The sequence below is a fragment of the Paroedura picta genome, chromosome 3 (genome assembly GCF_049243985.1).
Source record: "Paroedura picta isolate Pp20150507F chromosome 3, Ppicta_v3.0, whole genome shotgun sequence".
Classification (NCBI taxonomy): Eukaryota; Metazoa; Chordata; class Lepidosauria; order Squamata; family Gekkonidae; genus Paroedura; species Paroedura picta.
In genome coordinates this window covers 59,112,052-59,353,446 of record NC_135371.1, presented here as the reverse complement: position 1 = coordinate 59,353,446, position 241,395 = coordinate 59,112,052, and the positions used below count along the sequence as shown (strand labels likewise).

The 241,395-nt window shown below is 43.8% G+C and overlaps 1 protein-coding gene and 2 long non-coding RNA genes across 5 annotated transcripts; 1 reads left to right on the top strand and 2 right to left on the bottom strand.

The window, feature by feature from the left end:
* Positions 1-16,750: 16,750 nt before the first annotated feature.
* TEX264 (testis expressed 264, ER-phagy receptor) lies at positions 16,751-232,915 on the top strand. 3 transcript variants are annotated; one of them, XM_077325915.1, is made up of 6 exons: positions 16,751-16,896; positions 20,931-21,007; positions 21,550-21,838; positions 76,165-76,386; positions 179,347-179,515; positions 226,595-232,915. In XM_077325915.1, exons 3-6 carry the CDS (start codon positions 21,581-21,583, stop codon positions 226,915-226,917), a joined length of 972 nt encoding a protein of 323 aa, XP_077182030.1. In that variant the 5' UTR covers positions 16,751-16,896; positions 20,931-21,007; positions 21,550-21,580; the 3' UTR covers positions 226,918-232,915. The 3 variants fall into 3 exon arrangements, with proteins under 3 accessions (XP_077182030.1, XP_077182029.1, XP_077182031.1); XM_077325914.1 differs by having other exon boundaries at positions 16,780-16,940; XM_077325916.1 differs by lacking the exon at positions 16,751-16,896 and adding an exon at positions 17,123-17,640.
* Positions 31,984-40,118, bottom strand: LOC143832090 (uncharacterized). The gene is made up of 3 exons (XR_013229087.1): positions 40,070-40,118; positions 33,706-33,924; positions 31,984-32,189 (listed from the first exon to the last, which is right to left on the bottom strand). It is a non-coding gene; the product is annotated as an uncharacterized LOC143832090 (long non-coding RNA).
* On the bottom strand, positions 116,939-124,061 carry LOC143831126 (uncharacterized). Its single transcript, XR_013228735.1, has 3 exons — positions 123,928-124,061; positions 120,178-120,243; positions 116,939-117,417 (listed from the first exon to the last, which is right to left on the bottom strand). It is a non-coding gene; the product is annotated as an uncharacterized LOC143831126 (long non-coding RNA).
* Positions 232,916-241,395: the final 8,480 nt, after the last annotated feature.

Below are 241,395 nucleotides of genomic sequence, written 5' to 3'. Positions count from 1 at the left end.
GTGGGACCTCAAAAGAGCATAATACCTCCACAGTCACCCAACCAGCCACATAGTACCCCCTGGCCTATGCAGGTGAAGAAAACATTGCAGAGAGTAGGTGAGGTTGCCAGATAGTTGTAGGTTCATATTTTGGAATTCCACATTTCCTAGTTGTGCATGAACCTGACTTGGGTCAGGACTGTTGTGCACAGAGAGACCACCTCTTATGGTTGCCTGCTTCCAATGAGGCACTAAACCCAAACGAAACCATGAGCTAGCACACATTACATTACAGCATGCAACAGGCTTTACTACTAGTCCTTATACATTGGTTCCTATATATATTTGTGAAACAGCCTTGGGGGACAAACGGTCCGGCATGATTGTGACTCTCCACCGCTCCACGGCCTTGCAGGGCCCCAGGTAAGAGGGCCAGCCACAGGGAGTGGCAGGGGGGGGGAGCGCTTCTCCATCACCGCAGGGGGGGGGAGGGAGCGCTTCCCCTCCGCAGCCCAAGCACATGCTTGCTGGCCTGCGGGGAAGAGGCTCTGTCTGGCGGGAGGAGAGCGTTCCCTTCCCTGGGGCCCAGCAAGTGCGCCTGCTGCATCGCGGACACAGCAGGTGCGCTTGCTGGGCCCCGTGGAAGAGGCTCCAACTGGGAGGGGAGGGGGGAGAACCTTACTTTCCCCGGGGCCCAGCAGGTGCCCCCGCCGCATCGCACAAGTGGTGGATGCGCTTGCTGGGCCCCGGGGAAGAGGCTCCGGCTGGGGGGAAGGGGGGGAGAGCCTTCCCTTTCCCGCAGCCCAGCAAGCGCGCCCGCCATGTCGCAGACGCGGTGGGTGCGCTTGCTGGACCTCGGGGAAGAGGCTCAGGCTGGGGAGGAAGTGGGGAGAGCCTTCCCTTCCCTGCAGCCCAGCAAGCACGCCTGCCACGTTGCACACGTGGTAGCTGTGCTTGCCGGCCTGCCAGCCCACGGGTGCCTGCAGAGGGCCCTTTCAAAGCCCGTTCTTATGAACAGGCTTTGCAGCTAGTATATATATAATATATATAAAAGGTAAAGGTATCCCCTGTGCAACCACCCGGTCATGTCTGACCCTTGGGGTGAAGCCCACTAGTATATTAAATGCCAGTAGGTGAGTATATACCCATATGCATCTGAAGAAGTGGCCTTGTTGATGAAAGCTGATGTGGAAATATTTTGGGGGAAGGGTTGTTTAGTTCTTTAAGGTGCCACAAGACTCATCTGTATGGTTCTCTCCAAGCATCCTTATAAAAGCTTGTTTACTGCCTATACTTCTCAAGGGCCCAATTTCTCACTCCAGCCCTAGCTGTAATCATCTCTTCTCTGCCCCCTGCCCCGTTGTTCTCAGCCTTTTTCTCATATTTTTATTTGCCTTGTTTCTTTGTTCTTTTTTCCTTCCTCATCCTTTACCCTTACGTTATTATTTGCTGTGTACCATTGCTACTGAAATGCTTCTCCATGATGTCATTCATACATCTTTAATGGAAAATATTAGATCTATTAAGTTATATTTTCATTATTTTCTCTACACCATGAATGTAATTTTTAAACAAAGCAATAGAGGTTAACAAGGGTTTGTTTTGTTTTGTTAAACTACACTGAAAAACTTTCATTTGCCCTGCACAACTAGGCAGCTATATATTTGTGTCTTGTTGTATCCTGAAGTTCAACTGAGTTCTTTCATTACTTTTGTTTTAATTAACAAGCTTTTTGTTTTAATTAACAGGACGAGAGACACCAAGGAATATCAGGGTCATGACACAAAGGTAAGCAATGGCAAACCACTATTATTGGTCTCTTGCCTTGAAACCATTACAGGGTTGCATAAGTTGGCTGCAACTTGAAGCCATTTTACATACGGACACAGACACAGATACACACAAGAGCTATAATAGGCTTTATTATGTGCACTATTAATTGAAGTAAACATCTCTGAATTGATGGGGCTTAGTCTCATGTAAGTATGCATGCATTATTTGTTTAAGTCCTTCAAGAACCATTGATGTAGAATGTTATGTAGTGGTCTCATGGCAGTCTTAGTGAAAAGAATGCAAAAATAAAACTCCAAACATTATTTCTTTATGACCAGTAGAAACTTGTAATCACAGCTGCCAAGCTCCTGGATGGGGCGTGGGATTACCCATCCCCTGCTCTTGTGCCCAGTGCTCTTCTGAATAGTGGCGGGGGGAAATTTTAAAAATGCAATACCAGCCATGTAACTTGTTACTTCTGGCAACTCCCCACCCACCCACCAAGGGACAAAGGGCAGCCATAGGAATTGCTGGAAACTCTACGGTTTCTGGTACTGCCTGGAAACCCTACAGTCTCCTCCTTTAGGGCTTGGGAACTACAGCTTGGGAAATCCTTGGAAATTTGAAGATAGTGCTTGGGGAGGGAAGGGAACAGTGAGAATATATTGCCCTACAGTCTGCCCTCCTAAACTGCCACTTTCTTCAGGAGAACTGAACTGGGTAGTCTGGAGATCATTTATTACTCTAGGAGAACTCCAGGCCCCACCATGAGGTTAATAAACTCATTCCCCTTCCAGAATCCTGTGCCATGCATATAATCCAATGAGTCATAAAAAAAACCCCAAAAATTCTGAAGTAAGGTAAACAAATCATATTATAGTACTGGTCAGCCTGTCAAGCCCTCCTGGTGCCTTTTTCCACCCCTATGTTTGGGCCTTGCTTGTCAAAGGCATTTCTTTATTTCTTCTATCAAATCTAACCACAAAATAATTTCTGAGTTTCTGAGCACCTACCTTAGACCCTGGGGCTTAAAGAAGCTCTGCGTGTGCACGAGAGAGAAAGTCTTGATAAAGAATGAGAATAAATATTTCTAACTGGGAAAACACTGGGAGTGGGAATTCCCCCTTCCCATTGCTGTGACTAAAGGGGCAAGATATCCTGCTATGAGAATTTCCTCCTCCAGTTTCCACCACTGCTTCATAAGCTGGTGGAGAGTATGTGTTTGTGTGTGTGTGTGTGTGTGCATGCATGTGAAATGGAGAGGACATTAGCATCATGTCGGCATGCATCTTCAGGTGTGTTTATTCCAGATTCATTTCCTCTATGGGGTGCTGCCAGCTACAACTGTCCCTCTGATCCAACCTCTCCATAGCCACTTTTCGCAGGTCAGTTAAAGTGCCAGACTAAGCATGTTTATGCAGAATCCTACTCAGATACATCGAGTAGGCTTTACTGCCAGGAAAAAGCTCTTATGAGTGCACTGCTAGACATCTGAGAATCTGAACTTGGTTCCCACTGTTGTTACATGAGGTTTGGCTATATTTTATTTTCTTTCTATTAACAGCTTTGACCACAAGGGGTCAGGCCTAACTTATGTTTGAGATATGCCAGATTCCTTTCTGGATTAAATATTCCATTGTTGGTAATCTTCACAGGGCCTCTGATTTAAAAACAAGCACTGCTCATTTATAGTGTGGTCTTACTCCACTGCATGGTGTGATCTATTTTTTCAGTGATAAGATGTGGCTGTTATTTATTCTAAAATGTACACTCCATTTATTAAGTCTTGTTGGGCTTTCAAGGCAGCTCATACTAAAATTCATGTTATAAATATTAATCTGTCAAACTGAAAATATCATCAATTAAAACAAACATCAAAACATTAGAAATAATTAACATTCATCTCTTAATCCAGATTGTATTGAATTGTATTTTACCTATTCCTATGTTCCCATGTTCTACATACCCTATGTTCTATCTGGTTCTATGTAAACTGCCTTAACCAGAAGGAACGGGGTGGGATGAACAGATGGATGGATGGACAGATGACGTAGATAGATAATCCCAAGCACCAAAAGTCAGATTTTAACTATCTAGGAAGAAGTCAGTCAAGTTGAATGACTTTAGGAAGAGAATTTCAAACATAGTATGCTATAACTAAGAGCCTCTTGTGGCGCAGTGGTAAGACAGCCATCTGAAAGCTTTGCCCATGAGGCTGGGAGTTCAATCCCAGCAGCCGGCTCAAGGTTGACTCAGCCTTCCATCCTTCCGAGGTCGGTAAAATGAGTACCCAGCTTGCTGGGGGGTGAACGGTAATGGCTGAGGAAGGCACTGGCAAACCACCCCGTATTGAGTCTGCCATGAAAACGCTAGAGGGCGTCACCCCAAGGGTCAGACATGACTCGGTGCTTGCACAGGGGATACCTTTACTATGCTATAACTGAGAAGGCTTTAGATTTCATTTTAGAATAGTTTATTTATTTTATTTATTTTTGCATTTATATACTGCCCTCCCCGAAGGCTCAGGTGTGAGTTCAAATTTTGACAATCCCATCTTGCTGGGAGTAAAGGCAATAATGTGGAAAATAAGTTTGAAGTTAAGGGATTTTGAAGGAAAGAGATAAGAAGATGGACTTTCATTGCAGAAGGTTTCAAGTTCAATCCCAAGCATCTCCTAGGTAGATCATGTAAAAGATCTTAGAGAGCCTGAGATCTTAGACAGACAATATCAAAGTAGACAATACTGAACCAGATGGGCCAATGATTTGACTAGCAGGCAGCGACTGACCAATAAAGACACAACTCCTGCTGTCAGTAAAATGGCCGCAGCCTTTATTGCCCACCCTCAATGGAGGGTTGGCCCCCAAAAACCGGATAAGGAAGCATGAACGCTGCCAGCCGTACAGCTGCTTGATGTTAAATGTACTTTCAAGGCGCTCGAAGCCCCTGCCTCGCTCCCAGCTGGGAGGGCAGGTCACACCATGTCTTGGAAGATTTTATTTGGGAGGCGACTTGCTGGGGACCAGCAGGCGTCCACCTCCACTGGTATCCCATTGCCTGGCCACAGGACCTGGCCTCCCAGCTGGGTAGGTCGCACCCTTATGGTGGCCAGCCTCGTTAAGGAGACCCCTTTGCTGGGGAGTCCCGTACGCAGACGGGACTCCCCACCAACAGGCTCCTTACCGGTCAAAAACCGCAGCTGCGACAATTAAGATACAGAACAATACCAGAACATAACTAGGGCGGGAGGGTGGGATGCTGTCTGAGCAGACATGACGCGGAGAGGCCAGGAGTCTTCGCGCACGGCCTTATATAGGCGCAAGTGCTGCCCCCTCTGTGTGACATGGGCTGCTGAGGCTCGACGCCCTAGCAGGATGTTGTTCTTGATTGGAGCTGCTGCAGTGTCAATAAACAGCCAGGGTAAGTCCAGTCCTTTCCTTTAACACAGTCCTAAGGCAAATAACACACTCAGACTTGGATTTATAGTACACAGAAATAAACTGAACGTTTTCTGGCCAAGAAAAAGAGGTGCTCCTCTTTTGAGATACTATGGACTCAGCCCTTAAAACATATAACAACCTTGCCCTTTTAACTCCCTCAGATGCAGGATTTCCCTCTGTTCTTCTCTTCCATTTTCTCTTCCATCTCTTCCAGCAATCACCTTTATCTATTTTCTTCTTTCCTAAAGATCTGTGGCTGTCCTACTCTGTCACATTATTGTATTTATATATCGTATTTTCATTTATGCTGGCTCAGTCCAGGAATTTGAGGGAATAGACATGATCAACCTCTTAATTTAGACTTCTGAAATGACACACAAGAGGCTTTATGACATCCAAAAATAAACAAAATATTCCAATCATGGCCATGAGAGGAAAGGGGAAGTATCTACAAGTAAAAACACCTGGGCCAGCTGTAAGACCTGCTGAGAGTGACTGCTTTCCCTATTTTAACAGGCAGTACTTTTAAACAAACCAGTTTGCCAAGGGTTTTTGGCCTATTGCTCATGCCCTGGGGTGTACTGGACTATGGCACTGGGACACCATTGTGGTGGTAGAGACAGAAGGTAAAGGTAAAGGTATCCCCTGTGCAAGCACCGAGTCATGTCTGACCCTTGGGGTGACGCCCTCTAGCGTTTTCATGGCAGACTTAATACGGGATGGTTTGCCAGTGCCTTCCCCAGTCATTACCGTTTACCCCCCAGCAAGCTGGGTACTCATTTTACTGACCTCGGAAGGATGGAAGGCTGAGTCAACCTTGAGCTGGCCACTGTTCTCCTCTACTTACTTTGATAACCAGTAGCTCATCATTAGGACTAGCATGGCTTTAGATTAGAGAAACGAAACCAGACTACCAAAGTGACAGAAGTATTCACCTGGTGGCTTACAGGCAACTAAATTTCCTAGATGGATTTTCAACACTCTTTGATCCACAGTGTATATTTTATTATGTGTCTGTGTAGCATTTCAGAGGAATGGTCAAGATGGGCCATTATTGAGGTATGTGCATGTTAAGTGCTGTCAAGTCATCTCTGACGTATGGCAAACCTATGAATTAATGGCCTCTAAAACATCCAAGTATTAACAGCCTTGTTTAGGACATACATACTGAGGGCCATGGCTTCCTTTACTGAATTGATAATTTGGGATATACTGAGTGTTTGGACTTGTTTCAGTCTAGTTTAAGATTTAGGTTTAGGATGCAATCCACTAAGGCTATGCTGGCATGTATCTTGCTTGGAGACAGAGAGTGGAAATAGATCCATGTTGTTTCTCCTAGACTTTTCTGTAGCATTTGATAGCATTGACCAGCATACCCATCTATATGGCCTATCAGTTTCTGCAATAGTTCCAGTGGTGTATGATCAGGTTGTGCTGTTGGATTTGTCCTAAAGGCTGCCATGTGGTTCTGTAGTCCACTGTACTAACATCCCTGTGCAGTTGCTTTGAGCATTTGAAAGTTTAGGCAAGTATGCTGAAGGCCATCAATTATAACTTTCTTGTTTCTCTGATGTGATGTGGTAGGACTCTTAAGTGATAGGCTGGATGAATGTAAATACACTAAATCCAAATAAAATGTCTATCTAGAGCAGTGGTTCTCAACCTTCCTAATGGTTGATCCCTTTAATCTAGTTCCTCATGTTGTGCTGATCCCCAATCATAAAATTATACAAGTGTTCTTTCACAGAAATTAAACTGAAATTGACTAATAGTGTGAAGATCCATTGTTCATGACTATATATAAATTGGTTTTTTTCCAGGGTTTCTCAGTTCAGTTCTGCCTCTTGTCCCACTGAGCTGCATTGCCACCTGGAGCGCCTGGCGGGAGACTGTGCTGCTCTGGAGGTATTGCTGGAGTGGCTGGTGGCCGAGTACGGGCGCTTGCAGGAGTAGCAGCAACAGTGGCAGCCCTGCCCACCCTGGCCTCGTTGCTCGCCCTGCTGCAACCCCTGTGAAAACGTTATTCGACCCCCAAAGGGGTCCTGACCCCCAGGTTGAGAACCACTGGTCTAGATGATGTGAAATCAAGTAGCATTTGGAAGGAGTATAGTGCAGCAACCATTACTAGCAGATTTAAGTGGGTAGCTCTGTTTTGTTCTGAAGTACAGAAGTAAGGAGAGAGTTAATTAGTAAATAGCTGAAGACTGGATAGTTCCTTGGTAGAATAAAAAAATCTGATTTTTGGGTTCAGTTGTTGTTCACAAAAACAAAGGGGATATAAAAATGTCAAGGTCACGAAGCTTGAAGTTACTAATTTACTACTAATTTACTCTCTGCTTAAATATGTACTCTTATGATTTTTGTTCCATTGTCTGAGGAAGTGTGCATGCACATGAAAGCTCATTCTTTAAGTAAATCTTTGTTGATCTTAAAAGTGCTATTGGATTCAAATTTTGTTGCACTACTAGCACCTTAAATGAGGTAGGGTAGGGAAAGAAGGAGAAGGAAAGGGGTTCATGTGTCGTCACTAGGAAACACAACAGAAAACCTAAAACAAATTCATATAACAATTGAAGTTCACTGGATGACTTTGGGCCAGTCACACACTTTCAGACAAATTTACCTCACATGGTTCCTGTTGTGAGAAAATGGAGAAGGGGGAAACAGTGTTCTAGGCTGCTCTGTGTACTGAGTATCCATTGAGAAGAAAAGTGGGATAAAAAGAAATGCAATTGCTTACAATACTGAATAAAATGAAAACAAATGATGTTGTTCAACCAAAACCAAGCACTGCATGTCTTTATGAAACACTCATGATATATGGCTAGTGAATCCCATCTTGTAAAATGCCAAATAATCTAGGTGAAAATATGCTGTTTAGATGCTCTGGTGTGGTGCGACCTATGCACAAATTCTCCTCTCAGTGGGAGCTGATATCCAAATACCATATGTTGATCTCCTTTACAAGGCTATGGTATGAGAGAAGGGGATTCATTTGCATGTTTCAGCAGTCAACCCCCCCATTCCTCCAAGTAGTTCAGAGAACTACACACATCCCCCCCTCATTTTATTCTCATAACATTCCTATGAGATTCTTATGAGTAACTGGCACAAGGTCACTCACCAGATTTCATCGCTGAGAGGTCTATTTAAACCTGAAACAAAGTAGAGAACATCAGAACATATACACATGGGAGCTCATAATGTGTTACTCTGTAAAGGATGAACTACCTTTAAGTAATCCAGAAATTTGATGGAATGAGAAAAGGGGCATATCATGTAAGGCAAACAACACAAAGTGGTCATGATATTAGAAATATGGCAAATATGTCCTTAATGAGAAAAGATGTGTGTTTTGGATGTTTCTGGATGACTGTTTGGTTACTTGTCTGGTAAAGGAAGGCATGGATTGACTGCTGCAGAGCCACTGTGATTACTGTTAAAAGCCTGTGTGATGCTGCAGAGAGGTAGCCATGGAATAGCAGATTATGCCAGCAGTGCCTTGTGCAGTCCTGATAAAGACGAAGTAATGTTTGCACACGATAAATACATCAGATAGACATGTATTGCTGAAAGCATGACATGTGAACAAGGAACAGGCAGGAAGTTCAAATGATAAATGGGTTAGGGTGTTTAGTATTTTTTTTAAATTAGCTTTGTGTTCCATTACGGCAGAATTTAAAAGAGAATGAGTTTGAAAGGCCCAGATAGGTCAATGGGTGGACAGTAAAAGCATGCTCCATTTTTTTATAATTCCACTGTCTAAAAACTGCTGTTTCTCAGTGTATTTATATAACCAATATCCCTTTGTGTCCTGTTGGTTTAAGAGTTTATATGTGACACCTTAAAGATGTGTCACAGCACACAAAAAATGTGAATTTTATGGAGAACTCTTGGTTCAAGTTCAGTGGGAATACCAACTACGTCAATACATTGAGAAAAGGCAATTCCTAAGCAGTGCAGTAATACAACACAATAATGGTTCTTACCTGATAGTGTAAAAAGGATGACATGATAACAACCTCTCAGGATGACATGATAATAATGTCTCTTGGAAATTCAGCAGACCTGATCAAGAGACACTAGTTCTTCTGGAGCAGCTTCTAATCTCAGTGCAGGGCAACCACAAAAAGGCAATAAAAAACAGTAGAAAGGTTCTGGTAAGGAGAGTAGTAGAAAGCACATGAAGGTCAAGCATTAAGGCAGTGGTCCCCAACCCCTGGTCCAGAGACCGGTACCGGTCCGTGGATCAGTCGGTACCGGGCTGCGGCTCCTCCTCGTTCTCCTCCCTGGCTGCTGCCTTGGGGGCTGCCCTGCCACTCTGCCGCCAGCTCACCTTTGGTGAGGCTCCCCATCGGCATGGCTCAGGTGGTGGCAGTGACGTCTCTTGGCCAAAGACTACCTCCCTCCCCGGGCCTCAGTAAAATTGTCAAGCATTGACCGGTCCCCGGTGATAAAAAGGCCAGGGACCACTGCATTAACGGACATTGATTGAGCCAAACTGATTGATGGCTGGATATGTAAATTGTTGTGTATATTAAATTGCACTTGACAATCAACTAAATTGTTGATTGAAGATTAGTGTTTTTGATATAGTACTTCAGTTACTGGTATGAGTAGAGTTATGAGAGGGGGCAGGGATCCTGACAATTGGAGGGTGTGGCAAAATATGAGGGTTTGCTCATATCCCTTCTAATCTCTACCCCATTTTCAGAGTTATAGGAATGGAGGCTAAGGCAGTTAACTCAACTCCGACAACAAGAAGTTCTCAACCCTGCAAGCTTACTTTGTGGACCATGAGGTAGACCTGGCATGTGTTACAGAGACCTGAGGAAGGGAGAGCTCCCCCCTCACCAGTTTTCAGTCCATCAGTCCCGAACTTCAGGTCAAGGAGGGTGGCAATTCTGGTTCGGGAGACTTAATCCTTCAGGGCATTTCTAGCCCCAATGATCCCAGGTGTTAAATGTGTTGGTCTGGGGTGGGATGCAGTCATGGCCTTGGCAATTTGGTTGGTAAACCTTCTGCCTAACGCCCCACCAGATGCCCTGTCAGGTCTGCTTGAGGGGTTGGCTGCCTGGGCACTGGAGTTCCCTAAACTAACAGTTTTGGGGGACTTCAATGGCCATGCAGACCTCCTGACTTCAGGAGCAGGTCCGGACCTAGAATCATCCATGACAAAACTAGGGCGCTTACAAATTGTTGCTGGGCCCACTCATCAAGTAGGCCACACCCTGGATTTGATCTTTGTTGCAGGAGTGGATGTAGAACTGATGGTGGCAAATCCCATCCCACAGTCAGAACACTATACCCTGAAAACCAATCTTAGAGTACCACCTTAGAGTATAAGTGGCGGGCACATTTTTGTCCACCTGAGGAGACTTATGGATCCTGATGGTTGTGATGTTTCAGCCAACTGTATTCAATAAGAAAACTCATGTGCAGTAAAGTTTCTTTATTGGAAAGTACAATTATGCTTGCTACCTGAGAGCTTTACTAAGACTAATGTTTGCTGTCCGTTGTCCTGCTCTAACCTCCAAGTCCCTACTGCTCCCACTGCCAGTCCATTTAGGCATGCATACCAGGATGCATCCTTAAGTTAGCAGGAGAAATGCAATTACCCTTCAAGGCTACTGCCAGAGATAGCGCTGTCATGGCAAACAGACAGGAGATCTCCCCAACTAGCTAACCCACTACTGTGATAATTCACACCTAAGTCATCTATTGCATGGACAGTGAACAGAGCAAGGCAATAAAAGAAGAAGAAGCAAAATAAAAGCACAAATGGCAAAATCAGACATGGCTTTGACAATGGTGTCCTGAATGCCCTGAATGCACCTTGCCTGTCTCCAGAGCACTTAGCCACAGTGATCCATGTGACAGTGACCTCCAGGCTGGATTATTGTCAATCTCTGTTGACCAATCCGGTGGGGACTGCAATTCAATGCCTCCTGGCTCATTAGATGAGTTGGTTATCAACTGGCATAGTCAGATACTGGCTGTCATCAATGAGAGCACTCCCTTGTGTCCTCTCTGTCTCCACCTCAAGTGAACACCTACATAAGAGGAAAGAGACACTGAGACAATTAGAGCAAGTGTGCAGGAAGTCTCACAGTGAGGATCTTAAGCTACTCAGAAAAGCAAAACTTTGACTTGGTGTAAAAGATTTCATTTATTCAGAGCAAGCAAGCATACTTGACAATACTTTGTCAAAACTGAGCAAAGACAGAGGCATAGCATATAACCCCTCACCTTGCACCCCCCCGCCCCGTGAGAACCCATGCAATGTGGGAAGACTTCAAACAGTCACACTAACCAGACAGGCAGAACCTAAGGGTGCATTCCGGAGGGGAATGGAGATGGATGGGGGAGAGGTGTGAGTGCAGGAAGAACCAAAGTAATAAAACATGGCCATAGGCTAATTAAATTAACAGGTCACCAAACTACTATTAATAATGTCAGAAGCAGAACATTCTGACACTAGCAATGAAGCATTGAGAACATCCTATAGGATGCTTATGAGATGGTGGTGAAAGTTGCTAAACTTGAGTTTAATACAACTTCCATTGCATCCGCTAGCTCTTGCCTAGTGCAATTGTTTTTGGTAATTCAGTCCCTGACTACCCTAGAAGATGGGTGCCTGATTAGTAGTCAATTGGATATCAACTGTGAGCCATTGGTAAGCTATTTTGCGGATCATATCTCTTCATTCTGCAATGACTTTCCACCCACCTTTGACACAGTAAGAGAATTGGAGGCCCCTTGGCCGCTTCGGGGAATATGTTTGATGGCTTCATATATCGATGACTGAAGTAGATAGATTGCTGACTTTAATGATGCCAACCACTAGCCCACTTGATCCCTGTCTTTCTTAGTTGCTCAAGATGAGTGATGAGGTTCGGAGGGCCCCTAGAGGAGACTATAAACCCTGTCTACAAGGGTGTAGCTGGGGGAAGCTGAAAGAGGTGGTGGTTCAGCCATTGTTGAAGAAAACCATCTTTGGATCTACTGGACCTGACCAACTACCACCCCACTTTCGCATCTTGCATTTCTGGGGAAGGTAGTTGAAAGGGCTGCCACTGACCAACTTTTAGCATAGCTAGATAAAACTTTGGTTCTCAATCCTTACTAGTTTGGCTTCTGGCCTGGCTATGGGATGGAGGTGGTTCTACTTGCCCTAATGGATGACCTCCAGTGCCAGTTGGACTGAGGCAGGTTGGCACTGCTTGTGTTGTTAGACCTCATGGCAGCGTTCAATCTTTTAAACAATGAGCTTCTTGCTGGCCACCTCACTGATACTGGAATTCAGTGGCTGTCCTCCTTTCTCTAGGGTTACAGACAGAAGTTTCCAGTGCAGTTCTGCACGGCATGGTTTTGTCCCTCACACTATTTAATATCTTTATGCATCCTCTTGCCAGCTGGTCAGGGGTTTGGACTTGGGTCCAAACATGCAGATAACACCCAGCTGTTCATTCTGATGGATAGCTGACCAGATTCACTCCAAGACATTTGCAAGCTGCCTAGAAGCAGTAATGGCCTGGATCAAGCAGAATCACCTGAAACTCAACCCTCAAAGATGGAGAGCCTATGGCTGGATAGGAAATTGCCCATTGAGGAAGCGTGTTTTTCAACCTTAGATGGGGTGCAGTTTACGGTTGCACAATCTGCTAAGAACCTGGGTGAGATCTGTGATGCCTCCTTGTTGATGGAGGTTCAGGTCACTAGAATAGCACAGGTGGTGTTTTACCATCTTCACCAAGCTAAAGTACTAGCACCTTGCCTGTCTCCAGAGCACTTAGCCACAGTGATCCATGTGACAGGCTGGATTATTGTCACTCTCTGTTGGCCAATCCAGTGGAGACTGCAATTGGTCCAAAATGCTCAAGTTCTCACCAGGACACAATGAAGAGCCCATATTAAATCTGTCCTCAGGCAACTACATTGGCTCCTGGTTGAATTTTGGACCAGGTTCAAGGTTTTGGTTTTAACCTTTAAGAGCACTTGTGGCCTGGGCCTCATGTACACCTAGCTGACTATACCCCCTGAAGAGCACTGCACTCTGCCAATTCAAACCAACTGGTGAACCCTGGCCATTGAAATGTATATTTGGCCTCAACCAGGGCCAGGACCTTTACAGTCCCTGCCCACACTTGGTGGAATGAACTCACAGAAGAACTGCAGGCCCCTTGGGAACTTACTGAGTTCCAAAGGGCCTGAAAGATTAGAACTCTTCCACCAAGCATTTCGTTGGGGACAATGAACCCTAGAGCAAGATCGAGGTGGCCCCCTCCTACAAGAGCCCTCCCCATGGAGTGGGAGAAGTATCTGAGGGCAGGGCTTACAGACATTGACATTGTAACCGAATTAAATTGCACTTTAATTGTTTTAACATTTTGTATATATACTATATATATTGTTGTAAATAGCCCTGAGATGTCATAGTGAGACATCATATTATTTCCCTTCCATTTTAGTTCGCTTCTGCAATTGCTTCTGGTCTGTCCCCACTGCCACTTCAGCTGGGTTCTGAGACTTGGAAGAAGCATATCTGGGGGGAAAAATAGTCTTCAGGGAGTATTTATAAGGATGACGCAGCAAGCAGGGATACAATTTAGCAGCCCACCTGTATGAAGGTATCCATATTTACACTACCTCAACAGATGCAGATTTGGAACTATATGCAGGTCTTCTATAAGAATAAAGAGTTGACTACTTTTAAGCAGTTGTTTTCTCACTTCACTTTTGTTTTTCCACATGAATATTCATTTGCTCATTCTGATAACTGCAGTATCAATTAATTAATGTGAAACAGCGATCAAAGATCAGAGCTAGAATTTGCAAGCCAACAAGACACACACACACACACACATGTAAATCTCTCCTAAGACTGGATCAACCTGCATTGTACTGTGTTTGTAGCAGTGAAGCCTCTAAGACAGTGGGTCTGAGCTGAAGTGTGATGAACGCTCATTTGCTCAGGGAACAAATTTATGTTTTTCACTGGCATTAAACTTTATACAAATCCCAAGAGTATTTCTGTGCTACAGGCTGGGGACTGGAACAAATCCCAGCAGATAAGTAAGCTAAATGAAAGAAAGAACAAAAGCAAAGAGGATAATGGAACAGATAATAAACAGCAGAATAGATAATAAACAGCAGAATAGATAATAAACTAAGAAACAGAAAGAAACCTGAGGACCATGACTGAGAAGACTGAGGAAATTTCACACTGATACTAGGCAGACACCGTAATGCTGCCTGGGGGGGAGGGGACCTTTCCCCATCCCCCTCGTTAACAAATACTATGAGCTCAGGCCCCAAGGTAAAAATGTGAAGTGGCTGATTATTGTGCACTTCCCCATCCCTGAGCCGCCATGAAGAGGACTGAGAAGACAGCTGAACTAACCCTTCTGCTGTGGAGGCACAAGGTCACATACACAGCAGGACCCAGGCCAAGCAAAGCCTAATAAGACAGAGATTCCTGTGCAGTAGCAGCCACCTTCAGACAAGTTTGCTAAATGATCCATGGTGGGGCAATGTTTGGGGTTCCAGCCAACTGCACCAGATCATCTGATGGTACTCCAAGTGCCACGTGCATAATGCTGTGTGTGCAGCAGAGACCCCAAGCCACCCAGTGACCAGTATAGCCAGAGGTTGTTGGTTCAAACGTCCCATGAGAAGGTAGCTGCCTATGGCTAAAGGCCACCAGGTGTTCCATGGGGGAGGGAGGCCTAGCCACTGTATTGTGTGCTTGGTGGAAGGACTAGGCTCCTTCAGGGCACAACCCTCCCTCACCTAAAAAGAGAGCATGAGCTCTGCTGCCAATTCCCATCTGGAGCTAACTGAGGCTCTTTCTAAGGTGGTGGGTGTGTGAGACACAAGCCAGGCCAGGGCGCAGGGACTCAGATGATCACCATGGAGTTTGGATAGCAGTAGCATCTATTGCTGCCCCAGCTCCCACCTCCACCTCCACCTCTTGTGAAACACGCAGCAGAAGCAACTCCTCACAGGAAGCAGCCACAGCAGAGCTAAGCAGTGGCCATGTCAGGCACCCACTACTCACTGCACTCATTGGCACCCTCCTTGTACCCACATGTGCACTAGCACTGCCACCAGACCCTGCCTGCCTGACCCCACCACCAGCTCCTATAGTTCACTCACCACTTATACAAGGCTAATGGGTTTGGAAGCTGAGTGGGCAGGGCAAATTTTAGGAGAGGCCCTGCCCCTGCCAGCTGCTCTTCCCATGGCTACAGGCTTGAACTTATTAGTGATGTGATACCACACAGTCTATCCCCAAAGCTTCTGTTTCCTTCAGCAGAAGTGATCTATGTAATCTGGAGATCAGTAGTAACACTGATCTAACTCTAGGTCCCACTTTAAGGTTCCTGTGCTGAATTAAATAAGTGCAAACTTTGTCCAAGATGTTGACAACGATGAGTCAAGTAACACTTGTTGAATTTTTGCTTGTCAGTCAAAAGATCTCTGCTCCCCCCCCCCTACAAAAATGCTGTAGATTCACAAGCCCAAGGCTGCCACTAGGAATTCCAGTCCCCATATGGGACCTGGGGATCCTCTGAGTTTACAGCTCATCTCCAGGCAACAGAGATCAGATCCTCTGGAGAGAATGGCTGCTTTGGTGGCTGGACTCCATAGCATTAGACTCCACTGAAGGTGGATTCCATTCCCTTCCTGCCCCAAATCCTGCCCACCAGGAGTGGTTTAAGGGTTTGTGGGGCCTGTAACCCCAGAGCCGGTTTAAGGATTTGTGGGGCCCTAGTAGAGTACAATTGTGGAAGAAGCAACAAGACTGAGGGCCGGGGGGGGGGGGGGTCACTCTGAGTATCCTTAAAGAGGGGAAAGGGGGGGGGAGGAGAGAGGCTACAGCCCTGATCCATGGGGAGAAGGCACCATGCTGAGCCCCCGCAAATGTGCTACATGTGCCATGGATAAACTGGCCCTGCTGCCCATCCTAGCTCCACCCACAAAGTCTCCAGGTATTTCCCAACAGAGCTGGCAACCCTAACTGCCACCTTTTTTCTGTCTTTAATTGGCATATATTTTAGCCAGTTAAGCATTTCCATGCACCGGGGTGCAGTTATGCGCCAACAAGTACTTAAAAGCTAGTTTCCAACTTCCAAATGGGGCCTGGAGGTTTCCTGGAATTCACACCCATCTCCTGGAAGTTCCCCTAGGGAGAATGCGGCTTTGGAGGCTGGACTCTGTGGCATTATATCTTACTGAGCGCCCCCCCCCCCCCAAAAAAAAAAAAATCTCCAAGCACTTCCCAAATTGAAGTTGGCAATCCTCAGTGACAATAAAAGCAGAGGAACCACATTAGGAAAGGAATGGCAGCTTGCCACAAGTTCGCTAGTTGAGGCAGCTCCCAACAGGAACCGGCAGCCACCTAATCGCCGGCAGCCCCTGTGTGTGAGCATGCTCGCCGCCCCACACCGCCCGCGGTTCTTCCCGCCGGTTGTGGGTCACGATGGGCAGCCCCTTGTACAGGCGCCTTGGCCTCCGCCGGCGACGCCTCCTTGTCCCCGGGCGCTCCTAACTCCACCCCATCCCGCGGGGCTCCGCTCGTCGTGGCGCGTTCCCGGGCGCGCACGGGGACGACAACTGGGCGTGGGCGCGCCTCCCATCCGCCGAGCCAGGGCGCGTCCCCGAGCGCAGCCTCAGCCTGTGACTGAGCAGGGAGCTACCAGTGAGTGCCGAGCCGGCTCCGCTTTGCTCCCACTGCCCGGGGGGGTGAGTTGGGGGCGCCCACAGGGAAGCGGAGCGAGCCTCGCAGGGCGGGAGCCAGGGGGAGTGAGGAGGAGATCCCACTCACTATCTCCCGGAGGGAGGGAGGCGCAGGGAAGGAGGAATGCGAACGGCCAAAATCTCTTTGGAGATGCCAAAAGAATCTGGCAGGCGGGGGTGGTGATCTCCCCCCCCCTCTTTGGGGGGGGGGGTGGCGAGGATTCGTGCTGGTAGATCCTTGTAGTGATAGCTGCCCATTCCATGAAAGATTTGTATGAGGATTCTAAGGGAAGTGGGGGGATCTTTATGGAGAAGGGCAAACCTGACACTCTCTACCCTTTGGGAAGGTTTAAGGGAGATCGATGGGGAAACTGACCATATCGAGAATCTGAGGAGAGGGCATTACTAGTGAGAGCACATCCTAATGGAGAGGCTGGACTTGACAGCCCTGTGGAGCAGACTGGGTTCTCAGCTGGAAAGGGGAAGTTCTTTTGTGCGGAGCGTGATCCTTAAATAATCCGTGGAAGGTGAAATATGTAAAGAAATCTTGCAGTGCATATGTGCTGGAAATTCGTGGCAGCCCCTGTTAAGCAGTGGTGTCACACACAGTGGTTTTTGAATTGGAGACCAGGGAACAGCGCTTTTGCTAAAATATCAAAGAGTCTTGTCTTATGTCTTCTTAAATACTAACAAATTGGCTGATGAGGTGAGCTCTAACTCACATACCTTTTGCACCAATAAATATTAAGATGCTATGTTTTTACTAACTCTCTGGAATGTGACATTTTCTCAAACAACTGTAGATTCACATAGTGAGGTCAGTTCCTGTAAAGATCAGACATATGTCTTACCACAAGTAGTTTTTACTTCTTAAAAGAAGTGAGCCAAGCAGTAGGACTAGTTCCCCCTAAAACCTTCAGAAAATTATTTTATTTTTTTACCATGGAATATTTGGAGAAGAACTAAACAACAACTAACATATAAAAGAAGGTACTGGGGTTCCCCTTTCTATTCTCCTGAATTTGGCCCATCCCCAAGTATTACTTTCTGCATAGATTTATATATATTGTGACCAGCAAACTGTCTAATGTTGGCCACTTACAGTAGGTTTCTTTAACTTCTCTAGTTGCCAGGGTTTTTTTGACAGTGGGCTCTTCTGCTTATAACAGATATGCAGTAAGCAGAAATTCCCTGCTAAAAAGATGGCAAACCTAATGAAATAAATTCTGTTTCCCCAACTGCAGTCTAAAACCTTTTGGTTTATTGCATCATGTGGAACTTTGTCTTTGAAATCTGTAGGTTCAAAATGTTATTTTTATTCCATTTGACAGTTTCGGTTTCTTACATGGCTGCAAGAGATGAAGCCTTGTGAGGCAGTAAAATATTTTGAGTATGCCCAATACAATTGTTATAGCTAGAAATCTCAGGTGATACAGGGAGAATGCACCTGAGTAAATATGATTCAAGGAGAACCTTTCTTATTTTGCTGTGCTCCAGTACTTTAGGGCTTTTGAAGTCTCCACTGGCTATTCCTGTTGGAATGGCAAACCCTTGTTTGTGTTGGCTTGGAAAACTGGGCAAGCAACTGGTAATAACCTGCTTTGTAACCAGCATTGCTGTTTTGATCACACTGTAGATTAGGCCAATGGACTCATTCCATTTTGGTTGTGTATTCCCTTGAAGTTGTGCTCATCTATTTGTGTCATGGCCATTAGAACTACAGCTGTTACAGACAGAGGATTATAGTTCATGTAGTTGTAGACAAGGTTCGCTTTGAAATTCTTAAAGGACCAACGGTCCTTTTAGATTATTACAGAATCTCCTGATCCCCCTCTTCGCATCACAGGCAGAATAGCTCCTAAAGCAAAGATTTTAGAAAAAGCATCCCTGGTTCTTTAAGGAATGGTTGTAAAAGTGCATGCTGGCTTTTGGAGCTGTGCACGAGCACTGTGATCTCATCAAGCTGGTACACATGAACCAGGAAGTAGAATAAAGCTGAAATAAACAGGATCAGTTCGAAGCAAGGAAAAAGCTCTCTGAACAGAGAGGGGCAATTTAATGTGCTGCAGTTTCAAATAGCCTGCGTGCGCACAGCAAGTGGCCTGACTCTGTTACTTATTGTCTTTGCTGCTTGCCTGCAGTAGTGGAGTTGACTGTCTCAGTTCTGTAGACTAAGATTTCTTTCTTGTTTGTCTGAAATGTGCTGTGTCTGGGACTATATTCTCAGTGCCTCTGTTCCAGTCCCCATATGTATGCTTCATATGCTTCAGAAGTAAAGCAAAAAGGGTTAAGATCTGGTCATTTAGATGTAATTTCAGAAGAAAGGGGCTTGACATCCTGTCCATGACAGGAAGAATACAAAACAGATTCCTAGTTAGACAGTCACAACTTGTATTCAGCATCCGGTTGAAATTTAAACTGAAGCACAGATAGTTGATCTCCTGTCCCCATTGTAGTGCTAGAGAATCCACAGTGGGTTAGTTTTGCCATTTAAAGAAGTAGTGCTAAAAATAGCACAATTATAGAGGCATTATCCCATCCAGTCCTTATGTCTTTTTTCTACATATGTTTCACATTTATTCCTGGATGAATACTAAAATAGTATTGGAGGAAGAGGAGGGACAGGACAAAAGAGAAAATGTTTCCCTCTTTCTCACACTTCCTGCTACGGAATTTTGTCATACTGCTCAAAATAGGGAGAAATGTCTGGAAATATTTTCAGCATGAATGACACTAGATCAGCAATCATCGGCATATGTTAGATGTGTGGATGAGGGTAGATGATGTCTACCTATTTTGCAAGGCTTTCAACAGGGCACAGGTTTGGATGCCTCAAAGCCATGCAAGTAGAAAAGTGCTTGCACTCAGATATGTGTTTTTGATGTGCATCTGTTTTACCCCTGGATAATTCTTGAAAGTTTGTGTATGTAGTTGCGGCAGCCCCTCTGTTGGAGCTAGGAAGTGCTCTGGTGAGCAGAACCACTATGGTGGGTCTTCTTTGACAGGAGATAAGCCGGAGAGTGTACTTTCTCAGGTACTGCTGAAGTCCTTTAAACCAGTGGTCCCCAACCCCCAGTCGGAGACTGGTTCTGGTCCGTGGATCATTCGGTACCGGGCCGTGGCTACTCCTCCTCCTCCCAGCTGCTGCCTCGGGGGCTACCCTGCTACTCTACCGCCGGCTCACCTTTGGTGCTCTTCAGCGATCGCCATGGCTGGAGCTCCCCCTTGGCATGGCACTGAGCAGCTGCTGATGGCAGCTCCCTCCAGTGGGTGGCGGGAAGTCAGGGGTGCCGGTGGGAAAGCAAGCGGAGCAGTGGCTCAGGCGGCAATGTCCCTCGGCAAAAGACTACCCCCCCTCCCGGGCCTCAGTAAAATTGTCAAGCTTTGACCGGTCCCCGGTGATAAAAAGGTTGGGGAACACTGCTTTAAACTGTTCAAGGATCCTACGTGAGCGGAACAGGGATGCAGTGAAGTGCATGTGCACCTTATCACACATATTCTCCAGGTCTAGTTCAAGCATCAGGCTAAAGGGAAGAAAGCAGCCATTGGCTGCCAGCAACTGGCTAATGGCTTTATGCATATCACACTGCCCACTGCTTATGTTTACGGACAGTGTATGGGAAGCTTGTATGCACACCCCTTGTGTTTGTTTTTCTTATGAGATAGGTCAAAAGCACCAGATAGCCTTCTTGAAGAGCTCCCAGTTTCAGAGCCCAGCCCAGATCATCAGAATGTATAAAGAAGACCTGAGGTTTGTGCGTGTTTGTAGGAGAGAAGGGATACTTTGTGGGGAAGGGTTATATATCCTTTCTGGCTGTTATTGCTGCTGTCTGCAAATGTTCATCAATCCTACTTCCATGTTAGCAAATAAAATGTGGATTCTGTCCGAATTCAGGAGGGCACAGGGGCAGTGCCAATTGTTTGGCTCAGATGGCTATCTGCCAAAAGGCTCAAGAAAATAGGACACCAGTAAGATCTTAATTTCTTTTGTTTCAGGGAAGCTAATCCTGGATCAAAGGTTCTTGTGAGAGGCAATGAGCTATTGCTAGACAATCTACTCCGCTGATTCTCAGGTAAATATAAAATACGATCTACTGGATCAACTGTTGCACTGAAACCTAATTAGTGAGAAGGGGGAAAGGTGTGTCACCCTCTCTTTTCTGGCGCTGTCCAGGTGTGGAGGAGAGACATTTGTGATGGTCAGTGGTGGCTGATCACTGTCCTCACAGCCCCATTGCCATCCCAGACAGTGCCATAAACACTACAGGGAAATCAACATTATTATTTTTTCAAGGACACTAGCTTTCCTTTCCACAGTTGTTTTTGCTAAAGAGTGGCAAATCTAATCTGTTTGCAGTGTGCACTAGGATGTGGTCCTTATTCCCTGACAAGCTGAGCAAATAATAGCTGAGGTGGAGCTTTTTTCCCTTCTTGCAGTAGGTACATTTGCTAAAGAACCAGAACTGAATTATGTCCCCAGTATAGGCTTATAAAATCAGTATAGGCTTATAAAAGCTAGAGTGAAAGACACAGTTACTGTGGGAAGTTAGCAGATTTAGAAGAAAGCTGTTTATTTTACCATTGTCTAATCTTTCCGCTTCTCTCTTGTCACTAGTTGATAACTGGAGTCTGAGGCATCAGGAGCCATGTCGGATTGGCTACTCATTGGACTTTTTGGGGCACTGGTTACACTTCTGCTGTTGACACTCTTTGGCTTCGCTGTTTATTCGGGCATCTTCTCAGAAGTGGTGGTTAGTGCTGGTTTGCCCCCTATTGGCAACATCACTGTGGCATACAAATTCCAGGTTGGGCCTTATGGCGACTGTGGGAGGCTGTTTACAGAGAGCTGCAGCGTCTCTCCAAAGCTATGCTCCATTGCTGTCTACTATGATAATCCTCATACGGTAAGTCACAAGAAATACCCCTTCTTAGTCTTTCAAGTTTGAATGCTGTTATATGTGTGGCCTTGTTAGCGCAAGTGATATTCTCCTGAGAACTCACAGCAACCCAACAACCAAAGTAAGTGCCTCTCTTTTACAAACAGCGACTCACTACCCATGGACAATTGCTCTCTCTTTTCTGATTGGTTAAATCATAGATAGTCCCTGAAAGGATTTTCGAATGTACCTTTGCAACCAGGTTCCATTGCATGTGTCACACTGCAGAAGTTTTAAGTTTTCATAATATCTTGCTTCCTGAAGTTCAGACCTTGCCAAAATAGCTTCAATTTTCTTGAAATCTTAGACCGGGCAACCAAAATAAATTGTGCATACTTCTTTACAAACCATATGGCTTCCAATGATTTTTGTGACATGTTGGTGGTATGGAATTTGGATTGCTTTGAGACCCCATGTTCAGAGGCAGTATACCCCTGAATAATGTGGGCAAGTACAAAAACACAGGAGGACAGTTGCTTTCATGCCTTGCTGATAAGCTTCCCAGAAACAAGCACCTAAAAGTCAACATGCTGATACAATAACTCTATTGCATTTTAGAGTTGATCAACAGATAACTTGTGAATAAGTTCATATTTGAAAAGGGTGAGTTGGGAAACTGAGCTCAGTGAGTTAACATTATCATCCTGATAATACATGGGGGTTTTCTTTCTACATTGAAGATGCTTGATCTCATATAAAGTGAGGATGTTTTTTTTTATTTTCTAATTTATATTGTTTATTTCTCCATCCATAGCAGGAAATGTTTTTGTTGCTAAATTTTTAACTATTGCACAGGTGTTGGAACAGTGCACAAGTTTCTGTCAGAAGAAGGTGGAAATAGGAGTTATTCTGAAATGTGCCGAAGAAAGGAGGGTTTCCTGGGGAACAGATCTTTATCCATGTATAGGGGAGAGATGCTCCCATACCCTGTTACAGTTGGGGGCGGGGGGATAAGGCAGTGGCAGATGGACTAGCTCCTTGTTTCCTTCCTTTAACTAGTTGGGCTTAATTTCCAAGTTTCTGACTCCCATGCTATCAAATGTATGTTTTATAATTGTTTCACTCACATGCCTAATCCCCCACGCAAACCTGCAAATTAGCCAAGAAGACCTGCAATTGATCCATTAGAAAATTAAAATCTTAACTAAATATTTTTTTGCAAAGCCTGTTCAGTCAGTTGAGACTGAGATGCAAGAATCATCATCTCATCCTTAGATTTCTTCCTATTAGTAGCATTCTAGTTTAATAATTTGTCAAAAGCTTTCTTGTCAATAGAGGGGTTCTAGGAAGGGGCCAGTATAAATTCCTCAAAATTAGATGGAGTTGGCACATCATTTACCAAAGAGCCAAATCTATCAGTAGGTTCAGCTGGTGAAAGCTGATGAAAATATTCTTCTATCTTACTCTGCTGTGCATAAGGAGCAGGCCTTTCCTCCCTATTATTATTGATCTATCCACAAGAACTAGCCTATATAAAACCAATGAATTAAATAATTATTATTAAATAATTATAAAATAATTCATAGAATCATAGAGTTGGAAGGGGCCATACAGGCCATCTAGTCCAACCCCCTGCTCAACGCAGGATCAGCCCAAAGCATCCAAGAAATGTGTGTATCCAACCTTTGTTTGAAGACTGCCAGTGAGGGGGAGCTAACCATCTCCTTAGGCAGCCTATTCCACTGCTGAACTGCTCTTACTGTGAAAATATTTTTCCTGATATCTAGCCTATATCGTTGTACTTGTAGTTTAAACCCATTACTGCGTGTCCTTTCCTCTGCAGCCAATGGGAACAGCATCATGCCCTCCTCCAAATGACAACCTTTCAAATACTTAAAAGAGGGCTATCATGTCCCCTCTCAACCTCCTTTTCTCCTGGCTGAACATTCCCAAGTCCCTCAACCTATCTTCATAGGGCTTGGTCCCTTGGCCCCAGATCATCCTCGTTGCTCTCTTCTGTACCCTTTCAATTTTATCTATCAAGAAGAAGTGAGGCCTCCAGAACTGCACACAGTACTCCAGGTGTGGTCTGACCAGTGCCTTATACAATGGGACTATGACATCTTGTGATTTTGATGTGATGCCCCTGTTGATACAGCCCAAAATGGCATTTGCCTTTTTTACAGTTGCATCACACTGCCTGCTCATGTTTAGTTTACAATCCACAAGTACCCCAAGGTCTCGTTCACACACAGTGTTACCTAGAAGCGTATCCCCCATCCAGTAGGTATGCTTTTCATTTTTCTGACCCAAATGCAGAACTTTATACTTATCTTTATTAAATTGCATCTTGTTCTCATTTGCCCAATTTTCCATTGTGTTCAGATCTCGTTGAACTCTGTCTCTATCTTCTGGAGTATTTGCCAGTCCTCCCAATTTGGTGTCATCTGCAAACTTGATGAGTAGTCCTTCCACCCCCTCATCTAGATCATTAATAAATATGTTAAAAAGTACCAGACCGAGCACCGAGCCCTGAGGTACCCCGCTACTCACCTCCCTCCAGTCTGATGAAACACCATTGACAACAACTCTTTGAGTGCGGTTCTCTAACCAATTCCCTTTCCACCTAACTATCTGAAAATCCAGATTGCAGTCCTTCAATTTATCCATCTGAACATCATGAGGAACCTTATCAAAAGCTTTACTAAAATCCAAGTAAACGATATCAACCGAATTTCCACGATCCAGCAAATCTGTCACTTGGTCAAAAAAGGAAACCAGGTTGGTCTGACAGGACCTGTTGGAGACAAATCCATGCTGACTTCCTTGGATCACCAAATTGTCCTCCAGAAGTTTGCAGATCACTCCCTTTAATATTATGAGCTTCTTGTGGCGCAGAGTGGTAAGGCAGCGATATGCTGTCTGAAGCTGTCTGCCCATAAGGTTGGGAGTTCAATCCCAGCAGCTGGCTCAAGGTTGACTCAGCCTTCCATCCTTCCGAGGTCGGTAAAATGAGTACCCAGCTCGCTGGGGGGTAAACGGTAATGACTGGGGAAGGCACTGGCAAACCACCCCGTATTGAGTCTGCCATGAAAACGCTAGAGGGCGTCACCCCAAGGGTCAGACATGACTCGGTGCTTGCACAGGGGATACCTTTACCTTTACCTTTACCCTTTAATATCTGCTCCAGATATTAAAATAGGCTGAGCTTTTCTGCTTTCTCTGAATCCTCCGTTAGAGTTTGTCCATCTGCACCCATCAGTGGGCCTATTACCTCCTTTACTTTATGTTTGCTCCTCACATAACTGAAAAATCTTTTCTTGTTACAGTGGGCTTCCCTGGCCAATCTTAGTTCACTCTCAGTTTTGGCCTTTCTGATGATTGATCTACAGTGCCTAGTAACCTGTAGGTACTCTTCTTTAGAGCTCTGTCCTTCCCTCCATTTCCCTTTTCTTTCTTAGTTCCTCTCTGTTCATTCAAATAGGCTTCTTAAAGCTCCTGCAGTGTTTTCGTCTTTCTGGGATAGTAATTGATTGAGCATGTAACAGCTCTTGTTTGAGTAGCGCCCACCCTTCACATGCTCCCTTCCATTACAGCATTCTCGTCCATGGTATGACACTCATCATGTCTCTGAGTTTATTAAAGTTTGCCCTACGAAAATCCAACATCCATGTAGTAAAATAAAATTCCTAGTAAAATAAAGAGTTTAAGATGAATGGGGTTTGTAAACTACAGGCTGCTATTAAGTTAAAATATGGCTCTAATAAACCCCCCAGATTAAAAACCCCATTTTAATGACCACTGTGATAATCCCTAATAGGGATTAGAATATAAAATACATGCTGTTAAAATAATAAAATCCTGATATAACAGCTAAAATGACTATATAATTAAGACTAAGAATAAAATTCAACAGTTAACAGCTCAGAGATACTGATAACAAAGTGGCTGGGATAAATAGATAAAACAACTAGAATAGAATTGAGAGTATTAACATGTTTTCACCATAGATGCACAAACCCAGAACACAAGAGTCCTTATAAGGGCAGTTTCATAACAAATCAAATATGAACAAATCAAACATATAAAACAGCATACCAACCACAGCCACTGCCACAACCTAGGTTAAGCTAAATTAAATAGAATTGAATACTAAAAACAATAAAACTATAAAGGGGAGAAAGAGAAAAGAAGAATGACAAAATTATCTCCCTCCCAATGACTGGATAATAGATTAATTAAGTTCTGAGTTTTCCAAGCAGGAGGGCAAATCATTCTAGCTGACCAAGGTCAGCCACTTCAAAAGAAAAACAACTACTCTCCCTAGGTTGCAACAAATGATATTACACTACACAGTAGAGGGACAGGGTGGAGAAAAATTCCTACTATAAAAGTTAAAACAAATTTACTTAGAGCATAGCTCAGCCTCTGCGTCTGCTGACTCTCACTGGAACCAGCCCATTACATTACATCTGACAAAGTGGGTGACATTTGGATTGGATCTTCATCACAAAGGAAGAGGGGGGATTTAAACCTTCTACCTCATGCCATTATCTTGACCTGAAATGACCTCATAGCTCTTCTATTAATCCTGCATGGGAAACATACTGATAAGGCTTGCCTCCATGTGCCCCCTTTCTAGATACTATGGATCTAGCCCAAATTTGAACCACACACCTGTTATTTGTAGTGAAGAACCCCCAGCATGGAACTCCTGGCATCAGTCATAGTTTGATCTTTAATTGAAGACATTTTTATTTGCTTGCCTTTTAAGATGTTTTGGCTGTTTTTATACTGAATATCTAATGTTCTTTCTATTCTTATTGTTAGAATGCATATATGACCATTTGAATCTGGTCTCAATGTGATTGCTGATAGCTTCATTTTAATGGAACTTTACTCTGCTGTTCTCTTACTTTTATTATGTACTTATTTTTTTTGTGACCCATTGTGAACTGTTGCAAAAGATATTGGACACAAGTGGGTCAAAACCATAAAGTGTTCTACTCTTGTACGGTTGGGACAGTCCATAGTATAATGCAAAATTCTTTTTGAAATGCTAAAGCCGCCGTATACAGTAGCAATTTTGGTTGATTATTTTGGAATGGGTATGCTCCTAAGGGTGAATTTGGGTGTTGTTACATTTCTGGCTTCTTAGCCCAGACCTCCTCCCTCAGCTTCTGGCCATTGACAGGTGGAGTTATCATGAAGGAATGTGCCACAGGCATTTTCATTAAAATATGGAGTTCCAGTATCTCTTTCCCTGTAAGACCTCTTAGCAGTCGTTTGCCTTCTGCTTTTCTCTTCATTTGAAGTTATAACAAGGACTTCTGCCATTGGCCATAACCTAGAGCATTGCACAACCAGTTTCACATGTTGATTGGGGTAGTTTCACATGTCAGCTGTTTTTTTTTGTTTGTTTGTTTTGTTTTATAATGATGTCCCCATAGCAGTTTGTGATATACTATTGGCACTTGCTACAAAGAAGCCAAGTGTTCCACTGGACTCATGCATACCTTTTTACATCCCTAACGAGTCTTCTAGATTTATGGAGATAGTTTTAATGCAGGCATAATATAGCTAGGCATGGATTGCTGTAAATTAAAGTAATCTGTTATGGAATAGACTGGCTTGCTGACAGCCTGATTCCCCACCCCACCCCCATCAACTCAGCATTGACAGGATAGCAGGAATATATGTGACATGAGCACTTTGTGTTGTTTCTATACAATCCAAAATGGGAGGTGGGTGGGTAAAGTGACAGGCACAAAAAGACAGAGGAAAGACTGAAGAATCTCCCCATTGTGACTGCATTTGGAGATGCAATGAATACACAACAGGGAATTTTCCTTGTTTGGATGTAGCCATAGTAAGATAAGTCAAGAGAGGGACTGGGCTTTAAAATTAATTATGTTTATTTTTTTCTAGTTTCCTTCTTTTTACAGGGAAAATAAAAGGAGCTACCAGCCCTTAAACATTCTCATGGCCACACCATAATGCCATATATAATACAATAGCTGACATAGAACCATTAGTTGCTATCTCATTCATTCAGTAATTGCCTGTCTAAATGAAAGTCAGCACTCATCTTACAAGCCCTCTAATGTCCTGGTAGGGAAGGGAATTCCAGAGCAAATGTCTTTAAGACCTATGTGGATAGTCTGTTTTATTCCCTTCTAGGTTTTGATGTATTTATCAATCTTTTGAATCTCTCTCTCTTTCTCAGTATCTTGGGATTCTGTTGCAATTCTTCATTAGAGCTCATAATTTCCAATATGATCTCAGCTGCAGAGATTTTAGATGTCCTGTGTGAGGACAGAAGGTAAAATATGTTTGGACAAATGAACCTGAACATAGAAAGGAGCCAGAGAGCCAAGGCACCTGATGAAATGACCTTCTTTGCTAACCATGTTATTTGTGTTATAAATACAAGGGGCGTACTCTTCTGCCCACAATGAAAGGAGAGTATTTCTCTCTGGCATTTCTGTCTTGGTTGAATAATATAGGATTCCTCAGCATAAGTTAAAGAATCAGGAAGCAAAATGTCACCGGGCATTATCTTAAGCCAATGTTTGTTTAAACGTTGCCATGAAAGCGTTTCTAGATATTTAGGATACATTCGCTCATCAGGACAACATCAGTTTCTTCTGCATTTGACATTTGTTTCTCCCATAGTTGCTCTAATCCCCCTGCTTGGCTAGTGTGTGTCTTCCAAATGCAGTGATACTCAGGGGCTTTCCGCACGCCTTCAAAATCGCACAATGGTTGCCAATTGAAAACGCTACTGATTTGCCGTTATGCACAACGTCGTTGACAATCTGCCACACACCTGAAACCGATCCGCAAAAAGCGCTTCCTTGTAGCGCTTTCAGGGAAATCCCCAAAAGTGGATTCACCCTCCGGAAAGCGCTACACTCCGCAACCAATCTGCAACACTAACGGGAAAGTTCTGTGCGTTACCATTGTTGTGGTTTCTACAAAGTCCCTCCCCCTGGCTCTCTCCTCTGATCTTCCACCCCAAAACTGGCAATCAAGATGCCACTATTTGGTCATCATAACTAATGGCTCCTCATAGACCTTTCCACCTCATGTATCTTTCCACCTCCATGAATCTGTCTAATCCCCTTTTAAAGTTTTCTAAACTAGTGAATATCACCTCATAGTAGTTTATCCGATGAATTAATTCCATAGCATATGATATAAACTGCAATTAAAGTATTTACCCAAAGCTATTTCACATTTATAAGAGCTTATATAGATTAATACAGATCAAAACGCATGTGCAGTGTGTAGGGGAATTAACCTTTCACCACTTTGGAAATATTAACTTGGCCCAGGTTTTCTGTTCTACTATTAAGTATGTTATAACTCTCCAGCCAGGGTTAGAGATGAGAAGGAATGAAGCTGTAAGGGTGGTTGGACACACACACACAAGAATTAGATGGTGGAGGAGAGAGAAATCAAGGCATACCAGTCTGGTTGATGGGCTTAGGAACAATGCATGATTGGAAAATGGTTTCCCGAGCATCGAAGTTAAAGAACTTTGCGCCTACATGGAGGGTTTTCTTTAACAATCACTTTTAAAAGGGCAGCAAACAGCACCGTTTATTTTATTTATTCTTGTGTTTATATACCACCATTCCCCGAGGGCTCAGGGCGGTTTACGTATAATTCAAAACATAAAATAATATAAATATATACATAATAAATATGATTTTAAAAATAGGAATAGCCTCTGTCTGTTTGATCTCTGCCTTGCCATTAGTGGCTGCAATGTGAAACTGCATTAAAACTAACACCCCACCTCGGAACTATGAGTCTAGCTTCACTGGGCCCTGAAGGTGACTTGGGCCCCAGCAAGTTTGTACTCCAGTACCTCCTTATTGGCTGCCCTGCGTAAGAGGTGGGCTGAATCTGAAGACATGCACATGTCCATAAGACTTACACAAGATAGAATCATGCCTGAATCATGTCTGAATGACAGCTACTGGGAAGCCTTTAATTTTAGAAATATTTTGCTTTTTGCAGTCGGGTGAAAGGACAGGAGAAATTATTTTTCCTCTGGTAGATCATGTCAGTTGATGGACTGATTCCACTGAAAATATCTCTGCTTATTTCTGTGACTACCTCAGAATGTACAAATAAGGGCTTTCTGACAAATAAGGGCTAATGACTGTGAGAATGTATTTATGGCCTTTATTTTGGCTTTGGTTGCGTATGCACCCCTTCTAAGTCAATCATAAATACCATGTGAAGTCATAGGACTGGTTATTCCCTTATGGTTTATATGTTCTATATGGGGACAAGTTAGGCTTTCTTAAGGTTAAGTCCACACTAAAGATTCAAACTAGTTGAACTAGTGAACCTCCTAGGAGAACTGTAGCCCTGTGAAGGGGGTAAAGGGCTTAAAGGATAGTTTTCAACAAGCTACACATTCTAGGACTTTGTCAGGTGGGAAGTGGGAAATCATAGTTAAATCAGTATCATACCAAAACTAGTGTGTTCATAGTGTAAGTGTGCTCTCAGGACTTAAATTCTTTATGTGTCTTCGTTTCTGAGAGACTTGTATTCACAACAAAAAATTTTGGCCCTGTGCTACGAACAGCAGCTGTGCTTAGCTGTTTCTATTTCTGTAGATTTGTAGGGCAGATGGGAGGTTGTCCCTATGGACAGGGCCATGCCAAATCCTTTGAGCTGCAAACAAAGGTCCTCCTCTTTGGCGTTCTGCTGCCAATGTTAGCAGAACTGCATTGCTGGGGTGAATCTCATGAGATCAAGTAGTACAGAGATGGATTTCCCCAGGGACGATAGCGTTTTAGTTCATTTAGAAGCACAACACAATCACACCCACTCTTTTTCTAAGGCTCTGGCCGGATAACAGCATTTCCTTATTATGTTCATGCTCAACACAATCCTAAGAGGGAGTTGCATTTATATCCATTTTACAAATTGGCAAGTTACTTATCCAGAGCTACCTGCTGTATTGGGATGGAGACTCAATCTTCCAGGGGCAGTTCCATCATGGCACACTACCTACCGGATCAAGCTGATCCTCCTTATCTCCTACAGAAACATTTGTAGTTCTTACCTATTACAGAAATGCTATTATTTTATTTATATTTCAACTTTCTTTCTCAAAAAGTCATATTTGCATCATAATTCCTCATTTCATGGGAACTTGGTTTGTTTGTTTTTAAATAAGGCCACGGACATATTTGTTGTTGCAGTAAATTGGCTAGTGCTGCAGGAGTGGTTTGTTCCAGGGGTGCAGGGTGCACACAGAACCAGATATTTTATCATCAGTGGCCTTGATTGGTCAATACATTTAACATTTTCCTAGTGGAGTGGTCTGTTTGTTTTGCTGTACAGTAGACCTGGTGACAATTCAGAGTTGACACTTTTGTGCTTCTGCATGTAGTCGTTAGTAAAATTGGATTGCATTCCATTTGGATGCAAGCAGAAAGCAACCTTATCTTTCAATATATAAATTAAAGTTTATATCAATACATCTGCAAACACCCAGTCTGGTTTACTTGGTATAGTGGTTAAGAGTGGCTCCCCAACTTCTTTTGCTGGCCTGCTATAAAAGAAACCTGAATGGGGGCAGAACAATGATGGCCCCATCGATGTAGTGGTTCAGAGTGCCGTCTTGTATTCTGGAGAGCTGGGCTTGATTCCCTGCTTCTCTTTGTGCAGCCAGCTGGGTGAACTTGGGCTCATCCTAGTCCTGATAGTGCTGTTCTCACAGGGTAGTTGTGATAGAGCTCTCTCAGCCCCACCCACCTCACAGGGTGTCTGTTGTGGGAAGAGGAAGGGAAGGCAACAGTAAGCTGCTTTGAAACTCCTTTGGGTAGTGAAAAGCAGGGTATAAAAACAAACTCTTCTTCCTCTTCTTCTATATTCCAAAGTCCGGCTAAAACAGAGGAAAAGTGTAAAGGATGCTTGCCATAAAAGGCGAATTCTAGTGGTGTCTATGGCTGCCTGCCTGCTTCCTTTGAATGCATCTTCTGAAATAGCTGTTCCATCTTCTTGCAGTAACAGAAGCCAAACCACAAGGAGATAATAGTATTTTAATGAATCTCCTGCTCCCACCATAATCCAGTAGAAATTAATCCAGTAGACATGCAGCTTGCTGGAACTGCTAGACAGAGATGCTCTTTAAAAAGCTTGTCTGTGGCTGCTTCTCCTGGACCTTGGCTGTCATGCAGCCACCCTGGAATGCTGCAGCTGAGGCCCAACATCACAACTTTTGCTGCCAACAAAATGGTGGAAAGCCAAACCAGACTCAAGTTACTCAAAGAGGTTCTGTTTCTACATCCACTGGAAATTGCATGCCAGGCGGCCTCTGCCATCTGCTTTAGGAGTTATCCAGCTGTAACTAGGGGGCAGGAGGGGCAGACATAAAAGGAAAAAGTTAGTAAAGCAAATTAAAAATGAGGAGTCTTGGAATGAAACATTCTCCTTTACTTAAACGGTAACTGCACCCCAAATAACATGAAATTGCAAGTTGCATAGGAAGGAACTAGCAAGTGAGAGGTGGCTTCTGTTCTCTGTTTGAATAGGTGTGCAAGTCACTGCCAAGGCTGCTAGGAAAAAGTGACTCTGTGCTGTTTGGTCTGATTCAAGAGGGCGGGGTGGAGGAGTGTGTGTGTGGGAGAGAGAGAGAGAGAGAGAGAGAGAGAGAGAGAGAGCCCTCAGCCTGAGATCATGAAGCTGAAACCCATTATTAGCCATCTGTGTTAGTTTGTTGTATTTCTTCTTATTTCTAAAACATGAGCACCCATATTTCCAGTTGCTGCTGGCTGTAGGAGGAGCTGCTGGAAAAAATAAGCCCTGACCGGTGCATTAAGGCAGGGGTAGTCAACCTGTGGTCCTTCAGATGTCCATGGACTACAATTCCCATGAGCCCCTGCCAGCATTTGCTGGCAGGGGCTCATGGGAATTGTAGTCCATGGACATCTGGAGGACCACAGGTTGACTACCCCTGCATTAAGGTACTGGTTCCTAGGCCTAGGGTTTCCACTGGAGGGGCTTGTTGCTAGCTAGAGTGGATCAAGCTGCACAAATCAGGTTTGCTTCAGTAAGAGCAGAGAGTGCTGAAAGTCCTTCTAGGAGAAGCCTAGAATCTGTTTCTGATCTTCTCTGGAAAACAAAATTTGAGTCCAGGGGCACCTTTAAGTCCAACAAAGATTTATTCAAGGCGTGAGCTTTGGTCTGCATGCACTCAGACATTGATTCTTGTTCCATTGTCTGACGAAGAGTGCTTACACTCGAAAGCTCACACCTTGAATAAATATTTGTTGGTCTTAAAGGTGCCACTGGACTCAAATGTTGTTGTGCTGCTCCAGATCAGCATGGCTACCCACTTGAATTGATCTTATCTGGGACTCTTGGGGAGGGGAGGGACCTCAGTGGGGTACAATAGCATAGAGTTCACCCTCCAAAGCAGCCATTTTATCTAGGGAAACTGATCTCTGTAGTCTAGAGATCAGGTGTGATGTCAAGAGCCCTACCTGTAGGTTTGCCATCCTGTTTAAGTGTTTCTTGTCAGGCAGTGTAAAGCCTAATTATAGAAGACCATTTAAAATGTATCTTGTGTAGTCAAAATGAATAGAAACCTTGCAGAAGAATCAGAAATTGGTGTCTAGTATTGTGTCTCCTGGTGCTTGTGACAGCAGTGTGGTTGTGGCATTTTGTGTGCTGCTATTAGCCTGAGGTGGGAAAAGACGAGTTTCCACTCAACTAAGTGCCTGTAGATCCTTCAAAGAAAACTGTCTTGCAAGAAAGCGTTCTAATATTTCCCAGAGGTGTTTCTATGTGGTAATTCATCAGGGGAAAATCTACAGCGAACAAACATAAATAGTATGATCAGTCTCATGGGTTTAGATTGTTACCTGCACAAATTTTAGTAAAGAGAAAAGGTTGCTGAGGTGAGGAAGTCCAGTCGCTTGGATCCAGAGCTCTTCTTTCATGAACAGAAAGCATTTCACTCATGGAAGTGGAGGGGGCTGATTTCCAGTTTCTTTCCTCTAGTTGCAGCCTCTGTGCCATATCTCAGCATTCTTAGAGGGTCCACTGACCCTCAGGAGTGACGTTTCAGGATGTGCAGAGGGCTGGAAGAGAGGGGCAGGGAAATTCTGTTGTGGGCTCTAAGGTGACCAGATTGTCCCACTTTTGGAGGGACATCTGGGGGCACCTGGCAAATTGTACTTATGTTGAAATTAAAATATATATATTACAGTACTATTTTTGCATTCTGTGTGTCCAATGAAACTTTTTGTTGCTCCATATAGACCAAATTTTTAATCAAGAACCCCCCCCGGTCAATGGTGTCCCACTTTACCAATATTGTAATCTGGTCACCTTTGATTCCAACTCAATCTCTGTCTCTCTTTCTTTCGGCATGTAAGACCCAAGCCTTGAATATGGAAGTGGTAGATACACCTCAAAGAAGGCAGTCACAATAGTTTGGTTTATTTATTTTGGCCATACTCTGTAGCAAAGAAATAACAACCCAGGATGACAACTGAAAAACAAACAGTCACTGAACAAGGACAGTGGTTTAAACAATAGTTTAGCTTATTCTCGCATCAAATTAAGTAGCAAATCTCCCAGTCTGTTACATGTGTCAAAATGATTTTGTTGTTGCCAGAACAAAGATAGTAGACTCAGTAGTAAGACACAAATCAGTTTGCACTAAGCAAGAAAAAAATTTTTTCCGTTGATTTGAACAGTATTTATAATATTTCAGTAATGCGTAGTGAAACCTTTTGGCAGATTCCTGTAATCAAAAAAATACAATGGAGGGCATCTCCAACTGTCCACAAATGCCATAGTGAAAAGCACAAGTGAAAAGACACACCAGTGATGATTCTCTTCTAAAAATGGAATCATCATTTGCTAAACATTTCAGTAAAGTTAGAGCTCTCTTAAAAGCAAAACTCTCAAAATAGTGCAATTGTAAGTATAAAGGTAAAGGTAAAGGTTTCCCCTGTGCAAGCACCGAGTCATGTCTGACCCTTGGGGTGACGCCCTCTAGCGTTTTCATGGCAGACTCAATACGGGGTGGTTTGCCAGTGCCTTCCCCAGTCATTACTGTTTACCCCCCAGCAAGCTGGGTACTCATTTTACCGACCTCGGAAGGATGGAAGGCTGAGTCAACCTTGAGCCGGCTGCTGGGATTGAACTCCCAGCCTCATGGGCAAAGCTTTCAGATGGCTGCCTTACCACTCTGCGCCACAAGAGGCTCTATTTGTAAGTATTGTAAGTATATCTAAAATAGAAACAAGTAAATAAAACATTTTGCCATGTAGCTAACTGATGTCACCATCCATCACGCCACAAGCTGAAAAAGAGGCATTTTCCCGTTTAACCTTTTCTGAGCCTTTTTGAAAGGATTGCCCTTTAAAGGATGCCCTGAATGCATTACAAAATACATGTTGGTGTTTCATCCAGTACATTTGCTGAGCTGACAATGGTGACTCTACAAAGCCTATTAGTACCTTCCAAAATGCCACACTGAATTTCTGTTTTGTTTTTCTTTGAAAACGTCAACTGATTACATGGGACTCACAGGAACTTCCATCTCAAAACTATCCATGCCTGTTTACCCTCAGTCAATGATATGCCCCTGTCACTTTTTCCTGAGCAACTGGGGAGTCTGTTGGTTCATTGTTTATAATGATAGCGCTAGTTGAAGGGATGTGGTTCTCTTTAGCATCTCTTGTTAGTGTGTCTAAATTTTGTGAGAAGAGAGGACTGAAAGTGATTTTTAGAGGCTTTCTTCCCTTCCGCTGTGCCTGCTTCTCAGGGAGGTTTCTAATGATGTTGTCAGGCTTGTAGTGAAATAGATTTAATTCCCATTTGGCCTTTCCCCAGTCATGACCAGCTGGATAGGATACTGACTTGGATAGGATACTGGGAGGCATCCCGTCTCCCCTAGCATTCCCCATCAGTATCTTGTCTCCAGAATTCCAAACAGCAGCTGGAAAGACCACTGGAAATTGGTGGCAGTGTGGCCACCCGGCTTCTTTTGCTGGCCTGCTGTAGAAGAAACCTGAATCGGGGCAGAACAATGATGGCCCCATTGAAATAGCTGTTAAGTGGGTAACAGTGGGTAAGAATGGTTAAGTGGCATTTAATTTGGAGAGTTGGGTTTGATTCCCCATACCTCCAGCGGAGTGACTTTGGGCTAGTCACAGCCCTGATAATGCTGTTCTCACAGAGCTGTCAGAGCTCTCTCAGCCCCACCTACCTCACAGGGTGTCTGTTGTGGGGAGAGGAAGGCAAGGCAATTGTAAGCCACTTTGAGACTCCTTCGGGTAGTGAAAAGTGGAGTTTAAAAACCAAACCTTTTTCATTATTGTGTGTTTTGGAACAAGCCTCTTGGGCAAGGTCACTAGAAATCCCTTATTGACTTTGTATCAAACATAAAACACTGATCAAACTTCAAAACCATGAGGCTGAAATTTTAATAAGCTAGAAGGGCTTCCCTAGCAGAATACATTTTCATGTCATTTTATTTAGGCGCATAGATATTTGATTAGGATACATTACTCTCCAAATCCTTCTTGAATTGCAAGGGGAAGGTTATACTGCAATTACAGGCAGTCACTTTGATCTAGATATCCATGGAGACTTTGGGGGGAAGTCCCCAAGTTATCATAGTACTGCATCATGCTAAAAAGAATTTTCTTTGTGAATATCACAGCTATATAGGAATCTACTTGTCTCTTTCATGAGCATAGTTCAAGCTATGTCATAGCAAGACTGGTATACTTGACAGATATAATAGTGTATATGTGATCACATGAGTATTGTAAGCAGTAGTGTTTAGAAGAATGGAAGACAGGGGAAATGAAGTAAGTTGACCGGATTTTAACATTGGTAAAGCGGGACACCATTGACTGGGCGGGGGGGTCTTGATTTAAAATTTGGTCAATATGGAGCAACAAAAATTTTCATAGAACGCAAAAATAGTATTGTAATATATATTTTTTTAATTCCAACATAAGTACAATTTGCCAGGTGCCCCCAGATGTCCCTCCAAAAGTGGGACAATCTGGTCACCTTAGGAAGAAGGCATCCTGAATGGATGAAATCATCATGGAAGCAAACTTCTGTCTGGAGCGGATTGGGATTTCTCACTGGAGTGTTAAATAAAGAACTGAGATATCAGGATTATTTGTATTTATTTTATATTATATAGATATTTATTTATATACTAGAAGCAAAGCCCGTTGTATCCAGGAATACAACGGGCGCTAGAGCTTGGCAATGGGAAGAGGAAGGGGAGGAGTTGTCCATTCTGTAAGGGCATGGGATTGAATGTGTGTTGTGTGGGAGGTTGTGGTGGCGTGGTGACAAATGAGGGTATGGGTGTGGAGATATGGGTGTCAAGAACCTGTGGTGTGGAATGTTCATTGAGTATGGGAGAGGACTGACCTTTGGAAATTGTGGCATAGTGGTTACAGATGAGCTTTCCAGAGCCATGTGAAGATATGTGAAGGGGAAATTAGACTGGACACTCTTCTTAGGGGGAAATTACATGGCAACAAATTCCTCCCAGTTCTGCATTCAACATAATTTCCCTTCTTGTCCCCCTGCCCTAATACACATGGGATAGTCACAGTACACAGGTGTCTACCCTGCTTCTTCTGTCTCCATTTTTTTACTGTTGATAAAATGTTACGTGGCCAAATGCTTCTTTCACGGCTGCTCCTTAGAAGAAGAAGAGCTGGATTTTTGTACCCTGCTGTTTACTACCCAAAGGAGTCTCAAAGTGGTTTACAAACACCTTTTCCCTTCGTCTCCCCACAATAGACAACCTGTGAAGGATGTGGGGCTGTAAGAGGTCTGAGAGAACTGGGAATGGGCCACAGTGACCCAGCAGGCTTCAGGCGTCTCAAAGCAGTTTCCAGTCACCTTCCCTTCCTCTCCCCATAGCAGACTCTCCGTGTGGGTGGTGGGGTAGAGAGCCTCACTTGGAAGATGGCAACCCTAAGAGGAGGTCCCTCTGTGTAGCGATCCCCAACCTGTGGGCTGCGGACCACATGTGGCCCATCGACTAATTGGAGGTGGGCCCCGAAGGACGCCTTCTCCCCCCCACCGGCCCTTTACTTCATCCCCCCCAGCCCTTTACAACACTCTTCATTGTTGTGGCGTGTCTGTATCTTATTTTGAAGGGATGTTTAAACATTACCATAGCGATCAGAGAGCGCTAGGGCAGTGGTTGAGAGTAGAGGAGTAAACTACCCCCCCACCGGGCCTCAGTAAAAGGCGTTGAGTGGTCCCCATGAGTGGTCCCCAGCGTTGCGTGGTCCCCGGTGATAAAAAGGTTGGGGACCTCTGTGCACAGCAGTCTTGACCGTAGTCAGGTTTATGTACACCTAGGTAGTGTGGAATTCCAGAAGATGAATCTACGCCAATCTGCAACCTTATCTCCTCTCTGCAATGTTTTCTTGACCTAAAATATGTCAGGGGGGTGCTAGGTAGCTGTGGGGCATTACAAACTTTGAGGCCCCACTTTCAGACTTCAAGGAATATGTTCAGACCAGGGACAGGCAACCTCCAGGCAGGGCCTGGAATTGCTGCTCATCTCCAGACTATACAGACCAGCTCTGCAGGCAAAAATGGCTACTTTGGAGGGGTGGCTGTGTAGCATTGTATCCCCCTGAGGTTTAGGGAAGCCAGCCTCCAGGTGGGGTCTGAGAATCCCCTGGAAGTACAGCTCATCTCTAGACAGTTAGGCTGAAGGGAAAGCTCTCTCCCCCCACTTGCACTCCTTCAAAAGGAAAGCACATGGGCCCAGAATCCACTTGGTTGCTTGGCTGGTGAATTTGCCCTTCTGAAGCCTGAGGCCTACTGCTGGCAATTGCAGTCCCTGTTGTTGTCTGCAAGGCCAAGTAAAGGTGGATCACCTAGGGCCTTTTCGCACGGGGATCTTTGTTGCAAATTGTTTGCGGAATGAAAAATCGCCATTTAAAATAGTGGAATTTGTCGTTATGCATACCTGCCTTTGTAGTGGAATCAGTTGCGTTTTTTAGCGTTTCCCACAGGCTTCCGGTCTCGGCAGAAATCGCTAGAAAGGAAGCGCTATTGCCAAGCTCGTCCCGCCCCTGGCCGTCAAGCAGCCAATGGGCAGCCGTTAGCATGCTCCCAAACAGCCCCTTTCCCTTTAAGAAAGGTTTTTTTTAAAAAAACACAGACCCATAGCAACGAATCTAGGTAGATTCGTTGCTACGGAGAGACCCATCCAGCTGCCTAATGTGAGCTGTCGTTTGATTGTATGATCGTTTGCACGCTGCCTCGAGTGATAAAAAAAAAAAATCCCCCCCCCCCTCACGGGCCCGATTTTCGGCTGAATTTATGTGTAAAAAATAAAGGGACTTTATTTCAGCAAACGGGCTATTATATGGTTTGTGATTAGTGACTAAAGGTGAAGGACTGAAGCCAGGGAAGCCTCTAAACAGAAAGAGGCTCGCTGGTGCGTTTATCCCCGCTCGCTCGGAGAAAAAAAAATGGCGATCGCTTCGCCGGAAGTTTGGAGGAGAGAGCCAGGGGGAGGGACTTTGAAGAACCAGCAACAATGGTAACGCACAGGTCTTTAGCGCTACTGTTGCAGATTGGTTGCAGGAGTGTATCGCTATCCGGAGGGTGAATCCACTTTTCTGGATTCCCCTGAAAGCGCTACAACGAAGCGCTTTTTGAGGGTCGGTTTCAGGATTGTTGCAGATTGTCTACGACGTCGTGGGTTATGGCAAATTAGTAGCGTTTCCAATTAGCAACCATTGTGCTATTTTGAAGCCGTGCGAAATGGCCCCTAGTTTTCCCCGAAGTCTCACTGTCTACTTTCCTGTAAAGCGAAATACACTTGAAATTCTGGGCCACTTTTGTCTTTGAGTTCATAGGAGTTTTTATTTACCAGGCCAAGCTTCAAAACAGTAACTTTAGAGAAGGGGCTTTTCTGTGGCCTCCCTGTCAGGCAACTGTTTGGCAGAAGGGGATAGTCCCCCCCCCCTCAAAAGGAAGGCCCTCAGGCTCCCCTGTGTTGCTCACTGAAGGAAAAGGCCTCCCTGCCCTCAGTCAGGGCCTGTCAGAGGCTCCTTTGCAGCAGGCCTGGAGGGAGGGAGGGAGGGGGAGAGAAGGCACTCACCAGCCTCCTGCCAGCTCTGTGAGGGTTCTGAGGCAATTTACAGTTGGACATGACAGTTAGGACAGCCTTGGGGTGAAAAGGGCTGGCACAGCCTCTGTTCTCACCCCCCTTGGCAGCCCTGCTGACCTCCTCTCCCTTTGGTGGTCAGGAGCAGACTGGCAGTGATGTCTCCAGATTGCCCCTGGCTGGGCTGGGCTGGGTGGGTGGGTTGGGACGTGCTTTGCGCCTCCTGACTGGATGGAACTCTTGTTCCAATCGGATTGGCCCCTGGCTGCACATGCCTCCGAATTGGCCCCTTGGCTGCAGACTGACAAGTGGAGGGACCAACTGGAAGGCACTTCATGCCTTCTGATTGGCCCCTCCGCTTGTCAGTCCAGGGCCAAGGGGCCAATTGTTGACCCCCATCACGGACTAAGCCCACCCCCACACCCCTTAGCCTTTTATTTATACTGCAGAACGCAGTTTACAGATGGTATTTATATACTACTTCTTCTTTACACAATAAAAAAAAAGAAAACCAATGGATTAATAACAGTACAACTAATTAAAATTATAAAATTAAATTAAAAACAACATGGTGTTCGTGTGAGGAGCCGGGTAGCCACATTTTGCACCAGTTGTACTTTCCTGAGTAGGCTCCGGGGTAAGCCCATGTAGAGTGAGTTACAGTAGTCAAGCCTGGAGGTGACTGTTGCATGGCTAGATGCTCTGGGGACAGGTAGGATTTTAGTAGCCTAGCTTGGCAAAGATGGAAATACATTTGCAGGGCTACTCTTGTGACTGGATCCCCTGTCATTTTGGAGCCTCCATCGTTAGATATGAGTGGAAGAGACCAGGAAGACTAAGAGGGAACACATATTCCCTTAACATTAATATGTTTCTTTTTAGCTTTCCTGGACTTTTCAAGATCAAATAAATGGGAACTGGAAAGAAACAAACCTAATTGTAGAGGGCAGGAACTAGCAGGATTCCCTAGCCAGACAGGAATGACTACTTGTCAGTATTAATTAAGAAAAATAAGGAGCCTACCAGATGGTAGACTCCTATAAGAAGAGCCTTGCTGGATCAGACCAAGGATCCACCCTGGTTCCAACAATAGCCAATCTGATGCTTCTAGGCAGTCCACATACTGGATAGCCAGACAGCCCTTTTCTTTTATTATCCTCTTTCCCTGCAAATGTTCTTTTGGGATGTATTGCTTTTGAATCTGGAAGCTTTATTAAGCTGTCAGTGCCAAGGTTCCAAGTAATCTGATGCCAAAGAGCTGTGGTGGAAATGCTTCAGAAGCACTGATGGTAGAGTGCAGTGTTCTGTCTGGAGAGAAGAATTTATCTGTTCAGACTGGTTGGGGCAAGATGAAGTATGGGCAGCTTAGCTGAATCAAAGGCAGAAATCAGGGAACATACCAAGCAAGATTCAGGAACTTTAATGACAGATGATGCTGGTAGTAAGTTGCCAGCATTTCCAAGGAGCTTTCAGCAACAGTGTTGACCATCCTATCAGCAGCTTCTTCCTGCTTCCAAGTGCAGGAACTGTTGGGAGACTATAGTCAAAGAAAGAAGGGAAGCCCAAATGCCTTTAGGTGGGATTGCATTCCAAGACAGGGCAAGTCCTGTTCCTGATATGGGTTTCTGATGGCAGGAATTTATGTCCTATGTAGTTTCATGATTAGTTTTCTCCATTAAAAAAAAACAAAACAGAATGACAAGGGAGCCAACTACCTAACTTTCCACCTATGCCATTTTTTTTCCTAGTGTGTGGCTTTTGCATGATTACACCTCTTCCTCTCCCCTCTTTTTCTCCCACTCTCTTCTCCCTTTCTGATCCACCTTGAGTCTTGGTGAGATGGCTAAAAAGCTAAATGAATAAATGCCGGACATGATAAAGAGTAAAACCGGTCTTCTCCCCAAACACTGGAATCGCTTTTTAAATTGTAACTCCCGCAGTTGCATTCTGTCCTATAAAAAAAAAAAGTCTGGGGAAAATAGCACAAAATGACACATGCGGTAAGTAGTTTCAAACAGAAAATTCTCAAACCGCAACCCAAAATCTACTGTAAAATTCCTGCCGCAGAGCTCTGCTATATGTCATGTGCTAGGTCCCAGAAGCCACTGTGTCATCATTGGAGGGAACATCCCAAGGCTGCTTGGTGCTGCAGCCTTTGGAGATTTATGCTGGCTGCTGGTACAAATGGAGATGGTGTAACAAAAGCATCATTAGCAGCAACTTGGCAGTTGCTTTCTCTCCCTTTCTGTTGATGCTCTTTCTCTCACAGACATCTAATTGCCATGGCATCCTTTCTCCCTGGCCCCCAGCCACACTGCCGTAGGCTCCTGAGTTCTCCTCTAGCCATGGTTATGCATGGCCTTACCCATGGTCCTGTGAAAAATTTACCTCCGTTGCATCTGGGGTTTTATCACTATCCAGAGCAAATTTTCTAGTTCCAGCCAATGCAAAACAAATCTTTGTGGTAGTGGCCAGACATTGAACCCATGATATTCAAACTGCAAATTAAATTATCTGTCATTGTTAATTGCTAATTTGGTTGACATCGGAGTGTCATTTTTCTGACCTTAGCACACATCTGTCTGTGGTGAGGTAAATGATCTCCAGTGAAAAGCAATTATTTGTAATTCTCTTAATACTTCATTTTGATGCTGCAGGGCCCAGTAGGTTTCTGAGGTTGTTTTAGGCTTTTGGTGCTTTTTGTTTATCAAACGAAAATTGGAATTGGTATTCTGGGGCGGCGGGGGGGGGGGGGGGACGACGACGGGACTGTTTACTAATGTGCTAATAACCATTTTATTCAGGGGCAAAGTTGTGCATACTGCTAAAAACATACAACTGATACAGAATACCCTCCCAAAGCTATGCAAAAGGTAGCTTGGCCATTTTAGGGTGCACTGTAATTTCTCCCTCTGGAACATGCCAGGGGGGGCAATTATTACTTGTCCCACACAAGGTTGATCTTCAACCTGCAGAAGGCAAGAGATCAAATTGTTAGAAGGACAACTCCTATAATCTCCAGTGGTTTCTGAATATAAAATTGAATATATGATATATATAAAAAACATCATTTAGTTTGAAAAGAACAGAACAAAGAACAACATTCAGACCAAAGACTTTCTGAGAAGCTCCCTCCCTTGCATTTATTCCAAAACCACAGAAGGGAAAGAGCAAGCGTCACAACACATGGCAGCCTGTTCCAAAGGGGTGGAGTTGCCAAGCTCATTTTGGGAGAATGCTCCTTCAAAGCTGTCTTGTTGTCTTATTCCCAGTGTGCAACTTGCTTGCTTCCAAGACAGGAACTGCTTCCTCCACCCTCCTTATATTTGGCTTTTAGGCTGGCATGCAACTGATTTAAACATTATTAGGGTTTATTGTCAGCTGATAAATGGAACCCAAGTAATTTCTTGTGGTTCTAAAGCAGGCACTTAACACTGCTGCTATATTTATCATTTACAAGGCTCTTATAATCAGACTGTAGTGTCACATTTGCAACTGGTACTTAAGTTTCTCCTTTGTGTGATGTATGATTTGTTCTTCTGACCTTCCTGTCCTTGGGTATGCTGGATATCTGGGGAAAGGTAAAAACCCCTGTTGTGTGCCGCAAAGTGCAGCTCTAGACCCTATTAAATATGTTTCTAAGCTGTTCTGGGGTGAATGGGATTTTGTTTGCTTTTGTTCTGTTTAAAGGTGAAGATCAGCACACAGGCTGTCAAAAATTCTGGAGAGGAACTTTCTTATTCAGATTCTCTCATGGCTCAACAGTTCTTTCATATTTAGAACTGTTCACACAAATGTTGGCTGCTCTGTATGATAAAACGCAATAGCCCACAGATATGGGTAGTGCAAGACAGAAGAACACAAATTCAGTTTTTTGTTGCTCAATCAGTTATATTTTGTTATGTTAAAATTATCTTTTAAATCAGCCCCAAGTATGGACACACTGGGAAAATTCGTAGGCCATTTATTGCAGAGAAGACAGCAACACCCCCCCCCCCCCCCAAAAAAAAAAAAGGAACTTGCATGTTGCTGTGTCAGGGAAATTTTGTCTTCAACTCTAGTGATTTGCTTTTGGCCATGAAAGCAAAAGCCATTTATGAAATCTTTCCAAGAGAAGATCTTAGAAGACCCTCTGATACTCCACCTTGAATTGTGTTAGATATCCTACCTTGACTTGTCTGATTGATGCCCCCTTTTTTCAAAATCTCAGAGAAATAGACTTTCCTATTATGTTCTGGCTAAAATGGAAGCTAAATCTCATCATATGGTACACCTTTCATAAGTCCATCTAATAGAGGGCCATATTTGCCTTTTTTGTTGTTACTGATAGTTGTTTTGTACATATTACTTAATTGGAAGGACCACATCTGGCTTTGGCAGTGAGACCATTTGCCTTAAGGGGCACTGGATGCCAGCCTGCCACCGGACTGTGCACTATTGGAGATCCTTTCTGTCACCCGTATTTCATTCTAGAACAGCAGCCTAGAAGTACATTTTCCCCTCTGAACTATCTTGTGGAAGCAAGCTCAACAATATGTGTGCACAGTGAAGAAATGAACAACAGTTTGATGGATCTTTTGCACCCATGTGCTTCTCGATTCTGGAAAAGGTTTCAATAGCTAAGCCATCCACTAAGGATTAGGTTAGGAAAACATTCTCTTTCTTAACGACGCTGCAATAAGAGCAGCCAGATGTTGCGGCTAAGTATTGGACTATGGACCCACATAGAAAGATGCTGATTCCCCTGGGTTTCCTGCCAGCTGGTGCCAGTAGAGACTGACAATCTAGTCTGATTATCGAAGCTGGTATTTTCCTAGTCATAAGTAGATTCAACAGCAGCAGAGTCTGCAATTGCTCTGTGTTGCACTTGTATTCCAGATGCCAACCGTTTTTCTCTCAGAAGACAATAAATATATGGCTTCCAGTTCACAATATGTAATTGGGGTGATGGGATGATGGACACCCATTGGAGATTTGGTAGTTGTTGCTTTTAAGAGGGAAACTATTGTTTACTTTTAAGATTTTCTGAAGTGCCCAGTTTATGTCATTGTGATCACAATATTTTTATATATTTTGAAATATTATATTTATATACCATTCTCCCCTGGGCTCAGGACAGTTTACATGGAACTGGAGAAAAATAATACAAATAACATGATAAATTGAACAAGAACGATATAGTCATAAAAGGAGTACAATAAAATAATGGAACTAACATGGTGAGATTGTCCATATCGGCGGTAGTTTTCATGGGAGGGGGGCTCAGGGTCCAATGGGAAGTGATTGAATTCAGGTCAACCTCAACCAAAAGCCTTTTGCAGGCTCTGCGGAACTGCTTAAGCTCTGTTAGGGCTCCAATCTCCTCCAGAAGCTCATTCCACAAGGTGGGAGCCAGGATGGAGAAAGCTCTGGCCCTGGTTGAGGTCAGGCGAGCTTTCTTGGGGCCAGGGATCACTAGGCAGTTGGTAGTAGCAGAGTGTAAGGCTCTTTGAGGGGTGTAGGCAGAGAGGTGATCCATTAGGTACACTGGGCCCAGACTGCGGATGGCCTTAAAGGTGATTACCAGAACCTTAAGCCTGATCCAGAATTCGACTGGGAGCCAGTGCAGCCGTTGGGTGTTGCTGTGAGGACCCTGACCTCAGTATTCTGGACCAGTTGCAGTTTCTGGATCAAGGTTAAGGGCAGGCCTGCATAGAGTGAGTTACAGAAGTCTAGTCTAGAGGTGACCATCACGTGGAACACTGTGGCTAGGTGTTCTGGGGCCAAGTAGGGAGCTAGTAATTTGGCTTGGCGAAGATGGTAAAACGCCAGCCGTGCTACCGTCATGATCTCGCCTGAAAACCTGGCTGGGATGGGTCTAAGACAGAAGCTTCTTCCAAGAATGGACTGCAACAGCTCTCTCAAGAATCTCCCCTAGAAATGGTAGGGGTGCGATGGTATGACAGTTGATGGGTTCAGAGATTTTTTTTGAGTAGCAGGTGAACCACTGCCTCTTGTAGTCCCTCTGGGAATTCTCTTGTCGAGAGGGAGAGGTTTATTATTTCCCGGAGGGGGGCCACTATCGTATCAGATGTTTTTATTTATTTAATTTATGTGCTGCTGCTCCTAGACTAGTGAGCCTGCCTCAGCTTACAACCTATCTATAAAATCAACATAACATTGACTCCTCTCGCCCTCCGCAACCATGCTACAGAGTCCAACCCTACCAGGAAGATGTAAAGCAGGCAAGGAGGACAGATCTTCTATGGAGGACAGATCTTCTATGCCCTGGCCTCAACCAAACACCTGGCGGAAGAGCTCCATCTTGCAGGTCCTGTGGAACTGGAAAAGTTCTGGCACGGCCCTCAATTTCCCCGGGAGCTCATTCCACCATGCAGAGGCCAGGGATGACAAGGCCTTGACCCTGGTGAAGGCCAGGTGAACCTCATGAAGGATCTCCAACCTGTTTATAACCACAGAGCGCAAGGCCCTCCAGGGGGCATAGGGGGTTAAATAGTCCCTTTACATTGGGCCCAGACCAAGTATGGCCTTAAAGATCATTAACAAAACCAGTTTAATATGTTCTCTGGATTAATTGTTTTTTTTAAAAAGATACTTCTGGATTAAATGTCTTTAAAGTTAAGGATTCCCAACATGGTGCCCAGCATGGTGCCCACGGATGCCATGTTGCCTGCCAATGCCTTTCCTGATGCCTACCAGATGCTTTTAGAAAGTGGGCAGGGCCAGATGAGGCTTGTGCCCAGCAGGCCTTCTGATTGGATGTGCATACAAAAGGTATCTTGTTAAAACAGATTTTCTGCCCTAAATGTTGACAAGTTACCATGACAGTTATAGATAGCCTTGCTCCCTGACATTTTGTGATTGGCTCAATCTCCTGCGGTAGCCATTTTGTTATACCCCACCACCCTGTGTCAGAAATCCAATGGTGTCCACAGGCTCAAGAAGGTTGGAGACACCATTATAAGTTAATGAATAGCATTCACAGTGTATGCTATTGGTTATGTGTTAATCACAGTTGGTGTTATGTGTTCTGTTTAATCCTTGGATGCATCTGGGCTGGAGATCGGTTCTCCCTTGACACAGAGAGGAATATAGCTTCACTCTAACTGTACACATGATTCCATCATCATTCCCTGCCAAGTGGTTTAATCTGTACACCAGTTTCCTGGTGGGTATCCAGTAATGCAGAGTGAGACAGAACACTTTTTTAAAGAGCCTGATATTTAAATTCTCTTGTTCCCAATCTTTTGTCCTACCTACTTTGACAGACATGAGCAGCAGCTTGAAGACATATGAGTCTGCCAAAGCAAAGCATTTAGTCTGCATTTGGTAACTGCCACAGTACCCTTCGCATAGCAAATCAAATTTGGGAAAGGCCCAGCCAGTTCATGTACTGGCTTGTAGGTTCGCTTCAGCAGCCCAGTCAGCAGCTCTCCTCCTTTTCCCTTTGTGGGATTCCAGGCAATGCATCTCCAGGCAGGCCATTAAAAGTTGTTGGCACAGCTTGCATTCTCTGAGGAGCTTTGGGTTGTGCATCTCACTTTTGTGGTATAATCTGGTTGGTGAGTTAAGACTGGAGTGAAAGTTCCAGGACAACAGAGCCCAGGATGTTTTCTGGATTTCCTTTTGTCTCAAATCCAACCATCTTAAAGGGTTTGAATATGTATTTATTTATTTACTAGCAACAAAGCCCACTGCAGCTTTAAATGCAGCAGGTGATAGCAGGACAATGAGTGGGGGGTGGGAGAGGCAGCTGTGGCCACGAGCGGCTTATCTTCTCTTACCTTCCCCAGCAAGGCGGCTGGGCATGCATATGACACCCTTGGGGCTGACACTACTCGGCCTGGCTGCCTCCACCACTGCCAGCAGCCAGGTGCAGTGGTGGGCTGGGCAGGCCTTGGCGACTGGTAGGTAGTGTGTGGCCGCAAGGCTGCACATGAGTCTTGCAGTTTGGTTTTGGAGGTGGGTGCTCTAGGGGCTGCCCCAATCTGCGTGCGGCCAGCTTTGCTGGCCGTTCCCAGATTGGCCCGTGGAGTGGAAGCCAGGACAGCGCTTCACCCATAGTGGCTCTTCCCAATTACATAGAGCCACTATGTGGTAAAGATTATATTTATATACCACCCTCCTCTGAGGCTCCTGAGTGTCCTGAATATCACTTCCTGAATGTCCAGTATGTAGCATCACCAAAAGTGAAATGTTCTGTTTGTTAACAGTATTGCTGAGGAAGATACAAGGCAAGCACCACCCGTGAGAAGCTGTTCTAATCAACCATTAGATAACGTTTCTATTCAACTGGAAAAAGTATTATTTGGGAGATCGACTGAAAATTAAATCAGAGTCCAGTAGCACCTTTAAGACCAACAAAGATTTATTCAGGGCGTGAGCTTTCAAGAGCAAGCACTCTTCGTCAGATTGAGAACTGACCATCATAACTGTTATGATGGTCAGTTCTTAGTCTGATGAAGAGTGCTTGCTCTTGAAAGCTCACGCCCTGAATAAATCTTTGTTGGTCTTAAAGGTGCTACTGGACTCTGATTTTATTGTGCTACTTCAGACCAACACGGCTACTCATTTGAATCTAGACTGAAAATTAATTACTGGAAATACTTTAGTGGCCATTTCATTGTAGATCTGGCCCTCCACCTAGTGGAGAAATGACTGTGCTTCAGTTTAGAAACCAGGAATCTTTGTTTGCTGTTGGTACACGTGTTAAAGCATAACATTCTCTGCTAAATACACTTAAGTAGATGCCAGACAAAAACAAGTTCTGTTGCCTTTTCTACTAGTGGTCCTTCCCCCCCCCCTCCACACACATTTGATTATTAGAATAAAGTATACTCTCTGAATATGTTTTCTAACACGAACCTCGAGCCCATATAAAAAAGGGCTGGTTTGAAATTTAACTTTCCTTCAGCTTTTCCAAATATCTCTGTATCGAGCTGCTGTTGGATACAATGATTGTTGACAAGTAGGATAACCTCCCCCCCCCCCATAGATCTCCTACTGACAGGGTCCTTGGGAGTCATAGTAGTAGAAGAAGAGTTGGATTTTATATCCTACTTTTCACTACCTGAAGGAATCTCAGTGGCTCACAATTACCTTTCCTTCCTCTTCTCCCATGAGGTAGGTCGAGCTGAGAGAGCTCTGACCAGACGGCTCTGGGAGAACATCTCCAACAGGACTGTGGCTGAAGGTTACCCAGCTGGCTGCAGCTGGAGGAGCAGGAATCAAACCTGACTCTTCAGATTAGAGGCCGCTACACTTAACCACTACACCGAGTGTGAGGGTCACCATTTGTGGACTGGACCCATCCCAGTTTAGCTTTCATACTCTTGCTGTGAAAAGGTATTGGAGTAGTTAGTATGGGGCTCTTCCTAGACCTTTGAAGGAAGCAGTTGTTAGAACTCTGCTCAAAAAACCTTCATTAGCCAAGGATTAGGTGGCCTATTACAGGCCTGTCTTCAATTTACCTTTTCTATTAAAGGTGCTATAGCATGTAGTGGCTGAGCAGGTCTGTGGTTTCCTGGGTAAAACATCTGCTCTTAGCTCATTTTAATCTGGTTTCAGGCCTGGTATGGCACTGGGACAGATTTAGTTGCACAGGTAGATGATCTTCATTTAAAGCTTGGGCCGGGGACAGTCTTCCCTGTTGATCCTGTTGGACCTCTCAGCATCCTTTGACTTCTCCATATCTACCAGCTTGAATATGGAACTAGTATCAAGGACACAGCCTTTCAGTGGTTTCACTCGTCTTTTTCTGACTAGACACAAGGAGACTCCTCTGGATGTACAAAACCAACTGGGTGGAATTTGTCTTGTAGAGTGCTGCAAGGTTCTGTCGCCCATGCTGTTTTTCACACATGCATGTGTGTGCGCATGCGTGCACACACACACATGATGCTGCTGAATGAGTTTAGGGTTGGGTGTCATCAATATGCAGATGACACCCAGCTCTGTATTTTAACTATCCAGGCTTCCAGAGGCATTGCCTTGGTTCTGAACTGGTGCTTTGAGGCCCTGGGAAGGTGGCTGAGGAAGAACAAACTGAAGCTGAATCCAGGCAAAAGAAAGATGCTGCTGATTGGGAAGGCTGACATTCCAGAGAAACTGGATCTACTTGCCCCAGAAAGGAGTGACATTGGTCTTTTCAGAGTTGGTTGAGAGCCAGCATGGTGTAGCAGTTAAGAGCAGCGGCTTCTAATCTGACGAGCCGGGTTTGATTCCTGCTCCTCCATATACAGCCCTCATAGAGTTGTTCTGACCAGGCAAACCTGTCAGAAGCTCTCTCAGCCTCACCTACTTCACAGGGTGTCTGTTTTGGACAAAGGAAGGGAAGATGATTGTAAGCTGCTTTGAGACTCCTTCAGGCAGTGAAAAGCAGGGTATAAAAACAGGTTGGCATGATGATAAACAGGTTGGCACGATGACTAGGAGCACTTTGCATCTGGTTCACCAATTATTTTGTTACCCAGACTAGGCCATCCTGGCCATGCTGATCCATGTTCCTGTAACTTCATGACTGGACTATCACAATGTGCTCTATGTGGGAGGTACCCTGTGCAGCTAGCCCAGAGCCAACAATGACTTACCAACAGGGGAATGAGGTTCATGCGTTCCCTCACCTGCAGTCAGGAGCTGGTGCAGAGTTGCCTCAGCCCTCCAGCTCTGACCTGGCAGCTGAATCCCAGCAACCTGCCCCCATTTCCCCAGTGTCACTGGCACCCTTAGAACAACTCACGTGAAGGCTCAGAAAAGACTTACAACCTAGGTGTTCGCATTTACGCCTCTTGGCTCAGCAAGAGCTGCCTATTGACAGAGGGAATGAGTCATCAGAGGATCTTCACAGAGAGTTTGGTTGTCTGCATCCATGTGACGGTCACCTCTAGACTGGACTCCTGCAGCTCGCTCTGCGCAGGCCTACCCTTATACTTGATCCGGAAACTACAACTGGTGCAGAATGCTGCGGCTAGGATTCTCACTAAGACATCATGGAGATCCCACATCGGGCCGGTATGCCAACAACTTGGATGGCTCCCAGATGAATTCTGGATTAAGCTTAAGGTTTTGGTAATCACCTTTAAGGCCATATGAGGTTTGGGCCCAGTGTATCTGAGAGACCACCTCCCTGCCTATACCTCCCAAAGAGCCTTACATTCCGCCATCTCTAACTGGCTGCGGATCCCTGGCCCCAGAGAAGCACGTTGGACCTCAACAAGGTCCGGAGCCTTCTCGGAATGAGCTCCCAGAGGAGATCAGGGCCCTGCCTGAACTTCCACAATTCCACAGGGCCTGCAAAAGGGAGCTCCTCCACCAGGCATTTGCTTGAGGCCAACCAACTCAAACATCTACAGGTCGTTTCCTCCCCCGCCCCCGACTGAAAAATCGGACATACCCAGGATTGTCAGTGTTATTGTTCAGTTAAAATACTGTTTGATTGTTTTAGTTGGCATGTTATGTCATGATTGTTATCTGTTATATTGCTATATGTTCTATGTAACTGTTCTACGACATTTTATGTAAACTCCCTAGAGCTGTATAAAAGGGCGGTATAAAAATCTAAATAAATAAATACATCTTGGCCAGTGGCTATAAAAATACATGAGAGGAGCTCGTGGGTGTGGATGCAACACTTTTGTTAGACTCTGAACTTGCTGATATTAATTTGACTGACCAGACTTCTGAGCTGTTCGCAACATTGAGCTTTCAAACCCTCTAGGGTCGCTTCTCTTGGCACTTTTTCAGAAGCCGTGACCTGACATCAAAAGCCTGCTCCAGCAGTAGCCTGACTCAGGACAGGCTGACCTGGAGCCAACAGGTCCAGAATGCAGCGAGCTGACTACTGCTACTGGGAACATACCTTGCCTACTTTGAAATGGCTGCCTTGACTGCCAGTTATGGCCTTTAAAGCCCTTCATGGCTTTGGGCCCACATATCTGATGTACTGTCTCCCTTCACATATAGCCATTTGTTGGCTACCCCACCACTTAGGGTGGCTCATCTGGTATGAACCAGAGTTAGGGCTGCCATCCTCCAGGTGGAGCCTGGAGATCTTCCTGTATTACAGTTGATCTCCAGACAACGGAAATCAATTCCTCTGGAGAAGATGGCTGCTTTGGAGGATTAATCTGTAGCATTATACCCTGTTGATGTCCATCTCCTCCCCAGACCCCACCATCAAATCTCCAGGAATTTCTCATTTTGGAGTTAGCAAACCCTCAATGCTTAAGTGTCACAAATAAAGAGACTGTTGACTGTTCTGGGACGTGGTTATATTTCCCTGTCTTAGACAAAGCCTCCTTGGAAAATGTCTTCCCCTGCTTGCCTCCAGCTGGTTCCTTCCTTGGTGGGCTTTTGGAACTCCTGAATAATCTGTCAAGAAACAGTACTGCTTGACTCTCTTGACAACCTGATGAGGTCTCCATGGTGAGAGTGTGGACAGAAAATAGCTGAGGAAAAAGACTGCAATAATTATTCCATATTATTTAAAATGGAGCAAAAGGGTTTAGTCGTGTTTTTATGTTTGCATCAAAGCCAAGACTTAATTCTGGCAGCTAATAACCTGTACGTACATTAGCCAGTTATCATTATTTAGTCTCTGCTCCACTTAGCATGCAAAGAGGGAGAATCTGGGACCTGATTTTTGGCTACAGGAAGAAAGATATTTTTATAGAAATCCCAAATTTGACTTTTGGGGCACAAGACGGTGATATTGTGTGGACAGAATATGCAGTGGATACTGAAAGTATAAATTCAGCCAGGCTGTGGAGCAAGGCTGTATGCGCCTTCCTGTTTAAGCTCTGCCTGAAGCGGCAGTAGAAATCAACATAAGAAGAGCCCTGCTGGATCAGACCAGCCAATCTGAACCACTCTTCAGTTCAGCATACCAAACACACATAGTGCAGCTTGTCCCTTCTTGCATATCTTGACATCCTTATCCATGGTTCCTCTATATATTTGTGGAACAGCTTGGGGGGGTGGAAAGTGTCCAGCTGGCCAAGTTGGAATAGGACCCTGATTGGCCCTGCCCCTACAGCTCCCACCCTCCCTCCCTGGACGCTAGCAACGTTCCTCTCAGACACGCCAGAGACAGAGAGAGACACAGAGCCCTGCCAGACCGAACATGAGCCCTCATTCCCTCCTATCACTCCTGCTGCAAGGGAGGCAGAGAGACACACACAGAGAGCTGCCCCAAGCTGCTGACAGGGACACAGAGAGTGTGTGCTGTGACGGAGGGAGAGAGACACAGAGACAGAGAGTTGCCCCAAACTGCACACCAGCCCTCCTTCCCTCCTAAGAATGAGCTCTGATTACCTGCTAGGCCTCCTACTGCCAGGCACATTGAAAGACATGGAGCGAGAGGGAAAGAGAGACAGAGAGAGAGAGAGATCTGCACCTCCTGATGTCCCCTGGGTCCTAGTACATGTTGCATTCCTGCTTGCAATGAGCTTTCTTGCTAGTTTAAATTATAAAAAAGAATTTTGAAAGTAATAAAAAATATTAGTTGTCCCTGAAGTAGTCTGAAACCCACATTAACTACTTCCAAATGCTAGGGTGGATTGGTCATTTACTTTACCAGGAAAAATCCTGCTAGGTTTCTGCCCTGGAAGACTGCCTGTCCCAGAGCCTCCCCTCCTACGCACCCTGCAGTGCAGCTGGAAATGAGGAGCACAGAGGCACCTGCTGGCCCTGGTGAGGAGGATTCCGGAGGAGCATGGCGGCACCTTTTCTCAAGTCAGTTCTTTGGCCCTCTGTCAAGTGAGGGGATGTGGCAAAGGAAAGGGCAGGGTCCTTTTCTTGAGCTGGTTTGGCCTCCCAGTCTCCTTGCATGCCTAAAGGGCATCCATATCTTTTTCCTGTTCTTTAGATTTTTTTTGTCATCTGCCTCTTTGACCCAACAGGACAGGCTTTCTCAACCAGGGTTTCGTGGAACTGTGGGTTTTTTTGATGGCCCAGGAAGGGTTTCCCAAATGGGTGGGAATTAATTTTTGAATATATTTTAAAAATTTGTTACACTTTTGTCAGGTGATATGGACCATATGTGGTCATGTCAACCCACTCATATCTCCCAAAATTGCCAAGCATGGGCCTGGAGGGGGTGGGAAGGGGAGGGCTCCTGGTAGGTGTGCACACAGCTCTACTTCCCAACCATATACTGCACAATTGCACCAATTCTGGAGTTTCTTGAAGTCTGGAGAATGTTTCAGGGATTTCTCAACTCTAAAAAGTTGAGAAAGGCTGCAAAAGGAACTATATATTTGCTAATTGAGCTATATCCATGTGGCAAAGATAAACACTTGCATCAGTTTTTTGACGATTTCCTTCTATGCACTTTTATGTTTGGGCTGGACCAAAAGGTGTATGAGTTGACCTCTGCAGATTCTAGGCTGGCAGGAGTTTATTAGTCTTGATGATGCAAATCCTGTCAAAATGCCCCCTAGGTGCACTGATTTGGTGGGCAGTTTTCTCAGCTGTTGTCTGATTGTTGCAGGACTGCCTTTTAAAAGATACTGTGGACCATGATTTTATATTTATACATATATTATGTGAACTGTTTTTAGAAAGGTGGGATATAAATATTTTAAGTAAGGAAATGGTGGATTTTTAAAATTAAACACTAGACTCATGAAGTTCTCCTTTTGAGCTCATGGTGGCAGAAATGAACTGCCGAATCTGGATCTGTTAATACTGTTGTTTCCACCAAGAGACTTTTCTGCATTCACGTCTGTATCAGCGGGAAAGAAACATAAACCCAAACTTATTTTTTTGTGATGCAGCATCAAAGGGCATGTCTATGTAGGTGTGAAGAGACAGGAGAGCAAAGAATTTTGCACAATACATGTTACAAGAAAGGTAGAAAGTCCCTGATTTAAATCTTGCTTCTGCCATGATTTCTCTATGTGACCCAAGCTGAGCCGCTATCTTTCAGCCTCTGCATTCTCCCACCTGCAGTATAATAATAGTCTATCTTACAGGACTGTTGTAGTGGGAGAATATATGTGAAACATGGCAAACATGTTGTATAATGAAGGTAAGTTGATAATCATTTTGTTAACTTGAACTGAAATGCCTTTGAGAGAGATCCAAACAAGTCTATTCAGAATCCTACTTGGGTCTGTTGATAGAAGGTCATTTCCAGGAAACTGTTCTCACTGTATTTGTAACATCTGTCTGTATGAATAACAGAAGAATGGATTTAAGTCCTGGGTCTAGTACCCAGCATTCTTAAGCTGATTTGTTGATTCTTTGAATAACATCCTTGTCCGTGTGCATATTTGATTCCTGTGTCTTTCTGATGCATCCAGCCTGGAAAATATGAAAGCCACCAAGGTTGTGGTTTTTGGAATGACTGGAAAGTGACTTTGGTTGCTTTAAGACACACAATTTAGCCATGGTTAAATAAAAATGTGCAAAGCCTGTGCTTGGCTCACACACATACCTTTGGCTATCCTGATCTTCCCTCTTGCATTCTGTTGCTTTGTATTGCCAGTCCTCCAAGGACCTCAGGACAGATCCCTGGTGGATAACCTGTGCTGGGACATAGACTGAGAGAGTAATACTCTGTTGATTTTCTTGGACCTCTCAGCAGCTTTTTGGGCTGAGAATAGCTGTTGCCATTTTGAAGGTCATACCTGAAGGGCAGGTTTCAGAAGGTGGTGCTGGGAGACTGCTGCTCAGCCTCTTAACATGTGAGATCCCACTAGGCTGCATCTTATCCCCTGTGCTCTTTAACATATACATGAAACCACTGGATGAGGTCATCCAAAGTTTTAGGTTTTGATATAAATGAAATATAGATGACATTCACCTTGGTCTGGCACTTCATGCTAATCCCAGGAAGACTGTAGAAATCCTGAACTGTTTTGGAGTAGATCCAGGCTACTAAACTGAAGCTTAATCCTAACAAGATGGAAGTTCTGCTGGTTAGTGGAAGATCTGATGAGAGATTTAGGGTGTCACCGGTTCTGGATGTGGTTGCACTCTCCCTGAAGGAACTGGACTGTAGTCTGAGGGTGTTCTTGATCCAGGCCTACTGCTGCCATCAAAGCTCTGGAATTCTCTCCCCAGCTGGATTTATGTATCTCCATATGTTGCCATCTTCCACCAGCAGGTGGAGATTTCCTCAGTGATCCCTCATATCTGCCTCCTGTTTTTTGTTTGTTTGTTTGTTTGTTTTTATTTATTTATAGATTTATATACTGCCACTTTCAATATTGTCTCGTGGTGGTTTACAATAAAATGATTTTAATTGCTTTTATATATGTTTTTGTATGTGTATTTTAATAATGCATTTTTGTAGTTTGAATGTCCTTTAATATGTTTTTAATGTATTAGCTCTCTTATGAAGATAGAAGGGTAGGGTACAAATTTTGTAAATAATGATATTAAATTGGATGTCTGCACACTTCAAGAATATAGATCAGCCCTTCTCAACTTTCTTGCCATTGAGAAATCTCTGAAAGGCTTTGAGAAACCCCTGAACAGTTGTGATCATGCAGAATATGGTTGGGAAACCTAGCTGTAAGCATGTCTACCCAAATATATATTAATTAATTAATTCCCACCCTTTTGGAAAACCTTTTCAGGGCCAACAAGAAAACCTGATATAGACAAAGTGGCACTAAAATCTTTTGGTCTCAGATAGCACTGGCATTGGTTACTATGGATAGATTCACATGGGTAGCCATGTTGGTCTGAAGTAGCACAACAAAATCAGAGTCCAGTAGCACCTTTAAGACCAACAAAGATTTATTCAGGGCGTGAGCTTTCGAGTGCAAGTGCTCTTCCTCAGACAGATCTATTTTGTTCTGCTTCCCCCTTTCCTTTTGAGTCATGAGGTAGACTACATTCATCCCGATATCACAGGGTAGACTGGGGGTTTTCAGCGTTCACTGGCAGGGGCTCATGGGAATTCTAGTCCATGGATATCTGGAGGGCCGCAGTTTGACTACTCCTGGGGTATACCCTTGCTGACCTTTCTACCTTAAGAGGGTCCTCGTGTTGGAAACTGAGGATGAGCACATTAATGAGTATGAAATCTTCAGGTTCTACGGTAATTGGGTTCTCCTTAAATAATTTAGTTTATGCTATACAGTCTTTGAGAGCCTCTTGTGGCGCAGAGTGGTAAGGCAGCAGACATGCAGTTTGAAAGCTCTGCCCATGAGGCTGGGAGTTCTATCCCAGTAGCCGGCTCAAGGTTGACTCAGCCTTCCTTCCTTCCGAGGTCGGTAAAATGAGTACCCAGATTGCTGGGGGGTAAGCGGTAATGACTGGGGAAGGCACTGGCAAACCACCCCGTATTGAGTCTGCCATGAAAACGCTAGAGGGCGTCACCCCAAGGGTCAGACATGACCCAGTGCTTGCCAGGGGATACCTTTACCTTTACCTTACACAGTCTTTGAGGCATTTGTTTTAGCTGTTAGAGTTACTGTTTACATTTTTACTACTGGGTCCTCAGGGTTTCATGAAATCTTGGTTCAGAAAGCCTGGTCTAAGGGAATTTGTTTGGGGGGGCCTCATGCTTCATTTCCCTAGGTTGGTCAGAACAACTTCGAGGAATTCTCTCAGTGCTGACCACAAACCTAGAACTGTATTTTCCTGTAGTCTGTTAAAAGCACTAGTCTTGTACTGTACTTGGTTGTTTTGTAAACTTCCTTCAGATATTAGTTTATTTGTCGCTGTTTCAATGAGGATAAAATACAGCCCAAGAAAGAGTAAGAGTGGGTGGGCAAAGAGATTTGCTAGTAAGCTTCTTCAGGGGATGGAAAGTTGGAGCTTTGACACTCAACCCCTTACTCCATTTAAGCCCCTAATGTCTAATCCAGGTCTATGGCCTTCCTTTGTTATTTATGGTGCGTCTACCAGATCCTTGTTCTTTATAGCACCCAAACTATTCTCCATTTAAGGGAAGAGGAAAGTTGGTACGTTTAAATGGGATGTGTTTGGAGTATGACTAGAAATGGAATAGAGTAGGAAAGAGCCTTCCCTTTCTTCCATAGATGAGTAATTCCCCAACCCTTTCCTATCAGCCGGTGATGTGAGTCTAAGGCTTGTGTTGGGCCCTTATCCTGCTTGCAGTAAACAGTATGTGAATAGGAGCACATGGCTGTGAGGGGGGGTGGTTAGGAATTGGGCCTAAGGGACCTGAAGAAAGCAAATGGGTTGCAGCCTGAGACATAAAGGGTCAAGGAAATTTGGCTTGGGGCATGGCCTCTGAGACTGATTCCCCACAGCATCCTTTAAGTTGTGAGAGGGAATAAGTTGCAGTCTGAAGGTGAAGGAGGAACTTGCCTCTGGGAATGTCTGTCCTCAAAGAAGCTCAGCCTCACTTGGTTGCAAGGCAGCTTTCCCTCTTGAAGAATTGGGGGACGGACAGACATTGAGCTCAGAGAATGTCCTTTATTTATTTAGAAAATGTATATACTGCCTCTCCAGAGACCTCTTTGAGGCAGCTCATAAGGTTTTTAAAAAAAGATTAATAAAATATGCATTCAATTACCAGTATTAAAACAGCATTAAATAATATAAAATAATATCCATTAAACATTCAGGTTAGAAACAGGCCCTTGAAACAGCTTAAAATGGATTCCCCTAGTTAAACATTTCGGTAAAGATAAATATTTTCGCCTGGCACCTAAAAGATGTCAGGCAATTTCAAAGTGAGGAGCCACCATTGTACCCAGAGAAGAAGGCTTGGGAAGAGGATATTTAACTGGTGAGCTAGTTTGTACAGGATGAGACAGCTCTTCAATTACTATGACCTCAAGTTGTTTTATGGCCTTAAAGGTAAGAAGCAGCTCCTGAATGGGTAGACAGTGAAGATCTTTCAGTACTTGAGTGATATGATCACTGTATCTGTTCCTTGGAACTAACATAACTGATGTTTTGGGTGACCAACTGAAGTTTTCAAGCAGTTTTCAAAGGTAACCTCAATAATCTAACCTGGAATGGATGATTGTGGCTGACAGAGGTGCCAGAGAGGAAACCTATGTCTCAACGATAGGCTGGGATCGAGGAGCATCTTTAAACTTTGCTATTTCAGGAGGAATATAGTCCCATCCAATATAGGTTTATAACCTGGTTTTGAGCTGCCATCTGAAATTTGGCGGTAGATTCTTAACTGATGTCCTGCTTTGCAAACAAACTTCTGCTTTTTAAAAAATTCTCAATAGACTGCTAAAGTGTAGAGGTGGCCTGACCTTAGATTAAAAATAGTACAAGAAATGATAGATGTCGTCCATGAAGAACAAACTCAGGCTTAAGCAGAGTCCACTTCATATGTCATTCTGGCAACAATGGAAGTTCCCTTCACATAACTATTCTGGGTAGTGCTTTTTCATAAATTGTTATTACAGTGTAGTGGCAGCCATGTGGTGTAATGGCTAAAGTGTTGGATTTGTTTTGGAGAGACTTAAATTTAAATTCCTAAGCAGCCATGAAGCTGGAGCCAATGAATATCCACAGTCTCAAACAGCTCACTTGCAAGAGGGAACTGGAGGCTGACATTTCTAGGTGACTAGGAGCTGTGAGTTGGCAGAAGGTGACAAACTTTGACATGTAAAGCCTCTGTGACTCTGTCACTTTCTCTTTTAACCTGGTACAGGTTTTGTGGATTTGCTCCCTGCTTTCTTCCAATGCACTCTCTTTGTTTACTATTAAATAAAACAAAGACACTTTAATTCTCTAATGCTATTTTATTCAAAGGAAACTAGGCCCCATAACATTTTCTCCTCAGGGGAGTGGAGGCAGCGGGTAATATTACCTTGAAATTGCTTTAGCTTTTCCCTTGCTGCCCATAAACACTTTTTTTATGGAGAACTATTTTATCTAAGAAATGACCCTGTCTTCAAACAGTTTGAAGTTTAACAGGATTGTCTGTTCTGCTTCAGAAATGAAGATTTCCTCCCCCAAACATTTAAGTTTTGAAATCATAAATAATAACTGATAGAAGAAAAACTGTTGACACGAATTTGGGCAAAACTGAACTGAAGCTTGAAATAAATGGTAATTCTTTGAAGGCCTTTCTTCTGTTATGATTAAAGTTGCCAGCTCCCCTGGTCCAGGTGTGGTCCCCCGCTTTCCAGATACACCTTGCTCCCCCCCCCCCGATTAACCCCCCCTCAGGGGAAGAAAACAGGAAATTAGCATGAAATTACATCAGCACCTCAGTGTCGGGGGGGGGGGGCGACCTCCTGGTTTTTAAACAAAAAGGCCATGGACAAAATTGAGAGGGTTCAGAGGAGAGCGATGAGAATGATCTGGGGCCTGGGGACCAAGTCCCATAAGGAAAGGCCAAGGGACTTGGGAATGTTCAGCCTGGAGAAGAGGGGGCTGAGAGGGGGACATGATCACTGTCTTTAAGCATTTGAAAGGTTGTCCCTTAGAGGAAGGCAGAGAAAGGTTCCTGTTGGTGGCAGAGGATAGGACCCGCAGTAAACTACATGTAGAATAATACTGGCTAGATAGTTCAGCAGAGGAATCGGCTGCCTAAGAAGGTGGCGAACTCCCCCTCACTGACAGTCTTAAAGCAGTGGCTGGACAGATACTTATCTTGGATGCTTTAGGTTGATCCTGCATTGATCAGCGGGTTGGACTAGACAGCCTGTACGGCCCATTCCAGCTCCATGATTCTATGGTTCTATGGCTAATTCTATGGTTAGAAGATTTGCCCTAAAGTCAGAGCATCACCCCTGATGTCACCGACATTCCAGTGTCACTTCTGGGTGATGTCAGCGTATTGTGTTAATTTTTGGCACTTCTCCCTGCTCCCAGAAAGTGCTGCCCCTCCCCAACAACTCCAAGGGACCTGGCAACCCTAGTTATGATCCATCATTACTGACAAAATCTCTCTTCAGATTAAAGCTTATTTCCAATTCTGGGGATTATTCGGTCTCCTCTGGACAACCATGATAAAATCTCATTGGCTGCATAACTGGTTTACACACAAATGAATAAAGAAAAAGGGGCATAATGATGATGAAACAAGTTGGTGGAGAGAGAAGTAGAATCTTTTGTGCATCTTCATTGGGGGAATCTTTCAGACTCTTTTTAGTTCTGTTCCCATATATTTTGTTCTAGTATATGTATGAGAACAGAACTAATTCCCACTTCTAGTGTATGTATAGTAATGGAACTAAAAAGATCCCCCCTGCTGAAGCTGCATGTAAAACGCGTGGGGGTTGTATAATTATAAAATATTCTATTTTCCTCTGCATCAATTAGTTTCTTCATCTTCATTTTGTATGTACGAATGACCAAAAAATTGGGTTTCCCTATTAGTGGACAGGCGGTTGTGCCCTACAGATTTTAATTATTCTAATTAATGTTTTTAAATGAAACCATAAAGCAAGGAAGCACTCCAGGGTTTCTTGGCAATTTGCATCTAAAGAAGTAGCCTATAAAATCATTTTAAGTCTCAGGTGCCTTGGGAATTTTTTGTCATTTCTGTTTGTTTGCCTGTGATATAAGTACCACTGCATAAGCATAATTAGATGGAATCTGCAAGCTGCAAGAACATGTTTTATGCAATGATATTAGTTAATCCGCATTTGTAAATGATCTACAGTTGATTGAGCATGGGATTATGTAATGCCTGTCATTTTAATTTTAACATTTTATTTCTATTATAAACAGTATAGAATTAGGGCTTATGGTAACAGAGTTGGTAAACTTGCTCACATATTACCAGCTGCAAGAATCCCACCCCCTTGGTCAGTCTGGTCTGCAGCAGGAGTAGGATTGCCAGCTCTGGATTGGAGAATACCTGGAAACTTTGGGGTGGAGCCAAGAGTGGGTGGAATTTGGGGTGGGGAGGGACCTCAGTGGAAAATAATGCTATGGAGTCCATCCTCCAAAGTAGCCATTTTCTCCAGGGGAACTGATCTCTGTCATATGGAGTTGAGCTATAAAACTGGGGGATCCCCAGATCCCAGCGGGGGACTGGTATCCCTAAGCAGGACACTATTTATTAAAATTTGCCTTTGTTGAGTGCTCTTCCTGAAGGACACTGAAGATCCCGTTTCTTCACATGTTGATGTATTCCTAGATATTATCATTCAGTTTTATCTTTAACTGTAAAGTTGTTAGGTTTATTACTGAAAACCATTTAACACCTGGAATGTTTTTTTTCTATTGTATTGAAGCAATTTCACATTTGTCAAGCCTGAAGGGTGCTATCATTCATTGATCTGAAACAACACCCCCCCCCCAAAGAAAGAGTTGCAACTAGACAGTAGTTGTGGGGTTGTGAAAATGGCATACCTTCCCCATAATATCAAATGTCACCCTATTTTACAGTTTAACATGATGTTCCACAACTACCTGGATCCTTTTCAGTCTGGCTTCTGGTTGGAACATGGGACTGAATAAGCCAGGGTTGTCCAGATAGATGACCTGGGCCAGGAGATGGATAGGTGGAGTTCAAACCTGCTGATTCTCCTAGAATTTTTAGTGGCTTTTGATACTATTGACCATATCTTTTTGGAGTACCTTTCACAGTTGGGACTGGGAGGCACTGGTTTATGTGATAGTTTCAGTCCTACCTGGAAAATTGCTTGCCACGGCACTAATGAAACTGTTCTGACTGAGCAGTGATATCAGGGCTCTCTCAGCCTCACCCACCCCACAGGGTGTCTGTTGTGGGGAGAGGAAAGGGAAGGCGGTTGTAAGCTGCTTTGAGACTCCTTCGGGTAGAGAAAAGCAGCATATAAGAACCAACTCTTCTTCTTCTTCTTCTTCTTCTTCTTCTTCTTCTTCTTCTTCTTCTTCTCTGGAGGTTTTAGTTGAGCAGTCAGTCACCAATATGTGGATGACGTTCAGCTTTATCTCATGCTTCTGGCTAATCCCAGGGAGGTTGCAGAAACCCTAAAAAAGGGACGGAAATGGTTTAAGGGAGTATGTGGGCTAACAAGATGGAAGTGCTAAGGATGATTAGATCAGCTGACATTTCCTCCTGAGTCTGTGTGAAAGGGTGGCCGAAATAGTTAATGTGGTAAAGGTAGTAGTGTAAGATTTGGATATCCCAGGGTTTATTGAGTCTTTCCCAGATAAAATAGCCTGCAAACCAGGAGAAACCGCCTGTCAGTTCTTTAACCATGGCCAATTCCAAACTGCCTTTGTATTCCATTTTAGTTTCTGGTTGGGTTTTTTTGCCATTTTGACAGACCCATTTTAGTAACTAGCTGCTAGTGGAATTTATTTACATGTTCATAAAAAGCTGCATTGGGTTAGCAAAGCATGGTTGAGGCACATTTAAGGGAAACTGTTTTCTTCCATTTTCTACCCTTTTGTTGTACTTCTGAATCTTTGTGGTGTGCTGTTTAAAATGGCCACAGCTATTCTTTCAATGCCATTTGACACCCCCCCCCTTTCATCACGTTGTCTTCTGCAGATTTTTTAAATGTTGAGAGCTAGAAAACTAAACCAATATAGCACTTTAGTGCTATAGCAGCAGAGTCATCTCAGTGGTGCTGCTATAGCACTGAAGTGCTACATTGGCTTAGTGCTCAACTTAGAAAGTAAAAAAGAACCCTTGAAGAAGAAAGAAGGTGAGGAGGGAAAAACGGCACTGTTTGAAATGACCATCGTGCTTCAGCAACAGCTCATTAACAGATGGAAATTCACTGTATGAACCCCCTGTCCCTGTATGGCTTTACTTGAAATTAGCCAACAACCAATAACATTCAGTTTAGAATGGTCATGTGAAAATCTTCCGTGTGTGTGTGTGTGTGCATGACACTGCAACAATTCTTAAGTGAACTCAGGTGTGAAAAGAGATGGAATTCTACACAATTTTACTTAGCTACCAAAATTAGCCTTTTGACCCTCCTACAGCAAAGACAGTAAACTTTTTTCCTGTGTTGGTAGGAGTCTGTGTGAGTCTGAGGGAGGAGGTACAGATAACTCAGGAACTGATGCTGCCCTTCACAGATCCACTAGGTCAGTGGTCCCCAACCTTTTTCAGGCCGGGGACAGGGGGGGAGAGGGAGGTGCAGGCACTGGCGTGCCAGTGGGTACGCCTCCCTCCCCCTCACTGTGCTGCGCTCAAGTCTAGGCACGCTGCGGGGGGGGGGAGGTATGGGCGCAAACGCGCAGGTGCGGCAGCTTTGCACCTGCGCATTTGCATCCGTGCCTCCCCCCCGCAGTGCGGCTAGGCTTGAGCGCCGCGTTGCGGTGGGAGGGAGCGCTGTGCCGCGCTGTGGGGGGGAGGGAGGCGTGTCTGCTGGTGCGCCGACGCCCGCGCTTCCCTCCCTCCTGCTATGGCCCAGGACTAAGGGCTTCACGGCTCAGTACCACACCACAGACCGGGGGTTGGGGAACATGGCACTAGGTAACATCAGTGATTTACCCAGCCCTTTCAGCAATAACGTTTAGTCAATTCATACCCAAATGCTAATCTGTGCTAGTCAGTGGGGGCTTTGGATATTGCTGCTGGACAGAGGGGAACATTTAGTGGGGACTGTGTGGGATCCACTGTTGGTTTATCCTAGATCAGCCTTTAATTTGTCCAGGCTTCAAGTCTACAGTCCCTGTGCATACATTACCACTGGGAAATAAGAATCAGCCACTACCTTTGCAAGTGGTGAGGAGAAAGGGTTTCTAAAAAAGCATCTGGCTGTCACAGGTGTCTTCCCTTCTCAGTTCAGGCAGGTGGCAACCCAAGAGAAGGCCTTCTCAGTAGTGTGGATCTCTGTCTCCCAAGATATTCACCTTTCCCTTTCCTATCAGTGTTTTCTGCTTGTGGTGGCAGATAAAAAAAATATTTTGGTTTGTTTGAAGTTCCCACAGTGAACTGTCCTTCCTGCTCTCTGTTTTAATCGATGGTTCTTTTCCCATGTTTTATTTTTTGGTGTTAATGTATTTTATGCTGTGTTGTATAATGCTCTGCTTTTAATTGTTACCTGCCTTGGTGGTTCTGAAAGGTTGAATATAAATGTTGTAAACAAGTAATATCGGCTTTTGTTGGTAATGGGCAGGGAAATTCATGTGTGATGGTTTGCTCCAGGTAATGAACTATATTAGACAGTACACATAAATGTGGGGGAAATGGGTATGGGAGTGTAGTTTCTGGCATCAGATCTGTCTGCCCTGACTTGCCCCTTTCACTGGAAATGAGACGCTTGCAAGGTATGTACCAGTGCCTGATTTCTGTCCCTTTGTCATTCTGTGACCTAATAAGAGGGGTAGGATTTTTGAGTGGCATGGCTTCTTCTGTTGAACCTTTCAGCCCCCAAGGGAACTTTCAGATGACGAAATTTGATAAGCAAACTTTCCCTCCCCTTATAGAGATAATGAGGTGTCTGATTGTAGTCCCATCAGGAGGTCCTTGGGTGAAAGGATGGGAGCCCTTACTGAGCCCAGATATGAGCTGCTAATAACAATCAGTTATCTTGCAGCATTTGGCCAAAACGCTGCCTTATTTAGTTGAAAAACGGGTTTGGAAATAGTGGTGGCAGGTTAGGCTACTGCTAGGCAAAAGCTGTCGTTCTCATTAGACTTCTGTTTTACTCTGCTTTGAAGGCCTCTGGCTCAGTGCCCTGCATGCCTGGCCACAATTCCAGTGGCTCTAGAGGGTTAGATTAGATTGCCTTTCCTGGCAGGAGTGATATGAGAGATGTTTCTGCTGAACAGTTCCATGGGGGCGGTATAAAAATTACAGGAGCAAATGGATGGTTTGTTTTGTCTGATTCCCTCAAGCTTGACTCCTTGGTGAATACTTTAACCTCTCATTTTTCACATACATGAATTGACAGATTGGCAGAGCAAATGTTTCTGTGCAAATAAAAGTCTGGTGGATTTTTGGGGGGTCGAGTGTTTGCATATGTGGATGTTGTTCTTGCTAGTATGGTACAATCTCCTTCTTCATCTATAAATGGAGAAGCCTTTATGAGCAGTGTTATTTTACTTCCTCATGTTGGTTCTTGAAAACTGAAAAGCAATAATACAGCAGAGGAATTAAAAAAAACCCTTGCATTTATCCTTAAATGCGTGCTATCTTTAAATAGATCAAATACCTCCTTTTGCTTTTCTGTTAGCCAAGACATCAAGTACGTTCTTATATTATTCTCCTATGTCTTGTGCTGTACATTGCATTGTTGGTATATTTGGAACTCTTCCGGACCAAAATTCAAGGCAGCTTGTACAACAGAGGGACTAAATCTGCTTTATCTCTAGGCTACATACTGCATGCTTGCTTTGAGCCTCTGGTTTAGTATATTGGATCCCACATAGCCAGCACATAATACTGGCTATGACAGGGCTGTTTACTTGGTAGACTGGGAAAATAGTGAGTGTATCAAGAGCAGTGCAGTCCATACCGGGTAAAGATATGCAGGGACCAATGTGGACAAGTTGCTGGGGTCAGTTAGGGTGACCAGCTGCCCCCTGGGCCCCTGTCCTTCCTGGCTCCTCAAAGGAGGTGGCCAGGGGATAGGAGGCCAACTCAGGGACATTATTAACTGCTCCTTGAGTTCTGAGAGGCAGTGGTTCGCCCTCTCTTGAAAAAATCTACGCTGGACCCTTGGGACCCTGCCAACTACCGCCCAATGTCGCACTTAGTGTTCCTGGGAAAGGTGGTGGAAAGGGCTGTGCCAGACCAGCTCCTGGCCTTCTTGGAAGAAACTTCGGGATGCGATCCATATCAGTCGGGCTTCTATCCTGGCCAAGGGGAGGAGACGGTGTTGGTCACCCTGCTGGATGACCTCCGTCGCCAGCTGGATAGAGGTGGGTCAGCCGTGTTGGTCCTTTTAGACCCTTTAGACCTGTCGGCGGCCTTTGACATCTTGGACCATGAGATCCTGGTCCACCGCCTCGCCGGCATGGGGATAGGAGGCACAGCCTTGCGCTGGATGAGCTCCTTTCTCTAGAACCACACCCAGAGGGTTGCTGCAGGGGATGAGTTCTCGAGCCTGTATGGACTCCCTTGTAGGGTCCCTCAGGGCGCAGTTCTTCCCCCCCCCCTTGTTCAACATCTTCATGCGCCCTCTGGCCCAGCTGGTGTGGAGTTTTGGGCTGGGCTGCCATCAGTTCACTGATGACACCCAGCTCTATCTCTTAATAGATGGCCATTCAGACTCTCCCCACCCCCGGATCCATTTGGCAGATGTTTGGAAGCAGTGACAGAATGGTTCGAGCAGAGTTGGCTGAAACTCAACCCCTCCTGTGGCTGGGAGGCAGGGGGCAGGATTAGGCAGTGCGTCTGCCCATCCTGGCAGGGGTGCAACTTAACATCGCGTTCCAGGTCAATCTGGGTGTGACCATTGATGCCTCCCTGACTATGGAGGCGCAGGTCAAGAAAGTAGCGGGCCAGGCATTTTTCCATCTTCACCAGGCCTGGCTACTAGTGCCCTACCTGTCTCCTTAACCACAGTGATCCATGCGATGGTCACCTCCATACTAGATTTCTGTAACTTGCTCTACGCGGGCCTACCCTTTACCTTGACCCGGAAACTACAGCTAGTGCAAAATGCCGTTGCTAGGGTCCTCACCGGCACACCTTGGAGGACCCACATCCAGCCTGTGCTGAGGTTCAGGGTTTTGGTTCTAACCTTTAAGGCTTTATGCGAGTTGGGACCCACATTCTTGAGGGACCGCCTATCGCCCTATGTCCCCTGCAGGGCCTTGCACTCTGTGGGGGGAAATCTACTGGTCATTCCCAGCCCTAGAGAAGGATGCCTAGCCGCAACCAGGGCCAGGGCCTTTTCTGTCCTGGCCCTCACCTGGAGGAATGAGCTCCCAGGTGAGCTGCAGGCCCTGTGGGAGTTGTCAGCATTCCGCAGGGCCTGTAAAACAGAGCTCTTCTGCCAGGTCTATGTTTGAGGCTGGGGTCGCGAGGTAGAACGTTGCCCCCTCCCGGGCGGTCCGAAGCACATCACCTCTCCCCTTCTCTATCACCTTGGTAGGTGGATTTGGAATGGGATTGTGAACACCATGTTGGGAATTTTTAATGTCTTTTAATGGGATTTTAACTGGGGTTTTAAGACTGCTGTTACCCACCACGAACCTATCCAGGGTGTGGCAGGAAATAAATAAAATAATAATAATAATATTAATAATAATAATATTAATAATAATAATAATAATTTGCATGAGACTTTTTTTTTCAAGCATTGCTTCTGGTTTGGCGCTGAACTGTAGGTAGGTGAATTTTCTGCCTGGCTCTGCCCTAAATGATCACTAGAACACATTTTGAGTCCAGGAGCACCTTTAAGACCAACAAAGTTTTATTCAAGTTACTAGCTTCAAAGCCCGTTCCTAAGAACGGGCCTTGAAAGGGTCCCCTCCCCTGGCCTCTGGCCAGCAGTTTGCAGCCAGATCAAGTGGAGTGCGTGGGGGCTGGGCAGCTCCTTAGCAGGGCCAAGACAGAGCTCCTTAGCAATCAGCTAGTCAGCTCCTTAGCAGAACGAGCAGTCAGCAAGTCCAGCCTAGCAGGCCAAGAGGCCCTTGTTAGCAAGGCCTCCACCACGACCCTTTGCCCAGGGCCTCTCCCCTTACCTGCTGCTGGCTCCAGGCACTGAGGCGTCTGAGAGCAGAGACTAGAGTCCAGGGACAGAGGGCGGGTGCTGCAGGGGCAGGGCCAATCAGGACAAAGGTGGCTGCACCCTGATTGGCCCTATTCTAACTTGGACAGCCGGACACCTCCCACCCTCTATGCTGTTTCATAAATATATAGAGGAACAACAATGGATAACGATGAGCTTTCGTGTGCACACGCACTTCCTCAGATACAATGTCACGGAATGGGAGTAAGCAGTTCATACTTACAGGCAAAGTGTGAGAGTAAATTCACATCCAGCAAAATAAAAATGGTTAACAGACTCCAGAGATAAATAGGAAAAGGCAGCAGTTTGGATTTGCTTGTATTCCCTTGAGATTGAACTGCATGGGAAGCCTTTGGAATGGTCACCTACACAGTGACACCAGCACATACAACTGAATTCTCCTGCTGGGTTAGGAGGGGAGGTTCCATTGCTCACTTGTAGAGCACATGGTTTGCATGCTTAAGGTCCAAGGGTCAGTTCTTGGCATCTTCAGTTTAAGGTTCTTTCTTGATAGACTTGTAGAGCACATGGTTTGCATGCTTAAGGTCCAAGGGTCAGTTCTTGGCATCTTCAGTTTAAGGTTCTTTCTTGATATCCCAAACCACAGCCTTCTGAGGTTCCAGTCTCAAATCTCTAGGAATTTCTCAACCTGGAATTGACAGTCCTCCTCTTGTAGCTCTGCCCTAATTGCAGTGCGTTTTTTCTATATTGTGAAGTATTGCCAGGACAATGGAGTAGAGGGAAATCCTGCCACTTTCAGATCTTCCCACAGAGAAGTGTAATAAACTCAAGCTGTACTGTGTGTGTGTGTGTGTGTGTGTGGGGGGGGGGTTCTTCAGATGGAAGGAAGGAAATGACTTTTCAGCATTGGTGAGGGCAGCTGAGGCCTAGGAGTGGATGCAGCCATTTGTGAGGGAAGAACAGGGTCTGCTCTAGTCAGTAGTTTATATATTTTTACATATTGGGAGGGGGAGTAAGGCAGGGTTTTTTTTTAACAATACAGCTCGAATGATATGTCTAATTTGCTTAAGGGTGTCTGTTCAAAGACAAGTAAAGTGTGGGGTAGTGATTAGAGTGTCAGACAAGGATCTGAGAGATCCAAGTTCAAGTCCCTTCTCTGCCATAGAAACGTGCTGAATGACCTTGATCCCGTTGCATACTCAGCCAAGTCTACATCATAAGGATTATTGTGAGGGTAAAACGGAAGAGGGGAAAATGATGTAAGCTGCTTTGAGTCCCCACTGCGGAGAAAGGTAGAAGTGAAGAACATAAATAAAATCCCACCTTCTTGTTTGTCTGAGGCTGTCCCACCCAGTCACTTAATAAAGCATTGTGCATATATGTGTGTAATATATGTGTGTAATTTGTTGCCAGCAAGTAAGTGGTTCTGCTTTTCAACAAGGATTTAAAACTTTGAGGAGAGAGGCATTCTTTTCAATTTCTGCTTAAAAACTTAAGCATAGATTTCTGCATTTCAGCAGCATATAAAGTTTAGAAGGCAGGAACATTCAGCCAAGTTCACAAAATCCTTCTTCATACACAAACCAGGAATCACTATTTTATCTAGAAGCTATTCCCTTTCTTAGCTTGAATGAGGATCCTCTTTGATTCACTCACTCTCTTAGCCTCCTTCCCAGTCCTCAGTCAGTGCTTAACTATCTCTTCTTCAACTGTTAGGCATTAACCCTTGACAATCTGCCACAATTAAGGATTCAATGATTCCTGTGCACTGTGCAATAAGTGTGTGAGTTTAGTATCTTGAGGTCTAATATTTTCCATAGAAAGGGCAGCAGAGAGCTCGGACAAAGATCCCATCTGCCTCCTGCCCCAAGACTGATTCAAACAAAGTATCATAGCAAAACAAATCACTTGATTTTCTGACATCATGGATAGAATAATAATTATTCATTAGCTAAGAAACAGTAAGGGGAAAGGGATAAGATTATTAAAAATAGATTTTATTCATGATTAATGTTACGCAGATTGCAAGAGGATGTGATGCAAAAAATTAGCAAGCAGAATCAGAAACACTTCCCAGCCAAGGGACCTAGCCTGAATACTGAAGTGTGCTATAAATTAAATGCAGATGAGACACGAATTACCTTGGAATAAGCCCAATTGAATGAAGTGACACATCAGTTTGTCTCAAAAAGTACACAATAGTTTTAAATATTTCTGTTCACCCAAAGTAAAAAAAAGCAAGCTCACACAATGTTATCTGTATCTTTTCCTGTTTTCTGTAAACCGCACTGAGCCCTTGGAGAGACAAACAAACAAACAAACAAACAAACAAACAAACAAACAAACAAACAAATAAATAAATGTGAAGATGCTTAACTGGGGAGATGTGGGAGTCAGTTGTATCCTTCATGGAAAGGAAACATGTTAGCTGAGTGATTCCTTTTTGGTTTTGCCCCAGCAGAGAAACATGGCTACTCCTATAGAATCTCCCTCAGCTGCAGTCAACTTTCATCTGCTTGCTCAGTGTGTCTCAAGATTTTATTAGAACTTAGCCCAAGAGTTCCTGGAAGAAAAATGCATTGGGGCATGTACAAAATGCCTTCCCTTCAGTACTGGAAAATTGTAGTTTTCTCCCTTTCTGGACATTTTAATAATTCAGTAGCATACTTACAGATTCAGAAGCAGCAATGGGACCACTGAATTGCCTTTTTAAATTCCATCATAAAAATGAAGGTAACTTTAATTCAGATGTATACTGCCTCTGAACATGGAGATTCTACTTAGCCATCCCAGCTAATGGCCATTAATTGACTGGCCACCTACATGAATCTATCTAATCCACTTTTAAAGTTTTCAGAATCAGTAGATATCACTTTATATAATAGTTTATTCATTAAATTAATTATGTAGTTCTTCTTTCCTGGCATATCTTTTAAAAACATTAAGTTGTTTGTCGTATAGCATGAAGGTTAATGATGTCAGTAGTGAAGTTGTATTTACAAAAGACCAAGTATCAGATGTACCACCAGTACAATAATAATACAAAAATTGATTGAACAGTATTTGAAATGTAATTAAATCAATTCTAATTATAGGGGGAGGGGGTGTAATTCTAACTGGTAATCTCAAATTTCATTAATCCTTTAACAAAATCTAAAATAAGATCTATTAGAAACTACAAGCACACATTATAGTATCATATTCCACACTACAGTGATCAGTTCCCCTTGAGCAGGCTTTCTTAACCAGGGTTTTGTGAAACCCTGGGATTTCTTGAGGGCCCTGGAATGGTTTCTGAAATGGGTGAGAGTTAATTAATTTTTTATACCGTTTAACATTTTGTTAAACATTTATTGGGCCATATGACCATGTGGTCATGTCAACCCCCCGCAATGGCCAATGATGGGCTTGCAAGGGATGAGAAGGGGAGGGGCCCCCGAGTGGGCATGTATGCTTCCTAACCACATTCTGCATGATAGTGCCACTTTAGTGGTTTCTCAAAGCCTGAAGAATGGTTGCTCTAGAGAGTGGACTATGGCACTGTACCTCGCCCCGAGGTCCCTGTCCTCACCATGCTCCAACTCCAGATATCCAAGAACTTCCCAATTTGGATCTGGCAACTCTATCTTCCATGTACCTGGCAATCCTATCAAATCCTTAAGCAACAGTATTGTTTGATGTGTTATTTAATGCAGCAAGACATTCACTATTCCATATTTATTTATTAAGCACTGATAAAGATGGGCACAGATCACCATACTTGTAAGAGGTGGAGGCACTGGAAGGAGGGAAGAATAATCTTTTTGCTGCTTTGATAGATCCTTGAGAATGAATAACAAGAGATTTACTGTTCATAAACTAAACCAAAGTTTTCTGTTCTACTGTTAAGCATATTTTCACTTTCCACCCACAGTAAGGATGAGAAGGAAACTTGAAGATAAGGGTGAGGGGTCTGGCCTTGCTCCAGTGGTGGCTTGGTTAGCACCAGCTCAGGAAAGCTCAGCTTAGCACCAGCTCAGGAAAGGCAAGCATTTGTGTCAGCCTCACTGTAGTAAAGTTTGCAGCTTCTGATGACTTCCACGTGAGTTATCAGCCTTAGCTTCCATCCTGTTGGGTTGCAGGTTTTTTCTACTTCCACACAACATCAAGGCTGTAGATCTCCTGGTATTACAGCTGGTCTCAAGGGTACAGTTCTCCTGGAAAAAAGGGCTGCTTTGGAAGATGGACTCTAGCATGATATCCAGCTGAAAACACTGTCCTCCTTGGCTCCACTCCTAAATCTCCCGGAGTTTTCCTAGCCAGAGCTAGCAACTATGCCACGTGTACTACTCAGAGTTTTGCTGGCCTCAAACTTGTTTTGCTCCAAAGCTTTAGGAAAGATCATACTGAAGCTGCTGAATGGCATCTGTGTGGGTTAGAATAGAATCATAGAATCTTGGAAGGGGCCATACAGGCCATCTAGTCCAACCCCCTGCTCAACACAGGATCAACCCTAACCATCCTAAAGCATCCAAGAAAAGTGTGTATCCAGCCTTTGCTTGAAGACTGCCAGTGAAGACTGGGAAACTTAGGGCCTTTTCGCACAGGGATCTTTGTTGCAAATTGTTTGCGGAATGAAAAATCGCCATTTAAAATAGTGGAATTCGTCGTTATGCATACCTGCCTTTGTAGTGGAATCAGTTGCGTTTTTTAGCGTTTCCCACAGGCTTCCGGTCTCAGCAGAAATCGCTAGAAAGGAAGCGCTATTGCCAAGCTCGTCCCGCCCCTGGCCGTCAAGCAGCCAATGGGCAGCCGTTAGCATGCTCCCAAACAGCCCCTTTCCCTTTAAGAAAGGTTTTTTTTTAAAAAAAAAACGACCCATAGCAATGAATCTAGGTAGATTCGTTGCTACGGAGAGACCCATCCAGCTGCCTAATGTGAGCTGTCGTTTGATTGTATGATCATTTGCACGCTGCCTCGAGTGATTAAAAAAAAATCCCCCCCCCTCTCACGGGCACGATTTTCGGCTGAATTTATTTGTAAAAAATAAAGGGACTTTATTTCAGCAAACGGGCTTTTCAGTTGTTTGTGCTTAGTGACTAAAGGTGAAGGACTGAAGCCAGGGAAGCCTCTAAACAGAAAGAGGCTCGCCGGTACGTTTATCCCCGCTCGCTCGGAGAAAAAAAAATGGCGATCGCTTCGCCGGAAGTTTGGAGGAGAGAGCCAGGGGGAGGGACTTTGAAGAACCAGCAACAATGGTAACGCACAGATCTTTAGCGCTACTGTTGCAGATTGGTTGCAGGAGTGTATCGCTATCCGGAGGTGAATCCACTTTTCTGGATTCCCCTGAAAGCGCCACAACGAAGCGCTTTTTGCTGATTGGTTTCAGGATTGTTGCAGATTGTCTACGACGTCGTGGGTTATGTCAAATTAGTAGCGTTTCCAAATAGCAACCATTCTGCTACTTTGAAGCCGTGCGAAATGGCCCTTAGATTTTTCCCACCCACAGAGAGCAGCCATTTTCTCTGAGATTGTCCCCGCAGCAGCTGTTTCCTCCCCCAACCACAGGAATCTCTACATTTTTTTAAAAAAATGGGCACTATAATGTCATCTCTTAGCTAATAATGCGATAACAAATATGTTTACTAAATTCTTTAAATTCCCAGTTTTAACTTTTTAGCCCAGCCTTTCTCAACTTTTTTACCATTGAGATACCTCTGAAACATTCTTCAGGCTTTGAGAGACACAAGAAGTGGCACGATCATACAAAATATAATTAGGAAGCATAGCTGTATAACACCCACCTGGTGCCCCTCCCCTTTCCATCCCCCCTCGAGGCCCATCATTGGCCATTTTAGGAGTGGTCATATCATCTGATAAATGTTTAACAAATTAAAACATATATAAAGGTAAAGGTATCGCCTGTGCAAGCACCGAGTCATGTCTGACCCTTGGGGTGACGCCCTCTAGCGTTTTCATGGGAGACTCAATACAGGGTGGCCTTGCCAGTGCCTTCCCCAGTCATTACCGTTTTACCCCCAGCAAGATGGGTACTCATTTCACCGACCTTGGAAGGATGGAAGGCTGAGTCAACCTTGAGCCGGCTGCTGGGATTGAACTCCCAGCCTCATGGGCAGAGCTTTCAAACTGCATGTCTGCTGCCTTACCACTCTGTGCCACAAGAGGCTATGTATGTATGTATGTATGTATGTATGTATGTATGTATATATATGTGTGTGTGTGTGTGTAATTAACTCCCACCCATTTTTAAAACATTCCAGGGCTGTCAAGAAACCCCCCTGAGAAAGCTGGGCCCATTCTGCACACAATACACTTTCAATGCACTTTAGAACTAGATTTTCCTGTTCTGCACATCCAGCTGAAAATCCAGCCCCTTCTGCTGCAGAGAATGGACAGGGATAGAGATTTACTTAAAAAAAATGAAAGCTAGGAATTCAGAGAACCTGATATATATGGATCCCTGGGACTTTGTTTCCACTGTCCCCCATCCCTGCCCACAGACTGACCATTTGCCTGGCTTTGATGTCTTTAGGAAAGTTTCAGAAGTTTCTGATCATATTTCTAGGATCCCGGTGATCAATTGACTGTGCCTGTCAGTGGGGAGAATGAAAAAGAACTAATTCACAGCACGCAGCTGAAATGGCACTGGTGGTCTGGGTGGAAGCCCTGAGAATTTCAAGGGGTTGATTTAATATTCCGCCAGCACAGTCCTAAGAAGCCTGTCTGCATACATCTTTTTAAAATGTCACAGCGTGGTCTTTGGTTAGCAGGTAGAGCCGTGAGGCCTTTGAATCGGCGGCAGCTGCTCCTGCACACTTGTTGATTCTCAAAATAGAGGAAGTTGGCCCTGATTCTAATTGGTGCCTATATTGTGATTGACATTGTTTGAGTAAGAAATGGATTCTCAGCTATAGAAATCGATGGAGCCTTCTGACTGAAGGATGTCAGTAGCTGTACAGGTGTTATTGAGAGGTATTCATTCTCTCGTTGTTCAGATGTGGATGTTAAATTTGTCAGATATTGAAAGTTGACACTAAATTTTAAGTCTGGCTCATTTGTCTAGACAGAGTATATCCTCAGGCTTTGGTTTCAGAGACGGAGCTCTGGACCACAAATTAGACCTGGATAGAATCAAAGCATCTTTGATGCAGAAAAACAAGATTAAAAAGAATCCCTTACAATGCAGGTAAACCCTGAAGCAGTGGCCCCTAGGATATACCTAGTACCTATGTGCTTTGTACAAGGACTAGATATGTGGGGTAACTGCAGCCTACTTTTAGGTAATCTCAGTGACACATGTCAAAATCCAGGGCTAATCCGCTTCTGAGTGAATGTTACAGAAATGTGTTAGAAGTAACCGTTTAGATCTTTTGACGGAAGGGGGTGCCAAGGGTCTGGCATCTATTGTAGTTATGCTTCCTGATCCTCCACATTGTAGAAATACTATGTTCTAGGGAGACTTCTCAGTTCATATTTTCTAAACAGCCTCACCATTATCAACTTTCATGCACAACCAAAGAAAAATATTGCTTTTGTTCTAAGCTGCATTCTCAGTTCATATGGGCTACAAAGTTCCTCAACTGAGTTGTTTTCTGTGACATCACTGAATTACAGAGTTGCTACCAGTATTTTAATTTTTAGATATTGCTTGTGAGGCCTTTGTAACCTTCTGATGCTACCTCTTATTTTTTCCATAGGTGGACCCAGAGAAATGCCGCTACCTAGTGGGCAGTATCCTGAGTGAAGGTGAAGAGAAGCCGTCTGAGCGAGTGGTCCGCATGTTCCAAAAATACGGTTTCAAGATTTTCCACTTCCCAGCCCCTAGCCATGTAGTCATGGCAACCTTCCCTTACACTACTCCACTGTCCATCCATCTGGCGGTGAACCGTGTCCACCCGAGCCTTGATACATACATCAAGGTGAGTGTCTTCAGTTTACAGCTGTCTCCTGCTAAGTTATATTATGATATGATGCAGAATATCGTTCCAACAAATGGAGGGCTGATTGGAAAATGCTATGGAGGTGGTGGGGTGAATGTTGGGGAGCCCCCAGGCCCCTCACATTTGACCTCCAGAATTATCTCCTGCAGTTTCTGAAGAGCTAGAACAGGCCTCTCCTTCTGCCGTACCCCTTTCACTGGCTTTCAGTATTCTTAGGGCAGTGATTATGGTCTGTCTTAACTAGACTGCCTTTTTTAGTGAAAATGTTTTTTGTCTGCCTGTTTTTGTGGTATACTTTGAAGCCCTCTGTAATAGGTAGGAACTCTGTCTCTCTTTGAGTAAACTGTGAATAATCTCTGTTTATGTCGCTGTGTTCTCCCTGTGTTCTTTGCCTTTTGAACAAAGCTGGGCTGCCACCTATGTGATCATGTGACACTTTGTACTGTGGGGTCTGCAGCTGGATCAAAAATTTCTAGAAGCCTGAGCTCATGCACATTGCTTGGTCACTGGAACACTCTCTTGCAAACAATCTTGTTTACTCCCATACATAGTTACTTACATAAGACACCTGCTGTCGCCACTCCTTATAGCCACATGGAAAGCAATGGAATATAGCATCATTCTGCTTTCTGGTGTTTCTGAGGATTAAGTGCTCAGGCATTAGCATCTCTTTGCGTGGTCTGCACTGGAACTTTCAAATTACCATTGAAAACAGTGATTGTATCTGCTGTATTGGCACCTTGGCCAAGTCTTTCAGGGTGACTGGTGAAGCACAAATCTTGGATATTAGCAGAGGATTTGGAGAAACTTTCTGGAGAAAGCTGTTGTTTCTTGTGCTAGCACCTCGGCGTTCTCCTGAAAAATCTACCCTGTGGTGCAGATAACAGGCAAATCTCCTGAGTGCAAGGATCAGCAGGGTGCAGTGGCGACATTCTGAACAGGGCCTTCGTTTGTCTTTAAATATATAAGCCTTGTGGTATTTTGTGCTGATAATATGGGTGGCAAGGAGGGAAAACGGCATCAGATTTGTTAAATGTATGCTTTATGGTGCAGAGATGACATTTTGATGCTCTGGGAAAGGTCCTAGAGAGTGCATCTGTCACACAAGTGATGAAATCATTAGAGTTAAAAAGGGAGCTACAGATTGTGCTGGGAACACCTGGTAGCTTTTTAATGAGAGCTGCTTTTTCAGGTTTTTTTTTTTTTAAATCCCAAATCCAGGGCTCTTGTGTTTTTTTTTTTGAAACCGAATGAAGTACAGAGACTTGTCTTAAGCTGAAATGCTCTTATTTCAAGCAGGCAAGACAGGTATCTCAAACAAATGTTCCCCAAACTTATGACAGCTTTGTGTGTGCCTCTCTTGGGAACCGGAAACCGGAGGATGCTTTGCTATGAATTTCAGGCAGAATTTCAGGCAGGGAACAGAAAAAGGGAGTCAGTCCCCATGACTGATGGGCAGCAGGAAACCTCTGCTTTGGCTTGGCCCTTTACAGTCGGCTGCTGCATTTCAGGCTCCAGGTTTCAGTGTATCCAGGGCAGCAGTGGCCAACTTTTTGACAGGTTGCCAAGGCGGCAGCATCACTCTGATGCACACTGCAGTATGAATGTGGTCCATAGTTTGGTTTTGCATCTGGATTAGTCAACTCAGGAACAGGCAGGGAGTTTCTGATGGAGAAGCAGGCAGGAGTTGGGGCTGGACAGTGTGCCAGAGCTTGGCCCTCTGGCCTTTGGGCTTCAGACTCTCACTACCTGTGCTATGTGCCTGGCCACTACACAATGCCAGCATCTGTATTTTATGTTGGCATTTTGTAGTTTGGAATATTTGTGGAGTCTTGGTAAACATTCTGCTTTTTGGGTGGTAACCTGAACTTCTGTGCCTGCTCTTTCCCTTTTATTCTGTGTGAATCCAGGATTCCTATTGGGCCTTGTGTATACAGCACTGGGGTGGCTTTATCAGCATGATTCTGCAACTTTTGCCAGACCATTACTTTTGTTTTTCTTTTTTTGAGAAGGGCGTAGTTCTTCTCAGAGAGCAGGATGGCAATTTTTACAGTGAGTAGCGCCATATAACAGCATAAGCAAAAGCCGTTCCACTTTTTTTTGCATCTTGATAGCTTGGGGGAAGAGGGAGGGGAGTTATGATTTAGGAGCTGTCCAACTGCAAACAGCAGCTCTTTTTTCCTTACAGAGTCAGTTCTGCCTGTACATCTCACTCTTGGCTCAAAGCTTTCCTTCATCTTCTCTCCCTATCCTTTAGCTCCTTGTTAAAACGTGTGGCAGTTTTGACGCAAACAGCAACTAGAGACCAGGCTTGTCACTTGTAAGCCCCTTTGCACTTGTCATTTCACCCAGGTTTACACCTGAGCCCTCAAAAGTGTCAGGCTCTTATCCATACCACCCCCCCCCCCCCGCCTAATGCAGGCCGGTGGGACCTCTACTCTGCATTCCCATTCACATGCCAACGTAGACATTTGCTGACTTCTGAGACTGCAGGAGGTCAGCCTTCCTGAGGCATCTCTCCCGAATCTGAGATGTTCTCACATCTCCTGGCTGGTATGTCAAACAACATCTGCTCCCCTGGCACCTGTTGGAGAGGCTGGGAAAGAAAACAAGAGAGAAACTTTCACAGAAACAGGTGACCTGTGCACATTTTCTGATGGGAATTTGTGTTGCCATGGAGACAGCTTCTCCAAATAGCTCCCTTCCACCTCCCCCAAGCAACTGAGGCGCGAGCAAGACATTTTTGCAGTGTCTGGTTTGAAAAGATTCTCTTAATGAGAGTCGTAGGTCAGGCGAGCTGAGGGAAGGAGACCCTCTTTCTGCTTCTTTGTCCCTTCAGGATCCAGAGAGGAGGCAAATGGGCTTATAAGAGAGAAGTGTCTTCAAAGGGTCCCCATGTTCCATATGAGATGCAGGCTCTGCCTTTGGGGATGCTTTGGTTCAGATGGATTAGCTCTCTTGCTAGGCAAATGACTTACCACCCCATTTCAAAATGGAAGGCTGTGGAAATGGCAGAGAAAGATGATGAGGGTGGGGGTGATGATTTGAGAACATTTGGGTAACTAGCATGGAAATGAAAAGGAGACTTGTAAAAGTAGGATATGGACTTAGTGAGACACAATGGAGGATACAGGCAGGGAAAACTAGCCTAGTAAGGGAATGGAGTAGATGAAGATGATAAACTAATGGGGAGCTGAAAATTCCAGGAGAAGACCTTTTGAATGTTCACAGAGGTTCAGTGGAGCTTGAGCCAGGGCATTTGTGGCTCAGGTTGTGGTTTCCTGAGTTATGGAGTCTGCTGACCTTTTCCCACTTGTAGGTTGAGAGCCCCTTTTGAGCTGCCATTTTTGTAGTGTTTTGGGGAGGCTCTGATGGTAATATACATATGCAGACAGCCTGTGTCCCATTCCTCCTCCTCTTTTTGCACACATTCTATGAGGAGCAGCAGGGCACTGGGGTTAGGTGACTCAGCACTAGGATATTTTCAGCACAGAGCAGTTTAGAGACTCTGGATGCTCATCTTCCTGCCACATGACTGCAGCTCAATGAGTCCTAGTTAAGCCTGGAAAGGTTCGGCGGCTCCTGACGGGTGCTCCTTAGCGGCTCGGCGGCGCTTGGCGGGTTTTTTTTTCTTTCAGTGGCTCCTCGGAGGGGTGTGTCTTTCTGCGCCGATGAGGGCAGGGAGGGTCCGGCAGCCGCGCTGTGTGCACGCGCGCTTGTCGAGGTTTTTTTTTCTTTTTTTGGTGGCTCCTCGGAGGTAGGTTTTTTGCGGCGATGAGGGCAGGGAGGGCCCAGTGAGCACGCGTCAGAGGATGGGTGCTCCTCGGCGGCTCCTGACGTGGCTCGTTGACGCTTGTCGGCGGTTTCTTTCCCCCCTTTTGGTGGCTCCTCAGAGGTCTGTGTTGTTCTTCGGCGGCTGCCAGGGCTCCCTTGCGGGCGGCAAAGAAGCAACTGTGAGCCACGCGCAGCGCAGCGCGGCTCGCATTTGCTCGGGGCTGGGAATCGGAGGGACCAATCGGCAGGCGCTTTGCGCCTGCCGATTGGTCCCTCCGATTGTCTGTCCAATCCGGACCCTTCCTCATCCCGGACACATCCCGCCTCAGAACGCCTTACGGTTTTATTTAGTCCATGGCGCCCACGGCGCCACGGGCGGTGTTAAGATATATATATATATATATATATATATATATATATACACACACACACACACATTGTATGTATTATTATTTTTAAGTCACTGTACAGTGATATATATTGCTGAGGAAGCGGACTATCCAGTGAGCCACAATATTTGTTGTGTTCCGTACTCATCATGTTTCCAGTAAGCCGTTGTGGTTGAAAATGTGGGTAGCTGTGGAGTCACGCCGTCTATTGGATCTCATCTCACTCTTATTGTTAAATATGTTACATGATGGCAAAAATCACTAGATGGTGGGAAAATGCTGTCCATCTGAATCCAGCTATAAAAAGAATTTAAGAAAGCCTTGTGAAGAGAAAGACAGAAAAAGTGGAGAGGGATAAACAAGGGAGCAATGGAGAAATTAAGAAGAAAATAGGCCATAGCAGGTAAAAATGAGAACAAAAATGGGAACTGAGTAGTCTACAGGGGCAACATGGGAGCCATGACCTCAGGTGGATCCATGGCTCCTCTTTTATTTTGATAGCAATGTGTGATTTTTCTTGGAAGCAAAATCAAGCCACAGCTTCTTGAGAGTTCACAGCCTTCGTAATACACTATTCATGAGAACAGGCTACTCAACCACACAGACATATTGTGGGCACACAATATGGGAACAGACTAGAGGGAGAGAGAGGGATAACTATTAGATAGCCTGGGATGTGAGCTGTGCAAGAATTGCTTGCATATTTCCATTCCCATTAAATGGAAGAATTTAATTTGTTAGTATTTTTGGTTCTATTCTGTCCTGAAGACACAGGAATGTATGGGTTATTATGACAGAAAACAAAACTTCACACACATTGCACATTTATCACGTGTATAAATTTGAAAATAAAATGTGCATCTTGAATTATGCCTGGAAGAGACTAGAATACCCAGGACAGTCAAGTCTTCTCATATTCATTTTATTATGGGTGCTCTATCAACTGAAATATCTCTGTACTGCTAACCCAGGGGAAACAAGATTGTTGGAGCTATCAGATTAATTACCAAAGACAATTTACTGTTCTATAGTTCACCTAGGCTATCCATATTCACTGGGTATTTTCTATCAAAAGTTTTGGAATCTGATTGACTCTACGAATCTCTGAGGATTTGCCCAAGAAATGGGATCATAGTACAATAAGATTCTCATTCTTTAAATGCTAATGGATATACTACAGAGGCAATGGTGTCATTTCACCACTTCTAAATAAATAAGATCATAGAGGCCACATTCTAAAGGGCACATCGCACATTTATGTTGAGATGAATTATGAATATTGAAAAAGCTAGGGAATTGAGTTTGCAAGCCTTTCACTGATGTGACAGTTAAGAGCTGCCAACCCAGTTGTGTATGAGATTTTGGCAGCCCAAATCCCCTTGCTTCTACTTGAAGTATCTTCAAAAGAGGGAGGTTTTAGTTTGTCACACTGTATGTTTGAGCCCAAGGTATTTATCAAAATGTGGTTGCCTATTCTTGATGAGTCACATGCACCCGTGACTTCTTATTTAATTATTAATTAGATTTTTTTTAAGTTTCTACTTACCCAAAGGGTGTCATGGTGCCTTACCATATTAGAACTAATAAGATAAACATAACATAAAAACAACAAATATAAAATATTAACATTAAAATATTAAAATACATGGCTTTCACCATACCACTATTAAAACAGCTGAGATACACAAATATGTGCTTACCTAACAAAGGCCAACCTTTTAAAAAAAATGGCAGGCAGAACAATCGGCCATGCCAACTACTGTGATTAAAAAAATACAACTACTGCCACTAAAAATTCTGCCTAACCTAACCCAACAACACAAAAGATTGGATAAAAATTAGACTGCTGCCAAAAAAGGATAGAGGCAAGGAAGAGATGCAAGAGAGAACAGTAATAAAGAAGGAAGAAAATAAAAATAAGAAGGGAAGGGAAAATGCCACCTTGCAGACACGGCCCACACGGCTGTTTCTTCCTTGCGGCCCAGGCTAGTCTTTACCACCCCTGGTAGATCCAACCTCATTTTTCACTATTGGACTGATTGACCACCAAGAGAATCATCCTGACTGGCTTACCCTAGCACTAATTGGCACTCCAGGTGTGATGTGGCAAGGCCTGAAGTATGCAACAGTTGTCCGTGAGAGCATGGAATGCTCCCAACTGCTCTTCAGCCAACAGCAAACACACAAATCTCTGCCAGGCCCTTCAATGCAGTGCAGATGTGAGATTCTACCCGTCTGCTTCATCACATGGCGAAGGCACGGGACTTGGCCCAATCACATGGCTCACATAAAAGGTGTGAAGTTCCACCCAGCCGCTTTGAAGCACAGCATGGGCATTAGGCTCGGCTTGACTGCCTGACGCACAGTGTGAATGCAAGACTGTGCCCAGCCAATTGGCCCCTGAGGAGAAGGCAGAGGACTCTGCCTAGCTTTGACTCTGGTAGCAAGGGGTAGGAATAGCAAGGGGTAGGGGTGCCTGGCCCCTGAGGAAAATGTGGGGGACTCTGTCCAGATGCTTAACTCTGGTGGTGGTGGTGGTGGTGAGGAACTCAGCCCAACTGCTTGGCCTCAGAGGTGAAGGTGAAGGATTTTGCCTGGCCACTTGGCTCCTGTAGCAATGGGGGACTCAGCCCATCTGCTTGACCCCTGAGATGAAAGTGGGGGACTCTATCCAGCCAGTTGGTTCCTGTAGTGAGGGGGGACCCTGTCCAACTCTTGCAACTTTGCCCAGCCACTTCAGTTCTGGATGTGGTCATGGGACACTTCTTTTACCTATTAGACCTCTAGCCAGGAATGGAGCAGGATTACCACTGCTGACCTGGTCCCTATTAGATCACCCTTGACTGTAGCAGGCCGCTCTCTGCCACAACAAAGGCATCTTTCTGGACCTGTCACCTGGCCCCTATGAATCATGTTAGAATACTAGTCTGCAAAATGGAGCTCTTTCGCCAGGTGTACGGTTGAGGCCAGGGTGGAGTCTTGGTGTTTCCATTGGAGGATTCCCCCCCCCCCCCAATATAATTAGATCTGGTTCCTCACTCCCGGCAGAAGAAAACTTGGCCCTCCTGCTGAATGGGGAGAGGGAGGGGATTGGGAGTTTAGGAGTTTTTTATGAAGCCATCTATCTATTGCTGTAAGTGGTGTTTTATGGGGGTTTTATTGTATTTTATTGATCTTATGCTGTTGTAAACTGCCGTGAGACCATTGTAAGAGCGGTGGTATAAAAAGTAAAAAATAAATGAATAAATTAAACCTTTGGTCTCCATAGCTTAGCTCATATTAACTACCACCAAACTGGCTCACTCAGCTTGTTACCAACTACCACCAATGTCAATTACCAAGAGCCAGTGCCACTACTATGAGAACTCAAAGAGCAAAAACTACCATGTGCCTTACTGCTGCCTAACAACTCCAAGACATTTATCTAGCCTTCTGGAAGGATGGCAAGAAATTTACCCATCCTGCCCACCTAGAAAAATGATTTACAGGCCAGACAACCTAAACCAACCTGAGAGTCCCCACAAAAATTGAGATTGGGTGGAGCTACCCTTATTCATGAATCAATTTGTTTGTGGAGAGTGACTGTTTATATTATTACAGAATTGGGATTATTGGGTGACTGATGAGGGTGGATGTAGTGAAACTGGCTGACAAATTAGTATTAGTGGTGGTTACTGAGGGGGGAGAAAAAAAAGAGGGACAAGGAAGAAGGTGGTTCAAATGAAGGAGTAGGAGATACTATTATGTTCACATCCCTTCTAGCCTTCATCCCATCCTGAAATTCAAAGATGGAGGGGCTATAAAAATAGCCTTTCTCTGACATAGGTGCTGTGTAACACCTGGTCCATAATTAATAAGACCTCCACTCTACAGAATTTCCTTGTGGAGCAGAATATGGATCTGGCATGGTTGATGGAAATCTGGTTGAGAGAATGAGAAATGGTCACCCTGAAAGACCTAATTCCACCCAGGTTCTCTGTCCTTCACAAAAGACTGGGAGGGTGGGGGAAGAGTCGAGATACTGGTTTAGAATCTTTTCCCTTTAGGACACTCCCTGCTCCAGTGATCCCTGTAACTGAATGTGTGGGCCTAGTGGAAAGTTTGGCCAACTGTTTGGTGTACCATCCACCTAACATGCCAGCAGATGCCCTGCCAAATTTCCTGGAGTGGGTGGCTGAGTTGACTTTGCAGTTCCTCAGACTATTAATTCTGATGGATTTCAGTGGCCTTGAAGAAAAAAATGACTCCTCACAGAATTTGGACCTAGTGACTGCCATGGCAAAACTTGGATTCTTTCAATTTCTTACTGGTTCTACACACCAAGCAGGCCATGTCCTGGACTTGATCTTTGGTCCAGTACAATCAAGTAGAGTGCCATTTTGCCCTAAAGGCTCAGTTCAATACCCTACTCTTGTATTGGCAGAGAGCTGATTTACATTCACCCAAGGATCTAATTGGATTCAGGAATGCTCTGTAGAACCTTTAGCACCCGAGTGACTCAGTTGATGCTCTACTGCAGGGGTAGTCAACCTGTGGTCCTCCAGATGTCCATGGACTACAATTCCCATTCCCATGACAGCAGTCCAGTCAACCACATGCCCGATCAACTCATATCACTAGGGGCTGCTAAAAACTGGCAGTGAGGAAATCCAGGGTCGTCTCCGGGAGATCATCAACCTATCCATGAACATAGGGACTTTCCTGGAGAAACTGAAGGAGTCTGCAGTCCAGAAACTGAAGGAGGCTGTAGAAAAAAATGGGGCTGGACCAATCCAACCTTGCCAGTTACCACCCAGTCTCACATCTGCCATTTTTGGGCAGGTTGAATGAGTGGGCAGTTGCAGGATAGCTACAGAGCTTCCTGGATGAAACATCAACCCTTGACCCTTTCCAATCTTGTTTTCGCCCTGGCCCTGGAGTGGAGACAGCTCTGGTTCCCCTCACAGACAATCTCCAGAGGCAGTTTGATCTAAGCTGATCAGTGCTACTGCTCTTGCTAGACTTAACAGCAGCATTCGACATAGTTGATCATGGGCTACTAGCTCAATGCCTAGTTGACTTGGTGATTTGAGGCCTAGCCTTAAAATGGCTACAGTCTTTCCTCCAGGGTTGGGGACAGAGGGTGGTATTAGGGGAGCGAATATCCCAGCAAAGAGCCCTAATATGCGGAGTCCCGCAGGGAGCCATCCCCCCCAATGTTATTTAACATCTACATGCGCCCCCTTACCCAACTGATCTGTGATTTTGCGCTGATCTAGTACATTGATAATACCCAGCTATTTCTGCTGATGGATAGTCATCCTTTGACACCCTCAGACTCTTTAGCTAAATGCTTGGAAGCTGTGGTGGATTGGCTCAAGAGGAGTTGGCTGAAATTAAATCCAGCAAAGACAGAGGTCCTATGGCTGGGCCAGCATACTGATGGAGATGTGATGCAGCTCTCTGTGCTAGATGAGGTTGGTTTAACACCTACAACCACCATCAGTAGCCTGTATGCGATTTTGGATGCTTCCCTATTAGTGGAGATCCAGATCACAAAAGGTGCCCACCAGGCTTTCTATCATCTTCACCAGATTTGACAATTTGCACCATACTTGTTCGCAACCGGCCTAGCCACTGTGATCCACAGTGATCACCTTCAGACTAGACTTCTGTAACTCACTCTACACAGGGCTGCCCCTGAAGCTGATCCAGAAGCTTCAGCTAGTCCAGAATAGAGCAGCACAAGTCCTTACTGGCACTAAATGGAGAGTCCATATCACATCAGTGCTCTTCCAATTGCACTGGCAGAAGATCAGAGACCGAATCAGGTTCAAGGTTTTGGTACTAACCTTTAAAGCCCTAACTGGTCTGGGACCTCTGTACTTATGGGACCATCTCTTCCCCTATTCCTCCCAAAGAGAATTAAGATCCAGTGAACAATTGCTCAGGAGCCCTGACCCAAATGAGAGAAGACTGACTTTAACCAGAGCCAGGGTTTTTTTGGTCTAGGCTCCAACCAGGTAGAATGCTCTCCCTGATATTTTTTACTGTTTTAAACATGTTGCAACCTGTCCTGATCCCTTTAAAAAAGGTAAGCTAAAAACAAACAAACAAGGATATCTTGTTGACTTACAGAAGCCTAGGTCTCTCTGCAGCTACACAGCAACCAAGTGGAAATGCTGGAAATGAAGCTTGTGCATACTGATAATTTGTTCCCCCTGGTAATTTTAGCATTATTTATTCACTCTATGCAAACCAAGAAGCCACTGGATGTAAACCATTTGGTGACACTAACTGGTTCAAAATAGAGAAAGTTTGTATTCTTTCCCCCTTCCTGTTTAACTGGTATGCTGAAATCATTATAAGAAAGATTAAACTCAGAGAATCAAACATTGGAATTAAGATTGGCGGAAGGAATATAAATAACCTTTGGTATGCTGATGACACTATGCTGTTATCAGAAACTTAGGAAGGCCTAGAACAGTTGATTACAAAGGTCAATTAAGTAAGCAAGAAATTTGGCATTTTCTTAAACACTAAAAAGACAAAAATAATGACCACTGCAAAAACAGACATGTCACAATAACAATTGATGGTGAAGAGATCGAATGCATTCAATAATTGTTTTTTTTTATTAACACATTGATGAGACTGATGTCTGCAGTATGAAAATAAAATGTCAAATTGCTCTGGGGTTGCTCAGCAATGTTGAGCTTGAACCGAACATGGAAACGCAAGGACATAAGCCTGTCTACCAAATGTAGATTAGTTAGATCTATCATATTTCCAATATCCACTTATGATTGTGAAAGTTGGATGATGAAAAAATCGGACAAGAGAAGAATTGATTCCATTGAACTCTGGCACTGGAAACGGCTGCTGTTCCATGGACAGCAAAAGTCATAAACAAGAAAATACTACAGTGCATAAAGCCTGCTATATCACTGGTAGGCAAAATCACTAAACTTCAGCTCTCTCACTTTGGCCATATCATGCGATCCAACTCATTGGAGAAAGCAATTATGCTAGGGTTGGTCAGTGGAAAAAGGAAACCAGGCCGACAAAAAACACAGTGGCTTGAGAAGATCAAAATGGATACCAGCCAGAATGTTACACAACTAAAAGCAGCAGTGCAAGATCAGAAACTGTGGCAGCAGTTGTGCCATAGAATTGCCAAGAGTTGGACTTGACTGAATGACAAACATCATCATCATCATCATCATTGTTATCGTCATCATCCACTACTTCAGCAATGATGAAAATGTGTGTAAAACAGTTGATTGAATTGCATTTTTGTATCTAATATTATTTATTTACTAAATCAACAATGGCAAAAATGTGTGTGAGAAAGTTCTATGCTGCTCATGCTCACTCTGATCTGATTGTTTTTTTTGTATCTTGGCAAAGCATCCACATCTTAGGCTTCTGCTGCTCACTTTAATTGGCTGACCTTCTCACATCTCCCCTAACATCCACAGTAAGCCACTTGGTTCTGTGCTGTTCACTCTTGTTAGCACAGGTGTCCCACTTGTGCTTGGCAAGTGACTCACCTGTGGACTTGTACCCTTCTGAAAGTGAATGCTGTAGAGCAAGTGGTCCTCTAACTGCTGCAGAAATGAATAGATTACACTGAAGTATGGGCCAATTGGTTGCTAGGCAACTCTTTTGTATTAGTACTAAGGTATTGCACAGCATCCTCTTGTTAATTAGAGGTCGGGGTTTCGTAAACAGCATAAGAAAGGGAGGGCAATGGGTTTACTTGTGTCACTAAGGCACTAAAACTGAAGAACAGAGGACCTTTCTGCAAGTTTTTCCCACTACAGTTGCTAGGGGGGGGGGGGATGAATATTGGGGGGCTTCATTCCAGCTGAAAGGCTACAAGTGTCTACAATATGGTTTATTATTTTTCCTCCCTTCCCGCTTCCAGATTGGTGAGGCAGACAAAAAGACAGACCAACAGATGTGGCTAGGCTTCACTGTTGTGTTATCGTCTCACACAGATATTTCTTATGCTTGGCGTCTGGTACTCCCAGTCACCATTTCTGTAGCTGTTAAAACAAAGTGAAGACTTGGAGGTACGGATGTTTCAATGTGTGGCATGAGGAGAGTTGAAAATGTAAGAGGGTTACGTGGCTCCTGTCATTTTTAGAAGCCTGGTCTGTCTTCCTAGCTGTCAAGTTCTCAGAACAGCAGGTCATTGGATGCAAATGAAAGCTGCTCCAAAGACGCTGTCCCAGGGCGAGCAATTTAATGACATTGTGAGAAGTCTATTAAACAGTAACCTGTCATTTCAGAGAGCATTTCCAAATGTTTTAGTGTAATTATCCCTCTGTGGCAATCTCAGTGTGTGTGTTTGTGCCTTTACCTTTGCTCATATATGCTTGGTTATAGACGTCTTCACAAAACAAAACAAAAATCTCTGCATTTCATTAAAAGGCCTTTAGGGCTCTGAAGTTTCTGTCCTGTGGCACAATGGATAGCTTGAAAGGTGTTTTTAATTGCTTTCATGCTGAGAAGGCCATCTGCTTGGCCTCCATGGCGGATGCCAGAGTTCCAGGCCAAATTTACAAGACAGGAATTTTTCTGCAATGAAAGCTGACTCCAGTTTTACTGAAGCATTTATCAAAATGCTAGGATTGATATTGGCCAAACATGAAGTGTTAGGTAGTTGTACATCATGATTTTGCTCGGCTCTGCTTCGAGGGTGCTGCTGGATCGCATTCTCAGCTTGGCTGTGTAATTAAAAGTTTGGCCATAGTGCACCAGAACCTGGATTGGATAGAATCCTGTGGATTCTTTTACAAAGCCTGAAAGACATCTGTGATAATATTGTAGACTGTATTATGTGTGTTCTATCCCAGTGTAGCTCCAGGTATCATAGCACCAGGTCACTATGGAAGCTTCTGCATACACCCATCAAACCCACAACATCAAAGAACCATTCTTAACATTGAAGACACGCACAGGTTGCATTAATAATATTATATAAGGCAATACTTTACCCTAGAACAAGAAGTTTCTATCATACCTTGCAAACCTACAACACTGGGAAACCATCTGGAGGTGCAATAATGCATAGGATTAGGGAGGGGGGCACTCCATTATTTAGAGTGGAGACAAAAGATTCATAGGATTAGAGAGGGGGGCACTCCATTATTTAGAGTGGAGAGAAAAGATTCATAAGATTAGGGAGGGGGGCACTCCATTATTTAGAGTGGAGACAAAAGATTCAGCAGCTTGAGATGTAAAATGCTGATCACCCAGATATTTTCTTTGATGTAGAACTGAGTGGTTTTGCCAATCTCTAGGCTCAGTTAATCTAGTCTTTGGGACAAATACTGATATAGTTCTAAAATGTTCCTCTTGAATAGCTGCTTTATGAGGAATATAATAATTTGAAATCCAATTTCTCCTCTCCAGTTTCAGAACATATAGGGTGTGATGCAGGGAAAATTAAGCCTGAATAAATTTTCTGAATCTGGTATTTCTGGCTAGTTTAACTTTAAAATTTCAATTGCTTTTTGGAATTGGGTGATTCGTTCAGGATTGTGGTAAACACAGGAATATGCACAGAAGAAACTTATATTCTGGGTCCGGCTAGTGATCTGGAAAGGTCAGTATTGAGTGTCAGTAACTTTTTGGGATCTAGGATAGAAGTCTTTTTCATCTCATTGATCACCTGTTCTTTTTAACTTGAGATGTTGGAAATAGAAATTGAGACCTTTTGGAGGCAAAGGAGACTCACTACCTAAATGTATCCTCCTTGTGCAGAAACATATTACTTAATATGCTCAGATAGAAATTTTCTTCCATCATGTATATATATTCTGAGGTGCCTGGTTAAAAATGGACATTAGACTTTGAAGAACCGGGAGAATGTCCCACCAAAGAAATTGAGCATTCTGCCAGTTCTTTTGGGGGCTTAATTTAATCTTCACTGTGTTGCACGAACAGTAAATACCATGGCTTTGATTATGTAGCTGGCACAGAAATGTAAAATGTTTGCATACTTCTTTTCATACTTCAATTAGCTGTCATAAAGCTTTCCCAACATTACAAACTGAAACAGTCTATGCTGAATCTCTGCAGCAATCAGAATTGGATTTAGATAAGTGCTGTAGGCGATAAGATTTAATATTGTTCTGACATAGTTTACTACATGACCTGTTGCTAGCCAGGTTGACAGGAATTGGTTCTGCCAGGAATAATTGTGACTTTTCTGTTGGTGAACAGATTGTGCAAGTTGTTATTACTTCGAGACCTGAGAAATTGTTTAACTTGACAAATTGCTTCTTGTGATTCTGTGGCTGGGAAGAAAGAGACAGGATCAGGAAGCGTACCTCCCATATCTGGACGGAGTGCTATTAACACTGGCACTGGTCACCAGGAATTTGAGCATGGCTTTTGATGCCTCCCTTTCTATTGAGACTCAGGTCACAAAGGTAGCCCAATCGGCATTTTCCCACCTGCACCAAGCACAGATACAAGCGCCCTACCTGTCCCCAGAACACTTGGCCACAGTGATCCATGCAACAATCACTTCCAGATTAGACTTCTGTAACTCGCTTGACGTAGGCTTGCCCTTGGCTTTGACCCAGAAGCTACAGCTGGTACAAAATGTGGCTCCTAGGATCCTCACTGGGATGCCTTGGAGGGCCCATATTCAGCCGGTCCTGCGTCATCTACATTGGTTACTAGTCTGTTTCCGGATCAAGTTTAAGTTATTGGTTTTCACCTTTAAGGTTATATGCGGCCTGGGTCCTATCTTTCTGCGGTACCGGTTGTCTGCTTATGTCCTCCTGCCGAGCTCTTAGCTCTGTGGGTATTAATATACTGGTTGTCCTGGGCCCCCGAGATGTCCGCCTGGCCTCACTCTGGGCCAGAGCCTTTTCAGCCCTGGCCCCAACCTAGTGGAATGAGCTCCTGGAAGAGCTAAGGACCCTGTCAGAGTTGTCAGCTTTCCCCAGGACCTGCAAGACGGAGCTCTTCTGCCAGGCATATGGTTGAGGCCAGGACAGTTCTCTCAGTGTTACCATCTGAGGAACTCAGAGTTGTGGCTAGTTAAGTTCCCACTCCCAGAGGAAAATGTAAAAAAGAAAAGAAAGGAAGATCTATCGACCCTGAACGGGAGGGGGGAGGAGGATGTAAATTATTATTGATCGCCATGCGTTGTTTTATTTAAGGGGTTTTATGGGGTTTAATGTATTTTATTTTATTCATTGTAAGCCACCGCGAGACACTGAGAGTGGCAGTATATAAATCCATTGTTCCTGTTTATATTTGTGAAACAGCCCTGGGGGTGGAGAGTGTCCTGGATGTCCGCGTTGGAATAGCTGACCGCACCCTGATTGGCCCTGCACCTACAGCTCCCCCCTCCCCCCCTGGATGCTAGCCACTTTGCTCTCAGACGCTGCAGGAGCCAGCATGTGAGAGAGAAACACAGAGACCCCTGCCAAACCGCAAACCAGCCCTGATTACCTGCTATGGCTCCTGCTGTGAGGGACAGAGACAGGGGGGGAGGGGAGGGAGGGGGGAGGGGAGGGAGGGAGGGAGGGAGAGAGAGAGAGAGAGAGAGAGAGAGAGAGAGAGAGAGAGAGAGTCTCCCCTGGGTCCTATGGCCCATTGCATTCCTGGTTTCAATGCACCTTATTGGAAAGTTGTAAATGCACCTTATTGGAAAGTTGTTGATGTTATAGCCTATATATTGTTTCATGTAAGTTATATAATGTTCAATGTAAACTGCCCAGAGCTGCAAAGAAATGGGCGGTATAGAAATCGAAATCGAAATCTAAATCAATAAATAAATGGGCTTTCTTGCTAGTATAATTATAAAATAAATAAATAGATAAATAAATAGACAAATAAATAAATATATAAATGTCCTTGCACCACAGAGAAAACCTGAAAAGTCTGGAAATTAGACAATTTGAGAATATAAACAAAAAGAACAAAACCTGTTAGGCGCTTACTAAATTTTAAACAGTGCTTATTAATTTTGTGTATCCTTATACTCTCAAATATGTGACACTGTAGATCTGTGATACTTAGGATCACTCAGTGTATATTTCAGTTGGAAAAAGTGAGCTTTGGTTGCCACACATGCATCATAATATAGCTATCTCTTTCTCTGTTTGACTGGCTCAGCTTACTCGGGCCACCATTGACGCAGTGGGGAGCAGGTGGGCTGGAGACACACTGGGGAGATGGGATGGGAAGGAACACACCTGTGCACACGTTCCTGGGGCATGGGGCCACCAGGAGGGCAGGGCAGCTGTGAGCTCCTTTTGCGAGTGATGCCTGAGACATGGCTACCCACCCACCCTCCCCAATGGTAGATAGTTAAGTTTGGTTCTGTCCGTTGGCCGGTTAGTTTATAGGTCATGTTGAGTTGCTGTTAAATTTATGCTTATAGTTACAATTGTCACAGCTTACGAGGAGGCAGGGGAAGGAGCACATTTTGAAGGGAACTTTGCCCCGTGTGGCAATTTCTGAAAGGTAGGGAGCCTCCCAAGGAGGCTCTGGACCTGTGAGCAAATGCCAACCCGGATGGGAAGGCAGGAGCTCGCAGGCCCTGGGTGGTCTGGGATGGGCCTCAAGGAGGTCTGCACTCCCTCGAGCATCCCAGGAAGGACATCTTTCCCTGACTAGGAAAACCAGCGGCAGGGAGGCCCGTGTTCCTGCTTGGGACCTGTAAAGGCTTCTGATAGCCATTGGAAGGTGGGGCGTAGATTTAGTTGGCTGACTACCATTTGCTCCTATCCCCTGCCATGCTAAAACTGTTTTAAAAGTTGTTATAATAAAGCTGTGGCCATTAATTTGCCAACTACAAATGGATACTGGCGACCTGCAAGTCAATTTAAAACTGTTTGTGGGGGCATTTTTGACCACAATTAAACTTTCCCATATCCAGCACCATGATCCCAATCCATATCCCCTCCCTTACCATTACTGCTTTTTGCAGCTAAATTACCCTAGAGAAATATGTCCTGGGCCCATTATGCACGGGCCATAATGCGCGCGCAGGTGGTGGCAGTGCATTGGGGAAAATCCCCGATAATGCTCGCTGCCGCCGCTGCCAGCACAGGCGCATCCCAGCCCAGGGCTATGGAAGACCCGCGATAAGCAAACGCGGGAACTTCTGCAGCTTCCTGAGTACACCGGGGGCTGGCATGGGATGAGGCGGGCCTGCGCTGTCCATAATCGCCAGCACCAGGTCTTTCGGCCCACCCAGCCCCGACCTACAGTGTCCCTGTAGGGACACCGCACGCCCCTGTGGGCTCCGTGGAGCTGTGGAGTTGGCAGGGGCGACAGTGCTTGTGGAGGGAGCCTGCCTCCCCCCACTCCCCCGGCCCCTCCCCCCCGCCCCTTCAGTTTACCTCGGCCAGCAGCGATCTGGCCCTCCTGGCCCCAGCATAAAGCGTGCACGTGCTACGCTGGGGCAGCCCAGCATGCCCCACCCCTGTGTGTATATGGGGAACAGCGGGGCATTGTGCCCCGCTGCAACGGCACGGCAGCAGCCCGGGGTAGCTGCCCCCGTGCATAAAAGTTCCTGGGGTCCTAGTGTCTCATGTAGTTCAACCAACAGTATCTCTGAAATAAGGCCTCTTAGGCAGATACTTGACAACACTGGGCTAATATTAATGGTTTTCTTGCTAAATATAAACAAAACCAGGCCAGCATCTGAAAATACATACTAAATGTAAAGTTTGCTTCACCCTAAGGAGTTCTTTGTGTCTTTCTTTAGTCCTAACTTGGAGCAATCTGTTCTTACTGAGAAGCTTAGTGCTCTCACACATGGCAAAATTATTCTGAATGTTGCTTTCAGAGGGAGGTTGTTTTTTTATGGCATTATTTTCTCATTGAGAAACAGAATCATTCACATCCCAAACTAAGGGGAAACCTTTATGCGTATCACGGTACCTCTTAAGAAGAATAAAAGTTGTTTTTTATACCCTGCTTTTAACTGCCTGGAGTCTCAAAGGCCCATTATGCATGGCCGCCGAAACGGCGATTTCGGGTCACATGGAAAACGCGGACGGGGAGACGTGACGCACACCGGTTATGCACGGGGCGGGGCGCGACGACGGCAAAACCCAGAGTAACCGCTTATGCACGCGGCGATCCCGGCGCCACTTCTGGTTGCGCCCCGGTCACCCGGAAGCTGCGTTTTCTTCCGTGTTTCATGAACGCGGCTTTTTCGGCGGCATGCACCGAAGCTGCGGCCGGTTGCAGCCGGCACTGTGCGTTATCAGTGATTTTAGTCGCCGCCATTCCACCCCGAATGTGCGTTATTCCCCCCGTGCATAATGGGTCAAAGTGGTTTGCAATCACCTTCCCTTCCTCTCCCCATAACAGATATACTGTGAGGTAGGTGAGGCTAGGAGAGCTTCTGACAGGACTACTAGGTCGGAAAAGCACTATCAGATATAAGAGATGGTCACTGTTGAATGCATCTTAAGCTGTTGAGCAGAATGACTGGGAATCTGAATTAGGACACCACACTCTCAGATATTTTGTCTGGCAACATTGTTTGTATACATTACAGTAGTAATGATATCAGTGTGTGAACTGTGAATCACCAATAATGTATCTAAGCTAGTCCTGTAAATCTGGCCATGCTAAATGTGAATCCAAGGTATGTTTACATGAGCTTCTGAATATTCACCAAGATGCATAACCAAGTAATAGAACACTGTTGTATTCCTTAGTCATTTAGTCATACTCTTCTGATATGGTCATAGATGTAGAGGGAATTCCAGTCTGCAGCATATTAATAGGTGATATAATTCATTTCTCTTTATTATTATCCACATATACTAGAGAGAAGAGGATGAGCCAGAATGGTATGGGCAGGAATCAAAAGGGGCAGTTTAATTTGAGCAGGGAATATTTGTAAAGTATCATATTTGTAAAGCATCATAGAGCAGGGAATATTTGTAAAGTATTGGATAGATTGAGGAAGGCTGCAGATGAATTGTCACTTAGCTGCTTAATATTATAATTAACTGATTTTGGAATAGTCTGGCATTATAGTCCTTGGTAATTTGATTCTATACCAGGAAAGTTTTTTGGTTTTTTAGTCCCAATAAAATAGCTGAAACCAAGGAACACTGAGAAGAAACTGTGTCTTCCAGGGCATGTTTGACTCAAACTACTCAGATGTTAGTGGGTAAAACCAGAATCTTGATTATTGACTGTTCAGTATTGGGATATTACACATACGTATATAGATTTAAGGTGAATTACGAGGAATTTTGATTTTCAAGGTCATAGAAGGTGCCTGCTGTATCTGCCTTTTTTCTGTGTATGTAGGTTATGCTAAATTTCTTTTTTGCCTCAGCATCTCCATAAATTCTGTATCACATTTTCTTAAAAAATCAGTGGCACATTTTGTAAATTAATAAGACTTGTCATTTGAAGGGCTCCAGAGACCACCAGGCAGATAGTGATGGATCCTTGTGGAATTCTTTTCTTTACTTTTCCTTGTAGAAGAATGCCTGAGTTGATCTAGCCCTGTTCCCTGTTGGAGGGATTTCACTATGAAACAGACTATTGGGAACATCATGGAGGAGAATCTCCTCATCTTTGGTGGTATGCAGCAGTTGGACCTTTGGATTGTATGATTCAGAATAACTATTTTTTCTGACTCCCAGATGGGAGATGGTTGGAACAGGGGTAGTCAACCTGTGGTCCTCCAGATGTCAATGGACTACAATTCCCATGAGCCCTTGCCTGCAAACGATGGCAGGGGCTCATGGGAATTGTAGTCCATTGACATCTGGAGGACCACACGTTGACTACCCCTGGGTTAGAACATGTCTTGAATCCCATGGAATGTTTGTGCAGATGGAGGGGTTTCTGACAAGGGAAATGTTCTGTATCATCCAGATCTGTGTTTTGTTCGCAATTTTAAAGAAAGTAAACAGCAAGAAATTCTAGAGATGGGGCAAGTGTTTAGAAATATCAGAGGTGAAATCTATGGATGTTTTGTCTATTTGTAACGATGGTCCCCCAAAATATACTAAACCGTTAATCTGAAATTGTGTTTTATAGATCTGATAATCCTCAATTTCATCTTGAGTTTGGGTGTAGTATTTCATTGACTTTAGCCATTTTATTCCTGATGTGCAATGCAATGGGAGCAACCATGCTAAAATAAAAATTTATTTTGTTTTCTTAATGAATTTCCCCCCAATGTTTTCCTTCATTGTTTGCTGGGTTTACTGTACTGGGGTCTCCCATCATCTTACTAATAGGCTTTGTGCCTGTGCAGAGATTTGATTCAAAACTTTATAGAGCTAGATTTTTGCAAGCAGGGGTTCTGTGTCCTCAGAGTTGCAGTTATTATTGCGCATGTCTAAAGGTGAAGACATATTTCTTCGTTCACCATTTTCTTTCATCCACTGCAATGGTAGCAGTTTGGGTAGCAGTTTTGGGAAACCTCTTTCCAGGGTTGCTCCTGTGTTTCTTAAGGAAGCATTTAACATCATCATCCTTACTTTTGTTCTTAAGTTCTCTTTTCACTACTTCTCTGTAGTCTTCTGTGATGCCCTAACACCTGTAGAATGGACTATCTTCAAAAAATGTCATCAGTGCAGAAGAAAAGATGACTTTGATTGACAGCCATATTGTGTTTGAGAGAACAGCAGTTGATACCTGTCCATTACATCAGATTTACTAAGCAAGCAAGGTAAAACCAACTCACCAGGCTCCTAGGCACCTTCTGAAAGAGATACCTCTTTCTGAAGCAAGAACAGATAGATCAGGATCTATGGTACAAAAGCCACATGCCTCTGTTTCCGTGCCTCTGCCTCCACTCAAAATCTTGGCCCTGTACTTTTACAATGACAATCCTGTACAAGGATAAGTCCCCAAAACATTAAACTTGATCTTCAGATGCTAGGAGGAAGAAGAAAGACAATCCCTTGTGATTGGTGTCAGTGAGTTTCTGCCCTTCAGAGTAGCTGCAGTGGTCCTGCTGATGCTTCCAGTGTTTCAAAAGTTGGCTAAAGATTCAGTAGAGAAATAAGTTGTGGCGGATGCCAGATGTGGCATTTGCCATACAGTTTTCTGTATGGCAAATGCCAGTGCTTCTTCTGGGAAGGAAATCTCTCACACGCTTTAGAACCTTCAAGAGGATATCAAGCAGTTCCCCATTGTCTACAGCAGGCTTTCTCAGCCAGGGTTCAGTTAAACCCTGGTGTTTCTTGGTGGCTCTGGAAGTGTTTTCCAAATGAGTGGAAGTTAAATTTTATATATATTTAAAATTTGTTAAACATTTATTGGGTGATGTGACCATATATGATCATGTCAACCTGCCCCCTCCCAATGGGCCTGAAGGGGATAGGAAGGGTAGGGGCCCTGGGTGGGCATGTACATAGCCATGCTTCTCAACCCTGTTCTCAAATCCTGAAGAATATTTTAGGGGTTTCTCAATGGTAAAAAAGTTGAGAAAGGCTGGTCTATAGAGATGGAAGCCTTAGATCAGGTTTTCGTGAAACCCTGGGGTTTATTGACAGCCATGGAAGATTTCCTGAATGGGTGGGAGTTAATTAATTTGTAATATATATTTCAAATTTGCAGACATTTATCAGGTGATATGATGGTATATGGCCATGTCAACCCACCACACTGAAATGGCCAATAATGGCCCTAGTGGGGGTAGGAAGGGGAAGGGCCTGTACACAGCCATGCTTCCCAACCATATTCTGCATGATCACACCACTTCTGGGGTTTCACAAAGCCTGAAGAATATTTCAGTGGTTTCTCCATGGTAAAAAAGTTGAGAAAGGCTGCTTTTGATTTACATATGTTGTATGTTGACTCGTTCCATGTATCCCCCTATGATGTTGTATGTAAACCGCCCTGAGCCATATGGAAGGGCGGCATAGAAATCAAGTAAATAAATAAATAAATAAATAAATAAATAAATAAATAAATAAATAAATAAATATAACAGCAGTTTATCACTTCACACTGTGTATCTGACTGTGACTTGAAATTTATGGCTAGTATGTCCCCAGACTGCTGAGTAAAGTAGTGCAGGAGGCCATAGACAACACAATCGCCATGTGCTACATAAGCAAGTTGGCACTGCACCTGTCACCTTCAGCTGCTGGTCTGTTTTTGTGGGAAAGGTGTATCAAGTTCAATATCTCCCTGATCACTGTCCAGATGGCAGGTAAAATTAACATCTTGCCAGACTCCCTCAATTACAGGAGGTCAGGTTGGCCTCAAGTGGTTCCTGAGAGATACCTGCCTACAGCCAGTATTCCTCCACTGGGGCACCCAGAGGCCATCACAGATACTGATTTATTTGCCATTCCAGTCAGCCAGCACCGTGTTGATCTGCTTCAGATCAGGCATCACTGTCCCACTCTGTGGGAGACCCCATTCTGCTTCAGTGAATGGGGTATTCATTCTATGCCTTCCCACCCCCCCATTCCTCTCATGCCCCAGGTCATCACTACAAATTGCATTCTAGTCATTCCACAATGACCAAGGCAAAGTTTTTTCAGGAGGGCACCTCTCTCAGTTTTCCTATGGGCGGCAATACTGAATGCAGGGCACCATCCACCAGAAAGTCTTACTATGAGTGCAAATCCTTCATCCAACCGTAGTAAGGAAGTTCTTCAAGGACCGCACAAGACTTCACCCTCGAGTAATCCCATCCTCAACAGCATAATGCTTTGAACCTCTCTAGTCCACTAGCTGCTTCTCTGTCCCCTTCAGCTACTATTGGGAAGGGGGTTGTATTTGCATGCCCTTCTTCCATCTGGTGTCTAAATAAGGTGCCAGAGGTCTGTGCCAGATGGATTTGTTGCTCGGCTTCTATTGCTGTGGCCACTGTTAGAGAAAATGCCCCTCCACTCCAGGAATGAGCTGGCTGACCTCACTGGGCTTTCTACTCTGTTTCCCCTTTGCCTGAGTGATGGACTTTTATGTATATCTCTCTGTCGCAGACTGCCGTGTCTGCTTCTACATCTGTACCTTCACAATTGTTTCTTTCCCCCTACTCCACTGCTTTTGAGCTGCTGCAATAGACATCACCTTCACCAGCCTGCTAAAATGGCACTATAGGAAGTATGTGAAAACACTGCTATAATTCTGCTATTAGCAGACTGCAGAAGAACAATGCCAATAGGACCCAATGTAGAAAGGACCTTTCATTTTAATTCAGTTTTCTGTTTGGAGAAACCAGTATTTGTGGGTCCTGAACACCTGGCTGGCTTTGATTCCTCCTCCCATCGCCAGTTCCTCTTCCAACATATCTGCACCAGGAGGTTGGGAGACATCAGCAGTGTTCTAAGATTAGACTGATTTTATTCTTTGGAGCTGCATTCTGGAGGCTGAACAATGGCCTTGTTTTCTTTTGTCTCAGAACAAAGATCAAGTTTATAGTCTGGGGAAGCATTGTCTATGGACCATCTTGCCACTTTCACTGATGTGCAGATTTCTACGATGTTTATTGACAGCCCGTTCTCAATGGCTTTTAACTGACAGGCTGCATGTTGTTTGGCAGTCGGCAGCCCCTAGCTGCATGTCAGTTTGTATCAGCCTGTGGACATTCAGTAACTCTTTGTAGTGGTGTTTACAAAAGGCTCTGAAGGATACAAAAAGGCTCTGAAGGATATTTGGGGTCTGGTGAGAGGTAATGGCCGGCTGAACCATTTTGATATTGCTGTGGCAGGGGTTTTTTACTGCTTTCCTGGGATGGATTCATGACCTACCTGTCATTTGTATTGTGTTCATATTTGGGACATGCTGAAAGCTAGCAGGAGATTGCTCTGAACTAAAATAAGCGTCTTCCGTAATAGGATGGAAAAAAACTGGTCACAGAAGAAAACATACTGTTTGTGGTTGGCTAACATTGTATGTTGCCAGCTGGAGTCATGTGCTACTGTACTGAATTAGAAACACCCATCCCACCAGACAGTATTGGCAGTCATTATGAAGTTTGTCATGATGACACAGGTATATTTCCAAGACTAATTTAATCTTCAGAACTTTCCACCAGCTTCATCAGTGGCCCCACTTCAGTGCAAAGAGATTCCCATCTTGCCATATCCTACCCCTTTTACTTTGGTGAGATCTCGAGGAGACATGAAGTAGAACAATCCTTGATAAGCATATTGTGGAATGCCTCCCCTTAACAGATCTTGTTGATACTCTTCTTTAAAATTTGTTTTGAAAGGTTTTTTGCAGACACTGATGTATCAGTTGCTTTCTTTGTTATTATTTTGTTCTATGTTGCCCTGAGCACACTTTTTTTTTAGGTGAAAGGTGACTCATAAATACTTTGAATTTCTCCTGATGTGTCTCTGTCAGGATGAGCATATGGAGATGGTAGTCATCATATACTGCCACTCAGAAGTGGTACTTCTGTGTTTAATTGCAAGTTTTGGGGTGGGGATAATTGCCCCTCCCTAGTCCGTAAATCTTGCGGTTGATCACAGGTTTTGTTGCTGAAAGTACCATACAACTGTTGGTGGCAAACTTGGGTGTGAGAATTTTTTTCCTAATCTTGAACTGCAATTCTAAATCTTTCCCATCAGTCCATGAAAACATTAAAACATATCCCGCTTGCCACTAAGTCTGTGTTTGCATAGTGCATGCTTTTAATAAAGAAGGGTGAACCTTTGCCCCAAATTGCCATGCTTCTTGTCCAATTTACTAAATCCTTTTGTATGTGGTAGCTGTTGAATGGTGAAGTCAATGTATTAACTTTTTTTTTTTGGCACAATAACTGGTCTCTTGACTGCTGTGAGACATCAAGATTGCACCTCATCACTTCCTGGCTGAATCCACGTTTCAAAGCCTTTCAGAAGGTGATGAGTTGAAATCTCCACGCAGCTTGGCAATGTAATGACACATTCTCAAGGCTAGTCACAGTGTCAAAAAATCAACGTGTGGCGGCTTTACCATATTATCATTATATAAACGGGGTCATCAGAATTGGCTGTGGGCTGTTCTTTATATATTCCAGTGACTGAGTGGAATTTGAAGATAGACTGCAACAAGATGAAACATTTTCAGTCCTGCGCTGTCACATCATAAGCTGCCACCACTGTGTGTGTTTATTTTATTTATATCTTGTAAGACATACAAGTCAAAAAGTGGGAGGCATTTACATATTGAATCCAGTGGGTAAAAAGGGAATAGTTATGCTCAGTTCTAAAACTTGCCTGGTATGACATGGTGGGCAACTAAATGACTGGTTTCACTATCCACAAAGCCGGGCTCTGCGGTGACGTAACTGTCTTAAAGTCAAGTGCTGGTACAAAATGGTTGTGTGAATTAGCTGAAAGGCAGTGGGAAGGGAATATATGCATTTGCATTCTATTTAAGGGCTGTTTGCTGAACCTGGGCAACTCAATTCCAGGTTTTCCATTTCTGTTAGTTCTCATGCATTTCGCTCTTCTAGGTGTCTTTTCTTAGTGATTGTTAACTGCTAGTCACCACATGCTAGTTCTTCTTGCTCTTTAGAGCCTAGTAGACAACATGTAAATTGCTGCTGACTATCCCTTGTATCAGAATCCATTTACTATATTGTGCTGAAAGGGCTGGTGGCAATTTTTTCATGTCAAGTCAAGTCAGATTTTATTGCATGTAGCCATAGACCAACCTTATCCATTGTTGTTCCTCTATATATTTCTGAAACAACCTAGGGTGTGGGATGTGTCTGGTTGTCCAAGCTGGAATAGGGCCAATCAGGGTGCAGCCAGCTTTATCCTTATTGGCCCTGCCCTTGCAGCTCCCGCCCTCCGGTCCTGGACTCTAGCCTCTTTGCTCTCAGAGGCCTCAGTGCCTGGAGCTAGCAGCAGGTGAGAGGGTCCTGGGCAAAGGATTGTGGTGGAGGGTGGAGGATCGTGGTGGAGGGCTTGCTAACGAGGGCCTCCTGGCCTGCTAGGCTGGGCCTGCTGAGGAGGGTTTCCCGGCCTGCTGACTGCCTGCTAAGGAGCTCTGTCTCGGCCCTGCTAACAAGCTGCCACCTTAAGCTGCCTGGCCAGGGGCCAGGGGAGGGGACCCTTTCAGGGCCCGTTTTTAGGAATGGGTTTTGAAGCTAGTTACAATATAAAAAGAAGATTTAAAAAGATCTAAAACATTTCAAATCAGTAATAAAATAGTAAATAAGAGAATGTGCAATCACAGATAAGTACTAAGCACCATAAGAACATTTCCCACCTATTCTACAATTATTCTAGGTATTTGCTCACTGCAGGACCACTTTGGCCATTATTTTCTTCTCTGCAAGGGCAAATAATGACATTCTGTTAGAGACAAATGAATTAGTATCTGATAACAAGATCACAAGTATTCCTGGTTGGATTAATCATTTAGCCCATCTAGTAAGCCAGCAAGAAATTTGGCTCTGGGATCTGTATACAATGGGCAAGAATTTTTCATGTCAGATATATTGAGTGACTGGTCAAACATTGTACAGCTGTCGGTGTCTCAGGTTACTGAACAGAAATTGCCATCATAACTTTTCCCCTAGGCTCTCTACCTTGGTTGCCACAGTATAAATAACTGAGAGAGGCTGGTACACTGCTGAAGCAAGGTTGAAAAGTGGAAGGTTAATTCATGTCCCCCTCAAAATATGCTACAAGCTTGCATTTGCAAAGAACATGGTCTGTTTTCTTAATGTTTGCAGACATGCCACCAAGCAATGCGCCACATGTTAAGAGGGGCTCTAAATCTGTTGAGGCTATGTGTCAGGTAAGCCTTAGGGGAGGCTTTTTTTCTCTTTGATGCGAGTTAAACATTCTGGTAATACTCCAGGACAAATATGGAGTCTCTTGGTTAATGAGGCCTTGGAGTCATTATGTTTCATCCTTAAGAAAAAAAAAAGGAACTGATCACTGGTCCCCATGAAAGGGAGTCCTGGCTGTCATTTTTATTAGTTCATAATTAACCAGTAGATCAAAGATGTCTTTGGCTGTATGGCCACCAAGGGCTATCAGTTTTGTGACCTAGAAAGAGTGTTAAAGTCAGCTGTTTTCTGTATTTTGTTAGTTTTCTCATTCAGTTCTGTATATTTGTAGATCCAGGTGGGTGGCCATGTTGGTTTGAGGCAATAGAACAAAGTTCGAGACCAGTGGCACCTTTAAGACAAACAAACTTTGATTCTGGGTATAAGCTTTCATGTGCAGGCAAATTTCATCAGATATATTGAAAGGGCCTCTTGTGGCGCAGAGTGGTAAGGCAGCCGTCTGACAGCTTTGCCCATGAGGCTGGGAGTTCAATCCCAGCAGCCGGCTCAAGGTTGACTCAGCCTTCCATCCTTCCGAGGTCGGTAAAATGAGTACCCAGCTTGCTGGGGGGTAAACAGTAATGACTGGGGAAGGCACTGGCAAACCACCCCGTATTGAGTCTACCATGAAAACGCTAGAGGGCGTCACCCCAAGGGTCAGACACGACCCGGTGCTTGCACAGGGGGTACCTTTACCTTTACCTATATTGAAAGTGTTTTCCTCAAGCCTTACATATAGGTGAGGGTGTAGTTTTGCAGGTATATATGTGTTTCTTCATTATGCTATGTTAACACAAATAGCAGTTGATGTTCATATTTTTAAAAAATATCATAGAGATTTACAGTTTTAACTGCTGTGCCTCCCAGATGTGCTGTTGACTGTTGGGTCATGAATGATCACTGAAAGTTACAATGCAGAAAACTGAAGGGGCTTTTTCCCAGCCATGGTTCTGGGTCCCACTTCCTAATCTGGGAAATAATCACAGAACTGTTCAGCCATGTACTTAGGTAGACTCTCTCATGAAATATAAATGCAGAAGGTGGTACCCTTTTAGATGATCATAAATAATGAAATATGATTTAATATTATTATAAATGATCCCGATGCTCATAAATGGTGAACATTTTATAGAGAAAAAGAAGACAAATATAGCATTGTTTAGCAGATGCCTTTCTTTACTACTCATTTTTGGATGGTAGTAGCAAGCAGGGCTCAGGACTTACACGTTCTGACAGTTCTTTGTTCAGGCCATTGCAAAGAGTTGTCTGTGACAAGATTGTCTGCATAGCTTCTAGGCTACCTTGACTTGAAGTAGCTCCAGCTAACAGTGTGGTTCTAAGAAGAGTTACACCGTTCAAAGTCCATTGAAGTTGATGGGCTTAGAAGGGCTTAACTCTTTTTAGGGTTACACTGTAACTCACATAGCCTTTGGAGGGAAGCAAAGAGAGCAGGCTATCTGTCCAGTTTCTTTTGTAAATCTAAAATATCTCTTCTTGGTAATAGGGTCATACTTTAGCACCAAGTAGTGGAGTAAATTTATTTGTATTTATTAAGCAAGCTTTTTTGCTGCCTCTCCAGGGAACAAAATAAAACCTCATAAAACAGATTATGCAAAGATATTAAAATGCAGCATTAAAGACCCAGCCACACCACTAAGCAGCTTAAAATAGCAGTTTCAGACTAAAAGCACACTAAAATGGTGTTAAAAGACTCCTTGATTAAAACCTTGGGTAAACAGAATCTTTTGGATCCGGTGCCTAAGAGAACAGAGTAGCTGCCTGGTGAGCTTCAAGCAGAAGGGCATTCCATAAGGGAGGTGCCACTACTGTAATGCTCTGTTCTTGTTGCCCCAGCTCACCTCTGAAAACAGAGGCAAAGCTTCACTTGATGGCATTGAGCTCTCTTTGTCACCATCAGCATGACAGAATAATGTGCTCTCACAGTCAAGTGTATGTCAAGTGCATATATATGTATAGTTCTGGAACAGCCCTGTGGACGTCATGGTGGCTATGAAGCCCCGAGCTGCTTTTGTCAGGGCAACCTTGACATGGACATTGAAGGGCAACAAACCTCAGGGTATTTAACGTCAAATCTGAGACTGCTACCATCATCCCAGGCAAGGAGACTGTTGGACAGCAGGGTGAGCAGTATATCAACAGAACTGCAATTCTGATCCCAGTCCTAAGCATCAAGTTTGTGCACTCAACATTTTGACTGTGCTTAACAAAACACCTGGTGGGAACAGCAGAGACCCAGCAGACCACAGCTACTCCCCCTCCCTCTTCACCATGCCCAGGAAATCAGGTGGGGGCAGGCAGAATCAGGAGTGAGCCACTCCTTACTATCCTCCCAAGTCTCTCTGGAGCTGAGTAGCCATGTCTCAACTAGGTTACAACATGTAGGCTGCCTAAGGAGGTGGTGAGCTCCCCCTCACTGGCAGTCTTCAAGCAAAGGTTGGATACACACTTTTCTTGGATGCTTTAGGATGCTCTAGGCTGATCCTGCGTTGAGCAGGGGGTTGGACTAGATGGCCTGTATGGCCCCTTCCAACTCTATGATTCTATGATTCTAATCCAGGGATTCACAGTTTAAAAAGAATTTCAAGACAGAGGTTTCTGGGCAGAGAGCATGGACATAGAGAACGTTTTTTCCCTCTCCCAAAATACTAGAACTTGAGGGCATCCAGTGAGTCTGATGTTAGTATGGACAAAAGGAAATACTTCTTTATTCAAATGTGATTAAATTGTGGAATTTGCTGCCAGAAGATGGTATTAATGGCTACAGCCATTAATAGCCTTAAAAGGGACTAGATAGATATATCAGTAGGTTCTGTCAGTGGCTAAGGGGCATGGTGAGTTAGAATCCTAAAGGCTGAGCTGTAGAAAACGTTTATGAGTAAAATGCAAATGTATTTATTATCATCAGGTGCACATAATAAAAATTAAACACACTGATAAAATCCCCATTGTATACTGTTTAATACAGTCAACAATAATGCATGGAACACATGAGGAAGTAAGATCAGACACATTTCGACCCTAAGGGTCTTCCTTGGTGGTCAAATAAACTAAAATGCACTTATACAATAAAATAACACAGGGGCTTGCTGGGTGGAGAGTTGTGTAATATGCATCCCACACTCTGAAATATTATTCAAAAGACCATCACTCAGTGTTGCCTGGCTCTTATTCTGAAGTGCAGTCTCATGCGTTCAGCACGAAAAAGTGTTGGGCTATTGTTCTGATCTAGTAGGGCCCTTCTTATGTTCTTACTTCTCTTAAGAGAGGCTTCAAAAATGAACTGTTCGATTGCTAGCCAGACGCAATGTGAAGTGGAAGACTGTACTTCTCAAACCTATTTGTGAATTATAACGACCAGAACAAACCTTTCATTACAGCAGCTCAGGTTTTATTGTCACTGATGATATCCTTGCCAGGCTGTAAGCAGTGAGAGTGTTTTTCCTTACAACAGCTGCGTGTTTAAAGCTCTGCAGCTTTATAAAATTGACAGTTTGGTTACAAAATCAGCTCATCTGCATTTTCCAATAGAGATTAATGGTTGTGCAAAAAGCAGAGATATTTTATTTGGCTCTGAAAAAATGACGTGTGTTGGGAACAAGAAAAGACTAATCTGCCAATCATACACATACACATACACATTCCAGAGCACCAGTGTGCTTATTGTCTTGATCAGGGGTAGTAAAAATGTAGCCCTCCAGATGTCCACGGACTACAATTCCCAAGGGCTCATGGGAATTGTAGTCCATGGGAATTCTAGTCCATGGAAATTGTAGTCCAGCGAATGCAGGCAGGGGCTCATGGGAATTGTAGTCTATGGACATCTGGAGGACCGCAGTTTGACTACCCCCTGGTCTTTTTTTAAAAAAACATTTTATTGAAAGTTTTACACAACCACAAAAAAACCCTATAAAACACTACCACCAACACCACTTAACCCTGATTAACAAATAATAATAAAGACACCTCACCCCAAAACAAAAAACATACAATAACAACAACAAAAACATTTAGAAAAGACCTCCGACCATCTACAAATCAGGTTCTTTAGTTTTCAAATCCCACATGCACAAAAAATATTATTGAAAATCAAAATTTCACAATTAAATCTATATCCTTAGTTAAAAATGATAATATGATGAAATATATATTTACATCTAATAAATATTTACTTTAGAATACACTTCATCCTTGTCTTAACTAATTTATTCAACATAACCAATAATAATACTCTCCTTTACCTTATTACTTTTAAGATAATTTACAAATGGCTCCCAGTTAGTTATAAAGCTATCTAGCATTTGATCTCTCATTAATATTGTTAACTTATCTAATTTTGCATACTCCTTAACCTTATCCAACCATTCATTTACACTTGGTATTTTTTCATTTTTCCAGTACTGAGCATAAATTGTTCTAGCTGCTGAAACAATGTAAAGTAATAGTATTATCCTTGCTTTTACTATTTCAGGATCCAAAATATTTAATAAATATATTTCTGGTTTAAGTTTCAAGTCAAGCTTTGTTATTTTCCGAGTATATTGATGGATCTGTACCCAAATTTTTTTTTCCTCTGGACATGTCCACCAAAGGTGGTAAAAAGTACCATCAACCAATTTACATTTCCAATATTTTGTTAAACCATCTTTAACCGCTCCTGCAGAGCGGATTAAATAATCGGTTAAGGGCACCTAAGGAGGGCCCTGTCTGTGATGAGGAAGGGTGCCGATAGGCCCCTTCCTCATGACTGACAATAGGAGGGCCCAATCGGCAGGCGCAAAGCGCCTGCCGATTGGGCCCTCCGATTGTCAGTCCAGCGGCAAGGGACCAATTGTGAGCCGCGTGCAGCGCCGCTCGCAATTGGTCCCTTGCTGCCGGACTGACGAATTGGGAGGCGCTTTGCGCCTCCCAATCCGCCCCCCCTCGGCTGCGCTCGCCGCAGCCTCGCTGCTGCCATTCCTTGGCCCACAGACCAACATCCAGCTCCCCGCCACCCTCCGCATGCTGCCCACCCAGTGCCAGCACCCGTCGATCCGCAGCCGCCTGCCGCCGCCCCGCACCTCTCCATGCCTCCAAGAGCCCGGCTGCGCCTGAGAGCGCCCGCTGCCCCACAGCTACACTCAGCCGCCTCCGCACGCCCGCCGCGCCATGATCACAATACCGCCGCCCCGTCCTCCAGTACCTGCGAGCCCCAATACGGCACCTGGAGCCCGCGGCCTATGCCGCCGCCGGCCCGCTCCGCTTCCAGCACCGCGCCTCACCCTCGCAGGTCACGCGGCACCATGTCTCCGCCCGCTTCTGCCGGTCCCTCCTGCTGGACACTGTCGCCACGCCGCCACGCCGGGCCCCTGGCCTGCCCACGCCACTCGCCGTCAACGACGAGGCTCGGCACCATGCCCAGACACCCACCCAACTGTGAGACTGGCACCGGACAATGTGGGGGGGGGGAAGACACACAGCTTGCAGCGCCCATGCCCAGCCGCCCAGCCGTTCAGCCGCGCTGAACCCCACATTCCTGATGCTAGCGCCCGTTGTATTTACACGACAGCGGGCTTAATCCCTAGTTTTTGTATATTTTGGACAGTAAATAACATCTATACAGCAGTTTGTAATAATTTCCCCTTATATTAGTTGCTAATGTAAATTTTATATCTGTTTTCCATACCATCTCCCATTGCTGAAGCTTAATAGTGTGCCCTATATTTTGTGCCCAGCAAATCATTGATTCATTTATCACTTACTTCTCAGTGTCTTTTTTTTAGTAACCTATTGTAGATCTTTGCAATTTTTTTCTTGTTCATATATACACAGATCGGACCCATTTTTTAAATTTTCAAACTGATAAATCTGTCTATCAGTTTTAAATTTGTCATATAATTGTCTATATCAGTGGTCCCCAAGCTTTTTATCACCGGGGATCAGTCAACGCTTGACAATTTTACTGAGGCCCGGGGGGGGGGGTAGTCTTTTGCTGAGGGACGCCCCGCTGCTGCCTGAGCCCCTGCTCCACTTGCTTTCCCGCCAGTGCCCTTGACTTCCTGCCGCCCGCTGGGGGGCACTGCCAGCAGCAGCTGCGCAGTGCCATGCTGAGAGGGAGCCCCAGCCATGGTGGCTGCTGGAGAGCTCCAAAGGTGAGCCGGCTGCAGAGTGGCAGGGCAGCCCCCGAGGCAGCAGCCAGGGAGGAGGATGAGGAGGAGCCGCAGCCCAGTACCGACTGATCCATGGACCACTGGTCTATATAGAAAACAATTGTAGGTACCACTTGCTACTGTTATAGCTTCCCTCTGTTTAAATTTTATTTGCTGTTCAGAATAATCTAACAGATTTTATATTTTAGATACTCCTTTGAGTGCTATTTACCCCTGCCGTATAATGCCTCATGTGGCGACACCCAGTATGGAGTTTTTGGCCACAATTGGTTCTTATATTTAGACCAAATTCTAAACAGTGCCCGCCTTGTACAATGATTTTTAATAGTTTGATGTATTCCTGCTTTCCCAAACCAGAGGTATGCATGCCAACCAAATTTTAAGTCATGACATTCTAACTTTAAAATATAATTATTTCTTAATGTTAACCAGTCCTTGATCCAAACAAAACTTGCAGTATGATAATACAATTCTAAATTTGGTAAGTTCAATCCCCCTCTTTCTTTACTATCAAACAAACACATAGGGTGGGCTGGCAGAGGAGACATGGAGGAGACACGTGGCAGAATGAGCGGGGTGGCAGAGGAGATGTGAAGGATGCATATGGAGTAGCAGAGGGGATGTGGAAGAGATGTGCAGGGTGTGGAGGAGATGCAGAGGGGAGACATATAGGACAGGTGGGTGAGGCAGTGGAGAAGGCATGTGGAGCCAGGGGAGGACATATTGAGGAGACATGTGGGACAGGTGGGGTGATAGAGGAGGTATGCAGGGTGGCAGAGGAGTCTTGGAGGAGATGCAAGGGGCCAGCAGAGGATATGTGAAGGAGATATGCAGGGTGGGATGGAGAATATGCAAGGGCACTAGAGGGGACGTGGAGAAGATGTGTGGTGCTGGTGGGCTGGTAGAGTATATACAGAGTAGATGTGCAGGGCAGGCAAAGGAGGTGTGGAGGGCACAGCATCTGCTGGTGTTCGCTCATTTCCCTCCTGCTAGGTGTTGGACCCTAACAGATCATTGAGAGGGCTGCAACAAAGTGAAACCCAAAGCCAGTGAGGGCAGTGTTTAATTTTGACAGGTTGGTGTTCTCGCTCTCATCAGCACCCTCACGTCACCATGCTGTGCCCCTGTGTCACCAAACCCCATCTACCCACCTGCCCCAGGTGCCAAAATGACTCAGTACACTTCTGTTCCAACTAGGTCTTCGCTGGGGAATGAAGCTGCCACTGAAGAGTATATTGCGATAGGTGACCCTTAAGATCGTTTGATCCCAGTCTGTGATGGACTTTAATAATTTTAAGCCTAGTATAATATTTAAATTTGTACTGACTCCAATTGTTATCTTGGTAAGCCTTATGATAGCCCTGTAAAGTGTGCCTATATTATTAACCTCATGTTGCATCTGGGATGGTGGTGGTCATGATGGTGGTTGCTGAGGTAGGAGTGGTTTGGCTAAAAGCCAACTAGGTGTGTTTATGACTGAGATAAAAATGGGTCTGTGAACTTCTGACCCATAGTTTGCACACCTTCCACAGTATTCATTCTGAATATAGACGTGATTCCCAAACTGTAGTTCAACATCAAGGATGGCCTTATGGACTATGGGAAGCAAAAAAAAAGAAAAAAATGCAGTCTGTTTTCCTTTGTGGGCCTCCCCTCCCTTTATCATCATCCCTTACAAAGTTGGGGTGAAACATTTTATTTTGCAATAATTTATAAATATATTTAAGTAATATAGGCAGTGAACCCATTTTTAAAAGTTGGTCTTTATCAGGATTGTTAAACCACACATTTGGCTTATTATGCAAGGCTCAGATGTATAACTGCCCACTTAATGTGATTTAATGATTGTTTGATCATCCAGATGTGAAATTTGGGCTTGTCTGACTTACAGCACTGCCCAGATTTGAGAACCGGGTCCGATGTTTCTGTAACCTATAATTACAGATAATAAGTATTTATAAGGCACTCATCTCCATACCAGCTGGGTCTTCAACACACAACTTTGAGTAACAAAAGCAGAGTCCTTCAAGTACAGATTTTTTTTTTCTGGCATAGGTTTTTCCAGCTGACAGGCTTGAGAGAATTCAGTAACTTACTTTCCCATGAAGGCTAGGACAAGAAATGGGTTCCGAATTGTCAAATTAAAGCTTCAGCATAAATTTGGGTAGCATTCTGTCCTTGAGATGAAGATTCTGGGAGAACCATCTAAAAATAAACCATTTTCCTCTCCACTGCTCCCAAGGTAGATGAAAACTACTCACATTGCATATTACCAGCAGCATCCTAGTTGCTGCCTTCTTGCAGATGTTCCCATCCCACTCCTGATAATGTATTGTGGATTGGCTAGCTGATTACTAGTGGTAAGTCTATCACTTTGGCTTTGCCTTCAGTGACTTCGATTCAGAGCTAAGGAATTGTTTTTTCAATGCCAGTGGTGGTTCTCTGAATGATGATTCACCTGCAGAAGTTTGGTTTGAGATGAATGCCTAGGTACCTCTGTAAGAAATAGGAGTTTTACAGTTGGAATGGTTAGAGACAGAGCAACAGAGAGAGCTGTGAAATGTCCAGTGGTGAAGCAGCTGGGATGCTGGGTGTCTCTCCAAGGATCTGATGCAAGGTAGCAATCATGAGCATAATGGATTTCACAAATTTACACAACATTCAATTATTTATAAAAAAATAGAGCCAGCATCTTAATCATTGGCCGCATATAATAATTTCTGGCACTCCTAAGGCTGCTAAAAATGGTTATTTCTGGCAGGCATCACTTTCAGCCTTAGCAAGACTGAGCCAGTATGCAAGGTTTTAATGACAACATTATTTTAATCTCTTTCTCAGTTTATTCCAGGCTTGTAGCAAATAGCTAATTTATCTTATTTATGGCCAGTGATAAAGAAAAGGATTAATTTATATCATTTCTGTGTTCCAGAACCAGATTTCTATGAATGTGGGGGTACAGGATTGTGGCCTTGGACATTTATTAGTCTGTGTATGTACATGTTAACAAAACAAGAATGAAACTAGGGTATTGCCACTCCTCAGGGTTGCCAAGAGTGGGGAATTGGGGACTAAATTCAGGAGGCCCAAGTTAGCTGGAAGGCCCCATGTTATATTCATGGAATGCATTTAAAATTTTTAACACAGTTCTGATTGCAGCCACTAAGGGTGGCAGGGGAAGGCAGAGCAGTATCAGACTCTGTGTGGATTCAACCTTTCTGCAAAGCTGACTACCTTTCTTCTCAGTTCCTGCTAAACCCATCAGCCAAGCATTGGATATCTGTTCTGAGATTCCTAGTTTATTTTTTTTATGGGTTAAGGATGCTGCAAACGGACACAGATGGCATGCAGATCCTTTCATTATTATAGATGTGAGTTAACAGCAAGCTGATTTGTTTTGTTATAGTTGGCTTAGACCAGGGTCATATGGGCATGTACCCAGATAAAATATTTGTCCTGGGGCCTATGGTGGCTCTCAGCAGCCCTATTCTCCCTCCCTCTTTGCAGGAGCTCATTGATTGGGTAGGATTTGATGGCAGCTTTACAGAACCAGTATGGTTTAGTGGTTAAGAGTTGTGTTCTGTCATCTGGAGAACCAGGGTTGATTCCCCACTCCTCCGCATGCAGCCAGTGGGGTGAACTTGGGCCAGTCTCAGTTCTTACATCTCTCTCAGCTCTACCTCCCTCACAAGGTGTCTGTTGTGGGGAGAGGAAGAGAAGGTGATTGTAAACCGCTCTGAGACTCCTTCAGATGGTGAAAAGCAGGGTATAAAAACCAACTCTTCTTCTTCTGTGTGCCAACTTACAACTGAGATCAGACCTCTCTAAGAACCAGGCATTCTATTGACATAACAATAAATTCTTCGAAGAATACTTTGGAAGTGCACATCAGATTCCAGGCTCATAGACTGTTGAACAGGGAACTTTGATCAACTTTATATTACATGTCTGACAAGAAAAGTTATGAACACTTGTATGGAGTTAGGAAGTGAACCTCTCTGAAGAGGAATATGAATTCTTCCACAAGAAACTATAGCATGGCCTGATTGAGGCCATTTGGGGCACACAGGGGACTAAGCAGCAAGCAAGACCCCTGCTATGGTAATGGCAGAATAAAGCATTTAATGTCATAAGTACAAGGCTAGGTGAGCATCCTGAGATGTCATTTAAATGATGAAGGGTCAGTACTTTATACCAGACCGTCAGAGCTACAGTAGCTTCAGCTCCAGCCAGCACTGAGGCAGCTGCATTGGTTGCCCATTGAATGCTGGATCAAGTTCAAGGTGCTGATTTTGACATTTAAGGCCATTTACGGTCTGGGCCCAGTGTACCTGAGGGATCACCTAACTCCCTACACCCCACGCAGGGCCTTGCATTCTGTGAATGCTAATAGGCTAGAGATCCCTAGTCCATGGGCTGTTCGCCTGGCCCTGGCCTCTGCCTGGTGGAATGGGCTCCTGGAAGAGCTGAGGACCCTGATGGAGCTAACTAACTTCCACATGGCCTGCTAGATAGAGCTCTTTCTCCAGGCATTTGGCTGAGGCCAGGCAGAGGGAAGAAGATTTTGCCCCTCCTCTGAGTGCCCAACTGAATCAGCTCCCCTGAAAATATGGTATCGGGCAGGGGGATTGGGGTTTTTAGGAGTCTTATTGTTTTATTGTAAATTGTTTGTTGTAAACCACTGCAAGCTGGCAGGCCTGGGAGCAGCAGCCTAAAAATTGAATAATAAATAAAATAAATAAACTGGGACAGGAAACTATGTATGTGTGGGGTGCCATTACTGACCAAAACACCTCACAGCTGAGGAGAAGAGATATTGGCATATTCAACTGGTTCCTGCTCAGAGGCAGGGCAGACTCACCCACATTGTAAGTATGACTTGACACAGGACTGTTTTGCATCCTCTCAGTAACCCACTCTGGATCTGAATATCAGCTTAAGGATTGTCATTGGCTGTTGCAGGTTCTTGTTGCTGTGGTAAAATAAATTTGGTCCTTTTCCCTTCCAGCCAACAGAGTCTATCCTTTTAATTCTGTATTCTATAGCAGATCTTGAAGCCACTTGGAATGTGTCAGAAATGATTACGTGATTAGGTTGTGTTTTGTTTTGTTACACTTATAGCCACGCTATGGTAAGTGTCTACATGTAATGATGGAAATTAGGATCAAATCTAGTAATGGCATTCGTCTGGCTATAAGATTTATTGGGAAATGTCAGTATGTTCTGATATTCCCCACTGGCCTCCTAAAAACTACTTTTAAATGCCATGATTCTCAGAATATAATGTTGAAACTGGAACTTTGATGAACAGTGAGCATTTCCATGTGGTTATCCTCCCTGGATTCAATGCTGGTAGAAATCCCCCCCCCCCCGCCTTGCTTTGCCCCAGCATCATGAAATTTCACCAGAAATTTCACCAGCTTTTCTCTCCTCCTGAAACCTGATGAGCAGTCTTAGGAAAGATTGCCATCAAGCCTGGATAGCTGCCGTGTGGATAAGTAAGTTAGGATGGTGTCTGCCCCTCCATTTTCTTTCTCTCTGCCATAGAGCTTTTTTAAAAAATGGCAATTGAATATCATTATATTGATACATTATTATTAGAAAGGTTTAACAGATGGATAGAATTCATAGCTTTAATATTAAAAATAAGTCTCCTTCCATTGCAGGGACATGTCTTTTCCCCTATGAGAAAAGTTAGGGTTCAGCGATATGAAGGAAAAAACCAAAGTAAATGTAAATGGAATAGTTTATTGGCAAACAGGCACAGTTTCCCCCTAGCATCCTGGCATGCTCTTTAACTTCTACTACCTGCAGTTCCTCCTTGCTAGCCAATAGGGATCCTCTGTAAACTCCTATCATCTGTTATCCCTATCCTTATCCATTGTTGTTCCTCTATATATTTATGAAACAGCCTAGGGGGTGGGAAAGTGTCTGGCTGTCCAAGCTGGAATAGGGCCAATCAGGGTGCAGCCAGCTTTGCCCTGATTGGCCCTATCCCTGCAGCTCCCGCCCTCCGTCCCTAGACTCTAGCCTCTTTGCTCTCAGACGCCTCAGTGCCTGGAGCCAGCAGCAGGTAAGGGGAGAGGCCCTGGGCAAAGGGTCGTGGTGGAGGCCTTGCTAACAAGAGCTTCTTGGCCTGCTAAGCTGAGCCTGTTGACGAGGGTCTCCCAGCCTGCTGACTACTCGTTAAGGACTGCTAAGGAGCTCTGTAGGCCCTGCTAACGAGTGGCCCAGCCCCCACCCGCCCCACTTGATCTGGCTGTGAGCTGCCGCCCAAGGCCACCTTAAGTTGCCTGGCCAGGGGCCAGGGTAGGGGACCCTTTTAAGGCCCGTTCTTAGGAACGGGCTTTGAAACTAGTAAGGATATAATTCAAAATCACAGCAATACTATCACCTTTTATCTGTGCAGCAAAAAAGCTGAGGATTCAGAGAACCTGTTACACGGATAAAGTAATATTCACGAGCAGATTTTAAAACAACAGCGAAAAAGCACCTGTGGTCTTGGGGAGGGAGCAAGGCTGCTGCTAGGAGGATGGGGGCAGGGCAATGACAGTGCAACCTACCATGCGACAGTTGCACTAGCAAAGAAGAAGAAGAGTTGGTTCTAATGTGCTACTTTTCTCTGCCCGAAGGAATCTCAAAGCGGCTTTCAATCACCTTCCCTTTCCTCTCCCCACAACAGACACCCTGAGGTGGGTGAGGCTGAGAGAGCCCTGATATCACTGCCCGGTCAGAACAGCTTTATCAGTGCCGTGGCGAGCCCAAGGTCACCCAGCTGGCTGCATGTGGGGAAGCGTGGATTCAAACCCGGCTCGCCAGATTAGAAGCCGCCACTCCTAACCACTACACCAAGCTGGGAACTATGATTAGTCCTCAATGCTGTGGTCAGACACAGGGACATGCTGTGGCTAGGGAACTGGCCTTGGGCCTAAGCTGTGCTGTACATTTAGCCCAGTTGTCTTTAGAGGTCATCTGTCAGGGTGATGATTGCTATCTCCACCCCATGACCAGGCCGGAAGCCAGATTGGAATGTGTCTAATACCAAAGTTTCATCCAGGTTTGCCTTTAATTGGTCCATGACCATCTTCCCCAGATATACAAAATGTGAGATGGGGCGGTAACTGATAGGATCCTGCAGGTTTTTCTCAATAGGGACTGAACCACCACCTCCTTTTGCCTGCCTGGGAACATCCCTGATAACAGGGACCAATTGATTATTTCCCAGAGGGTCCTCCTGATCCTCTAATTGCTCGTTTTAATTAATTTGTTGTTAGGTGTGAAGTTGTGTCCGTCCCATCGCGACTCCATGGACAATGATCCTCCAGGCCTTCCTGTCCTCTACCATTCCTCGAAGTCCATTTAAGTTTAATTAATTAATGACCTACAAATGTCCTATTGTTAACAGCCTTGCTCAGGTCTTCCAAACTGAGGGCCATAGCCTTCTTTACAGATTGACAGAGATTTACAGATTGTGTTTAATGGCATAAAATAGCTTTCTTTATTGAATCAATCAATCTCATGTTGAGTTTTCCTCTTTTCATGTTGCCCTCAACATTTTCTAGCATTGTCTTTTCCAGCGTCTCTTGTCTTTCCATAAATGTGATCAAATAGCCTCCACTTATTTATTTGGGCTTCTAGGGAGAGTTCAAGCTTGACTTGATCTAGAATCCATTTACTTGTCCTTTTTTTGGGGGGGGGGGAGTGGTCCATGGTATCTGTAAAACTCTCCTCCAACACCACATTTCAAACAAATCACCTTTCTTCCAGTCAGCTTTCTTCAGAGTCCAACTTTCATACCGATTCATATGGGAAATACTATTGTATGAATTATGTTGACCTTTGTCACCAGTGACACATTGTTACAAGTTGGAATCTTTTCCAGCTCCTTCATGGCTGCCCTTCCCAGTCTCAGTCTCCTTCGTATTTCTTGGTTGCAGTTTCCCTTTTGCTTGATGATGGAAACAAAAAACAGAAAGTCTTGAACAATTTTAATTTCTCCATCTCAACCTTAAAATTGTGTAATTCCCCCGTAGTCATTACTTTGGCCTTCATGATGTTTAGCTGTAATTCTGCTTTTGCACTTTCTGCTGAAACCTTTATCAGGAGTCGTTTCAAATCTTCACTATTTTCTTCCAATAATGTAGTGTCATCTGCATGTCTCAAATTGTAAATGAACCTTCCATCAATTTACACTCTACCTTCATCTAAATCTAATCCAACTTTCCTTATGCACCATAACACCTTTGACAACTGGAAACCATTTAGTTTCTCCATGTTCTGTCCTAACAGTAGCCTCTTGTTTATATCACAGGTAGTGCATATTGCAGGACCAGTGTTCAGGTCTGTAGTTTGAACAGTGAGCACACCCAAAAAGCATCTGCAATATTTGCCTCTTGTACTTCTGTTGGATAGATTCTTCCCATTGTTTCAATTCCTCTTAAAAAAAAAGTTGTTATTAGACTTACTGCATTATATTTGTGTATCAATGAAATAAAAAAGCTCACCTAAACTATTTAGACAAATGAATTGCCTGAAAAATTGGGGCATCAAATATAAACACTGACAGCTTCTCAACTGCAATGGCTAATAGGTAAGAACTTCCCCAGGCTTCTCCCTGCTGCTGAGGGGATGAAATGCTGCCTCAAGCTATTGTATTATACAATTGATAGATGTTTCCAGCTTGGGTCCCCTGACAGAATAGTAATATCTGGGCTTCCCATTCTACTTGCTGCTGCTCGGTCAAAAAGACGGAACTGACAAGTGACTAATGAGCAGTGAGACACATCTGACTCCATTTCCTTCATCTCAGGCAGACAAGAACAATGCCCTTTTGCTTGCCTTTCCCTCTTATCCTGAAAGGGAATACGAGTAGGGTATTCTGACATCCTTGTGTTGGAATCTGACAGCAGTGAAATGGAACAAGGGCTAGACGGACCTTCGCTGGAAAGATTTTTCCCCCCTCCATTGCCTCAGCCATTCTATGCCTCAAATTCTCACTAATGGTGCTGTTGTAATAGAAGGCCATTGCCCTGTTGATTAAAGTTAAAGGTCTTCCAGATATTGTTGGAAAAATGTTGAGAGCAGTACAGGATTAAATTCTAATTTTGTTCAACATTTGTATGTTCTCTAACCTGCACCCTTTTTCCTCTTCATGCTATCTGTCTGTCTGTCAGTGGTTGTATCTGTGGGGGGAAAGTCTGAATTCAAACATAAGTATACTCCTAAAATGTCTTTCCAACTGGAGCATTAAAAGATTGTTTCAATATATAGTCAATGTACAGGAAATTAGTCTGAGCTGGACAGGTGGAGCCAATAGATGCAACAGCTAAGGTTTCCTGAGCCTAGACAAAATGGGATGATAAACACCTAAAGGACTCTTTCTTTTTGGCTTGGAAAGTGGCAGATCTCTGGCAAGCAGAAGGATCTCTGAGATTTCCTCATGTGCTAATAGAGGGGAGGCAAAGGGAGAGAGAAACCCATTGCCTGACAGGAGGAACAAAAACTAATGAGGCTCTGGGTATGCTTGAATCTTCCGAATCAATGAAGTTTGACTGTCTAACTCTCTGTGCTTTGTGTGCATGTTATATGTGTGTGTTTTTCCTCCTAAAGCTTGTGAGACTTTTCTGATCTAAGGCGCAGGAAACTGATGAGCTTCAAATTAAATTACACCAGCCGGCACAGCTTTACATTTCAAAGGGTTTAAGGGAGAGTGAAAACGCTCTGAGTTTCTATTTCTTAGGAGTAATTGAAGTGATTTTTGACAGATTGTACAATTACAGTTGGATGCTAAATCCACAGCTGGTTGTGTGCCACTTATCTGTTTGTGATGAAGAATTTGTAATGACCAGTTAGAGATATTTATTCATTCATAATGACCATTTAGAGAATAATATTTATATGCACAATGTGGAGAGAGAGGGTAGTAACACTGCTTGCCTGTAGCCTTGTTCCCAGGTACCAGTAGGTTTTTTGCACATGAGACCCCCTATCTTAAAAAAAAATAGGTGTGTATGTGTTCAATTTCCCCCCAAATAAAAGAGCATTCTCTGCACAAGCTGAGACAATGTTCCTATCTCCAATGATTATTAATGGCATTAGAGGAGCTTGGAAGTTATGCAGGGCCTGGCAGCAGGGGAGCCCAGGAGATAAAGCAGGCCCTGTGATGGCAGCAGGGACCTATACTGGGCCCAGCAACAGAGCAATCTGGGAGCCATACTGGGCCCAGGGAGAAAGGGAGAGATGGAATTCCCCCTTCTGTGGGGACTACGCAAGTGCACAAAAAATGATTCAAATCATTTTGGTCAAATGAATGACCATTTTTTTGCATTTTGCTGAATCTGAAATGTTTCAGTAGGGGGGTGGGTCAGGGTTGTGCACATGCTCACCTTCCCAGGCAGTGGTGAGCATCTCTGCTGCCTGAGAGAGGGGAAGAAAGCACCCACCTGACAGCTGCTCTGTGATTACTAGCTGTTTGGCAGGTGTAGCCTTCAAATGCCCCACCCAAATTCGCAGACAGCACTGCCTGCAAAGGCTTGAGGAGGCATTTAGAGGGTATAACACAACAGCCGATACTGATAGGCATGCCACGCTTCCCAAGCCTTTGCAGGCAGATTGTAAAGGGAGAGCAGGATCACACTGTTTCTGTCAGTTCCCAGGATATAGTTCAAAATCAGCTACTGAGAGCTGTTTAAATGTGTTGTTATCTTACCTGTATCCTGGCCTCTTCCAGTGTTCCTTTTGCTGATCTGGTGGCTGTCTGTCTTGTCTAGGAAGCCTGAAGCAAAGTGGCCATTCAGTAACTCATATTTCCTTAACATAGCAGTTATTTTCTGTGACTCATGAAGTAGACTTATAACAGCCCTAAAAACAGTTTGCCTACAAAATAGGCCTGAGTAGGATTATTCTCAGTTTTCTTTTATTTATGGCATAAAATAAAATGCTTTATCCTATAATATTTCTAACACCATTTTCTACTGAGTGTGACATGTTGTATCAAGTTATATAAAGCTACCTTTTCAATGGTGGTCCCTTTGTCTCTTTTCCAATATGCATCTCTTAGAATCTCAAGTACACACATACTTCTTTATTAGAAGGTTACACAGTGCTTTCTGCTCTGAAATTGGTGCATGTGTGCTTTTAAGAAATGCTAGACTTCAATCCTCTTTACATTATTTCTGTAGAGCCATATTATTTGTATTCTGTGCATTTTAAATCATCAGTGTTGATAGCTAATATTTGAATCTCACTCTTTACTTTCATTATAAATACAAACTTTCAGAATCATTTTGCAGCTGGTCACATTTTTTCCAAGGCAGCTGATCCTCTTTGAACAATCTATTTAAAAAGGGAATTGTCCTTGTCACAGTCTAGTTTTTGTTGGGTTTTGGTCTATTGTTTTCCAAACTGGTTTCAGGAAAGTTTCTAGCCATATGTTTGGTTTACGCAGCTGATGTCAAGTACTAGAATTTGGGCCCCAGCAGGCCACCCCTTCCCTATTTGGGCGAGGGGTCGTATTTTAGCCTGCCCATGGAGACTTATGGAACCGATTGGATTCCGGGATGCTCTGTGGGACCCGATTCCTCCAAGTGACTCATTGACAGCCTTGGTGGAGGACTGGCAGTCCCACCTATTAGCGGCTATAGACGAGATTGCTCCTAGATGTCCTCTCCGCCCTCGACTCAAACAGGCTCCTTTGGTATACCAGGGAAGTGAGATGATTAGAGCGAGTGTGGCGGAAAACTCGTGACAAAGCGGCAAGAACATCTTATTGCAAGCTTATGAGGGCATGTGAGATGGCAGTGAAAGTGGCAAAATGGGATTTTTTCGCTGCAGAAATTGCGTGTATGAGCTCTTGCCCAGCACAGTTGTTTAGGGTAGTTTGGACACTTACCGCCCTCGAAGAAGGGCACAAAAATATTAGTAAATTGGATCTCAGAAGTGAGGCATTATTGAGCTTTTTCACGGATAAAGTCTTATCGCTCTGCCACAACCTTCCCACCAGAGTTGATACAGATAGGGAACTGGTGGCCTGTTGGTTGCCTTTGGAGGTTACGTTTGATGGCTTCAGGTGGCTCTCTATAACTGAAGTGGACAACTTGGTTGGGTGGTGAGGGCTACCACTTGCCCCCTGGATCCCTGCCCATCTTGGCTACTCAAAGTGGGTGGCCAGCAGGCAGGAGGCCAGATTTGGGATATTATTAATCTCTCCCTGTGTAATGGGGAGTTCCTGGAGTGGCTGAAGGAGGCAGTGGTTCACCCTCTCCTTAAGAAACCATTGCTGGATCCACAGGACCCAGCCAGCTACTGCCTGGTCTCGCATTTGGCGTTTCTGAGTAAGGTGGTCGAAAGGGTTGCCACAGGCCAGCTCCTGGCATACTTGGATTAAACTTTGGTGCTTGACCCATACGAGTTGGGCATCCATCCTGACCACGGGGTGGAGACTGTGCTGGTCACCCTGTTGGAAGATATCCGCCACCAGCTGGATTGGGGCGGTTCCACCATCATCATACTGTTAGATCTGTTGGCCACATTTGATGTGGTTGATCATGAGCTGTTGGCACACCATCTAGCTGGGGCGGGGATTTGGGGTACAGCCCTTGTCCCTGACCTGGAAATTGCAACTGGTGCAGAATGCGGCTGCAAGGGTCCTCACCAGAACGGATATTCAGCCAGTGCTGAGACAGCTGCATTGGCTGCCAGTTGTGGCCTGGATCCAGTTCAAGGTTTTGGTTTTAACCTTTAAGGCCCTTTACAGTTTGAGATCCACAAATCTTAGGGACTGCCTATTGCCCTATACCCTTCCTATACCCTTCTGTGGGTAGCAACCTGCTGGTGATTCTGGGCCCCAGGGAAGTTCAGTTGGCCTTGACCAGGACCAGGGCTTTTTGGTCCTGGACCCAACCTAGTGGAATAAGTTCCCAGATGAGCTGAGGGACCTGTGGGAGCTTTCGATGTTCTGCAGGGCCTGTAAGACAGAGCTCTTCCGCTGGGTCTATGGTTGAGGCCAGCCCAGGACAATCTGATACTCCCCCTGGAATGAGAAAAGAACTAAGATCGTAATGGAAGCCCCCTGTCAGTCGACCATCACTGTGGGTGATGGATTGGCGCTCAGGGTTCCCTTTGTGACTGGTTTTAAGTTAGCACCTTGAGATTGAATTGTCGCCGCCATAGAGGGGTTTTATGGGTGCTTTAATGAAGAAGAGTTGGTTCTTATATGCCTCTTTTCTCTACCCAAAGGAGTCTCAAAGTGGCTTACAGTAGCCTTCCTTTTCCTCTCCCTGCAACAGACCCCCTGTGGGGCAGGTGAGGCTGAGAGAGCCCTGATATTATTGTTCTTTCAGAACAGCTTTATCAGTGCTGTGGAAAGCCCAAGGTCACCCAGCTGGTGACCCGACGCAAGCCAGCTTGCTGAGAGTGACAGGATATAAATAGCAACATAAATATAAATAAATAAATATTCTTGAGATATATCAGAATGTTTTTAATATCTGGCAAAATTATTTACATTTCATTTTTTTTTTTTACTGAAATACCCCACAGGTTGATTAGCAAAAAATTTTCAAATACAGAAAGCAGCTTAAAAGCAGTAACGTAAATTAACAAGATACTGTTCCCAAAAATAATCAGTTTGGACGAAGCACTGGAAGAGACAAGACAAATCTCTGTGAGAAAGGGTTTTTTTAAAAATAAATATTTATAACCTGCTTTTCTCTCCAACTGAGATGCAAAATGACATCATATTTCCCTTCACTATTTTATCCTAACAACAACCCTATGAGGTATTTAGGCTGAGAATGTGTGATTGGACCAAAATGACCCAGTATGTTTCCATGCTAGATGCCAGAGGCTCTAAGATTCTAGCTCTGGCTTGACAGATGGATCTTGTTATCTACTGTGGAAGAGATCAACAGATGACCATTCTATCTCACTTTCCCTTCAGGTTTGGTAGTTACATTTTGGTTCACATCAGGGATCTGGACTGACTGACCTTATGGGGGTGCCTTTCAGCTCTGGCACACAATAACAGGAAGAGTTGGCAAAAAAATCCTTCAGAAGAAAGATTTTAGAGAAGTGGATCACAGACAAGGCATTGCAGAAAGAAGATAATGATGTGAATTGCTGGGCTAGGTTCACAGCTGAAGCTAATGGGGGCATTTACTGCCAGATTTTCTTTCTCTTTCCTGATAAGTGAATATTTTGGCACAACAGAGAGTCACTCAGGCTATTGGCTGAGAAAGCGGGAAAATGGCATATTCCTAAGTCTTATACCCTACTGTTTGATTTTCTGATTGTTCTGTGTGCTCAAAAATGTGATCCTGAGCTTGTTAATAGAAAACAGAGCAGCTGCAAAGGTCACCACAAACAGTTTCTAACCTTTCCTTAACCTTCTGACTGTGTTTAGTGGGGAATGGGGGTCACTCTTACAAGCTTGTTTTTTTTGTCTCTGCATCTCTCCTACCTGACAGTTCAGGCTGGTAATTGGCTTGCCTTCCATTCTGGCATCACAGTGGAGAGCTCTCAACTAGTTCGCTCTCTTTGGGTTGAGGTAATGAGACCTCCTGGGATAGTTCGCATGAGCCCCCAGCTGAGCTGATTTAGTGTATGGGAGGAGGCTGATTGCAAAGGGAGAGCAGGATCACACGTATTGCTTCTTCTCTCCACTCCTTGGCGTGCTCCCTTCCACGCTCCGTGACTACTTTCCAGTTGGACTTGAAATTCCAGGCTGCAAAATGTTTATGTTAACAGCAGCTTATCATTTTCTCAGACTTCCACTGACTGAGCAGTGAACCCAGATCTGAATATGGAATGAACTTATTAAATGTAACAGCTGGGAAACTTCCTTAGTTCAATACTTCTGCTGAGCTCCATATGATATCTTCTAGGCATTTATCACCTTATTTAATCTTCATCCTACTGTTGTTGGGGTTATTTTTTTTCTATCTTGTTTTTGGCAATATAAACTTTCTCAGCGTCTTATTGCTTCTGAGAGCTCTCCACATTTCAGAAGACTGAGCAATATGTCATTTTTTCATTCCAGGTCATAGCCATCTTGTATTTCAGTACTTAAATAATAAGCAAGTAGTAGGGCATTTTCTTCTACAGGAGTTAACCACTAATTGCAAATAGTTTATATATCTGGGGATCTTTTTGCCTTCAGAGGGAGAGAGAGAGAGAGAGAGAGAGAGAGAGAGAGAGAGGTGCATCATTAGAATTTAAAGCTCTTGTTTCAGTTACACCCCCCTCACACACACATACCACTGAGAAATATATTGTTTTCTGCTGACGCGTTTTATTTTGTTTGAATATCTAGCAACATTCCTTGTAAAGAAAATGTGAACCTGTCATCTGAATTCACAAAAATTCTGTAGGACTTTGATTTTGAGCTAAAACTCTGCACTGATGCAGCTAAAACAATGAATGGGGCCCCACAGAGAAGTCCCTAGAGAGGGAAGATACCTGCAAAAGCTGTACTTTGTCTTCTAAAAATGGTCCTTCTTCTCAATGCAGCCTTCAAATGTTGGTAACTAACCTGCCTAGTCTTAGGCCATTTACGGACTGGAGGTTTCATGCCAGACTGCAGGCTGGAGTTTTAGTCGTTGTAGGTTGCCCCACCTCTTCCTGCAGCCACACGGGGGAGCATTTGGCCCGGTGCGCCTCATCCGCCCCCAGTTTGTGCTCCTGCATGGGAGCTGGGGCAGTGAAGTCTTCAGTGCATAAATGGTCTTAGTGATGTTATTTCATGAGTGAAGTGGACCCCCCCCTGATTACAGAGATCAGATCTGCTGGAGAAAATGTATGCTTTGGAAGGTGGACTGTATACCCCATCTAGGTCCCTGTCCTCCCCAGGTTCCATCCCCAAATCTCCAGGAGTTACTCAACCTGGATCTGGCAACTCTACACCTCCCATCTTCTGCCACTAGAGCCTGGCAACCCTGTCCTCCATCCCCAAGCTGTCACCTTGTTACGCCAAATGCGTGTCTATAAGGACACGTGTCTAAATTTAGTTGTGGGGAATCAGCTAGTAGAGCCAGCAAGAGGCAGCGTGGCGTAACGTGGGACCTTGTATTGCACAGTTTACTGGGTAATTATGTCACTGAGATAGAACCAAGGCAGACAATGATCTAAACATGAAAGGATTTTATTAACACACACTAATTAGACAAAAGACAACACATGCGTACTCTAGCAAAGAAATGTACATTCCTAGCCACTAGCACACAAGGAGAAGGTTTATAGGGGAAGAACCTATACTAAGGGTTGATTGGAAGTGATATCTACCTGTCTTCTGGGTGGAGCGGAGTTCCGGAGGTCCAGGGAAGCAATTTGGGGCGACAGACGAGGGACCAAGACGAACGTCGGACAGAGTTTCTGTAGCCTGGAAACTGACTGCAATTTGTGGCTGTGGGAGCCCAATATTTAAAGGAAATTTGTGACCTGAGGTGATAGGGGGCTGATCCTACCTTGTCCAGGGCTTGGACAAAGAGTTTGATGGCTGGAGCCGGGTCCCAACAAAGAAACGGGTTGCTGAGACAAAGAAACTAGCTGCTGGGAATATGAAGAAATATTTCCTGTCTAGAAGGGCTGATGGCCCATTTCTGGCAAATCCTGGATGATTGCTTGTGCCTGGGGATAGTGGTAAGGGAAAAGACAAAAACCAAATCTTGGATTAGATTTGGTGTTGAAAGAGAGTGGCCAGTTCCCTTTACAAGACAATGTGCTTGGCTGGCTGGAGGGGAGTCTTGGGTGGGGTGCCTTTGTCTCTCTGTACTTGCCAGGTGTGCTGACAAACTCCTCTTTGGTTTGCAAGCAAGTAGGTTGGGGGAAGCCTAACTCCAAGTCCTGCTTCAGAGCCAGAAGTGGGTTTTAGTTGCTCTCCCATTATGCTTTGCAAGGCTTGACCTGGCTTTTCTCTCTCTGGTGCCAGGGTCTGCGCAGGAGTGTCAGGAAGGGTTGACACGGGTGTGCCAGCCTTTGATGGAGGGGTGACAGCCCACATAACAATCTGACATTTGTCCCCTTTCAGCTTATTCTGACATTGAGTAGGAGGTCTGAGTATATTTATGTTACTGCTCATTCTAATCAAACTGGATTTTAAACCCTGGTTTGATGTTCAAAGATGCTAATTCATCATCCGACATCTGCCTGTTTCTTTTATGGCATCTTTTTCTTACCTCAGGTCACTTTTCATGCTGAAATGTCTTAGTTCTGTTTGTGAGAAGGGTTTAACATCTGTGAAGTGTAAGAGCTTCCCCACATGGTTCTCTTTGCCTTGTTTGTCTCTTCTCATGACCAAAAATGTTTTATTGGATGAGATGTGAGTGTATCTGTTTGGGACTATCATGTTCCTTCCTTGAAATTATCTTCATTATTTGTTATAAATGTTTCTAGCAGTTCAGTCCTATGCAGAGTTACTGTTTTTTAAGCCCAATGTCTCTGGATAGGATTGCAGTGTAAGAATTAATTACTGACCTGCAAAAAGCAGGCTGGTATATTCCAGTAGATACAGCTCTCCCTCCCTAGCAAGCCAGTGAAGTATGGGGAAATCTGTCCTCCCAATAAGTTATTTGTCTCTGCTGAGTATGTTATTCCTTTTAGTTGGGGTTGTTTAGACCTCTTCAGCCCCTGTTTTGGAGAGTGGCCAAAGAGGATAAAGGTCAGTATTGGTATTAGCTGTGCTCTGAGACAATAAACTGAGTTATGTTTCAGGCCTGGTGAACTTCAGTTCTTACTCCTATTAGATCTAACAATATTTTCCCACTTTCTACCCTGCTTGCTAAAAGAGACTGTGACCACCTATAGGCTTTGATATTAGTGATGATATTAATAGCACTAAAGAATAGATATGTTCTCGTTCAGGTGATTGTTTTTTAGGCAGACAACCTCTTTCCATTTCTTTCCATGTAGTTAACTGTTTCTGTTTAATGAAATCCTTAGTGCAGTAATAGTATCATCCATGTTAAGTATTTAACTCCTTCCTGTCAGTAGATGTAGTCATGTCCACCTTGCTGCCATAAGCAAACTAGGAGATGCTGTGAACTACAAATACCCTTTGAAAACCCATTTTGTTGCCTCCACTAACCATAGCACACCCTTCTTTCCACCACCTTACAGCATTATTGGGCAGCTGTCCCATACCATCAACAACCTTTTAAAGCAGTGGTTCCCAAGCTTTTTGGGGCTGCCGCCCTCTTGGTTCTCAGACCACATCCATAGCGCCTTCCCACACACACACATGAATACATACCTCTTTCCTGGTGTTAGGTCTATTGAAAATTCAAAACACACTATATTGCCTATACTTCTTTGGAACATCTCTCGCAAGGTAAATGCAGGTGCAACAGGAAGAACCAGACTGCTTCCCCTCTACTGCCCCAAAATTCCTTGTCCTCCCCCAGGATCCTTCTACTGCCCCCAGGGGACATGTACCATGCATTTTGGAGACCCCTATTCTAAAGTTTCCAGACAGCCTTCTGGTTTGCAGAAACATGAGGAATCTTGGTTGTAAATCTAGGGGAATGTTTCTAATTTCAGCATCTCACTCCAAGGCAGCTAAAGGAACTTTGGTACAGTACCAGCAGCATGCTTTTCTGACCTCTAGCAAGAAAGTAATGGATTTTATCTCCTCTGACATCCCATTTTGAGTACTAGATAGGTGGTTCTAGAATGGGCTGCTATAAAATGAACCTCCTAGTTAGGAAGGCACATAGAGGAGGCATTGACTAGAGGAGGCTGAGTACAGGCTCATAAAGGGAAAGGTAACTCTTTAGGTATGTGGGTCCCAGGCCATTGAAGACTTTAAGTTCAAAACCAGCATCCTTATCCATGGTTCCTCTATATATTTGTGAAACAGCCTGGGGGTGGAACGTGTCCGGCTGTCCAAGTTGGAATAGGGACAATCAGGGTGCAGCCAGCAAAGCTAGCTGCACCCTGATTGGCCCTGCCCCTGCAGCTCCCGCCCTCTGTCCCTGGACTGTAGCCTCTTTGCTCTCAGATGCACCTCAGTACCTGGAGCCAGCATCAGGTAAGGGGAGAGGGCCCTGGGCAAAGGGTCATGGTGGAGGGCCTGCTAACAAAGGCCTCTTAGCCTGCTAGGCTGGACCTGCTAAGGAGCTCTGTCCCGGCCCTGCTAACGAGCTGGCCAGCCCCTGCCCACCCCACTTGATCTGGCTGCGAGCTGCGGCCCAAAGCCACTTTAAGGTACCTGGCCGGGGGCCAGGGAAGGGGACCCTTTCAAGGCCTGTTCTTAGGAACGGGCTTTGAAGCTAGTCTTAAATAAAACCAGGAAACAAAAGCAGCAACCACAAAACAGATTTTGTGTTTTTATTAACAACTGAGCTGTTGTATTTTTAGCTAGCTGATGTTTCAGGGGAGGACTGCATTTTCTTATTGCTGAATAGTGTAAAATAGTGTCATCCTTTCAAAATTCATACTCATTCTCCTTGTTGATAACTGTTTGCACCAATCTTATTCCAATATTATACTTGGCTATATTTGCTGGCAGGTCCATACTCAACTGAAAGAGCAATTTCCTTTTGCATCATTTTACATCCTTCAGATGTGTTTTAATTTTCTCAGTATTTGCCCAAAGACACCTTTTTTGCCAAAGCAACTAGGTGAAAATATGTGAATACCGTTTGGATTTTACAGTGCAGTGCTGCTTGTGTACTGAGCTATTACTGAAAATAAAAAGGGAGAGTAAATTTCTGTTGATGTCTATTGGCAAAAGATGGGGAGCAAGAGTTAGTATCATACAACTACTGGGCACATGCTCAGACAAAATGGAAAAAGAGCCCTGGGGAGATTCAGACCACCACCGCCACCACCACCACCATGCTAATGACTCTGTGGAGTACTTCCAGTCTAGGCTTCTGCACCCTATCTGTCTTTCTCCGATTTATTAAGAGCTGAAAACCATTTTGAAAATCTCTATGTGGCATTTTGGGTCTCCAAGCACGTTTGCCTGTCACTTCACCAACCCAGAATATTCTAAGGGCTTTGTCCACTGATCATTGTGAAACAGTCCAACTTACTTGTCTGTAGGTATCCCCACCCAACTGTGCTTAATAACTGTGGCCAGGCAGCTGCCAGAACTGGAAGAGGCCCCCTTTACAGCCAAAGGGTAGAGACAGGGCTGTGTGAAAAGAAAGGGAATGAAGGAAGCAAGGTCTCTCTGGAGATAGTATGTAGTGTCATGGTTGTGCTTGTTACCTTGCCTCTACCTGCACTTTACCTATGTACTTGTAAATAAAGCAAATGCCACAAAAATGCCTGCGTAAGTGCTAGGCTCTGGACGTTTTCACCACTTGAAGAACTCAAGCAAGCAGAATGTTATTATTAAAGGCCTCCTGTCTGAAGAGTTTATTTTGTCCCCCCCCCCATCTTAATGGGGAAACAATAGAAAAGATATAGGTAGCCTTCGTCAAACACTGAATTTGTTATGAAAGGAAAGTCAAAACTTAAAAGGTATTGAAAAGTTAGGGGGGGCAACCCTTAAAAAGGAAAAACATTTCAAAATAAATACTGCAAAACAATAGATTCAAGCAGATCCTTAGACTCTGACTTGGTCAATGATTCTCTGCTAAGTCTTCTGATACCACAGTCCATAATGCAGTAGCTAGTTAAGAAGTTTGTAAACTTTGTATATACCTTAATGGAGGATCCTTGGGCTTGCATTTTTCCTGTCCATTCTTTTTTTCCTGTCTCTTACTCACTGATGAAAGCCTTAAACATTTATGGCAAACTATAGTTTATTGTCATATTCAAACTGCAAACTCTGATTTGTTGCCTTCTCTACAAAATGGGATTCCAAGGTAAAGCCAAGTTTAGAATTCTGGATTGTAGGGAAAACTGCAAACCAAAGCCTGTGTTTCAGATGTATTGCAAGTTTTGGTTTTCCACAAATGCAGAAGCTTTTAATCTATCCACCCACATAAGAAGAGAAGGAAAGGAGAGGGAGTAGGCAAGCCTGTGGATCTCTCCACTCATCCTAAAAATAGCATGTGATGTTTATAAGCACGTTTAGTGTAATTTGCTTCCAAGTCACTGTATCAAAGAACGTAGTCTTAATGTAGAAACTTGTTCCTTCACATAAATTATAGTGGAATTTTATAGATTTAAGGCAAAAGTGTAATCTTGATGACAATATGTTTATTTAGGGGGGAGAAAGAATAGAACACAATAGGAACTTGTGGGGAGGGGCATCCTCTCCTCCACCCTTTCTCCCATCATCCCTTTTATGTTAGTTTTCTCCTCCCCTATGTTTCTCCACTATCCCTTCCCTGGAAATCTTCTCTTACTCCCCCTTTTTGCCTTCACCCCTTATACATCAACCTTCCCTCTCCTTTAGAGAGGGAACAATCTTCCCCTTTTTTTCCCCCTCCTCAATTGCCCCCTTTCTTTTTCTCACCCACCCCTTCTCAGTCTCCCCATTTCCCCCACACACATCCCTTCTCAGGTAACCCATCCTTCTTTCTCCTCACTGTGGAAGTTGTGGCAGCTGCGCCAAGGAGCCCTGTCTACAGTGGCAGCCTGGTCATTGGGAGCTGTTGGGGGAAGTATTGTGCAGTGTATTCTTGTTGGGGGGGGGGTTATACACACACACACACACACACACACACACACACCAGGGTTGGAGAAAAACATATTTTCTGTCATTGTGGGGTGGATCCATGGATTTAGATATCTGCAGATCTTCCCACACTTGGCTGTTAGACAGATGTTGCGTAGAAGCACACATCAAAGAATGCTTAACAACTTTTTCTCCCTATAGATGAGAAGTAGTATGGACAGGACAAAAAAGTACCCTTAAAAATTCTTCAGAGATTGCATGTGATCCAGGTTTCTGACTGGAACATCATGGTCAACTCATATTACTCCAATTCTATAACAGCCGCACTGACTACCAGTTAGTCACCCGGGGAAAAGCCTTCTCACTTGTGGCCCCTACTAGGTATGGGTGATTCAGTTCAGATAAGCCAAAAAATACCTAAATCAATGCTGATTGAGCAACTTTTCAGACCTGTCCAAGCCAAACCGCCTATCTCTGCATTTAAATCGGCTGAATCAGCACTGGCCAAATCACAGTTCAGTAATTCAGCCACAATTCGGTCAGTTTAAATGCCCCTTTCTCTGTCAGCTTGACAGATCAGCTGCTTTGCTGGCCCTATAAATGCCTCTTCTCTGCTTTCTCATGCAGTGTCTGAGAAGATGGGGGGGGGGGTTTGGAAAGGCATTTAAAAGATATGGTGTGCCTGTCATCATGAGCTGTTTGGCGTGGCTTCCTCTAAATGCCTCCCCATGCCTTTGCCAAACCGCTGATGCTGACAGATGCGTCGCATCCTTTAAATGCCTTCTAAAGCCTTTGCAACGAGCAGAGGCATGACAGGTTAGGTGTTTGGTAGGTGCTCTCCCCCTCCCCCCTTCTCAGGCAACAGAAATGCTTTCTGCTGTCTGGGGACATGAGCAGATGTATACAAAAAAAAAAAAAAACCTTTTTGGATTTGGCTGAATCTGAAAAAGTGAAAGGTTATTCATGTAATTTGTATACAGCCCACATAGGTCCAGATTGTGAAATGGTCCTGTAGAATACACTTTTGAATGACACACATGCTCTGATAGACTTTTTTAGGTTCCATAGGGCATGCAAGACCAACTTGTTGAGGTTGGCTTTTGGAGGGCAATCTCCTACCTAGGGGCTGTTTTTATTAGTGGTGTGGTGATAGCCACATATTTTAATAGTCTGATATTTTAATGTTAAGATTTTGTATTTGTTGGTTTTTTTTATGTTGTTTTTGCCTTATTGGTTTTAACATTGTAAGTCACTGCAAGACCCTTTGGGTGAGTGGCAACTAAAAATCTAATAAATATATTTTTTTAATTGCCGGATTCTTAGAAGATAGGTAGTGTTTCTTTCTGGTTACAATCCCACTAAAGTCTTGCAGAAACATGTAGAGCTGGCCATTAGAAAGCAATAGAAGCCTCTCTCATATGGCACCTGTAAGCTGGTGTCTAAGTGAACATCACACATAGTGCTGCAAAAGCAGGGGGGAGACAGTCTTCTCAATAAGAAGAAGTCCTTTAAGCGAGCCAGTTTGGTGTAGTGGTTAGGAGTGCGGACTTGTAATCTGGCATGCCAGGTTCGATTCTGCCGTCCCCCACATGCAACCAGCTGAGTGACCTTGGGCTCGCCACGGCACTGATAAAGCTGTTCTGACCGAGCAGTAATATCAGGGCTCTCTCAGCCTCACCTACCTCACAGGGTGTCTGTTGTGGATAGAGGAAAGGGAAGGTGACTGTAAGCTGCTTTGAGCCTCCTTTGGGTAGGGAAAAGCGGCATATAAGAACCAACTCTTCTTCTTCTTCTTCTTCTTCTTCTTCTTCTTCTTCTTCTTCTTCTTCTTCTTCTTCTTCTTCTTCTTCTTCTTCTTCTAAGATAGTGATATAAAGAGGCAATCAAATAGCATTTAGTACATTCCAGATTGGACAAAAACTCATTTTTACATGGAGATTTGATCTCTCTTGGGAACTAGAAGGTGGGAAATAGAATCCAAAAATACTCTCAGTCCTAACTGAAAAGATTAACCTTCACAAACAGAATCATGTTTCAAGGTGCTGGTAATGTACATTTATCAGAATCCAGATGCATTTGGAGCATATGCAGAAATATTGCAAAGCAGTAGAGAAGTTTGAACATTTCAATTTGTAAAATGAAGAAATGTCATGAAATTTAATGGGTACTTATAACATCTAAAGGGAATGGAGTCTGGTGCTTCCAACTTTTCTCATCTCCAAGAGCAAGGGAGGAGTGTATTAAATATGAATATGTCCTTTACACATACTCTTTATATCCACTGAAATTGTGGGGGCCTCTGCTATATGACTGCAGAGAAAGGCAACCTTGCAGGCGGAATAGGTTTCCAGGAGGGAGTGTTTCTACTGTTGAGTAGATTAGGGCAGGCTTATGGCACATCTCTTTCTCCTTTGCTTGGGGGACCTGTGGTATTGTCTCTTACATTAAGGGATACATGCGAAAGAATGTGTGTATGATCTGCTCAAGTGATAGTCACTCCCGATCCCTACATCAGATTGGTTGGGGCAATTCACAGTACAAGATTCACACATGTACACTGTTGCTCTTAAAGATTTTACCAAGTCTGACAGCTATCACTTTCCAGCTCATCTGGCTGTATTCTTGTATATATGTACGTTTGTGTGCTAGGGTAAGAGCTCCAGGAAGTGTGAGGGAGAAGGACAAGGTGTAAATTGCATGGTGGGTTGCCTCAGTTTAGGTGAAAATGAAAAACTCTCCCACCTCTTGTGCCAGAGTTTCTCAGTTTCCAACTGTCTGTAGATTTGAAATGTGCCCCCCCCCCATCTTCCCTCTACTCCAGAGGACGTCATGTAAGCTGATTTTTTTCTGTTTCAGCAGTTAGGCATCTCCGAGATGATGCTTGCCTTATATTTGTCCTAACAGAAAGATCCTGTCTTAAATTTAAATTTTAGCCTCTAACCAGATGTGTCCAATCCTGAGTTCAGAGTTGCAAATGAAGGACATGGCAAGAAGGCATCAGTTGCCAAGTTATTCACTTCATTACTTGGACCATTCTGGTACCCCGGTTTGATCTTTAATTTGAACCTTTGTTTGTCTTGCCTGGTCCTTTTGACATTTAATTATCCTCATGCATGTCATCTGGGGCCGATTAGGTGTTCGTCAGAACAATGCAGCATTTATACACAATATACATGCTATCCTGATGCTGCTTTAAACTGCTTCAGGAATCCCTGTATCTATTGGTGAGACAGTCCTTGCTGGGGTGGACCTCAGCAGCTGTTTGTCTGTATGAAATCATCATATTGCTGTTCTTTTGCAAATCACCAGCCCAAACACATTATTTTTTCATTTGCACAAAGTTCATTCTAGGTATTTCTGCATTAAAGAGCTATCTTTATAAATCTCACATCCTCAAATCAGCCAATTTGGATCTTGGTGAATGTATCAAGGATCAATAAGATCATAGGTCATGATAGCGTGGGCAGGCTTTTCCTGCTTTGCATTTCATTTCCAAGGCATTTCATGTTAATCCTTTCATTAAGCTCCTATCCAAAGGCATGTATTACTTATGCCCTGTTGTCTCAGAAATGAAACCAGAAGCTACTACTTCAAAGGAAGAATTACGGAAACATTACTCATGAAATGTTATTACCTACCAAGCTAGTAGACCTTTTAAAATAATTATAGTGCTCTATTTCCAATTAGACTGACCAGGTTATAAAACAGTGAGACTAATGATGGTCTTTTCTTTGGCCATTGTGGCCATTTGGTCACTTTACTGACCCCTTGTGATGTTGCTTGCAAAGTCTTCTTCAGTAGTTTTTACTTCAGCTTGAAGACCGTTTCTGCATGAGGAAACTGCCCTGGACAGCCTCAGGTTGCTGGCGAGTTTTAGAGCCCCCTCCACATGATGTCACCTGCATCCCAAGGCTCTCCAGATTTGCCTGGGGATGAGGGAATTTGCAAAAGGTTTTTTTTTTCTCGCATGCCATCAGTGAGCAACCAATAAGCAGTCAGGAGCAAGCCTGTATGGTGGGGGAAAGGCCCAATAGTCTCTGCAGCATTGTCCCGCCCTCGCACTCGCTATCACTTCTCCATTTCCTGCTCTGAGTAATTTTTAAAAAATGGGTGCGGTCCACATTGCAGTGTGACCACAAAGCTATATTGTCAAAGGTAAAATAAAATCTTCTGCAAAAGGTCCATGGTTTTTTTGGGATCAGGCAGGCAAAACACAGCCCTGTTTGTGTTTTCTGGAGGTGGGAAATGACCTGGGGAGGGGGGGGCACAAAATGACTCTTTCGGCTCCAGTTACCATATTCAGCATCTCAGAAATTCACTCAGACATAAAGTCCAAAAGAACAAGAATCCCAAAGGGGGGGGGGTATGCTGTATCGTTCTGGCGTTTCTCCATAGCAACACGGAAGTGTTAATGTTTATTAAAAATGCATCTGTGTTGTGGTATTAATTCATAGCAATGCATAAGTGCCTTTAAAAATAATTTTGGGGCAGGGGGAAGAAAGTTTCAGTCCACAAGAGAACTGCTGTGCTGTGATTGATGGCTTGCTGTGATTGACAAGCCATGGAGCGGGGTGAGAAATTTGGGTTGTTTTCCTTTGCAACCTTGTTGGGAGTCAAAAAGTCACGATGGGGCAGAGAGATAATGTGGGAGGGGTGTTCCATAAGGAGGGATGCAAATGCAAGGTTTACCATCATATGTTTGCAAGCAAGAGGCCACGCACGTTTTACCCCTCCGTGTGGAAATGGTCTAAGTATTAGACAAAACACATCACATATTTCTCAAAGAAATGTCCCATCTTCAATATATCAAAGATCCCAGAGTTATTGTGAGCAGCTATAGTGATTAAAAAATCCTTAGAAAATTATTAGCTGCATAGAAACACCTCGCATATACTAACACCTATGTGAGAATTGCTTTGCAGTGTTTTCTACGGTTTTTTTTCCATTATGTACTAGAACTGCCAGTCCAAGCACATAGGCTTTTCGACTGTCTGAAACCTCTTAATACATCCTTGTCTAGCAATAGTAAGTAGTAAGACATAAAACTGTACCATTTAGAACTGCTTTCCCATACTTTCTCCTACTGCCTACGTTCCTATCCCAAGATCTTTATGACATTGCCATAATCTACCCCATGGAGAACCATCATGTCTGTTTAGCACAGATGTAAGTCAGCTGGCTGCCTGCCTGTCCTCTGACCTTCAAGGAGTCTTGCATTCTTCTACCATTATATACATTCCCTCTGTTTCACATCAAGGGCATACAAATGCATGCCATGTTACAATATTTGTAGGAAAATAGTATCAGATCCTCAAAAGCACACCTTCTCCAATAAGCATTCTTCCTTCTAGCCAATGAATCTCCACAGAACAAGTGTAAATATGGTGATGAGAAAGGGACATTCCCTTCCTAACTTAGCATGTGTGTAGGAGTTCATTTGTGCTGCTTCTTGTGAATTACCCAGGGCCATTCCGCACAAGGACCAATGTTGCCAATTGCTTTCACAAAGCAATAACGGAATTTAAAATAGTGGAATCTCGGCATTCCGCATACCTGCATTTGTAGTGGAATCCAGTAGCGTTTCATTCGTTCCCCACAGGTTTCCGGTCTCGCAGGAATCGCTAGAAAGGAAGCGATTTTTTTCTGTGCTTGTTCCCGCCCCTGGCCGTCAATCAAACGAACAACCAATAGGTGGTTGTTATCATGCTCCCGAAAAGCCCCTTTCCCTTTAAGCACAGTGTTTTTTAAAAGAAAAAACACACGTTTCAACGAATATGCCTTGATTCTTCCTAACGTATAGACCCATCTAGCTGGCGTGTGAGCTGGCGAATCATCATTACCACATTTCCCCAAGTGAAAAAAAATCCCCCCCCTGCACGGACGTGATTTTCGGCCGAAATTAAAGGGAACTGGCAAACAGGGGGCTGTGTTGTGCTTGGGGACTTAGGGGAGCTTTAAAGCACTTCTGTGGAGGGACTGTAGCCGGAGAAGCCTCGCTAGTCCATAGCTTTCCCCGCTTGTTCCGAGGAAAAAAATGGTGATCGCTTCGCCAGAAGTTCGAAGGAGAAAGCCAGGGGGAGGGACTTTGTTGTAACTGCAACATTGAGAACATACAGGTCTTTTTCGCAAGTGTTGCAGGTTGTTGCCAGGAGTGTAGCAATTTTCTGAGGGTGAATCCATTTTTCCCGATTCCCCGGAAATTGCTACAGCGAAGCGATTTTAGCACTAGTGTTGCAGGAGTGTTGCAGATTGTGTGCGACGTCATGCGGAATGTCAAATTTGTAGCATTTACCATTTGTAAGACTTCTGCTACTTTTAACTCGTGCAGAATGGACCCCAGTCTACAGTTCCAAACAGTATGACATTCCCAGCATGGAGGTTCTTTCCTACTACAGTTTAACATTTGAAAGCTTCCCCCCAACTTTCCTTTTCTAGTTATAACTTCAATTGTCAGGTAACATCAGCAGAGACTAGTATATGTACTGGCTCTTCTGAAAACTAAACCGTTGACTTTCTTGGAGTTGATAATCACCAGAAGGAAAGCTGAAAAGGGGTATGGATGCAGACCATTGTTTCTAGCATAGCCTTCCACGGCTCCCTCCCAGAACATGGTTTGGGTTCTAGGGCTGAAGCCTGGAAGCCATGAAACCGTGAACATTTGCTGAGCTGCTAGGATATTTCAGAATGCTCTGAGGATAAAGTTTACACAAAACCAACCTAGAGACAGAACAAGCTATCTGCTGTCAGTGGGGAAGGGGTTTGGGGAAGCAAAGGACACTGGATTGCATGCATGTCTTTCCGAGTCTGTGGAGCATTCACTTCTCTTGAGGGGAAAAGAGCTTCACTTGGAAGACAGTCTCAGCAGCTGGGGTCTGTGTGCTTTTGGTGTGTGTGGGTGCAATGATATAAAGAGGGATGAATTTAGAATAAGCCAATTAGAATAAATCTTTCTACAAATATTGTGGGCTTCCATTTGTATTCCGTTGAGCCTTGTTACAACTAATGAAAAAGTAATGACTAGTTTTAATGAGGTAGAGAATTATCTCTAGGCAAGTGAGTTGCCATTTAATCAGCGCTTGCTTTTTTATGTATTCTGAATTGAGTCTAGTGTTCCAGTAGCCATGACATGGAGAAAGGCAGAGTATGATGTCAGTGACGGAGGAGGGCACTTTTCCATCTCCCCTTTTGGGTCTGGATTTCTTGTAAAGGCAGGGCACTGAAGAAAGAAATGTTAGGATGGGAAAGAAGTTAATGTGGTATACCTGATCAGTATAAGGTCCTTTGCAGTTGCTCTGAAACCTTGATATATCATGTGAAGATCCGATGTGAAATAGTAGATGTGGCTGAGTGTTCCATTGTGCCTTACTGAATAGGGGGAGTGAAGCCCTGTCAGCCTAGAGTTGTTGGGTTTCTTTATCAAGAGGGATCCACATCTTCACTTCCTATGATGCTATGAAATCATGATATTTTAGAAGAAGAAGAGTTGGTTCTTATATGCCACTGTTCTCTATCCGAAGGAGTCTCAAAGACCATTTATGCACTAGAGGTTTCATGCCGGGCTGCAGGCTGGAGTTTTAGTTGTGGCAGGTTGCCCCACCTCTTCCTGTACCTACATGGGGGACCATTTGGCCTGGTGCACCTCATCTGCCCCTGATTTGTGCTCCTGCGTGGGAGCTAGGGCAGTGAAGTTCCCAGTGCATAAACAATCAAAGCGGCTTATAGTCACCTTCCCTTTCCTTTCCCCTCAACAGACACTCTGTGAGGTAGGTGAGGCTGAGAGAGCCCTGATACTACTGCTTGGTCAGAACAGCTCTAGCAGTACTGTGGCGAGCCCAACGTCACCTAGCTGGCTGCATGTGGAGCACGGAATCAAACCCGGCTCACCAGATTAGAAGTCCACACTCCTAACCACTACACCATGCTGGCTCTTTAGATGATGGCATTATATATGTGATGGGGAGTGGGTATAAGAAGGATACCGCCTCTCCTTTACAACTGTGCATATTTCCAACACTGTCAAAATATTTTAAACTATTTTCCCCCTTCCTCTTTTATATAAAAAAGGAAAAACATTTCCATATCAATGTTATTTATCGTCTATTGTATTTTCCTAGCAGTAGGGCAGACCCCAAGAATAATTTAAATGGGACAAATGCATAGTAGCAACAGTCCACCACTACACCTATACATATTTCTTTCTTGTGAGGTACCTCAACAGGAGTAGGGTTGCCAACCTTCAAGTAGGGCCTGGAGACCTCCCAGAATTACAACATATTCCCAGGTGCCAGAGATCAGTTTCCTGGAGAAAATGGCGGCTTTGAATGGCGGATTCTGTGGGACTGCACACTGCGGAAGTCTCTCTTCAGGCTCCTCCGCACCCCCAGGCTCCAGGAATTACCCAACCAGAGCTGGCAACCCTAAAAGGATGGCATGATGTACTGTATGAAAGGCAGCAGAAAAATCCAGTAGGAGCAATAAAGAAGGGCTTTTGTCTACATTCAGTCTAAGTTCCTCAAGTAAAGCTACTGTCTCACAACCTTGCCTGAGACCAAATCTTGAAATGTCCACAGCACATGAGTTCTCCATGAAGATCTCTGCTTGCAGCTCACTTTGCTCCCCGTTCTGGTAAAATGCTTGTTTTTCTTCTCTCCCCCGTGCTTGAACTCTGCCTGGTTGTGAGCTCCTCCTATTACCTCTTAAGTCAGGCTTTCTCAACTAGGATTTCATGAAACCCTGGGGTTCCTTGAAGGCCCTGGAAGGGTTTCCCGAATGGGTGGGAGTTAATTCACTTAAAAAATATTTTTAAATATATATTTTTAATGTATTAAACATTTATGGTCATGTTGACCTCCCCCTCCCAAAATGACCTGGAGGGGTGGGAAGGGGAAGGGTCCTGGGTGGATATACACCTTCTTCCCAACCATATTCTGCATGATTGCACCACTTCTGGGGTTTCTCAAAGCCTGAAGAAAGTTTCAGGAGTTTCTCAATGGTAAAAAAAAAAAAAAAGTCAGGAAAGGCTGTCTTAAGTCTTTGTGATCATAAACTGCATTTTAGCCCACCCTTTCTCCAAGGCGCTCAAGACAGTGTTCATGGTTATCTTCTCGCTTTTATTTTTATAACAACACTGTGAGGTAGCTTAGGCCTGGAGAGTGTGTGTGAGCATAGCTGAGTGGAAATTTTGAATGCTAATCAGTTACTTCTAATGAAAATGGGACCAGAATGTCAGTAAACTTGTTGCTAATGGAGTCAGAATAAAGTTACCTAATTCGATTATTTCCCCAAAGTAGTTAACATAGCATTTTCACTGTGTTTTATCCTCAGTGAGTTTAAAGCATGTCTGTCTCCAGAGATGGTTGAAATGGCAGATGGGCAAGCATGTGGGGGAAGTAAAATAAAAACCAGCCAACTAAAGCAAAGCTGACCCTGCAAGACACTTCAGCCATTGAAGTTTAGAGATGCTATAGTTTTTTTTTGGGCCCACTCACCTTTGCACTTGTGTCTGCTGGGCTTCTGTCTGTGTGCCCATGGAGCGAATAGAAGGAATTTATCCTAAGTGCCAAATCCTGTTTTGTGTAAAGGTTAAATAATAAAATGAAATCTCTCTATACACTCCAGCTCTTCTTAATTCCTTTTTATTACTTCCATTCAAAGAGCTGTCACTCATCAGCCCAGTAGGGAAGGGAAGGGGGGTGGGGGGTGGGGGGAGGCACTGTTATTTCCTCGCACCCTCAGTTCAGTTTATTTCCAAAATGAGAACCCAAACGAGTAAAAGCAAATCATTTAGTTGGAGAACAGGGTGGGTAAGGATGCAACACTGCCTCCGTGGGGCTGATTTGTAATGAAAGGGAAGTTGAAATGGGAAAGAAATGCTGCTTTAAAAATACAGATGTGGACTGTACTTAGCAAACATAACACACAGCGATAGCTCCCTCCCTTCAGGCTATCTAGGGTGAGTTGAATGCGTCCAAATGTGAATTTAGAAGCAAGCCAAATGTAAAGAAAGCAGATTACGTGTTCTGGTATATTCATTTGGAAGATGATTAAAAGCCTCCATGTTTTGTTTCGTGCAGCAGCCAAAGCAAATAGACTTCTCAATTAAAAATAAATTTTCAGTCGTACTTACTTTTTAAAATGCAGTCTGTTCAAACTAATTTTGGTCAGTCTGGATTGCTAGAGGCTATTTGAAAACTGATTGTAATTTTAAACCATTCCTCTGACATCACCACACTTCAATCAAGATCCCAAGCTGTTTGTTTAAAGGCAGCGGTGTCTGTGCACACGGGGCAGTTCCAGACTGGCCTAGTACTTGATCTTGACCAGTTTGGGGGGAAAATGCTAGAGTGGCTCATGCTGAGTGAGACTATCTTGTTCTGTTCCAGTGATTTAATATACCCGTTTCTTATGTTATCTCAGTTGTTTCATTGCATACAATATTTAAATTGATTATTATGCTTCAGTTTGCTTTTCCAAATGTTGATTATGTATAGCAGAAAATTCAGAAATATATCTATGTGTTTATTTATGTCAAATAGAGAGGTAAATTCTGTGAGGTTATACAGTATTTATAATGTGGAATGTAGAGCTGCCAACTTCTAGGTGGGACCTGGAATTCTGGAATTACAATTAATCCCCAGACCTTTATAGTCTGGAGTACAATGCAAGATAAGTACAGCTGCCCTGGAGAAATGACTGGTTTACAGGGGAGACTCTATGGCATTATATCCTGATTAGATCCCTCTGTACTCCAGCCACACCCTTCTCAGCAGCCACCTCCAAATTTACTAAACCAGAGTTGGCAAGCTTCCTTGCTAGCCTGCACTGCTCAAGAAAGCTCAGTACTGGTCTTTGTTGAGATAAAATCAGTGATTGACTTTTATAATAAACCCTGAAGTGACAGTAAAGAAAATTGCATGCTGGGAGAGGGTCTCTTCCAACTGAGACATCTGCCTCAGAAGAATTAAATGAGAATGGCAAGCCAAGAAAACAGTGAAAAGAAACAGATGGGCAGGTGGATTATATAGATATGAAAGGACACACGCACCAGTATAAGCAAGAGTAGAGAAGCAGGGGAGTCTTCGGCCAGCAGAAGAAGCAGAAAAGACAAGCAGGATCTGTACAAGTGTCTTGAAACAGACAAGGAAATTACAGGGGAAGTTGATAGAGAGAGAAGGGGTGCAGCAAGGAGAAGATCCTCTAAAACTACTAAGGTCCAGTAGAGGAGACATGGCTCCAAGGATCATATTTCAGAGCACCTCCTGGAAGATCTAGGGGTGCAGTAAACCTCTACTGGTGACACCGAGACAAGTCTAAAAGTAGAAAGTTAAAAATTAAGTTGCACTAGGATTACAAACCATGGTGGGCGAGCAGTGGCTGGAGATCTTCTGGAATTACAACTGATCTCCAGATTACAAAGATCCCCCTGAAGAAAAATTGCAAGATTTTATCAAAGACCACCTCTGATCAATTATGCATGACCTGGAATGCCTGTGATGGCAGCGACCGGGCTTTGGGGAAAATCCCCGATTATGCTCGACGTCGCCACCATCTGAGGCCTGGCCCAACCCAGGCCCTGGGAAGACCTGTGTTAAGAAATTGTGGATTTTTCCGTGGGCAGGGATCCACCTCGGGCGCAGCCAAGGGCTAGGTCGGGCTAGCCCTGTGCATAATCGGAGGAGCCGGGCTTTCGGGTCCAGCTCCTCCCCTGACCTAAGGCGTACCTGCAGGGACACCTCTTGATCCTGCCAGCTCCAAGGCTCTGACAGAGGTGTCCCCCCAGCCCCACCATGGTGGGAGAGCAGCATGCTGCTCCCCGCCATCATGAAACGGCAACAGCCCAGCTTAGCTGTCGCTGTGCATAATGGGTCTCTGAGTGTCTTTTGGAAATGCTACAAGAAGTTTGAGTTGGCTTTTGATGGCAACATTCAAGTTTTAGTGAGTTCACAAGATTCTGGGGATTGCTGTATCTTAAGGCAGCAGTGCCATTCTATCTGATAAAGTAGCATGTATATTTCAACCAAAAGCTGGAAGGAGGACGGAGACTGGCCACTGAGACTTCGGGGAGGGTGGTATATAAACAAACAAACAAACAAACAAATGTCATCCTGTTCCATCCACTTTCTGTTTGTAGCCCAGTCACATCTCCAGCAACTTTGAGGCATGAACTGGTTGCTGGAGAATTGTTGAGACCGCAGTGAATTTTCTCTCTTTGGAGCCAAGGGTGACTTTATTGCATGGGTCTGAAGCTACTGGCTAGAATTTCTGTTACATCTGAAAGAACAGGAGAAAGAAAAAAACATTGCTCCCTGCAGAAACTTGTTTCTCCTTTGCTGTCCCTCTTCCTTTCCCTTTGTCCTCCAGCAAATGGTCCCACGTCTACAGGCCTTCTTGCAAAGTCCTGCAGCTTTTATTTCTCTGGGAGGTAAGATATTGGCCCAAATCATTGTAAGATATTGGCCCAAACCATAGATACTGGCCCAAATCCATAAGTACATACTTAGGGGCTTTTTGCACGCCTTCAAAATAGCACAATGGTTGCCAATTGAAAACGCTACTGATTTGCTGTTTTGCACAACGTCGTCGACAATCTGCCACACACCTGAAACCAATCTGCAAAAAGCGCTTCCTTGTAGCGCTTTCAGGGAAATCCCCAAAAGTGGATTCACCCTCCGGAAAGCGATACACTCCTGCAACCAATCTGCAACACTAGCGAAAAAGACCTGTGCGTTAACATTGTTGCGGTTTCTACAAAGTCCCTCCCCCTGGCTCTCTTCTCTGATCTTCCGGCGAAGCGATCGCCGTTTTTTTTTTCTCCGAGCGAGCGGGGATAAACGCACCAGCGAGCCTCTTTCAGTTTAGAGGCTTCCCCGGCTTCAGTCCCTCCCCTTCAGTCACTAAGCACACTTCAATCACTAAGCACACTACTAAGCAGTCACTTTATTTTTTACACATTAATTCAGCCGAAAATCGGGCCCGTGAGAGGGGGGGGGATTTTTTTTTTCACTCGGAGGGAGCGTGGCAACGATCAAACGACAGCTCAAACACACCAGGCAGCTGGATGGGTCTCTCCATTGCAACGAATTAACACAGATTCGTTGCAATGGGTCTGTTTTTTTTATAAAAAAACCTTTCTTAAAGGGAAAGGGGCTGTTTGGGAGCATGCTAACGGCTGCCCATTGGCTGCTTGACGGCCAGGGGCGGGACGAGCTCGGCAATAGCGCTTCCTTTCTAGCGATTTCTGCCGAGACCGGAAGCCTGTGGGAAACGCTACAAAACGCAACTGGATTCCACTACAAAGGCAGGTATGCATAACGACGAATTCCACTATTTTAAATGGCGATTTTTCATTCAGTGACCAATTTACTACAAAGATCCCGGTGCGTAAAGCCCCTTAATATGCTTTAAATATTGAATCTAACATCTTACAGTTTCTATGTTGTCAGACCTTTTAAAGTTTTTTATAGTATTATTACTGTTTTCTCTCTTTTTAAATTGTCTTAGTTTTTAATTACAAGTATTTGAATTTCGGTCTGAATGACTGTAAATAAATATTGATTGATTGTACTTAACTTGCATTGTACTTAACATGTGAGACAGCTTGATGTAGTGGTTAAGAGGGGCAGCCTCTAGTCTGAGGAGCTGGGTTTGATTCCCCACTCTCCCACATGCAGGCAGCTGGGTGACCTTGGGCTAGTCACAGTCCTGTCAGAGCTGTTCTCACAGAGCTGTCTCTCTCAGAGCTCTCTCAGCTTCAGCTACCTCACAGAGTTTCTGTTGTGGGAAGAGGAAGGGAAAGTGATTGTAAACTGCTTTGAAACTCCTTCAGGTAGTGAAAAGTGAAGTGTAAAAACCAACTCTTCTTAATTAGGTGGCTGATTTTTATTTTATTGTTTGCCTCTGTAATATTCTCCCCCTATATGTCAGGGTAATTTTCCTAATAAACAAGCTCAATATGTTAAAGGTATACAAAATCCCAATAAATATATTTTCAAACAAAAAGCCAATTATGTTCACACTAAGTAGAATGGCTTACCTCAAACTTTACACCTTTGTAATTATCAGGCAGGCTTGGGTTGGCAGAGTTACCTTTTATATATAGTGTCTTTTTGCTTCTTTGTAATGGACAGTGCCATTGTGTTTTTCTGGCTTTAAGAGAGGAAGGCAGAACCCACTGCTACCTGACACTTTAATGCCCATGGTGACAGGATAACATGTAAACAGCAGCTCTGAAGACAAACAGAAACTCGTCTGTAACTATGGAGGGCAAATGTTGCAATATTAAAGGACTGGACAAAAAGCATACATACCCATGTGTACAGATTCTGGGGCATTCTCAGTTGTTTTAATTCTGTGTTATGGGGTACTTCAGTATATCAAGTACTCCAAAATAAGTGTCACAACAGACCTTCACCACATTCTTAGGGCAACAGCAGCTGCTCAAGAGAAACCCCACAACAAGGGGCTTAATCCTTCCCACAGTATGATTTTCACAGTTCAAAACTAGAGGAGCAGTCAGCTAGCACTGGAAAGGGAAAAATAGACAAACCTGTCTTTTCTCTGCTTCCTGTGATGATAAAAGCATATTGTGGCTGGATAGGTAGGGTTTTGATCTCTGAAACTGTGTAAGAGAAGACGCATTAGCCCACTCACATCCCATACCATGACCCTCATCCAATTCTGAATCATGTGCAGTTGCTATTGCCCTTCATCGTTGATCTTCTGTGCAGTCCCACATGGGGACACTGCATGAACAGGCCTGCCAAATGATAGATCTTTATAGCTAAAAGCCTCTAAGGGAGCTGTGTGCTGGAACCAGTAGCTTGTTCTTGCCTAGCGAAACGGGCTCCTGCTCAACTGTGCCCCCCCCCCCCCGTTGTCAGTTCTTCTTTTGCTGCCGAAGGAGAAAGTCATAATTTAGAATCTCTAGCAGGTAGTTGGGAAAAATAATTTTGTTTGGATTGTTAGAATTGACATTTGCTTCTGAGTATTTTCCATGGCTCAAAAGGCCCTCTTCAAGAATTACTCCTGGTGTGGAGCAAAGATGGCCCAAACTGATGAACACAATCTCTGTCTGTTCTGTTGTGTGAAGGGCATAGTGTATCTACATGTAAGACCTGCCAACACTTCACCTTGAAAGCTAGAAGGGAAAGAATGTCAAAACTCAAGGTGCCAGTGTGGGAAAAAGGCCCTTACAGCATCAGAGCCTTGGTGCAGCCACTGAGGACTGTTGTGTCATACAACAATCTAGCAACATGAAATGAGTGTGTGCCCTAGAATGTGTTCTAGAATCCCTTGCAAACAAACAAGGGTTTTGTTGCTGATTGGTCAGCATGAGAAACATTCCCTGAAGGAAGTTTTAACACTAGCTTGGAAGCTTGGATTTCTGAGTAGATATGGTGAACGAAACAGTCTTGCTTCTATCCATAACAGCCCGCACGTTGTCTCTCTTCAAAAACATAATTCCTTACACTGCTTGATTGGTTTCCTCTCCAGCCTGATTGCTGTCCAGAAGGATGATTTGTGCACATGGATCTTCATTGGACATTCCTGGGTTAGTTTCAGTCAGGGCCATTCCGCATTACTTTAATGTAGCAGAAGGCTTGCAAATTGTAAAGGTTACTAATTTGCAGTTCCGCAAAACGTCGCACACAATCTGCCACACTTCTGAAACAATCTGCAAAAAGCGATTTGTTGTAGCGCTTAAAGGGAAATCGGGAAAAGTGGATTCACCCTCTGAAAAGCGTTATACTCTTGCAAACAATCTGCAACAGTAGCGAAAAAGACCTGTGTATTCCCATTGTTGCTGTTCCAACAAAGTCCCGCCCCCTGGCTCTCTCCTCCGAACTTCCTGCGAAGCGATTGCCATCCTTTTTTTTCTCGGAGCAGAAAGCAATGAACCAGCGAGCCTTCATTCAACCAGCAAGGCTTCTCCAGCTACAGTCCCTCCACAGAAGTGCTTTAAAGCTCCCCTAAGTCCACAAGCACAACACAGCCCCGTTTGCAAGTTCCCTTTATTTTCAGCCAAAAATCACGCCTGTTAGGGGGGGGTTATTTTCACTTAGGGGGAGCGTGGTAACGATCAATCACCAGCTCACATGCCAGCTGCCAGCTAGATGGGTCTCTACGTTAGAAAGAATCAAGGCATATTCGTTGCAACGTGTTTTTTTTTAAACCTGTTCTTAAAGGGAAAGGGGCCTGTACGTTTGATTGACGGCCAAGGGCGGGGCAAAGCACAGAAAAAATCGCTTCCTGTCTAGCGATTTTTGCAAGACCAGAAACCTGTGGGAAATGAATGAAACGCTACTGAATTCCACTAAAAAAGCAGGTATGCGTAACACCGAGATTGCACTTTTAAAAATAGCGTTTCCGCTTTGCGGGACCAATTGGCAACGTTGGTCCTTGTGCGGAAAGGCCCTCAGTTTTGCTTCATGGACTTTCTTGACTGTTCAACATGCCCACCACAGAAACCTATCCTTTGAGGTACATTGGTGGGGGAGGGAAAATCAGAAAAATGCATTAATGATTGAATCATACATGCCAAAATTTTACTGCTGAGGTTCTGGCTAGGTCACATTCTGCAGTGCTTTAAACTAACAAGAACACCCCAAGAGCAATGATTTATGAAACATTTATTTAGTGGTATTTGCATTTTTGAGCAGCTGAGCCTGATAAAGTCCTTCCCATAGTGCCCCTGCCTGCCTTCTGTTTCCCAACAAAACACCACGGGGGCATTGTGCTGAATGAACAAATCCTTCCTCTATTTTTTAATTTTGACAGGATTCAACTTGTATTTTAATGAATTCAGGTTGAGTTGTAAATTAAATTTTAATTAGAGCAAGTCCCTTTTACTAGCAATTAAGAGAGCTTCCTTGGTGGAAGATAGAGAGCAGCAGTTGAGCTGGAGTTGTGGGGGAAGGATGTCAAGGAAAGAGATTGAAATGTTTTCCTACCTTAGCTTTGCAAGCCTTTGTTTGGCACGCTCCTGTTTGATCGTGGGGATTTGGAAAGTGGGAATAAAATTTATCCTTGAGTCCCAATGTCAGAATCTAAATGCCTTTAAGAGCCATATTTTTCTTTCTCCCCTGCCCCCTTTTTTCTGGAACCATTCACTGACAAGCAACTTAATGTTATTTGTTCGTTTTTATTTACAACATTTATTTACAAACAAAACAAAATTTATATCTCAACCTCCTGCCCTTACAAGAGCTGACAAGGCAGCCAACAATTAAACAACAACATGATAATAATAAAATCCATTATAAATAGGTATAGGAATGATCTGACGCACGAACCTTAAAACGTGACAAAGATTATCTGGGTCATGGTTCATGAGCTGAGGTCCTTGTGATCTTGCCCACATTGGTCTCCCACACCCCTCTATGTGGTTTTCCAGTGGTGTTTGGTGGTTTGTGGTGAGGCCTGCCATTACCTTCTGCACCAGATACTCTGTTGCTGATAAACTGATTGTCAAAACATTGGGGGTGGGGGATGGAGTTTTACAACCCTGGAAATTGTGGCCCTCTAAAGCTAAACAATGGCCACAGGATTGGAAAATCAGTTTACATTCCAATCCCAAAGAAGGGCAATGCCAAAGAATGTTCAAACTACCGCACCATTGCACTCATTTCTCATGCTAGCAAAGTCACGCTGGATCATGGAGAAAGCTAGGGAGTTCCAGAAGAACATCTACTTCTGCTTCATTGACTATGCTAAAGCCTTTGATTGTGTGGAGCACAACAAATTGTGGCAAGTTCTTAAAGAGATGGGAATACCAGAGCATCTTATTTGTCTCTTGAGAAACTTATATGCAGGTCAAGAAGCAACAGTGAGAACTGAACATGGAATCACTGATTGGTTCAAAATTGAGAAAGGAGTTCGGCAAGGCTGTATACTGTCGCCTTGCCTGTTTAACATGTATGCGGAGCACATCATGAGAAAGGCGGGATTAGAAGAGTCACTAAGTGGGATCAAGATCACAGGGAGAAATATCAACAACCTCAGATATGCAGATGATACCACTCTAATGGCAGAAAGTGAAGAGGAACTAAAGAGCCTGTTAATGCGGGTGAAGGAGGTGAATGCAAAAGTTGGCTTGAAACTCAACATCAAGAAAATGAAGATCATGGCATCCGGCCCTCTCAATTCCTGGCAAATAGATGGGGAAGAAATGGAGATAGTGACAGATTTTATTTTTCTGGGCTCCAAGATCACTGCAGATGGGGACTGCAGCAAAGAAATTAAAAGACGCTTGCTCCTGGGGAGGAAAGCTATGGCAAATCTAGACAGCATCCTGGGGTCGCGATGGGTCGGACACGACTAACAAACAAACAAACAAACAAAGCTAAATAGGTGTACTTGTTGCCAATAAGAAAAGGGTATAAAAACAAACTCTTCCTCTCCAGCTGAGGAAATCCTGCTCCCATTGTGACTTGCTCTGTCTGTCTGGGATTACTGAGGTGGACTCAGGCCTCTGAGCCACCTGTCTCTCCGCTCACGGTGGGCAAAGGGACTTAGCTGCCTGTCAGAGTCTTCCTGTCTGGTAGTGTCTGATGGTGAGCAGGAGAATCCCAGGAATAGATCAAGAGAAGGAAGCTGTCAGGACGCCCTGCTATGGCCAGAGTCTGGGAGGATGGCAGGAGGGGTTTGGTGCCTGGTCTGTGTGTGTGGGGGGGGGGACTTCTTCCACCCACAGCAAGCACCCTTAGCACCAGGCCCAGCACAACTCAGGGGTTTTACCAGGCTGGCTACACTTCCAGGCCTAGCGGGGCTCCTAAGCTGTGAGGGCACTGCTGGGCTCAACACAGTTTGCAACTTCTGGCAGCATGTCTTGTGAGGCCCCTGCCACCAGGCCCAGCAAGGCCCAGTCTGTGCAACCACTGCAGAGCCAAGGGATTCTGGGTTGATCTGCCACTGCTGCCTGCAGAACCAGCAAAGCTCCCGGGCTGCTGCCACTGAACCTAGTGCAGCTCCCCTGTCCCACTGACAAATGCTAGAAGAGGTTTTTTTTGGGGGGGGGGAATTACCCCCTCATTTGTTATTTGTTTTTTTTTTTTAAGATTTCCGATTTTTCAGCAAACCTGGAGTGTCCCCCAAGTATGCAAAAAAATCTCTTTAGCATCCGTGTGGCCAAATCCATGGATTTAATGGTTATATAATGGTTAATAAAACAAGAGGTTTAAGGCAAAACTTCCATAGTGTTGCATGTTTATTTATTGCATTTGATGATACTTTTAGATTTAGGAAAGCATCTGTCTAGAACAGGGGTAGTCAAACTGCGTTCGCTGGCAGGAGCTCCTGGGAATTGTAGTCCATGGACATCTGGAGGGCCGCAGTTTGACTACCCCTGGTCTAGAAGAAAGGCTTTTTTTGTCTGGTCACTGAATTGGTTAGATTATAGATTACCTGAAGCACTGGAAACAAGTTAGTTCCCATGAAGACAACTGACTAATGATAGTGGTGAAAGCCAGGTAAAGTGTAGGCAGGAGCTATTCAGTCTCATAACGAGGAGTATGACAATTTGGTTACCTCTGTCAACACCGTTCAGGCTTTTGCTGCTGATGGAATGTTATAGTTTACTAACACATCTCTTCACTGACCTACAAACAAAACAGGCCTCTCCCATAGAGAAAGTGTTCAGGTGAGCTTAGTGCCTTTGCAAGAGTGTAGGAAGAGACCTACTTTTTGGAGGCAAATAGACAATACATCGTCTATACTGGCTCAAGTTCATTAATGGAGAGAAGAACATTTTTATCTTGGAAAAGTTTTCAGAAAGGAAAGAACATTCATAGGTCACAAGGGGCATCACATCAAAATCACAAGATGTCATAGTCCCATTGTATACGGCACTGGTCAGACCACACCTGGAGTCCAGTGTGCAGTTCTGGAGGCCTCACTTCAAGAAGGACGTAGATAAAATTGAAAGGGTACAGAGGAGAGCAACGAGGATGATCTGGGGCCAAGGGACCAAGCCCTATGAAGATAGGTTGAGGGACTTGGGAATGTTCAGCCTGGAGAAAAGGAGGTTGAGAGGGGACATGATAGCCCTCTTTAAGTATGTGAAAGGTTGTCACTTGGAGGAGGGCAGGATGCTGTTTCCGTTTACTGCAGAGGAGAGGACACGCAGTAATGGGTTTAACCTACAATTACAATGATATAGGCTAGATATCAGGAAAACAATTTTCACACTCAGAGTAGTTCAGCAGTGGAATAGGCTGTCTAAGGTGGTGGTTAGCTCCCCCTCACTGGCAGTCTTCAAGCAAAGGTTGGATACACACTTTTCTTGGATGCTTTAGGATGCTTTGGGCTGATCCTGCGTTGAGCAGGGGGTTGGACTAGATGGCGTGTATGGCCCCCTTCCAACTCTATGATTCTATGAATTGTTCAGTAAAAATGGGGGCCCACAAGACTCATAAAGGGATCTCATCTCCCCCTACACACACTCTCACAGAGTGACTCATTGGGACTCCTGTCCCACCACCAAACTCAGTGGCTTGCTTGGAGCAGCTCTAGACAAGGCAGTGATCTCCCTCTCCTGTGGGAGAGAGGGACTGAGCCACAGAGAGGGCGGGGCAATGTTAGTCTCTGCTGGCTTGCCCAAAGCTGCTCTGACATTGAAAATCTGGCTTTGAACCAGATGGAAAAAGATCCTGGCAAAACCTGGAACTAGACTGCTAGCACATACTCAAATGTCTTGGTCACATTTGTTCATGCTGATTACCCAAACCAAAACAATGCTTTCTTCTTGTAGGAGATCTTAAGAAGAGAGGCAGAGAGAGACAAACTCCAGAAGCATATAGAAAGGCAATAGAATTGTTAACAGAGGGTTGGGAGAGGAACTAAACTGAAGGGATGCCTGAAATGTACGAGTCAAGTGGACTTCAGATGTTGAGGGTCCATCATGCCTTCCTAAGCAGAAGACCAGGGGGCTTTACGCACCGGGATCTTTGTTGCAAATTGGTCACTGAATGAAAAATCGCCATTTAAAATGGTGGAATTCGTCGTTATGCATACCTGCCTTTGTAGTGGAATCCAGTTGCGTTTTGTAGCGTTTCCCACAGCTTCCGGTCTCGGCAGAAAAGGAAGCGCTATTGCCAAGCTCGTCCCGCCCCTGGCCGTCAAGCAGCCAATGGGCAGCCGTTAGCATGCTCCCAAACAGCCCCTTTCCCTTTAAGAAAGGTTTTTAAAAAACAAAACAAAAACAGACCCATTGTAACGAATCTGTGTAGATTCGTTGCAACGGAGAGACCCATCCAGCTGCCTAATGTGAGCTGTCGTTTGATCGTATGATCGTTGCCACGCTGCCTCGAGTGTTAAAAAAAAAATCCCCCTCCTCTCACGGGCCCGATTTTCGGCTGAATTAATGTGTAAAAAATAAAGGGACTTTATTTCAGCAAACGGGCTTTTATGTGGTTTGTGCTTAGTGACTAAAGGTGAAGGACTGAAGCCAGGGAAGCCTCTAAACAGAAAGAGGCTCGCTGGTGCGTTTATCCCCGCTCGCTCGGAGAAAAAAAAATGGCGATTGCTTCGCCGGAAGTTTGGAGGACAGGCTCAGGAGGAGGGACTTTGTAGAAACCGCAACAATGTTAACGCACAGGTCTTTTTCGCTAGTGTTGCAGATTGGTTGCAGGAGTGTATCGCTTTCCGGAGGGTGAATCCACTTTTTGGGATTCCCCTGAAAGCGCTACAAGGAAGCGCTTTTTGCAGATTGGTTTCAGGTGTGTGGCAGATTGTCTACGACGTCGTGCGTTATGGCAAATCAATAGCGTTTCCAATTGGCAACCATTGTGCGATTTTGAAGCCGTGCAAAAAGCCCCCAGTTATTAGAGGATGGGTTAAGAAAACTCCCCACAATCCAGTTGTACTTGTATTTACTCATAAGTAAATCTAATACATTACATAGTTAGTTACAAGTAAATATGCTTAATATTGCAGCCTTGCTTGCCTTTGAGCTCTAGAGGAAACAAGGCAGCACTCTCTGAGGAAATGAGAGTTTCAGGTTTATGTAGCTTCCAGCTAATTCTTCATATCTTATTCCAGCTGCTTGCTGTGTTTGGCTTTTGGGCCTCTGTAATAACCGAGGGTTTATCTAGCTGCTTTTCAAAGTGACTCCCCTAGGGCAGCAAAAGAGCTGATAGAGTTGGAGTGGATAAGAAAAAGACTGCACATTTAGTCCTCCAGTTCTGTACCTCAGGATCAGTGATGAACTTAGTGATTTTGAACAGGTTGTTCTTTCTGAGGAGAACAGATGTGTGAAATCACCTGTCTCCCTCAGTCTACCTGTACTTATTCACCTTTCAAACACTTTCAATGAATTGTTCAGGAAAAATGGGGGCCCACAAGACTCATAAAGGGATCTCATCTCCCCCTACACACACTCCTACAGAGTGACTCCTTGGGACTCCTGTCCCACCACCAAACTCAGTGGCTTGCCTGGAGCTCCCAAGGTTGGTTCGCGGCAGTTTACAATTTCAATATACAATCCCATACACTACCAATAAAACCCTCGTTAAAATCCCTTTAAAATAACATTCTAAAACGCAACAATTTATGGTGATATACAATTTAAAGGAACAGCCACAGGATCCTTTTCACATGTACTACTGCCAAGGCAATTCTCACACATCCTATAGTGACACTTGATTTTTCCTAGCTAAATGCAGAACTTTACATTTTTCACTACTGAAATTAATTTTAGCCTAGTTTTCCAGCCAAGATTATCCTGTATCCTGATTTTGTCTTCTGCTGTGTTTGCTACCCCTCCCAGTTTAGTATCATCTGCAAATTTAATAAACACCCCCTCTATTCCTTCATCTAAATCACTCATGAATATGTTGAACAACACAGGCCCCAGGACAGATCCCTGAGGCACTCCTCTCCCAGAAGATGACAAACCATTTACAAGCACCCTTTGGGTGCAATCTGTCAATGAGTTCTCAATCCACCTAACAGTAATAGGATCCCTACCACATTTTACCAACTTATCAATAAGAATATCATGCAGAACCTTATCAAAACCCTCACTGAAATCAAGGCTAACAATGTCCACAGCATTCCCCTGATTTAGCTAGGTAGTAACTTTCTCAAAAAAAGAGATAAGGTTAGTCTGACATGACTTGATCTCGAGAAAGCCATGCTGACTCTTAGTAATTACAGCCATCTGCTCTAGCTGCTCAAGGACTGACTGCTTGATGATTTGTTCTGTAATAATGCCATGTAGCATGGAGAGTTTCATTACACATTACAGGGAAGAGAGGGAGAACTCGATTTTTCAGTGATCACCCTGCATTGTTCTGTGACATTTAGTTCCATGCTTGCACAAGGATAGATTCAAATGGGTAGCTTTATTGGTCTGAAGAAGCACAATAAAATCAAAGTCCAGTATCATAAATCTTTGTTGGTCTTAAAGGTGCTACTGGACTCTGATTTTATTATGCTTACACAACGGCTTCGGAAAGATGGCGCTGTAGCAGACCATATCTTATGGTCTCTCAGACCTAACTGAGGGGCAGGGGCAGCAACTCCTGTCAGACTTGAGCGAGGTGCGCAAACCTTGCTCGTGGTCGCCCCGGGAGCCGGGAACGGCACCCAGAGGGTCCTACAGATCCGTGGAGAATAATTTCTCCGGATCTCCGCAGTTTGTGTCAGGGGCCCAGGCAGCAGCCAAAACTGAAAGTAAATCTCTAAGCTTGAGACGACCAGCTGTATGAAATCCTGCATCTCTCCTGCCGACTCTCTCCACTTCTCGACTAGCTTTTTCAGCTCGAGCGACTGACAAAAGGAACGGAACGGAATCATCAGCATAAAGACTCCCTGGCCCCCCCCTCACCTTTTGTAACACTTTTTGGCTTTTGTTCTGAGACAAAGTTCCTGTTTATTTGTGGTTATTATTTCTACAACGGCTCTTCTTTTTAAAAAAAATTTCAACACCCCTCTACAAGTTATTTTTGGAGCTATAGCTGATTCTGGAAGGACATATCTTTCTATCCCCCCTTATCCCCCCCCTCTTTCCTCCTATGCTTTTTTGTTGTTTTGTTCTTTTATCTGCAGGATCTAAAGAGAGAGCCAGCCCCACCAACCAGGTTGGAAGAAATCAACGATCTAGGCCCATTATATTGACATAAAAATTAGTATTGCACAGATAATAGATTAACAGAGAGTGGGAATGTTCAGGTTGTCATTCTGTTAGAGTATTGGTTCAATGATTATTGTAAGGTGATAAAGCAAGCACCTAAAGTTGAAGAAGTAATAGCAACATATATTAATCTATAACTCTGTATTTAAAACTCTAATTACTGTACTGGCATTGTGAAAGCGGTCATAAAGTCAAACTATAGTGTTGGTTTTGAGCAAAACAAAACAAAAAAATTTTTTTTTGATGACAGACAGATTAAGACCTCGCCCAAAGCAAATCAGATCCCCTAAATCAGAAGTCACTATAACCAATTTTTGGAAGAGGAAAAAGGAGATGGCTGAAGCAAGAAAGGAGGCAGAAGCAGAAAAAAAAAAGAAACAGATTGGGGGAACAGAAGCAGAAGAGAAGGAAAGTGATATTGAAAACCTAACCAATGCACAGATGTACCGCCTATTATGTAAGGCTAATTCAGAAATACTAGAAGCAGTTAAAAAGGTTGATAAGGAGGTGCAAGACATTAAGAAAGAACTTTCAGACAGAATTGATGGTCTGGAGAAAGTAGTAGGCAAAAACATAAACCAGCTGGCAACACACCAAACGAGAATCCAACGTGTGGAAGATAACCAGCAGGAGCGGGAAAAAGTAGCAGATGACAAGTTTGAAGTCCTGGAAGTAGAATCTAAAGCCAGGAACGTGAAATTTAAAGGCGTATCGGAAGAATTTGGGAAAACAGACCTGAGGAAAGAAATTACCGAAAGCCTTGAAGAGTACCTGGAGGAGGAAGAAATCCGGATTGACAAAGTATATAGAGTATACTCAAAGGCTGCCGTACGCAAGAAACAACCAAGAGATATTCTTGTAAGTTTTGATAGCAAAGTAGTAAGAAATAACTTGTTCCAAAAGCATCGGGAGACGCCATTGAAATTGGCAGGCCAAGAAATACAAATCTTTCAAGATCTGCCAGCAGACACACTACGGAAAAGAGCACAATTTCATTTTTTGAGACAGATCCTAATTGCCAAAGAGATAAGATACTTTTGGAGAATCCCATTTGCCCTGGAAGTGATATTACCATCGGGAAGAAAAACTATCCGAACGCTCCAACAGGCTCAAGAGCTTGCTGACAACTTATCTCAAGGCACTTCAGGGGCAGGATCACCTAGGACCTCCCCAACAAGAGCGGAAACTACGCGTCGATTAGTTCAACTCTGTGACGTTAGATCATCCTACCTAACACAAGCAACGGGAACACAAGCCACCCCTTCTCAAGCAGAACAAGGAGCAACCGCCCCAACACGGAAAAATGGAGAAGCTAAAGGTGCTATCCGTAAACGCTAATGGCTTAAATTCACCGGCCAAACGCACCAAATTTTTCAATCAACTGAAAAAATTGAGAGCAGATATCTACTGTATACAGGAAACACATGTGAGAAAAAAAAATCTAAATATATTGTCAACAAGAAAACTAGGAAGAGAATTTGCAGCCTCTGCCACAGTGAAAAAAAGAGGGGTGATTACTTACATTGCGAACCCCAACATTAAGGTTGAGCAGAAAATCCAAGATAATGACGGCCGATTTTTGACACTTGAAATACAACTACCAGATGGTCAGAAATATACATTGACAAACATATATGCTCCCAACAATGCGAAGGACAAATTTTTTGAAGAATTCTTTCAGAAGCACACAGAAACTATTACTGAACAGTGGATCATAATCGGAGACTTTAATGCAGTAATGAACCCATCGCTGGACAATTCACATAACCGACAGGGAGCACATTTTCCGAAATCGGCCAAACGCAATATCCATCTCAATTCATTAATAGATCTCTGGAGAGAACTCCACCCCAAAAGCAAACAGTATACCTTCTATTCTTCTCGACACTCCTCATACTCCAGAATAGACCAATGCTGGTGCTCAAAATCGTTATTACCAAAAGTGACAAATATGGAAATTCTCCCCAACACCTTTGCAGACCACAACCCAATATGGGCAGAATTTTCCTTCTGCAGAGCTGGTATGCGAAGATGGAGAATGAATGAATACATCCTAGAAGACAAAGAGAATTTGAATCTGTGCGAAGCTGACTTAAAAGAATTCTTCAAACTTAACTGCACAAAAGAGATTCCATTATCTACGGTCTGGGATACGAGTAAAGCGTATATAAGAGGAAGATTGATAAGCCTGAACACCGCCAAAAGGAAAAAGAAAGAAAAAGAGCTGAACGAAATTGTCTGGTCAATCAGACAATTAGAAATCCAGCACCAAGCCCATCTATCTAAGAAGACAGCCAAACAAATAACGCTCTTAAGACTAAAAAGAGATGCATTGGAAACCGAAGATATGAGGAAAAAACTGGATTGGATAAAACAAAAGAATTTTGAACATGCTGACAAACCTGGAAGATGGCTGGCATATAAACTAAAAAGAAATCATAACAAAAGTGTTATATCCAGCCTTAAATATGGAGACAACCACTTTCGTACAGATCAGGAAATACAACAATGTCTCTCAAACTTTTTCCAAAATCTATACCAAACAGACGAAGAAACTATACCTGACAGCATGGAATATCTTGGAGGTACCCCATCTTTAACCTTCACAGATGAGCAACGAAAGATATTAAATCAGAGATTCTCAGCTCAGGAACTGGCCGAAGCGGTAACAGCTATGAAATTAAATAAGGCCCCAGGCCCAGATGGCCTCTCCGCAACTTATTATAAGAAATTAAATCATATATTACTACCAGTCCTGACACAGATGGTGAATGAGGTAGTGGACAACTCTGGAAAATCACTCCCCAAATCGTGGCAGCAAGCGTCGATAACACTCATACATAAAGAAGGTATGGACTCACTATCGCCAAATGCTTATAGACCAATATCACTACTTAATGTGGACTACAAAATTTTTGCAAAGGCTTTAGCAGAAAGACTGAAGAAATGCCTTAATGAAATCATCCATCCAGATCAAACAGGATTCATGCCCAAAAGGTACATGAAAAACAACGTCAGATTTGTCCTTAATGCAATGGAGGTGGTCCGCACTAAAGGAATTCAAGCGGCTTTTGTGTTTTTGGACGCTGAAAAAGCTTTTGACAAGGTGCAATGGAAGTTCCTACTGGCCACGCTTACCCAACTAAAATGTGGGGACAATTTTTGGAACCTAATCAAGCATGTATACTCAAAGCAAGAGGCAAGAATCTTGGTTAATGGAATGTTAACTAAAGACCCTATTCAAATTGGGAAGGGAACTAGACAAGGATGTCCGCTATCCCCCCTATTATTTAACCTGGTATTGGAGTCACTAGCTCGTAAAATTCGAGCAAACGCAAAGCTCTCGGGACTTATGATTGCGGGAGAAGAATTTAAACTTAAAAGCTATGCTGATGATGTTGTTTGTGTATTAACTAATCCAAGCACCACTTTAGAATTGTTGTTTGAAGAGATAAACACTTTTGGGAAACACTCTGGATACAAGATAAATCTCTCTAAAACCAAGATTATGCTATTTGGCATATCAGACTTGAACATAGAGATAGTCAAAAGGGCACTAAGGTGTGAGATCAACCCTAAAAAGGTCAAATATCTAGGAGTCCAAATTGGAAATCGCTCTGATACCTTGTTTGCTAACAACTACGGGGAGCTCTGGTCACAAATCCAACAGGACATTAAGAAGTGGAACAGCTTGAACCTTTCGTGGTCAGCAAGAATGGCCACAGTAAAAATGTCAATATTACCAAAATTTAACTTCCTTTTTCAAACTCTGCCAATAGATATTAATGACTCTGTGGTAAATAAATGGCAGTCTGAAATAAATAAGTTCATTTGGAACTATAAGAGGCCAAGAATTGCCTTTAGAATTCTACAAGATGACAAGAAGAGAGGGGGACAGGGCGTCCCAAATCTAAAATTATACCTACATGCGGCAACACTGACAGCAGTGGCAGACTGGATAATTGATCCAACGACAAGAGATTTGGTGTTGGAAAAGGCAGATAGTAAGCAAAGCTTCCATGAAATGCTCTGGCCCTCTTTGAAAACAAAAGGAAAGGAAAAACCTAAGGTCAGCTTTTGGACAAGATCCCTACTAAAGATCTGGAATAAATACAAAACAAGACTTTGCTCCTCATCATATTTACTGAAATCGCCAATAGAGGCGTATTTCTCCAGACAACAGCAAAGAAGAATAACATGCCCAATGTACAAGGACTTGTTAACGAGAACAGGTGAGCTCAAGAGTCTGCAAGAATTAAACAAAGAAGGATATGAGCTACAATGGATGGAGTATAACCAACTGAAAGCCAGACTAAAAACAGACTTTGAGACTCGAGTGGACAAAAATTCACCTCTTAGTGATTTTGAAAACATGTTATTGTTCAAAAAACCACACCTACAGGGCCAGATCTATAAACTTCTTTTGAAATACGAGACTGAGTCAGAACAAGTAAAGAATTGTATGATTAAATGGATGCAAAACCTGGGCTCCATAATTGGTATGGAGGAATGGGAGCGAGTTTGGATCAAAATTCCTAAACAAACCAACAGCCAAATTTTAAGGGAAAATTGGTATAAGATGTTTTATAGATGGTATATTACTCCAAAGGTCATTGCAAAAATCTCAGATAGGTTTGATAATAAATGTTGGAAATGTCATAAAGCAGTAGGTTCTTTCTATCACATGTGGTGGAATTGTGAAAAAGCAAAAAAGTACTGGGTTAAAATACATATGGTGTTACAGGAAATATTTAAAATGCGATACCCAATGAAGCCTGAATCTATGCTGCTAAGCTTCCACCCAAGTGCTTTACCTACTTCTTCTAGAATCTTCTTCTTCCATGCAACTACGGCGGCACGGTTGGTGTGGGCGAAGCACTGGAAGGCGACTGAGACTCCAACTATTTCTACATGGCTTGATAAATTAGCGGACTTAGCAAAAATGGCAAGACTCACCAACATGGTTAAGAAGAGATCTCCGGAAGAATATGATGAACAGTGGAGTGATTATTTGGACTTTCTTAAGAAAGACAGCAGTAACTGTTAGAGTAAGACCAATATGTAATGGGAACTGACTATATATCTCTTGAGATAATATCAGACTACATCAAGTATGATATACGTGTATTGATGACACTTATCAGCTGGTCGCTTTTTTTGTCTTTTGCTTTTCTGTTTTTGTTATTTGCTTTTCTGTAAAAGCTTTTTATAAGAACAAATAACAATAAAAACTGACTTATAAATAAATGCTTACACAACGGCACTACTGGTTGGATGAGCACCTCAAACTTGCAATAGCCATTTTCAGGAAGGGTTTAATGAGTAAACTTGCTCTGTTTTTATTTCCTCCAGACTCCTGAACACTTCTCAGGAATTTGGTCAGCACATCTTGGAACAGAGTGTGATAAGAAGCATTACAACCCCCTCCCCCCAACAAAAAAACCAACATTTTCCTTTTTGGCACCAGCAAGAAAAGAGCTGAGACAAAAGTGGGCAGAAGAGAGCCACTGGGACTTACTTGCCCTTTATAAAGGAAAATGATGTGCCAGACTATTCTAGGGCACCAGCTGCAGGGCAGAGAGCCAGCTTATGTTTGCTTGTGTTTCTTGTTAGCTGCCCTTTCAACCAGATGGAGAAACGAATCTGGGCAAAAGGCACCGGAGCCACGGAGAGCTAATTACTTTGGGGCACAGGGAATAGGAATGAGTGTAAGGCAGCCCCATCCTCTTCTACAAACAGGACAGGAGTCAAGAAGCAAGGAGCATTTCTTTTGTCTCTGTTTGTTGGTATGGAGCTATTTCTGTTGAGTGTTGGAAGCTTTCATCTATGTGCAAAATTTCTGAATTTGCCTGCTACCTCTGAGCTTTCATTTCTTCTATCTAAGAACTGATGTGAAACATGCTTCCTCCCCTTTTTTTCTTAGGTGCATTTTGGATAGTAATTTGGACATACTACAGTAGTTACATGATTTGGTTTCTGATTATATCAAGTTTGTGTGTTTCTTGAAGACCAACTCTGAAAAAAGTGTCTGCATTTGCTCAAGATCCTTTTTACAAAGCCAGTTAAGGTTGTCTTTCCAAGCCATGCTCCATGGGTCTTCATCTACAGTAGTGCAGTATTTGTAACCACAGACTGGGGTGCTGACATCTCACCCCTCCCATTTGAGGCTTAGGTGACACCTTCTTTTCTATCCCTAAAGTGCCAGGTCAAAAATTTCTTTTTACTCATACTTTTATATGAAGGGTTCAATTTTTTAAAGTTGTCTTTATGATGGAGAGGAAGATAATGGAGGTGAATCAGTGGCTGCGTAGTTGGTTTCTGGGACCATGGGTGAGGCTTTCTCGAAGAAGGCCTACTAGCACCTGATTGACTGCACTTGTCAAAGTTGGGGAAGAATGTGTTTGGCAGGAACCTGGGGAGATTCATCAGGAGAGCTTTAAACTGAAGCCACAAGGAGAAGGAGACGTTCAACATACGGAGTGTAAGGAAGGAGACCAAACAGGGGCAGCCCAACCAGGAAGGCCAGCTCACAGATTTTTCAGTTATGTGAGGAGAAACGTAAAGTAAAGGAGGCAATAGGCCCACTGTTGGTTGCAGATGGACAAACTCTAACAGAGGATGCAGAGAAAGCAGAAAGGCTCAGCGCCTGTTTTACATCTGTTTTTTTCCCACAGGACAAAGGGTTTAGGCACATCTAGAGATGTCAGTAGCCAAGGGTTAGTGTCTAGATGGCAGGTTGACATGGACAGAGTGGTTGTCGAGAGGCATTTAGCTGCACTGGATGAGTTCAAATCCCCTGGGCCAGATGAAATGCACCCAAGAGTGTTCAAAGAACTTTCCGGAGAACTTGCAGAACCCTTGTCCATCATCTTTGGGGCCTCTTTAAGGACTGGAGATGTCCTGGAGGACTGGAAGAGAGCAAACATTATTCCGATCTTCAAAAAAGGGAGGAAGGATGACCCGGGAAACTACAGACCAGTGAGTCTGACCTCTGTTGTGGGGAAGATAATGGAGCAGATATTAAAGGGAGCAATCTGCAAACATCTGGAGGACAATTTAGTGATCCAAGGAAGTCAGCATGGATTTGTCTCCAACAGGTCCTGTCAGACCAACCTGGTTTCCTTTTTTGACCAAGTAACAGGTTTGCTGGATCGTGGAAATTCGGTTGATGTTGTTTACTTGGATTTTAGTAAAGCTTTTGATAAGTTTCCCCATGATGTTCTGATGGATAAATTGAAGGACTGCAATCTGGATTTTCAGATAGGTGGATAGGGAATTGGTTAGAGAACCACACTCAAATAATTGTTGTCAATGGTGTTTCATCAGACTGGAGGGAGGTGAGTAGCGGGGTACCTCAGGGCTCGGTGCTCGGTACGGTACTTTTTAACATATTTATTAATGATCTAGTTGAGGGGGTGGAAGGACTAATCAAGTTTGCAGATGACACCAAATTGGGAGGACTGGCAAATACTCCAGAAGATAGAGACAGAGTTCAACGAGATCTTAACACAATGGAAACATGGGCAAATGAGAACAAGATGCAATTTAATAAAGATAAGTGTAAAGTTCTGCATATAGGTCAGAAAAATGAAAAGCATGCCTACTGGATGGGGGATATGCTTCTAGGTAACACTGTGTGTGAACGAGACCTTGGGGTACTTGTGGATTGTAAACTAAACACGAGCAGGCCGTGTGATGCGGCAGTAAAAAAGGCAAATGCCATTTTGGGCTGTATCAACAGGGGCATGAGATCAAAATCACAACATGTCATAGTCCCATTGTATACAGCACTGGTCAGACCACACCTGGAGTACTGTGTGCAGTTCTGGAGGCCTCACTTCAAGAAGGACCTGGATAAAATTGAAAGGGTATAGAGGAGAGCGACGAGGATGATCTGGGGCCAAGGGACCAAATTCAATTATATAGGCTAGATATCAGGAAAAACTTTTTCACAGTCAGAGTAGTTCAGCAGTGGAATAGGCTGCCTAAGGAGGTGATGAGCTCCCCCTCATATTTGTAAACTGCTCCGCGGTTATTAACAAAAGCCTAAGGGCAAGTTGGGAGGAGTTAGGGCGGGCGCTCTCCGGGATAAAAACTCGGGCGAATCAGGAGCCGTGAACTGGCTCCTGATTTGCCCCTCCAACTGTCACTCCTGGAACATGGAGGCATCTCCTTGCCCGCCATGGACTGCGCCTTGAAGCGGCGAAAGGAGCAGGGCCGCTGCGTCGAAGACGCGGCGGCCCTGCTCCTTTCCAGCCGCACACCCTCCCAACTTGCCGGGAAAGGAGCACAGACGCCCTGCTCCTTTCCAGCCGCCCATGTGGACCAGGGATCCAGGAAGGAATCCCACGGCTCCCACGACACCTGCCTGCTACGAGCTACCTGCTGCCAACCTCAACGACCCTGCCGCCGCCGGCAGAAGACGATCAGCCACCACCCGCTGGTAAACCCCCCCCTTTGCTTCCCCTTCGTGACATCTCCCCCTTTGGCCCTCCTTCCTCGCACCCGCGACCACCGGACAACGAGGCCCACTCCCCAACATCCAGCCCTCCTCCCTCGCCAACCGCACCACAACACGCACCGCCGACTCTGCCACGCTTTGCCCCTCACACCCACAACACGGACCGCCGACTCCGCTGCACTTCACCCCCGACACCCACAACATGCACTGCCAACTCCACCGCGCTTCGCCCCCGACACCCACAACACGCACCACTGATTCCGCCGCGTTTCAACCACTACACCCTGGCCCCCAACACAAGCCTTTGCTCCACCACCCACCCACACACACTTCCACTCGCCCGTACTCACCCCCTCGACGACTGGCCCATTCTCCCCCGGTGCTCCGCCCTACGGCGACGGCAAACCGCGCGACCCGCGCGGCTACCACACCACCAAATGAATGAATCACGCATGCCCGCAGTTCAGCGCATGCGTGACTTCCACCCCCCCCCCTCCCCCCTCCCCCTCCCACCCCACCACAACATACCACGTGTGCACTGCCTGCTGACCGTGACTCCTTCCCCAACCAGCCGTCCCCATTCCGCTCCCCAACACCACCCCACTCGCCCACGCCCCGCCCCGCACCTGGCCACCCGCCTCACAGGCGACTGAGACTCACTGGCCCTGCGCCTCCCGGACCCTCAGCCCACAAGACAGGTAGGCCGACTTCGCATGGGCTACGCCTGCCCCGGCACAAGTCTTCCCCGAGATGGGGGGGAGGAGAAAGGCTTCTGTGGCCCCATGGACGCTGTGCCCAGCCCTACCAACGCAGAAGCCTTTGGACTCGGGCCAGAGGGGGGAGAACATCTAGCGCCCATTTTATTTCAATATAAAATGGGCTTTAGATCTAGTAACAACAGTATAAACAATATAAACAATACAACAGTGCAACAATACAAACAGTTCCAGAGCATTGGTGGAATTCTGAGGGGAGGCAGGGGGGAGCAGGGGCCCTTCAATCGCTGTTGATTACGTCTGGTCTCAATCAAATGCCTGGCGGAAGAGCTCCTTTTTGCAGGCCCTGTTTAAGCTTGCTGAGAATCATAGCCAACAAGATCAGCTGTGCAAGGGATGAGATTAGGGTTGCCACCTCTGGGCTGGGAAATTCCTGGAGATTTACTGGTAAAGCCTTCAGGTGGGCAAGGCTTGCGGATGAGAATCTCAACAGAGTATAGTGCCTTAGAGTCCATTCTGCTAAGTAGCCATTATCTCCAGGGGAACTGATCTCTGTCACAATGGTCCCCAACCCCTGGTCCAGGGACCGGTACCGATCTATGGATCAGTCGGTACCAGGCTGCGGCTCCTCCTCGTCCTCATCCCCAGCTTCTTCCTCGGGGGGTGCCCTGCCACTCTGCTGCCGGGTCATCTTTGGTGATCTCCAGTGGCTGCCATGGCTGGGCTCCCCTTCAGCATGGCACTGCGCAGCTGCTGCTAGCAGTGCACCCCAGCAGGCGGTGGGAAGTCAGGGGTGGTTGCAGGAAAACAAGTGGATCAGGGGCTCAGGCGGCGGTGGTGACATCCCTCAGCAAAAGACGACCCCCCCCCCTCCCGGGCCTCAGTAAAATTTTCAAGCGTTGACTGGTTCCCGGTGATAAAAAGGTGATCAGTTATAATACCAGGAGATCTCTAGGCTGGCAATCCTAGATGAACTAGGAGGAGCAGCAGTAGCACCATGGTAAAGCCAGGTTTGTTTGTCACTTTATGAAATCCCCAGACGATTACAAGCATTTTGCCAATGTGATACTACGACTACTACTGTGACAGTATATTGGAAGAGCAACCACTGATGAAGATAAAACAGAAAGCGGATCGCTTAACCTAGGATCCCGTTTTGGTTGACTCTTTATGTTTGATCATATGTTTGACCATTTAGACTTTATGTTATAACCTTTTCATCTATAAACATAGAGAAGACTACTATGTGCCTCGTGATTTCCTTTTTTCTTCTGAGGTTTGTTTGTCAGCCTGTCATTGCCTGATTGGCCCCCTGTCAATCTCTCAACTGGTGGGAAGGCAACTAAATGAATCTGTGGAGCTGATTGGCTAAGGATGAGTCAAGGCAGCACCATGCAGTATTTTCACTGCTATTTTATTGGGTTTGGCTAGGGAGAGGCAACTCCACAAGCAACTAGATTAATAGGAATTTCTTCACCAGCCATAATAGAAGAAGAGTTGGTTCTTATATGCCACGCTTCTCTACCAGAAGGAGTCTCAAAGCTTACAGTTGCCTTCCCTTTCCTCTCCCCCACAACAGACACCTGTGAGGTAGGTAAGGCTGAGAGAGCCCTGATATTATTGCTTGGTCAGAACAGCTTTATCAGTGCTGTGGTAAGCCTAAGGTCACCCAGCTGGCTGCATGTGGGGGATCAAACCCAGTCTCACACCCCCACAGACGCCTCCTCGGCACTCTGAGGCGTTGCCACAGCAACCAGAGCCAGCTGTTCCACATACATCATCTGGGCAGTCAGTGTCGGCTGAAGATTCCTTCAAACCCAATGCAGAGCAAGCAGGCAGTGAAAGGAAGGAGCTGGTCATGTTCCCAGATTCAGTCCCAGCACAGCCAGAATCAGGCGATAGCCCGGGGGAGCTGATTGGGCACTTGAGATAGAGGGGACGAGCAATGGCAATGACGTAGAAGCACAAGGCTGCTGGATCGATGTCAGCATAGACCAGACACAGCTGATGCAGCTTCGGAGAATGATTGATGACCCAGCTGGAATCACTCAGCTCATTAGCAGGGCTGCAGCAGCGTTTCAGCATGGGTGCAATCTATGCAGAAACCTTCCCATCTGGCTTGGATTCCTTTGGCTCTCTGAACTCCTGTGACTCCATATTGGCTTCCCTGACTCCTGGCATACGGCTCTTGACTACGCTCCTGATAATTGGACTGGCTTTGATGTCTATATGCTTATCTGGATTCTGACCTTGGCTGTCCCTTGACTACTCTTCTTCTTGCCCCTAACTCTGCTTGCTTTGATATGTAACAACCCAGACTGAACATTGATCTTGCTTTGGTGTGGACTCAGGCCAAACTCTGCAGCACAGGCACCTCCTGCCCAGCTGCCACTGGGTGTGGCCGGATAGGGCAGCATACCCGACTCTCCAGATTAGAAGTCCGTACTCCTAACCACTACACAATGCTGGCTCCTGTTTAGAAGTCATCATTGCCCATAAAAGAAGTGGTCATTGACAGAGACACGTGGCGGAAACTTTCCTATAGAATCGCCAAGGGTCAGACATGACTGAACGGATGACATCATCATCATTGCCCATTGTCTCCATTTGTATTTTCCATCTTTAATGATACCTAGCTTATTCCCATTAAGTCTTGGTAAACACTATTCTGCATCTTGCTAGAAGAACACCAAAGGGAGCTTCCATGCTGACAGGTTATACCAGTTCATTGATGAAATGCCTTGCCTAATAAACTATGCTTTCTCTCTCCTGTCACTCCATTTATTGATTAGATACACAATTAACAGAGGATCTTTATATTTTGTTTCTAAATCAGCCTCTAAACTGGACCATTGATTTACTGCATTGTAGAATTATCACTAAATTTTGGTACGTTTCCTCATTTTTCTTTCTAGTTGTGCTCTATAGGTACTCTCTATTAATTGCCATTTGGCCTGCTTCCTTCTCCTAATCAACTCTGGCTTATTTTCTCAGTGAATTAACCTCTCAGCCAGCTCTGCCCCTCAGTTGACTTCCAGCCAACCACCCGCCTGCTCTTCATGATCAGACTTAGCCATAACTTTCAAGCAAGTTCAGTGTTCTGCTTTGTGTCCCACTATTTCCCCCCTTCTCTGTAGTTACTTCAAATTTCCAATTACAAAGAAGTCCACCCCTTTTTCTTTCTTTAGTTCTTTTGCTCAGCTTTCCCCCTCCCTTCAATCCACAGATCTATCTGCCTCTGATGCCTGCTTTCTCCTGCTTTTGTCAAATCCCATTCCCCTGTTTCCACCTGCTGCTCTTTTGGGCCAGTGCTACTTTCTCCCTTAGTTGGTACTCTGCATCGATTTATAATCCCAGAGTTCTTCTTACAGAACCATCCTCCTTCTAGCTGCTTTCTTTGAAATAGGGAACCAAAAAAGTTTAATATTAATGTCTATGACCTCTTCACCATTTTGGATCCCTACATCTTTGTAATTTGGATAAAAATGGAATCCTACCTTTGAATACTGCCTCTACAGCTGGTGCCTCAGTAGTCTCTTTTCTCCATCATCCTTGTTTTAAATCCTTTGCAAAAAGTTTGAGGATAGTATTGACTCTCTACTTCCATACCTTTCCTGTAGCACATTTAATTTTTTAAAATCATGAACACTCAGTTTTTGCTTTTTTAAAAATTTCTTTGTCATATTACTATCACCATTTTTACTGCCTCCTTGATACCTGGCTTGCGTTTTTCTCTATGGAATCGCCACTGTTCATTGATTATTTCAGTGTAGCTCAGGCTTTTTAAATGTTTTGATTGCCCAACATTTTTCATTTAGCCTTCAGAATAAATACCACTCAGCAAAATCACCTATTCCTCCTGCTATATTTTCATTTCTACATACCTTAGTCCACTTTGGGTGTTCTGTAATCTTGCAAAGGATGTTTACAGAAAAGGGAGCACCTGGAAAAAAGTAACATGGTCAAAATCTATTGACATAGAATAATTAGCACTTGTAGTACTGAATGAACAACATCCAAGTGGGACTATGGGTGAAGAATGATAAGAGGATCACATTTTCGCCTGACACAGTAGTAGCATTTTTAAAAGCCTCATATTACAGTTAAAATGGATTAATGGAAACCATCCCATCAATCAGCCAATGATTATTTTCTTTTTCTGTGTTCGTAACTGAAGCACTCTGTCTTAAGTCTCAATCCATACTCATGTGTAACTGGGAGTTATAATATGCCCAGTCCTATAATATTTAAATAACTCCTCTAAGATCATGCATTTGTAAGGAATAAGACGATGCCATTATGCCAGATACAATTATTTCAAATTAGGCTAGCTGCTGTGATCATTTCTGTCATAAAGGTATGGAATTCAAATATGGGGAATTCTAAGCTTTGAGGTGGTTTGTGACTTTTAGCAACAAAAAACTTTTATTGGCATCAAAGGAAGTATGCAAAAAGCAAACTGGTACAGGGCATTGGAAACAAGGCTTGCCAGCATCACAGGCACACTGGTTGCTAAGTTACTATCACTGGCAAGTCACAGAGAGTTTCTAACCCCTGACCCTCAAAGATGAGCCTGGATAGTAGATTGTTCACAGGAATCGTCCTTTTTCACACAACTCTGAAGTCATCAAAGGAAAGACTCTCAAGACCTTATATGGGAGCTTATACAGTCCTATTTTGATTCCCTCCTCTACCATGTTTTCAAATTTCTGAAGACCTCCTCTCTTATTTTCTGGAATATGTACACTACTGTAAAAAACAACAAGCAAACAAAATCCATTGCTTTCTTTTCTCTTAAGAACCTGAACAAGAGCTGTGAAAGAGGAAGAAACACATATGGAAGGGCAAGCAGAAAGAACACCGTGGGGTTGTAGCTAGGACTGCCTGGTGTCTGTCTGAAGGGCATGCTAAGAGCAGGGAAGAACGTAGTACTGTACCTTCTCTGTTGCTTCTTTGCAACTTTGAGAAAAACACAGACAAGTTACCTGGGTTGACACCTGAATCCTCAAGTTGAATGTTTTTATCCACCATCAGAAATTTAGATCCAAAAATAGGAGGGGTGGGTTGATTAAATAAAGTGTACTTTTAGGAAGGGGGGGGGGGGAAACTAGATAATATTATTAATGGGGAAAGGTTTTTAAAATGTATTTGGATACACCTGAGACCTGGGCAGTTCTTTCTAAAACTGCTTAAGTCCTCTGATACAAAGACATTCTTAAAAGTTTGGGGAGTGTTTTTGATGTCTAAATGCTAGCTAGATTAAATAATGCAGATGGTTAAGTCTGAAAATAGTGCTGCTGGAGCTGATGGCTATAACCAGAGTACCTTCTTGAGCATTAGTCTGCTGGAATGCTGCTAGCTGTTGAGTTTAAGGCCCAAGGGACAGGGCAGCAGGGACATTTCTTGTTTAGTTTGTCATTTAAAAAATCAACAGTTATGAGATGTGTCGGTTCTGCCTTAAAAAAGAAGAAAAGCTCAAATATTATCTAATTCAGCTTTCAGTCTTGTGTTTGATATTGCTTTGCTTGCCTTGGAACTGAATCTAGAAGCCTGAGTTGACTGGGAAGATTCTGTATTCCCTATGGCTTCTTTCAAGCATCGGTCTCTGTATCAGAAACAAGGAAGGGTATGTTTTTTCAGGGGGAGGATGTTAACAGCATGCTTTCAACTAAATTGTGCCCTATGTTGGTTCTTAAAGTAATGTGATACTAAAGATTGTGCAATCCCTCTATTTTTTAATAAATTAAACAGATAATAATTGCTTAAAAATACTCTGTGCCAAAGATTTCTAATTTTAAAGGAGTACTGTGAACATGTCTAAGCTACTGTATTAGAGCATCCAGTCCCCCAAGCTGGTGATGCTGTTTCGTAGCGCAGTAGATCATCAGCGCACCTAACTCAACACCCTCTTGTCTGACATCGGCTCTCCTGTTATTTTCAGACAAGGAGTTTTGCCAGCTCCCTTATTTGAAAATTGTTAACTAGAGACATGACGGTTCCAAAGATTTACTATGTGCTTGAGAACTGTCAAATCCACCAGGAGGCTTTATTTACATGTTTTTATATAGGCCAAGAGCTAGATCCTGTTATCTGTCTGTCTGTCTGTCTGTCTGTCTGTCTGTCTGTCTGTCTATCATCACCTGCTTTATTCCGAAGCTCAAGGCGGGTTTTATCTTATACTTAAGTCCAATCTATACATGCCATTAAAGTTCCATTAAGGAACTCCTAATATGGGGTTGTTGTTCTGTTTTCTGGTTTTTGTCCCTAACTTCCAGTGGTTGGGTCCAACAACATGCCTATATATGCCTATATACCAGAACATCACTGTGATGCTGCCAACACCAGAAGTGGTGTTGTCATGTTGCCAGCAGTGTAGCCTGAGTCTCCCACCCTCTCTTGGTAAGTCCTCCTATCAGTCAACTGATGGGCAACCATTTTCAAGTCCAGCAGCACCTTGCAGACTAAAATGATTTTCAGATCTGACTCTCAGAAGCTCATATGCTGAAAATCTTGTAGCTCCCTAAGTTACTACTGGACTCAAATCTAGCTGTTCTACTGTAGACTGACACGGCTGCCCTCTGAAAATATATTTTGAGATTCATTAGGAGAAGGATCATTCCATGTATGTTTAAAAACCGAATATCATTATATGACATGTAGTGCATGTTTTATTGCCTCTAAAATCTATGCTTGTTTAAAGACCTGCCCTGAGAAAGCTACTAAAAGTCAATGTTGTGCAAAGTCTTGAGTGTGCAAATGAAGACAATGGCAAAACTTGCATGGTAATCTTTGTGCTTCACAGCATAATTGTGCTTTTGGGGGAGGATAAATGGCCTTTGAATGAAGAAATGGCTCTTAGCCACTTGAGATTTCATGAAATATTGCTATTTAGCGCCTCTCCTTCTCCCAGAGGGGCTGCTTCAATTTTAGAGAACATACCATGGTTTCAGTACAACTGTGCTGTGAAATCAGAATGATACTTGCACCTCAGCCTATATACTCCAGTTGCTCCCATGTACCTGGAACAATCCCTCTGTTCTGATATGAGTCAGTGATCCCTATTCCCATTTTGCCTCTTGTGATTTTTGGAATACCTTTTAAAAATGTATATATGCATGTACTGGCTTTCCTTCTGTCATCACCTCAGTAACTCTCTACCTTAAAAAGTAAATTTTGCTGACCATATCGGAAGTCTATCTAGTTCCATTTTGACATTGGTCTATTCCTAACTTGATTTTTTAAAAAATAAGCCGGTTATAGACACTTTCAGAACTCAAACCATTGCAAGATGTACTATTGAAGAATGAGCAAGTGTATAGTGGGCACAGGAGAGCCTTCAGCGGTGTGTAATACACTTTATGTGTGTGTGTGCATAAAGTGAGGCTAGGATAGAACAAGCCCATACAAGAATGTCCCTGTTTTAGTCTGTGAAACGTTGGTGGGTATGTGACAGAATGTTGATCCCTGAAGGCAGTTGGTGCAGAAAGGATCAGGCCATGGCACTCTGACATCTGACTGGATATGCTGCATATTGTGTTTTCTTTCAAGGGCAGGATTTGGTCTGCTTAAGCTAGCAAGAACTCTGTATGGGGAGTGGATGGCTGAGGGTAATCAGATTTTAATAATCACATTGAGGTAGATTTCCCTGCAGAGATAATAAATCACACAGCATTTCTGTCCATTTCTTCTTGTATATCTTTTGAAAAAGTTAGAATGAAGGACTACTGTTTTTTACAAGGAATATTTTCCCACTTACACTGCAGCTGTCCAGACTGTGGCTTGCAGCCACTGGGAATTTCCACTGAAGGAAGGGATTTTTATCAGCGGAACACAACTTTCTTGCCTCCCATGCCTACAGAAGTCCAGATGGCCTCCCCAAATGCTGTTATTGAAGGACAGAGTACCCCTAGAAATAGCTTAAGAGTGGAATTGATACAAATTACCCCCCACCTTCACAGAAATCTTCTAGTGGATCCTGGCACATGCCAGAATCCTTGTTATAAATTTCCATCTGACCTATGAGAAGGAGCAGGGTTGCCAGCTCTAGGCTAGGAAATTCCTGAAGATTAGTGTAGAGTTTAGTGAGGGAGATCAGCAGGGTATAATGCCACAGAGTCCACCTTCCAAAGCTGCCATTTTCTCCTGATGAACTGATCTCTGTCATCTGGAGATCATTTGTAATCCCAGCCACCACGTGGAGGTTGGCATCCCTAGATGAGGAGTTGTATTTAACTATATACATTCCTAAGAGCCTCTTGTGGCGCAGAGTGGTAAGGCAGCCGTCTGAAAGCTTTGCCCATGAGGCTGGGAGTTCAATCCCAGCAGCCGGCTCAAGGTCGACTCAGCCTTCCATCCTTCCGAGGTCAGTAAAATGAGTACCCAGCTTGCTGGGGGGGTAAACGGTAATGACTGGGGAAGGCACTGGCAAACCACCCCGTATTGAGTCTGCCATGAAAACGCTAGAGGGCGTCACCCCAAGGGTCAGACATGACCCAGTGCTTGCACAGGGGATACCTTTACCTTTATATTCATTTTTAGGGCTGCCAGACCCCCTGGTGGAAATGTGTCTTCCATGCTGCCAGGCCGTGCCCCCCAGAACCACCGATCACCTAGATGTCGAGTGGATTTACCAGTAGAGAGAAGGCCTAGGCAACATAGCATTGCACAGGAACTTCGGGGTGACAATCTGGTATTTGGGCAAAATCTCTATGGTAGAAGCCAGTTTTATCATCGAGTTTTTGGCCTGGATCTTTTTCTCCTGTTAATTCTCCTCCATCCAGGAGGGACATGGCAACCCCTATGATGTTATATGTGATTCATTTGCATCCTGCTTAGCATTAACCATGGTTAATATTATCATAAAAAAAGGTAAAGGTATCCCCTGTGCAAGCACTGAGTCATGTCTGACCCTTGGGGTGACGCCCTCTAGCGTTTTCATGGCAGACTCAATACGGGGTGGTTTGCCAGTGCCTTCCCCAGTCATTACCGTTTACCCCCCAGCAAGCTGGGTACTCATTTTACCGACCTTGGAAGGATGGAAGGCTGAGTCAACCTTGAGCCGGCTGCTGGGATTGAACTCCCAACCTTATGGGCAAAGCTTTCAGACGGCTGCCTTAACACTCTGCGCCACAAGAGGCTCTAATATTATCATAGCCGAAACCAAAAAAGGAACACAACACAACCTTAACAGGTAGAAACTCAGAAGGTGAGCTGTAAAAGAATGTAAAACTTGTTGATTGTTTATTATGCTGCACAATTAAAAACAGAATAAAAACTTCATAAAAACTATGCAGAACTAATAGCACATAAGACCAAATGCGTTTCAACCCTACTGGGTCTTCCTCAGTAGTCAGAACTGTGATAATACACTCTATATAAAATACCTATATTCAACTCTTTGTGAAGTGTAGCTGAGTGGTTAAATGGGATCTGTAAATTATGGCTGCAACCAATATATATACATTTTATCCTTTTTGGAGACCACCTCCTATGATATGTATCTAGGGTCACCATTCTTCGCTATTATTTAATTCTGTACTGAGAATGTATCTCTCAGTACAGAATTAAATAATAGGATAACATTTATATATATTGTGCTGTTAGTTCTGTATAGTTTTTATTCTGTTTTTAATTGTGCACTATAATAAATAATCAACACGTTTTAAATTATTTTATTGTACAGCTCAACTTCTGAGTTCCTAACATTAGCATAGGCACAACACCGAGCCATAGGTAAGGGGGAAATTCACAAGTGAAAGTTCACAGACTTGGGGGAAGAGATTTGTGTGATCTTATGATATGTCTTAAATATGGTTAATGACTAGGATGCATTACATTTGCACTAGACCAAGGAAAGGCGGCTCCAGCAGGAATACAGCACTGCTCCAGCATTCATTCTGCTACATTTTGTAGGTAGGAAAATAAAGCATTCCCCTCCAGCCAATGTGTTCATTGTCCTTGCAATAGCCACTGTGAGGAATTGATTGGGGGGGTGGTATTTGGGACAGCAGCAAGAGGGTGGAGGCAAATAAGTAATGCCCTATGGGAAGAAATCCTTCCAGTCCAAGTTGATAGTTCATATACTCATATTTTGGCCTTATAGCGCAAGCCTGGGATTGGCCAGATACTGATCTACCTGGAGACTCTTTTGTTCTATGTTATACCCAAGAACTAGTCGATTTCTGCAACTGACATGGTACTGTAACTAAAATATCAAAATAACAAGGACATTTACCATCTCTATCAACAGGGTTGGAAAGGCTAAGGCAGAGTATGGCAGCTGCATAATAAAGGAAAACATGTAGACTAAAGCAAGAAGGCACATTGGAAAGTATGAGCACCTTCTAGTGCTGACTCCCTGCATTTCATCATCATTGTTCAGTGCAGTCTCATATGGGATACTACAGACCAGTCACCAGGAGATTTCTAGTTAGCTTAATAACAGAGCAGGAGGGACTCCTGCAGTTGAAGCCGTTGAGGCCATTTTTCTGCCTAAAGGGCACATGCACCAGTGAGGAGCCCCTCTCCCTCCCTCAGTCCTCTCTGGTTTCAGCATCCCCCCCATCCAATTCAGGGTGGGTTGTTCTTAGAGAGGGCCCATTTAGATGGTGTCATTTGGTTGTTTACTGACCCCAACCAAAAGCCTGGCAGAAGAGCTCCATTTTGCATGCCCTTTGGAACTGGGAAAGTTCCTGTAGGACATGCAGCTCTTCTGGGAGCTCATTCTACCAGATGGAAGCCAGGATTCAAACGCCCTAGTCCTGGATTAGGCCAGACATACCATTGAAAAAATGTGCACAGATCTCTTTTAATTTGTTTTAAAAGTTACAGAATATTGAATATTGTTGAAAGCCCTTGGTAAATTTGGCAACTTATATAGGAGGTGGTCAAGCAACTCAAAAACAAAAAATTGTCCCCCCACTTATTCCCTGGGTGAGTCCTCTCCAGAGAATTCTCTCTTTTGTTGTCCAACTCTTTTGCTAGTGCAGGCATCCCTCAGTGTCATTCGCTGCCCTCATTTTAGAGTTAGTTTCACAGGCCCTCTGGCTTCAGAGCAGCTAGCAAACAGCCTAGGGTCCTGGCAAAACCTAGCTCAACAAAGGCTATTTGGGGACGTCAGTATGGTATAGCTGGCATTTATTTTAGAGAGAAGAAAATCATCCTCCTTTCCACCCCTTTCGACAAATCATAGCAGTTTCACAAAGACACGAGCTCCCCCCCCCCCCAAGACACTCATGCTGCGCAAGCCACAATATACGTCAAGCAATGCAGCTGCTGGGCGGGCAGGACGTGGGTGTTCAGGAGAGAGGCCAGCTGTTCTTTCAGTGCAAAGTCCGCTCCCTGCACAGTGTGTTGGGAGCCTTGCTTCTTAGGTCCTGAGCAGTAACCAATGTGCCAGCATTGATCAGACTCATGTCATTGGCAGCTGACACCTGTAGGGCTCAAAAGCAATGCTGCCCATTGGACAGATGAGATCTCTAAAAAAGCTTGTGGTGTGTTTGTCTGCACTCGCGGGACTAGAACCAAAGGCAAGGACAAAGAGGGGGCGAGAGACTTCTCAGGCAATCTCTGAATTAGACACACAGACACACACACATACCCTGTTCTGCACACTTCTGAAAGGAGCTGCTTTATCTGTCTCTCCTACGTTCCATTAATTAGAGAAGCTGTGAGCTTGTTCCAAAGAGTTTCATGCATATTCTGAAGGAAAGGTTTTCGGCTGCGGCAGGTTCCTGCTAGGAGCAGCAGCTGGACTCCTCTGGAGCTCTTCTTGCCTGGATCAGCATTGCTAAGTGCTCGAGTAGCGGGCAGCGAAGTGTCATCTGTTTTCCCCTGAGAACTACCAAGGAAACATTTGAGGCCCTGGACCCTCTTAATTATATTTTAAAACCTTCAGCTTACAGAAAAAATATCTATCTCCTAGATAGTGGGAAGAACAAGTTTTGAAAGCAAGGAGGTATTTCATGTTGAATTGTTTGATATGACTTCATCCCCAAAATTCAGGCTGGTTTGCCATTTGCAAACAAAATGGCAATACCAAAAGAAATCTAGTGTTCCCAGTGCTTTACAATTGACAAAAGGCCAGATAAACAAGAAAATAAATAAGGCTGCATAGTGCCTCTTGTTTGCAGTGCTTTATAAATAATAAATATTATTATTAAATTCTCCTCAGAATCCATCCAATATTTATCTTTCCTCCAAGTATCTCTCCTTTTCTCCACATAACCTAATGTTTCAACAAAACAGTATTGTGCAGATAACAGCTCCTGAACTCACCCCAATTTCTGATTTACTTATACATCTTGGGTTGAATTAGAAGGTTAAAAATCCCAGCCCCACCTCTCGCATGCCATAAAACCAATGACTCTTTTCCTGTGGTTATGGGCATATGCATTTATGTAGCCTTGGTGAACAATTGCAGTGGGAGTTGAGGGGGCTACAGGTAATAGTAGCAACATCAGAAGGGCAGGAAAAGGACAACTACAGCAGTTTCCGTAACTCCTCTGCGTTGTCAGTAAACAAAGGCAATTATTGAATGCTGTGGATTCCACAATAATTATGTACGATGTCTATAAGGAAGCAAAGTGCCACCAGGGGCTAATTGCTTACTGCCCTGTGCCTCACTCACTCACCAGCTATGGTGCCACCCAGTTCAGCTGGAACCCACAGCTCTTGAAAATGACATCCACAATTGATGTAGGGCCACAATCCATTTCAATAGCTGGGGAATGGGGCAGGTAATACTGCCTCTGTGTTGGCAGCATCACTGACATACAGGGCAGTTGTAATAGTGGGTGGGGTTGGACCGAGGAGGGCCAGATAACTTCTCCTGTTGTCATCGATGTGCCATGCGATGGTCACCTCTAAATTGGACTTCTGCAACTCACTCTACGCAGGCCTACCCTTATCCTTGATCTGGAAACTACAACTGGTGCAGAACTCCGCAGCCAGGATTCTCACTAAGACATCATGGAGATCTCATATCCGGCTGAGCCCAGTGTATCTGATAGACCACCTCCCTGTCTGTCCCCCCAGAAGAGCTCTACACTCTGCCACCTCCAACGGGCTACGGATCCCTGGCCCTAAAGAGGCACGTCAGACCTCAACAAGGGCCAGGGCCTTTTCAGTCCTGGCCCCCACCTGGTGGAATCAGCTCCCCGAAGAGATCAGGACCCTGCCGGAACTTCCACAATTCTGCAGGGCCTGCAAAAAGGAGATCTTCCACCAGGCGTTTGATGGGGCCGACTGACCCATAACATCTACAGGTCCCCCCCAAGACTGAGAGATCGAACCTGTTGAGGGAGTGTCAAAGTTATTGTTTAAGCACTGTTCTAGTTGTTCCAGTTGGTGTATTGTTGTTATTGTTATTCTGCTATATTGGATAGTGTTCTATGTAAATGTTCCAAAATGTTTTATGTAAAACGCACAGAGCCATAGGGAAAGGCAGTATAAAAATCTAAATAAGTAAATAAATAAATCTCACTGGGACTAGCAGGAAAGAGGATTCTGTCAAGCCTGCATCTCCACAAGGGAGAGAAGGCTGCTCTTATTCTGCTGGGGGTGGGCAAGGGATCCATATCTTACAGTTCTGTCAGAGAGAGCCACAGAATTATGAACCTTCCCTGTTCAGGAGCCTATAGGAATCCAATTTAGACACCAACCAGAGACAGGGCTGGAAATGTACCTACAGCAATAGCTCTGAGGAGCCAGCTGACTACAGGCAATGCCTACAAAAAGGGAAATTTGAAGCATCAAAACTTCTGTGACCAAGGGGACTATTCCCAAAATATGTGGAGAACTGATGGCAGAAAGGAATCATAAATATCACAGAATTAGATGGCTAATCCACTCGGGAAATGTTTGCAAAGCCCTTGACCTGGCATATTCCAGATTTTACATATTCATATTAAGTACATATATAAATTTGAAATGCATAAGTTTTAAAACTTAAACCTTATAAATATTTTTTAAACCGTATAAATATGAGCCTCTTGTGGCGCAGAGTGGTAAGGCAGCGACATGCTGTCTGAAGCTGTCTGCCCATGAGGTTGGGAGTTCAATCCCAGCAGCCGGCTCAAGGTTGACTCAGCCTTCCATCCTTCCGAGGCCAGTATAATGAGTACCCAGCTTGCTGGGGGGTAAACGGTAATGACTGGGGAAGGCACTGGCAAACCACCCCGTATTGAGTCTGCCATGAAAACGCTAGAGGGCGTCACCCCAAGGGTCAGACATGACCCGGTGCTTGCACAGGGGATACCTTTACCTTTTTTGCCTTATAAATATCAAATAAAGTATAATCAATGCCACCTACTAGCTGGCCTCAGCTCCCCAACATTTCAGGCAGTGGCATTTTTCCAGTACTGCTACCAGAGATCTGTGTCTAGATATAACAGTATTGATATGGAGACTGTGTGCTTTGCCATTTATCCCTGGCCCTCTTCTGAAGTAGTGCAATTTGTGGTTGAACTGGGAGTATATGGAAACATCAAGCTTCAACCTCAATTAATGGTATTTAGAAGAGCTTGCCACTTTTTTGAATGATTTGAGGCCCACTTGCTGTGTCATGTTACCTTTCTTGAAAGAATTTCTCAATATTTTTATTGATATTCAAAGCAAAGGTTGAATTCAGTACAGCTGAGTCTGCTTCAGGTTTTCGGCCAAGCACTCCAAGTTTGTTCCAATTTATTATCTGTTTCATCTCAGATGCACCAGTTGTAGTAGTACTTAAGGCACTGACTGACCTGAGTGCTCCAGCCCTTTTTCACAAGATGCAGAGCCATTTATAAATGTGGCCCCTTAGTGACTGAAAGTGATAAAGACCAGAGAATTGGCCTGCAGGCCAAAGATGGAAACATTTCCCGTGAGTCTCGGGAAACCACAGCTTTGGAATTGTTGATCAAGAGAGTTATCTTCAGCTGTCTAGAGATGTGCTTATGGAATAATGGGGATTGTAGAAGGGGAGAAAAACCACCCTCCAATGCTGTGTGTCTTATCTCTTTTAGGAGCGGAAACTGTGTGCTCATCCCAGAATGGAGATCTATAAAGGTGACCAAATCTATTTTATATGTCCCCTTGCACGTCAAGGAGACTTCTATGTGCCTGAAATGAAAGAACTGGAGAAAAAAAGCAGAGCGGCAGCAGAGACTGAAGATGCTCAGACAGATATCACAGGTAACTGTAAAACATAAATGATATAGTGCTATGATATAACAAAAGAAATCTGTCCTACTCAATGTTAATGCCATAAAGTACCCTTGAGGCACAAGGAGTTGATTTTATAGGATCTGCCTTTTGTCAATTGTCAGGTGCTGTATCAGATTCTGATTAGAAGTAGTTTTCTAGGATCTCCAGCAAGAGACATTCAGACATGGTTTGCAGTTGCCTGCCTATGTAGCAACCCTGGACTTCCTTGATGATCTTTCATCTAAGTACTAACCCAGCTGACCCTGCTTAGCTTCTGAGATGTGATGGGTCTTTTTCTTGCAGAGAATAAACTCTACTACAGCCTATATCTGCTTGCAATTGTTTTGAAACTGTGACTAGAGTTGCTAGCCTCAGGTGAGGCATGGAATTCTCCCACAATTACAACTGATCAGATGACAGAGATCAGTTTCCTTGGAGAAAATGGTTGTTTTGGAAGGTTGACTCCAAGTCATTGTACCCTCTTGAATTCCCTCCTTTCCCCATACTCCAACATCCCCGAGCTTCACCCTCAAATCTCCAGGAATTTTCTAGAGTTGAAAATTGGGTTAGGAGGGTTTTTCTTCTATTTCCTTGTTTTTGGGTTTGTTTTTTAGTAGGTAGACTCTGTCTGCTGTCCAGAGTGCTGTGGCAAATCGCTGATTGTCAGTGACAGCCCAGTATGAAGGGAAACAGATAGGATTGTATTTTACTGTTTAGTTAGCTGTTAGATTAGAGAGGGGGGCTAAGGGCTGGGTGGCTCTGTGGATTGGAGGTTAGTTTAATACAGCTAAGATATTGTAGGTTAATTAGTGGGAGTGGTCTAATTGCAATGTGAATGGCCTCCAGATCTGCCCTGTATGATTCCACCACATTGGTGTGGTGGGTGTGAAGAACTGCAGGTAGACAGGAATGTGGGAAATAGGGATGGGTGTGAAGAACTGCAGGTGGACAGGAATGTGGGTAATAGGGATGTGACCTTGCTTGGGGTTCAGATTCCAGCTATTCTGGACCAAGAGAGATATAGCGGTAGGGGGAGGTTCAATAATAGGGTGGCAGTGAAGTACACAGGTCCAAGCAGGCCCTGCTCATGGTTTTCTCACAGGAGGCAGCCTGGACAATGCATGCGCTGCCCTTCAAATATTGATCCCATCCCCACATTTGGAGGAGAGAGGGCTAGGGTGGAACCATTGTTGATGCTTTGCAATACTAGGTCCATTAACAATTTCACAAGGCATGAAGTTGACCTGACTTGCGTGATGAGACGTGGGTGTGGGAGAGCGAGACAGTCACCCTGAAAGATCTGGCCCTACCCAGGTTTTCAGTCCTGCATCAGCACCAGCTCCATGGTAGTGGGGGTAGCAATCCTGGTCCGGGAGACCTTCCACTTCAGGGTGCTCCCTGCACCATCGATACTGGGAGTTGAATATTTCAGTCTAAGGTGGGAATTGGTCAAGAACATGGCTATTTGGGTGGTGTACCACTCACCCACTGCACACTTGGATTCCCTACCAGGCTTGCTGGAGGTGGAGGTTGCGTGGGCATTGCAGTACCCCGAACTTTTAACTTGGCCCGGATTTGGTATTGGCCGTGGTGATGCTGAGGTTCTCACAGTTTGTTGCTAGTCCCACCCATCAGGCTAGCCACACCTTCAATTTCATCTTTGACACATATGTAGAGGTGGATCAGGTAGTGAATAACATTGTCCCATGGTCAGATCACCATGTCCCATAGGCTCGACTAAGAACACACCCCCTCCCCATTTTGGTGATGGACGCATTTTAGTCTGCCTGCTAAGACTTATGGAATTGGAGAGAATGCTCTACAGCAGTGGTCCCCAGCTCCCAGTCTGCGGCCTGGTGCCGGGCCGTGAAGGCCTTGGTACCGGGCTGCCGGCAGCCGTAAACAAGCATGCGCGGAGCTGCTGCCCAGTGGACACAAACACGCATGCACAGCAGCTCTGTGCATGCGCGTTTGCGTGGAGGTACCAGCGGGGCACAAATGCACATGCGCGGCAGTCCACACATGCGTGTTCGTGCAGTACTGCTGTGCATGTGGAGCGCCCGGGCAGCTGGCTCTCCCCCACCCCCGGAAGTGGTCCTCAAACTGGAAAACGTTGGGGACCACTGTTCTACAGGACCCGATGCCCTCCAACATCTCATTGGTAGCCATGATGGAGGACTGGCAGTCCCAACTGTTGGCTGCCATTGATGAGATTGCTCCTCAGTGCCCCCCTGCCCTCACCTCAAACAGGCTCCTTGGTATTCCCAGAAGCTTTGGGAGAGGAAGCAAGTGAGTCAGCTAGAATGAGTGTGGAAGTAAACCTGCAATGAGGCAGCAAGGGCATCTCATTGCATGCTTATGAAGGTGTATGAGATGGCAGTGAAAGTGGCGAAGCATGACTTCTTTGCCTCAGAAATCACATCTGGTAGCTCTTGCCTGGCACAATTGTTTAGGGTAATTAGATCTCGTGCCACCCTCAAGGAAGGGTGTCAGGATTTTGAGTAAATTGGATTTGCATTCTGAGGCATTAGTGGGCTTTTTGCGAACAACATCTTGTCACTCCAACGGGATCTACCTGCCATGATTGATACAGATTGTAAACTGGAAGCTCTGTGGGTGTTGCAGGGGATTACATTTGATGTCTTTAGATGGCTTGCGTTAACCAAAGTGGACAAACTGCTGGGGTCAGTGAAAGCAACAACCTGCCCCTTGGATCCCTACCTGCCCTGGCTGCTCAAATTGGGTGTCAGGTGGATAGGAGGACCTTTAAAGGAGATTGTGAATCTCACCCTAAAATTGGGAGAGTTCCCTGAAGTGAAGGGCTCGAGGAGACTGTGGTGTGTCCTCCCCCGCCATCGATGGACCTGCAGGACCCCACCAACTACTGACCGGTTTCGCATCTTGCGTTTCTGTGTAGGGTAGTGGAGCAGGCTACAGCGGACCAGCTCCTGGCATTTTTGGAGGAACCTTTGGCCCTAGATCCATACCAGTCTGGCTTCCATCCTGACTACGGGATAGATTCTGCGCTGGTCACCCTTATGGATGATATCCAGCACTAGCTGGACTGGGGCGGTTCAGCCATCCTCGTACTTTTATATCTGTCAGCCTCATTTGATGTGGTTGATCACGAGCTGTTGGCCCACTGCCTCGCCAGTACCAGGATTGTGCTGAAATGGCTGGTCTCATTTATCTGGAAACGGACTCAGAGGGTTTGCAGTGGAGGAGTATTTGTCAATCCCCTTGGTGCTCCCATGTGGAATGTCACAGGGGGCAATAGTCTCCCCTATGCTTTTCAACATCTATATGTGCCCTCTAGCCCAGCTGGCTTTTGGCTGGGATGTCACCAATGGCTGGACTCTCCCCTGGATACATTCACCAGATCTTTGGAAGCAGTGGCTGGATGATTCAGGCAGAGTAGTCTGAAACTCAGGCCCTACAACACGGAAGTCCTGTGGCTGGGTAGAAGGGGACAGGATCAGGCAGTGTGCCTCCCATTCCTGGACGGGGTGCAACTAACACTGGAGGTGACCACCAGAAATTTGGGGGTGATATTTGATGCTTCCCTTTCAGTGATGGCTCAGATCACGAATGTAGCCCAAATGCCGTTTTTCCATCTGCGCCAAGCATGGCTTCTAGTTCGCTACCTGTCCTTGGAACACTTGGTCACAGTGATCCATGCAATGGTCACTTCCAGACTAGACTTCTGTAACTTGCTCTATGCGGGCCTACCTCTGTCCTTGACCCAGAAATTGCAACTGGTACAAAATGTGATTGCGCAGGTTCTCACTTGGTCATCTTGAAGGGTCCATATTTAGCTGATGCTGCAGCAGCTGCACTGGTTATCAATTTGCGTCTGGATCAAGTTCAATGTTTTGGTTCTGACATTTGAGGCTATATGCGGCCTGGATCCTACCTATTTGAGACACCACTTATCTGCTTATGCCCCCACAGGGCTCTTGGCTCCATGGGTATAAATTTGCTGGGACATTTGCATGGCCTTGACCTTTTCGGTCTTGGCCCCAACCTGGTGAAAGAGCTCCCAGAATAGCTGAGGGCCCTGACAGAGCTGTCTAAGTTCTGCAGGTCCTGCAAGATGGAGCTTGTTTGGTCCGCCAGGTGTTTGGTTGAGGCTGGGGGGTAACTGTAATTATGAACTGGAGGTTCTACCCTATGCTAAGCACTTGAGCGCTACTGACCAGAAAACCCTTGAATTATAACAAGGGTATAAGGGGTGGTACCGGCCCTTAGGCTGGAACAGGTGAGTTAGTTTTGAAGTATTAGATTTTATACCACAATCGTTAATATTGTTTTAATGTTATAATGGGGGTCTTGTTGGGTGCGTATATTGTTTCTATATTGTAAGCCATCACAAGACAACAATTGCCGAGAGTGGTGGGGTAAAAATTGAAAAATAAATAAAAATAATTGTGGCCGTAGTTGACATAACAGACAATGCTAATTAATTTACCATTATAGTTGAGATGCTGTTTGTACACTAAATTTCATGCTCACAGTATCAATATGCTAGTAATTACCAGTAATGATGGATGCCACATCATGCTACACCCTTAGTTGCCTTTTCTGTTTTATAGCTTTCTCTAAAACAAATATTCTCAGTCTTTTTATAGTATGTCTCCATAAGTCAACAAAATAATTGTTCATCTCTGAAGTAGACTCAAAGGACTTGAATATTCTGCAGTTTACCACAGTTTAAAAGTGTACAGTGTTGATGTGTGAGAACTTATATCTCCTTTGTGCCTTACCATCTCCTCTTTTAACTGTTGCCTAATTATAAACAAGTTCTATCTATTCACAGTGTGGAATATTCTGGTACAAACTGATATTTCTGATTTGATCAGCATTACTTTTCTCTTTAGCCCACCCCCCCCCCCCCCATTTGAGTTGTGTATCTTTGCCACTTCTGTAGATTATTAGGAGCGAGGGTTGCATTTAGAGGCAGTCTTTGAAATAGCGTAAAAGTTGAATTAATTTTTAAAAAAATGTAATTGTGTTACTCTTTGTATGTGCATTCCAGATGAAGGAAAGGGAGAGCCGCTTTCTTAGTCAGTTTAGAGAAATCATGCCTGCTTCACACTCATGCCCATCCCCACACGTTTTTTTATCTTGTTAGGATTTCACAGGAACCTTTGCCCATCCATGAGGCATGCAAATGGTAGGTACAATTCGATACCATTAACCTTTTAAAAAACATGATCATGGAACCTTGTACCTCATGCTCTGCTGGACATGCAGCCCCCCTCACAAAGATTGTTCTGCTGTCTCTAACATTTACTGGATGTCTTATTTTAGCTGTTGTAATTACATGACTTTTTTGTACTCTGTGGCACTTTATTTAGAATTTTTGAATACCTTCAAATGGCCTTTCGATAGTGTTATCCTACAGCAACAGCTACAAAAGACTTGTCTATATATATCTATAGAAAGAGAGGTGATTGTACTCTCTACAGAAGCATAAAAATCAATGCTGTCTCCAGTTCTGATATTTTTGATGTCGTATCACAGACTGCTGCTTACTGGGATCTGCCCACATGCTCACCATCTTGTGGTACAAAAATACATGTAGCTTGCAAGTGCTATTTATAAGTATTGTGTGTGTTGCATATGGCATAGAAATGTGCTCTCTTATAAAGCACCATAAAGTTCCATTTGAAATGCTGTAGTAAAATGGAAGCAATTTTTTTTCAGTGCATCTCATTATAAAACTGACAAATTGTGCAATGTCTGAAGAACCAGACTCTGAAGTGAAATTAGATAAAAACCTACACTATACTCAATGATAAGACTTCCATTCAGTCATTCTGCCAGTGAAAAGGAGGGCAAACATTCTACATGTGTGCAAGGGTAGTCAAACTGCGGCCCTCCAGATGTCCATGGACTACAATTTCCATAAGCTCCTGCCAGCAAATGCTGGCAGGGGCTCATGGGAATTGTAGTCCATTGACATCTTGAGGGCTGCAGTTTGACTACCCCTGTGCTAAGGTGTTGAAGTTTTAACCGTAGCTTGGTTGTTATGGAGGGTAATGAATAACAGTTGTGCTTTCTGCTGAATGTACATTCACTGCTGAATGTACATGGGTGGGCTTTTGAGAAAAATCTGATGCTGAATTTTTCACAACTCAGCTAAAGCATTTTCTTCTGGAGCTGGAGGAAGTGGAATAGGAGGAAAATTCCCTCTGCCTAGACTTCTGGATTTAGTTGTTGTTGTTATGTGCGAAGTCGTGTCCGACCCATCGCGACCCCATGGACAATGATCCTCCAGGCCTTCCTGTTCTCTACCATTCCCCGGAGTCCATTTAAGTTTGCACCTACTGCTTCAGTAACTCCATCCATCCACCTCATTCTCTGTTGTCCCCTTCTTCTTTTGCCTTCGATCTCTCCCAGCATTAGGCTCTTCTCCAGGGAGTCCTTCCTTCTCATGAGGTGGCCAAAATATTTGAGTTTCATCTTCAGGATCTGGCCTTCTAAAGAGCAGTCAGGGCTGATCTCCTCTAGGACTGACTGGTTTGTTCGCCTTGCAGTCCAAGGGACTCGCAAGAGTCTTCTCCAGCACCAGAGTTCAAAAGCCTCAATTCTTTGACGCTCGGCCTTCCTTATGGTCCAACTTTCGCAGCCATACATTGCAACTGGGAAGACCATAGCCTTGACTAAACGCACTTTTGTTGGCAGGGTGATGTCTCTGCTTTTTAGGATGCTGTCTAGATTTGCCATAGCTTTCCTCCCCAGGAGCAAGCGTCTTTTAATTTCTTTGCTGCAGTCCCCATCTGCAGTGATCTTGGAGCCCAGGAAAATAAAATCTGTCACTATCTCCATTTCTTCCCCATCTATTTGCCAGGAATTGAGAGGGCCGGATGCCATGATCTTTGTTTTCTTGATGTTGAGTTTCAAGCCAACTTTGGCACTCTCCTCCTTCACCCGCATCAACAGGCTCTTTAGTTCCTCTTCACTTTCTGCCATTAGAGTGGTATCATCTGCATATCTGAGGTTGTTGATATTTCTCCCTGCAATCTTGATCCCAATTTGTGACTCCTCTAATCCCGCATTTCTCATGATGTGCTCTGCATACAAGTTAAATAGGCAAGGCGACAGTATACAGCCTTGCCGAACTCCTTTCTCAATTTTGAACCAGTCAGTGATTCCATGTTCAGTTCTCACTGTTGCTTCTTGACCTGCATATAAATTTCTCAAGAGACAAATAAGATGCTCTGGTATTCCCATCTCTTTAAGAACTTGCCACAATTTGTTGTGCTCCACACAATCAAAGGCTTTAGCATAGTCAATGAAGCAGAAGTAGACGTTCTTCTGGTACTCCCTAGCTTTCTCCATGATCCAGCGTATGTTGGCAATTTGATCTCTAGTTCCTCTGCCTCTTCGAAATCCTGCCTGTACTTCTGGAAGTTCTCGGTCCACATATTGCTGGAGCCTAGCTTGTAGGATTTTGAGCATAACTTTGCTAGCATGAGAAATTAGTGCGATGGTGCGGTAGTTTGAACATTCTTTGGCATTGCCCTTCTTTGGGATTGGAATGTAAACTGACCTTTTCCAATCCTGTGGCCATTGTTGAGTTTTCCAAATTTGCTGGCATATTGAGTGTAGCACTTTTACTGCATCGTCCTTTAAGATTTTGAATAGTTCAACTGGAATGCTGTCACTACCACTAGCTTTATTGTTGCTCAGACTTCCTAAGGCCCATTTGACTTCACATTCCAGGATGTCTGGCTCCAGGTCAGTAACTACCCCATTGTGGTCATCAGGGATGTTAAGCTCGCTCTTGTATAGTTCTTCTGTATAATTTTGCCACCTTTGTTTGATCTCTTCTGCTTCTGTGAGGTCCCTACCATTTTGGTCCCTTATCATACCCATCTTTGCATGAAACGTTCTCTTCATATCTCCAATTTTCTTGAAAAGATCTCTGGTCCTCCCCATTCTATTGTTTTCTTCTATTTGTTTGCACTGTTCATTTAAGAAGGCATTCTTATCTCTTCTAGCTTTTCTCTGGAATTCTGCATTCAATTGGTTGTATCTTTCTCTTTCTCCCTTGCCTTTCACTTCCCTTCTCTCCTTAGCTATTTGTAAAGCTTCCTCAGACAGCCATTTTGATTTCTTGCATTTCTTTTTCTTTGGGATGGTTTTAGTTGCTACCTCTTGTACAATGTTGCGAACCTCCGTCCATAGTTCTTCAGGCACTCTGTCTATCAGATCTAATTCCTTAAATCTATTTGTCACCTCCACTGTGTATTCGTCAGGGATATGATTTAGTTCATACCTGAGTAGCCTAGTGCTTTTCCCTACTTTCTTCAATTTAAGCCTAAATTTTGCAACAAGAAGCTCATGATCTGAACCACAATCAGCTCCTGGTCTTGTTTTTATTGACTGGATAGAACTTTTCCATCTTTGGTTGCAGAGCACATAGTCAATCTGATTTCTGTGTTGACCGTCTGGTGATGTCCATGTGTAGAGTCGTCTCTTGGGTTGCTGGAAAAGAGTGTTTGCTATGACCATTGTATTCTCTTGACAAAATTCTACCAGCCTGTGCCCTGCTTCATTTTGTACTCCAAGGCCAAACTTGCCTGTTATCCCGGTTATCTTTTGGCTTCCTACTTTAGCATTCCAATCCCCCATGATGATAAGCACATCATTTTTGGGCGTTGCTTCTAGAAGGTGTTGTAGGGCTTCATAGAACTGATCAACTTCATCCTCTTCAGCAGCAGTGGTTGGGGCGTAGACCTGGATCACTGTGATGTTGAATGGTTTGCCTTGGATTCGAACTGAGATCATTCTGTCATTTTGGGGATTGTATCCCAAGACTGCTTTTCCTACTCTCTTATTGATTATGAAGGCTACTCCATTTCTTCTGCGAGATTCTTGTCCACAGTAGTATACCTGATGGTCATCTGAATTAAATTCACCCATTCCTGTCCATTTTAGTTCACTGATTCCTAAAATGTCGATGTTCAGTCTTCTCATTTCTTGTTTAACCACGTCCAGCTTGCCTTGATTCATGGATCTGACGTTCCAGGTTCCTATGGAATAAAAATCTTTACAGCATCGGACTGTCTTTTCGCCACCAGTTACTTCCACAACTGAGCGTCCTTTCGGCTTTGGCCCAGCCGCTTCATTCATTCTGGCGCTACTCGTACTAGCCGTCTGCTCATCCCCAGTAGCATATTGGACACCTTCCGACCTGAGGGGCTCATCTTCCAGCGTCATATCGTTATACCTATTGGAACTGTCCATAGAGTTTTCATGGCAAAGATACTGGAGTGGTTTGCCATTGCCTTCTCCAGTGGATCACCTTTTGTCAGAGCTCTCAGCTATGACCTGTCCGTCTTGGGTGGCCCTGCACGGCATAGCTCATAGCTTCACTGAACTACGCAAGCCCCCTTGCCACAACAAGGCAGCGATCCTTGAAGGGGGTCTGGATTTAGTAGAAAAGTTATTAAAGTCAACTGCAAAGACAAAGCACCATTATAAAGCAACGTGGAATTGTTTTGACTGTGACTACAAAATGTATTTTGCTTAATTCTGATCTGAGGATGCCTTTAAAAGTTCAGTTCAATTTTAAGTGTATGCCCCTATTCCGAGAGCACTATACTGTGGTAGAAGAAGAAGAAGAAGAGTTGGTTCTTATATGCCGCTTTTCCCTACCCGAAGGAGGCTCAAAGCGGCTTACAGTCGCCTTCCCTTTCCTCTCCCCACAACAGACACCCTGTGGGGTGAGTGAGGCTGAGAGAGCGCTGATATCACTGCTCGGTCTGAACAGTTTTATCAGTACCATGGCGAGCCCAAGGTCACCCAGCTGGTTGCATGTGGGGGAGTGCAGAATTGAACCTGGCATGCCAGATTAGAAGTCCGCACTCCTAACCAGTACACCAAACTGGTATCCAATGCGCAACTTTTATATGAGAATTTTCAGGTGTGATGTTAGGCAGAATTCCATTATGTAAACATAATTCTTTTTTCTCGAAGCAGTACCTTACTGTAGTGATCCCCAACCTGTGGGCCGCAGACCACATGTGGTCCTTCGACTAATTGGAGGTGGGCCCCGAAGGACGTCTTCTCCCCCCCCCCCCGCCCGGCCCTTTACAACACACTTCGGGTGTCATTGTCTCCCATCACTCCCAGATGGGACTATCTCGTTGCAGAGAAACAAGCTCAGGGTTCCCATTGATTTGTCATTATCATGAGTTAAAATTTCCATGAAAATAAAATGTTCCTTATGTTCATTGTTGTGGCATGTCTGTATCTTATTTTGAAGGGATGTTTAAACATTACCATAGTGATCAGAGAGTGTTAGGGCAGTGGTTGAGAGTAGAGGAGTAAACTACCCCCCCCCCCACACCGGGCCTCAGTAAAAGGCGTTGAGTGGTCCCTGGTGATAAAAAGGTTGGGGACCACTGGCTATGTCACAAGTAGGCAAGCAGGAAAGTCTTAGGGCATTTTCGCACATCAGTAAAAATATTGTTACGCCAGCTGAATGGCAAAGCGCTAATTTTTTTTGCGTTTCCCAGTCCCTCCTCGCCTTTTTGCTGTCTCACTCTTGTCTGCCGCTTTTTCGCACATCTCACCCTGCACATCTGCTGCTGGAAATGGCAGAAGAGAGCAACGGCTTTATACGCAACTCACTTCCACCTGTAATCAGTTTAGGCAACGAATCCCCATTTTCCAAGAGTTTAAAAGTCCCGCGATGCCCACTAATTTTTTTAATCGTACTTCTCCATTGATTTGCCTGTGCATAGAATCATAGATGCATAATGCTTTTAGAATGCCACCCCTTATAGGATCACGAGTCCTTTGATACTTTTAAAAATTAATATGGTTCCTGATTTGCGGGGGGGGGGGGGACTTTCAAGAGTTGTGCTTTGTCTTACAACTTTGAAAAACAAATTATTTTATTTCTGGCATTCTTGTTGGATGAACTATATTTGCCACAAAGGTCTGAATTTCTTCACCATGCCCAAAGTTGTTACCTTTGCCTGCTTTTTTAGTAAAGGAAGCCAGCCTGAATTCCTTTTAAGGAACAGCTTCTTTTATGGCCAAGAAACCATAGATAAAGAACACTTAGATACAACCATTTTTATCTGGAAAAAATCATTTTGTGGTAAGGATTCTAATTTGGGTTTAAATTTGGAAGGACCTAGAACCTTGTATGAGTGCCAAAACTTACCTGACAGATGTATCAGTTACTCATTGTAATTATAGCCTAATCTTCCTGTTTGGAAACTCAGGGCCATTCCGCACGTCTTAAATGTAGCAGAAGTCTTACCTTTGGTAAACGCTATTAATTCAACATTCCGCATGACGTCGTACACAATCTGCAACACTCGCTTCGTTGTAGCGCTTTTCAGGAAATCCAGAAAAGTGGATTCCCCCTAAAAAAAAACCTCTAGACTCTTGAGAACAACCTGCAACACATCCAAAAAAGACGTGTGTTCTCAATGTAGTGGTGGAAAGAATGTTCCTCCCTCGCTCTCCCCCCCGAGCTTCCGGAGACGCGATCGCCATTTTTTTTCCTTAGACCGGCGAAAGCAACAAATGTGCGAGGCTTCTCCCGCTAAAGTCCCTCCACAGAAGTACTTAACAGTAAAACAAAGCTCCCTACTAGTGTCTTTAGAGTTTCCAAGCACAATACAGCCCCCTGTTCGACACAGGCCATAATTTTGGCCACAAATCGCGCCCATGGGAGGGGGGTTTACTTGAAGAGCGTGTAAACAATTAAGTGCCAGCTCCTACGCCAGTAAAAAACGGTCTTTCTGAGACAATGAATGAACACATATTTGTTGCTTTTTTTAAAAAAACAGTTTTTAAAGGGAAAGGGGCTTTTTGGGAGCACAAATACAACAATTCATTGGCTGTTCTGTTGGATTGACGGTCAGGGGTGGGAAGAAGCATGGAAAAATATTGCTTCCTTTGTTGCGATTCCAGTGAGACTGGAAACCTGTGGGGAATGAATACAACGCTACTGGGACTTCAATATTCCACTAAATTAAAGGTATGCGGAATGACGAAATTCCACTATTAAATATAGCGTTTCTGCATACTGAAAACATTCAGTATTTTTGCGGAAAAATTGTCAGATTTGCACCCAGTAGTTTCCCACTAAAGCACTGATCAAGGCCTTGCCCGCTTTTGAGCAACATTAATAGCAGCAGTTGCCCCTAGATCATACACAGGATTAAAAATAGAGTGCTTTGGGGGGAAATAGCATGTCTTTCTCTCATGGCTGATTAGCCCCATCCTGTGTCTGTCCCTGCACATTTGGAATTACAGAGTTAGTCTTCCAATTTGGCAAGTGTGACTTCCAAGCAGCTTCAGTCCTAGCATTTCTAGTTTTAGAAATTTAGCAGGTGTCCCTACCTGTCAGCTTGACATGTTCCAGCATTAGAATCCAGATAAAAATTGAATAAATAAAATATTTTCTTCCGATCCTCTAACCATTTTGTTTTGCTCACTACTCCATATTAAGTCTCTATGGATTTTTGTCAGGTTCTTTAGATTCTGATCACAGTCATCCTAAAAGGAAGGCTAGCTTGTGAATTGCATAGAAGGCATTATTATTATTATTATTATTTTCTGTTTCTTAAAATAAGTTGCTCTTGTCAATGATTCCGAAAAAGTCCATCCTGAGTAATTTTGTTTCAAAAGCACAGGCCAGAGGTCCAGCTTCACAGTGCTGCAGAGGAACCCCAGTACAATCATTTTATATTCATTTTTATTCTTTCTTTCTGAGTGGTTGGGGGGAAGGGAGGCTGGACTGACTGCAGTCTTCTCCGTTGTTTTTAATTAGACATATTACAAGGCTGATCACTCAAGCTATAATCTCAGTTCTATGAATTCCAAATAAATGTATCAATATATGAGAATGTATTCAAACTGAGCTGGCCCTCCCCTTTAAATTAACACGCTCCCCCTTCCTGTTATTTTTCACACCCATTCATGAAAAGGAATTAATTTTTTGTGCTATGGGGATGGCAACAAGGGAATGTGTCCCCAGGGCTAACACATTTTGGTATTGGGGTACACAGTCAAATGAGCATCTTTCTAAAAACAATGTAGTGATAAGAAGCAGCCTCACCGTCTGAATGCAGGCAGTGTTCCTTTGTGCTGCATTAGTGACATTGGCCGTGCATCCCAATGAGAAGGAATGCTGGTGTGGCTGTGGCCATCAAGATGTATTTCTCTCCATCTCCCCACCCACAGGAGGTAAGGGGGAAATAACTGTGAATGGATCTGAAAGAGTAGAATTGTGTGGGCATCACAAATATTTTTGCACATACAAAGTGACAACTAATGAGGACCCGAAGAGATGCTTTATGCTCAGTTGTGCATTCCCAGTGAGATGTTTGACTTTTTTCCTAGAACAGCAGGATTCCGTGTTGTATCCTAGTCCCCATCATTTTTACAAATGACTTGCCACGTGGTATGAGGGACAGTAAGTTGACAAACAAGCCTTTGTGTCCTGGCCATATTCTATAGTGATTTGAGCCAAATGAAACCAGAGACTGTGGAATAGAGCATAGATCTACAGATTCAGTGAGCAGAATTTGTTCTTGACTGTGTGGGCTTAGTTCCCAAGCTGAATGTTGGTGCTCTTTCCTCACTAAACTCATTGGAAAAGGGCAAAGCCTTCTAGAATTAGTAGCAGTAGCAGTATTTAATTTATAGGCCGCCCTTCCCCACAAGCAGGCTCAGGGTCGCTTACAACATACATCTACAGTTACAAACACTTTACATAGTCTTTCACTGGACAGTTTGGTTGTGGATTACAATTACCAGTCAACTTACTGGAGAGCATAAAGTCATTTGCCAGTGCAGTACAGAGGGTGAACATCAGCCAAGGACTGAACCTCAGTGCTATACAGAGTTAATAGCTGATTAAGGTGTGTTAAGCACTAGCCACAGAGACATAGTTTAGCAGATATGCTAACTTGAGGTGACTGATTACTAAAACTGTGTAAGAGGAGAAATCCTGAAGAATTGTGAGCAAATCTGAGCATATATCTGCTGTACATAGGGTTACCAACCTCCAGGCAGTGGCTGGACATTTCCCAGCACAATGGGTCCCCATACAATAGAGATTATTTACCCTGGAGGAAATGGCTACTTTGAAAGATGGACTGAATAACATACTCTACTCAGGTCCCTCCCCAACCCCACCCCACCCTCTTCAGGCTTCTCCCCCCAAATCTCCAGAAAAGTCAGGGGGTTTATTTGCCAAGCCCTAGAGCCAAAGCATCACTGCTCATTGTTAACAACCCTATCTGGATAGCCCAAGCAAGCCTGATTCCATTCAGATCTCAGAAGCTAAGGAGGGTTGGCCCTCGCTAGCAGTTGACAGGGTGATCTCCAAGGAATACCAGAGTTGTGACATGAGGGAAGCCAATGGCAAACCACCTCTGAACCAATCTTGCCTGATGACCAGACAATTGTAGAATCTCTTGGCTATGATGATTATTATGATTATTATGATTATTATGATTATTAGGATTATTAGGATTATTAGGATTATTAGGATTATTAGGATTATTAGGATTATTAGGATTATTATGAATATTATGATTATTATGATTATTATGATTAGTATAACCGCCGCTCTCAGCGAACCAGCTCGTGGCAATTTACAACATTTCATAAAAATCAATACAATAAAGTGTTAAAATTCCCCATTAAAACCCATCACAGCAAGACACAATACACAATACAACAATGACGATACAATATAAAATACTATTTCTCAGACATACTCTCTGGATGGTCCAAAAAGCTGGCAGAATTGTATATTACACACATGCCATTGAATGAATGAAGGAATGAAGGAATGAAGGAATGAATGAATGAATGACAATCAAAATAATAACAAATGGGGACCTGCAAGAAACCTGCAGGGCTGCTATCCCATTCTCATTTGATTTCCATTCACCTTTGTTTCCTCCTCTGTCCATATACCTCTATCACACTCTTCCTCCCTCCTACCACCCCTTTTCTTAACCCCCCCTCTCCTCCATGCTCTTTTTCTGCCCTGATCTCATTGCTTTCCATTTTTCTGCCTCCCCACTTCCTAACATTTTCTGTCACCCACCTCATCACTCACTTTTTCTGTCCCCCATCACTCTCTCCTTCTCCCACCTACTTCCCCTCACAGCAGCCGTGGTAGTCTGCAGCTTTCCAGGAATCATAATGGATTTCTCAACTGATCTTTGACATCTTTTTTTCGAGAAAGTGACTACCTTGCTGGATCAGGGGATATAGTTTATCTGTATTGCAGTAAAGCTTTTGATAAGGTTCCACATGATATTCTTGTTCACAAGTTGGTAAAATGTGGTATGGATCCTAATTCTGTCAGGTGGATCAATAACTGGTTGACAAATCGTACCCAGAGGGTACTTGTTAATGGTTCAGTAACTTCTTGCAAAACAGTGACAAGTGGAGTACCCCAAAAATCTGTCCTGGGGCCTGTGTTGTTCAACATATTTATAAATGATTTGGATGAGGGATTAGAGGGGATACTTATTAAATTTTCAGTTGATACTAAACTGGGAGGGGTAGCAAACACAACTGGAGACAGCAACAGAATACAGGATGATCTTGAAAGGCTCGAGAAGTGGGCTAAACTGAATAAAATGAAGTTCAGTAGGGACAAATGTAAAGTTCTGCATTTAGGTAGGAAAAACCAAATACACCAATATAAGATGGGGAGACTTGTCTTGGCAGTAGCATGTGCAAAAAGGATCTAGGAGTCTTAGTAGACCATACATTGAACATGAGTCAGCAGTGTGACTCAGTGGCTAAAAAGGCAAATGGGATTTTGGGCTGTATCAAATGGAGTATCGTGTCCAGATCACGGGAGGTGATGGTACCGCTTTACTCTGCTCTGGTTCGGCCTCACTTGGAATACTGTGCTCAGTTTTGGGCGCCCTGATTGAAGAGGGATATTGACAAACTGGAACATGTCCAGAGGAGGGCAACAAAGATGGTGAGGGGTTTGGAGACCAAGACATATGAAGAAAAGTTGGGGGAGCTTGGTCTATTTAGCCTAGACAGGAGACAACTGAGAGGGGATTTGATAACCATCTTCAAGTATTTAAAAGGGTGCCATATGAAGTATGGAGCAAAATTGTTCTCTCTTGCCCTGGAGAGGCAGACCAGAACCAATGGGATGAAATTAATTCAAAAGAAATTCCATCTAAACATCCGGAAGAAGTTCCTGACAGTGCGGTTTCTCAGTGGAACAGGCTTCCTCAGGAGGTGGTAGGTTCTCCATCTTCGGAATTTTTTTAACAGAGGCTGGATAGCCATCTGACGGAGAGGCTGATTCTGTGAAAGTTCACAGGGGTGGTAGTGGATGAGTGATAGGGGTGTGAGTGTCCTGCATAGTACAGGGGGTCAGACTAGATGATCCAGGAGGTCCCTTCCAACTCTATAATTCTATGATTTGGATAGCAATTGTAATTCTGGATGATCTCCAGCTCTTACCTGGAGGTTAACAACCGTAGAAATGGTTGCTTAGGAGGGTGGAATCTATGGCATTATATCCCTCTGAGGTAACTCCCTTCCTCAAACCCCACCCTCCTCAGGCTCCACCCCTCAAATCTCCTAGAATTACCAAACATGGAGTTGGCAATTCTCTCTCACTTCCATCCAGAAGCCACCTTACCTGTACCTGCACCTGTCTTCAGCTTTCCATCTCTACCATCTTCCCCCACAGACTCTACCTAGAAAAACTAGAAAAACTACAGTTGTTCTCCTCAGTGGGAACCAAAGCATCTTACATTATTCTCTCCTGCTTTTTGTCTGCACAACAATCCTGTGAAATGAGTTAGGCTGAAAGTATGTGACTGGTCACCAAGTCAGTTTCCACAGGTAGATGGAGATCTGAACCTAGTTCTCCCAGATCCTACTCTACAAATAGTCTAACTACTACACCACACTAGCTTTCATTGGGTGACTGCTGTTAGATAGGAGCAAGCAGCTAGACCTAACTGAGTCATGCAAGTCAGGTGGTATCAACTTACCCAGAGGTTGCCACCAGGCCAAGGGTTGTCAGCATGCCATTGGGAATCCTCTGGAATTACAACTGCATTCTAGACAACAGAGATTTGTTGCTCTGGAGAAAATTCCTGCTTTAGAGGGTGGATTATGTGGCATTATATCATGCTGAGGCATCTCCCCTCCTCAAACCCTGTATTCCTCAAGACTTCATCACAACATCATTAAGAATTTCCCAATCTGGAGTTAGCAACTATAGCCAGGCCTGGCCTCAATGAGTCCTCTCTCAAAGGCCAAAATAGCCTTGGAAAGGACCCTTCCCTTTTATTGACAGAACCAACCTTGGAATACTGTGGTTGCCTAGCAACAGTCCCCCCCTCCAAGGGAATCTATTTTTAGAGCTACAGGCATGCCTTTTATAATCTTTAAAAAACTCTTCAATGTTGTTGCTTGTTTTTTGTGTGTTTTTTTTTAGATTTCATATTTTTCTGCAAATGTTCAGGTTTGTAGAAAGAGTTGTGATGGACTGCACTTTTAGAAGTTCTTAGAAGTACCGTACAAACAAGTGAAGCTTAATTCTTCACAAAACCAGAGAACCTAGCATGATAGGCTGTTCCAAGAAATCTGATTGGTTAGCATCAGCTGAGCAGAGAAAGTCATGAGAGAGCTGCATCCTGAGGAGAGAGTCAGTTAGATTTCTGCCCTGACTGAGTTGATGCTGATTTCAGCCTTAGCTGAGAGAAGTTTAACACAGACAGAGATCTGGGGGAAAGTTGGCATGGAAGTTTGTGAAGTTAGATGAAGACACCCCCCCCCCCCCCCCAATTTGAGCCAAATAAAGGATATAGCTCTTCCAGTAAGAGAGGAATTTCTCCCAGTCAAACAGGGAGTTAGCTCTGAAGAGTGCAGAGATCCCTGGTCTGGTGTGGTTAGAACTTGCCTTTAGAAAGAGTCAGTTAAAAACTCTGAACAAGTACTAGTGTTTCAAGAGAAGGGCGGTTGGGTACTGTAAAACTGTACTAGGCTTCTGGAAACAGAAAGAGTCAGAGAATAAAGTGTGATGGAGTGCTTGGGGGAAACACTAGAACAAAATCCTCTCAGCATAAAGATTTTAAGTAACTGTAAATAGCTTTTAAAAACCCTCATTAGCCTGAAATATAAAAACTAAAGTCTGCATGTATTGATTTTATCTTAAAGTTTTCTATACTCAGTTATTTCAGGAATTTTATCCCTGATTTCACCTGACCTTTCCTTTATATTTTGAATAAAATAATTTCTTAATTTGGAATATAAAAAGTTCTTGAGTGCCATTTAAGTTTTATAAGTTAAAAAAGAGCTACCATTACTTCTGTCAGGTTGCTGGACTGAGCAAATAGCACTAATACTTTACCGTTACAGGGTGGGACAGAATTCTTCAGGAAAGGAGAAAACTGATAATTAAGGTGGTTTAATCACAAAGGGGAAAGAAGAATGGAGGAAAAGGGGGAGGGGACGTCATAGCTCTCCTGCCTGTTCTCATTTACAAGCATCCAAAGATTTGGCAACTTGGCTATTAGAATCTAAGATGCTGTTTCTAATCTCCTCCTGTACAGCTAAGAACACAACCTTAGAAGGGGACTTTATTAGAATGTTTTTGTTACTCCTAGTTTGATTATAAAAGCCATCTTCATCAATAATATTTGGCCCTAATATAGCACCTTTCTGCTGAGATTCCCTGAGCTCTTTACAAACAGATATATTAAAAATTCCCAGGTCTGCCTGAATTAACGATTTCATTTTATAAAGTTCCCTGCAGGAACCTCTGCCATTTCCCCTGCTGACTTTTGATTCAGCTAATGTCATTCAAAAGTGAGCAACCTGTAGATGTGCCAATAAATAGTCTGCATTTTTCAAGTCAAGCAGTGACCCTGCGACCTTGCAAGAAGCACCATATCTGTAAAGCTACCTCATCTATCATCCTTCCAGCTCATCCCTTTGAGATGCTAAGTGCTTACTATTTCTGCGACAGGCAATGACTGCTGATAGCTCTTGACAACTTAGGGCAGGGAAGAGTGTGCAGAGCTCTACTGAATTGGGTCCTGTGTGCCGGCTTCCATACATTCGGACACTGCATGCTGACAGACTGGCTGCTCATCTTTGAAGACTGGCACATTCATATAGAAGCACATGTGGGAAGAACCGGAGACAACTAGATACCTGCACAATTTAGTACTGAACCCTTCTGTTGGTCATTCCCCATGCAAGTTGCTAGAAAGAAGAGGGATGACTTTTGAAGGAGCCAGAGTGCTGGGGGGAGGGGACTTCAGTCAACCATAATTAACTTTGTTTTCCATTTAATTATCAAGTAATGCTCAGGCAACTACTATGGGTCCGGAAAGTGATTGCTGTGGCCTTGCTCTGAGCAAGGCTGTCTCCTGTGTTTTCATATGAGAAGGAATGAAAGGTCAGAGAGGGAACAAAAGTAGCCTCTTGATATGGGTTGCAGGAACAATTGCATTTCCGGAGGTGACAAGGATTGTCTCTCTCTGAGGTCTTCTGCTAATACGCTTGGACAGTTTCAGAGACACAGATACCTCTCCCACAGCTCTACCTACTGTATGTACTTGTTAAAATAGGCAGAGAAAAAGGCATCTATCTTTGCACACCTGGAGAGGGTTCATTTCCAGCAAAATAGCTAATAAGTGGCATATTAAAGGGCCGTTCTGCATTCGTCCAAAACAGCACAATGGTTACTAATTGAAATCGCTACAGTTTTGCCGTTATGCACAACGTCGTTGACAATCTGGAACACTCCTGAAACCGATCCGCAAAAAGCTCTTCATTGTAGCGCTTTCAGGGAAATCCCAAAAAGTGGATTCACCCTCCGGAAAGCACTACACTCCTGCAACCAATCTGCAACACTAGCGGGAAAGTTCTGTGCGTTACCATAGTTGCGGTTTCTGCAAAGTCCCGCCCCCTAGCTCTCTCCTCTGATCTTCTGGCGAAGCGATCGCCATTTTTTTTCTCAGAGCGAGTGGAGATCAACGCACCAGCAAGCCTTTGTTTACCCAGTGAGGCTTCCCCGGCTGCAGTCCCTCTGTTTAAAGTCACCAAGCACAAGCAACACAGAGGCCCGTTTGCTGGTTTATTTTCCCTTTATTTTTCACGCTGTTTTCGGCCGAAAATCGCGCCCGTTAGGGGGGGGGATTTTTTTTTTCACTCGGGGAGAGCGTGGCAATGATGAAACGGCAGCTCAAACACCACCTGCTAGCTGGATGGGTCTCTCTGTTGCAACGAATCAATGCATATTCGTTGCAACGTGTGTGTGTTTTAAAAAAAAAAAAACCTTCCTTAAAGGGAAAGGGGCTGTTTGGGAGCATGATAACGGCCGCCCATTGGCTGCTTGATGGCCAGGGGCGGGACACAGCTCGGCAATAGCGCTTCCTGGCTAGCGATTTTTGCAGAGACCGGAACCCTGTGGGAAACGATAGAAACGCAACTGGATTCCACTACAAAGGCAGGTATGCATAACGACGAATTCCACTATTTAAAATGGCGATTTTTCGTTCCGCAAACAATTTGCAACATTGATCCTGGCGCGGAATGGTCCAAAGATTCTACCGTGGTGTAGTACTCTTTCGGCCCATTTCACCTCAGTTTTGTTGGTCTAACTGTGGGTTCTCATTGAGCTCTGCTAGTCAATGCAAATCAGTTTTTCCCACCAATCCCTCCTGTTATCCTCCGTGGGACTTTTCTGAAGCAGAGGCTGGCAGTATCCTCAGCTGTGCAGTGATTTTGTGCTGGCCCAATGAACCTAAACAGAAGTTTTCCATATGTTTGTTTGTTGTAACCAGAACTGGCCCCCAGTTATGACAAACTAACACTCTAGTTTCTGTGCAAAAATGGATACCTCTCTGTTTTGCCCATTCTGCGTTTACTGAGCTTTTGCATTTCTGTCTACTGTTGCACCTGTTGTCACAGGGATCTGTTTGCTGGCCAGGACCAAGTCAAGGCAAACTCTCTCCAAAGGAGGCTCACAGCTGCATTTGCTGCGGGGGATGGCCAGCAATGGCCAGGCACAGACTCTGTTTCCCATTCGTGAGCTATCATCGTAAGCTGCTGACGTTTTGGGTCTCAACCTCCCCCCTCCGCCACCACTGTCCCCCTGCTGTGCCTGTCCCTACCCATCTTAGAGTGGCTTTTGTGTGGAGTTTGAAAAGCTGTGATTAACTGTGCTTTGGCTGTTATTACATTGATCTATTATTTAGCAGGAGAGGAGATTAATATTTGATAGAGCTCAGAGCCCGGTTGTGGAAAGAAGGCCAGAACACTGAAGGGAAGAATTATGGTACTGTGGTACTATTGCCACAGCAGGAGTCCACAGGAGCTGGGCAAACCCTTCTCTCTTGCTCTTCTCAAAAAAGCTTTAGGGTCAGGGACAATGCGCAGAGCTTCGCTTTGCTTTATTTTGCTTTTGAAACTCAAGTTTTTCCAGGAGAGCAGGAAGCCTTCTGACCTTCCAGCTTTAAAGCTCAGGTTTTTCCAGGGCAGCAGGAAGCTTTCTGACTATTCTCTGAGTCATTTTTGGCACCCTCATCTTACAAAATAGGGATAATGTGAGGTTTCTGTTTTTGAGGTCTCCCCATACTGCTGTAAAATAATTACAGGATGCATCAGAATAAGATGGACCATAGAGTTCATAGTGAAAACATTTCAAACTCAGTCCAATCAGACCTTGTTATTAAGGAACTTCTTTGCTGGTACATTTTACTCTTTAAAAAGAAATAAATTTCTTTTGATAGAGAGAGAGAAAGAGAGTTTACTATTCTCCTCCATCCTTCTTGTGAATGTTAAAAGGCTAGAATATTTATGACATGTGCTGTAGTCTATATCTTCTCTAACAGGAAGCTGTAGTAAGACTAAGTGGGCATATTATCTTGCACTGATAACTACAGGGACAAATAACAATATAGTTGATACTAGTCCCCATGTTTATTTGCACAGAGTAGTATCCAGGAGTTGCCAACCTCCATGTGGTAGCTGGAGATTACAACTGATCTCTCAACGAAAGAAATCAGTTCACCTGGAGAAAACAGCTGCTCTGGAAGTGGACACTGTGGCATTATACCCCAGTGAAGTCCCTCTCTTCTCCAAACTCCACCCTCATCCTCCCCCACCCCTAAAATTTCCAGGTATTTCCCAACCCAGAGCTGGCAACCCATAGTATCCCCTTCCCAACTGCTTCCAAGTCATAAACATGTTTTGTCGATTTGGGTATAGCATACCAGTCTATATGCTGTGTAGTCCGCACAAGACATTCCCCATGGTTGGTTTCCTTTGGAGAAGAAAGCACTGGAAACGTGTGCGTTTTTGCAATATATCGGGTCCCTGCCAGTTTGTATTGTATTTGTATTTTTGTATGCATTTTATTGCATGTATTCTATAGGGTTTTAAGATTTTTCTGTAAACCGCCATGAGCAGGCTAGGTCCAAGAGTGGTGGTATATAAATGCGAATATAAATAAAGAAATTTACTGTATTTATAAAAAGACAGTGCTCAAAGAGAGAGGTAAAGGTAAAGGTAAAGGTATCCCCTGTGCAAGCACCGAGTCATGTCTGACCCTTGGGGTGACGCCCTCTAGCGTTTTCATGGCAGACTCAATACGGGGTGGTTTGCCAGTGCCTTCCCCAGTCATGACCGTTTACCCCCCAGCAGCAAGCTGGGTACTCATTTTACCGACCTCGGAAGGATGGAAGGCTGAGTCAACCTTGAGCCGGCTGCTGGGATCGAACTCCCAGCCTCAATGGGCAAAGCTTTCAGACGGCTGCCTTACCACTCTGCGCCACAAGAGGCTCATCGCTCAAAGAGAGAACTGATGCCCAAAGAAAGAGATGCAGCAACCTGATGTGCTTCTCTATCAGTTTCCCTCTTTACATTTTCCAGGCATTTTCCAGGGTGCTTTTTCTTCACCTGAAACTGCTTCCTCCCTCAGTTGGGCAGACCCAAATTCTCCAAGCTCAGATAGGTACTTGAACAGAGTCATATTATGGCAATTAGTCACCAATTAAGGAAAATTCACAATAATTGTAAAACCATTAACATTCTTTTGTCATTGGCAGTGATTCCTTTAAGCCAAAGTCCTTTTAGGTTACACCGCAATCTCGGAGTAATATCTAATTGTTGCTATGCTTAGAAACTGTGAGATACTCATTTGAATTTTACAGTTAAGCAAGACTGACAAGCAGCAAATCTCTATCTGATGGAAGTTTTGAAAGCAGGTTTCCCAGGCCCAAAGCTAACAATGTATCCCTTGGAACATGCCAGTAGTGGCCAAAGATGACTCTTGAAAATCATTGGAAATACCCTCCCTTATTGTCATCTTGACCACCTTGGGTTAAGGTAGCCTGACCTTGGCCAATCTCAGAAGCTAAGCAGAGTCAGCCCTGGTTAGTGTTTGGATGGGAGACTATTCAGGAAGTCCAGGGCTGCTATGGAGAGCTGGGCAATGGTAAACCACCTCTGTTAGTCTCTTGCTTTGAAAACCCTATGAGGGTAACAGTACGTTGGCAACCTGACAGCACTTTCTACTACCATATTCTCTCTTACTGTTGCCAAAGTGACTCCCAACATAAAAGACACCTATGTGTATGTGATAGTTAAATTCTGTTTCCATATACTGTTTATTTCTCAGCTTGTCGTCTAAGATTCTCAAGTGTCAGCATTCTTTGTTTTGTGATATAGATGAATGGCTGGCAGGAACTGAACTGAGTTACTAGCTGCTTCATTCACAGCCCAATCAAGCTACAGTGCCCTCATAGAACTCTACTCATTTCAGTGGGATTAAATTTGTTTAGCTGTACTCATTTCAGTGAGATGACCTTTGTCTAAATCAAGGCTCTTCAGATTACTAGAATGTCAGTCAAGGCAAAAGTCATTTTGTGGGTGCAGAAAGATGCATCTTTCAGTGGGGATTCCACAATAGAACCTGGCATTTTCTGTGATAGCTCTCTTTTAAAAACACAACACAAGCAGGTCAAGTGCTCTTAAGATGATCCCTTCTGAATAGCACCCAAGGTCCATTGCCTGACATCCTGAATGCAGTAATGGCCAGACACTGGGGAGGTTATTCGACAACCAACAACTGTTGTGCTTTGTATATATACACACAAACAAACAGCATCTATTGTTTTCATATGGCTTCTGAGCATGGAATTCTGTTTAACTATCATGACTGATTATCACTGACAAACTGAATATCCATTTAGAAAGTAATCTAAATTAGTAGATTCAATAGGGTAGCTGTGTTGGTATGAAGTAGCTCTACAAAATCAGAGTACAGTAGCACCTTTAAGACCAACAAAGATTTATTGGTGTGAGCTTTCGAATGCATGCACTCTTATGGCATCACATGCCTGAATTTGTATATTGTGACACAGTTTACTAATTTAACATAATTAGACTTTGCTTTATTGTTCCACTGTTATGATGGTAGTTCATTAGTCTGAGGAAGAGTGTTTGCACTCAAAAGCAAAACCTTGAATAAATCTTTGTTGGCCTTAAAGGTGCTACTGGACCTTGATTTTGTTAAATTAATAGAGATTACCACATTTTATGGCAGTGAATCTACAATCAATCAGTTGGTTTAATTTGTTTTCAAGAGTTATGTGAGATGGCAAAAAGTGTCTCTCTGTCTCTCCAAAATTCATAATTTCATAAATGTCTCCTGTCTCTTACAGCCATCCTTTATTCCCTAATCTTAAAACCCCTGAATACTGAGCCTTTCTTCATAAGGAAAGAGGTCCAACTTTTGGTTTTCACTTTATAATTATGGTGTTATTGACCGGTGATAAACTGTTACTGACCAGTAATAAACTAATTTAGTGTAGTAGTTAAGAGCAGCAGCTTCTAATCTGGCAAGATGGGTTTGATTCCCTGCTCCTCCACATGCAGCTAGCTGGGTGACCTTTGGGCCAGTCACAGCCCTGATAGTGCTGCTTCACAGAACAGTAACATCGGGGCTTTCTCAGACGCACCTACCTCACAGGGTGTCTGTTGTACGGAGACGAAGGGAAGGTTGCTTTGAGACTCCTTCTGGTAGAGAAAAGCAGGCATGAAAACCAACTCTTCTTCTGTTTTTAAAGAGGGGGCAGTCATTCACAGCATTTTATAGCTCCCCTGCACTGGCTTCACATCCTCACACTTTTGTGTCCCTTTCCTTCATATTGAAACTGACTCTTTTGTAGTGATTATCTCCTGCATCTCTTATACTGTTAATAGCACAGCTTTGAATGTTTGGACTTTCTCTGGTCCTACTCCCCAGAACATCTCCCAGATATGAAGTTTGTTGAATCTAGCACACACTCACCATTTTATCTGTTTAGTCCCTTAGCTGTGTCATTGCCAGTGGGTTATGCTGCGTGAAACATCTTTGGCTAAGCCAATATAATTCATTTCTAATGGGAGAGAAAATCTGGAAGCATTCAGTGGAAAGGACTGAAGAGTTTCTCATTCGGGAGGAAAATTATTCTCTGTGGACCAGTAATAAAAGCCTAGAGTTCCCTAGGACCCCATACAGCTCTACTTAGAGATCCCTCATTCCCTGACAATAAGAGACATTCTAGAAAGAGATTTCTGAACAAGGGAACAGGACAGACAGGAAAAATCACATGGTGGAAATGTCAGAACTACTGGCCAAAGCATCCTCCTGCATATTCTTTTTATTTCTTATATCTATCTATCTATCTATCTATCTATCTATCTATCTATCTATCTATCTATCGATCGATCGATAGATAGATAGATAGATAGATAGATAGATAGATAGATAGATAGATAGATAGATAGATATAGATAGATATAGATAGATATAGATATATATATATAGATATATAGATATATAAATATATAAATATATAGATATAGATATAGATATATAGATATATAGAAATATATATATATATAGATAGATAGATATAGATATAGAGATAGATATAGATATAGATATATAGATAGATATAGATAGATATATAGATATAGATATAGATATAGATATAGATATAGATATAGATATAGATATAGATATAGATATAGATATAATGACTGGGTAAAACGGTAATGACTGGGGAAGGCACTGGCAAACCACCCTGTATTGAGTCTGCCATGAAAACGCTGGAGGGCGCCACCCCAAGGGTCAGACATGACCTGGTGCTTGCACAGTGGATACCTTTACCTTTATATATATATATATATATATATATTCTGTATTTCTTCTATTTCAGACTTTTCAGGTTAAATAGTGTTGTAAATAGAAGCTGCCATTTGGTACCACTTGACTTTTTAATCTAATTATGGATTAAGCTCCTACTCTCTGAGACATTTACCTCTCTAGAGTATAGCAGTGTGGTGACTTGAGCCATAATATAGATCTGTTTATAAAAGTGTATAACTGTAGCATAAAATTGTTATAATTACAGCCTCTGTCTCAAGACAAGTCTGTGGCCTTGAGTGATCGCAGTTTGGCAGTCTCTCCCCAGTCAGAACCAGTCTTGTCACTAAAATTAGTTTTCTTTGCACCAGGCACGTCTGAATCTGTCATTGATTATAATTAAAAAAGGATCCCATTTGACTCCAAGCTTGTGCTGTGTGCTTCTGCTTCACTGGGGCAAAGAAGCACCTCTTGTGCTCATTGGTGTGAAGCAGCTTGTCTCTGGAGGAAAACATCACACAGTAAATAACAGGGTGTCTAGTTTATTTCCTTTGGCTCTCTCTCATCACCCTAAATTATCATGTTAGACAGATTAAGCTCTGTTGTCTGCTGATACCTGCAGCACCAATTGTGTCACACATTGCTGATGAACTTTGTGGAGCATCAGGAGAAAGAAACAAATGAAAATTTTACATTAGCACTTCCACAGCGTTATGAACAGTGGTTTGGACAACTGAAAGAGGGAAAGAGGAAGGAGATTATTCAGACTGAAAATAGTCACAGTGCATCTCCTTTTTTCAATTTAATAATTATTTATTTATAATAATATACTGCTTATTCCAGAACGACTATTAAAAAAACAAAACATTGAGCTGCTGTTTTACAATACGGGAAAAAAGAAAACATAGTAGTCTGGGAAAACGTATAGTTTAGACTGTTTTACATACCATGTTTTTTCCAAAATTTACATATACGGATTATGAGTGAGTAATTTCTTTCCATTTCATTTTTACTGATCAAAAATTGGACTCCATTTTCTTCCAATACTGTCTAATATTGATCTCTTGTGTATCAAATATGTTAAATTTTGCCATTGTTGTTGTGGCTTGGTAAAGTGTCTTTTTTCCTTCTTGACGCATATAAGATCATGGCCGCAGTTATCATATACTTAACAAGCTCTCTATACACTTAACAAACTTACTATATAAACAAGCTCACTAAACATTTTACTATTATTAGGTACCATGCTTAATAACATACATTTTGGAACTAATACAAATCTGATTTTAAATATCTTTTGCATCTCATTATGAATCATAATACAATATTTCCCTACTTCCTTGCTGGTCTATCACATATGAAAAAATGATGCATGTATATCTTGACATTTACCCATTATAACTGTTATTAGTTCTTACTGTATCTTTGAGGGCAATATGCCATCTAAAAAACATTTTCTTTTTAACATTTGACATTTAGTAAATTTCAGCTCATTTACCCAGAATACCTCTCATTGGTCCATACTTATATACTATTCAATAACCTTAGCTTGTAATAACAGTTTATACATTTTACCTAGAAAATATTTTATATCACCTGTTACCAGTTTTTCATAATAAGATTAAGAGTACACTACGAAAAGAGGATGGTTCAAAATGAGTATGATAACAGAAGAAAGAACCTACCCTAGTCTATAATAAACCTAGTACAAAGACTGTTCCCCTGTTTGGACTTTAACTTCCCCAAACCTGTGAGCCAAAGGCCAATATATATATTGTTTAAATTCTGTGAAGAAGAATAGATCATAGTGAAGGACTTCACCAGCAAATACTAAGTTGGAAAAACAACTACTGATAACAACCACTGATGAAAATACCTTTGAAAACGGTTTAAATCTGGAGGCCGTTTTGGTTGTTCTATGACAATTAAAAGTAGAGATAAGACATTTATATTTATATTTATTGTTAAATTGTTTAAATGTTTATTATAGTTGATTCTTTCTTCTGTTATCATACCAGTTTTTCATAAGCAGGTTTTTTCTCAGCTGAGCTCCTTCTTTCATAAGTCGGCCCTTCAGTTTTGAGACTATTTGACAATAAATTAGCCAGGGTATATTCTTTCCTTCTTTCTTTCTTGACAACTTGCCATTCTTTTATCTCCCCTAGTTAATTCACTGTGCTCTCACAAGTTAAGGTGCCTGTTTTCTTTCTTGAGCTCACGTCATAGCGAGCACTTATTAAAGAGGTCAATGGTGAGCTTGATGGTCTTAGTCTTTCCCTACATTTAAACCATATCCTTAAACAGACTATGGGGCTTTTTGCACGCCTTCAAAATCGCACAATGGTTGCTAATTGAAAACGCTATTGATTTGCCATAACGCACGACGTCGTCGACAATCTGCCACACACCTGAAACCAATCTGCAAAAAGCGCTTCCTTGTAGCGCTTTTAGGGAAATCCCCAAAAGTGGATTCACCCTCCGGAAAGCGATACACTCCTGCAACCAATCTGCAACACTAGCGGGAAAGTTCTGTGCGTTACCATTGTTGTGGTTTCTACAAAGTCCCTCCCCCTGGCTCTCTCCTCTGATCTTCCGGCGAAGCGATCGCCATTTTTTTTTCTCCGAGCGAGCGGGGATAAACGCACCAGCGAGCCTCTTTCTGTTTAGAGGCTTCCCTGGCTTCAGTCCTTCCCCTTTAGTCACTAAGCACAAACCACAGAAAAGCCTGTTTGCTGATGTATTTTCCCATTAATTTTTACACATTCATTCAGCCGAAAATCGGGCCCGTGAGAGGGGGGGGGGATTTTTTTTTTTTCACTCGGAGGCAGCATGGCAATGATCAAACGACAGCTCAAACACATTAGGCAGCTGGATGGGTCTCTCCGTTGCAACGAATCTACCCAGATTCGTTGCTATGGGTCTGTTTTTTTTTTTTTTTAACCTTTCTTAAAGGGAAAGGGGCTGTTTGGGAGCATGCTAACGGCTGCCCATTGGCTGCTTGACGGCCAGGGGCGGGACAGCTCGGCAATAGTGCTTCCTTTCTAGCGATTTCTGCCGAGACCGGAAGCCTGTGGGAAATGCTACAAAACGCAACTGGATTCCACCACAAAGGCAGGTATGCATAACGACGAATTCCACTACTTTAAATGGCGATTTTTCATTCAGTGACCAATTTGCAACAAAGATCCCAGTGCGTAAAGCCCCTATCTCTTATAATGTTTTCCATTTTGTTTCTGAATCGTTCCCAGCCATCTTCCATACAACCCGTAAATAATTATGGATTCCTTCTTTAGTGTCCATTGTCTGTAATTTGCTGTTGCTTCCTTGAGGATCAGTAATCCAGACTGTTATCCAAACCAATGCTGCTGCTTTCTGGTCTAAGTTAATATTTGAGAGTTCAAGGCCTTTTAATACCTTGAATCTTATCCGTGATATTTTCCCAGTCCAGATAAAACTGTTTCATACTCTTTGTCACAATACTGTGTATTTTCTTGGCCCGCTCTTTGTTGCTGAGCATATGTTAGCCAAATTTAGGACTGCGCACAGGGCTTTAAAATGGAACTCTTTAATGTGTTACCAGATGACAATTGCTTTTGTGAGATTTCCTTCCATTCTGCGGCTTCATCCTATGCCATGAAGGCAGAATGGAAGAAAGTTCCTGAAAAATGGCTCTTGTGCTGGTATCGTAACTTATCTGACTGTATGAGTATTCCTCTCTCAGACACTGTAAAGAGCTAGAGGTGTTATCTCTCCCCTCTGACATGTTTGCATGTGATAAGCCAGATACACCTGCTATAAGAGCTGTTAGAAAGAGACAGAGGGGCATTTAACCCTTCCTCTTCTGCCACTTTTTAAAAATCAACCCCTCCCCTCCCTAGCTGCTCTAAAGTAGTGATCCCCAACCTGTGGGCTGCGGACCACATGTGGTCCGTCAACTAATTGGAGGTGGGCCCCGAAGGACGCCTTCTCTCCCCCCCCCCAGCCCTCTACTTCATCCCCCCCGGCCCTTTACAACACACGTGTCATTGTCTCCCATCACTCCCAGATGGGACTATCTCATTGCAGAGAAACAAGCTCAGGGTTCCCATTGATTTGTCATTGTCATGAATTAAAATTTCCATGAAAATAAAATGTTCCTTATGTTCATTGTTGTGGTGTGTCTGTATCTTATTTTGAAGGGATGTTTAAACATTACCATAGTGATCAGAGAGCGTTAGGGCAGTGGTTGAGAGTAGAGGAGTAAACTACCCCCCCCCCCACCGGGCCTCAGTAAAAGGCGTTGAGTGGTCCCCGGTGATAAAAAGGTTGGGGACCACTGCTTTAAAGCATCCATTTTTCCTAGGGGAATTGATCTCCGTGGTCTGAGCTGTAATTCCAGGGGATCCCCAGATTCTGCCCAGAGTATGGCACCCCTACTCACATAGCAAAGTGATTCCTCAGTTCGTTATTGCCTGGATCGTCCTCCTGCCTACACCTATGTTCCTTCTGCTGGGTTATGACACACCTCAGCTAAACTCAGAACAGAAGTGTCTACCAGAATGGCCAACTCTGCCAGCAATAGATATTCAAACATGATTGAAAGTGACAGAGCGGTGGGAAAGTGCCTGGCTGAAAGGAAACATGAATGTATTTACTGTCGCCCTCAATGCAGAACAAAGAAATGAAGCTGCTGGGGATTTTTGAACAATGGCATTTTCTTAAGAGTGTTGGATCAGAAAAGTAGAGCCTGAAATCATGGTTAATCGTTATTGCAGCTTTTAACTTACACTGCTCTCTCTTTGTCTTTTATATTTTTCTTTGCTTTATACTTTCTTAGGCCTGAATAGAAAAATAAGTACATTAAGAGACATTTTTATTCAGATGGAGGCTTGACATCTACAGTTCCATATTAATGAAATTTGGAATTCACTCGTGTTAGATGCTTTCAAGGCAAGTGAGAAGCAGGAGTGGCTTGCAGTTGCTTTCCTCTCCAGAGTCTTCCTTGCAGCCTCCCTTCCAAATACTGGCCCTGCTTAACTTCTGAGTTAAGCCCCCTTCCCTCCTGATCTCACATGCTAGTTACATGTGCATATTATAAAACTGGGGAGTTGGTTATATAAAAGAGCAAGGAGCCTAATGATGGGCCAAGCTTGGCAGCCTTGTTGCTATCTGTGTGTCAATATAATGAGGAGTTAAGATCCGGGATGAGAAAGGCCAGTATGTTACATGCTGAGTTAAAGTGCAGCCATGCTAATAACCCATTAATAGTTGTGACGCTGACTAAGCTCCCTTTCTGGTATTTTCCCAGCTCTGCTGTAATTAAGGCAGAAGCTTCAGTATAGCAGGGAAGCCTGTAGGATAGCATAAAAATATGTAATTAATCTAAGAAAAAAAGACAGCATGGTATAGTGTTCAAGAACAGCAGACTTTAATCTGGAGAACTGATTTTGATTCCCTACACCTCTATGTGCAGCCTGCTAGGTGACCTTGGAGTTCTCTTAGAGCTGTTTTCATAGAGCTGTTCTCTTCGAGCTCATTTAGCCCCATCTACCTCACAGAGTGTCTGTTGGGGAGAAGAAAGGAAAGGTGTTTGTAAGCTACTTCCGGACTTCTTTGAGTAGTAAGAAATGGAGTATTAAAACTAGCTCTTCTTCTAACAAAAACTGACTCTTATATTTACTGAGATAGGTTTCCCCATTTTTCCTTCCGTCTTTCACATGTTGTCCAGTGTAGATCCTAAACTGAGACTATTTTTATTATTCAAATCCTGGTTTGAATAATCTGTAGTTTAGCATGAATCTGAAGAATATCCCAGTTGTCACAGTGTTTTCTGGTGCTGATCTCCAGTCTGGTTTGTAGCATTTATTCAAATCTTTGTCTCTCTAGCATCACAAATCAAAGGACCTGTTCCTTTGACAAATTATATGACCTGTTCCCTTTCCCCATCTTTTAATCAGCAGAATTTGTATCCCTTTGCTGTGTCTTTGTGCGATCCCACAGTTGGATTCTGTATCTGGGGAGTGCACTTACGGCACTTTCTAGATCTGTAGACAGGGAGCTTGGCCTCCGCAGGGTCCAGTGTTTGGTGCTCTCATTTTTGGTAACAGAAGTGAATAAAGGTGAAGCAAGAACGTGGTAGCATATCTGCATTCTTTATTAACCCCGACTACCATACACCAGGGTTATCTTCCAGTGAGTATTCAGTCAGAACAAAATTGTAAGGTTATTTACTGATGAGCTACATATTTTATAACTTAGTGGAAATATAGCCTTTATCTCAGGGTTTCCTGGTCTTGCAGAAGCTGCACTGCAATTTTATGGTGTTTTCCCCTTCCGTTTATCAAGCACTTCTTATATTCTAGAATTTCAAGGCATTTGGCAGATGTTATTCATCTCAGCAGACACAGGCATGGAGGCTGTAGCACAGGCACCGTTTCTGTGGAGTATTGGTGCTGTTATTTTGGGAGCGAGAGCTGTGATATATGGACAGTTGCTTTGGGCAGCACAAGGGATGGAAGAAAGGCATTCCATCAGCTTATCTCAGACATGGACCTCACTTTACTATCAACTAATACTTGATAGTCTTACTATGCACAAATCTTCATATACCTAGGAAAGCTTTTAAGCAACTGAGGCGCCTCCTGATACTAAGACAAAAAAGAGCTCCAACAATACATATTATATTTCTAAAAGAGTAATTGTATTAGATATGTTGTTAGAAAGGAACTGGGTCCACCAAAACAAATCCAACAACAAACTGTTGTTTGTTTATCCAATAGTGCTAAACAGAGTTATACCCTTCTGTGTTGAAATACGAGGGCTTGGATGACTCGGGATTGCCTTACAAACCCAGAAATGGTCCTGTCAGAAATTTAAACTAGTAGGAAAATTGTTTATTTAAAGTTGCAAGGAGCTATAACATACACAGAGTGTGATTCTGGTTCTTAATTAAAGATCAGGGCCTTTGAAGGACAGTTTGCCCTCTTGCAGAATTTGGATGTTAGTACTTCTGTGATTATTTCCCTCAGCAATATTCTCCACCACCATTAAAGCTTTCAGCAGTTTACATGCAAATAAAAGTCAAATAGACTCAGTTCTGTTCCAATTTACAAATGAGAAAATGAGGAATTACATGGGATTTTGGGTGCATCTGCATGGCAATTATTTGGGAATTCAGGTCCATTCTTTCAGTGCACCTGATCCTTGTAGTCCACATAGTAAATGAGGACTTTATAAACCCTCTTTGTAAAAGGTGCTGAACGGGTACAGCTATATCTATCTAAAATAAATGATATAGGTAAAGATACTAGCTTTGTTTCTGATTAGAAGGATCCCCCTTTCCATTATGCCTATTGAGAAGTTCTGTATCTCAAAAGCTATATAATGAAGACTGCTGTCATTAATTGCACTGTAGTGGAAATAAATGCAATCTCTCTCTCTCTCTCTCTCTCTCTCTCTCTCTCTCTCTCACTACTGTCAAAATCTACTGTCACAAATTTTCTTTCCTCAGGAAATTTCTGAGGCCAGATGCATAGTTGGTGGGGCTTACTTGCACCTATGAACCTAATTCCTGTCAGGATTGTATTTCTTTTGCCACCCAGCTGCCTGTCTCTGAAAGGGTCCCTGAGATCCTATGGCATTCACAAGAAGTTGTCGTGCATCAGTAATGTCAATGGCCCTGTCCAATAGGGATCCATGAAAGTCATTTCAGCCACGTTCATACAGTGCCTCAAATGACATTTGATTTACTGAGGAAATGAATTGTATTTTCCCAGTAATGATAAATTATGATGTTTGCCATCACTGAGATATCATAATTAACAATGATTAATGGCTTCTGTGAAAGACTTGTAATGCAATGTGTTGCCCTGGCGACAACTATAGACCTTTGCTGTTAATCTGATACATGTATGGCTTCTTTAGCTCTTTAGTTATGGTGTTGTCAAAAGTTCACCAGAAGTGAATACATTGATCTTGAGTTAAGGATCTGAAAAAGGAAAAATGTTCTGAAAAGTGAGAAAATGAGAAGGAAGGAAGGAAGGAAGGAAGGAAGGAAGGAAGGAAGGAAGGAAGGAAGGAAGGAAGGAAGGAAGGAAGGAAGGAAGGAAGGAAGGAAGGAAGGAAGGAAGATTCATTTGAAGTGGGATACTTTAATGGTCGGATTAGTAATACAAAGAAGTTAGTTCATTTTCAGTTCCAATGAAAAACAAGGGCCATTCTGCACATCGAAAAAAATAGCGTTACGCCTGCGCAATGGCATAACGCTATAAAAAAATAGCGCCTCCAGCCATTCCTCACCTCCTAGCTCTCTCGCTTTCTTCTGCCACCTTCTCGTGCTTCTTGGCATTCCGCACTCCTGCCTGAAATGACGGAAGAGAGGAATGTGCTATACACACAACTCTCCTCCACCTATCAGTCAGGCCAGGCAGCCAATCACCTTTCTCCATGTTTTAAAGGGCCTGTGATCAAAGCTATTTTTTTTAAGTAAAACTTCTCCATTGCTATTCTTATGCATCTAATCATAGATGCATAATGCTTATTTTACTGCCACCCCTTTTGGAATTATGAGCCTTGGAGCTTTAAAAAAGTAATCTTGTTCCCAATTTTTTTGGGGGGAGGTGGTTAGAGAGGCATGCTTTGTGTGTTAACTGGTGGGGAAAATTTATTTTGCTCTGCCTGGATGATTTAATACATACCTGTTGCTCCAGAAAGTTTGCTACAAAAATAAGCCCCATCCCCAGGAGAAGGGAGAGGGAGGCAGGTGTGAGGGCAGGCGCTAGAAGCAGAGATAGAGCTACTTCAGCTCCACACATTTCCTTAGCATGTGGTTGCTGGTTGCTCTCCTCTCGCTTGCACTACATAGTTGGGGGGGATCCACTTTTGTAGATTCCCCCAACTAGTTTTTTAAAATGGAGGATGTTGCTGCTGGTTTACTGCTGGGACGTTGGATGCTGACAACATCGTTTGAAATGCCAAAAACATGGAATCAGCAAAAGGTTAGCCTTTCACTGTATTTTCTGGGTGCCCTAAGTGTAATTCCCACTATAATTTTTAGGAATTATACTCTTCACTCAGAAATTTCTGCCCCAGATGGACACAGTAATTTAAATTGGCATAATATGATTGAGCACTGGGAATTCAGTATCCATTTCCTGAAACAGAAGCAATTACTTCAGGGGAGACATCTAGATCTGCAACAGGCGCACCATGGGAGAGGGGAGACTGTTCACATGTTTATTTTTAATTAGTGAGAATGGCTACTGGGGCATACAAGACATAAAAGAACCCCTTATTCAAAAATTTCTGCTGATGTTCTGATGTATCCACATTTTAATGGGGTTGGTTGGTTGGTTGGCTAGCTGGTTGGCTGGCTGGTTTGTTCATTCATTAATTAGATTTCTTACCCACAGCTCCCAGCATTGCTGGCTCACAGCGGATTACAACAGTAAAAAAACCCCACAATCAAGAATGTACTGTTAAATATATGCATTATTGGTTACCAGTAGTCAGCCTTTGCTAGAAGACATATGTCTGGAATTGTCCCCTATGCACTTACCATAATGACTGTAACATTTTTGAAAGCGTGCAGTATTAGCATTTCAATACCCTTGTTGTAGGACAGTGTGATACCCTTGCACGGACACGAGAAAATTCAAAAAACATTTCGGCATCTGTTGAAGGCTAATCAGGGTTTCTTTACAAGTTGAGTTTTGTAGAATCTGTGTATCTGTGTATTTTTCTGACCATTCTGTGTCTGTGCCTGCCCATTAAATGAATCTCACAAGGTCTCAGACCATTTTTGACAGTGTGTGGCTTGCTTGTCAATTTTCTTTGTCCTTAATGTGCTGGTAAAACACCATAGCATCAGAAAGGAAGTCCTGTGCCTATGCTCTCATTGCTCTGTGTGTATCTCTGCCTCCTGCTCTCTCGGGACTGTAGAGATGTACTGCCTGACTGTGTTTCGTTTTCTGCTTTTCTAATCACTTATTCCCTCTCCAGGCTTTGCTGTGGTTTTCATGCAGGCACTTGTCTCCTTGGGCAGCAATTACCTGTGAGAATCTCATTTGGAGAGGGCACTGCTGGCTTCATATGACAGTTGTGCAAAAAAGAACATTTCTTTTAAAGCAAATGTCAGCTCTGTGCTCTCAACTGAGAGACTAATGGTGCCATGTAAAGGAAGGCAGGGGCAAGGTGGGTGCCAAGCACTTTCCCCATGTCGTTCTGTAAGTGCTCTACAGCCTCTGGACTTGGGCTTTTTGGGCAGTGGGGCTCTTCCCAACACCCCAAATAGACATTGGTGCCTTACCCTCATGTTTGATAGAGGTGAGCCATTGCTTCCTTTGTTTACCATAGGGATGGTGTTATTCTTTCTGCATGAACCCATTGATTGATATCAATCCTGAAAACCAGCACAGTCGTAGACAGTTTATTTATTTTTATTTATTTTTTAATATATACCCTGCCTTTCCCAACGTGCTGACTCGGAGTGACTTCCAGCAGCTATATACATGGAATTGTCACCATACACTCTGACAAAATTCTGAAGGTTCCAAAGACTCCTATTGGTGGAATATCCCCCACTCAGATCAAATTGTTTCTCTTGCTCAGGATTCCGCACACACACCCCTTCTCTTCAGGCCTGCTGTGAGGGAAGCCTTTAACAACCACTGACCGAGGCGAGGAACATGTTTCTGAGAGCAACACAGGGGTGTCTGAGGGCTTTCCTTTTAAGGGGGGGGAGCCTTCCCCTTCTGCCTAACGGTTGGCTGACAGGGAAGCCACAGAACAGCCCCTTCACACGTAAAATATTGCTGTGGCCAGCCTCACTGCTAGAGGAAAGACACAGCCAATCCATGTGTGTCTCTTCTCCACCACTCTCTGAACATTTGAGGCCTACCATGCAAGGTTGTTGTGCAGATGAAACTGGATACTGTTGCAGGGGCTATTTTACCTCCTGTTTCTTCTGCTTCAAGTGTTTTGTCTCCATGACAACCTTTGTGGGACGTTCAAATGTTTGTTTTGCACAACAGCCCTGTCCATCCTCCAAAGCAGCCATTTCTGCCTAAAGAGCTGATTTTTATTGCCTGGAGAGAGCTGTAATTCCAGGATCTCTCCTGGCCCCAGCTGGAGGTTGGCTACCCCTGAGTTGAAAATATTCCTTGGGATTTGGAGGTGGGGCCTCAAAACGGTACAATGTCCCAGAGTCCAGCCTCCTGCAGAGGATGGTTTTTTACCTGCAGAACTGATCATGATAGTCTAGAGATGAGCAGCAATAGTAGAGACAATGGTAGAGGCGTCCCTTACCAGCAACAGTTTGTACTTTTTGGCGCAGACAGACAGACCAGCAAGGGTTGTGCAAGTCTGGAAAGTGCAGAAAGATCTAAATAAGGACTATGTAGAAACTAAGAGCCTCTTGTGGCGCAGAGTGGTAAGGCAGCTGTCTGAAAACTTTGCCCATGAGGCTGGGAGTTCAATCCCAGCAGCCGGCTCAAGGTTGACTCAGCCTTCCATCCTTCCAAGGTCGGTAAAATGAGTACCCAGCTTGCTGGGGGGTAAACGGTAATGACTGGGGAAGGCACTGGCAAACCACCCCGTGTTGAGTCTGCCATGAAAACGCTAGAGGGGGTCACCCCAAGGGTCAGACATGACTCGGTGCTTGCACAGGGAATACCTTTACCTTTAGAAACTGTAACTGTTAGTGGTGAACAAGCAACTGGCTGGAGAGACACATGGGCTGAAGTGAATTGCTCAAACCTGGCCTGAGAAATGAAAATCAGTATTTGCCATGAAGATCCTACGAAATAAAAGCCAGAAGTACCCCAGAATTTCAAGTGGTATTAGCTTGGGAATTCACATACAAAGGATTTATAGGAAAGTAGACAGTGAGACTTTGGGAGGAACCAGGTTTTCTAGTTTTATTAGACAATGAGTTGGCTTTGCAGACAACAACAATAACTGCAGTTACAAGCAGTAGGCCCCAGGCTTCAGAAGGACAGACGTCACCAGCCAAACAACAGTCCAAGTTAGCTAAGCCCAGTGAAAGTGAAGTTTGGAAGTGAGGCTTCAAAATAGTATCATGCCTCAGAGTCCACCCCACCAAAGCAGCCAATTTTGCCTGGGGAGCTGATCTTTATAGTCTGAAAAAAGAGCAGTAATTCCAGGAGATCTCCAGGCCCCACCTGGAGATTGGCTACCCCTGGGTTGGAAATGTTCCATGAAAGTGGGGCCTCAAAAGGGTATAATGTCTCCACAGCCACCCAACCAGCCACATAGTGCCCCTAGCCTGTTTCAGATCAAGAAAACATTGCAGAGAGGAGGAAAGGTAGCTCAATAGATGTAGGTTCATGTTCTGGAATTCCACACTTCTTAGGTGTGACTTGGGTCAGGACTCTGTGTTGTGCACAGAGATGCCTCCTCTTAGGGTTGCCAGCTTCCAAGTGAGGCACAAAACCCACACCAAACCATGAGCTAGCACCCGTTGTATTACAGTATACAAAAAGCTTTACTACTAGTTGTTTATAAAATGTACACAATGAATAGAATTTTACATATAATATTAAAACTTTAAAAACACCTTAAAAACAATCATACCAATCATACCAGCTCTATAGCCAAACTGTTTCATTTAAGAAAATTTGATTTTCAGGAGGGCAGGAATATCATTGTGAAACACAACGTTATTTTGTTGGCACCTTAAAAACAAAATTTAGGCCTCCAGAAGAATTTAAAGATAGTTGAGATTTCTTTTTAGGATTTGTGGATAAAGCTATATATACCTTCTTAGATTTTATTTTGGTAGCTGGAGTCTACCCGAGACTAATACCCATCTGGAATTGTGAAGACTCTACTGACATTCAGTTTGTGTCATACAGCATTTAATTAAAGAACAAATTAAGTAGCAGCTCTATGTCTGCTTATATCCCATGCCATTGACAGATGTAACCCGGCCAGAATTAACGGGCAGGCAAGAAAAACAACGGCAGAGGTAGTTAGGTAGGTAGTAGTTAGAGAGTGAGCTGAAGTTTACTTATTACATTTTTATCTTTAATTTTCAAATAGGTTACACTGTTTTATTATTTTAACCATGTTGTAAATTGCCTTGAACCCACCATAGGAGAATGGCGGTATAAAGATCCATCCGATAAATATTCCATTCTAGGGCTGGCTTCCCCTGCCTCTTCTACCAGCACTGCCAGCCCTTCAACTGCTTAAAATTCTTTGCCTGTTGCCCCATGGTGTTTATTTTTACTTATATCCTTTATTTTTTATTTGGGATGGAAGGCAGCATGGTATAGCCTGATATCTTCGTATCTCTGGAACTAAAGCAGGGTCAGTACTTGGATGGGAGACTACCAAGGAAGCCTCAGAAGAAAAGGCCAATAGTGAACCAACTCTACTACTCACTTGCCTTGAAAGCCCCTTGATGGGGTCACCATAAGTAACTAGTGACTGGGCAGCACATATATGTTTGTTATTTGCATCCCACTTCCCCACCTAATCAGGATCCAAAATGGCTAAATTTGCAGGTTCTCATGCCACCATTCCAAACATGGGTCTACTCTTGAAAAGTGGCCTAGGTTTTTCCTCAGCTCTGCTCAGTGACTTTAACTACTTAGCTTTGCATCATATTCCTTGCCCCTATTGCTGGTTGACTAGTAGATTTTTCTGTATGTATGGAAAGCTGAGCTGGAAATAGGGTAGGCTAGGTCCCCTGGCCACTGGCGGAAGATTGGGGAGATACAGTTGCCAGCTCCAGGTAGGGAAACTCCTGGAGATTTGGGGATGGAGCACAGGGACCTCAGTGGAGCACAATGCCAGTGAGCCCACCCTCCATGGCAGTGGTCCACAACCTTTCGGCTGCCACGGACCGCTGCTCTGGAGTGGGGTGAGGGGGCGGCCCAGCAGGGGCGGAAACACGTGTGCGCGGCAGTCCGTGCATGCGTGTTTGCGCCGCCGCCATGCCGGCGGCCGTGGCTTTGCCTCCCGGCCCCTCCGGGCCGCCAGCAAATCGGCCGCCAAAGCAGCCGATTAGCTTGCGGCTTCGCAAGCTTCTTCCCCCCCCCCCTCCCGAAACAAGAAGCTTACCAGGCTACAAGCTAATCGGCCGCTTTGGTGGCCGATTTGCTCGCGGCCTGGTGAGCTTCTCGCTTTGGGCGGGGGAGGGAAGAAGGAGCTGTGGCCTGGCGCCAAGGCCTTCGTGGCCCGGCACCGGGCCGCAGCCCGCAGGTTGTGGACCACTGCTCCAAGGCATCCATTTTCCCCAAAGGAAAAGATCTCTGCGGCTTGGAGATGAACTGTTGACCTGAAGATTTGTCTCCATGCTTGGGAGACTCAAGTGCCCAGTCAGAGTTGAAGAATATCCAGGTCTCAGAAGGAAGAGTGGAAGTGTGGTTTTCACTGTATAGACCAAGACTCAGAGTTCACTGAAGTTCCTGTCAAGGCAAAAGCCTCACTCTTGTCACAGCAGCTACAAGTGGATTCATATTTGAGAGCATGGCTATAGAACCAGCCACCTGGCCTTAGGATACTGTTTGTGGAGTTGGATTTCATACAGCACATTGTGCAAACAGTGATGTTTCTGAATCCATTGTTTTTATTGATTCTTTTATTGACAAGCACTTGCTAAGGGAGAGCAGATTGTGCTTTATAGGTATTGATGAGTCTTCTCAAGGGAAGAGTCAGATAGGGAGACTCTAAAAGGTTCTGTTTCATTCTTTCTAGGTTGGGAGCAGTAAATTTCTTGCTGTTTAGTGCCCCTGGGCTATTTGAATTAAATACGGAAGTATCAGACAACAAGAGTATGTTTCATACTGCAGCAGGCTGGAGGCCAGGGAACTAAATCACAATGTAGAGACTGATGCAGGCAGACCTGCAGATGGAAATACATGATAGGAAGGTCTCCATCATACAGAGAGATTAAGTTTACCTGGTTTATCTAAATGTCCTTAAGCAGACACCTGCCCCGCCATCCTCCATAATGCCCTTGATTAGTAGCATCTATTAAATACCAGGAGATCAGAGTATCGGAGACGTGAGTCTGATTCCTTTCCTCAAAAACTCTGTTCCAGAGACATGCAAAGAGATTTCTTTTGCCTAGGGAAATATTCATAATTCTAGGGGCCTAATATCGTAGTTTAAATACAGCAGCAGAGCTTTATATTGCCTTCAGAAAGTGCCTTGGGGAGAGGCACATTCTTGTCATACAGAAAATCCAGAGTTCACTCCATGACATCTTCGGTGAAAGTATCTCCTGCAGCAGGTGTTAGGAAAGGTCTCTTAGTGCTTGAGACCCTTGGAGAACTGCCACTAGTCAGAGCACATAGCGCAATGCTAGATGACCCAATGTTCTAACTTGGTAGAAAGTAGTGATAGATTTTTCTAGGTTTCCAGTCACGTCATGCAGTAAACAAGGAGGATTTCCGCACCCATTAAATGTAGTGAAATGCTTACCTTACGTAGTCGTTATATTCTGGCTCCTCCTTATGGCATCACCAACATCCAGCGTCTGGGCAGTAACCGGCCGGCTACATCCTCCATTTTAAAGCGCTAGTTGGGGAATTGCATAAAGTTGATTCCGCAACCTATTTAATGCTAGCTAAGGGAGAGCAACCAGCAGGCAACCAGCAGAGGGAAGGATGGAAGCTCAAACTCACTAAAGGCACCTCCTTCGTCCTACCCTTGCACCCGCCTCCCTCTTCCCTGTTCCCAGGGATGGGAATATCTTCTTTAAAATGGCTAACATCCTGGAGCAACAAATAGGCGGACAAGCATGCAGGCGATGCCAGAAATAATTTTTTCCCCAAAGTCGTAACACAAAGCATGCCTCTCTAATGTCTCCTACCAAAAAAAAGTTAGGAATGAGATTATTTTTAAAGTATCAAGACATTTATGATTAGATGCATAGGCCTAAAAACAGAGCAGTATGAATTTTAAAAAATTAGAGGGCACTGTGGGACCTTTAAAACATGGAGAAAGGGCATTGGCTACCTGGTTTGATTGACAGGCAGATGAGAATTGCATATAAATCGTGTTGCTCTCTTCTGCCATTTCCAGCAGCAGTTTTGGATTGTGAGAAGTGTGAAAAGGTGGCAGACAAGAGTAAAAGAGCAAAAAGGTGAGGAGGGACTGGCAGGCATGATAATATTTAGTACTACACTATTCAGCTGGCATAGTGCAGTTTTTACCAATGTGCGGAAATGCCCACAGTGTTAACTGGCAGCTTCAGTGGCTTCCAAAAACGTATAGAATAATAGGGTTGGGAGGGACCTCATGGGTCATCTAGTCCAACCCCCTGCACTATGCAGGACACTCACATCTCTGTGCAGGACACTCACACTCACAAAAGATGGTTGTCTGGTTGCACAGTCCGCCATTGTTACTTTTTACAGCAAAGGGCCCTGCCCTTCTCAAGTGCTGTGCAAGACTTGAGCCTGCTATAAATTGAGTCAGATCATTGACCAGTCTAATGCAGTATTATACTCATTTAACTGGCAGGAATTTTCCATAGTCAGGTCGCAGAGGTTTTTCCAAGCCCTCCATCCTGCCATGTAACTGGTGATGGCCTGGACTGAACCTGGGAAAGGGGGGGTGGGAATGGAATTTCAGATTCTAGGCAAGGAGCTCCCTTCTTTTTTTAAAAAAAATGCTGGAATGTCCCTTGTTTCTTTTATCTTTGTTTGAACTTACTGGAATGTCTCATCATAGGCCCGCAGTTTGCAAGGCAGTTAAATAGAGGAGTCTTCAGAGAATGTTAGTTCACTCGGTCTCCATAAGTCAAAAGTGACTTGATACACATACACATAAATATTCCAAATCCAAGTAGGAAGAAAGTAGAGCTAAAGGCCATTTGCAGTAGGTTGCTCCAAAGTCTTGCTGTCCGTCGGGTACATTGGGGAATAGGACTTTGCTCAAAGAGGGCATCGTCACCAAGATGGCATCCACTCAGAGCACTGCAATGAAAGCAGGGGTCAACTGACCACCAGACCTTTTTAAGGTTTCCATTGGACTTCTGTTTGGCTTGCCAGAAAAAATGCTTTAGGCGCTCTGTGTTCCAAAACATAAAGTTTGTTATTTGTTCCTTGTGCGTCACTTTAACACAGAAGCCCTTGAGGGTGCAGGCTTATTGCTGTCTTTGTGGAAGTGCAGGGAGCTGAACCTAATGGGGGAACAAATGGAGCCTCATTTAAAGCACTCAAGTCTCCAGGCCAATTACAAACTCTTTGATAGTAAAGACCATGTCTGCTTGTATTCCAAATAGGGGGAGCAGCAGAGAGTAGTTCAGAAGTACCAAATGTTCTGCAGGAATGTAGGTGGTTACCTTACAGCAGCATGTAAGCAGCAAGACTGAATGAAAATCTAGATATGGGGATCCCCGGGGTTCCATCTTATCCCCCATGCTTTTCAACATTTATACAAAGCCACTGGGAGAGGTCTTCCAGAGTTTTGGCCTTAGCTGACAGTTTTAGAAAGGATGAGGGCTAACAAGCTGAATCTTAGTCCCGACAAAACAGCAGCACCACTGGTGGGGGAGGAAGGTCTGACCCAGAAAATGGGTTATCCCCTGTTCTGGATGAGCTGCATCTTGGACCTAGGGTTTAGTGGTGCTCCTGTACCCTGGCCTGTTGGATCAACAGGTTACAGTGGCGACCAGGGCTGCCTTTCACCAGCTTCAGCTGGTAAGCCAGCTGCCTACTTTCCTGGGCCGAAAATATCTTGCCACTGTGGTACATGCCATGGCAACATCTAGTTTGGATTACTGCAATGCGCTCTAGTTGGGACTGCCCTTGAAGACTGGAAGCTACAGATGGCATAGATAACTGCCACCAGAATAGTCATTGGATGTCATATCACTTCAGTTTAGTTCTGCCTACACTGGATTCCAATTAGCTTCTGGGCTCAATTCAAGGTACAGGTAATGACTTAAAGCCCTCTACCACCTGTGACCAAAATAACTTAAGGACCACCTTCTTCCACATGATCCTACGTGCTCACTCCAGTCACCTTTGGATACTCTGCTTCAGTTGACCCCTCTATCAGAGAGCAGATAGATGGTGACCCAAGCTTTCTCAGTCATGACACCAAAACTTTGGAATTCCCTTCCCGGAGAGGTTTGCCTGTCTCCCTCTATTGGTGTCTTTCATCAGCAGATGAAGACTTTTGTTGCCCCCCCCCCCACACACACACATCAATATTAACATTCTAGTTCTTTGATTTTTAATGATTTAATGGTATTTTTGTTTAAGTCTTTTAATGTTTTCATGTTCACTTCCTGGACCCCAATTCAGTAGCAAGGTGGCATCAAAATGTTTTAGATAAATAAACAAAGATCTTCACAATGTGGAAATAAGCCATGGTTTGTGGGCCTTGGCAAAAGGGCCTGGAATGCAATTATATGAATATCTTCTTGCTGAATTCAACAAGGTCAACACACTTTCAGAAAGAGAAAGCTGTAGTGGCCAACTCTTTCTGATCCGTCTGGATCAAAAGCACCACATAGCACAGTGGTCCACCCTTTGTGGAAGATCAAGACTGTTATGAAGTTGCAGCAGCTTGGTGTCATGGTAAAAAGTGGCAGCTTCTAATCTGGAAAGCTGGGTTTGATTCCCCGCTCCTCCCCATGCAGTCAGCTGGCTGACCTTGGGCTAGTCACAGTCCAGTTAGAAGCTGTTCTCACAGAGCAGTTTCTCTCAGAGCTCTCTCAGCCTTACCTCCCTCACAGGGTGTCCATTGTGGGGAGAGGAAGGGAAGATGATTGTAAACCACTTCAGGTAGTGAAAAGCAGTGCATAAAAAACAATTTTTATTCGTATTCTTTAGCAGGCAGATGCTTAAAATATATGCCTTTGATACTTGGGAACCCATCACACGCACAGAGGTCTCCCCTGCTCTGTCTACCCTTTTGCCCCTTGAGGTCCCAGTGGGTGGTCACACAGGACAGGACCATCTCAAGTGCCCCAGAGATTGCAGAACTCCCTCCCTCAGGAGGTTCATTGTGCACCATTTTGACTGGTCTTGCAGAGCATTTGGGGAAAGCCTTTGGTGGTTTACTCATTGTTTTACTGCGTACCATTGATGGACTTCTGCTAGTTCTTTTTGGGAGGGGTTACTATTTTATTTTTGATAGACTTCATTTTTTACTAGTATTGTGCTTTTATAAAGCCTTTCATTATCAGCTTTATAAATTGAAAAGCAAGTTTCATTTCCCCCCCCCCTAAATATTCTTGGTGTAGTGGTTAGGATGTGGACTTCTAATCTGGCGAGCCAGGTCCAATTCTGCGCTACCCCACATGCAGCCAGCTGGGTGACCTTGGGCTCCCCACAGCACTTATAAAACTGTTCTGATCGAGCAGGAATATCAGCGCTCTCTCAGTCTCACCCACCTCACAGGGTGTCAGTTGTGGGGAGAGGAAAGGGAAGGCGACTGTAAGCCACTTTGAGACTCCTTCAGGGAAAGAAAAGCAGCATATAAGAACCAGCTCTTCTTCTTCTTCTTCTTCTCAATATTCTTTCTTCTGTTTTTGTCTTAATGTTCATCTCTTTGGTATATGAGCGCATGACGGAAAGTGTATGGGATACAGGTAGAGAGCGCTTGCAGTCAGCAAGCAAAGATGTAGTCTTGGTAGCTGCCAGGAATTCTTCTCCCTTCTGTCAAGGATTGTTAAAATGGGTAAAGGGGGATCGCCCATACCCCTCTGTCTTCTCACTTGTATGAGTCCATTCGGTGCTTGTTAAAATGTTTGCTGCTGTTATGAGGCAAATTTCTGTCCATATTATAGATATGACTAGTAAATATATTTTGGATATAGATTTACCTGTTTTCAGCTATTGCATAACCATGGGCAAACCCCATGATCTTTCTGATCCAGATTGCCTGTCTAATTGCACACTTAATGCTGTTATAGGAACCGCTCAAAGGACATCCCTGAGAAGTGCAAAATGTTCATCGGTGTTCTTTATTGCAATACTTGCATTCTGTTTCTAAGCCTTGACTCCACTTGGGGAAGATGCAAGTGGTCATAATTGAGGAAGAGGACAGATGCAACTGCAAGAGAGGGGAAAAGAACAACGTGGGCTCTTTTTGCCCAGTAGAGGGCAATCGGGATGCACTTTCCTGATAGCCATATTTCCTTTAGAGAAGGAAATCTGTGCTTGAGTTTAGCCAAAGGCGATATGGTAGAACAGCTGAGGCCAAAGCATTTCCATGTAATATTTTCCTCAATAAAGGAGATTCTAGTATAATTCCTAATATATCTCCAGTATTTCCATAAATAATATTGGAAGAATTGAAGCATAAAGTGTGTCTAAAGCTAAATCTGACATCATAGCACACTTTCATTCTAGGTTACCATCTATATGTGAGAGCCGCAGTTAGTTACACGGCTATTTTAAGATTCTTTCAATGTAGTTGAGATTCTGTTTTCTTTTCCTGTGTAAACCTTTCTTTTGTTTAATGGTTCTTGATTTGCCAATTTGGGGCAGGCAGGTTTGGGAGCATCCTGGCAGCTGCACGTCTAAGGTAAAAGTAAATTTCTTTTTCCCCCTTTATATGCTTTGATGGGGATGAATTCTACAGGACTGTTACTATAGCGTTCAAATGAAAAGTCCCTTGCCCAAAGGACTGAAATAAGTGGGAGAGGCAGTGACTGTTTCATAGGAGAGCCTATTGAATGATCTTGTCTTGTTATAACCTTGTTCCCATTATATATCTTTCAACTCTTTCCTTATGATAAAGTCTGAAGATTTTGGATACTTCTGCAGTGAGATGGATTGACAGGCTTTGCACACCTCTTAACGAGGGGGAAATTCTAAGTATCCTGAAAGCGCTGCCAGGCTAGAGATGTGTAGGGCATATTCCTTCATTATTCAGAATTCATTATCTTTGGTCTTTTTTTCTGTATAAAGGGGCCGAAACTTTGAGTGACACCAGCTCTGTCAGCTTGGAGATCACCACCGACAGCAGAGAGACTTCAGTGGCTACCTCCATCATGTCCCCCTTCACGCCTGGCCGTGGCCGAGATGAGGTAGACAATCGCAGTGAGCACAGCTACAGCGAGTCAGGAGCCAGTGGCTCCTCCTTTGAAGAACTGGACTTGGAAGCCAATGGTGAAGGTGAGGGAATGGCAGGTCTGTCTGCTGACCACGGTTCCGCTGGAGATCAGGACACTCCCAAGAGCAAGTGGACCAAGGAGCCTATTGCCCTGGAGAAAGAAAAGGGTGAAGAATAAAACCATCTCTTTTCTCAAGTTTCTTGGGGATTGAAAAGAGAAACTGATCATCTCTCTTGTTTCTTTTCTGTCCAGCTAAAAGATTTTGGTCATTAATCCATGTTGAGACCTGTCCCACTCTTTGTCTGGGGTGTGAAAAAGAAGGAGTATTTTCAACTAAGGGGAATTTTAACAAATTGACACCCTCCTGTAGCCAGACTGAAGGATGCGTGCTTTAACAGGAAGCTGGGAGGTGGCATGGAGTGAAGCAGCGGCAGAGAGCTTGTGAGGTGAATGTTGTATTATATTTTTGTGTGGATGTGTTTGAGAGAGACCAGCTATGCAAAGAGGATTTGACGTGGGCTAGTGGATGTTTGGTTTTGTAAGCGTTATCCAGACAGCCCTTTTGTCCCCCTTTTTCCTGCGTGTCATTCTATTTACCTCCTAATCAGCTTATTTCTCTGCAACTTCCACACTTTCATTGGCAGCACATTTATTGACACCAGACACCAGTGATGGATTTTGAACCTGAAAACAATGTAAGGTACCTCTTTATATCTTGAGCTGTAATACAAGGGTAATACAATTAACAGATTGCCTTTGCATGAGAAAGGTTTCTAAGTAGGGTTACTGTGACCCCAACTTCTCACATGTTGTTTCTACACTTTCTTTCCCACTCCCCCTCATTTTGTTGTGCCACCTCCTTTCAATGTCTCACTCTCAGACTCTACCGGTCTGTAGAAAGAATTAAGTTCCTCCTATTAGAGTTGTTGCACCTGTTAGCATCTGCTGGGGGCACTCCAAGGGATAGGTCTTGAGAAGTTCTTTGTCATGCCTTACATGGAAAAGAGTCCATGTGAGAGGGACATTACGATTAAAGGTGTCCTCTTCCTGCAGCAAAGGGGCAGAGAGGAGCAACGGAACAACTGAAGCAATGCAACTATATCTTCCTAGTGCTGGTCTTCAGAGGCTTGGTCAGTGGTAGTTCACTTCCAGAGTGGGACATTCATGCATTCAGTGCTGTGATGTAGCAGGTTTGCAGTGGTATTTCAAACGTAACTGTAGTAGTGGATTTGATGTCATATGCTTGTGCTAGAAGTAGCTGGATACTGTGACTTGTAGCTGGAGACTAACCCAATAGTGCCTCACTTTTTAAAAGAATGTAGACTGTAGTTTCTTATCTGTATTTCTGGATGTTGATCAGGAACAAATGCTTTCAGTGGAAGCATGTTATACGTTCTGCCCTTAAGTCCAATAAGAATTCCTTCAGCTGGCTTTGATTCTAACCATAGAAGAATGGCACGGAGCAGGTCTTCTCCTTGAATTGTTAGCAGTTCTGTTTTATTGCTTAGTTAGATCAAACCTGCCTCTGTTGAGGTTTCTTATTGGAGCTGTGGACCAAACTGCTCATGAACACAACTCTGGTGAAATTCTTGAACTCAGAAGTGAGTTGATAAGTACCATGCCAAACCTTTGGAATCCCCTAAGTTCCATTCTTATAGCCTGAGGAAGTCACTAAGGCATCAGGAGGAAGAAAGTGTTGGTACTTGCATTTTGGGAGTGAGGAAATGAAAAGTTATGATTTCCCCCACTGCATTGTTATTTGTTTGGCTTGTTTCCTCCCATAGAGGTCTTGGATCAATTGCTCAGTGTGTTTCTTAATGGACTTGGATCCATACTGTGGACAAAGAAGTTCGACATTCAGCCACCTTCAGCCCTGCCTTCTTTCCAAGCATTGACTTAGCCTGGAGGGAAATCAATGGGATGCAATGTTAGACCCTTTCCCCCTGGGCTGCCTGGTTCTCAAGGCTGCACTGATCCATCCCCAAGCATTCACCATTGATTCCTTGGTTTTCTTTTGGAGCTCTTGCTGCTACATTCTATAAAGACTTATTTCTCTTTTGGCTCACTATTTCCCCATGTTCAAATCTATATTCATGTTTCCCCCAATTCTGATTTACTTTGACATCCAAATCAGCAGCTCCACTTTAGCTGCCATGCCCTTGAAATCAATAGAACTGATAGATGCAGATGTGTATTCAATATGTGGGGAAGTGAATATGTTCCATCCCCCACTTTGTGCTTGGATTCTGCAGGTGAATGTCCACATATTATTGAGTTGGCTTTCTGATCCTATTTGCTATTACTTCTTTCTCTGGCATAATACATCTGAGTTCTTGTGAATTACTTAAATTAGCATCTTCCCAGCTGCCCCATTTTGGCACTAATTGGTTTTCTATGTGCACTCTCTAGACCACCACTAAGTGAAGCTTCCAAACTACCAGCACAGAAATAGGAGATGTCATGTGCTTTCACAACTTATGTATGTTCATAATGCATCTTTATATGTGTAAATGAGCAGGCTCATTTGTGTTCCTTTGGGCATGTGTGACTGTCTGACTGTTCATTGCATGCTTCGACCAATTTGTGCTAGCGTCCATATACTTGTCTGCCTATCTACATATGTAATTGTGCTCCTGCTTTCCAAATAGTAGGGTGCCATTAGAGTGCAGGGAAAGGAAGGCAAGCACAGCAGGAGGTATTTAGATAGGACTATATTGTGCCTTTCCCCAGATTTCATTGACAGATATAAAAATACTGTGCTTTCTTTGTTGTGCTGCAAGGGAGAGCAAAGGGGGAATGAATTTTTCTCTATCTTCACCGCTGCTTATCTATGAATTCTGCTATTATAGAAGCCAGGACAATGTTGGGAGACACTGAACATCAATGTGCACATGAATACATACACCACAACACTCTGTTGTGCATCATTTCTTATTTTCCCAAAGTGTGTGTGTGTGTTGGCTCCATTGTTTGTAGATCATTCTTAGCGTGTTTATATGGGTGCAACTCCCCCCCCTTCACATTTACTCAAACTCAAATTAATGTGAAGTGTTTTTATTAATGGTACTCTGTCCAGATATGTGTGAGAGAGACTGAGCAGATATGTGGTGCAGCCTTCCACAGGCATGTATTTACTTCATGATTTATGTGCAGAATGACTCCCACGTCAAAATTTTGTTTAGATGAAGAATTATTATGGCGGATAGAGAAATGTCACTGAATGCAGAATGCTTTCCTCTGTAGGATAAGGCTGAGCTAGATGGCTTCCCCTTGGCCTTCTCCCAGGCATGCAGGCCTTCCATACGCAGGGAGATTTTGGCTTTGTTGTGGTTTGTTTATGTGAAGAGGTATATTCTGTGCCAGCCTAAAGATCTCAGCTGGCTCCAAACAGTGTAAAGTGAAAACCTTTGAACTATGTTCTTGTGCTGACAAGAGAGTTCAGCCTTCCCTTATCCATCTGAGCATGGATGGATGTAAGTTTTTTCCTTTTCAAGTGTCTTCCCCCTCAGAGTCAGCCTGTAGTGTAGCTGGGAATGGATCAGTAGCACAAACAGAGCTCTTTTGGATATTGGAGTGATACTGTGTACTTTGTATGCAAAGCTGGAATATCAAAGGGACCCCCGGGCATGCCCTGCATTAAGAAAAGCAACTGGTGTAAAGAGTTACTATGAATCTGGGAAGCGACCCTCATTAGATATGGACAGTGGGAACAGTTATAAGCCACTTACTCCAGAATAATCCTACTGATTTAGTAAGATTTCTGCCAATGTGGTTGGGCATATTAGTGAGTTAAATATTGACATCTTCCCATCAGTTGTAGCTTCAGTATTCTGACTACAAGCTGCTGAATTGAGCACATTGGCTTACTCTCCCATGACCTGGACAGAGAGGAGCAGGAGCGCCCCATTTCATGGCTTTGTGTAAAGAGTTGTTTAAGTAGATATACATGGCTTATGCAGAGGTAAGCACCTGACTTTTTCCTGTCCTACCTGTCCTGCCGTGAGAATACAGTTCCTGAATGCAATAATACTTCAAGATAATAATCTTCAAGATGCCATAAGACCACTTTCCTTGAAACAGGCTAACATACCTGCTCATCTGTAATTACTTGAAGACTCTTAGCTTTCATCTTTGTGAGTCACTCATCCGTTTGTGAACAAATAGTTTAGGGCGACAATGAACCTCAAATCAGAACAGATTTGAACTGAGACTGGGAACTCTTGGTGTGACACGCCAACATCCTCTAATCCAATCATCACAGGGAAATCTTCACAATGTTGTGTATGTGAGTGAGCGAGACCTTGCCCAGTAGTGTTTCCAATCCTGCCACAGGCATTGCTTCACACTCCTCCCCCCCCCCTTTCCCAAAAATTGAATTGCCAGGGGCATAACTGGAGCTTCCTCTTATTCGGCAGCTGTCTGGCAGTCTTTTCTAATGCTCTGCTTGTTCTGTGGCTGCCTTGGCATCTCATTTTTTGTACTCGCTGCGACTGTGAAGGAATCGGGGTGATAAATGAAACTGCCATCCAACAGTGGTAACACTTCAGAGTATCCCAAGAACTATCCATGTCTCATCTGTTCCATATTTAGTCACAACAGACTCACTTTTGCTGCGACAGTCAGTTACACGTGCCTACAACTGGAACAGGACATAATACTACACAATTAACAAATATGGGCAGATCTGTACAGCAAGATAAAATGGCAGGTCTTTATTACTGTCGCCTTTTGAGACCTTTAAGAGCCACAGCAGTTTTCCTGACATGTTCCTTTTTGGGGAATGACTATCCTTTGCTGCCAGCATCTCACTTCCATTATTAGTATCATACTGTTGCTACTAAGATTCTCACTCTATTTTGAAAGACCTGTGGGACCTGCTGAGGAGCAAATTGAAGCTCACGAGAGTCTGGTCATTTATCTCAATGAGTGTGAGTTACTGGGTAAGAACAGCCAGGGATTCCAGAAATCCATACAATTATTAAACAGTTCACGAGGGTTTTTAGGCAGCACAAAATGCAGCCAGTGGACTCACATAGTTCAGATACTGAACCTAAAGGGCCTGTAATATGTAATGAAATGTTTTGCTTATAAAAAGGGGGCTCCGGGCATTTAAATCCAGTGAGTTTTGCTTTACAGGGTTTTTGGAGGCGGTACTCTTCTAAGCCTTCTTTCTTTCTAAACTAGGCATCTTTTCAGCTTTCCAGCCATCCTGAAGAACAAGGCAGAATGCTTCCTGTTCATCCCAGTCCCACCCCAGTGCAGTACATCTAAATAGGATCCTGATCTTATATCCAACCAAGTCTCAGTTGTCACCTCCTACCCCCACTCTATCCCCTTCTTCAAAGTTAGTTAAGCCTTGTTTCAGGCATCTGAGGTTACAAATATAACGTTTTAATCCTCAGATAGTTCATGCTCCTTTTCATGTTCATATTAATGCTCCTCTTCATATTCAGTCAGCTTTGCACATTCATTTTATAACATTCTGAAATTAAAATTTCCTTGGATGGTCAAATAGCGAGGTTTAGTTTAGCTTGCTATTATATGAAAAAGAATAAAAATTTGAGTGGATCACAAATTTTCTTATGCTTTTCAAGGTTATGTATTACTTTTGTTCCCAACATTTGGATCCCAGTGCTTGGTGGCATGAAGATTATATCCTTCAAATTCTCTTCCGTTTGACTGGAAAACATTGGTGGATTATTAATTATTCTGTAAACTGTCATTTGGCCTCTAACTTCTTTAACAAAGCTTATTTGGGTTTTGTGTAAGGGAGGGTTCATAGCCGTGTATTCAGTCCTTAACAGACACATGAAGAATTTTGCAGAACTAGTGAGAGTGGTGTCTGTGTGTGTGGAAAAGGAGCCACAACATTTGGATCTGAAGCCCCCCCCCACCCCGGCAAATTGACATTGAAGAGCTAAAAGAAGTGACATTTTAGTGCTTAATGGTTGTTAAGGTACCTGGCAAAGCTGTTAGACAAGTTTGCTTTTTAGTTCAGTTCTGAAGTGAAAAACTTTGTTCTGTTCTGTATTTAATCACTATTTTGATATAATGTATAAAACTTAAAAGTGATTTATGTACCAGCCTGGTTTAGACATAGATGTTGGGAATTGGAGGGGGATTCTTTGTTGAAATTAAAAATGGCAAATAAAAAACAAACCCCTGTCCTCCTTCATACTCTGTGTTTATTTGTTGATTTCCTGTACACTTCTCTCCCCAACATGGACCCAAGGTGGCCTGCATTGTTCTTCACTTCTCTGCTTTATCCTCACAGCAACCCTGTGAAGTAGGCTAGATTGAGTTTGTGGATAGCCCAAAGCCACCCAGCAAGATTTCATTGCAGCATGGAGATTTAAACCTGGATCTCCCAGATCGTGGTCTGAAACAACAGTGCAACATCCTTCCAAACAAACATTGGAACCACTTTGCAAGTATCGAAGTATTATGCAACACTTTGAAACACAAAGCAACACTTTGAAAATGTACAGTCATGTTTATATCATGAACTTACAATGTTTTGGGTTTTTTTGGTATGCTATTTCAAGATTTTATACAACAGAATGCTTTTTATTCTCTGTACGTAAGAAGTCAGGCTCTTGGTACATTCAAGCCGGTATTGCTTACTCCAGCTGACGGCAGCTCTCAGGCCTGTTATCATTTGTAATGAGAAGGGTCAGGATTTCCCTGACCTGACTTTGATACTGAGACACCTTCCATGCACCTTGTCCCCTAATTTGGATTAGGATTAGGGCATGGGGGAGAAACGGGGCTTCAGCCCTCCCCCGTGCCATTTTCCTTGCTTAAAACAGCTCAGGAATATCTCTTGTGGGCCTACATGTGTACTGATGGTCTACAGATGCATCTCCACAAAGTGCAAATAATACTCCAGTAATTCAAATTTATTTGATACAGCACTGTGGCCAGATAAAACAGATAACGAGAAAAAACATTTCACAGTAAAAAAATTGCAAAATCAGGGAGCCAGTACAAAACTTAAAATATATAAAATTGTATAATTAATGCGTACATTATTAAAAAATGCATAGTAAAATACCTCTAAAAATCTTCACTTAAGCTTAAGTTGTCTTTCCCTTGTGCTAAGCACATGCACACAAAATTTGGCAACCTGCTTAATAATATGGCCCCTACTATTCCACAGGAGGAATTTTACTTTTTCTTTGTTTGAACTGGTGGAGGAATTCCTGAGTAATGGGAGGATGAATTTATTTCTTGCAGAGCTAAAAGTAGGGCACCTTAAGAGGACGTGTTCGATTGACTCTATCTCCCCGGAATTACAGGGGCAGAGTCTTTCAGCTAATGGGGTTTTCTTGAAGCGACCCACCAGCATGGCAGAAGGTAACGCAGAGCACCTAGCTAGTGTGAATGCTCTCCTATAGTATTTTGTTTCCAAATAGGAGAGATAGTCTGCAGAGGCTTGAATATATCTGGAACACGGTGGTGCACCATACCTAGGGGAGCGAGAAAGGTCAGTTTGACGCTCTGTGTCCTCAATCCTTTGTTTCACTGCAATTTTCGCCTGATCGTACCCCAACCCGAGTAGTGAAAGCGGGGAAAAGCCTAATTTTATAATTTCCCTCTCGGTGGCCATAATACCCCAGTAACTGTTTCAGGCTGGGGGCTAAATCTCCTCCTCATGCTACAGTCCCGATCTCAGTTGGGGTTCTGTGCAGTTGGAAACGAGGTTTCCCCACTCGTGTTGACTGACTGTATTCCCTCTGTATACTGTGTTGGTCAGACTGCACCTGGCGTACTGTGTGCAGTTCTGGAGGCCTCACTTCAAAACAATTTTTAAGACTGTCCCAATATGCATCCCCAATTTTGGAGGCAATGAGGTCATTCCTTTTAAAAGCTGGAAGCCAACACTTGAAGAGATTTCGCTGCAAATCTATTTTGGAGAGGCTTTCAGTGTGCTGTATTTACCATCAAAGAAACATCCTCGTATGTGCTGTAATGTCCCTTTCATGAAAAAAAGAAAAGGACTGCATAGTACTATTCCACTGGAATAGTGAACTATCCCATCCCACTAGAAATATGAGGTCTTGCGTTTCAGAGTACAATTGATGAAGATGAAAGCTACCATTTATCTGTCTGTACCATTTTAACCCACTTGCTTCCAGCTGGCTTGGAGTAGAGTACACGGCTCTCTTCCACATGCACCTTTAGGACTGAAATAGCTGCAACTTGTGATCTTTCATTGTAGTCTAATCCAGTGGTCCCCAACCCGCGGCCCGGTGCCGGGCCGCGAAGGCCATGGCGCCAGGCCGCGGCTCCCTCTCCCCGCCCCCCCCCACAGTAAAAAACTTCCCAGGCCGCAAGCTTGCGGCCTGGGAAGCTTCTTACTGCGGGAGGGGGGGAGAGGGATTCAGGCCCGCGCATCGTGCATGCGCGAAAGTGCCGCGCATGCGCGATTTCAGCCACACATGCACGCACCCGCACATGCATGATGCGCGGCGCACAGGAGCAGCCGCGCATGCATGGCATGCGCAGGTGGGCAGTTGCCCTGCCGGTCCCCAGCCTCAAAAAGGTTGGGGACCACTGGTCTAATCCACATATTAAGTACCTCAAAACAGATGGCAGTTCTGCTAATTCTCAAGCCCCTTGATGTGAATGAGATAGTAGTCCTCAGAAGTCCTCAGCTTCTGGATATCCTGGGGCATTTCTGGATATCCTGACAAGACCAAAGGCCAAAGCAACAAGTGGCATCATAATCTATAAATGGAATATCTTGCTGCTATTGGGATCTGTACTGGAATTCAGGAGAAATTAGAGCTCCATGGTGCAATCCTAACTAAGCATGAATCCACTGGAGTCAATGGGCATACAATGGCGTGATTCTGCTCGGGGTCTACTCTCAGAGACAGTAGCTTTGTCGTAGTGACAAGAATTTTGGGTTTAGATATAGGAGGCCCAAAATGAAATCCCTGTTGAACTATTGGGAGATTTTTTAAATAAGATTTTTATTTTTATTTTCCAGAATTAAAGGTAGTGAAATACATGCAATCTACATTGTTAATACAGAAAAAAGAAGGGTTATGCTCTTCATTTAATACATTTAGTTCCCCATTTCAATCCCTTTTGTATTATTTTCTTAAATAGTTCAGGTAAGGGCCCCATTGTTCTTGAAAGGCCTCTTCTGTTCTTCCGTTAACTATTAGAACTATTGGGAGATTTTTAATCTGGTCGCCATCTCTCGGGCTAGCCTACCTCACAGGATTCTGGGGTGGGAGCAGAAATCACGTGTACTTCCCTGAACTCCTAGGAGTAAGAACAATGCAAAAATAAATATAGCAATTCCAGTGGCATGGGGAATGTTTTTTTAAAGACTGCATTCATACACATTTACCTTTTAATGTTTGACAGGAGTGTCTGTGTCTGTTATCATTGAATACCTGTCCCTCAGAACAAAACTAAACGAATGCTGGTCCTGAGTCACAGTTTAAAGTGACAGCTTATTCTACCTAAGAACTTTTTTTAAAGGAATCAGTTTGGAAAGGTGAATGTACTGATGGTGATTACAGAATTGTTTCATCAAGCTGAAATAATCTATGTACAGCCTGAACTCTTTGGGCTGCTTTATGTGGCCTGATGTAGATGCTGCCTCCCCCATGGTTATCCACATGGCATTCCGAAGCATCCGCAGCTTCTGCCTGTGTGGTTTACATAACAAGCCAACAACAGCCGTGGGCAACACCAGAACATTGCAAGTATAGCCGAGCCATATGGGTGAAAGCATCACACATTTCCATAGTGGAGTGGGAGCAACCAACAGAGGAGGTGGCGCTCCCACTGCTCCCAGGTAACATGTCAAGCAGAATCAGAAACTGAGCCGTCATTGTACTGTTTATTCTATGAATGGGCTTAAAGAAAGTGTCTGATTCTGAGCATTAGAAGGAATAACTTGTGAAAGTCTCCGGAGAATGGAAATGACTTCCACTTCTGTTTCCTTGAATATGAAGCAAGCGAGGAGTCAGAAATAACTCTGGGAGAGAGGAGCCTCAGCCTACGTCTTTGCTGGCAGCCGCTTGTCACAAACGCTCTGAAATTGACGGTACCAGGATTCATCTGGGAGTGGAAACAGAATAACAAAACAATGTCACAATCCTAAACCCATTTGCTTGAGAGTCAGTCCCCTTGAATTTAAATGGAAATTGCTTCTAAGCGTATCAGCTCTTTTGTCTGTACAGGTCACTGATGGATTTATGCTGTTCTTACCTGTACTGCGTGTGGCTGAGAGACGGAAATGGTTTTACAGGATGTGGCACTGGTGTGGGAGAGGCATCCATTCCCAAGGCATGCACACATTTTGTCACTGTGTAGCCTCTAGTCAAACAGGCTTTCCAAGTTTTTGAAATACTGTAATGTCCTGTAGAAATCTGACTACAAGAGGCAACACTGGGATATGTAAACACACTGTGAGTCTTGTTTCGTACATTATCAGCTGTGCTTCCTTCCATAAATCTGTTGCTTACCTCCAGCCTTTGAAATTGTTAACCTGTTTTTGTTTTTAAAATGTCTAGAGGAATGGTTGGAAAGCTGTGCACAGAGAAACACGATAGCATGTAAACAACAGGCAGGAAATGAAGGAAGCCTCCAAAACAATTTAAAAGAGAAGGTAATTTTAAATAGCTGGGAATGAAGCTGGCCAAACCTGGAAGAATATTGTCAAGAAAAATACATCAATAAAGCAGTTCCGCGCTAATATAAAATTAAAAGAGCTACAAAACGCCAGAATACATTTCAATAATAGAAAAAACTCAACCTGTTTAAGCTTTTATTCTAAAAAAATAGAGGTGCTCCTCTCAATCATCAGGTTTGATTTTGCAAATTAAAAGCTTAACACACACACACACACACACACACACACACACACTGTAGTTAAGCATTATTAGCCATTAAGCCATGGTTAAGAAGAATTGACCACAAAACCAGGAAATGGAAAAATGACTTGAAACAGATTTGCAAACTAAGGTTTGTGTCCATGAATGACTCTAACATTTGCACCAAGCAAGCCACAGTTGACAGTTTCTCTCAGCATCTCTGCTTGCAAGGTCTCCCTGGACATTGTCCTCAGACAATGCTTAACTCAGCAAGTAAAGACATGTATTCAATGTGCATTCAGGATCTCAACCAGAATATAAGACGCCAAACCATAATACTAATTATAGTCATGTGTGACATCTGTACCATTCTGCTAAGTGAAGCTGGTGGCTCTAATTTCTGATAAGAACATATTATATAGATTTGATTCATCTGCCATCATCTGATATTGCCACCAGTTGGGGAATGTTATACAAACTGGAGAGGACTAGTTTCTAGACTGTTTTAAATGTGGGGTTACTTGTCAAACAAAGAACAGGTAACCGGGATATTTTAGTTTTATTGAAGAAAAATACTGTGATTTTATTTTCTCATAGATGTTGTCAGGCAAATATATCTCTGTGAATCTCTGAATATCAACTGATGGAGCCAAACAACTGAAAACAATCTGACTTTGTCCTGAAATGGTCACATCATATACAGTTTATGGAAACGCAAGTTTCCTGGGATACACATGAATTTCCCCAACAGGTCCTGGGACTCTTTTCAGCTGAGAACATGAGTTTGGGGGCGGGATTGGGACTGAAGCCCCTTTACCATGTGACTATGGTCCTGTTTCTAATTGGATACTTACACACTCAGGAACTATGGTGAACACATCACCATGTTTGATTATGTTATGTCTGAAACAGGGTGGAGACTCAAACCCAACCTGTATATTCCATAATTTGCAAAGAGTCTAAGATAAGTCAACTGGATGTAGTTGCTGAGTACAGAATGTTGGATATGAATGGCATTTCTGATCCAGCAAAGCAATTCATAGGTCACTACATGATAGGCCAGATCACTAAAATGCACCACCAATCAGTCAGTTTTCTAGAAGGTTTGTGGGAACTGTCCCTCATTCCTGATGATGTACAAAATGCAGACCTGATATTAACTGTGATTAACAAACAAACTACCTCAGTATGGGAATTTCAGCCACAAAATCCTTTTTGTGAGAATAAGGAGTTAATAACTTCCTTAATATGGAGAATCAAACATCTTCCCTTTTGGACTTTCAAAATTGCTAAATGGAGCAAAATGAAGCATTGAGCGGGGGTGGGGGTGAAGTTACACAAAAGTTCCAGCCTGCAAAAGATACTAAGAGCAAAAGAGGTGAAACAGGCAGGGACATCAAAGGGCAGTTCGAGAATTCAGACGAGAGGGTGTGGGAAGAGCCAGCAAACTACACAGCATGGAAGAATTAATGGGGACAGAAATGTAGCAAAAGAAAGGTCTTGCTGACTGAAAAAAGCGCAGACAGAGATTCAGCACAAGCCCGTTTTAGAAAGATTTGATCATGGGCTCTTTACATTTGTTGTATAGAAGGATTCATTAGAATATTCGGGATGTGGTGGTTTCTGCCCTTAGCATATCCTGCAGCTGGACCAAACAAACTTTGGGGTCCTTTCTGTAATGACAGTTTTGACAGTGCATGGAACAGCAGCACAATGCAGTTTCAAGGACATACCTTAAGACTGGCATCTGTCGCCTAACAACCTTTTTAGATAGTTGGATATCAATCTTATAAAGAGGCAACTTCAATGAAAGGGTTCTAGGGGATGGGGTTGGGAGGGGAACCCATCCTATTAAAGAGTTAGCAGGACTGCATAATGAGATTTATAGAGGTATAGACAGGGAAGAAGGCTGGAGACCAAAATGACTAAGACAACAACCTAAGGATAGCAAATTCAAAGAATGTGTTAATGTCCAATAGTTAACCAGTTAGGGGATGCCCAAGGAGCTCTGAGGTAACTTGAGCTGCTGTCCCAACCATGTCTACCAAACAAGAGCCAATATAATGGTGGGAGTGTTGGACTAGGTCAGATCCTCACTCTGTTGTGGAAGGTTGCAGGGTCATCTTGGGTGATTCTTTCTCAGCCCAAAGGACCTCACAGAATAAAATGGAAGAGTGGGGAATAATGATAGAATGGTGATACAACCCACTTTAGGTCCCTATTGGAGAGAGCTGATATATAAATAAATTTCCCCATTGATGATAAAGCTCCCCAAGTATAGTCTCCCCCTCAGTTTCTCTGATCAAGGTAAAATATTTAGTTATTTGTTGCATCTGTAGGCCGCCCCTCTCCAAAATGGTCTCAGGGTGGCTTACAACAAACACAGAATAAAACACCGTCCAATAAAAATCCTAAAAATTAATCTATTTAAAATTATACACCGATCTCTTGCTCCGTCAGATTATATAGATACTTGCTAACAGCAGGGCATAATCCCAGGGGAGGGGGAGGTACATGTACATGACATCATATTCATATTCATTTATGCCTTGCACAGATGATTTCCTGTTGGGTGAACATTAATCACTAAAGAAGGAAATACCTCCAAATCACAGCGTCCAGTTCAGTGCTAAGACTACAGAGGCTCTCTTTTCCTGTGATGGCCTTGATTCCGCTCTTCTGTTGAGTATATTGTTGGAGAAGGGCAGTTAGAATATTATATGCTTTATGAGACACCAATGCTGTTCCATGCTAATTCACTGAGACCCTTCTGGGATAGTTGACATGCTTCCAAATGACACTGAAACTCTTTGAAGCAGCCACCAACAGGACGGAGGTCCAGTATCTCAAGGTGACAGTTGTCATGGTCTGTGTTGCCTTGTCATTAACTAGGATGTGCTGCTGTGTGTAGAGCTGTGAATGTCAGTCTGCCCCCAGGGAAATGTGAACATTCCAGGCACAGGCATTTGGGAATGTGATGGGCATCCATTTTTGAAAAGGTCAGGATTAATCCTCAAACAACAATTGACATGTGATAATTCAGAAATATTTTGTACTCTGGCTGATACAATACTAAAATCCTCCCAGCCTGTATGGGAAAATATTTCTCACCCTATGTCTCTGTCTTTCATCCTGATTAGTTCCAAACAAGAACAGCAGCAGAACCCTGAAATGTTTGTTCCAGGCTGTATCTGTCATGAGGACCACTACCTGATACTGATTCTGAAAGGCACCTTGTCCTCTCCCTTCTCAGTGACCAGAGAGCTTTGTAAGAAAGTCACAGGTGCCACCAATAGCAGCCCAGAAGGCAACTGGAAAAAGAGCAAAGAATGGAAATCGGTTTCTTTCAGGACTTCTCTTGCAAATTTTTGTCATGCTTAAAGTCACTTCGAAATTACTTTTCCTGGCCATTTTCAAATGAGGAGTTAGCCTTCCAAATTTGCTTTTGTATGGTGAGATCTGATATACCAGACCACTAATTTGCAGAAACCTCTTTAATATTTCTTTAAAAAAAACATTTTTAGTCCACCTTTCCATTTTGCACAGGATCCTCCATGGTGACGCACAGATGAGATTAAAAATGTATAACCAAACAGCAAGAAAAATAAAACCAGGAGACTCAAAACATCCAAACCAGCAGCATTAACATCCAGTTTTTAAAAGCTGCATTAAAATCAACCATAGATCAACAATTAGTTAATTTTGTTGTTAGGTGCGAAGTCATGTCCGACCCATCGCGGCCCCATGGACAATGATCCTCCAGGCCTTCCTGTCCTCTACCATTCCCCGGAGTCCATTTAAGTTTGCACCTACTGCT

What these genes read in the sequence shown, in the direction of transcription:
- TEX264 (XM_077325915.1), top strand. Translation starts at nt 21,581, where the DNA reads ATGTCGGATTGGCTACTCATTGGACTTTTTGGGGCACTGGTTACACTT. An exon ending in ACTATGATAATCCTCATACG is followed by an intron (nt 21,839 to 76,164) that starts GTAAGTCACAAG and finishes TTTTTTCCATAG; the next exon opens with GTGGACCCAGAGAAATGCCG. An exon ending in TGCTCAGACAGATATCACAG is followed by an intron (nt 179,516 to 226,594) that starts GTAACTGTAAAA and finishes TTCTGTATAAAG; the next exon opens with GGGCCGAAACTTTGAGTGAC.